General features: G+C 48.3%; 2 protein-coding genes across 5 annotated transcripts; one reads left to right on the top strand and one right to left on the bottom strand.

Moving 5' to 3' along the window:
* Positions 1 to 37,872: 37,872 nt before the first annotated feature.
* On the bottom strand, positions 37,873 to 82,264 carry ACTR3 (actin related protein 3). The gene is made up of 12 exons (XM_063932889.1): positions 82,155 to 82,264; positions 68,379 to 68,434; positions 65,167 to 65,291; positions 60,902 to 61,012; positions 60,314 to 60,409; positions 59,513 to 59,620; positions 48,532 to 48,675; positions 45,628 to 45,801; positions 45,342 to 45,434; positions 45,108 to 45,233; positions 39,372 to 39,455; positions 37,873 to 38,543 (listed from the first exon to the last, which is right to left on the bottom strand). Exons 1-12 carry the CDS (start codon positions 82,196 to 82,198, stop codon positions 38,448 to 38,450), a joined length of 1,257 nt encoding a protein of 418 aa, XP_063788959.1. The 5' UTR covers positions 82,199 to 82,264; the 3' UTR covers positions 37,873 to 38,447.
* A 79,781-nt stretch (positions 82,265 to 162,045) lies between these two features.
* SLC35F5 (solute carrier family 35 member F5) lies at positions 162,046 to 287,140 on the top strand. 4 transcript variants are annotated; one of them, XM_063932886.1, is made up of 17 exons: positions 162,049 to 162,391; positions 164,532 to 164,573; positions 178,205 to 178,287; positions 179,459 to 179,603; positions 183,601 to 183,744; positions 193,157 to 193,219; positions 198,432 to 198,522; positions 207,240 to 207,430; positions 219,227 to 219,308; positions 226,229 to 226,316; positions 226,536 to 226,600; positions 240,796 to 240,900; positions 267,444 to 267,603; positions 268,507 to 268,597; positions 277,902 to 278,056; positions 280,881 to 280,970; positions 282,120 to 287,140. In XM_063932886.1, exons 4-16 carry the CDS (start codon positions 179,469 to 179,471, stop codon positions 280,963 to 280,965), a joined length of 1,455 nt encoding a protein of 484 aa, XP_063788956.1. In that variant the 5' UTR covers positions 162,049 to 162,391; positions 164,532 to 164,573; positions 178,205 to 178,287; positions 179,459 to 179,468; the 3' UTR covers positions 280,966 to 280,970; positions 282,120 to 287,140. The 4 variants fall into 4 exon arrangements, with proteins under 4 accessions (XP_063788957.1, XP_063788956.1, XP_063788955.1 ...); XM_063932885.1 differs by lacking the exon at positions 164,532 to 164,573 and having other exon boundaries at positions 179,462 to 179,603; XM_063932884.1 differs by lacking the exon at positions 164,532 to 164,573.
* Positions 287,141 to 288,358: the final 1,218 nt, after the last annotated feature.

Raw genomic sequence — 288,358 nt, 5'->3', positions numbered from 1 at the left:
GCGGTTCGGTGAGACCCATTCTAAAATTGAAAGCCTTGAACACTTATATACGAAGGTTCAAGTTCAAAATGGAATCGCTCAGGGCGATTATTGCAAGCCTGGAGAATTTCATGGTATCACTGGACATCAAGGATGCTTACCTGCATGTCCCTATTTACCCTCTTCACCAGGAGTACCTCAAAATTGTGGTACAGGATTGTCATTACCAATTCCAGACGTTGCCGTTGGTCTGTCCCCGGCACCGAGGTATTTACCAAGGTAATGGCTGAAATAATTATCCCGTACTTGGATGATCTCCTTATAAAGGCGAGGTCCAGGGAGCAGTTGTTCGGCGGAGTAGCACTATCTCGGGAAGTGCTACAACAGCACGGCTGGATTCTGAATATTCCAAAGTCGCAGCTGGTTCCTACGACGCGTCTACTGTTCCTGGGTATGGTTCTGGACACAGAACAGGATAAAAAGGGTTTCTCCCGGAGGAGAAGTCCAAGGAGTTGTCGTCTCTAGTCAGAGACCTCCTAATACGTATACAGGTGTCGGTGCATCAATGCACGCGAGCCCTGGGAAGGATGGTAGCTTCTTACGAAGAAATTCCATTCGCCAGGTCCCATGCAAGGATTTTCCAGTGGGATCTGTTGGACAAGTGGTCCGGGTCGCATCTTCAGATGCATCGGCGGATAACCCTGTCTCCAAGGGCCAGGGTGTCGCTGTTGTGGTGGCTGCAGAGTGCTCATCTTCTAGGGGGCCGCAGATTCGGCATACAGGACTGGGTCCTGGTGACCACGGATGCCAGCCTTCGAAGCTGGGGGGCAGTCACACAGGGAAGAAACTTCCAAGGCTATGGGAAAGTCAGGAGACTTCCCTACACATAAATATTCTGGAACTAAGGGCCATTTATAATGCCCTAAGTCAGGCTAGCCCCCTGCTTCAACACCGGCCGGTGCTGATCCAGTCAGACAACATCACGGCGGTCGCTCATGTAAACCGACAGGGCGGCACAAGAAGCAGGATGGCGATGGCAGAAGCCACAAGGATTCTCCGATGGGCGGAAAATCATGTGTTAGCACTGTCAGCAGTGTTCATTCCCGGAGTGGACAACTGAGAAGCAGACTTTCTCAGAAGACACGACCTCCACCCGGGAGAGTGGGGACTTCATCCAGAAGTTTTCCAAATGATTGTACACCGTTGGGAAAGGCCACAGGTGGACATGATGGCGTCCCGCCTCAACAAAAAGCTACAAAGATATTGCGCCAGGTCAAGGGACCCTCAGGCGATAGCTGTGGACGCTCTGGTAACACCGTGGGTGTACCAGTCGGTGTATGTGTTCCCTTCTCCCTCTCTTACCCAGGGTAATGAGAATAATAAGAAGGAGAGGAGTAAGAACTATACTCATTGTTCCGGGTTGGCCAAGAAGAGCTTGGTAACCAGAACTCCAAGAAATGATCTCAGAGGATCCATGGCCTCTGCCGCTCAGACAGGACCTGCTGCAGCAGGGGGCCTGTCTGTTCCAAGACGTACCGCGGCTGCATTTGACGGCATGGCGGTTGAACGCCGGATCCTGAAGGAAAAGGGCATTCCGGAGGAAGTTATCCCTACGCTATTTAAAGCTAGGAAAGAAGTGAACGCAAACCATTATCACCGCATATGGTGGAAATATGTTGCGTGCTGTGAGGCCAGGAAGGCTCCAAAGGAGAAATTTCAGCTAGGTCGATTTCTGCACTTCCTACAGTCAGAGGTGACTATGGGCCTAAAATTGGGTTCCATGAAGGTCCAGATTTCGGCTCTATCGATTTTCTTCCAAAATAGAACTGGCTTCACTGCCTGAAGTTCGGACTTTTGTTAAGGGAGTGCTGCATAGTCAGCCCCGTTTGTGCCTCAAGTGGCACCGTGGGATCTCAACGTGGTGTTGGATTTCCTGAAGTCGCATTGGGTTGAGCCACTTAAATCCGTGGAGCTACAATACCTCACGTGGAAAGTGGTCATGCTGTGGGCCGTGGCGTCGGCCAGGCGTGTATCAGAATTGGCGGCTTTGTCATACAAAAGCCCTTATCTGTATTTTATATGGATAAGGCGGAATTGAGGACTCGTTCCCAATTCCTTCCTAAGGTGGTATCAGTTTTTCATGTGAACCAACCTATTGTGGTGCCTGCGGCTACTTGGGACTTGGAGGATTCCAAGTTACTGGACGTAGTCAGGGCCCTGAAAAGTATATGTTTCCAGGACGGCTGGAGTCAGGAAAACTGACTCGCTATTTATCCTGTATGCACCCAACAAAATAGGTGCTCCTGCTTCTAAGCAGACTATTGCTCGCTGGATTTGTAGCACGATTCAACTTGCACATGCTGCGGCTGGACTGCCGCACCCTAACTCTGTAAAAGCCCATTCCACGAGGAAAGTGGGCTCTTCTTGGGCGGCTGCCCGAGGGGTCTCGGCTTTACAACTTTGCCGAGCTGTTACTTGGTCGGGTTCAAACATTTTTGCAACAGTCTACAAGTTTGATACCCTGGCTGAGGAGGACCTAGAGTTTGCTCATTCAGTGCTGCAGAGTCATCCGCACTCTCCCGCCCGTTTGGGAGCTTTGGTATAATCCCCATGGTCCTTACGGAGTTCCCAGCATCCACTAGGACGTCAGAGAAAATAAGATTTTACTCACCGGTAAATCTATTTCTCGTAGTCCGTAGTGGATGCTGGGCGCCCATCCCAAGTGCGGATTGTCTGCAATACTTGTATATAGTTATTGCCTAACTAAAGGGTTATTGTTGAGCCATCTGTTGAGAGGCTCAGTTATATTCATACTGTTAACTGGGTATAGTATCACAAGTTATACGGTGTGATTGGTGTGGCTGGTATGAGTCTTACCCGGGATTCAAAATCCTTCCTATTTGTGTCAGCTCTTCCGGGCACAGTATCCTAACTGAGGTCTGGAGGAGGGTCTTAGTGGGAGGAGCCAGTGCACACCAGGTAGTCCTAAAGCTTTCTTTAGTTGTGCCCAGTCTCCTGCGGAGCCGCTAATCCCATGGTCCTTACGGAGTCCCAGCATCCACTACGGACTACGAGAAATAGATTTACCGGTGAGTAAAATCTTATTTTTGCATCTCAGAATCTAATTTATCTCCATATACTACTGTATCTAGGAAAGTTCCTTAATTTGGGAGGTAGTCAAGCTGTACTTGTATTTAGAGTTTGCATCAAATGGCCTGTGACAGAACCAAAGAAGCCACAGACCTGGCGTCCAGTAGGCACTCCATTCTCCTTTGCATAATCCCTATACTGCTAAGTAGGTGTTGTCTGGCTACCTTCTCCTAAACATCTGAAGTGTTCCTCACAGAGTCTGAGGGCTCTGGATACTTAGGCTATGGCAATACTAGACTCCAATGAAGTTCCTGGAGAAATAAAGCAGTTTAAAACAGTTCTCCATTTTATTATCCATGAGGTTTTGCCTCATCTTCAGGAGGAAGTGAAGTTTTACCAGACATTGGATCTATGGCTGCATTTACAGTACCTTAGGAACCAGACTCCATTGACTTTATTTAATAACCTGCGAGACATAGGTAAGGGTGCAATTCTGGTGAGGCAGCCCATATTTTTGAAACCGTCAAACTCATTTACTGTAGCTTTAGACAGACATTTCTCCTCTTTTTCATGATTGGATCTTTAATCACTTGATGTGCAAGGATTACCCCGTTTTGATGACGGCAGTCTTAAAAGCTGCATTCTTTCATCCAGAAACGTCTGTTCCTGTTCCATTCATCTCCAAAGATTTATACGTATAGTACCAGTTTATTATAATTATCCGTATGAGATGTACTAGAACCCTAATTTTGTACAGCACTTGACGAGTGACATTTCGAGTGAGGACATTCTATCTTCCACAGCAGCACCTCAGAGTACATGATCTTTTCTCTATCGTCCTAAGTGGATGCTGGGGTTCCTGAAAGGACCATGGGGAATAGCGGCTCCGCAGGAGACAGGGCACAAAAGTAAAGCTTTTACAGGTCAGGTGGTGTGTACTGGCTCCTCCCCCCATGACCCTCCTCCAGACTCCAGTTAGATTTTTGTGCCCGGCCGAGAAGGGTGCAATTCTAGGTGGCTCTCATAAAGAGCTGCTTAGAGAGTTTAGCTTAGGTTTTTTATTTTACAGTGATTCCTGCTGGCAACAGGATCACTGCAACGAGGGACAGAGGGGAGAAGAAGTGAACTCACCTGCGTGCAGGATGGATTGGCTTCTTGGCTACTGGACATGAAGCTCCAGAGGGACGATCACAGGTACAGCCTGGATGGTCACCGGAGCCACGCCGCCGGCCCCCTCACAGATGCTGAAGCAAGAAGAGGTCCAGAATCGGCGGCTGAAAGACTCCTGCAGTCTTCTTAAGGTAGCGCACAGCACTGCAGCTGTGCGCCATTTTCCTCTCAGCACACTTCACACGGCAGTCACTGAGGGTGCAGGGCGCTGGGGGGGGGCGCCCTGGGAGGCAAATGTAAACCTTTAAAAAGGCTAAAAATACCTCACATATAGCCCCAGAGGCTATATGGAGATATTTACCCCTGCCTAAATGTACTAAATAGCGGGAGACGAGCCCGCCGGAAAAGGGGCGGGGCCTATCTCCTCAGCACACGGCGCCATTTTCTGTCACAGCTCCGCTGGTCAGGAAGGCTCCCAGGTCTCTCCCCTGCACTGCACTACAGAAACAGGGTATAACAGAGAGGGGGGGCAAAATAAATGGCAATATATTAATATAAAAGCAGCTATAAGGGAGCACTTAATCATAAGGCTATCCCTGTCATATATAGCGCTTTTTGGTGTGTGCTGGCAGACTCTCCCTCTGTCTCCCCAAAGGGCTAGTGGGTCCTGTCTTCGTATAGAGCATTCCCTGTGTGTCTGCTGTGTGTCGGTACGTGTGTGTCGACATGTATGAGGACGTTATTGGTGTGGAGGCGGAGCAATTGCCAAATATGAGGATGTCACCTTCTAGGGGGTCGACACCAGAATGGATGCCTTATTTGTGGAATTACGGGATAGCGTCAACTCACTTAAGCAGTCGTTTGCCGACATGAGGCGGCCGGACACTCACTTAGTGCCTGTCCAGGCGCCTCAAACACCGTCAGGGGCTGTAAAACGCCCCTTGCCTCAGTCGGTCGACACAGACCCAGACACAGGCACTGATTCCGGTAGTGAAGGTGACGAATCAACCGTATTTTCCAAAAGGGCCACACGTTATATGATTTTGGCAATAAAGGAGATGTTACATTTAGCTGATACTACAGGTACCACTAAACAGGGTATTATGTGGGGTGTGAAAAAACTACCAGTAGTTTTTACCGAATCAGAAGAATTAAATGACGTGTGTGATGAAGCGTGGGGTGCCCCGATAAAAAACTGCTAATTTCAAAGAAGTTATTGGCTTTATACCCTTTCCCGCCAGAGGTTAGGGAGCGCTGGGAAACACCTCCTAGGGTGGACAAAGCGCTAACACGCTTATCAAAACAAGTGGCGTTACCCTCTCCTGAGACGGCCGCACTTAAAGATCCATCAGATAGGAGGATGGAAAATATCCAAAAAGGTATATACACACATGCAGGTGTTATACTACGACCAGCTATTGCGACTGCCTGGATGTGCAGTGCTGGGGTAGTTTGGTCAGAGTCCCTGATCGAAAATATTGATACCCTGGACAGGGACAATATTTTACTGTCGTTAGAACAAATAAAGGATGCATTTCTTTATATGCGTGATGCACAGAGAGATATCTGCACACTGGCATCACGGGTAAGTGCTATGTCCATTTCGGCCAGAAGAGCTTTATGGACACGACAGTGGACAGGCGATGCGTAGAGGAGTTATTTGGGGTCGGTCTATCGGATTTGGTGGCCACGGCTACGGCCGGGAAATCCACCTTTCTACCTCAAGTCACTCCCCAACAGAAAAAGGCACCGACCTTTCAACCGCAGCCTTTTCGTTCCTTTAAAAATAAGAGAGCAAAGGGCTATTCATATCTGCCACGAGGCAGAGGACGAGGGAAGAGACAGCAACAGGCAGCTCCTTCCCAGGAACAGAAGCCCTCCCCGGCTTCTACAAAAGCCTCAGCATGACGCTGGGGCTTCGCAAGCGGACTCGGGGGCGGTAGGCGGTCGTCTCAAGAATTACAGCGCGCAGTGGGCTCACTCGCAGGTAAATCCCTGGATCCTGCAGATAATATCTCAGGGGTACAGGTTGAAATTAGAGACAGAGCCACCTCGCCGTTTCCTGAAGTCTGCTTTACCAACGTCCCCCTCAGAAAGGGAGACGGTTTTGGAAGCCATTCACAAGCTGTATTCTCAGCAGGTGATAGTCAAGGTACCTCTTCTACAACAAGGGAAGGGGTATTATTCCACTCTTTTTGTGGTACCGAAGCCGGATGGCTCGGTAAGGCCTATTCTAAATCTGAAGTCCTTGAACCTGTACATAAAGAAGTTCAAGTTCAAGATGGAGTCACTCAGAGCAGTGATAAGCGAACCTGGAAGAAGGGGACTTTATGGTATCCTTGGACATCAAGGATGCGTATCTCCACGTTCCAATTACCCCTCACACCAGGGGTACCTCAGGTTCGTTGTACAAAACTGTCACTATCAGTTTCAGACGCTGCCGTTTGGTTTGTCCACGGCACCTCGGGTCTTTACAAAGGTAATGGCCGAGATAATATTTCTTCTTCGAAGAAAAGGCGTATTAATTATCCCATACTTGGACGATCTCCTAATAAGGGCAAGGTCCAGAGAACAGCTAGAGATGGGTTTAGCACTATCTCAAGAGGTGCTAAAGCAGCACGGATGGATTCTGAATATTCCAAAATCCCAATTAATGCCGACAACTCGTCTGCTGTTCCTGGGGATGATTCTGGACACAGTTCAGAAAAGGTTTTTCTTCCCGAAGAAAAAGCCAAGGAGTTATCTGACCTGGTCAGGAACCTCCTAAAACCAGGAAAGGTGTCTGTACATCAATGCACAAGAGTCCTGGGAAAAAATGGTAGCTTCTTACGAAGCAATCCCTTTCGGCAGATTCCATGCAAAGGGATCTGTTGGACAAATGGTCAGGGTCGCATCTTCAGATGCACCTGCGGATAACCCTGTCGCCGAGGACAAGGGTATCCTTTCTGTGGTGGTTGCAGGAGGCTCATCTATTGGAGGGCCGCAGATTCGGCATGCAGGATTGGATCCTGGTGACCACGGGTGCCAGCCAGAGAGGCTGGGGAGCAGTCACACAGGGAAGAAATTTCCAGGGAGTGTGGTCGAGCCTGAAAAAGTCTCTTCACATAAGCATTCTGGAACTAAGAGCAATCTACAATGCTCTAAGCCAGGCGGAACCTCTGCTTCAAGGAAGACCGGTGTTGATCCAGTCGGACAACATCACGGCAGTCGCCCATGTAAACAGACAGGGCGGCACAAGAAGCAGGAGGGCAATGGCAGAAGCTGCCAGGATCCTTCGCTGGGCGGAGAATCACGTGATAGCACTGTCAGCAGTATTCATCCCGGGCGTGGACAACTGGGAAGCAGACTTCCTCAGCAGACACGACCTTCACCCGGGAGAGTGGAGACTTCATTCAGAAGTTTTCCACATGCTATTAAACCGTTGGGTAAAACCAATGGTGGACATGATGGCGTCTCGCCTCAACAAAACACTGGACAGGTATTGCGCCAGGTCAAGAGATCCGCAGGCAATAGCTGTGGACGCGCTGGTAACACCTTGGGTGTACCAGTCGGTATATGTGTTTCCTCCTCTGCCTCTCATACCAAAGGTATTGAGGATTATACGGCAAAGTGGAGTAAGACTAGTGGCTCCGGATTGGCCAAGAAGGACTTGGTACCCGGAACTTCAAGAGATGGTCACGGACGATCCGTGGCCTCTACTTCTGAGAAGGGACCTGCTTCAGCAGGGTACTTGTCTTTTTCAAGACTTACCGCGGCTGCGTTTGACGGCATGGCGTTTGAATGCCAGATCCTAAAAGGAAAAGGCATTCCAGAAGAAGTCATTCCTACCTTGATAAAGGCAAGGAAGGAAGTCACCGCGAAGCTTTATCGCCGTATTTGGCGAAAATATGTTGCGTGGTGCGAGCAGCGGAGTGCTCCGATGGAGGAATTTCAACTGGGTCGTTTTCCTACATTTCCTGCAATCAGGATTGTCTATGGGTCTCAAATTGGGATCTATTAAGGTTCAAATTTCGGCCCTATCAATATTCTTCCAAAAAGAATTGGCCTCAGTCCCTGAGGTCCAGATTTTTATCACAGGAGTACTGCATATACAGCCTCCTGTGGTGCCTAAGGTGGCACCGTGGGATCTAAATGTAGTTTTAGATTTCCTCAAATCAAATTGGTTTGAACCACTAAAGAAGGTGGATTTGAAATATCTCACATGGAAAGTGACTATGTTACTGGCCCTGGCTTCGGCCGGGAGAGTATCTGAACTGGCGGCTTTGTTTTATAAAAGCCCTTATTTAATTTTCCATTCGACATAGGGCAGAGCTGCGGACGCGTCCGCATTTTCTCCCTAAGGTGGTATCAGCGTTTCACCTGAACCAGCCTATTGTAGTGCCTGCGGCTACAGACGACTTGAAGGACTCCAAGTTGTTGGACGTTGTCAGAGCCTTAAAAATATACATTTAAAGGACGGCTGGAGTCAGAAAATCTGACTCGCTGTTTATACTGTATGCACCCAACAAGTTGGGTGCACCTGCTTCTAAGCAGTCGATTGCTCGTTGGATTTGTAACAAAATTCAACTTGTACATTCTGTGGCAGGCCTGCCACAGCCTAAATCTGTTAAGGCCCATTCCGCAAGGAAGGTGGGCTCATCTTGGGCGGCTGCCCGAGGGGTCTCGGCATTACTACTCTGCCGAGCAGCTACGTGGTCAGGGGAGAACACGTTTGTAAATTTTTACAAATTTGATACCCTGGCAAAGGAGGACCTGGAGTTCTCTCATTCGGTGCTGCAGAGTCATCCGCACTCTCCCGCCCGTTTGGGAGCTTTGGTATAATCCCCATGGTCCTTTCAGGAACCCCAGCATCCACTTAGGACGATAGAGAAAATAAGAATTTACTTACCGATAATTCTATTTCTCGGAGTCCGTAGTGGATGCTGGGCGCCCATCCCAAGTGCGGATTATCTGCAATACTTGTACATAGTTATTGTTAACTAATTCGGGTTATTGTTTAGGAAGCCATCTTTCAGAGGCTCCTCTGTTATCATACTGTTAACTGGGTTTAGATCACAAGTTGTACGGTGTGATTGGTGTGGCTGGTATGAGTCTTACCCGGGATTCAAAATCCTCCCTTATTGTGTACGCTCGTCCGGGCACAGTACCTAACTGGAGTCTGGAGGAGGGTCATGGGGGGAGGAGCCAGTACACACCACCTGACCTGTAAAAGCTTTACTTTTGTGCCCTGTCTCCTGCGGAGCCGCTATTCCCCATGGTCCTTTCAGGAACCCCAGCATCCACTACGGACTCCGAGAAATAGAATTCTCGGTAAGTAAATTCTTATTTTAACCTCTTGTTTAGCATCTTTAGTCCGTCAATACGAAATGCGACAAACTAATACTGCCCAGGGGCAACATCAAAAGCCCCTACACTCCAGAACCCTTCACCCAAACTGAGGTTCCAACATCAATATAGAGGGGAAAGGGTCTACAAAAATAAGTTTTCGATCTAAAATGCCCACTCACGGATCCACTCTATATGCCAAAGTCTCCTTTGTCCCCTAATAGGATGAAGAGAAAAAAATGGATCTAAAAAAAAAGCAATATATGTACCATTGATACTATGAAAATTACAAATCAGTAACACCCTCAAAAGCGGAGGTTGGGACAGGGGGAAAACTCCTTGGGGAGGCTACCGTGAGACAACATTAAAAGAGGTGCAAGGATTTCGTCCAGGAACGGGCCACTTCTGCCGGGCGATAACAAGAGGCTTATTTAAAAAATAAGATTTTACTTACCGGTAAATCTATTTCTCGTAGTTCGTAGAGGATGCTGGGGACTCCGTAAGGACCATGGGGATAGACGGGCTCCGCAGGAGACATGGGCACTTTAAGAATTTAGTTCCTGGTGTGCACTGGCTCCTCCCTCTATGCCCCTCCTCCAGACCTCAGTTAGAGAAACTGTGCCCAGAGGAGATGGACAGTACGAGGAAAGGATTTTGTTAATCCAAGGGCAAGATTCATACCAGCCACACCAATCACACCGTATAACTTGTGATAACTACCCAGTTAACAGTATGAAAACAACACATCATCAGTTCAAGACCGATGCAACTATAACATAACCCTTATTTAAGCAATAACTATATACAAGTATTGCAGAAGAAGTCCGCACTTGGGACGGGCGCCCAGCATCCTCTACGGACTACGAGAAATAGATTTACTGGTAAGTAAAATCTTATTTTCTCTAACGTCCTAGAGGATGCTGGGGACTCCGTAAGGACCATGGGGATTATACCAAAGCTCCCAAACGGGCGGGAGAGTGCGGATGACTCTGCAGCACCGATTGAGCAAACATGAGGTCCTCATCAGCCAGGGTATCAAACTTGTAGAATTTTGCAAAAGTGTTTGAACCCGACCAAGTAGCAGCTCGACACAGCTGTAGTGCCGAGACCCCCCCTGGCAGCCGCCCAAGAAGAGCCCACCTTTCTAGTGGAATGGGCCTTGACCGATTTTGGTAACGGCAAACCAGCCGTAGAATGCGCTTGCTGAATAGTGTTACAAATCCAGCGAGCAATAGTTTGCTTTGAAGCAGGGGCACCAATCTTGTTGGATGCATACAGGACAAACAGCGCTTCAGTTTTCCTGACTCTAGCCGTTCTGGCTACGTAAATTTTCAAAGCCCTGACCACATCAACTAACTCGGAATCCTCCAAGTCACGTGTAGCCACAGGCACCACAATAGGTTGGTTCATATGAAAAGATGAAACCACCTTTGGCAGAAATTGCGAACGGGTCCGCAATTCTGCTCTATCCATATGGAAAACCAAATTGGGGCTTTTATGTGACAAAGCCGCTAATTCAGACACTCGCCTAGCCGAAGCCAAGGCTAATAACATGACCACCTTCCATGTGAGATATTTCAACTCCACCGTTTTAAGTGGTTCAAACCAGTGTGACTTTAGGAATCTTAACACCACGTTAAGATCCCAAGGTGCCACCGGAGGCACAAAAGGAGGCTGAATATGCAGCACTCCCTTTACAAAAGTCTGAACTTCTGGGAGAGAAGCCAATTCTTTTTGAAAGAAAATGGATAGGGCCGAAATCTGGACCTTAATGGAACCTAATTTAAGGCCCAAATTCACTCCAGTTTGTAGGAAGCGAAGGAAACGACCCAGATGGAATTCTTCCGTAGGAGCATTCTTGGTCTCACACCAAGAAACATATTTTCGCCATATACGGTGATAATGTTTTGCTGTTACTTCCTTCCTAGCCTTTATCAGCGTAGGGATAACCTCAACCAGAATGCCTTTTTCTGCTAGGATCCGGCGTTCAACCGCCATGCCGTCAAACGCAGCCGCGGTAAGTCTTGGAACAGACAGGGTCCCTGTTGCAACAGGTCCTGTCTTAGAGGAAGAGGCCACGGATCTGCTGTGAGCAGTTCCTGCAGATCTGGATACCAGATCCGTCTTGGCCAATCTGGAACAATGAGGATTGTTCTCACTCCTTTTCTTCTTACTATCCTCAACACCTTTGGTATGAGAGGAAGAGGAGGAAATACATAGACTGACCGGAACACCCACGGTGTCACTAGGGCGTCTACCGCTACTGCCTGAGGGTCTCTTGACCTGGCGCAATACCTCTGTAGCTTTTTGTTGAGGCGGGACTATATCATGTCTATCTGTGGCAGTTCCCACCGACTCACAATCTGTGCGAAGACTTCTGGATGAAGTCCCCACTCTCCCGGGTGTAGGTCGTGTCTGCTGAGGAAGTCTGCTTCTCAGTTGTCCACTCCCGGAATGAACACTGCTGACAGTGTGCTTACATGATTCTCCGCCCAGCGAAGAATTCTGGTGGCTTCCGCCATTGCCACTCTGCTCCTTGTGCCGCCTTGGCGGTTTACATGAGCCACTGCGGTGATGTTGTCTGACTGGATCAGAACTGGTCGGTCGCGAAGTAAGGTCTCCACTTGACGTAGGGCGTTGTATATGGCCCTTAGCTCCAGGATGTTGATGTGAAGACAAGTCTCTTGACTTGACCAAAGACCCTGGAAATTTCTTCCCTGTGTGATTGCTCCCCAACCTCGGAGGCTTGCGTCCGTGGTCACCAGGATCCAGTCCTGAATGCCGAATCTGCGGCCCTCGAGAAGGTGAGCACTCTGCAGCCAGCACAGTAGTGACACCCTGGCCCTGGGGGACAGGGTGATCAACCGATGCATCTGAAGATGTGACCCAGACCACTTGTCCAGTAGGTCCCATTGGAAAGTCCTCGCATGGAACCTGCCGAAGGGAAAGGCCTCGTATGACGCCACCATCTTTCCCAGGACTCGAGTGCAATGATGCACTGACACCTGTTTTGGTTTCAATAGGTTCTTGACCAGTCATGAGTTCCTGGGCCTTCTCTATCGGGAGATAAACCCTCTTCTGGTCCGTGTCCAGAATCATACCCAAGAAGGGCAGACGAGTCGTAGGAACCAACTGCGACTTTGGAATATTGAGAATCCAGCCGTGTTACTGTAACACTTTTAGTGAAAGAGATACGCTGTTCAGCAACTGCTCTCTTGATCTCGCTTTTATGAGGAGATCGTCCAATTACGGGATAATTGTGACACCTTGCTTCCGCAGGAGCACCATCATTTCCGCAATTACCTTGGTGAAAATCCTCGGGGCCGATGAGAGACCAAACGACAACGTCTGAAATTGGTAATGACAATCCTGTACCGCAAATCTTAGGTACGCCTGATGAGGTGGATAAATGGGGACATGAAGGTACGCATCCTTTATGTCCAGTGACACCATAAAATCCCCCCCTTCCAGGCTTGCGATGACCGCTCTTAGCGATTCCATCTTGAACTAGAACCTTTTCAAGTATAGGTTCAGAGATTTTAAATTCAATATGGGTCTGACCGAACCGTCCGGTTTCGGGACTACAAACATGGTCGAATAATAACCCCTTCCCTGTTGAAGGAGGGGAACCTTGACCACCACCTGCTGAAGATACAATTTTTGTATTGCGTTAAACTCTATTTCCCTCTCTTGGGGGGGAAGATGGTAGGGCCGATTTGAAATACCGGCGAGGAGGCACCTCTTCGAATTCCAGCTTGTAACCCTGAGACACAATTTCTATTGCCCAAGGATCCACCTGGGAGTGAACCCACATGTGGCTGAAATTCCGAAGACGTGCCCCCACAGGGCCCGGCTCCGCCAGTGGAGCCCCAGCGTCATGCGGTGGATTTTGTAGAGGCCGGGGAGGACTTCTGTTCCTGGGAACTAGCTGCGTTGTGCAGCTTCTTTCCTCTGCCCCTACCTCTGGCAAGAAAAGACGCACCTCTGACTTTCTTGTTTCTTTGTGAACGAAAGGACTGCATTTGATAATGCGGTGCTCTCTTAGGCTGTGAGGGAACATAAGGCAAAAAATTTGACTTTCCAGCAGTAGCTGTGGAGACCAGGTCCGAGAGACCTTCCCCGAACAATTCCTCACCCCTGTAAGGTAAAACCTCCATATGCCTTTTTGAGTCGGCATCACCTGTCCATTGCCGAGTCCACAGGACCCTTCTGGCAGAAATCGACATAGCATTTATTCTAGAACCCAGTAGACTAATGTCTCTTTGAGCATCTCTCATATATAGGACAGCGTCTTTTATATGCCCCAGGGTCAATAATACAGTATCCTTATCTAGGGTATCCAATTCCTCAGATAAGGTATCCGTCCATGGCGCTACAGCACTACACACCCAGGCCGACGAAATTGCCGGTCTTAGTAAGGTACCCGAATGTGTATAAATGGACTTCAGGGTAACCTCCTGTTTGCGATCAGCAGCATCTTTGAGGGTAGCCGTATCCTGGGACGGCAGGGCTACCTTTTTGGATAAGCGTGTTAAAGCTTTGTCCACCCTAGGGGAGGATTCCCATCGTAACCTATCCGTTGGCGGGAAAGGATACGCCATAAGAAACCGTTTGGAAATCTGCAGTTTTTTATCTGGAGATTCCCAAGCTTTTTCACATAACTCATTCAGTTCGTGTGAGGGGGGAAAAGTTACCTCAGGCTTCTTTCCCTTATACATATACACCCTCGTGTCAGGGACAGGGGTTTCCTCTGTGACGTGCAAAACATCCTTTATTGCTATAATCATATATTGAATGGATTTAGCCAATTTTGGCTGTAACTTTGCATCATCGTAATCGACACTGGAGTCAGAATCCATGTCGGTATCTGTGTCAACAATTTGGGATAGTGGGCGCTTATGAGACCCTGACGGTCCCTGCGACATAGGGTCAGGCATGGGTTGAGACCCTGACTGCCCCAATGCATCAGCCTTGTGAAATCTTTTATGCAAGGAATTAACATTATCATTTAAAACCTTCCACATATCCATCCAATCAGGTGTCGGCGGAGACACCACATTCATTTGCTCCCGCTCCTCTCCCACATAGCCTTCCTCATCAGACATGTCGACACAAGCGTACCGACACACCACACACACAGGGAATGTCCTTTCTGAAGACAGTTCCCCCACCAGGCCCTTTGGAGAGACAGAGAGAGAGTATGCCAGCACACACCCCAGCGCTATAATATCCCAGGAATAACACAGTAACTTAATGTTAACCAGGTAGCTGCTGTATGTTATAGTTTTTGCGCCTAATTATGTGCCCCCCCTCTCTTTTCAACCCTCTTCTACCGTGTATCAGCAGGGGAGTGCCCGGGGAGCTTCCTCTCAGCGGTGCTGTGGAGAAAAAATGGCGCTGGTGAGTGCTGAGGGAGAAGCCCCGCCCCCTCGGCGGCGGGCTTCTGTCCCGCTTAAACAGTAATTTTGGCGGGGGCTCATACATATATACAGTGCCCAGCTGTATATATGTGTTCTTTTTGCCAATATGAGGTCCCAAATGCTGCCCAGGGCGCCCCCCCCCCCCCCCCCCCCTGCACCCTTACAGTGACCGGAGTATGTGAGGTGTGTGGAGCAATGGCGCACAGCTGCAGTGCTGTGCGTTACCTCTAGTGAAGATCATGAAGTCTTCTGCCGCCTGTGATGTCTTCTGTCTTCCGGCTCTGCGAGGGGGACGGCGGCGCGGCTCTGGGACGGACGGCGAGGGTGAGAGCCTGCGTACCAATCCCTCTGGAGCTAATGGTGTCCAGTAGCCTAAGAAGCAGGACCTAGCTTCAGAGAGTAGGGCTGCTTCTCTCCCCTCAGTCCCTCGATGCAGGGAGTCTGTTGCCAGCAGAGCTCCCTGAAAATAAAAAACCTAACAAAATACTTTCTATCAGTGAACTCAGGAGAGCTCACTGAAAAGCACCCAGCTCCTCTGGGCACAGTATCAAACTGAGGTCTGGAGGAGGGGCATAGAGGGAGGAGCCAGTGCACACCAGGAACTAAATTCTTTCTTAAAGTGCCCATGTCTCCTGCGGAGCCCGTCTATCCCCATGGTCCTTACGGAGTCCCCAGCATCCTCTAGGACGTTAGAGAAACAAGGACTACTATAATGAAAGCAAAAAGAGGAAAAGTGCCTCCACAAAGTAGTTAGGTATCGCAGGTTTCTTTATGTCTTATTATCCCCAAAATGATCTGTTTTTCACTTAAATCTTGTTAATTTCAAAGGCATGAGAGATGGGAAAGGGTTTCAGGCTTTATATCGCAAAGGCCAGCAATTTCAATAAGGGCGTGTAAACTCATTCCATTCGTAGCAGTCACTAATACCCCCCTCCCCCAGAACGAGCAGCCATATTTGCAGGCAATATCTAAGCTAGAGTGAGGGGAGCACACAGTAACTGGCAGCTCCAAGAACGGAGACTTTCCAAATCAGCCCAGTTTTATTTATAGCTTTGGAAAATAAAACTTGATGGAACTTATTCTGCGTCAGATGCAGCTGCGTCCGCTTTCCAGTCAGGCCTTGGATGCCTGTTAACTACACTATGCTAACATCTGAGCCAGCTTATGGCAAATATCCACACGTCTTCATGTGGAAGGCTACAAACTCCAGCCGTCTGCTTAAACCTAAATCGGCAGTTCTTTTTTCCTTTGGTACATGCGCAGTATGTAGAAATCCGTTACTTAGGGTTCTATTTACTAAACCTTGAATGGAGATAAAGTGGACGGAGATAAAGTACCAATCGGTTCCTAACTGTCATGTCATAGGCTGGGTTTGAAAAATGACAGGATCTGATTGGTTGGTACATTATCTCTGTCCAAAGCTTAGTAAATAGACCCCTTACAGTCAGCCCAAACAGATCTAAGACTGAGGTGGTCATCTGTCCACCAGCCCACGGCCCCTGACCTCCCTTGATTTCACTTTTCATCAACAACCTCACCATCTCTTCTAACCCCACCATCCCAGTGTCTTGAAGTCAACCTGGCCTCCATTTTCTTCAAACCCCATTCAGCCCTTTCCCAAAAATTAGAAATAGGACAATAATATCAATAAAAGATATTAATCAGGCGCTACAAAAATCAATAAACCACACTAATAAAATATTGCAACCTATGTTATGTGCAATTAGCAGCTCTCATAAGGTATTCTGATATACCCAATAGAATAAACTAAAAACTAATATAATCCATATAATTAGACCATATAAGAGAGCGCATTAAATGAATGACAATTTATTCCAACTTTACAAAAAGGATATATAATATCCAAGCATAAATAATAAGAATTTACTCACCAGTAATTCTATTTCTCGTAGTCCGTAGTGGATGCTGGGAACTCCGTAAGGACCATGGGGAATAGACGGGATCCGCAGGAGACTGGGCACTCTAAAAGAAAGATTAGGTACTATCTGGTGTGCACTGGCTCCTCCCTCTATGCCCCTCCTCCAGACCTCAGTTAGGGAAACTATGCCCGGAAGAGCTGACACAACAAGGAAAGGATTTGGAATCCAGGGTAAGACTCATACCAGCCACACCAATCACACTGTACAACTTGTGATAACCATACCCAGTTAACAGTATGAACAACAACTGATCCTCCTTGTACGGATGGCTCATAACAATAACCCTTTAGTGAAGCAATAACTATATACATGTATTGCAGAGTCCGCACTTGGGACGGGCGCCCAGCATCCACTACGGACTACGAGAAATAGAATTACCGGTGAGTAAATTCTTATTTTCTCTGACGTCCTAGTGGATGCTGGGACCTCCGTAAGGACCATGGGGATTATACCAAAGCTCCCAAACGGGCGGGAGAGTGCGGATGACTCTGCAGCACCGAATGAGCAAACTCAAGGTCCTCCTCAGCCAGGGTATCAAACTTGTAGAATTTAGCAAATGTGTTTGAACCCGACCAAGTAGCAGCTCGGCAAAGCTGTAAAGCCGTGACCCCTCGGGCAGCCGCCTAAGAAGAGCCCACCTTCCTTGTGGAATGGGCTTTTACTGATTTAGGATGCGGCAGTCCAGACGCAGAATGTGCCAGCTGAATCGTGCAACAGATCCAGCGAGCAATAGTTTGCTTTGAAGCAGGAGCACACAGCTTGTTGGGTGCATACAGGATAAATAGCGAGTCAGTTTTCCTGACTCCAGCCGTCCTGGAAACATAAATTTTCAAAGCCCGGACTACGTCCAGCAACTTGGAAGCCTCCAAGTCCCGAGTAGCCGCAGGCACCACAATAGGTTGGTTCAAATGAAACGCTGATACCACCTTTGGGAGAAATTGGGGACGAGTCCTCAATTCTGCCCTGTCCATATGGAAGATCAGAGACGGGCTTTTACATGACAAAGCCGCCAATTCTGACACACGCCTAGCTGAAGCCAAGGCCAACAGCATGACCACCTTCCACGTGAGATACTTTAGCTCCACGGTCTTAAGTGGCTCAAACCAGTGTGATTTCAGGAAATCCAACACAACGTTAAGATCCCAAGGTGCCACTGGAGGCACAAAAGGGGGCTGAATATGCAGCACTCCCTTAACAAACGTCTGAACTTCAGGCAGTGAAGCCAGTTCTTTTTGAAAGAAAATGGATAGGGCCGAAATCTGGACCTTTATGGATCCTAATTTTAGGCCCATAGTCACTCCTGACTGTAGGAAGTGCAGGAATCGACCCAGCTGGAATTCCTCTGTAGGGGCCTTCCTGGCCTCACACCAAGCAACATATTTTCGCCATATACGGTGATAATGTTTTGCTGTCACGTCTTTCCTAGCCTTTATCAGCGTAGGAATAACTTCATCCGGAATGCCCTTTTCCGCTAGGATCCGGCGTTCAACCGCCATGCCGTCAAACGCAGCCGCGGTAAGTCTTGGAACAGACAGGGCCCCTGCTGTAACAGGTCCTGTCTGAGAGGCAGAGGCCATGGGTCCTCTGAGATCATTTCTTGTAGTTCTGGGTACCAAGTTCTTCTTGGCCAATCCGGAATGATGAGTATAGTTCTTACTCCTCTCTTTCTTACTATCCTCAGTACCTTGGGTATGAGAGGAAGAGGAGGGAACACATAAACCGACTGGTGCACCCACGGTGTCATTAGTGTGTCCACAGCTATCGCCTGAGGGTCCCTTGACCTGGCGCAATATTTTTTTAGCTTTTTGTTGAGGCGGGACGCCATCATGTCCACCTGTGGCAGTTCCCAGCGATTTACAATCTGTGTGAAGACTTCTTGATGAAGTCCCCACTCTCCCGGGTGGAGGTCGTGCCTGCTGAGGAAGTCTGCTTCCCAGTTGTCCACTCCCGGAATGAACACTGCTGACAGTGCTAGCACGTGATTCTCCGGCCATCGAAGAATCCTTGTGGCTTCTGCCATTGCCATCCTGCTTCTTGTGCCGCCCTGGCGGTTTACATGGGCGACCGCCGTGATGTTGTCTGACTGAATCAGTACTGGTTGGTTTTGAAGCAGGGGCTCTGCTTGCCTCAGGGCGTTGTAAATGGCCCTTAGTTACAGTATATTTATGTGTAGTGAAGTCTCCAGACTTGACCACTGTCCTTGGAAGTTTCTTCCCTGAGTAACTGCCCCCCATCCTCGGAGGCTTGCATCCGTGGTCACCAGGACCCAGTCCTGTATGCCGAACCTGCGGCCCTCGAGAAGATGAGCACTCTGCAGCCACCACAGCAGAGACACCCTGGCCCTTGGGGACAGGGTGATCAACCGATGCATCTGAAGATGCGATCCGGACCATTTGTCCAACAGATCCCCCTGAAAGATCCTTGCATGGAACCTGCCGAAGGGAATTGCTTCGTAAGAAGCCACCATCTTTCCCAGGACTCGCGTGCAGTGATGCACCGACACCTGTTTTGGTTTCAGGAGGTCCCTGACCAGAGATGACAATTCCTGGGCCTTCTCCACCGGGAGAAACACCTTCTTCTGTTCTGTGTCCAGAATCATGCCCAGGAAAAGCAGACTCGTCGCAGGAATCAGCTGCGACTTTGGGATATTCAGAATCCAGCCGTGCTGTTGCAACACTTCCTGAGAGAGTGCTACGCTGACCAACAACTGCTGTCTGGACCTCGCCTTTATGAGGAGATCGTCCAAGTACGGGATAATAATAACTCCCTTCTTCCGAAGGAGTATCATCATTTCGGCCATTACCTTGGTAAATATTCTCGGTGCCGTGGACAGGCCAAACGGCAACGTCTGGAATTGGTAATGACAGTCCTGTACCACAAATCTGAGGTACTCCTGGTGAGGTGGGTAAATGGGGACATGCAAGTAAGCATCTTTTATGTCCAGCGACACCATAAAATCCCCCTCTTCCAGGCTTGCAATGACCGCTCTGAGCGATTCCATTTTGAACTTGAATTTCTTTATATAAGTGTTCAAGGACTTTAAATTCAGAATAGGTCTCACCGAACCGTCCGTTTTCGGTACCACAAACACTGTGGAATAGTAACCCCTTCCCTGTTGAAGGAGGGGGACCTTGATTATCACCTGCTGGAGGTACAGCTTGTGAATTGCCGCCAGTACTACCTCCCTTTCCTGGGAGCAGCTGGCAAGGCAGATTTGAGGTAACGGCGAGGGGGAGTCGCCTCGAACTCCAGCTTGTATCCCTGAGATACAATTTGTACAGTCCATAGATCCACTTGTGAGCGAACCCACTGGTTGCTGAAGTTTCGGAGACGCGCCCCCACCGCACCTGGCTCCGCCTGTGGAGCCCCAACGTCATGCGGTGGACTTAGTGGAAGCAGGGGAGGATTTTTGTTCCTGGGAACTGGCTGCCTGGTGCAGCTTCTTTCCTCTACCCTTGCCTCTGGCCAGAAAGGATGCTCCTCTGACCCGCTTGCCTTTCTGAGGCCGAAAGGACTGCACTTGATAATACGGTGCTTTCTTAGGCTGTGAGGGAACCTGAGGCAAAAAAGTCGACTTCCCAGCTGTTGCTGTGGATACGAGGTCCGAGAGACCGTCCCCAAACAATTCCTCACCCTTATAAGGCAAAACCTCCATGTGTTTTTTAGAATCAGCATCACCTGTCCACTGCCGAGTCCATAATACTCTCCTGGCAGAAATGGACATTGCATTAATTCTAGATGCCAGCAGGAAAATGTCCCTCTGGGCATCCCGCATATATAAGACGACGTCTTTTATATGTTCGAGGGTTAGCAAAGCAGTATCCCTGTCGAGGGAATCAATGTTGTCTGACAGGGTATCAGTCCATGCTGCTGCAGCACTACACATCCAGGCTGAAGCAACAGCAGGTCTCAGTAGAGTACCAGAGTGTGTATACACAGACTTCAGGATAGCTTCCTGCTTTCTATCCGCAGGCTCCTTTAGGGCGGCCGTATCCTGAGACGGCAGTGCCACCCTTTTAGATAAGCGTGTGAGCGCCTTGTCCACCCTAGGGGATGTTTCCCAACGTAACCTATCCGTTGGCGGGAAAGGGTACGCCATCAGTAACCTCTTAGAAATCACTAGTTTCTTATCAGGGGAACTCCACGCTTCTTCACACAATTCATTTAATTCATCAGATGGGGGAAAAGTCACTGGCTGCTTTTTCTCCCCAAACATAATACCCCTCTTGGTGGTAACCGGGTTAATGTCAGAAATGTGCAATACATCTTTCATTGCAGTAATCATGCATCGGGTGGCCTTTGTAGACTGTACATTTGTCTCATCCTCATCTACACTGGAGTCAGACTCCGTGTCGACATCTGTGTCTACCATCTGAGCTAGCGGGCGTTTATGAGCCCCCGACGGCTTCTGAATCGCCTGGGCAGGCGCGGGCTGAGGCCCCGGCTGTCCCAAGGCTGCTGCGTCATCGAACCTTTTATGTAAGGAGTTGACACTGTCGGTTAAGACCTTCCACATATCCATCCAATCAGGTGTCGGCCCCGTCGGAGGCGACACCACATTTATCTGCCCCTGTTCCGCCTCCACGTAACCCTCCTCATCAAACAAGTCGACACAGCCGTACCGCCACACCGCACACACACAGGGAATGCTCAGACTGAGGACAGGACCCCACAAAGTCCTTTGGGGAGACAGAGAGAGAGTATGCCAGCACACACCACAGCGCTATATAACACAGGGATTCACACTATAAAAAGTGATTTACCCAATAGCTGCTTAAATATCTTATTTGCACCTAAATTTATGTGCCCCCCCCCTCTCTTTTTTACCCATCTTGTATCAGGATACTGCAGGGGAGAGCCTGGGGAGCTGCTTCCAGCGGAGATGTAAAGGGAAAATGGCGCTGGTGTGCTGAGAAAGAAGGCCCCGCCCCCTCAGCGGCGGGCTTCTGTCCCACGTTTTCTGTAACTTAATGGCGGGGGTTTTTACACATATACAGTTAACAGACTGTATTATGTGTATTTTATGCCAAAAGGTATTATAATTGCTGCCCAGGGCGCCCCCCCCCCCCAGCGCCCTGCACCCTACAGTGACCGGAGTGTGTGGTGTGCTGTGGGAGCAATGGCGCACAGCTGCAGTGCTGTGCGCTACCTTAATGAAGACAGGAGTCTTCTGCCACCGATTTCATCGCTTCTCTTCTGTCTTCTGGCTCTGCAAGGGGGACGGCGGCGCGGCTCCGGGAACGGACGATCGAGGTCAGGCCCTGTGTTCAAACCCTCTGGAGCTAATGGTGTCCAGTAGCCTAAGAAGCACAAGCTAGCTGCAAGCAAGTAGGTTTGCTTCTCTCCCCTCAGTCCCACGTAGCAGTGAGTCTGTTGCCAGCAGATCTCACTGAAAATAAAAAACCTAACAAATACTTTCTTTTCTAGCAAGCTCAGGAGAGCCCACTAGGAGCACCCAGCTCTGGCCGGGCACAGATTCTAACTGGGGTCTGGAGGAGGGGCATAGAGGGAGGGGCCAGTGCACACCAGATAGTACCTAATCTTTCTTTTAGAGTGCCCAGTCTCCTGCGGAGCCCGTCTATTCCCCATGGTCCTTACGGAGTTCCCAGCATCCACTCGGACGTCAGAGAAAAAAACAATTGTATCATATAATAAAACCACAATGATAAGTCCTTGATGATCACCTATATAAACCACCAGAAATGTATAGACAATTGAGTCCCTACTGGAGCATGCTGATAATGTCCAAAGTTCCAACAAAGTGCAGATGTATATATCTTTCAGCGTAACTCCTGCTGACAGGGGGACTTCAGAAATTGTGCATATTTATTAGCAATGATGAAACATAGTTCTCCTTGGTAGTAAATTACAATTTGTGTGACAATTAGTATCAGATTATCCGCCTAGAGGTGGAAGGACGTCACCTCCCGGTCAGCGTTGTGCTACGACCCCCCTGCCGCTAAGGCAGCGTTGCTCACCGTAGATGTAACTTGGCTGCCGTGTCCCCCTGCAGCGGGACGAAGCGGCAGTAACGGGAGCGGCGGTGACCGTTGATGCAGGTCTCGGGGAGGGAGGATGCGGCCAATGGCGGTGGTGATGTTTCAGCGTTGCAGCTGTCCCAATGCTGTGGATAATCACCAGGGTTATCAAGAATGTGGTTGAACCCTTAACGCGTTTCTCCGACGTCTATCCTGTCGGTTTCCTCGTAGCACAACGCTGACCGGGAGGTGACGTCCTTCCACCTCTAGGCGGATAATCTGATACTAATTGTCACACAAATTGTGATTTACTACCAAGGAGAACTATGTTTCATCATTGCTAATAAATATGCACAATTTCTGAAGTCCCCCTGTCAGCAGGAGTTACGCTGAAAGATATATACATCTGCACTTTGTTGGAACTTTGGACATTATCAGCATGCTCCAGTAGGGACTCAATTGTCTATACATTTCTGGTGGTTTATATAGGTGATCATCAAGGACTTATCATTGTGGTTTTATTATATGATACAATTGTTTTTATTTATGCTTGGCTATTATATATCCTTTTTGTAAAGTTGGAATAAATTGTCATTCATTTAATGCGCTCTCTTATATGGTCTAATTATATGGATTATATTAGTTTTTACTTTCCCAAAAATATCTCCAGGCTCAGACCCTTCCCTAACTCTAGGGGCAACAAGGACCCTAAAACCAGTCGCTGGTCATCTCTAGACTGGACCACTGTAACCTCCTCTTATCTGGCCTTCCTAACTCCTGCCGCTCCACTCCAATCTGTCTTCAGTGCTGCTGCCTGGTTCATCTTCCTCTCCAAATGTACTACTCTGCCACCACTCTCCCCTAGGTCCTACACTGGCTCGCCTTCAACTGCAGACCACAATTAAAACTCCTCACACTCTCCTATAAAAGCACCTCCAACTTCATCTCCCTCCTCACTCCCACCCACTTCGCTCTGCCAACAACGTCTCCCCTTTCAATAGATTATCGTTCCCACGCCCAAGCTCCTGTCCATGATGCCACTACCACTCTGCTAATCTTTAAGAGGGCTCTCCAAACCACTTCTGTATTAAAAACCTCCAGCTCTCACCCTAACCCACCACTCTGTGCTTCTCGCTCAGAAATTCCCTATCGGTGCCACCCTGGTATGTCTGGACCTCATGGGCTTTTTCTTTCCTCACTTATACATAATTTCCTCCACCATTACCAACAGCAGCTCCAGACCTTGGGGTTCAGGCACCACTAGGATAGCCAGTATACCGAGGGGAAGTGTAGCAGGGAGGCTAGGGTTAGGCTGCAAGGGGGGGGGGGGGGGGGAGAGGGACAGGTTTAGGCACTAACCAGGGAGGTTGGGGTTACGCTGTGGTAAGGGTGGGCTGGAGGAGAGGGGGGGGGGGGGGTTTAGAATACTGAACACACCACTGTTGGTGTCTTCATCATCGGGATGCCAGCGTCAATATATTTTGTCTGCTGGCATCTCAATGTAGCTTATACTAATGAGTTCTGTAGTATTAGATTCAGGCTTTAGTCAATGAACAGTCATCAAAATATCTATATCGGAATAATCTCAATTAGCACTTTTCTGCCAATGACACTGATTGTGCTTTACATTTGCAGATTAAAAAACCATGATACCAAAACGTCAGAATCGGCAGTCTACAGAAAAGAGAGGCAAGCTTTTTTTTTTTTTTTCTTTGCAGAAACCAACAGGGAATTAATGAAATGTACGTTAACTCTCAAGTCTGTTTTATGTAGAGTGGAGGGATCATTAATTGTGTAAGGCAACACGTTCCACAGAAGTCAGAGCCGCAAAGCTTCAAGTTCAATCCCACAAGCAAACGAAACAGTGCTGGAGAGATTCTAGGTACTACTAATACTCCTTAATCTGCGGACTGAAGTGAATGGGAGAAAAAGGAATCATTACCTGGCACTCTGGCTATATAGGGCTTGCAGAGTCAGCAAGCCAAACTTGAAATATAGATTTTCCATGCTATAGGTAGCCAGTGAAGCGAGTAGAGAGAATGGGTGATATATGGCAGGAACAAGGCTGGTTATGTAACAGCTGGCTGCTGCATTTTGTACCAATTGTAATTATTTTGCCAGTGTAACACACACACACACAGAAAGTACTGTGCAAAAGTTATAGGCAGGTGTGGAAAAAATGCTGCAACATAAGAATGCTTTAATAAAGAGAAGTGTTAATGGTTTATTTTTGTCAATTAACAAAATGCAAAGTGAATGAACAGGAGAAAATAAGAATTTACTTACCGATAATTCTATTTCTCATAGTCCGTAGTGGATGCTCGGGACTCCGTAAGGACCATGGGGAATAGCGGCTCCGCAGGAGACTGGGCACATCTAAAGAAAGCTTTAGGACTATCTGGTGTGCACTGGCTCCTCCCCCTATGACCCTCCTCCAAGCCTCAGTTAGGATACTGTGCCCGGACGAGCGTACACAATAAGGAAGGATCTTGAATCCCGGGTAAGACTCATACCAGCCACACCAATCACACCGTACAACTTGTGATCTGAACCCAGTTAACAGCATGATAACAGAGGAGCCTCTAGAAAAGATGGCTCACTACAGCAATAACCCGATTTTTTTTTGGTAACAATAACTATGTACCAGTATTGCAGACAATCCGCACTTGGGATGGGCGCCCAGTATCCACTACGGACTATGAGAAATAGAATTATCGGTAAGTAAATTCTTATTTTCTCTAACGTCCTAAGTGGATGCTGGGGACTCCGTAAGGACCATGGGGATTATACCAAAGCTCCCAAATGGGCGGGAGAGTGCGGATGACTCTGCAGCACCAATGAGAGAACTCCAGGTCCTCCTCAGCCAGGGTATCAATTTTGTAGAATTTTACAAACGTATTTGCTCCTGACCAAGTAGCTGCTCGGCAAAGTTGTAAAGCCGAGACCCCTCGGGCAGCCGCCCAAGATGAGCCCACCTTCCTTGTGGAGTGGGCATTTACAGATTTTTGGCTGTGGCAGGCCTGCCACAGAATGTGCAAGCTGAATTGTACTACAAATCCAACGAGCAATAGTCTGCTTAGAAGCAGGAGCACCCAGCTTGTTGGGTGCATACAGGATAAACAGCGAGTCAGTTTTCCTGACTCCAGCCGTCCTGGAAACATATATTTTCAGGGTCCTGACAACGTCTAGCAACTTGGAGTCCTCCAAGTCCCAAGTAGCCGCAGGCACCACAATAGGTTGGTTCAGGTGAAACGCTGAAACCACCTTAGGGAGAAACTGAGGACGAGTCCTCAATTCCGCCCTGTCCGAATGGAAAATCAGATAAGGGCTTTTACAGGATAAAGCCGCCAATTCTGACACGCGCCTGGCCCAGGCCAGGGCCAACAGCATGACCACTTTCCATGTGAGATATTTTAACTCCACAGATTTAAGTGGTTCAAACCAATGTGACTTTTGGAACCCAAAAACTACATTGAGATCCCAAAGTGCCACTGGAGGCACAAAAGGAGGCTGTATATGCAGTACCCCTTTTACAAACGTCTGAACTTCAGGGACTGAAGCTAGTTCTTTTTGGAAGAAAATTGACAGGGCCGAAATTTGAACCTTAATGGACCCCAATTTCAGGCCCATAGACACTCCTGTTTGCAGGAAATGTAGGAATCGACCCAGTTGAATTTCCTCCGTCGGGCCTTACTGGCCTCGCACCACGCAACATATTTTCGCCAAATGCGGTGATAATGTTTTGCGGTTACATCCTTCCTGGCTTTGATCAGGATAGGGATGACTTCATCCGGAATGCCTTTTTTCCTTCAGGATCCGGCGTTCAACCGCCATGCCGTCAAACGCAGCCGCGGTAAGTCTTGGAACAGACAGGGTCCTTGCTGGAGCAGGTCCCTTCTTAGAGGTAGAGGCCACGGATCCTCCGTGAGCATCTCTTGAAGTTCCGGTTACCAAGTCCTTCTTGGCCAATCCGGAGCCACGAATATAGTGCTTACTCCTCTCCATCTTATCAATCTCAGTACCTTGGGTATGAGAGGCAGAGGAGGGAACACATACACTGACTGGTACACCCACGGTGTTACCAGAGCGTCTACAGCTATTGCCTGAGGGTCCCTTGACCTGGCGCAATACCTGTCGAGTTTTTCCCAACGGTTTATAATCATGTGGAAGACTTCTGGGTGAAGTCCCCACTCTCCCGGGTGGAGGTCGTGCTGAGGAAGTCTGCTTCCCAGTTGTCCACTCCCGGAATGAATACTGCTGACAGTGCTATCACATGATTTTCCGCCCAGCGAAGAATCCTTGCAGCTTCTGCCATTGCCCTCCTGCTTCTTGTGCCACCCTGTCTGTTTACGTGGGTGACTGCCGTGATGTTGTCCGACTGGATCAACACCGGCTGACCTTGAAGCAGAGGTCTTGCTATGCTTAGAGCATTGTAAATGGCCCTTAGCTTCAGGATATTTATGTGAAGTGATGTCTCCAGGCTTGACCATAAGCCCTGGATATTCCTTCCCTGTGTGACTGCTCCCCAGCCTCGCAGGCTGGCATCCGTGGTCACCAGGACCCAGTCCTGAATGCCGAATCTGCGGCCCTCTAGAAGATGAGCACTCTGCAACCACCACAGGAGGGACACCCTTGTCCTTGGTGACAGGGTTATCCGCTGATGCATCTGAAGATGCGATCTGGACCATTTGTCCAGCAGGTCCCACTGGAAAGTTCTTGCGTGGAATCTGCCGAATGGGATTGCTTCGTAGGAAGCCACCATTTTACCCAGAACCCTTGTGCATTGATGCACTGAGACTTGGCTCGGTTTTAGGAGGTTCCTGACTAGCTCGGATAACTCCCTGGCTTTCTCCTCCGGGAGAAACACCTTTTTCTGGACTGTGTCCAGGATCATCCCTAGGAACAGAAAACAAGTCGTCGGAACCAGCTGCGATTTTGGAATATTGAGAATCCAATCGTGCTGCCGCAACACTACCTGAGATAGTGCTACACCGACCTCCAACTGTTCCCTGGATCTTACCCTTATCAGGGAATCGTCCAAGTAAGGGATAACTAAAATTCCCTTCCTTCGAAGGAATATCATCATTTCGGCCATTACCTTGGTAAAGACCCGGGGTGCCGTGGACCATCCATACGGCAGCGTCTGAACTGATAGTGACAGTTCTGTACCATAAACCTGAGGTACCCTTGATGAGAAGGGTAAATTTTGACATGAAGGTAAGCATCCTTGATGTCCCGAGACATCATGTAGTCCCCTTCTTTCAGGTTCGCAATCACTGCTCTGAGTGACTCAATCTTGAATTTGAACCTCTGTATGTAAGTGTTCAAAGATTTTAGATTTAGAATCGGTCTCACCGAGCCGTCCGGCTTCGGTACCACAACAGTGTGGAATAATACCCCGTTCCCTGTTGCAGGAGGGGTACCTTGATTATCACCTGCTGGGAATACAGCTTGTGAATGGCTTCCAAAACTGTCTCCCTGTCAGAAGGAGACATCGGTAAAGCCGACTTTAGGAAACGGCGAGGGGGAGACGTCTCGAATTCTAATTTGTACCCCTGAGATATCACCTGAAGGATCCAGGGGTCTACTTGCGAGTGAGCCCACTGCGCGCTGAAATTCATTGAGACGGGCCCCCCCACCGTGCCTGATTCTGCTTGTAAAGCCCCAGCGTCATACTGAGGGCTTGGCAGAGGCGGGAGAGGGTTTCTGTTCCTGGGAACTGGCTGATTTCTGCAGCCTTTTTCCTCTCCCTCTGTCACGGGGCAGAAATGAGGAACCTTTTGCCCGCTTGTCCACGAAAAGACTGCGCCTGATAATACGGCGTCTTCTCATGTTGAGAGGCGACCTGGGGTACAAACGTGGATTTCCCAGCTGTTGCCGCGGCCACCAGGTCTGAAAGACCGACCCCAAATAACTCCTCCCTTTAATAAGGCAATACTTCCAAATGCGGTTTGGATTACGCATCACCTGACCACTGACGTGTCCATAACCTTCTACTGGTAGAAATGGACAACGCACTTAGACTTGACGCCAGTCGGCAAATATTCCGCTGTGCATCACGCATATATAGAAATGCATCTTTTAAATGCTCTATAGGCAAAAATATACTGTCCCTATCTAGGGTATCAATATTTTTAGTCAGGGAATCCGACCACGCCAACCCAGCACTGCACATCCAGGCTGAGGCGATTGCTGGTCGCAGTATAACACCAGTATGTGTGTAAATACATTTTAGGATACCCTCCTGCTTTCTATCAGCAGGATCCTTAAGGGCGGCCATCTCAGGCGAAGGTAGAGCCCTTACAAGCGTGTGAGCGCTTTATCCACCCTAGGGGGTGTTTCCCAACGCACCCTAACCTCTGGCGGGAAAGGATATAATGCCAATAACATTTTAGAAATTATCAGTTGTCATCGGGGGAAACCCACGCATCATCACACACCTCATTTAATTTCTCAGATTCAGGAAAACTACAGGTAGTTTTTCCTCACCGAACATAATACCCCTTTTTGGTGGTACTCGTATTATCAGAAATGTGTAAAACATTTTTCATTGCCTCAATCATGTAACGTGTGGCCCTACTGGAAGTCACATTTGTCTCTTCACCGTCGACACTGGAGTCAGTATCCGTGTCGGCGTCTATATCTGCCATCTGAGGTAACGGGCGCTTTAGAGCCCCTGACGGCCTATGAGACGTCTGGACAGGCACAAGCTGAGTAGCCGGCTGTCTCATGTCAACCACTGTCTTTTATACAGAGCTGACACTGTCACGTAATTCCTTCCAACAGTTCATCCACTCAGGTGTCGACCCCCTAGGGGGTGACATCACTATTACAGGCAATCTGCTCCGTCTCCACATCATTTTTCTCCTCATACATGTCGACACAAACGTACCGACATATAGCACACACACAGGGAATGCTCTGATAGAGGACAGGACCCCACTAGCCCTTTGGGGAGACAGAGGGAGAGTTTGCCAGCACACACCAGAGCGCTATATATATACAGGGATAACCTTATATAAGTGTTTTTCCCCTTATAGCTGCTGTATCTTTAATACTGCGCGTAATTAGTGCCCCCCCTCTCTTTTTTAACCCTTTCTGTAGTGTAGTGACTGCAGGGGAGAGACAGGGAGCTTCCCTCCAACGGAGCTGTGAGGGAAAATGGCGCCAGTGTGCTGAGGAGATAGGCTCCGCCCCCTTATCGGCGGCCTTATCTCCCGTTTTTCTATGTATTCTGGCAGGGGTTAAATGCATCCATATAGTCCATATGCTGGGACTTGTAGTACTACTGGAAAAAAACAATATTCTTGTCATTTTACTCAAGGCTATCAGCCTCCCATCCGCAGCCCTTGGATGGGGGGGGACAGCCTCGGGCTTCACCCCTGGCCCTTGGGTGGCTGGGGGGGGGAGACCCCTTGATTGAAGGGGTCCCCACTCCCCCAGGGTACCCCGGCCAGGGGTGACTAGTTGGATATTTAATGCCACGGCCGCAGGGCACTGTATAAAAGTGACCCCCGGCTGTGGCATTATCTGTCCAGCTAGTGGAGCCCGATGCTGGTGTGAAAAATACGGGGGACCCCTGCTCGTTTTGTCCCCCGTATTTTTTTGCACCAGCACCAGGCGCAGAGCCCGGTGCTGGTTTTAAAAATACGGGGGATCCCTGCCCAATTTTTCCCCGCATTTTTAGAACCAGGACCAGCTCGAAGAGCCCGAGGCTGGTTATGCTTTGGAGGGGGGACCCCACGCCATTTTTTTAAAAAATGTTACCGTTCCAGCACTAAAAAAAAAATATATATATAAATAATACTTGTGCCTCCACAAAAAAAAAAAAAAAAGTACCTAATCCCTTCTAATATAAATAGATATGCTATTCCCCAAAAAAAAAAAACCACCAAAAAAAACATTTAAATTTTTTTTTTATTGTTTTCACCCTCCAAAGTGTGGCAGATTGAAAATGACGAATTTACTGTCTAAAAGCACTGCTGTCGTATTTCCAAACTTGAATTGAATATGCTTTTGTCGAATTGCAGCACTTGTATCATTGCAGAAAAGTCGAATTTGCAAAAAGTCGAATTTGCAAAAAGTCGAATTTTGAAAGTCCGTTTTTTTGACGGAAAGCACTGAATTGCATTGACGATTTTTTTTTTTTGGCGAAAATGACCCGAAATTCGACAATTTCGGGAATTCGACCGCAATTGCATATACCCCATAAACTTAAACGTAGTCCGATATTTAAAGTGTGTATCCTTCTTGTGAATGTTACTGAAAAAGATATGGCTCTGGAATTCAATCTCCAGGTTGTGTGTGATAATAGATGGGAGCATGGCTGGAAATACTCTTCACAAGGGACAAGGGGGCTCGCCATGACAAAGAGCAGGGTATAAAATCCAGTCTAACAGCACCTGGTTGTGTATTTTGTGTACTGTTGTGGGGCTACCTGTGTATAACTTGGACAGTTATGTATTCCTGCTCATTAAAGAGTTGACGAAAATCTTACTCAGACGTATATCCTAATACTCCCAGACGGTCATCATACCAAAACCGTAAGCAGCTTCCTTTTACCCCGTCTGCCATAACCAGTCTCGTTTTATTTCCATGTTTGTTCCAAAGGGATGTAGTTATGTGACCGGCGGTTGGGGAGACCCCCGATCACTATACCGCCACCGGGATCCTGCTTACTTACAAGCCTGACAGTCGGTATGTCGACTGACGCAACTATTCCCACTCCTGGATGTCCACGACACCCATAGAGAGAGTGGCAATAGAACCTGTGGCAAGTGCAGCGAGTCACTGAGCCCTCAAAGGGGCTTAGCTGCTCTCGCCACCCCACCGAGAATCTAAAGCAGGGACGGGGGCCCTTCAACTTTTGTTGAACTACACATACCATCATGCCGTGCTACAGTTTTGCTATTTGGCCATGCTAGAACTGTTGCAGGGCATGCTGGGATGTGTTGTTCAACAACAGCAGGAGGGCCGAAGGTTCCCCATCCCTGATCTAAAGCTTGGGATCCGAGCGTCAGTAAGGTGAATGGTGGGATCCCAAACGCCAGTTACACGAACCCAACCTGTTCCAAATTGTAAACTGCTATGGTGTATGCTGGAGCTATAGAAAATAAGAATTTACTCACCGGTAATTCTATTTCTCGTAGTCCGTAGTGGATGCTGGGAACTCCGTAAGGACCATGGGGAATAGCGGGCTCCGAAGGAGGCTGGGCACTCTAGAAAGATTTATGACTACCTGGTGTGCACTGGCTCCTCCCACTATGACCCTCCTCCAAGCCTCAGTTAGGACACTGTGCCCGGACGAGCAGACATAATAAGGAAGGATTTAGAATCCCGGGTAAGACTCATACCAGCCACACCAATCACACCGTATAACTCGTGATACTATACCCAGTTTGACAGTATGAAAACAACTGAGCCTCTCAACAGATGGCTCAACAATAACCCTTTAGTTAACAATAACTATTTACAAGTATTGCAGACAATCCGCACTTGGGATGGGCGCCCAGCATCCACTACGGACTACGAGAAATAGAATTACCGGTGAGTAAAATCTTATTTTCTCTGACGTCCTAGTGGATGCTGGGAACTCCGTAAGGACCATGGGGATTATACCAAAGCTCCCAAACGGGCGGGAGAGTGCGGATGACTCTGCAGCACCGAATGAGAGAACTCCAGGTCCTCCTCAGCCAGGGTATCAAATTTGTAGAATTTTGCAAACGTGTTTGCCCCTGACCAAGTAGCTGCTCGGCAAAGTTGTAAAGCCGAGACCCCTCGGGCAGCCGCCCAAGATGAGCCCACCTTCCTTGTGGAATGGGCATTCACAGATTTTGGCTGTGGCAGGCCTGCCACAGAATGTGCAAGCTGAATTGTACTACAAATCCAGCGAGCAATAGACTGCTTAGAAGCAGGAGCACCCAGCTTGTTGGGTGCATACAGGATAAACAGCGAGTCAGATTTTCTGACTCCAGCCGTCCTGGAAACATATATTTTCAGGGCCCTGACAACGTCTAGCAACTTGGAGTCCTCCAAATCCTTAGTAGCCGCAGGTACCACAATAGGCTGGTTCAGGTGAAACGCTGACACCACCTTAGGGAGAATTTGGGGACGAGTCCTCAATTCTGCCCTATCCATATGGAAAATCAGATAAGGGCTTTTACATGATAAAGCCGCCAATTCTGACACTCGCCTGGCTGAAGCCAAGGCCAATAACATGACCACTTTCCACGTGAGATATTTCAGATCCACGGTTTTTAGTGGCTCAAACCAATGTGATTTTAAGAAACTCAACACCACGTTGAGATCCCAAGGTGCCACAGGAGGCACAAACGGGGGCTGAATATGCAGCACTCCTTTCACAAATGTCTGAACTTCAGGTACTGAAGCTAGTTCTTTTTGAAAGAAAATCGACAGAGCCGAGATCTGTACTTTAATGGAGCCTAGTTTTAGGCCCATATTCACTCCTGCTTGCAGGAAATGCAGAAATCGACCTAGTTGAAATTCCTCTGTTGGGGCCTTTTTGGCCTCGCACCATATTTCCGCCATATGCGGTGATAATGCTTTGCCGTAACATCTTTCCTGGCCTTAATAAGCGTAGGAATGACTTCCTCCGGAATACCCTTTTCTTTTAGGATCCGGTGTTCAACCGCCATGCCGTCAAACGCAGCCGCGGTAAGTCTTGGAACAGACAGGGCCCCTGCTGTAGCAGGTCCTGTCTGAGCGGTAGAGGCCACAGGTCCTCTGAGAGCATCTCTTGAAGTTCCGGGTACCACGCTCGTCTTGGCCAATCCGGAACCACGAGAATGGTGTTTACTCCTCTCTTTCTTATTATTCTTAATACCTTTGGTATGAGAGGCAGAGGAGGGAACACATAAACCGACTGGTACACCCACGGTGTCACTAGAGCGTCCACAGCTACCGCCTGAGGGTCCCTTGACCTGGCGCAATATCTTTTTAACTTTTTGTTGAGGCGGGACGCCATCATGTCCACCTGTGGTTTTTCCCAACGGTTTACCAGCATCTGAAAGACTTCTGGATGAAGTCCCCACTCTCCCGGGTGGAGGTCGTGTCTGCTGAGAAAGTCTGCTTCCCAGTTGTCCACTCCCGGAATGAACACTGCTGACAGTGCTAGTACATGATTCTCCGCCCATCGGAGAATTTTTGTGGCTTCTGCCATCGCCATCCTGCTTCTTGTGCCGCCCTGTCGATTTACATGGGCGACTGCCGTGATGTTGTCTGACTGGATCAGTACCGGCTGGTGTAGAAGCAGGGATTTTGCTTGACTTAGGGCATTGTAGATGGCCCTTAGTTCCAGAATATTTATGTGAAGGGAAGTCTCCTGACTCGACCATAGTCCTTGGAAGTTTCTTCCCTGTGTGACTGCCCCCCAGCCTCGAAGGCTGGCATCCGTGGTCACCAGGACCCAGTCCTGTATGCCGAATCTGCGGCCCTCTAGCAGGTGGGCACTCTGCAGCCACCACAGTAGAGACACCCTGGTTCTTGGAGACAGGGTTATCAAGCGATGCATCTGAAGATGCGATCCGGACCATTTGTCCAACAGGTCCCACTGAAAGATTCTGGCATGGAACCTGCCGAAGGGAATTGCTTCGTAAGAAGCCACCATCTTTCCCAGGACCTGCGTGCAGTGATGCACCGATACCTGTTTTGGTTTCAGGAGGTCTCTGACTAGAGATGACAACTCCCTGGCTTTCTCCTCCGGGAGAAACACTTTCTTCTGGACTGTATCCAGAATCATACCCAGGAACAGTAGCCGTGTCGTCGGAACCAGCTGTGACTTTGGGATATTCAGAATCCAGCCGTGCTGGTGCAGCACCTCCTGAGATAGTGCTACTCCCACCAACAACTGTTCCTTGGACCTCGCTTTTATTAGGAGATCGTCCAAGTATGGGATAATTAAAACTCCCTTTCTTCGAAGGAGTATCATCATTTCCGCCATAACCTTGGTAAATACCCTCGGTGCCGTGGACAGTCCAAACGGCAGCGTCTGGAATTGGTAATGGCAATCCTGTACCACAAACCTGAGGTACTCCTGGTGAGGATGGTAAATGGGGACATGTAGGTAAGCATCCTTGATGTCCAGGGATACCATGTAATCCCCCTCGTCCAGGCTTGCAATAACCGCCCTGAGCGATTCCATCTTGAACTTGAATTTCTTTATGTTCAAGGATTTCAAATTTAGAATGGGTCTCACCGAACCGTCCGGTTTCGGTACCACAAATAGTGTGGAATAATAACCCCGGCCTTGTTGAAGTAGGGGTACCTTGATTATCACCTGCTGGGAATACAGCTTGTGAATTGCCGCTAGCACCGCCTCCCTGTCTGAGGGAACAATCGGCAAGGCAGATTTTAGGAAGCGGTGGGGTGGGGACGCCTCGAATTCCAGCTTGTACCCCTGAGATACTATTTGCAGGATCCAGGGATCCACCTGTGAGCGAACCCACTGATCGCTGAAATTTTTGAGGCGACCCCCCACCGTACCAGGCTCCGCCTGTGGAGCCCCACCGTCATGCGGCGGACTTGGACGAAGAAGCGGGGGAGGACTTTTGCTCCTGGGAACCTGCTGTTTGTTGCAGCCTTTTTCCCCTACCTCTGCCTCTGGACAGAAAGGACCCGCCTTTTCCACGCCTGTTTTTCTGGGTCCGAAAGGACTGAACCTGATAAAACGGCGCCTTCTTAGGCTGTGAGGGGACATGGGGTAAAAACGCTGACTTCCCAGACGTTGCTGTGGAAACTAGGTCCGAGAGACCATCCCCAAATAATTCCTCACCCTTATATGGTAACACTTCCATGTGCTTTTTTGAATCTGCATCTCCTGTCCACTGGCGAGTCCATAAGCCTCTCCTAGCAGAAATGGACAATGCACTTACTTTAGATGCCAGTCGGCAGATTTCCCTCTGTGCATCTCTCATATATAAGACTGAGTCTTTTATATGGTCTATGGTTAACAGGATCGTGTCTCTGTCTAATGTGTCAATATTTTCTGACAGTTTATCTGACCACGCAGCGGCAGCACTGCACATCCAAGCTGACGCAATAGCTGGCCTAAGTATAATGCCTGTGTGTGTATATACAGACTTCAGGATCGCCTCCTGCTTTCTATCAGCAGGTTCCTTGAGGGCGGCCGTATCCGGAGACGGTAGTGCCACCTTTTTAGACAAACGTGTGAGCGCTTTATCCACCTTAGGAGGTGTTTCCCAACGTGACCTATCCTTTGGCGGGAAAGGGAACGCCATTAGTAACTTCTTAGAGATTACCAATCTTCTATCAGGGAAAGCCCACGCTTGTTCACACACTTCATTTAATTCTTCTGATGGGGGAAAAACTACGGGTAGTTTTTTCTCCCCAAACATAATACCCTTTTTAGTGGTACCTGTATTTATATCAGAAATGTGTAACACCTCTTTCATTGCCTCAATCATGCAGTGAATGGCCTTAGTGGGCATCAGGTTAGACTCATCGTCGTCGACACTGGTGTCAGTATCAGTGTCGACATCTGGGTCTGCTTGAGGTAGCGGGCATTTTAGAGCCCCTGACGACCCCTGCGACGCCTGGGCAGGCACGAGCTGAGAAGTCGGCTGTCCCACATTTGGCATGTCGTCGATTTTCTTATATAAGGAGTCTATACGTGCACTCATTACTTTCCATAAGCCCATCAACTCAGGTGTCTGCCCCACAGGGGGTGACATCCCTTCTAAGGGCATCTGCTCCGCCTCCACATCATTATCCTCATCAAACATGTCGACACAGCCGTACCGACACACCGCACACACACAAGGAATGCTCCGAATGAGGACAGGACCCACAAAAGCCCTTTGGGGGGACAGAGTGAGAGTATGCCAGCACACACCAGAGCGCTATATAATGCAGGGACTAACTGAGTTATGTCCCCTATAGCTGCTTTTTATATTATATATATATTGCGCCTAAATTTAGTGCCCCCCCTCTCTGTTTTTACCCTGTTCTGAAGTGTAGACTGCAGGGGAGAGCCAGGGAGCTTCCTTCCAGCGGATCTGTGAAGGAGAAATGGCGCCAGTGTGTCTGAGGGAGATAGCTCCGCCCCTTTTCCGCGGCCTATTCTCCCACTTTTTCCTGGATTCTGGCAGGGGTATTTACCACATATATAGCCTCTGGGGCTATATATTGTGGTATTTTGCCAGCCAAGGTGTTTTTTATTGCTGCTCAGGGCGCCCCCCCCCCCCCCCCCCAAGCGCCCTGCACCCTCAGTGACCGGAGTGTGAAGTGTGCATGAGGAGCAATGGCGCACAGCTGCAGTGCGCTACCTTGGTGAAGACTGATGTCTTCTGCCGCCGTTTTTCCGGACCTCTTCTTGCTTCTGGCTCTGTAAGGGGGACGGCGGCGCGGCTCCGGGACCGAACACCAAGGACTGGGCCTGCGGTCGATCCCTCTGGAGCTAATGGTGTCCAGTAGCCTAAGAAGCCCAATCCGGCTGCAAGCAGGCGAGTTCGCTTCTTCTCCCCTTAGTCCCTCGCTGCAGTGAGCCTGTTGCCAGCAGGTCTCACTGAAAATAAAAAACCTAAACTATACTTTCTTTCTAAGGGCTCAGGAGAGCCCCTAGTGTGCATCCAACCTCGGCCGGGCACGAAATCTAACTGAGGCTTGGAGGAGGGTCATAGTGGGAGGAGCCAGTGCACACCAGGTAGTCATAAATCTTTCTAGAGTGCCCAGCCTCCTTCGGAGCCCGCTATTCCCCATGGTCCTTACGGAGTTCCCAGCATCCACTAGGACGTCAGAGAAATAATTACTGTGACACAGGAACAGATAAACATGGACTCTTGTGGGTGCGCAGTGAACAGAAGGCTTCATGCAACCAGCCCGATTACATTGTACATTTCAGATCTCGTTATAGGGGGAAGTATTAGAAGTCGTGTCTTTCATCCTGGCAGTTCCCATGATCTAAGTCCAGCAAGGTTCCATCTGGTCTTTGTAGATACAGACAGGCACAGAGTAAGTGTAATGCTACAGATACAGAAGGAGAGAAGAGATGGCTTGTAAAAAAGATACCGTGGTCTTTATTGGAATAAATTTTAGGCTTCACAAACCAACCTTACCAATTCATTATTTTAATCAAAAGTGACCATACATTTGCCGGTATGGCCGAGCCGTGTGTGCAAGCGAAGAACAGAAGGCCTGTCTGTGTCCAGGAGACAAGCAGACAGAATACAGCGTATGATAGAAGCTCTCGGTTTCCAGGTCGTACACTAAAGGAACCAAAACCTACAAATTGGTCCCAATAAAAAGATACAAAAAGCCGGCAAACGTCTCCCATGACCAGTCACAGGAAGCTCCGCATAGGTTGGTCGCTGGTCTAAATATGTGACACACATTATGTCCCCATACAAATGTGTGAACAACCAATGTTTACATAGACGATGAGATTAAGTCCATACAAAATACCAGGGCACAGAACTAACAACCCAGCGCTTTTATTAAACCACAATCTGAAGAGAACTCCTGGCTATGATCGGAAGGGACTGGTGTACGCCAACCAGCTGCACCCCAGCACCCCTTCCCCGGCAGCGGACGAGATATAGGAAGCAGCTCCCCATCACCGGTCACCGGATTTAAGACATGACCCCAAACACTGGATTGTGACGACAGATACTTGGCCCAATCTCCTCATAGTCTTTTTTGGTGTGGCAAACTTGATAAAACTCCGGCTGCAAGGAAACACAAGTGTCAGATTGGGGCTGATCCTCTGTTATACACAAGGTCATTCATACAGCATCAACTTACTATTTATATTCTAATACATAGGAGGAATAATAATGGTACTGGCGCTAAGTGTTGTACATGGAGAAAATGAACAATTTGCATCAGCAGCACAATTCATTTACAGACTGTCCTTTACACATCCAGGCAGATACATACAGTAGCATTTACTAATGGCTTCTGATTATCACTGGGATCAGAGCCAGTGATTTGGAAGGAGGAGGGCGTGCTGATTACAGATGCGTTCTCTAACATATTTGCTACGAGTGCTTTAAGTCGCGTTACACATAACGCGTGAGTGCCGCGTGACTCCGTAGCACAAGTGTCTTTCTGATTTTTTCTGCGAATATCCGTCTTAGTCGCAATGTAATGCAAAAGGACGCACAAGCACTTTCTGCTGATTAAGAGAATATGCAGCATGCCTATATTCTGTGTGTAACTGCCACTGCATACGAAATGCTCTGCTACAATGTTTCACTGGAACACCAACGTGGCATTTCGGATGCAGATACAGTTGCAATTACACAAAGAATATAGGCATGCCGCATATCATTTTAATCAGCACTGCTTGTGCGTCTTATTGCATTATTTTGCGAATAAGACACGTTTTTCGCAAAAAAACAAAAAAAAAATCCGATGCTTGGCACTACAGAGTGCCGCCACGTCACGGCACAACTTAAAGGGCTGTTTAGCGCGATTGCCGCAAGGATGTAAGAGGACATATCTGTACTTCCATTTCATGCTACAGATATAAAAAGCAATGGAGAAAGACTTACTGTGGACGCCAGCATGGACCCTCCAAACCAGACCGCGTATCTCTGCATGTGGTGCGTAATTACCTGCACATCGATGGGTTTCGGCTAAAGAGAACAACAGGACGGTGAGAGGAGGCTCGCTTCCATTAACAGTCTAGCTTTGCTAAGGATTGATAAATACACTTTATTTATGGCATGGTCAGAGTAGTAGATAAGAGACCATTACGGAAAACAGGATTTTAAATACCTACCGGCAAACCCTTTTCTCGCAGTCCATAAGGGATATGGGTGACAGATTTAGTACGATGGGGTATAGACTGGTCCAAAGGAGCCAGTGCACTTTATATTTCTTCCACTGGGTGTGCTGGCTCCTCCCTCTATGCCCCCTCCTACAGGTCAGTTATAATGAGGAGAATGACATACTTGAGAGAAGGAACATAAGAAGTGTGGTGAGATTTATACACCAGCACACCGTAACATAACCGGGCCAGCAACAGCTGAACAGGAACATGTAACAGAGAACCTGCAGAAAGTCACCGCACAGAGGTGGGCGCCCAGTATCCCTTATGGACTACGAAAAAAGGATTTACCGGTAGGTATTAAAATCTTATTTTCTCTAGCATCCATAAGGGATATTGGGGACAGATTTAGTACGATGGGGATGTCCCAAAGCTTCCAGAACGGGCGGGAACGTGCGGAGACTTCTGTAGCATCGCCTGCCCAAACTGGGTATCCTCTTTGGCCAGGGTATCAAATTTGTAGAACTTCACAAAAAAGTGTTCTTCCCCGACCAGGTAGTCGCTCGGCATATTTGCAAGTCCGAGACTCCACGGGCAGCCGCCTTTGGAGACTGAGGAACAGGTAAGGCTGCCGACACATAGGCCTGTTGGATAGTAAGCCTAATCCAACGAGCAACGGTCTGCTTTGACGCAGGACAACCCTTTTTCTGCGCATCATAAAGCACGAATAAGGAATCCATCTTTCTGATCCGAGCTGTGCGCCTGACATAGATCTTCAAAGCACGCACAGCATCCAAAGACTCCGGAGGAGCCGAAGTGTCAGAACAGGACGGAACCACAATAGGTTGATTCAGGTGGAGTGCGGCGACAACCTTCGCCAGGAACTGCTGTCTAGTCTGGAGCTCCGCTTGGTCCTCGTAAAATACCAAGTAGGGACTTTTACACGATAAGGCCCCCAATTCTGAGACGCGTCTAGCAAAAGCCAAGGCCAATAACATCACTGTCTTCCATGTGAGGTACTTGTCTTCTACAGTCATCAGAGGCTCAAACCAGACGTAAGCCCTTATCCACACCAGCCTGTAGGAAACGTCCCAAGTGAAACTCTGCAGGTGGATACGTGCGTTCCTCGCAACAAGAGACATATCTCCTCCAGATATGATAGTGTTTTGAAGTCACAGGTTTTCTGGCTTGCACCATAGTGACAATGACTCTTTTTGAAAGCCCTTTGTGAGCTAGGATGTTCCGCTCAACTTCCATGCTGTCAAACGAAGACGCCGCAAACCCAGGTAGACGAACGGTTCTTGCTGAAGATCCTTTCTTAGCGGCAGAGGCCAAGGGTCTTCTATGGACATGTCCAGAAGAGCTGCGTACCACGCCCTTCGGGGCCAATCTGGCGCAATCAGGATTGCTTGTACTCTATCTGATCCGCTGGAGCACCCTTGGGATTAACGGAATCGGAGGAAATAGGTAGACCAGCCGGTAAGGCCAAGGCGACGTCAGCGCATCCACTGCACTCGCCTGAGGGTCTCTGGTTCGCGAGCAGTAGCAGCGAAACGTCTTGTTGAGGCGAGACGCCATCATGTCGATCTGCGGGTATCCCCACCTGTCGACAATCTGTTGAAACACCAGAGGATGTAATCCCCACTCCCCCGGGTGGAGGTCGTGGCAACTCAGGAAGTCCGCTTCCCAGTTGTCCACTCCTGGAATGAAAATTGCGGACAGCGCTCTTGCATTTCTTTCCGCCCAGAGAAGTATTTTTGACACTTCTCACATGCAGGCCCTGCTTTTTGTCCCTCCCTGTCGATTGATGTATGCCACTGCCGTGGCGTTGTCCGACTGAACCTGGATCGCCTGATCCCTGAGTATTGGGGAGGCCTGAATCAGAGCATTGTAGGTAGCCCGAAGTACCAGAATGTTGATCGGAAGTAGGGCCTCTTGGGCAGACCACCTGCCCTGAAACTGCACCCCCTGGGTGACAGCTCCCCATCCTCTCAGGCTTGCATCCGTCTTGAGGAGGATCCAATCCTGAAGCCCAAAATGTCAAACTTCCAGTAGGTTGGAAGACTGTAACCACCAGAGGAGTGAAATCCTGGCCTGGGGTGACAGCTGAATCATCCTGTGCATCTGAAGATGTGAATCGGACCACTTGTTCAGGATGTCCAATTAGAAGGGTCTGGAATGGAACAGTTCGAACTGTATCGCCTCGTACAAGGCCACCATTTTTCCCAACAATTTTATGTAAAGATGGATGGAAACTCGAGCAGGTCAGAGAACCATGCGAACCATCTCTTGAAGTGTTCTCACCTTGTCCTCCGGGAGGAACACTCTCTGAGCTACCGTATCCAATATCATACCCAGAAACAGGAGCCTTTGAGACAGTTCCAGTTGAGACTTCTGTAGATTGAGGATCCACTCGTGGTGAGTCAGAAGTTGGATAGTGCGATCTATATGGAGCATTAGAAGCTCCCTGGTACTCACTTTTATCACGAGATCGTCCAGGTAAGGGACAATGATGACCCCTTGGACTCTGACAGGAACATCATTTCCACCATCACCTTCGTGAACACCCTCTGAGCCGTAGACAGGCCGAAGGGCAACGCCTGAAACTGGTAGTGTTCGTTCAAGTAGGGCGAAACGCAGATAGGCCTGATGAGGCCAAATTGGGATATGTAGGTAGGCGTCCTTGATATCCAGGGACACTAGGAATTCCTGCTGTTCCAGGTCCGCGATCACCGCTCTCAAAGATTCCATCTTGAATCTGAAAACCTTCAAAGACTTCAGATTCAAAATGGGTCTCATAGACCTGTCTGGTTTGGCACTACAAACAGACTGGAGTAGTAACCTTGTCCTTTGCTGTAGCAGGGGTACCGGAACAATGACCCGGGACTGGACCAACTTGTCGATGGCCAGCAGTAGCGGAGCACGCATATTTTCCAAAACTGGCAAGCCTGATTTGAAAAATCGTTGGGGAGGAGCACAGTCAAACTCCAGCTTGTAACCCTGAGAGATAAGGTCCCTTTACCCAGGCATCCTGGCAGGAATCGTCCCAGATGTGGCTGTAGTGACGTAACCGAGCTCCCACCACGAGATCCCCTTGGGGTGGGTGGGCACCGTCATGCCGAAGTCTTTGTGGAAGCTGAACTGGTGCTCTGTTCCAGAGAGCCAGGAATGGCTGGTTTCTTAGGATTACCTCTGGAGCCTCTAGCTGCAATGGACGCAGCCCGGGCCCTAGATCGAAATCTTGAAAACCGAAAGGACTGAGTAGACCTCCTTGGTAGGTATGCCTAGCAGGCGGAGCCCGTGAAGGGAGAAACCAGGATTTCCCAGAAGTCGCTTTGGTCCAATTCGCCTCTGAAGAGCCATTCACCTGTGGAGGGAAGAGATTCCACATTACGTTTGGGGCCAGCGTCTGCAATCCACTGACGCAACCATATGGCTCTGCGTACAGACACAGCCATAGCAGTGGTTCTAGCATTTATATTGCCAATCTCTTTAAGGGAGTCACAGAGGACTCGTGCCGTGTCCCGAACGTGTTTTAGGAAAGTTACAGTAGTAACCAAGGTCATACCACCTGAAAGACCCTTTTGAATCTGAGTAGCCCATGTATGAATGGCATGTGTCATCCAGCAATGACTGGTCTTTGAGTTACACCTGCAGCAGTGTAGATAGATTTTAGAGTGGTCTCTATTTTCCTATCCCCCGTATCCTTTACCATTTAAAAAATAAAATAAAAAATAAAAAAAAGTCCAGAGCAGGAAGCACTGCCTTTTTAGAAAGGCGAGAGACTGAGACGTCTACTGCTAGAGATTCTCCCCAGAATTTCCTGCCTTCAGGGGCAAATGGGTAGGTATTTAAAAACCTTTTGGACACCTGATATTTTTTATCTGGATTTTTCCAGGCTAATTTAAATAAATCGTCCAATTCTTTGGAATCAGGAAAGGTGACAGTCAGTTTGTCTTGTGGGAGGAAAAATGACTGCTGATTAGTAGCGTCCTCCAGGGGGAGCTTTAACACATCCCGTATAGCCAATATGAGGGGTTCAATACCCTGTGTAGGGGTGGAATCCCCACTAATGGGATCACCATCATCCCCATCCAACTGTACATCATCATCAGAATCAGATAGGATTGCAAGCAAAGCACGTTTTTGTGCACCTGTAGTAGACAGCGGGGGATGGGAAGCATCAGCCTTGGCAGTTTGGCTAGCCACTGCTTGTTGCAGTTCTTGTGTTTTATTGGCATTGGCAGTGAGCTGAGCTGACATATCCGACATCATGGTTTTTATAGCCCCCAGCCAGGAAGGCTCTGGACTCTCCCCCATGTTATCATCAGCATTTTTATTATGACTGACTACACTGCTCACGGGATATAGAGCCCGATGAACTAGGAGAGAATCTGGCATTACACACATTGCATTACTTCTGTTTCACCATAATGAAAGACAAACAATACACATACAACACAGACTGAATACAATACAAGCCTGCCCTATTGCATGCGAGAGGAGACACAGAAGAGAGGACCCCAGCGCACCCAACGCTGCACAGCCCCAGTGAGACTGTCAGCGCTTTATGTAGTAACATATAACAGGGATACTGCTGTACAGAGAATTCCCCAGAGGAATGTAAACTGTTCACTAATAGCGGCTCTCCCCCTCTACACCCGGTACCAGTGATCCTGTGACCGTTTGGAGGAGCTGTATGAGGCTGCTGCTTATGCAGAGGAAGGCGCCAAAATGCAGCTGAGCCCGCTCTGATGTAACTCCGCCCCCCGCTATGGCGCCGGAGCTACTAAAGTTTTATACTGGCAATGTCTCCACAGGCTGTGTAGCCTCACATAAATGCTTGGTACAGCACCCCTCCAGCCAGTCTCACGCAGGGGCACACGCGGGTCCCCCCCAGGAGAAACCCGTATGCCTCACCCACGCTTCTGCCGTATAATGAACCGGTGGGCCCCCGGTTTGTACTCACGACGATCATCTTCAGGCTGTTAGGGGTGTGCAGCAAGCTGCGGCTGCAACAGCTAAGACGGTGTCCTGCTTAACAAACAGCCCGCAAACAGCGTACTGAAATAGGTAAAAGTTTAAATGACATTGAAGAAAAACTCTGGAGCATGCAGAGTGTGCACCCTCTCCTGAGGGCACTTTTTTCTAAACTGCCTGTGGGAGGGGGTATAGAGGGGAGGAGCCAGCACACCCAGTGGAAGAAATTTGAAGTGCACTGGCTCCTTTGGACCCGTCTATACCCCATCGTACTAAATCTGTCCCCAATATCCCTTATGGATGCTAGAGAAATAATGTTTAAAACATTGACTGGCCAGAGGTTGCTTTCTTAAATGTAGAGATGAAATCATCAGAGCACTGACAGAGACCTCATGTTATCTAACCTACAATTGTCACATACATGTTGTTTATAACATCTTGTAACCAGTAATTTCGCGTCACATCTCCACTTATAACACAACGTGGGAAAAAAATGCTTCCTGAAACCCATTTCACTCTAAGGACCTGCAGGACTCACCTTGAGTCGGCCACCGCTAAGTTCCTCGCTCAGCTTCAGCCTGGCATCAACAGTCCTCTTTAAATCTCTCTGCAGGCGACGGCCAAAGTCTCTGAACATGGTGGAACCTCCAGAGAGGACGATATTCTGTGCAATAATGGGCAGAACTATTTTAGTAACATGCAAGCTGTGTCGCATACACCTGAGATATTCCCAGGTACAAGAAAAACAAAACACAAAAAATACTTCAATCACCTTGTAAAGTGGACGCCGAACATCGATGGGACAATTCTGAATAACTTCATCCACCACCTCCGAGATGGGCTGGGTAAAATCTGGATTAGCAAACTACAAACAAAACACAGAACCATCGGTCAATAAAAAAAACCTGAAATAAACACGGAAGCCTACCATCGGCTAGCGCACTTCATATGCAATAATTATTCCCGCCCATTAGAAACGCAGGCACTTTATCTCCAACCGTTTCACACACGAGAATAGAACAGGACATAAATGCAGAAGACTACGGATCTATTCAGACCTCTGGGTGGAAGAAGATCTCGGGGCCCAGGAATCTCTCGTAGCCGACATCGATGCTGAATTCCTTCTTGGACACGGCGTTGACCCCTGTGTACTGCTTGATCCACTTGCTTCCGTCTGTGTCGTACTTTGTGAATTCTTTAACTAAATCAGGACAGACGTAGCTGAAGCGTTCCTGGAAAACAAGGGGTTAACACTTAGCACTGGGACCATGTCACACAGAACAGTACAGTGATGACAGCAGAAGGACAGAAGGACAAGCGTCAGTGACTGGTGAATGACTGTCGCTGCAGCCTCACAATGCTCCAGCTAAGCCCCTTGACACCATCGCTTCAGGCATCAATGTAGCTGGAAGAGGCAGATCAGACATCGTACCTCATTTATCAACAGGACAGATAATACAAGAGACATTGGGGCAGATGTATGAAAGTGCGCTGTGGTTTCTGCTGACCACAGCGCACGTAAATCCTGCATTTAGCGCAACCCATTAATGTATCAACGGCACGTTAACGCTGTGTGCTTTGCCTGCTGCACGCCCCCCGCCGCTTACCGCTTCCCCGCAGTTGAGAATGGGAGACGAAAGGCAGAGGCAATGTATGCTTGCCTCTGCTGTCACTTTTCGTCTCCTAAAGCCGCCGGGCCGGAACGCCTCCCCCAGGCAGGCGATGTGCAAAATGTGCACTTGCTTAGTCTTTTTTTGTTGTTTAAAACAAACTTTATTGAACGTGGACATTATTCAGCTGGTCCACACAGCCTAATTGCGCATGCACCGGGGGCCTCCAGCGGCGCAGGCAGGAAGCAGGGGAGAAGGGCGCATGCTCACATCTGCGGCGCCGATCCCAGCCGAGCCGTTGTGGAAGGAGCGCTATCGAAGAACAGGTGAGATAACGCCCTCCCACCTCGGCAGCCACACGTAATACATTGTGGCGGCGTATCTCCACGATAATGCGGTGATACGGCCCCAGGCACAAAACATCCATTAGGACGTTTTTCATACATCTCCCTCATCACCGACACGCAGTAGTCTTCTATGAAAACCACCAGGACAGGCTCTCATTGAATGGTGGATGCAGCTGCGGTTCTGCAGTCGCCCGTCGGCAACTTTATGTACATGCTGCTACTTCCTTGGTATACACACATTTGTATAATGTGCAAGGACTGTTATGCCCACTTTGAGCAAATGACGACACTGTAATGCCGCCTGTAGTCTCACCATCTAAACTTCCTCCAGCCCTACGGGCAGGTGCAGATTTTCCATCTCTATAACCTCCTACGGGGTGTATCCAATACCTGTCGGAAACTGCCGTCTAGTAGGAAAGACGGCCGTTTCCGACAGGTTTAGGTCGGATGTGGTTCCGACCTATTCAATGCTGCCCCGTTTTTCCCGACAAGTTGGGAAATCCGACTTGTCGGAAAGCACGTGGATCAGCGTAATAGCCTGCCGATCCGCTTGCTTCGGTCAGAAAGGGGACCAAATCCGACAGGTTTTGGTCCCGTTTCCGACAATGTCAATCCGACTTTGTATAAAGTCGGATAGACATTGTCTGAACCAGGGAGATGAGCGGGGACAGGTAGAAAAGGGATGGGGACCATGTAGGCCGCACTAGTGATGACGCCAGGTCACCCTGTACGACTCCCCCCTCATGTACATACACCGGGCAAACTGGCTACACTCATCACCCGGAGGAAGAAACTAGGAGCACCAGCAGCACCAAGGCTCACCCGCGGTCACAGTCACCGGGCTCTGTACGGGCCGGATCCACCGCTTCCCAGCAATGCTGCCCGTGTGCACTCAACCACCCCCCACTACCAGCAACAGGTCCCCGCGTCGGGCTGTCACGGTGCTGGGGAGAGCGTAAGCGGACATTACAAGTCCTGTGCCCCGGGGGCGAGCGCCCACAGCCGGCCGCTGTGTGCTGAGCCGTCCTCTCCCTCTACACTGCCGCTGGCTTCCCGGTCCCCCACAGCTGCCACTCACATTGCTGTGTGGATCGGTGGCCTGCGAGGAGAGGAGCGGAGACAAGCGAGGAGAGGAGCGGGGACGGATGAGGAGGAGCGGGACAGCCGTCCCCGTCGGTACTTGTGATAGTTGTCGGGAACGGCCAAATCCGACTCATTGAATAGCCCTTGTCGGATCCATTCTGACAAATGCATGTCGGAATGGATCCGACTCATATTGAATACACCCCTCTGCAAGCAATGAAGCATCAGCATACGCACACACTCCCATGAGTTACCCATAAGACGGTCCATCCCTGTGCGTCTGTTTAGCTACTTCCCAGGAACTCTCAGCATTTTCTAAGACATTTCTAATACAGTGTGTCTCAATCGCAACGGCACCTTTGTGAGTATGCATTGTGTAACGCATGCGCAATAGGAGTTTACGGATTTTCGTGACCGCACATTAGCAAAGCAAAACGCTGCGCTATAAGCCAGCACCGCAATTCCTGGCTATAGAGGAGCTGGCCATCAGCGCTGCATATCTGCTACAACTGTGTCACATTCAGACCAATCGCTGACACAGGAAATCCACATTTCAGCCGCTCGTTTCCACTGGTCAGAAGGAACTTTGCCAAATACTAACACTTTGTGGCAACCTCTAAACTGTATTATAATTAGAGATGAGCGGGTTCGGTTTTACTCGGGGCTCGAAACGGCATCTTATTGGATCACGGATGTCACGCGTTTGGATAGCCAATAAGCAAAACCTGAAATACCCGAGTAAAACCGAACCCGCTCATCTCTAATTCTAATATCACTATAGATTCTTTCAAAGTAAATAGTATCCATATAATAAGAAACATATAAGACTGTGTTGTGCCTCCCCTCTACAGTATATAGATGAACACATGACCCAGCCGGCGGTCTGTCACTATACGCATATAAGGAGAGCAGCGGCCGATACCTTTACAGCTTTTGCCGTTTCCAAGGACTGTTCAGGAGGAATCCCAACTTCTCTGTCTCTGAGCAGCTGCTGGATGAAGTACGTGATGTCTCTCCCAGCTATGGGGATGTGCTTAATGCAGCTTCCAATGACGTAACCCTCAGCCTGAAAGACACAGAGTGAAACTATTTAATATGTACAAACCTATGTCCGTAGCGTCCTTAGCTAATGGCCAGTCTGGCAGCTTGCCAAAGTGTTATGCAGGAAGGGATCAGGACTTAAAGATGCTCAGAGTATCTTTAATGGCCGGCAGCACTGGTTTTGTAAGCAAACACTGCCCTAAGTAAGAAGTTAGTTATCGCTTGGACCAGGGCTACGCAACTGCACCAAGAATTAACTCCTGCGCGGCTGGCTGGTTTAGAACAAGAGCAGGTGGGCCGTTGGTTAAAGCTTACACAAGTTGGAGAGGAAATATAGGAGACCCGCAGCCGATTTGGGGAAAGGTCAAACTTAACACTATGTCAAGGCTTTCTTATGCTCATCACTCAGTGTCTACCTAATAATGTATCTTTATCCTACCACCCTAGTCTCCTACACCTCCTCCTCTGTCTCCCCTCCATCCCTGTTTCCTTCCCCCTCCTTTCCTGTTACCCCACTTTCATTTACCTCTGCCCCATGGTCCTGCTACCCCACAACTCAGCCCTGCTACCTGTCACCTCCCCACACCCCCATCCACATCACACTGACCTCCCTCCCTGCCCACCTCCTGCAGTTTCCCCTCCTAGCTCAGGCACCCGTACCATCACTACTCTCTCATCATCCCTGCCCTCAAAGTTAATCTCTCCTCATCGCTACAGCAACCCTGATAAACTCATTCACATCTCTCCCACAAACTCATACCCCCTATCCTGTGCCCTGTGGAATGCCAGATCTGTTTGTAACAAACTGGTCCCCTCTCATGACCTTTTCATTTCCAACTCCCTACACCTACTAGCCATTACCGAAACTTGGATTACGCCCTCTGACACTACTTCTCCTGCTGCTCTCTCTGCTGGGGGCCTCATATTCACACACACACCCCAGCCTGGGGGTCGCCATGGGGGTGGTGTTGGGGTCTTTTACCTCCTAGTTACTCCTACCAACTCATACCACCAGAACCATCCCTTACATTCTCTACATTTGAGGTCCATGCCGTACGCCTCTTCCAACCAGTCCATCTTAGAGTAGCTGTCATTTACCGCCCCCCCTGGCACTGCTTCCAAATTCATCGACAACTTTGCTTCCTCACTTCCTCTCTTCTGACATTCCCTCCATTATCCTAGGCGATTTCAACATCCCTATTGACATCCCCACACAATCCCCTGCCTCTAAACTCCCCATTTCCCCTCTCTGTCCACCACCTGCTCTCCTTTAACCTCTCTCTCTGCTTCCCCATCTCTACCTCTTAAGGCTACCATTACTAAGTGTAACATTGAGGCTATTGACACCACATTCCTTTCCTCCCTGTTTGACTCACTTCTCTCTCCTATTCTCTCTCTCTCTGAACAAGCCACTTCCACATACAATGCATCCCTTACTTCTGCTCTTGACTCTGTTGCTCCACCAACCACTATTCACCCTCGCAAATTAACACCTCAACCCTGGCACACCAAATGCACCAGATATCTGCAAAAATGCTCACGTACTGCTGAGCGACACTGGAGGAAATCACGCTCTAAGGCAGACTTCCTCCATTTCAAACTTATGCTCTCATCCTTCAGTGCTGCCCTTTCTCTTGCTAAACAGTCATACTTCAAGAACCTCATCTCCTCCCAGTCTTCCAACCTCTTTGCCACTCTCAACTCACTCCTCTGCCCACCTCCACCTCGTCTCCCTTCCTCACACTCTGCTCTTGACTTTGCCACTTACTTCACATCCAAAAATAGGATTTTGGTACTTACCAGGTAAATCCTTTTCTTTGAATCCATAGGGGGCACTGGAGTACTCTTGGGATATGGACGGGCTTCCGTAGGAACAGCACTGAATATTTAAATTTAGAACACTCCACCCCTCCATATCCCCGAGTACCTCAGTGTTTTTTACTGAGCCGAACAGGAACTATAGAGAGGTTGACAATAGAGTATTACATATAACATAACGGACAATAACGAAGTTGACACATAACGTTACTGACAACTAAACAGTTGACACCCTAACCAGCACTTGTAATTTGAACCAGTCGGTGAAAGTGTGTTACCATAAGATCCTCAGAACTCACCACAACTAGGTAAAACTGCTCTGGGTGGGCGTCCAGTGCCCCCTATGGATTCAAAGAAAAGGATTTACCTGGTAAGTACCAAAATCCTATTTTCTTTATCATCCACTAGGGGTCACTGGAGTACTCTTGGGACGTACCAAAGCTTCCCCCGTGGGCGGGAGAGCTGTTTGGCACTTGTAACACTAGGCGGCCAAAGCTAGATGCTGATGCCGCAAACGTATCAAACTTGTAAAAGCGCACAAACGCGTGCACTGAAGACCATGTAGCCGCACGGCAAAGCTGCGTCGTAGAAGCTCCCCGACCAGCTGCCCATGAAGTTCCCACAGAACGTGTGGAATGAGCGGTTACTGATGTAGGTGGTTGTAACCTAGCATGAAGGTAAGCCTGACGTATGGTTAGTTTTATCCATCTGGATAAGGTTTGTTTAGACGCTGGCAAACCCATCTTGGCAGCATCATAGAGAACAAACAACGTATCCGTCTTACGAACTGAAGACGTTCGGGATACATAAACGCGTAATGCGCGTACCACATCCAGAGTTCCAGAATGTGCCGTCAACACAGGAACTACTATTGGTTGATTGATGTGAAAAGATGACACTACCTTTGGTAAGAAAGCGGGATTCGTCCGCAGTTCCGCTCTGTCATCATGAAACACCAAATACGGTGACTTGCATGACAAGGCACCCAAATCAGAAACACGCCTTGCCGAAGCTAAGGCTAGAAGAAAAATTGTTTTCCAAGTGAGAAACTTTATATCCACTTGCTGTAAGGGTTCAAAATATGAAGACTGTAAGAACTCTAAAACCAGATTCAAGTCCCATGGCGCTGTAGGTGGAATGAATGGAGGCTGTACTCTGAGGACACCTTGGAGAAAAGTGCGTATAGACGGCAATAGAGCCAATCGTCTTTGAAAGTAAATTGACAAAGCAGATACCTGCACCTTTAGTGTAGATAAACGCAGTCCTCCATCTAACCCTGTTTGTAGAAACAACAAAAGGCGGGATAACTTGAAAGATGATGTCGGAAACTTCCGCGCCTCACACCAACCTATATAGGCATGCCATATTCTGTAATAATGAGCTGCCGTAACCGGCTTCCTAGCTCGTAACATGGTTGGTATAACCGAATCTGGAATGCCCTCTCTTCTTAAGAGGGCGGTCTCAACAGCCACCCCGTCAAACGCAGCCGCGCTAAATCGGGGTAAAGGAACGGACCCTGTTGTAACAGGTCTGGACGTGGTGGGAGCGGCCAAGGATCGTCTGCGAGTAGTCCTTGGAGATCCGAGAACCAAGCTCTCCGAGGCCAATGAGGCGCCACTAGTATGACTGTGACAGACTCTCTTTTGATCCGTTTTAGCACCAGAGGGAGCAACGGAAACGGTGGAAATAGATACACAAGACTGTACGGCCACGCGAAAGTGAGAGCGTCCACCGCCACTGCCTTTGGATCTCTTGTTCTGGACACATACTGGAACGTTTGGTGATTGTGTCGAGACGCCATCAGGTCCACCTGAGGATAACCCCATCGCTGAACCAACATGTGAAACACTTCTGGATTTAATGCCCATTCGCCTGGATGAAAATCCCGACGACTGAGATAATCCGCTTCCCAGTTGTCCACTCCCGGAATGAACACGGCCGACAATATCACCTGGTGGCATTCCGCCCAATTGAGGATTCGAGCTACTTCCCGCATTGCCATGCGGCTTCTCGTTCCTCCTTGTTTGTTGATGTATGCGACCGCCGTCGCATTGTCTGACTGCACTTGGACAGGCTGAGAGCGAAGCATGTGCACTGCTTGTCGTAGCGCATTGTAAATTGCGGAGTTCCAGGACATTTATAGACAGCAATTTTTCGTGATCCGCCCAGAGACCCTGGAGCTGACAATTTTGATTTACCGCTCCCCAACCTCTGAGACTGGCGTCCATAGTTAGAATTATCCAATTCCAGCCTCAGAACCGTCTTCCTGCGGTTAAATTGTGTTCCTTGAGCCACCAGAGCAGAGATACTCTTGCCCTTGGCGACAACCTCACTCTGTGGTGAATCTGCAGATGCGAGCCTGACCACTGGGCGAGCACATTCAGTTGAAAAGGACGCGAATGAAATCTTCCGAACTGAAGCGCTTCGAAAGCTGCCACCATTGTGCCTAAGAGGCGAATGCACAAGTGTACCGACACTGTGCGTGGCTTGAGCACTAATTGTACTAGATGGCGTAGAATTTGTACTTTCTGCTGTGGTAGGTAAATTCTTTGATTGACCGTATCGAGAATCATACCTAGGAATTGAAGGCGTTGAGACGGAATTAGATGTGATTTCTTGAAGTTGACAATCCAACCGTGGTGAACCAGTACATCGTATGTTAGCAACGCATGTTGGAGAAGTATCTGTTGAGACGGAGCTTTGATGAGCAGATCGTCTAAATACGGAACTATTGTCACTCCCAGGGATCTGAGATGAGCTATCATCACAGACATCACTTTGGTGAATACCCGAGGCGCTGATGACAGGCCAAACGGTAGAGCCTGAAACTGGTAATGGTTCTGGCGTATTGCAAACCGTAAGAATTTCTGATGAGGCTGCCAAATTGGAATGTGTAAGTACGCATCCTTGAGAGCTAGCGCAATCATAAATTCCTTTGGCTCTAAACCCGCAATCACCGAGCGCAGAGACTCCATTTTGAATCTGTAGTAAGTTACGTACTGATTGAGACCCTTTAAGTTCAATATTGGTCTGACTGAGCCATCCGGCTTTGGTACGACAAACAGACTTGAATAATAACCCTGACCCTGTTGGTGTACAGGGACCGGAATCAAAACTGCCGAATCCAGTAGGGACTGAATGGCAATTTGCAGAACCGTCCTCTTGTCGTCCGACAGAGGCAATCCTGTCTTGAAAAACCGCAGAGGCGGAAGACAGTCGAACTCTATTTTGTAACCTTTTAACACTAAATTGCGGATCCACCCATCCGCGGATGTGTGGAACCACGCCAAATGGAACGTCTGAAGGCGTGCTCCCACAATCGGAGAACCGAGATGGGCTGGTAGCCCGTCATGCCACTGGCTTGTCGGTAACCTTAGCGTCCTGGCGAGTTGTGTTGGTTTGTTGGAAACCACGTCCGCGACCACGTCTAGCAGGCGTGGCTGTTCCTCTGCCACGTCCTCGAAAGGGCTGAGGTCTAAAGGATTTGAACGAAGGTCCAGCGTACCTCCTTCTTGATACCGGTGGAGGCAATGGTAAGAAAACAGACTTACCTCCCGTAGCCTCAGCAATCCATGCGTCCAATTCAGGACCAAACAACTTCTTGCCATCGTAAGGCAACGCCTCTATACCTCGTTTGACCTCTGCCTCCGCATGATAAGCACGCAGCCAGAGTGCTCTTCGTGCCGTAACTAGCAAATACGAAATACGAGAAGTGAGCTGACAGACGTCAGTAGACGCTGTACAGAGATACTCTGCAGCCTCAATCATTTGATTTACAAGAAGTATCAGGTTTTCGTCATGTAAAGCAGATTTGAGTTCTGTAAGCCATATTATGAGCGCCTTAGTGACCCAAATGCCAACCAATCCAGGTCTCAGCATCACACCTGCTGCTACATACATGGATTTTAGCATAGTTTCTATCTTGCGATCTGAAGGATCTTTAAGCGTAGTAGCTGCTGGCACTGGTATGGTTAATTTCTTGGTAAGCTTTGACACTGAAGAATCAACTATTGGTGGATTCTCCCATGTACATGTTACCGAGTCTGGAAACGGGTAACTAGACTTAAATCTGCGAGGTATAGAAATCCGTTTATCTGGATTCTGTCGTGTTTCTACTAACATCTGATTAAGGGATTCCGACACAGGAAAACTTATTGGAGTTTTTTGTCGTTTAGTAAATACGACCTGATCATTTGTGAGAGGCTCCTCAGTTTCAGTAAACTTCAGAGACTGACGTACCGCTCTGATGAGATCCTCAATGCCGGAACTGTTAAAATCCTCGCCATCTGACTCCACTTCGCCCTCCTCACCCTCATCTTGTTCCATGAGGTCTGGCATGGAATCGTCAGAATGCAACATAGCCGAAACAGGTAAATCATAAGACATATGAAATTTATCCCGTTTACCCAAAATGGATTTGGACCTTACGCAAGGCTGAGACGCCTCCGGTAGTTCTGGCGGTCTCACCCTAGACTCAGATCTTGCCGTTTCCCGCTCCTGACGAGCGGCGGTCAATTCTGATTGTAACCTATCTAGTACATTTACTAACATACCCCACGGAGGGTCCGGTGAGGACATTGGTTGTAAAACTGGAGCAGAAATGGTATTCTGAACCGAATCCACAAAACATACTGTACATGTGGTAGATCCATCCGGTAACACACTGCTACAGACTTTGCAATTATGCTTTTTAGTTTTTGCTGGTGCCTTACTCATTATGGCGACAGACAATACAATACACAAAAACAGACACTTGCACGACTCAGTACAATAGTAGTAAGGTGTCTCTGTATATATATATATATATATATATATATATATCTGGCCAAGTGCAGTACACGTGGCCAGTACTATGAAATGTGATCCCAAATTCCCACTAACACCCCTGCGCCTCCGGTGGAATAGAGATGTAGTACTGGAACTTTCTGGAATCACAGCAGGAAGACACAGGAAGCATGGTTAAAATGGCCCCCATGCTTATACATATAATCACAGTGTAGTTTCATACTGATATTATGAACAGCCTCCCTGCCAGTATAAACATCATTATATATCTATATAAAATGTGTGCTATACTACCAACAGCCTGTTGCTGCTGTCCTTTCTCCGCCCCCTCGCATCTGCTCCATAGCGTGCAGTGCGGGCCAGGCAGCGGGCACCCCGGGACCTGGAAGACTGGGAGCGCGTGTCAGCGCTATGAGACACGGGCAGCAGCGGATCAAGCGGCGGCCGGAGCAGTGGGAGAAGCGGCGGGCGGACCCGTTCAGAGACACGGGTATTGTAAGAAGCACCGGAGCAGCGTTATGAGACCCGGCGGCCGGAGCAGCGAGAGAAGCGGCGGGCGGACCCGACTTCAGAGACGCGGGAGCAGTGTAAGACAGCTGGCGGCTATGTTACCCGGCGGCCGGTGTTACCCGGCGGCCGGAGCAGCTGCGGCGGGCGGCAGTCAGCCGAAAGACACCAGCGCCTTCCCCACACCTCGGGCCGGCAGCGGAAGCTGACCGCCCCGTTCTCCCCCCTCACATACCTGCAATTGTTGCTTCTGTGATGAGGCTCCGACGGGGCTTCTTAGTAAGCGCCGGCCAGCCTGCAGGAAGTGTGTGTGGCTGTGAGGGAGCTCTTTCAGAGAGGCCCGACACGCCCCTGCTGCTATCAGCAGCTGCACTATCCCTGACCCTGCCTTTTGGAAGGGGGAAAGGGATGTGTAAAATAGAAAAATAAAAATAATTCAAAGTAATTGTGGACTCAGCCACAGAGCTGTTACTACTTCGAGCACAGAAAAAACACTGAGGTACTCGGGGATATGGAGGGGTGGAGTGTTCTAAATTTAAATATTCAGTGCTGTTCCTACGGAAGCCCGTCCATATCCCAAGAGTACTCCAGTGACCCCTAGTGGATGATAAAGAAATTGACTACATACGTCAGGACATCACATCACACCAGACCATCAGTAACCAGATTTCTCCCATCCCTTACCAACCCTACCCATCCCTCGCACCTACTCTGACATCTTTCTCCCATGCATCTGGAGAGGAAGTCATGGCCCTCATTCGTTCCTGTCCCCTCACCACCTCCCCACTTGACCCTATCCCCTCCCGCCTCCTCCGCTACCTCTCTCCTTCTGCTTGTTCCCACCTTCTCAATCTATCCCTCTCATCAGGCACTGTCCCCAAGCATGCACTCATCTCTCCTATTCTTAAAAAACCTACCCTTGATCCAAACACTCTTTCCAACTACCGACCCATCTCTCTCCTCCCTTTTGCCTCCAAACTACTTGAGCGTATTGTCTACAACCGCCTTACTTCCTTTCTTTCCTCACACTCACTGCTTGACCCATTCCAGTCTGGCTTCCGCTCTCTCCACTCCACTGAAACTGCCCTTACAAAAGTATGCAATGACCTCCATGCTGCTAAATCTAAGGGACACTACTCTATACTTATTCTACTTGATCTCTCTGCTGCTTTTGACGCTGTGGACCATCCTCTCCTACTGCAAATTCTTCACTCCATTGGTCTGCGTGACACTGCCCTCTCTTGGCTGTCCTCCTACCTCTCTGACCGTTCTTTATCTGTCTCCTCTCATGACTCCGCCTCCCCCACACTTCTACTAACTGTAGGGGTACCCCAAGGTTCTGTCCTTGGTCCTCTTCTCTCTCTATACGTCCTCACTAGGTAAGCTCATTAGTTCTTTTGGTTTCCAATATCATCTCTATGCTGATGACACCAAAATCTAGCTTTCCTCTCCAGACCTCTCCCCTGCTCCCCTCACTCGTATCTCCAACTGTCTCTCTGCTACCTCTTCCAGGATGTCCCAGCACTTTCTTAAACTTAACATGTCTAAGACCGAGCTGATCATTTTCCCTCCCTCCCGCATAACCTCACCTCCTACAATCTCATTATCTATTGATGGCACTACCATCTCCTCTAGCCCCCAAGTGCGCTGTCTTGGAGTAATCCTTGACTCCTCCCTCTCCTTCAAACCACACATTCAGCACCTCTCACAAACCTGCCGTTTTCATCTAAAAAATATTTCCAGGATCAGACCCTTTCTGACCCAGGATGCTACTAAGACTCTTATCCACTCACTGGTAATCTCCAGACTGGACTACTGTAATCTCCTCCTGACTGGCATTCCTGACAAATACCTCTCTCCACTCCAATCTATCCTCAATGCTGCTGCCCGGCTCATTTTCCTCACCAAACGCACTACGCCCACCTCTCCTCTCTTACTAGACCTTCACTGGCTCCCCTTCCCTTTCAGAATCCATTTCAAGCTTCTCACACTCGCTTACAAAGCCCTCACCCACTCCTCTCCCATCTACATCTCTGATCTTATCTCCCTTTACTCTCCCACCCGTCCTCTTCGCTCTGCTAATGCACGCCGACTCTCATGCCTACGGATTACTTCCTCCCACTCCTACCTCCAAGATTTTTCACGTGCTGCACCACTTCTCTGGAATTCCCTACCTCTCCCCCTCAGACTCTCCACCTTTCTACAAAACCTCAAACGGGCTCTCATGACCCACTTCTTCACCAAACCCAGCCAAATTTCATCCTAACCCTCTGTTCTACGCTCTCTATGTACCCCATCTGTGTCACCCCTGTCTGTCTACCCCTCCCCTTTAGAATGTAAGCTCTCACGAGCAGGGCCCTCTTCCCTCATGTGCTTATCCTTTCTTACTTTAGTAATCTTCAACTGTACCACATCCAGCAGTCTTCTGCCACCTGATACTTATTCCAGTGTCATCTGCTGATGTAACTATGTTTATTTACCCTGTACTTGTCCTATATTGTCATCAACTGTAAGTTGCGGTTTTCCTGTTTGATTATTTATGTACTCTGTAATTGGGCGCTGCGGAACCCTTGTGGCGCCATATAAATAAAGGATAATAATAATAAATAATAAAGGTCTGTATGGAGAATAGTGACCGTGAGGAAACAGAATAACGATTTCAGCAATCAGCGTGTAGAGTTGAAGAAAAAGAACAGAAAGAGGGAGACCAGACGGAATGAGGGGGTGAATTGTAGGGTTCACTGGGGGTTTATCAGCAGCATGCAAAAATGATAAAAATTTATAAAAAGAAACATTAAAAAAAGATTGGTAATTGTAGTAGACTGTAGTTCGAGTAGGATCATTTGTAATAAAATTCAGATATAGAAGTCCTCTACATCAGGCTAATTGTCAGATGATGTAATACATATTCCAATCACATGGTGGCAGTAGAGTGCCAACTGCGGCTCAAACATAAATATGCAGTCTCATCGTACATAGGGGGTAATTCAGACCTGATCCCCGTAGTGCGAATTCGCAAGGCAGGCAATTATCGATCGATTGCACATGCGTACGGATCGTAGTGCAAAGCCAAATCACAAAAAAAATCCAGCGACTTTTTTGAACACTAGGCATTACGCAAGGTGATTTACAGGAAGTGGACGTTTAGGGGTGGTAACTAGCCGTTTTCTGGGAGTGTCAGGAAAAACGCAGGCATGGCCACTCGTTTTCAGGGAGGGTGTGTGACATCAGCTCCTGCCATGGTCAGCCTGCTTCTATCGCACTGTAGGATTAAGTCCAGAGCTACGCAAAGACTGGAAAAATCATTTGATGGTGAGTGAGGCGAGAACGGATTTACAGCTGACCGCACGGCGTAAGGAGACTTGCACAGGGCGGTGTTTCACTCTGTCTGGGCGGTGACTATACGGCTACTTTCCCTGCTATAATACTCTGGTTACAATAGCCTGTACCTTCACATTCTGGTTCCCTATGCATGAGCAGGGTGAAAGCGACCACTATATATCCAACTCAACACAAGCCCCATTGTAACTAGTGGATCAGGAGTTGTGACATTCAAACATATCATCCAGTAATAAAGCATAGAGAGACTTAGAGCCCACCTGTTACCACTGCAGTATAACCGGTCCATCAATGTAATGTTAATGTGGTGGTTCTAGAGCATACACTAAGGGCACGGGGGGTTGCTGTGATCTCCGGTCCATCACGTGTGTTCACCCTGACATACATGGGCGGTTCTTCTAGGTGGTACTTACCACTGGAATGACGTGAGTGACTCCATCTCCGCTGTCTATTACAGTGCCAGTAAGTGTGCGCTCGCCCACCTGTCTGGATGTCCAAGATGCTGCCAACGCAAGTACAGCCTGGGAAGAAACGCACAAAAGGGAGATGACACATCAGGAACAAAGCCGGTCATCCCTGTACTAATGGTGCTTCTGCTCCACCCTATTGTACGGGGGTAATATAACCCACTACACGTACCTATACCTCTATACAGCTATATATACTCTCCACTCCTGATTCACAGATTTCTGTTCACGCCTTAGGACAGATGTACCACCCCAGACAAACCCCTCACCAGCCTGGAAGTAACTTACACCCATGACGCTTTGGAAGGTATGAGGACTTCATCTTGCATATATGCTGTACAACAGGGTATTTGACATGTGGCCCTTCAGCGGCTGTGGAACTAGATATCCCAGCATGCACTTCCACACCCTTGCCATTATGGCATGCTGGAATGTATAGTTTCACAGCAGCTGGCGGACAGCAGGTTGAATACCCCCCTGCTGAACAGTCTTACAGGAGCGATATCCCGGAGCACAGCATGACTAGTACAGTAACCCTGGAAATCACAGCAGGGGTCACAGATAACACAGTGACAGCATGTAGTACATTAAGCTGTGACATCTGTCACCTATTTCACAAATCCTAGATTATTCCAGTAAGGAACATCTGCATAAACCATGCAGCACACATAAATAAGACATTACTTGCTTAATAATAATAATAATAATAATAATAATAATATTATAGCCAAAGCTCAGAGGACGTACCTGTACAGCTATATATAGCCCTGGGACATTGAAGGACTCAAACATGATCTCTGCCGTATATTCCCGGTTTTCTGGCGTGTTCAGAGGGGGCTCAGTCTGCATGAGGGAAAGTCAAAGGTCATTAGATGGCCGTTATGTCTGCCTACTGCTACATCAGAACACAATTAGGTTTGTCATCGAATAAAGAGTCACGAGAGAGAGCTGCAATATGAGGCTGCTACCCACAATATATCTGCCGCAGCCCCGTCAGCCAGGCGGCCAATGCCGCAGCCCCGTCAGCCAGCCGGCCGCAGCCCCGTCAGCCAGCCGGCCGCAGCCCCGTCAGCCAGCCGGCCGCTGCCCCGTCAGCCAGCCGGCCACTGCCGCAGCCCCGTCAGCCAGCCGGCCACTGCCGCAGCCCCGTCAGCCAGCCGGCCACTGCCGCAGCCCCGTCAGCCAGCCGGCCACTGCCGCAGCCCCGTCAGCCAGCCGGCCACTGCCGCAGCCCCGTCAGCCAGCCGGCCACTGCCGCAGCCCCGTCAGCATTCAGCCCAATGTGCAGTAACAGAAGCACAGCTGGCTGCATAGTGATAAAGGAAAAGCGCTTACCAGGAGGAAGTAATGGTCTTCAGGTTCAGCCCTTAGATACTTGAATATAACCTGCTCCATAAACCTCTCCATTAAGTCCCAATCTTCCACAATTCCATGACGAATTGGCCACTACCAGAGAAAGAAAGGACAGAGAGTAGTTACAATGGAATTTACATTGACAATACCACCCCCAATGGGGTCACCATAACCAGTTATATTCACATGGTCGACCATGTTATGGTCGACAGTCATTAGGTTGACCACTATTGGTCGACATTGACATGGTCGACATGGACACATGGTCGACACATGAAAAGGTCGACATGAGTTTAACTTTTTTTTCTTTTGGGGAACTTTTCCATACTTTACGATCCACATGGACTACGATTGGAACGGTAAAGTGTGCCGAGCGAAGCGGTAGCGGAGCGAAGGCACCATGCCCGAAGCATGGCGAGCGAAGCGAGCCATGCGAGGGGACGCGGTGCACTAATTGGGGTTCCCAGTCACTTTACGCAAAAAACGACACCAAAAAAAGTTTAAAAACTCATGTCGACCTTTTCATATGTCGACCTTTCATGTGTCGACCATGTCAATGTCGACCAATAGTGGTCAACCTAATGACTGTCGACCATAACATGGTCGACCATTCATACCGGAACCCACCATAACATAATCACTCACACGTCACTCTGCCCGTCTCCACGTACACAGAACATATACCTAGCGTGACCGTTTCAGGGCGCCCGAGGACCAGCCAAAGAAATCCATACATTACTGCACACGCAGCACATTGAAAATAACAGATGTGGACAATGGACAGAGTCCACAGTAAGATATGGAGAACGGGCAAGAACAAAGCTTCAAAATGCAGCAGTGTTTCCAGAAAAGATATTCTAGATAGGTCAGCGCAACCCAGAACACATTGGTAAAGAACGTGGGCAGATATTTGTGTCTGCTGTAGGTCATGACTAGCGGTAGAACTAAACTCCTCAGCCAATCAGCAGAGGGACAGCGATCCATATAGCTACAGATGAGAAAGGATGAAGGTGGCTGATGCTGCAGGATGAAGTGGGAAATGCAGCTTTTATTGCAGTGCACCAACGGGTCACAATAGGTGCATTTAGCAGCGACGTAGGCTACATAATTCTGTGACGGGATGCACTGTCCAGCATTGTACACGGTAATTCAGCATCAGGTGCCAGGACAGCTTACCCTGACACTCCCTAATAATTCGACATACTAAGAGATCATGGGGGCGATTCAATGGTTTGTGCTGCCGTAGCGCCCGTCTAAAGTGCCCGGGTACTAATGCTGGTTGTAATGGCGGGCATTCTTGTGCCCTAATGCACAGGATTAGCTGCGTTAAATGGCTTCTTCGTCGCTAAACGTCTGACACGCTGCAGTTAAAGTGGCCCCGGCGCTCCCGACCAGACCCAAAACCTCAGGACTGATCACCCAAAACAATTGAATTAGCTCCCAGCCACTTTAGACGGGAGCACAAACAATTGAATTGCCCCCAAATGAGAGAACATTTCTTATTCAGAATGTAACAAGGGAGGAAATCTAATTAATTTACTGATGAATACTTTGCATTACACCATTCATCAGTATACCAAGAACAACATACTTGTGCGGTCTGATAAAACCTCCTCCAGCTTGGACATACAAGATGTGAGAGTGACAGACGAATGTGTGCGCGTGTCAAGCATACCACCACCCAATAACCAGGACACGGCCGCTACTGAACCAGCAGAACTGCGGTGACTGACCCACGCCAACACAGACCCTTTACCCATCCTGGCGACACGGGCACAGGGCCACTATTACTGATATGACAAACTCCAGCGTCTATTTCTAATGCAGTGGCCCCATCACTTCTGAGGAATGGGCTGCACAAGTCTGGTTCATAGCAAAGGAATATCATTTAGAATTTCTAACCAAAATGCCGGTGTTCATACATCGGATCCTGAAGTTACCGGAGATGCAGAACAGTTACTACGTCACCAGGGGTGTGGTATGGAAGGTAGATAGTAACTAGGTCGACAGGGTCTCTAGGTCGACATGAGTTTATGGGGGGTTTTGGGGTCTTTTTCTTCGTAGAGTGACCGGGAACCCCAATTAGTGCACCGTGTTTGCTCGCCATGCTTCGGGCAAAGTGCCTCGCTCAGCTACCGCTGCACTCGGAACAGGTTACCATTCCCAATTGTAGTCAATGTGGATCGTTAAGTACGAAAAGATTTAAAAAATTGTGAAAAACTCCTGTCGACCTAGAACATGTTGACCTGTCGACCTAGTGACCGGATCCCGTCACCAGGAGGCCCTACATACAGCCTACGGAAAGAAGGATCCCACATCAGAGGGGGGCACTATTAATCCCAATTAGAAGACTGAGCAATGAGTGAGAGTGTGGAGAACAGGAACCTATCTAGCACTGAGTCCAGAACACAATCTAGCTAGAACTGGACTTACAGATACTGGGAAGGCCCAGAGCATTTATACACACATCAGCACATGCATTCCAGAAGGGGGAAGCTTTCTGTATTCTGTACACTAGGGAATGAAATAACGGAGCCTAGAATAGATCTGTGGATGAGAATAGAATGTGAGGGGAAAGAGTGTTTCTCCTACCACAGGGGTGACTAAGCAGAGTCCTCCTCAGTTCCTCTGCCATGTCGGGAAGCACATTACACATAAATGGACTACAGAAGAGCTCAGCACCTATATACACTACATCACAAGGAGGAATCGGAACCGGAAACACTGCGAATATCTATTCGTTACAGAAACAGGCATCCCCAAATATCAAAACATTTCTCACATAGAAGAGGTTCCGTTTCATTAATAAGTGGTAAGATGCACAGTTGGTGTAGTGGTAAGCATTACTGCCTCACAGTGGTGAGTTCAATTCCTGAGCAAGGTGCCATCTGTGGGAAGTTTGCACGTTTTTCCTATGTTTGCGCCAGTTTCCTATCTAATTTTGGAGTGTGCCCTTACAAACCGATGGGGCAGATGTATTAAGCATGGAGAACTGATAAAGCAGTGATAAGTGCAAGGTAATAAACACACCAGCCAATCAGCTCCTAACTGTCATTTTTCAAACCTGTAATGATTGGCTGGTGCGTTATCACCATCCACTTTTATCACTGCTTTATCACTTCTCCAGGCCTCTATATTCCTTGCTCTAAAATTATTTTACTAGAAAGACTTACTATATTATCAACGGTAATGTATTTAGGCATAAGGGCAAGTATCCAGGTTTAACGTATTTCTCCAGCTAGAACTGCCACCGAACACGCTATGTGTTACATAGTTATGATGTATAATTCACATTTGCTCATGGAAGCAATTCAATTAGAGGAGAGTTGCCATTACAATGGCGTAGAAACGCCGGCAAAACTCGTCCCTCCTAACTGTCCGATCTCAAAGATTTATGTATGCAGCCCCATAGAACTGCAATCAAACATCTGCGAATGCAGCGGTATCGTCAGTGCGGCATGTAGCCACACATACTTCCAAGGATGAGACCACAACCCCTAACCCAAATAACCCCATAGTGCCACTCTGGGGTAGATGTGTGGGTATAGTGCAGGCCTGGCCAACCTGTGGCTCTCCAGCTGTTGTAAAACTACACATCCCAGCAAGCTCTGACACAGTTTTAGCATTTCCTAATAGCAATAGTGTAGAAGAGCATACTGGGACTTGTAGTTTCACAACAGCTGGAAAGCCACAGGTTGGCCAGGCCTTGTAATGCGCTTCCTCCTTGACTCTTTTTACTGAGAGGAAGCAGGGGGTGAAAACTCCCCTCATCCAACGATCCCTGCTAGACCCCCCCCCCAGTGCATCAGCCTGCTGCCGTTGATCTCCCCCTGGCTGGCTCACTGGGTATGTACAAAATCTCCTGTGCAGCCTGGAGCCAGCAGCCGCTGTATGCAGGGCCAGAGCTGTACTGGCAACAACACCTGCAGCTGTCAAAATCGATATCTGCAGAAGTCGTAACGATCAATGCCACCGACAATTCATAACTGCACGGCGTATATCTGCACACTATCTTGTAGACAGCAGCATCGATAATGATGGGGACACCCCCGGTAATTAATGCTGTTACATGGGGGAGAAGCAGCAGCAGAGCACATAACGTGCGCGGATACCGCTTCTCCCCCATATCGCCTGGTCTTACACCTACCACTGTATCCACCATTTCCAGTTACTTCCACGAGTTACAATATTCAGCCACTTCCCCAGCGACGCTCTCAGTCACATAGCTAGGCACTAATGTGCAATACCTTTGTTGCATATGTTGGTTTGTCTATTGCCTCATCTCCAATAAAGAAATCCAGGTCATCCACGCCCTTCATGAGACGTCTCTGAGCTTGGTCCCCAACTTTGGCCGACTCCTTTATGGCAATACCTGAGGAAAAGCAGATCTGGAGATTACTATGCAACCTGCACAGTACATAGTACCTGCACCAACTTACAATTGCAGAAAGCGAACACCTGTACCACCACAATTAACCCTTCAGCCTTAGCAAGCGCACATCCTGCTACATCATAATCACCCCCAGCAAGAGCACAGTGCTCTGCATCATAACTAGCCCCTCTGCTCCAGCAAGCGCACATCCCGCTACATCATAATCACACCCAGCAAGAGCACAGTGCTTTACATCATAACCAGCCCCTCTGCTCCAGCAAGCGCACATCCTGCAACATCATAATCACACCCAGCAAGAGCACAGTGCTCTACAGCATAACCAGACCCTCTGCTCCAGCAAGCGCACATCCTGCTACATTATAATCACACCCAGCAAGAGCACAGTGCTCTGCATCATAACCAGCCCCTCTGCTCCGGCAAGCACAGATCCCGCTACATCATAATCACCCCCAGCAAGAGCACAGTGCTCTGCATCATAACCAGCCCCTCTGCTCCAGCAAGCGCACATCCTGCTACATTATAATCACCCCCAGCAAGAGCACAGTGCTCTGCATCATAACCAGCCCCTCGGCTCCAGCAAGCGCACATCCTGCTACATCATAATCACCCCCAGCAAGAGCACAGTGCTCTGCATCATAACCAGCCCCTCTGCTCCAGCAAGCGCACATCCTGCTACATCATAATTACCCCCAGAAAGAGCACAGTGCTCTACATCATAACCAGCACCTCTGCTCCAGCAAGCACAGATCCTGCTACATCATAATCACCCCCAGCAAGAGCACAGTGCTCTGCATCATAACCAGCCCCTCTGCTCCAGCAAGCGCACATCCTGCTACATCATAATTACCCCCAGAAAGAGCACAGTGCTCTGCATCATAACCAGCCCCTCTACTCCAGCAAGCACACATCCCGCTACATCATAATCACCACCAGCAAGAGCACAGTGCTCTACATCATAACCAAGCCCTCCACTCCAGCAAGCGCACATCCCGCTACATCATAATTACCCCCAGAAAGAGCACAGTGCTCTACATCATAACCAGCCCCTCTGCTCCAGCAAGCGCACATCCTGCTACATCATTATCGCCCCCAGCAAGAGCACAGTGCTCTACATCATAACCAACCCCTCTGCTCCAGCAAGCACACATCCTGCTACATCATAATCACCCCCAGCAAGAGCACAGTGCTTTACATCATAACCAGCCCCTCTGCTCCAGCAAGCGCACATCCCGCTACATCATAATTACCCCCAGAAAGAGCACAGTGCTCTACATCATAACCAGCCCCTCTGCTCCAGCAAGCGCACATCCTGCTACATCATAATCGCCCCCAGCAAGAGCACAGTGCTCTACATTATAACCAACCCCTCTGCTCCAGCAAGCATACATCCTGCTACATCATAATCACCCCCAGAAAGAGCACAGTGCTCTGCATCATAACCAGCCCCTCTGCTCCAGCAAGCGCACATCCCGCTACATCATAATCACCCCCAGAAAGAGCACAGTGCTCTGCATCATAACCAGCCCCTCTGCTCCAGCAAGCACATAACCTGCTACATAAAAATCACCCCCAGCAAGTGCAGTGCTCTGCATCATAACCAGCCCCTCTGCTCCAGCAAGCGCACATCCCGCTACATCATAATCACACCCAGCAAGAGCACAGTGCTCTGCATCATAACCAGCCCCACTGCTCCAGCAAGCACATAACCTGCTACATAAAAATCACCCCCAGCAAGTGCACAGTGCTCTGCATCATAACCAGCCCCTCTGCTCCAGCAAGCGCACATCCCGCTACATCATTCATCTTGCAAGAGCACAGTGCTCTACATTATAACCAGCCCCTCTGCTCAGGTAAACGCACATCCCGCTACATCAAAATCACCCCCAGCAAGAGCACAGTGCTCTGTATCATAATCAACCCCTCCACTACAGCAAGCGCACATCCCGCTACATCATAATCATCCCCAGCAAGAGCACAGTGCTCTACATCATAACAAGCCCCTTTGCTCAGGTAAGCACACATCCCGCTACATAATAATCACCCCCAGCAAGAGTACAGTGCTCTGCATCATAACCAACCCCTCCACTCCAGCAAGCGCACATCCCGCTACATCATAATCATCCCCAGCAAGAGCACAGTGCTCTGCATCATAACAAGCCCCTTTGCTCAGGTAAGCACACATCCTGCTACATCATAATCACCAGCAAGAGCACAGTGCTCTAAATCATAACAAACCCCTCTGCTCAGGTAAGCGCATATCCTGCTACATTAAAATCACCCCCAGCAAGAGCACAGTGCTCTACATTATAACCAGCCCCTCTGCTCAGGTAAACGCACATCCCGCCACATCATAATCACCCCCAGCAAGAGCACAGTGCTCTACATCATAACCAGCACCTCCACTCCAGCAAGCGCACATCCCGCTACATCAAAATCATCCCCAGCAAGTGTGCAGTGCTCTACATCATAACCAACCCCTCTGCTCAGGTAAGCGCATATCCCGTTACATTAAAATCACCCCCAGCAAGAGCAAAAGTGCTCTGCATCATAACCAGCATCTCCGCGCCAGCAAGCGCACATCCTGCTACATCAAATCACCCCCAGCAAGAGCACAGTGCTCTGTATCATAACCAACCCCTCCACTCCAGCAAGTGCACATCCCGCTACATCATAACCACCCCCAGCAAGAGCACAGTGCTCTACATCATAAGCAAGCCCTCTGCTCCAGCAAGCGCACATACCGCTACATAATAATCACCCCCCAGCAAGAGCACAGTGCTCTGCATCATAACCAGCCCCTCTGCTCCAGCAAGCGTACATCCTGCTACATCATAATCACCCCCAGCAAGAGCACAGTGCTCTGCATCATAACCAGCCCCACTGCTCCAGCAAGCACAGATCCCGCTACATCATAATCACCTCCAGCAAGAGCACAGTGCTCCGCATCATAATAAGCACATCTGCTCCAGCAGGCGCACATCCCGCTACATCATAATTACCCGCCATGTCACACAGTGATCCTCAGCCATACCAACTTTAAAAACTTTATTAACAATAAGCACTTACATGATGGTATAATAAACTGCGGTTCTGTATTTCCAGCATATCCTAGCTTCGTATATCTGAAAAACACAAACCGTAAAACACCATTGAGAACGTGTGGGAGGGTTGTATACACGTGTGCCGCAAGTATTAATGTAAACCCTCAGTTCTGCAGGCATGTACTTAGGACATTCCAGCATATCAGAGGCGGACACCACCACCAGAGCTGGGTCTGTATACGCTTTCAGGAGTTAGATGTTACAGCGGCACCTATTTATTGTGTCCTAATATTACAAACGTGAATGGAAGTGACGTATATGACAGTGGACACGTCAAAGGCTGTCAGCGAGCAGTTTGTGTTCTGCATCCACTTATAAACCTGCAGGAGAACCTCTGCTTGCTGATACTTGTTTTACAATGTGATCATTCCTTAGCACCCCACCTCTCCACAGGGTAAATACCTGACTAATGTCCCTATGTACAGGCTGAGGCGGAGTGATCTATCCACACTGGAAAGTGAATGTACTCACTGTACGATGTCACCGACATCACCCGCTTATCTTATGTCCACTTGCAAACATTCCATTCATCAGGCCTAAGCATACAAACATGCCAGTACAACATAGGACGCATGGACTGGAGTTCAGCAGATACAGCACTGCATGGCACCTAGTAGCAGAAAATGTTTTATTATTAGACTTCCTCTAGAGAAGAGACGCTGTGCAGCCCTGTGGTTACTGCTAGCGCCGTGCAGAACTCCACCTGGCCCAGCCAGCATTCAGATAGCCTGGTGTCTCTGTCACCAGTGAGTACCATATACTGCTCAGTGCAATGCATTAGGGTACGGGTGTGGATCATTAGATCGACAGTGTCTAGGTCGACCACTATAGGTCGACAGTCACTAGGTCGACAGGGTTGGAAAGTCGACAGGGTTTCTAGGTCAAAGGGTCGACATGAGTTTTTTGTGTCGTTTTCTTTGTAGAGTGACGGGGAACCGCAATTAATGCACTGTGTCCCCTCGCATGGCTCGCCATGCTTCGGGCAAGGTTACCGTTCCAATCGTAGTCCACGTGGATCGTTTAAAAAGTAAAAAAAGAAAAGAAAAAAAAAGTGTGAAAAACTCATGTCAACCTTTTGACCTAGCACATGACGACCTAGAAACCCTGTCGACCTTCCAACCCTGTCGACCTAGTGACTGTCGACCTATAGTGGTCGACCTAGACCAGGCCAGGCCAATCTGTGGTTCTCCAGCTGTTGTGAAACTACACTTTCCAGCATGCCCTGCCATAGTTTTAACTTTCCCTAACAGCAAAACTGTGGCAGGGCATGCTGGGATGTGTAGTTTCACAATAGCTGGAGAGCCACAGGTTGGCCAGGCCTGACCTAGACAGTGTCGATCTTCAGACCGGATCCCTTAGGGTACGTGTAGCTTTGTGCCAGTGCAGGCTGCAGACCCACTCTGCAGGGACTGCAGACACGCATACAGAAAACTGCTAGGATTCAAAGACGCCCCCTACAAATATTTCTGGGAGTCAGAGAGAGAAATTCTTTTTTTTTTGCACATTTTACTTGTTTGCCCGGTAGTTTAGATGGGTTTAGCCACTTAACACGTCTAAATCCGGCCTATTTGGTAGTGACATGCGCGAAAAGCAACAGGTGTCAAGAAAAGGAAAAAAAAAAAAAATGTGAATATCGCCCCGTATAAAGTAACAGACAGACACGCTGAAACAACTGAATCGCCCCCATAGGTGTGTAGGTATAAATCTGGATGATTGTTGCATTCGAGGTGAATGTTTGGATCTGACGGTGCAATGCAAGCACAATTAGACGAAGGGCGCATACAGGGTCAGATGCAGCCCACAAGTATCTTCCATTAGTCTCATCTATCAGACTTCGATCGGGATCAGTAATACTTGTTGCAGCGACTTGCATATATGGGCCCTTTACAGTCTAAATACAACTTTATCGCTCAGAATGTGAATTAGGGACACTCCAGAACACTGCAATTAAATGAATTGATCTAGCAATGTTAGTACATAAGGTATCCAAGGTGCACAGATCTGATTATCGCATTGATGAACTCTCGTTACAAGCTCTATCCAGACAAATATTCGGTCACAGCTACTGTAGTAAAAAGCAGAAGAAGATGATAAAGCTGGTAAGTTCCTCTGATGGAATGGTCTAGATTCGCACAAGCTGTGCAGGACAGGGTATCAGACACGGCATCCCACACTGGGAAATGAGTTCTGTTACAAGAACCAGGCCATACATTTATATTGCACGTGTATGCGAGAACACAGAACAGACGCTACAGATCAGCGCTTCATCATTCAGTGGACGCCCTGCTCTATGTCCCCGCCATTCCTCTGATTTATACCTGTACAACCCCCATCCAGAACTCCTCACATGTGGCGGATAAACATCTATAACTAGCACTGTGTGCACTAAGAGCCCCCCCCCCCCCCCCCCCCCCATATTACAGTCCCTTTCTCCAGAGCTGTAATATGCTGCAGCCGCCTCCCTGTGCAGCTATTAGAGGACGTGGAGAATGTAAAGTAGGAACTGCTGCTTATGACTCACATCCACTTTTATCATCAGCAAAGCGGAAGCTCACATTAATATGTAGAGAGAGGAGAACACTGGGCCAGTGTCCCCACATGCCGAAACTTAGAGTACTAGCAATGCTTAGGGCGGGGATATCATCATGCGGCCCTCCAGCTGCTGTGGTACTACACATCCCAGCATGCCCTAAAACAGATTTAACATGCAATAGTAGCAAAGCTGTGTCAGGGCATGCTGGGCTGTGTAGTTGCACGGCGGCTGGAAGGCCGCATGTTGAATACCCCAGGTATACAGTTTTACCTAAATGAGAAAATCTTTTAGGACCACAACAATGTTTGTCTGGCAGCAGCAAGTGTGCAGGGAAAGTCACAGAAACTGCCCCAGACCAATCATCTAATACCGAGCTATACAGACACACACTGGATTATCATATACTGAGCTACACAGACACACACTGGATTATCATATACTGAGCTACACAGACACACACTGGATTATCATATACTGAGCTATACAGACACACACTGGATCATCATATACTGAGCTACACAGACACACACTGGATTATCATATACTGAGCTATACAGACACACACTGGATCATCATATACTGAGCTACACAGACACACACTGGATTATCATATACTGAGCTACACAGACACACACTGGATTATCATATACTGAGCTACACAGACACACACTGGATTATCATATACTGAGCTATACAGACACACACTGGATCATCATATACTGAGCTACACAGACACACACTGGATTATCATATACTGAGCTATACAGACACACACTGGATCATCATATACTGAGCTACACAGACACACACTGGATTATCATATACTGAGCTATACAGACACACACTGGATCATCATATACTGAGCTACACAGACACACACTGGATTATCATATACTGAGCTATACAGACACACACTGGATCATCATATACTGAGCTACACAGACACACACTGGATTATCATATACTGAGCTATACAGACACACACTGGATAATCATATACTGAGCTACACAGACACACACTGGATTATCATATACCGAGCTATACAGACACACACTGGATTATCATATACTGAGCTACACAGACACACACTGGATTATCATGTACTGAGCTATACAGACACACTGGATCATCATATACTGAGCTACACACACACTGGATTATCATATACTGAGCTACACAGACACACTGGATCATCATATACTGAGCTATACAGACACACACTGGATTATCATATACTGAGCTATACAGACACACACTGGATCATCATATACTGAGCTACACAGACACACACTGGATCATCATATACTGAGCTACACACACACTGGATTATCATATACTGAGCTACACAGACACACACTGGATCATCATATACTGAGCTATACAGACACACACTGGATTATCATATACTGAGCTATACAGACACACACTGGATTATCATATACTGAGCTACACAGACACACACTGGATTATCACATACTGAGCTACACAGACACACACTGGATCATCATATACTGAGCTACACAGACACTGGATTATCATGTACTGAGCTATACAGACACACACTGGATTATCATATACTGAGCTACACAGACACACACTGGATTATCATATACTGAGCTACACAGACACTGGATTATCATATACTGAGCTATACAGACACACACTGGATTATCACATACTGAGCTATACAGACACACACTGGATTATCACATACTGAGCTATACAGACACACACTGGATTATCATATACAGACACACACTGGATTATCACATACTGAGCTATACAGACACACACTGGATTATCATATACTGAGCTACACAGACACACACTGGATTATCACATACTGAGCTACACAGACACACACTGGATCATCATATACTGAGCTATACAGACACACACTGGATCATCATATACTGAGCTACACAGACACACACTGGATTATCACATACTGAGCTACACAGACACACACTGGATTATCATATACTGAGCTACACAGACACACACTGGATTATCATATACTGAGCTACACAGACACACTGGATTATCATATACTGAGCTATACAGACACACTGGATTATCATATACTGAGCTACACAGACACACACTGGATTATCACATACTGAGCTATACAGACACACTGGATTATCATATACTGAGCTATACAGACACACACTGGATTATCATATACTGAGCTACACAGACACACACTGGATTATCATATACTGAGCTACACAGACACACTGGATTATCATATACTGAGCTACACAGACACTGGATTATCATGTACTGAGCTATACAGACACACTGGATCATCATATACTGAGCTATACAGACACACACTGGATTATCATATACTGAGCTACACAGACACACTGGATTATCATATACTGAGCTACACAGACACACTGGATTATCATATACTGAGCTATACAGACACACACTGGATTTTCATATACTGACCTATACAGACACACTGGATTATCATATACTGAGCTATACAGACACACTGGATTATCATATACTGAGCTACACAGACACACACTGGATTATCATATACTGAGCTACACAGACACACTGGATTATCATATACTGAGCTACACAGACACACACTGGTTCATCATATACTGAGCTACACAGACACACACTGGATCATCATATACTGAGCTATACAGACACACTGGATTATCATATACTGAGCTACACAGACACACTGGATCATCATATACTGAGCTACACAGACACACACTGGATCATCATATACTGAGCTACACAGACACACTGGATTATCATGTACTGAGCTACACAGACACACACTGGATTATCATATACTGAGCTATACAGACACACACTGGATTATCATATACTGAGCTACACAGACACACACTGGATTATCACACACTGAGCTATACAGACACACTGGATCATCATATACTGAGCTATACAGACACACACTGGATTATCATATACTGAGCTATACAGACACACACTGGATTATCATATACTGAGCTACACAGACACACACTGGATTATCACACACTGAGCTATACAGACACACTGGATCATCATATACTGAGCTACACAGACACACACTGGATTATCATATACTGAGCTACACAGACACACACTGGATTATTACACACTGAGTACACAGACACACACTGGATCATCATATACTGAGCTATACAGACACACACTGTATTATCACACACTGAGCTACACAGACACACACTGGATTATCATATACTGAGCTACAGAGACACACTGGATTATCATATACTGAGCTACACAGACACACACTGGATTATCATATACTGAGCTACACAGACACACTGGATTATCATATACTGAGCTACACAGACACACTGGATCATCATATACTGAGCTACACAGACACTGGATTATCATATACTGAGCTACACAGACACACACTGGATCATATACTGAGCTATACAGACACACACTGGATCATCATATACTGAGCTACACAGACACACACTGGATTATCATATACTGAGCTATACAGACACACACTGGATTATCATATACTGACCTATACAGACACACTGGATTATCAGCAAGTGATGAACGCACTGGCTCCTGCCCTCTGCACAGTATGCCACTAGTGCCCCACCCACTGCGCAGTTCCCATAGCACAGTATGCCACTAGTGCCCCGCACAGTGCGCAACAGCTCCCACAGCACAGTATGCCACTAGTGCCCCGCACACTGAGCAACAACAGCTCTCACAGCACAGTATGCCACTAGTGCCCCGCACACTGCACAACAGCTCCCACAGCACAATATGCCACTAGTGCCCCGCACACTGCGCAACAGCTCCCACAGCACAGTATGCCACTAGTGCCCAGCACACTGCGCAACAACAGCTCCCAGAGGACAGTATGCCACTAGTGCCCCGCACACTGCGCAACAGGTCCCACAGGACAGTATGCCACTAGTGCCTCACACACCGCGCAACAGCTCCCACAGCACAGTACGCCACTAGTGCCCCGCACACTGCACAACAGCTCCCACAGCACAGTAAGCCACTAGTGCCCCGCACACTGCGCAACAGCTCCCACAGCACAGTACGCCACTAGTGCCCCGCACACTGCACAACAGCTCCCACAGCACAGTATGCCACTAGTGCCCCGCACACTGCGCAACAGCTCCCACAGCACAATATGCCACTAGTGCCCCGCACACTGCACAACAGCTCCCACAGCACAGTAAGCCACTAGTGCCCCGCACACTGCGCAACAGCTCCCACAGCACAGTACGCCACTAGTGCCCCGCACACTGCACAACAGCTCCCACAGCACAGTATGCCACTAGTGCCCCGCACACTGCGCAACAGCTCCCACAGCACAATATGCCACTAGTGCCCCGCACACTGCACAACAGCTCCCACAGCACAGTATGCCACTAGTGCCCCGTACACTGCGCAACAGCTCCCACAGCACAGTATGCCACTAGTGCCCCGCACACTGCGCAACACCTCCCACAGCACAATATGCCACTAGTGCCCCGCACACTGCGCAACAGCTCCCACTGCACAGTATGCCACTAGTGCCCCACCCACTGCGCAACCACAACAGCTTCAGGTCATTTCAGCTGTCAACAGGAGCAATCATTTTTTTTAAAATAATTATAGGTTAGAAAATGTTGGACCTTGTCCCGTCATCATAATACTATGTGTATATGAAGGATATGAGATAGCGCAGGTTGTAAATATCCTCTCACAGCCCTGACAAGTCAGTAAAAAATATTTTCACAGGTTATCAACATCATCGCTGCATTCAGCTGCAGTGTAAACATACTGGTATACCTACACATGCCTTAATACCAGCACTGTGGCACGCTCACTGTATACAGCGCAGAAATAGCAGCCACGCAGCACATTCACTGTACACAGCGCAGAAATAATAGCCACGCAGCAAGCTCACTGCATACAGCCCAGAAATCCCAGCACTGCAGCACGCTCACTGCATACAGCGCAGAAATCCCAGCACTGCAGCACGCTCACTGCATACAGCGCAGAAATCCCAGCACTGCAGCACGCTCACTGCATACAGCGCAGAAATCCCAGCACTGCAGCACGCTCACTGCATACAGCGCAGAAATCCCAGCACTGCAGCACGCTCACTGCATACAGCGCAGAAATCCCAGCACTGCAGCACGCTCACTATATACAGCGCAGAAATCCCAGCACTGCAGCACGCTCACTGCATACAGCGCAGAAATCCCAGCACTGCAGCACGCTCACTGCATACAGCGCAGAAATCCCAGCACTGCAGCACGCTCACTGCATACAGCGCAGAAATCCCAGCACTGCAGCACGCTCACTATATACAGCGCAGAAATCCCAGCACTGCAGCACGCTCACTGCATACAGCGCAGAAATCCCAGCACTGCAGCACGCTCACTGCATACAGCGCAGAAATCCCAGCACTGCAGCACGCTCACTGCATACAGCGCAGAAATCCCAGCACTGCAGCACGCTCACTGCATACAGCGCAGAAATCCCAGCACTGCAGCACGCTCACTATATACAGCGCAGAAATCCCAGCACTGCAGCACGCTCACTGCATACAGCGCAGAAATCCCAGCACTGCAGCACGCTCACTATATACAGCGCAGAAATCTCAGCACTGCAGCACGCTCACTATATACAGCGCAGAAATCCTAGCACTGCAGCATGCTCGCTGTATACAGCACAGAAATCCCAGCACTGCAGCACACTCACTATATACAGCGCAGAAATCCCAGCACTGCAGCATGCTCGCTGTATACAGCACAGAAATCCCAGCACTGCAGTACGCTCACTGCATGCTGCAAATAAATACCACTACTGTAATACCAGCACTCACTACATAATGCAGGCAGTGCTCTGCACGCTCACTGCATTCAGCGCAGTATACCAGCACTGCAGCACTCACTATATACAGCGCAGAAATCCCAGCACTGCAGCACGCTGACTGCATACAGCGCAGAAATCCCAGCACTGCAGCACGCTCACTGCATACAGCGCAGAAATACCAGCACTGCAGCACGCTCACTGCATACAGCGCAGAAATCCCAGCACGCTCACTATATACAGCGCAGAAATCCAGCACTGCAGCACGCTCACAATATACAGCGCAGGAATCCCAGCACTGCAGCAAGCTCACTATATACAGCGCAGAAATCCCAGCACTGCAGCACGCTCACTATATACAGCGCAGAAATCCCAGCACTGCAGCACGCTCACTATATACAGCGCAGAAATCCCAGCACTGCAGCACGCTCACTATATACAGCGCAGAAATCCCAGCACTGCAGCACGCTCACTATATACAGCGCAGAAATCCCAGCACTGCAGCACGCTCACTATATACAGCGCAGAAATCCCAGCACTGCAGCATGCTCTCCGTATACAGCACAGAAATCCCAGCACTGCAGTACGCTCACTGCATACTGCAAATAAATACCACTACTGTAATACCAGCACTCACTACATAATGCAGGCAGTACTCTGCACGCTCACTGCATTCAGCGCAGTATACCAGCACTGCAGCACTCACTGTATACAGCGCAGAAATACCAGCACTGCAGCACGCTCACTGTATACAGCGCAGAAATACCAGCACTGCAGCACGCTCACTATATACAGTGCAGAAATACCAGCACTGCAGCATGCTCACTATATACAGCGCAGTAATAACACCACTGCAGCATGCTCACTGTATACAGCGCAGAAATACCAGCACTGCAGCACGCTCGCTCACTGTATACAGCGCAGAAATAGCAGCACTGCAGTACGCTCACTGCATACAGCGCAGAAATACCAGCCACGCAGCACACTCACTGTATACAGCCAGAAATAACAGCACGCTAAACTCTATACAGCGCAGAAATAACAGCACTGCAGCACGCTCACTGTATACAGCGAATAAATACCACTACTGTAGCACACTCACAGTATGCAGTGCAGAAATATTAGCATTGCTGCAAGCTCAGTGCATACAGCAAAGTAGTACCTGACTTGCAGCATGCTCATTCCATACAGCACAAAATACCAGCACTCACTGCATATTGCAGGCAGAGCTTTGCACGCTCACTGAATTCAGCACAGTATACCAGCACTGCAGCACGCTCACTGCACACAGCACAGAAATACCAGCACTGCAGCAGCTCACTGCATACAGTGCAGAATACAAGCACTGCAGCGCAGACATACTGCATACAAAACAACATACCAGCACATTCACTGCAATCGTTGCAGAATACCAGCACTACTGCACGCTCACTGCATACAGCGCAGAATACCAGCACTGCAGCACGCTTACTGCACACAGCACAGAAATACCAGCACTACTGCACGCTCACTGCATACAGCGCAGATATACCAAACCTGCAGCACGCTCACTGCATACGGAGCCTGATTCAGATGTGGTTGCAGTAAACATCGTTGCTACTTTCAAGGAAGCAGCAGCAATGCTTACACATGGTAATGCAGCAGGAGGCGTCTAGTATAAATAGACTCATCCTGCATGCATGTCTGATGCACATTATCGGCCCGCTGAGTGACCCTCAGTCCGACCGCTGCAGCTCTGTCGCCGAATCCAGGAACACTGTCAAAAAACTGGAACTTGGCACTCCCAGAAAACGGAGGCGACATGCCACTGTTTTGTGAAACGGAGCCCATCGCCACCCCCAAGCGGCTGCAGACTGTCACTCACAGCTGCTTTACAATAGAGGACGCAGAACCCTTAGTGTACATACACTGTATACCAGACACCGGTACACTGCCTCCTTTCCAGGATAGCAACCGGACCTGAATCAGGACCACAGTGCACATCATACAGTGCAGAATACCAGTGCTTTGCACACTCACTGCATACTGTAATGCAGAATACTAGAGTTGCTTTGCACACTCACTGCATACAGTGCAGAATACCTTCAGTGCTTTGCACACTCACTCCATACAGTGATGCAGAGTACTAGTGCTGCTTTGCACACTCACTGCATACAGTGCTGAATACCTTCAGTGCTTTGCACGCTCACTCCATACAGTGATGCAGAATACAAGCAATGCCTTACATACTTGCAGCATTCAGTGCAGAATGCCAACAATACTCTGCACACAGTATAGGACAGCAGCAGTGCTTAGCACAGAGAGAACGCTGCATCTTGCACAATCACTGAACATAATGTGGAACCACAGCTCTGGCCTGCACACTTCCTGTCCACTAAATGTATGAAGAGAAAACTTCCTTATAAGTAGAGGAGAGAAAAGGCAGGAAGTTATTATGTGGCCCAACCTATATCTCCTCCACCCCACTGCACACCTGACCTCAGGAATGCCGATCCTATCACTAACCCCCACAGACGTGGGTCTCTCTGCATTCCCCAGTCCCAGAGATTTCTGGGCAAGCTGAACGGGCGCCTGGAATCCTATTCTTCTGACCAGCTCTCACAGCAATTAGAACACAGCATCAACGTCCCAGCTATGTATACAGAACAGAAGGCCAGAATTCACACACCGTGCAGAGATGCATTTCCGCTACTTTGCCCCATAGAGTTCAAGCGTCAATCCCTGCAATCCCCATTCATAGGTGTGCACGGCCTATAGTGACCCATACACACCCCAAGTGAGAACGCCAGCGCCTCAGTTCCCAGACACAAACTATGCATAACACGTTGCAGATCTCTCTTTACAGGGATATCAGATCTACCAGGAACACCAGACTCTCCCAAGCAGACCGATGCAGCATCCCCCGGAAACATAACTGACCATACAACTGATAAATATTACATGTCCCATAAACATAGATATAAGCCAGACGCAATGTGAAGACACTGGCACAATCCTATGGACAATATAACACTCTGCCTCTACATAACGGCAATAGGAGGACATCACTGTTTCGGGCTGCTTGCTGCCTCACCATGTACTACGTCACCCCCATATCAAGCATTCATGTATCCCACATCAACATTTGCACAGTGTGTGTGCCCTCCTCACCCAACATAACCATGCCCACTGGTGTGCCCTCCTTACCCAACATAAACACGCCCACTGGTGTACCCTCCTCACCCAGCATAAACATGCCCACTGGTGTGCCCTCCTCACCCAGCATAAACATGCCCACTGGTGTGCCCTCCTCACCCAGCATAACCATGCCCACTGGTGTGCCCTCCTCACCCAACATAACCATGCCCACTGGTGTGCCCTCCTCACCCAGCATAACCATGCCCACTGGTGTGCCCTCCTCACCCAGCATAACCATGCCCACTGGTGTGCCCTCCTCACCCAACATAACCATGCCCACTGGTGTGCCCTCCTCACCCAGCATAACAATGCCCACTGGTGTGCCCTCCTCACCCAACATAACCATGCCCACTGGTGTGTCCTCCTCACCCAACATAACCATGCCCACTGGTGTGCCCACCTCACCCAACATAACCATGCCCCCTGGTGTGCCCTCCTCACCCAACATAACCATGCCCCCTGGTGTGCCCTCCCCACCCAGCATAAACATGCCCACTGGTGTGCCCTCCCCACCCAGCATAAACATGCCCACTGGTGTGCCCTCCTCACCCAGCATAAACATGCCCACTGGTGTGCCCTCCTCACCCAACATAAACATGCCCACTGGTGTGCCCTCCTCACCCAGCATAAACATGCCACTGGTGTGCCCTCCTCACCCAACATAAACATGCCCACTGGTGTGCCCTCCTCACCCAGCATAAACATGCCACTGGTGTGCTATCCTCACCCAACATAAACATTGGCCAGCATACACCACACACCTACTCCCCACTATGTCAATCCCACCCATCATACACCCACCACTGCGTGCTCTCCTCACCCATCACATACCTCCCTCACCACTGAGTGCCATCCCCACCCATCATCACTATGTACCCTTCATACACCACGATGTGCCCTCCTTACCCATCATACACCCCATAAACACTATGTGCCCTCTTTACCCATCAAACAAACAGTCAACACTGTGTCCACTTCACCCATCATACAATCCCTCCCCACCCACCATACACCTGTTCCCTGCGCTGGTCACACATTGGCTCACCACTGTACCCTCATCAGCCATCATACACCCACTCACCACTGTGTGCCCTCCTGACCCATAACACACTTGTCCCCCTCACCCGTTATACACCCACTCACCACTCCATGCCCATTCCACACCCGCTCACCACTGGGCCTTCCCCGCCCATTACATACAGGCAGACCACCGTGCTCTCCTCACCCATCATATAGGGGTGAGGTGGACAGGTGTACAAGGGTGAGTGGATGCCCTCGTCACCCACTCACCACCATGCCTTCCTCACCCATCATACACCTACTCACTACTCTGTGCACGCCTTGCCCATTCTACACCCACTTACCTCACACCAGCTCCCCATTGTGCCCTCCAGTCCTCACCAGTCATACACCCACTCACCACTGTGTGCCCCTAACCCATCATACACCCACTCAACTCACCCATCATACAGCAGCACACCCTGTGCCCGCCTCACCCATCATACACCAAGTCCCCACTGTGTGCCCCTCACCCATCATACACACCACCCTGCCTCCTCACCCATCAAACACACACTCACCTCACCCATAATACACAGGCAGACCACCCTGCCTCCTCACCCATCATATACAGGCACACCACCTGTCTCCTCACCCATCATACACCCACTCACCTCACCCATCATACAGCAGCACACACTGTGCCCGCCTCACCCATCATACACCAAGTCACCACTGTGTGCCCCTCACCCATCATACACACCACCCTGCCTCCTCACCCATCATACACCCACTCACCTCACCCATCATACAGCAGCACACACTGTGCCCGCCTCACCCATCATACACCAAGTCACCACTGTGTGCCCCTCACCCATCATACACCCACTCACCCATCATACACACCACCCTGCCTCCTCACCCATCATACACCCACTCACCTCACCAATCATACAGCAGCACACCCTGTGCCCGCCTCACCCATCATACACCCACTCAGCCCTAATACACAGGCAGACCACCCTGCCTCCTCACCCATCACACACCCGCCCCTCACACATCGGAATGATGCCCGGCAGTGCTGATATGACACATGTAAGCGCCTTTCTAGCCCCTCACACACCCGCCCTGCCCCCGCCACAGGTACAGCAGAAGGCCCTCTGAGGGCGCTGTCTCACCCCGTGCCGCAGTCTACCACACAGGCCGGGAGCCGGGCAGCCATGTCCTATATCGGGAGCGGCTTCCGCACAGACTGACAGCAAGATGGCGGCCAATACCCAGGCTGAGGAAACCAGAAGGGAGAGGTAACCAATCAGAGTCTGGGAGCTGACCCCGAGCAGCCAATCATCGTCATAGCAGCAATGAGATACAGCTAATCAGTGCATGCAAGCTGAGGCGCTGTAACCAATCGTTTGAGACTGCAAAGTTACTGTAGCCAATCACAGGAGAGAGATGAGCCGCCGTGGCCAATCATAGCTGTCGGCGGAGCCGCTGTCACAGCGAACGATGGAAAAAGTGGCTAACCAATCGCATCGGCCACAAGCGGGGGCGTGAGCCAATGAGAAATAAGCGCCAGTTAGAAAGTGGGGACGTGACTAACAATATCCCAGATTGTTATAATATGTTATTATTGTTAATATTATTATTATTATTATTATTATTATTAATATTATTATTATTATTATTATTATAGCAGCTATTCAATTCACCGGTATTACTGTATAAACTGATAATATCAGTGACAGTATATAGTCAGTGAGCGTGGCTGCAGATACCTCCCAGCATTGCTGAATTCAGGGCTATGTCCTGTGACCATGACTTCTGTCTTGTCCCTGTCATCTCTGTCCTGGCCCTGCCCCCTCTGTACTATCCCTATCATCTTCTGTCCTGTCCCAGTCATCTGTCACTTCTGTCCTGTCCCAGTCATCTCTGCCCTGGCCCTGTCATCTTCTGTCCTGTCCCTTTCATCTCTGTCCTGGCCCTGCCCTCTCTGTCCTGTCCCTGTAATTTTCTGTCACTTCTGTCCTGTCCCTGTCATCTTCTGTCCTGTCCCTGTCATCTCTGTCCTGGCCCTGTCATCTCTGTCACTTCTGTCCTGTCCCAGTCATCTCTGCCCTGGCCCTGCCCCCTCTGTCCTGCTCCTATCATTTTCGGGATCCGGTCTGAAGATCGACAGTGTCTAGGTCGACAATGTTTAGGTCGACCACTATATGTCGACAGTCACTAAGTCGACATGGATGGAAGGTCGACATGGTTTCTAGGTCGACATGTGCTAGGTCGACAGGTCTAAAGGTCGACATGAGTTTTTCAAAAAAAAATTCTTTTTTGAATTTTTTCATACTTAACGATCCACGTGGACTACGATTGGAACAGTAAAGTGTGCCGAGCAAAGCGGTAGCGGAGCGAAGGCACCATGCCCGAAGCATGGCGAGCGAAGCGAGCCATGCGAGGGGACGCGGTGCACTAATTTGGGATCCCGGTCACTCTACGAAGAAAACTACACCAAAAAAAAAATCCTCATGTCGACCTTTAGACCTAGCACATGTCGACCTTGAAACCCTGTCGACCTTCCACCCATGTCGACCTAGTGACTGTCGACCTATAGTGGTCGACCTAAACATTGTCGACCTAGACACTGTCGATTTGATGAACCACACCCTCATTTTCTTTAGAGATGAGCGCCTGAAATTTTTCGGGTTTTGTGTTTTGGTTTTGGGTTCGGTTCCGCGGCCGTGTTTTGGGTTCGAACGCGTTTTGGCAAAACCTCACCGAATTTTTTTTGTCGGATTCGGGTGTGTTTTGGATTCGGGTGTTTTTTTCAAAAAACACTAAAAAACAGCTTAAATCATAGAATTTGGGGGTCATTTTGATCCCAAAGTATTATTAACCTCAAAAACCATAATTTACACTCATTTTCAGTCTATTCTGAATACCTCACACCTCACAATATTATTTTTAGTCCTAAAATTTGCACCGAGGTCGCTGTGTGAGTAAGATAAGCGACCCTAGTGGCCGACACAAACACCGGGCCCATCTAGAAGTGGCACTGCAGTGTCACGCAGGATGTCCCTTCCAAAAAACCCTCCCCAAACAGCACATGACGCAAAGAAAAAAAGAGGCGCAATGAGGTAGCTGTGTGAGTAAGATTAGCGACCCTAGTGGCCGACACAAACACCGGGCCCATCTAGGAGTGGCACTGCAGTGTCACGCAGGATGGCCCTTCCAAAAAACCCTCCCCAAACAGCACATGACGCAAAGAAAAAAAGAGGCGCAATGAGGTAGCTGTGTGAGTAAGATTAGCGACCCTAGTGGCCGACACAAACACCGGGCCCATCTAGGAGTGGCACTGCAGTGTCACGCAGGATGTCCCTTCCAAAAAACCCTCCCCAAACAGCACATGACGCAAAGAAAAAAAGAGGCGCAATGAGGTAGCTGTGTGAGTAAGATTAGCGACCCTAGTGGCCGACACAAACACCGGGCCCATCTAGGAGTGGCACTGCGGTGTCACGCAGGATGTCCCTTCCAAAAAACCCTCCCCAAACAGCACATGACGCAAAGAAAAAAAGAGGCGCAATGAGGTAGCTGACTGTGTGAGTAAGATTAGCGACCCTAGTGGCCGACACAAACACCGGGCCCATCTAGGAGTGGCACTGCAGTGTCACGCAGGATGTCCCTTCCAAAAAACCCTCCCCAATCAGCACATGATGCAAAGAAAAAGAAAAGAAAAAAGAGGTGCAAGATGGAATTGTCCTTGGGCCCTCCCACCCACCCTTATGTTGTATAAACAAAACAGGACATGCACACTTTAACCAACCCATCATTTCAGTGACAGGGTCTGCCACACGACTGTGACTGATATGACGGGTTGGTTTGGACCCCCCCCAAAAAAGAAGCAATTAATCTCTCCTTGCACAAACTGGCTCTACAGAGGCAAGATGTCCACCTCATCTTCACCCTCCGATATATCACCGTGTACATCCCCCTCCTCACAGATTATCAATTCGTCCCCACTGGAATCCACCATCTCAGCTCCCTGTGTACTTTGTGGAGGCAATTGCTGCTGGTCAATGTCTCCGCGGAGGAATTGATTATAATTCATTTTAATGAACATCATCTTCTCCACATTTTCTGGATGTAACCTCGTACGCCGATTGCTGACAAGGTGAGCGGCGGCACTAAACACTCTTTCGGAGTACACACTTGTGGGAGGGCAACTTAGGTAGAATAAAGCCAGTTTGTGCAAGGGCCTCCAAATTGCCTCTTTTTCCTGCCAGTATAAGTACGGACTGTGTGACGTGCCTACTTGGATGCGGTCACTCATATAATCCTCCACCATTCTATCAATGTTGAGAGAATCATATGCAGTGACAGTAGACGACATGTCCGTAATCGTTGTCAGGTCCTTCAGTCCGGACCAGATGTCAGCATCAGCAGTCGCTCCAGACTGCCCTGCATCACCGCCAGCGGGTGGGCTCGGAATTCTGAGCCTTTTCCTCGCACCCCCAGTTGCGGGAGAATGTGAAGGAGGAGATGTTGACTGGTCGCGTTCCGCTTGACTTGACAATTTTCTCACCAGCAGGTCTTTCAACCCCAGCAGACCTGTGTCTGCCGGAAAGAGAGATCCAAGGTAGGCTTTAAATCTAGGATCGAGCACGGTGGCCAAAATGTAGTGCTCTGATTTCAACAGATTGACCACCCGTGAATCCTTGTTAAGCGAATTAAGGGCTGCATCCACAAGTCCCACATGCCTAGCGGAATCGCTCCCTTTTAGCTCCTTCTTCAATGCCTCCAGCTTCTTCTGCAAAAGCCTGATGAGGGGAATGACCTGACTCAGGCTGGCAGTGTCTGAACTGACTTCACGTGTGGCAAGTTCAAAGGGCATCAGAACCTTGCACAACGTTGAAATCATTCTCCACTGCACTTGAGACAGGTGCATTCCACCTACTATATCGTGCTCAATTGTATAGGCTTGAATGGCCTTTTGCTGCTCCTCCAACCTCTGAAGCATATAGAGGGTTGAATTCCACCTCGTTACCACTTCTTGCTTCAGATGATGGCAGGGCAGGTTCAGTAGTTTTTGGTGGTGCTCCAGTCTTCTGTACGTGGTGCCTGTACGCCGAAAGTGTCCCGCAATTTTTCTGGCCACCGACAGCATCTCTTGCACGCCCCTGTCGTTTTTTAAAAAATTCTGCACCACCAAATTCAAGGTATGTGCAAAACATGGGACGTGCTGGAATTTGCCCATATTTAATGCACACACAATATTGCTGGCGTTGTCCGATGCCACAAATCCACAGGAGAGTCCAATTGGGGTAAGCCATTCCGCGATGATCTTCCTCAGTTGCCGTAAGAGGTTTTCAGCTGTGTGCGTATTCTGGAAAGCGGTGATACAAAGCGTAGCCTGCCTAGGAAAGAGTTGGCGTTTGCGAGATGCTGCTACTGGTGCCGCCGCTGCTGTTCTTGCGGCGGGAGTCCATACATCTACCCAGTGGGCTGTCACAGTCATATAGTCCTGACCCTGCCCTGCTCCACTTGTCCACATGTCCGTGGTTAAGTGGACATTGGGTACAACTGCATTTTTTAGGACACTGGTGAGTCTTTTTCTGACGTCCGTGTACATTCTCGGTATCGCCTGCCTAGAGAAGTGGAACCTAGATGGTATTTGGTAACGGGGGCACACTGCCTCAATAAATTGTCTAGTTCCCTGTGAACTAACGGCGGATACCGGACGCACGTCTAACACCAACATAGTTGTCAAGGACTCAGTTATCCGCTTTGCAGTAGGATGACTGCTGTGATATTTCATCTTCCTCGCAAAGGACTGTTGAACAGTCAATTGCTTACTGGAAGTAGTACAAGTGGGCTTACGACTTCCCCTCTGGGATGACCATCGACTCCCAGCGGCAACAACAGCAGCGCCAGCAGCAGTAGGCGTTACACGCAAGGATGCATCGGAGGAATCCCAGGCAGGAGAGGACTCGTCAGAATTGCCAGTGACATGGCCTGCAGGACTATTGGCATTCCTGGGGAAGGAGGAAATTGACACTGAGGGAGTTGGTGGGGTGGTTTGCGTGAGCTTGGTTACAAGAGGAAGGGATTTACTGGTCAGTGGACTGCTTCCGCTGTCACCCAAAGTTTTTGAACTTGTCACTGACTTATTATGAATGCGCTGCAGGTGACGTATAAGGGAGGATGTTCCGAGGTGGTTAACGTCCTTACCCCTACTTATTACAGCTTGACAAAGGGAACACACGGCTTGACACCTGTTGTCCGCATTTCTGGTGAAATACCTCCACACCGAAGAGCTGATTTTTTTGGTATTTTCACCTGGCATGTCAACGGCCATATTCCTCCCACGGACAACAGGTGTCTCCCCGGGTGCCTGACTTAAACAAACCACCTCACCATCAGAATCCTCCTGGTCAATTTCCTCCCCAGCGCCAGCAACACCCATATCCTCCTCATCCTGGTGTACTTCAACACTGACATCTTCAATCTGACTATCAGGAACTGGACTGCGGGTGCTCCTTCCAGCACTTGCAGGGGGCGTGCAAATGGTGGAAGGCGCATGCTCTTCACGTCCAGTGTTGGGAAGGTCAGGCATCGCAACCGACACAATTGGACTCTCCTTGTGGATTTGGGATTTCGAAGAATGCACAGTTCTTTGCTGTGCTGCTTTTGCCAGCTTGAGTCTTTTCATTTTTCTAGCGAGAGGCTGAGTGCTTCCATCCTCATGTGAAGCTGAACCACTAGCCATGAACATAGGCCAGGGCCTCAGCCGTTCCTTGCCACTCCGTGTGGTAAATGGCATATTGGCAAGTTTACGCTTCTCCTCCGACAATTTTATTTTAGGTTTTGGAGTCCTTTTTTTACTGATATTTGGTGTTTTGGATTTGACATGCTCTGTACTATGACATTGGGCATCGGCCTTGGCAGACGACGTTGCTGGCATTTCATCGTCTCGGCCATGACTAGTGGCAGCAGCTTCAGCACGAGGTGGAAGTGGATCTTGATCTTTCCCTAATTTTGGAACCTCAACATTTTTGTTCTCCATATTTTAATAGGCACAACTAAAAGGCACCTCAGGTAAACAATGGAGATGGATGGATTGGATACTAGTATACAATTATGGACGGGCTGCCGAGTGCCGACACAGAGGTAGCCACAGCCGTGAACTACCGCACTGTACTGTGTCTGCTGCTAATATATAGACTGGTTGATAAAGAGATAGTATACTCGTAACTAGTATGTATGTATAAAGAAAGAAAAAAAAACCACGGTTAGGTGGTATATACAATTATGGACGGGCTGCCGAGTGCCGACACAGAGGTAGCCACAGCCGTGAACTACCGCACTGTACTGTGTCTGCTGCTAATATAGACTGGTTGATAAAGAGATAGTATACTCGTAACTAGTATGTATGTATAAAGAAAGAAAAAAAAACCACGGTTAGGTGGTATATACAATTATGGACGGGCTGCCGAGTGCCGACACAGAGGTAGCCACAGCCGTGAACTACCGCACTGTACTGTGTCTGCTGCTAATATATAGACTGGTTGATAAAGAGATAGTATACTCGTAACTAGTATGTATGTATAAAGAAAGAAAAAAAAACCACGGTTAGGTGGTATATACAATTATGGACGGGCTGCCGAGTGCCGACACAGAGGTAGCCACAGCCGTGAACTACCGCACTGTACTGTGTCTGCTGCTAATATATAGACTGGTTGATAAAGAGATAGTATACTCGTAACTAGTATGTATGTATAAAGAAAGAAAAAAAAACCACGGTTAGGTGGTATATACAATTATGGACGGGCTGCCGAGTGCCGACACAGAGGTAGCCACAGCCGTGAACTACCGCACTGTACTGTGTCTGCTGCTAATATATAGACTGGTTGATAAAGAGATAGTATACTCGTAACTAGTATGTATGTATAAAGAAAGAAAAAAAAACCACGGTTAGGTGGTATATACAATTATGGACGGGCTGCCGAGTGCCGACACAGAGGTAGCCACAGCCGTGAACTACCGCACTGTACTGTGTCTGCTGCTAATATATAGACTGGTTGATAAAGAGATAGTATACTCGTAACTAGTATGTATGTATAAAGAAAGAAAAAAAAACCACGGTTAGGTGGTATATACAATTATGGACGGGCTGCCGAGTGCCGACACAGAGGTAGCCACAGCCGTGAACTACCGCACTGTACTGTGTCTGCTGCTAATATAGACTGGTTGATAAAGAGATAGTATACTCGTAACTAGTATGTATGTATAAAGAAAGAAAAAAAAACCACGGTTAGGTGGTATATACAATTATGGACGGGCTGCCGAGTGCCGACACAGAGGTAGCCACAGCCGTGAACTACCGCACTGTACTGTGTCTGCTGCTAATATATAGACTGGTTGATAAAGAGATAGTATACTCGTAACTAGTATGTATGTATAAAGAAAGAAAAAAAAACCACGGTTAGGTGGTATATACAATTATGGACGGGCTGCCGAGTGCCGACACAGAGGTAGCCACAGCCGTGAACTACCGCACTGTACTGTGTCTGCTGCTAATATATAGACTGGTTGATAAAGAGATAGTATACTCGTAACTAGTATGTATGTATAAAGAAAGAAAAAAAAACCACGGTTTGGTGGTATATACAATTATGGACGGGCTGCCGAGTGCCGACACAGAGGTAGCCACAGCCGTGAACTACCGCACTGTACTGTGTCTGCTGCTAATATATAGACTGGTTGATAAAGAGATAGTATACTCGTAACTAGTATGTATGTATAAAGAAAGAAAAAAAAACCACGGTTAGGTGGTATATACAATTATGGACGGGCTGCCGAGTGCCGACACAGAGGTAGCCACAGCCGTGAACTACCGCACTGTACTGTGTCTGCTGCTAATATAGACTGGTTGATAAAGAGATAGTATACTCGTAACTAGTATGTATGTATAAAGAAAGAAAAAAAAACCACGGTTAGGTGGTATATACAATTATGGACGGGCTGCCGAGTGCCGACACAGAGGTAGCCACAGCCGTGAACTACCGCACTGTACTGTGTCTGCTGCTAATATATAGACTGGTTGATAAAGAGATAGTATACTCGTAACTAGTATGTATGTATAAAGAAAGAAAAAAAAACCACGGTTAGGTGGTATATACAATTATGGACGGGCTGCCGAGTGCCGACACAGAGGTAGCCACAGCCGTGAACTACCGCACTGTACTGTGTCTGCTGCTAATATATAGACTGGTTGATAAAGAGATAGTATACTCGTAACTAGTATGTATGTATAAAGAAAGAAAAAAAAACCACGGTTAGGTGGTATATACAATTATGGACGGGCTGCCGAGTGCCGACACAGAGGTAGCCACAGCCGTGAACTACCGCACTGTACTGTGTCTGCTGCTAATATATAGACTGGTTGATAAAGAGATAGTATACTCGTAACTAGTATGTATGTATAAAGAAAGAAAAAAAAACCACGGTTAGGTGGTATATACAATTATGGACGGGCTGCCGAGTGCCGACACAGAGGTAGCCACAGCCGTGAACTACCGCACTGTACTGTGTCTGCTGCTAATATATAGACTGGTTGATAAAGAGATAGTATACTCGTAACTAGTATGTATGTATAAAGAAAGAAAAAAAAACCACGGTTAGGTGGTATATACAATTATGGACGGGCTGCCGAGTGCCGACACAGAGGTAGCCACAGCCGTGAACTACCGCACTGTACTGTGTCTGCTGCTAATATAGACTGGTTGATAAAGAGATAGTATACTACTAATATTATATATACTGGTGGTCAGGTCACTGGTCACTAGTCACACTGGCAGTGGCACTCCTGCAGCAAAAGTGTGCACTGTTTAATTTTAATATAATATTATGTACTCCTGGCTCCTGCTATAACCTATAACTGGCACTGCAGTAGTGCTCCCCAGTCTCCCCCACAATTATAAGCTGTGTGAGCTGAGCAGTCAGACAGATATATAATATATATAGATGATGCAGCACACTGGCCTGAGCCTGAGCAGTGCACACAGATATGGTATGTGACTGACTGAGTCACTGTGTGTATCGCTTTTTTCAGGCAGAGAACGGATATATTAAATAAACTGCACTGTGTGTCTGGTGGTCACTCACTATATAATATATTATGTACTCCTGGCTCCTGCTATAACCTATAACTGGCACTGCAGTAGTGCTCCCCAGTCTCCCCCACAATTATAAGCTGTGTGAGCTGAGCAGTCAGACAGATATATATAATATTATTTATATATAGATAATAGATGATGCAGCACACTGGCCTGAGCCTGAGCAGTGCACACAGATATGGTATGTGACTGAGTCACTGTGTGCTGTGTATCGCTTTTTTCAGGCAGAGAACGGATTATAAATAAAACTGGTGGTCACTGGTCACTATCAGCAAAACTCTGCACTGTACTGAGTACTCCTAATGCTCCCCAAAATTAGTAAATCAAGTGTCTCTCTAATCTATTCTAAACGGAGAGGACGCCAGCCACGTCCTCTCCCTATCAATCTCAATGCACGTGTGAAAATGGCGGCGACGCGCGGCTCCTTATATAGAATCCGAGTCTCGCGATAGAATCCGAGCCTCGCGAGAATCCGACAGCGTCATGATGACGTTCGGGCGCGCTCGGGTTAACCGAGCAAGGCGGGAAGATCCGAGTCGCTCGGACCCGTGAAAAAAAACATGAAGTTCTGGCGGGTTCGGATTCAGAGAAACCGAACCCGCTCATCTCTATTTTCTATCCTGTCCTTTCCCTGTCACTTCTGTCCTGTCCCGGTCATCTCTATCCCATCTGTCCTGTCCATGTAATCTTCTGTCCTGTCCCTGTCATCTTCAGTCCTGCACCTGTCATCTCGGTCACTTCTGTCCTGGTGGACGCGAACTGGTGACCTCTCTCACCAAAGCTCAGTTACATACCCACTAGACTACTGTGGCTGCTTGTTTAAGATAGGGTATCTAGAACTATAAATCTTTCTTAAGAGATCCTTTAAAAAGGGAAAAAAACTGCAACTATGTCTCTCTGGGATGCCGGCCTGGATCAGAACATGGCCATATTTTTATAGGATGCCGCTCTCTATTTAATATTAGAGTCTGAATTAATATATACATATATACATTGGTTATCCATACATGTGGATCGATAGGGGGTATGGAACACATGAGCCCTGTTATGATGAAAGAATTTTTATAACAAAAATAAAAATAAGAAACATTGAGATATATAGTAACACGCTCAATATATACACGCTATTTGAATCTGTGGGGACTCATGTGTTTAGTGCCTCTATTCGATATGTTTATCTATGCATTATAAATTTTGCTCTGTTTTATATGTTTATTTTTTATTTCTAAACAATACATCTGTACCAATCATAAGATATGAACTGATTGTATAATGAATGCAGCACCGAGGGATCACCCAGGTGTTTGCAACTCAATTACCCCTGATTGGATACAAAGCTTCTAAAACATCCACCCAAGTAATCTAAACACTGAGTAAAAACTCAGGTGTGTATACCACCATCCCAACGTTGATTGGACAAAAGGGACATAAATACCCACTGATCTTTTCACTGGATATCTACACCTCCTGATGAAACCGCCGTTTGTTTGGGGCGGAGAAACGCGTTGAGGGCTGTGGTTACTGCTTGTCCGTGAAGGAGCCTCCATATTCTCCACAAACATCTTGCTTAAACTCAAAAGTCTCCCCACTGCTGGCGTCTGACGAGACGATACATCTCTACACTCTATCGCTGTGCTTGAAAAGCCCCGTCAGCAGACCGACTGTTATGAATGTGCGGCGCCTCCTCTAAACATCTCTAAGAGGCATACGTCAGCCGCCTGCAGTCTACACTGCAAACAACCATCGACGGGAATCAGCAGAGACCAGCTATTATGGGTGAGACCAGTGCCTCGTAAAACGAGGAACCTTACAACAAATACAAAGTATCATTTACAAAAGTTGTGGGACGTTCTCTTTATCCCTCAAATCATATTAAATTGGAGGACTTCCTGACTACAAAATTGGACTGCAGAACTGCATTTTTTATATGAGCTAATCAGCTGATTTATATATTCATTCTATTTTTATTATTGTGGTATATATTACCTTGTAATCATCAGGTTAATTGGCAATTCTGTGGTAATTAATTTTCTTTTTAAAAAAACTTTTTAAAAATTAAATAAAATATTTTCTATTAATATATCACTAGCTCTCCTTAGTGTTTCTATTTGAAATTTAATTCATTCCCTAGTGTATAAGGCATCCAGCTGCCACGTAGGAGCTGCTCCATAAACAAATTTTGATTGGTACATTTTAATAACTATATTATTGGAATAGCGCCCGATTAAGCAAAGTATTGTATACAGTCTATCCCATCTGTCCTGTCCATGTAATCTTCTGTCCTGTCCCTGTCATCTTCAGTCCTGCACCTGTCATCTCGGTCACTTCTGTCCTGTCACTGTCATCTTCTGTCCTGTCCCTGTTATCTCTGTCCTGGCCCTGCCCCCTCTGTCCTGTCCCTGTCAACTTCTGTCCTGTCCCGGTCATCTCTATCCCCTCTGTCCTGTCCCAGTCATCTTTGTCCTGACCCTGTCCTCTTCTGTCCTGTCCCTGTCATCTTCTGTCCTGTCCCTTGTCATGCCCCTGTCATCTGTGTCCTGTCCATGGGGGTACATGCGTTCGCCCTATTGCAAATCTTAAATACACTCCCCTATAGGCGGCGTCTATCTGTTCGCAGCGCTGCAAAAAATAGCTAGCGAGCGAACAGATATGAATTAGGGGGGTGATTCCGAGTTGATCAAGGCCCTGCAAAATTTTGCAGGGCTACAATCATGACCATAGACATGCGGGGGGACGCTCAGCACAGGGCTATCCCACCCCGCATGTCAGTGCCGCCCCCCCACAGAAGTGCAAAAGCCTCGCACAGCGGTGATGCTTTTGCACTTTAGGAGTAGCTCCCGGCCAGCTTTACCGTGCTGGACGCGAGCTACTCATCGCTCCCCGGGCCGCAGCAGCTGCGTGTGACATCACGCAGCCGCTGCGGCCCGTCCCCCGCACGGTCTGGCCAAGCGCCGCCGTTCTGCCCCCCCCCTCCCCGCCCAGTGTCCGCCTCTGCCTGTCAATCAGGCTGAGGCGATCATAGCGCAGCGACTGCCTTCGGCCGTCTGGCATGCGCCGGCGCACTGCGGCGCCGGCCCATGCGCAGTTCTGACCCGATCGCACCGTTGCGATAAACTGCAGCGTGCAATCGGGTCAGAATGAAACCCTAGGCCCCATGTGCACTGCAGGTGTGGCAGATATAACGTGCAGAGAGAGTTAGATTTGGGTGGGTTATTTTGTTTCTGTGCAGGGAAAATACTGGCTGCTTTATTTTTACACTGCAATTTATATTTCAGGTTGAACACACCCCACCCAAATCTAACTCTCTCTGCACATGTTACATCTGTGTGTGTGTGTCCCCCCCCCGAAGTGCACATGGGCCCTCATTCCGAGTTGATCGCTCGCTAGCTACTTTTTGCAGCCCTGCAAACGCATAGTCGCTGCCCACGGGGGAGTGTATTTTCGCTTTGCAAGAGTGCGATCGCCTGTGCAGCCAAGCGGTACAAAAACATTTTGTGCAAAACAAGACCAGCCCTGTAGTTACTTATTCTGTGCGATGATTGCTGCGACACAGGTCCCGGAATTGACGTCAGATACCCGCCCAGCAAACGCATAGACACGTCTGCGTTTTTCCAAACACACCCAGAAAATGGTCAGTTGACACCCATAAATTCCCACTTCCTGTCAACCTCCTTGCGATCGGCTGTGCGACTGGATTCGTCGCTAGAAGCAGTGCAAAACAACAATGCTCTTTGTACCCGTATGCCGCACGTGCGCATTGCGGCCCATACGCATGCATAGTTTTTGCCATTTTTTAAATGATCGCTACGCAGTGAACAACGGCAGCTAGCGATCAACTAGGAATGACCCCCATGGTTTTGCACAACTGCTAACATATTTGCTGCTGCGATCAACTCTGAGTTAGGCCCCCTGTCATCTTCTGTTCTGTCCCAGTAATCTCTGTCCTGGCACTGCCCCCTCTGTCCTGTCCCTGTCACTTCTGTCCTGTCCCTTTCATCTCTGTCCTGGCCCTGCCCTCTCTGTCCTGTCCCTGTAATTTTCTGTCACTTCTGTCCTGTCCCTGTCATCTTCTGTCCTGTCCCTGTCATCTCTGTCCTGGCCCTGTCATCTCTGTCACTTCTGTCCTGTCCCTGCCCCCTCTGTCCTGCTCCTATCATTTTCGTGATCCGGTCTGAAGATCGACAGTGTCTAGGTCGACAATGTTTAGGTCGACCACTATAGGTCGACAGTCACTAAGTCGACATGGATGGAAGGTCGACAGGGTTTCTAGGTCGACATGTGCTAGGTCGACAGGTCTAAAGGTCGACATGAGTTTTTTTAAAAAAAAAATCTTTTTTTTTTATTTTTTCATACTTAACGATCCACGTGGACTACGATTGGAACGGTAAAGTGTGCCGAGCAAAGTGGTAGCGGAGCGAAGGCACCATGCCCGAAGCATGGCGAGCGAAGCGAGCCATGCGAGGGGACGCGGTGCACTAATTTGGGATCCCGGTCACTCTACGAAGAAAACGACACCCAAAAAAAAATCCTCATGTCGACCTTTAGACCTGTCGACCTAGCACATGTCGACCTAGAAACCCTGTCGACCTTCCACCCATGTCGACCTAGTGACTGTCGACCTATAGTGGTCGACCTAAACATTGTCGACCTAGACACTGTCGATTTGATGAACCACACCCTCATTTTCTATCCTGTCCCAGCTATCTCTTTCTCCTCTGTCCTTTCCCTGTCACTTCTGTCCTGTCCCGGTCATCTCTATCCCATCTGTCCTGTCCATGTAATCTTCTGTCCTGTCCCTGTCATCTTCAGTCCTGCACCTGTCATCTCGGTCACTTCTGTCCTGTCACTGTCATCTTCTGTCCTGTCCCTGTCATCTCTGTCCTGGCCCTGCCCCCTCTGTCCTGTCCCTGTCAACTTCTGTCCTGTCCCGGTCATCTCTATCCCCTCTGTCCTGTCCCAGTCATCTTTGTCCTGACCCTGTCCTCTTCTGTCCTGTCCCTGTCATCTTCTGTCCTGTCCCTTGTCATGCCCCTGTCATCTGTGTCCTGTCCATGGGGGTACATGCGTTCGCCCTATTGCAAATCTTAAATACACTCCCCTATAGGCGGCGTCTATCTGTTCGCAGCGCTGCAAAAAATAGCTAGCGAGCGAACAGATATGAATTAGGGGGGTGATTCCGAGTTGATCAAGGCCCTGCAAAATTTTGCAGGGCTACAATCATGACCATAGACATGCGGGGGGACGCCCAGCACAGGGCTATCCCACCCCGCATGTCAGTGCCGCCCCCCCACAGAAGTGCAAAAGCCTCGCACAGCGGTGATGCTTTTGCACTTTAGGAGTAGCTCCCGGCCAGCTTTACCGTGCTGGACGCGAGCTACTCATCGCTCCCCGGGCCGCAGCAGCTGCGTGTGACATCACGCAGCCGCTGCGGCCCGCCCCCCGCACGGTCTGGCCAAGCGCCGCCGTTCTGCCCCCCCTCCCCGCCCAGTGTCCGCCTCTGCCTGTCAATCAGGCTGAGGCGATCATAGCGCAGCGACTGCCTTCGGCCGTCTGGCATTCGCCGGCGCACTGCGGCGCCGGCCCATGCGCAGTTCTGACCCGATCGCACCGTTGCGATAAACTGCAGCGTGCAATCGGGTCAGAATGAAACCCTAGGCCCCATGTGCACTGCAGGTGTGGCAGATATAACGTGCAGAGAGAGTTAGATTTGGGTGGGTTATTTTGTTTCTGTGCAGGGTAAATACTGGCTGCTTTATTTTTACACTGCAATTTATATTTCAGGTTGAACACACCCCACCCAAATCTAACTCTCTCTGCACATGTTACATCTGTGTGTGTGTGTCCCCCCCCCCCCCGAAGTGCACATGGGCCCTCATTCCGAGTTGATCGCTCGCTAGCTACTTTTTGCAGCCCTGCAAACGCATAGTCGCTGCCCACGGGGGAGTGTATTTTCGCTTTGCAAGAGTGCGATCGCCTGTGCAGCCAAGCGGTACAAAAACATTTTGTGCAAAACAAGACCAGCCCTGTAGTTACTTATTCTGTGCGATGATTGCTGCGACACAGGTCCCGGAATTGACGTCAGATACCCACCCAGCAAACGCATAGACACGTCTGCGTTTTTCCAAACACACCCAGAAAATGATCAGTTGACACCCATAAATTCCCACTTCCTGTCAACCTCCTTGCGATCGGCTGTGCGACTGGAATCGTCGCTAGAAGCAGTGCAAAACAACAATGCTCTTTGTACCCGTATGCCGCACGTGCGCATTGCGGCCCATACGCATGCATAGTTTTTGCCATTTTTTAAATGATCGCTACGCAGTGAACAACGGCAGCTAGCGATCAACTAGGAATGACCCCCATGGTTTTGCACAACTGCTAACATATTTGCTGCTGCGATCAACTCTGAGTTAGGCCCCCTGTCATCTTCTGTTCTGTCCCAGTAATCTCTGTCCTGGCACTGCCCCCTCTGTCCTGTCCCTGTCACTTCTGTCCTGTCCCTTTCATCTCTGTCCTGGCCCTGCCCTCTCTGTCCTGTCCCTGTAATTTTCTGTCACTTCTGTCCTGTGACTGTCCCTGTCATCTTCTGTCCTGTCCCTGTCATCTCTGTCCTGGCCCTGTCATCTCTGTCCTAATCATCTCTATCTCCTCTGTCCTGTCCCTGTCATCTTCTGTCCTGTCCCTGTCATCTTCTGTCCTGTCCCAGTCATCTCTGTCCTGGCCCTGTCATTTCTGTCCTGGCCCTCTCATCTCTATCCCCTCTGTCCTGGCCCTGCCCTCTCTATCCTGTCCCTGTCATCTTCTGTCACTTCTGTCCTGTCCCTGTCATCTTCTGTCCTTCCTGTACCTTCTGTTCTGTCCGGGTCATCTCTAACGCCTCTGTCCTGTCCCTCTCATCTTCTGTCCTGTCCCTTGTCCTGCCCTGTCATCTCTGTCACTTCTGTCTTGCCCCTTCTGTCCTGTCCCTGTCATCTCTATCCCCTCTGTCCTGTCTCTGTCATCTTCTGTCCTGCCCCTGTCATCTCTGTCACTTCTGTCCTGTCCCTCTCATCTTCTATCCTGTCTCTGTCATCTTCTGTCCTGTCCCTGTCATCTTCTGTCCTGTCCCTATCATCTCTGTCCTGGTCCTGCCCCCTCTGTCCTGTCCCGGTCATCTATGTCCCCTCTGTCCTGTCCCTGTCATCTTCTGTCCTGCCCCTGTCATCTCTGTCACTTCTGTCCTGTCCCAGTCATCTCTGTCCTGGCCCTGCCCTCTCTGTCCTGTCCCAGTCATCTCTGTCCTGGCCCTGCCCTCTCTGTCCTGTCCCTGTCAGTCATCTTTTGTCCTGTCTCTGTCATCTCTGTCCTGGCCCTGCCCTCTCTGTCCTGTCCCTGTCATCTTCTGTCCTGTCTCTGTCATCTCTGTCCTGTCCCTGTCATCTTCTGTCCTGTCTCTGTCATCTCTGTCCTGGTCCTGGCCCTGCCCCCTCTGTCCTGTCCCTGTCATCTCTATCCCCTCTATCCTGTCCCTGTCATCTTTTTTTTTTTTCTGGCCCTGTCCCTTCTGCCCTGTCCCTGTCACCCCTGTTCTGTCCCTATCAGAATTAAAACTACCTGTCTATTCGTAAAGAAGTGACAGATACAGGAGCACCTATTGTAAATCTCCAATCGTGAGCACCTTAGTTAAGTTTCATTATAATAACTGTTCCTATTAGACCGTCTGGAGGTCAATTCTATAGATAAAAAAGGAACTTGTTACTTTGTTCGGTAGCAATGACCAAGGAGCGCTAAGAACATCAAATAAAATATAATTTATTCACATTTTAAATTATAATGACAAAACATTAATTACAAATACATATGAAAGAATAATCTCATATCTAGGCAGTATCAATATATAGACTCATGCAGTTGCCATTTTTAGATATGTGTCCATTGTATTTAGATAGCTGGTTTTTGTGTCCATTTGTTAAAATAGATTACTTGGTAGCAAAGATGACCTAGATGGGTTCCTGTCTATAGACAGATAGTTAAAAGATAGACAGTCATTAGTTAGACACTATATGATCGACAGTCAAAAGTCAGACAGGGTCAAAAGTCAGACAAGGTCAAAAGTCAGACAGTCAAAAGTCAGACAGGGTCAAAAGTCAGACAGTCAAAAGTCAGACAGGGTCAAAAGTCAGACAGTCAAAAGTCAGACAGGGTCAAAAGTCAGACAGTCAAAAGTCAGACAGGGTCAAAAGTCAGACAGTCAAAAGTCAGACAGGGTCAAAAGTCAGACAGGGTCAAAAGTCAGACAGTCAAAAGTCAGACAGGGTCAAAAGTCAGAAAGTCAAAAGTCAGACAGGGTCAAAAGTCAGATAGTCAAAAGTCAGACAGGGTCAAAAGTCAGACAGTCAAAAGTCAGACACAAAAAAAATGTTTGATTTTTCTGTTTTTTACAACTTTTGCCTCATTTACTATCCATGTCACACAAACTATTACCTTTTAGTAAAGTTGTGGTGAGCGAAGCGGAGCGGAATCAGACACCGAGCCCGAAGCGTGGCAAGCGGACAAATTTCACCAATTTTGGGTTAAAAATGTTTTAAAAAAATATATATATATTTTTTGTGTGTCTGACTTATGACCCTGTCTGACTTTTGACTGTTTGACTTTTGACCCTGTCTGACTTTTGACCCTGTCTGACTTTTGACTGTCTGACTTTTGACCCTGTCTGACTTTTGACTGTCTGACATTTGACTGTCTGACTTTTGACCCTGTCTGACTTTTGACTGTCTGACTTTTGACCCTGTCTGACTTTTGACTGTCGACCATATAGTGTCTAACTAATGACTGTCTATCTTTTAACTGTCTATGAGCTATACCACACCCGTCTATTACTGGTAATCTATATAAATTTGGGTACGCCCTCCCCCTCAGGTGAACTATACTGGGACTGCCTCTAACATCTCATCACCGCCTCTGCATGTTCGGCGGCGCACCATCGTGAGAGCTCCAAACAGCAACTACTGCCAGCCTTTAAATGCGGCAGTGGATTGAGCCCCTCTAACGTAAAGTAAAGGGGGGTACACACGGGGAGATGTGTGCTGAGCGATCTATCACAGAATGCTCAGCGCACATCTCTCCCCCCGCTCAGCACACAGCGCAATGTGTGCTGAGCGAGGGGAGGGGGGCAGGGGCGCTCGCGTCACCCAGAGGTGAAGTAAGCAATCTGACTAGATTGTGCCAATCTAGAACCGGCGATAGCAACGCGCAGGGCCGCGCATCGCTATTGCTATGGAGCATACACACGACACGATGTGTGCTTCTTTTCTAAGCAATCTAGTCAGATTGCTTAGAATTTAAGCACACCTTGCTATGTCTGTACCCCCCTTAACAAGTTCCTTTTCTGTCCCTGTCAGCACTGTCCTGTCCCTGGTCCCTGCCACCTCTGTCGTGGCTCTGGCCCCTCTGTCCTGTCTATATCACTTCCATCCTGTCTCTACTATCATGACCCTGTCTCCCTGTAACCTGTCACCTCTGTCATGGCCCTGCCTCTCTATCCTGTCCCTGTCAATTTTGTCCTGTCCCCTCTGTCCTGCCCCTGTCCCATCCCCTCTGTCCTGGCCCTGTCACCTTTGTCCTACCCTGTCCTTGTCCCCCTATGTCCTCTCCTTTCTAACCTGTCACCTCTGTCCTGGGTCTGTCCCCTCTATCCCGTCCCTGTCACTTCTGTCCTGTACCCCCTGTCCTGGCCCTGCCCCCTCTGTCTTGTCCCTTCTTTCCTGGCCACTCTAACCTGTCAACTCTGTCCTGCCCCCTCTATCCTGGCCCAGTATCCTCTAACCTGTCCCCTCTATCCTGGCCCTGTCTCCTCTAACCTGTCCCCTCTGTCCTGGCCTTGTCATGTCCCTTCCATCCTAGCCCTGTCTACTCTGTCCTGTCACCTCTGTCCTTCCCCTGTCATCTCTATTCTATCACCCCTGTCCAGCCCTGTCATCTCTGACCTGCGGGTTGCAAGGTTAGACGGTATCTAGAGTACGTCAAAGAACTTTGGAAGGAAGTGAGAGAGGGAGGCTATATATTAAAGGCCATCTCTCTGCTATGAAGGTGTTACTGCCAGCAATAAACCCCACCAGAACAACTCTATGTAAGAACGTTTCTCTGGATGATGATAGCAGGGACAGCTCACAGAAAACAGATTGTTTGTCGCCGTCAATGAGCCAAGAGCCCTTCAGTGTTTTTTTGTTTTTTTTTTCACCACTGGTGTTGGGACACGGAGCCAAGCTCTGCACCCCAATGTAACCAGCAAAGTCTCACCCCCAACTCTGATTGGCCCGATGAGCAAAGCAGCAGGGATGCAAAAATAGATGGTTCCCCTATTGATGGTTTCATGCCATCGAAGTTACCCACCAATGGCCATCCCTAATCCATTTAGTAGATCTATAGAAATGAGGGAGTGGAGGAACACCTTCTAGTGTAGTGGTCAGAAATTCCAAATAATGTAATTCTTTAAAGTGCAAGTCTCAATCAGTACGTGCGTATCATGGGCAGAACATGATTTTCTCTTACGTCCTAGAGGATGCTGGGGACTCCGTAAGGACCATGGGGATAGACGGGCTCCGCAGGAGACATGGGCACCTCAAGAAAGACTTTAGGTATGGGTGTGCACTGGCTCCTCCCTCTATGCCCCTCCTCCAGACCTCAGTTTGATACTGTGCCCAGTGGAGACTGGGTGCTTTACAGGGAGCTCTCCTGAGTTTCCTGTCAGAAAGTATTTTGTTAGGTTTTTTATTTTCAGGGAGCCTGCTGGCAACAGACTTCCTGCATCGAGGGACTGAGGAGAGAGAAACAGACCTACTTCTGTGAGTTTCAAGGCTCTGTTTCTTAGGCTACTGGACACCATTAGCTCTAGAGGGATTGGTACGCAGGTCTCACCCTTGCCGTCCGTCCCAGAGCCGCGCCGCCGTCCTCCTCGCAGAGCCGGAAGATAGAAGCCGGGTGAGTATGAGAAGAAAAGAAGACTTCAGAGGCGGCAGAAGACTTCTTGATCTTCACAGAGGTAACGCACAGCAGTAAAGCTGTGCGCCATTGCTCCCATACACCTCACACACGACAGTCACTGTAAGGGTGCAGGGCGCAGGGGGGGGCGCCCTGGGCAGCATATAAACCTCTCCTTTGGCAAAAATACATATATACATGTACAGCTGGGCACTGTACATGTATATAAAGAGCCCCCGCCAGTTTTTTAAGATTTTTGAGCGGGACAGAAGCCCGCCACCGAGGGGGCGGGGCTTCTCCCTCAGCACTCACCAGCGCCATTTTCTCCACAGCACAGCGCTGAGAGGAAGCTCCCCACACTCTCCCCTGCTTACTCACGGTGACAGAGGGTTTTCAAGAAGGGGGGGGCACATAATTGGCGCATATACATATAAAAGGCGCTACTGGGTAAACATTTTGTGTTTCTTCCTGGGTCATATAGCGCTGGGGTGTGTGCTGGCATACTCTCTCTCTGTCTCTCCAAAGGGCCTGGTGGGGAAACTGTCTTCAGATAAGAGCTTCCCTGTGTGTGTGGTGTGTCGGTACGCGTGTGTCGACATGTCTGAGGTAGAAGGCTCGCCTAGGGAGGAGGGGGAGCGTATGAATGTGAGGTCTCCGTCGGCAGCGCCGACACCTGACTGGATGGATATGTGGAATGTTTGAAGTGCTAATGTAAATTTATTGCACAAAAGATTAGACAAAGCGGAAGCAGTCAGGGAGTCAACCCATGTTTGTCCCTATGTCGCCGGGACCTTCGGGGTCTCAAAAGCGCCCACTATCCCAAATAGCAGACACAGATACCGACACGGATTCAGACTCCAGTGTCGACTACGATGATGCAAAGTTACAGCCAAAAGTGTCTAAATGTATTCATTATATGATTATTGCAATAAAAGATGTTTTGCATATCACAGAGGAACCCCCTGTCCCTGACACGAGGGTACACATGTATAAAGGAAAGAAACCTGAGGTAACTTTTCCCTCCTCACATGAGTTGAACGAATTATGTGAAAAAGCTTGGGAATCTCCAGACAAAAAAATGCAGATTCCCAAAAGGATTCTTATGGCGTATCCTTTCCCGCCAAAGGACAGAATACGGTGGGAATCCTCCCCTAGGGTACACAAAGCATTGACACGCTTATCAAAAAAGATAGCGCTGCCATCCCAAGATACGGCTACCCTCAGGATCCTGCTGACCGCAAGCAGGAGGTTACCTTGAAGTCCATTTACACACATTCTGGTACATTACTCAGACCTGCAATTGTGTCGGCCTGGGTTTGTAGTGCTGTAGCAGCATGGACAGATTCCTTATCAGCGGAAATTGAGACCGTGATAAGGATACCATTTTATTGACCCTAGGGCATATAAAAGATGCTGTCTTATATATGAGAGATGCTCAAATAGACATTAGTCTACTGGGTTCCAGAATAAACGCTATGTCTATTTCTGCTAGGCGAGTCTTATGGACCCGGCAGTGGACAGGTGATGCCGACTCAAAGAGGCATATGGAGGTTTTGCCTTACAAGGGTGAGGAATTGTTTGGGGAAGGTCTCTCGGACTTCGTCTCCACAGCTACGGCAGGTAAATTTAATTTTTTTGCCTTATGCTCCCTCACAGCCTAAGAAAGCGCCACATTATCAAATGCAGTCCTTTCGTTCAAATAAAAGCAAAAGAGTACGTGGATCGTCCTTTCTTGACAGAGGTAAGGGCAGAGGAAAAAAGCTGCACAACACAGCTAGTTCACAGGAACAGAAGTCCTCCCCGGCCTCTGCAAAATCCACCGCATGACGCTGGGGCTCCCCTGAGGGAGTCCGCCCCAGTGGAGGCACGTCTTTGACTTTTCAGCCACATCTGGGTTCACTTACAGGTGGATCCCTGGGCAATAGAAATTGTTTCTCAGGGATACAAGCTGGAATTCGAAGAGGTGCCTCCTCGCCGGTTTTTCAAATCGGCTCTACCGACTTCTCCCCTAGAAAGGGAGATAGTGTTACATGCTATTCACAAATTGTGTCTTTAACAAGTGGTGGTCGAGGTTCCTTCTTCAAAGAGGGAAGGGATACCACTCAACTCTGTTTGTAGTTCCGAAACCGGACGGTTCGGTCAGACCCATTTTGAATTTAAAATCCCTGAACCTATACTTAAAACGGTTCAAGTTCAAGATGGAATCGCTCAGAGCGGTCATCGCCAGCCTGGAAGGGGGGGATTTTATGGTATCTCTGGACATAAAGGATGCATACCTTCATGTTCCCATTTATCCACCTCACCAGGCGTACCTGAGATTTGCGGTACAGGATTGTCATTACCAATTTCAGACGTTGCCGTTTGGGCTTTCCACGGCCACGAGGATTTTCACCAAGCTAATGGCGGAAATGATGGTGCTCCTGCGCAAGCAGGGTGTCACAATTATCCCATACTTGGACGATCTCCTCATAAAAGCGAGATCACGAGAGAAGTTGCTGAACAGCGTGTCACTTTCACTGAAGGTGTTACAGCAACACGGCTGGATTCTCAATATCCCGCAGTCGCAGCTGGTTCCTACGACTCGTCTGACCTTCTTGGGCATGATTCTGGACACAGACCAGAAAAGGGTTTTTCTTCCGATGGAAAAAGCTCAGGAACTTATGACTCTAGTCAAGAACCTATTGAAGCCGAAACAAGTGTCAGTACATCATTGCACTCAAGTCCTGGGAAAGATGGTGGCAACATACGAAGCCATTCCCTTTGGCAGGTTCCATGCAAGGACTTTCCAATGGGACCTACTGGACAAGTGGTCCGGGTCACATCTACAAATTCATCAGCTGATCACCCTGTCCCCCAGAGCCAGGGTATCTCTCCTGTGGTGGCTGCAGAGTGCTCACCTTTTAGAAGGCCGCAGGTTCGGCATTCAGGACTGGATCCTGGTGACCACAGACGCAAACCTCAGAGGATGGGGAGCAGTCACACAGGGAAGACACTTCCAAGGACTTGGACAAGTCAAGAGACTTGTCTTCACATCAACATCCTGGAGCTGAGGGCCATATACAACGCCCTACGACAAGCGTAGAACTTACTTCGCGACCATCCAGTTCTGATCCAGTCAGACAACATCACCGCAGTGGCTCATGTAAACCGCCAAGGCGGCACAAGGAGCAGAGTGGCAATGGCGGAAGCCACCAGGATTCTTCTCTGGGCCGAAAATCATGTAAGCGCACTGTCAGCAGTCTTCATTCCGGGAGTGGACAACTGGGAAGCAGACTTCCTCAGCAGACACGACCTGCATCCAGGAGAGTGGGGACTTCATCAGGAAGTCTTCGCACAGATTGCAAGTCAGTGGGGACTGCCCCAGATAGACATGATGGCGTCCCGCCTCAACAAAAAGCTACAGAGGTATTGCGCAAGATCAAAAGACCCTCAGGCAGTAGCACTAGACGCCCTAGTGACACCGTGGGTGTTCCAGTCGGTCTATGTGTTTCCTCCTCTTCCTCTCATACCCAAGGTGTTGAGAATAATAAGAAAAAGAGGAGTGAGAACAATTCTCATTGTTCCAGATTGGCCACGAAGGTCCTGGTATCGGGATCTGCTGGAAATTCTCACGGGAGATCCGTGGCTTCCTCTACGACAGGACCTGTTGCAACAGGGGCCCTGTCTGTTCCAAGACTTACCGCGGCTGCGTTTGACGGCATGGCGGTTGAACGCCGGATCCTAGCGAAAAAGGGCATTCCGGATGAGGTCATTCCTACTCTGGTAAAGGCTAGGAAAGACGTGACAGCAAAACATTATCACCGGATATGGCGAAAATATGTTTATTGGTGTGAGGCCAGGAATGCTCCTACGGAAGAATTCCATCTGGGCCGTTTCCTTCACTTCCTACAGACTGGAGTGAATTTGGGCCTGAAATTAGGCTCCATTAAGGTTCAGATTTCAGCCTTATCCATTTTCTTTCAAAAAGAGTTGGCTTCTCTCCCAGAATTACAGACTTTTGTGAAGGGAGTGCTGCATATTCAGCCTCCTTTTATACCTCCGGAGGCGCCTTGGGACCTTAGTAAAAAATAGGAAATACCCTCTTATTCACCACAGCAGCTGGAAGGGGTTTGTCAGACCCCTCAAAATTATAAACACAATAAAAAAGGGGGTTATCAGCGCTAGGAGTTGTATTACCAATTCAATAAATACCTGGATCAGTTGATTATAAAATTAATTTTTAATATAAAAAAGCTGCATAAAACTAAACATTCAATTAATATATGTGTACATCAAATTTAGATAATTCATAAAACATTGGCTCTGAGATTTTGGTAGTTACTTTGCTGGTAGGAACCAAACCATTATCTTATGATCCCGGACTTTATATGCATAAGGATTCCCTCCTCCTTGTATAGCAATTGCACAGTCAGCTGGTAATGAGGAAGCTGAGCGACCTAGCTCAGGGAAACGCGTTAAGACACCACTGTGGAACGTAAACCTACACCATTTGAGATTGATCCAGATAAGGACTTTTCCATTTTCCAAATTGGATGCAAGAAATAGGAAACAGCCCTCTCCTGTGCTTATACATCCAGCAATCTATGGAAACACCTTGAACTCTCTACACAGATGAACAACTACCATTCCTTGTGGAACTGTGTATGAGGTAACATCAGGTCATTACCAGCTGACTGTGCAATTGCTATACAAGGAGGAGGGAATCCTTATGCATATAAAGTCCGGGATCATAAGATAATGGTTTGGTTCCTACCAGCAAAGTAACTACCAAAATCTCAGAGCCAATGTTTTATGAATTATCTAAATTTGGTGTACACATATATTAATTGAATGTTTAGTTTTATGCAGCTTTTTTATATTAAAAATTAATTTTATAATCAACTGATCCAGGTATTTATTGAATTGGTAATACAACGCCTTGGGACCTTAACGTGGTGTTGAGTTTCCTTAAGTCGCACTGGTTTGAACCACTTCAAACGGTGGAGTTAAAATATCTCACTTGGAAGGTGGTCATGTTATTAGCCTTGGCTTCGGCTAGGCGAGTGTCGGAATTGGCGGCTTTGTCTCACAAAAGCCCCTATCTGGTTTTCCATATGGATAGGGCGGAATTGCGGACCCGTCCTCAGTTCTTGCCTAAGGTGGTGTCATCTTTTCATATGAACCAACCTATTGTGGTGCCTGTGGCTACGCAAGACTTGGAGGATTCCGAGTCCCTTGATGTAGTCAGGGCTTTGAAAATTTACGTGGCCAGAACGGCTAGAGTCAGGAAAACAGAAGCGCTGTTTGTCCTCTATGCAGCCAATAAGGTTGGCGCCCCTGCTTCAAAGCAAACTATTGCTCGCTGGATCTGTAACACGATTCAGCAGGCGCATTCTACGGCTGGATTGCCGTTACCAAAATCGGTCAAGGCCCATTCCACTAGGAAGGTGGGCTCGTCTTGGGCGGCTGCCCGAGGGGTCTCGGCACTACAACTGTGCCGAGCTGCTACTTGGTCAGGTTCAAACACCTTTGCAAAGTTCTATAGGTTTGATACCCTGGCTGAGGAGGACCTCATGTTTGCTCAATCGGTGCTGCAGAGTCATCCGCACTCTCCCGCCCGTTTGGGGGCTTTGGTATAATCCCCATGGTCCTTACGGAGTCCCCAGCATCCTCTAGGACGTAAGAGAAAATAAGGGCCCTCATTCCGAGTTGATCGCTCGCAAGGCGAATGTAGCAGAGTTACACACGCTAAGCCGCCGCCTACTAGGAGTGAATCTTAGCTTCTTAAATGTGCGACCGATGTATGCGCAATATTGCGATTACAAACGAGTTAGCAGTTTTTGAGTAGCTTCAGACTTACTCTGCCTGTGCGATCAGTTCAGTGCTTTTCGGTCCTGGCTGACGTCATAAACACACCCAGCGTTCGCCCAGGCACACCCACCGTTTCCCCGGCCACTCCTGCGTTTTCTCCGGAAACGGTAGCGTTTCCAGCCACACGCCCCTAAAACGCCATGCATCCGCCCAGTAACACCCATTTCCTGTCAATCACAATGCGAACGTCGGAGCGATGAAAAAGCCGTGAGTAAACTTACTTTCTTCATAGTAAAGTTACTTGGCGCAGTCGCAGTGCGAACATTGCGCATGCGCACTAAGAGAATTCTCACTGCGATGCGATGAAAATCTCCGAGCGAACAACTCGGAATGAGGGCCAAGATTTTAAACCTACCGTTAAATCTTTTTCTCGTAGTCCGCAGAGGATGCTGGGCGCCCGTCCCTAGTGCGGACTACTTCTGCGAGACTTGTATATAGTTTTGCTTACATAAGGGTTATGTTATAGTTTCATCAGTTTTGGACTGATGCTACGTTGTTTTTTTCATACTATTAACTGTTTAATAGATACACAAGTTATACGGTGTGTTTGGTGTGGCTGGTATGAATCTTGCCCTTGGATTAACAAAAATCCTTTCCTCGTACTGTCCGTCTCCTCTGGGCACAGTTTCTCTAACTGAGGTCTGGAGGAGGGGCATAGAGGGAGGAGCCAGTGCACACCCATACCTAAAGTCTTTCTTGAGGTGCCCATGTCTCCTGCAGAGCCCGTCTATCCCCATGGTCCTTCCGGAGTCCCCAGCATTCTCTACGGACTACGAGAAAAAGATTTACCGGTAGGTTTAAAATCTTATTATTCTTATCTGTGTGCAGTTTCCAGTGATCTCTCGTATCCAGTAGTATTGGCAGCAGTTGATTTGATGCTTGACCTTTAAATGCCGTGCATATACTATGACTAGCAGCTGAACACAGCACTCTGCATATTCCGCTGCTCCACTCCTACCACTGACCAGGGGCCACTTACCACACCTGTGGCATCCCAAGGCCTTGAACGGGTCCTGCCCACAGTAGTTTCCTGGTTATCACCGGCTGGACTAAGAGACCCCAACTACATACGGCAGCTACTATACAAGTAGGGTTGGACTGGCCCATAGGGGTACAGATGAAATCCCTGGTAAGTCCCACCTCCTGAGGGCCCACTCCCTGCTCTAGGGATAAGGTTCCAGACAGTGCACTGAAATTACACATTGCTGCTCTGAGTTACTCAGGGGAGCAGGACATCTGATAAGCATGAGTACTTGGTTCGCTTCTATAGAAACTACGCCAAGATTCACCTAATAATTAGCCAACCCCCTGCTGGCCACACCATAAGCATGGGACCCTAACACTGCATCCCCGCGGTGGGCCCTTCATGCTCCAGTCGAACAGTAGCGAGAAATACAACGCTGCTCAACAAACTCCCATAAAGGCATCTCAGAGCTAAGGAGCTACTGTACAAACTGGAGTTTACGTGTAAGGTAACATGACTTCATTGTATTTGGATGTGTTCTATCTATTGACAGTTTTTCATTGGCTGACCCCGGAATCCACTTTGCTACATTTATCTGTCTAGTGCAGTTTCCCCACCTCGGTCCGCAAGGTACTCCTAAAGTCCAGGTTTTAAGGATATCCATACTTGAGCAAAGGTGACTTAATCTAATTTTTGGCCACACGTGTGGCAATCGATTAGTGACAGCGCACGCAGTGAAACTTTATTTGCAAAGTGAGTGGCAGATAGTGACTTTTTGGTGGAGGCAACGGGGAAGGGGGGGGGGGGTTTGGGCTACAAGGACGCAAGCAAGTCGGGACCTTTTTATTGGTATTGCCTAGTCCAAGTTTTTCCGACTTGTGCACATATGGGTGATGTTTTGAGGTGGACATTCTGAGTAACCTTAGGGATGCTAAGATGTCTGATGGACCGCCCAATATTTTCAATGGTGTTCCGATGCTGCGTCTTCGGACGCATGCAGCAGATCTGGGACGGCACAGGTGGGTGTCTCATTTCCAAAGACGACATCTGCATCACTTACATACCTTCTTAGATCCGCCACTACCCAAGCCGCAGCACCAATCACTCCTGCACCTGCCTCTGAATCAGACCATCTGGACACAGGCCAGAGTCATTTGCATATTTCCGCATCTGAAATCGCAGTTTCTTTCATGCACCTCTGAATCAGACCTGCAGTTACTTGTATATAATCAGTCAGCTACTCATATAATCAGTTAGGGGGAGATGTACCAAGCACTGGAGAGTGATAAAGTGAAGACATTGCCCAAAGCTGCCAACTTTTATTTCAAAGACTGTGCTAGATAAATAACAGGAGCTGATTGGTCACTGAAATACAATCAGGACCAGAGTACTAGGTGAGGCAGCCTTGTTGGGTGTACAACATTGGTTACAATGGGCTTGATTCAGAGAATCAGAACCCGTCGCTATCAGGGAAAAGTTGCAAAGTACATTGTGCATGTGTAGGGGTGGGTAGCAGTGGCGATGACCTTCTGTCCCTAAACAGAGGCATGCCACCTGACTGCGGAAAGTGTCAATCACCCAGGCTATCTGTAAAAATAAGATTTTAAACCTACCTGTAAATCTTTTTCTCCTAGTCCGTAGAGGATGCTGGGGACTCCGTAAGAACCATGGGGTATAGACAGGCTCCGCAGGAGACATGGTCACTTTAAGACCTTTAATGGGTGTGAACTGGCTCCTCCCTCTATGCCCCTCCTCCATACTCCAGTTATAGGAACTGTGCCCAGAGGAGACGGACATTTTGAGGAAAAGGATTTTGTTAATCAAGGGTGAGACACATACCAGCTCACACCACAACACACCGTACAACATGGTATATAAGTAAACCAGTTAACAGTATGAACAACAACAGAAAACAGCACAACCTGATTTCAACAGCAACACAACCTGTGTGTACTTTATCAATAACTATGTACAATTATTGCAGATTTCAGTCCACACTGGGACGGGCGCCCAGCATCCTCTACGGACTAGGAGAAAACGATTTACCGGTAGGTTTAAAATCTTATTTTCTCTTACGTCCTAGAGGATGCTGGGGACTCCGTAAGGACCATGGGGTTTATACCAAAGCTCCAGACTGGGCGGGAAAGTGCGGATGACTCTGTAGCACTGATTGAGCAAACATGAGGTCCTCATCAGCCAGGGTATCAAACTTGTAGAACTTTGCAAACGTGTTTGACCCCGACCAAGTAGCTGCTCGGCAAAGCTGTAATGCCAAGACGCCTCGGGCAGCCGCCCAAGATGAGCCCACCTTCCTAGTGGAATGGGCCTTTACCGATTTTGGTAATGGCAAACCAGCCGTAGAATGAGCCTGCTGAATCGTGTTACAGATCCAGCGTGCAATAGTCTGCTTGGAAGCAGGCGCGCCAATCTTGTTGGCCGCATACAGGACAAACAGTGCCTCTGTTTCCCTAATACGAGCCGTTCTGGCTACATAGATTTTTAAAGCCCTGACCACATCAAGGAACTTGGAATCCACCAAGACATCCGTAGCCACCGACACCACAATAGGTTGGTTCATGTGAAACGACGAAACCACCTTGGGTAGAAATTGAGGACGAGTTCTCAATTCCGCTCTATCTACATGGAAAATCAGATAGGGGCTCTTGTGAGACAAGGCCGCCAATTCTGATACCCGCCTTGCCGAAGCCAAGGCCAATAACATGACCACTTTCCAAGTGAGAAATTTCAAGTCAACAGTTTGAAGAGGTTCAAACCAATGTGATTTAAGGAACTGTAACACCACGTTAAGGTCCCACCGTGCCACTGGGGGCACAAAAGGAGGTTGGATGTGCAGTACTCCTTTCACAAAAGTCTGCACTTCTGGAAGAGAAGCCAATTCCTTCTAAAAGAATATTGATAATGCCGAAATCTGCACCTTAATGGAGCCTAACTTCAGGCCCATATCCACTCCTGTCTGTAGAAAATGGAGAAAACGACCCAGCTGGAAATCCTCCGTAGGAGCATTCTTGGATTCACACCAAGACACATACTTCCTCTAGATACGGTGATAGTGCTTCGCCGTTACCTCCTTCCTAGCTTTAAGTAGAGTAGGGATGACTTCCCCTGGAATACCTTTCCTAGCTAGGATCTGGCGTTCAACCGCCATGCCGTCAAACGTAGTCGCGGTAAGTCCTGGAACATACACGGCCCCTGTTGTAACAGGTCCTCTCTGAGAGGAAGAGGCCAAGGATCTTCCGTGAGCATTTCCTGAAGATCTGGATACCAGGCCCTTCGAGGCCAATCTGGAACAATGAGTATCGTCTGAACCTTTGTTCTTCTTATTATTCTCAATATTTTCGAGATGAGCGGAAGTGGAGGGAACACATAGACCGCCTGATACACCCATGGTGTTACCAGCGCATTCACCGCTATCGCCTGAGGGTCCCTTGACCTTGAACAATACGTCTGAAGCTTCTTGTTGAGGCGTGACGCCATCATGTCTATTTGAGGGAGTCCCCAGCAACTTGTCACTTCTGCAAAGACCTCTTGATGAAGTCCCCACTCTCCTGGATGGAGATCGTGTCTGCTGAGGAAGTCTGCTTCCCAGTTGTCCACTCCTGGAATGAATACTGCTGACAGAGCGCTCACGTGATTTTCCGCCCAGCGAAGAATCCTGGTGGTCTCTGCCACTGCTGCTCTGCTCCTTGTTCCGCCTTGTCGGTTTACATGCGCCATGGGTGTGACATTGTCTGACTGGATCAGAACCGGTAGGTTGCGAAGAAGGTGCTCCGCCTATCTCAGGCCGTTGTATATGGCCCTCAATTCCAGTACATTTATTTGCAGACAAGCCTCCTGGCTTGACCATATTCCCTGAAAGTTTATTCCCTGTGTGACCGCTCCCCATCCTCGGGGGCTCGCGTCCGTGGTCACGAGAACCCAATCCTGAATTCCGAACCTGCGACCCTCTAGAAGGTGAGCCCCCTGGAGCCACCACAGGAGAGAGATCCTGGCCCTGGGGGACAGGCATATCAACCGATGCATTTGGAGATGGGACCCTGACCACTTGTTCAGTAGGTCCCACTGAAAAGCTCTTGCATGAAACCTGCCAAACGGAATGGCCTTGTAGGCCGCCACCATCTTTCCCAACACTCGAGTGCATTGATGAATCGATACTCTTTTTGGTTTTAGCAGATCCTTGACCATGGTCTGGATTTCCTGAGCTTTTTCCCCTGGAAGGAAAACCCTCTGTCTTTCCGTATCCAGAATCATGCCTAAGAACGATAGCCGAGTTGTCGGAACCAAATGCGACTTCTGCAAATTTAGAAGCCAGCCGTGTTGTTGTAGCACCCTCAGAGAGAGCGCCACATTTTTCAGTAATTGTTCTCTTGATCTCACTTATCAGGGGATCGTCCAAGTACGGGATAATTGTGACCCCCTGCTTGCGCAGGAGCACCATCATTTCTGCCATTACCTTGGTGAAAATCCTCGGGGCCGTGGAAAGCCCAAACGGCAACGTCTGAAACTGGTAATGACAATCCTGTACAGCGAATCTCAGGTACGCCTGATGAGGGGGATATATGGGGACATGAATGTATGCGTCCTTTATGTCCAGTGACACCATAAATTCCCCACCCTCCAGGCTGGAGATAACTGCCCGGAGTGATTCCATCTTGAATTTGAACTTTTTCAAGTACAGGTTTAGGGATTTTAAATTTAGAATGGGTCTGACCGAGCCATCCGGTTTTGGGACCACAAATAGGGTTGAATAGTACCCCTTCCCCTGTTGAACTAGGGGAACCTCGACAACCACTTGTTGTTGACACAGTTTTTGAATTGCAGCTAAAACTATCTCCCTCTCTGGGGGAGAAGCCGGTAGAGCCGATTTGAAAAACCGGCGAGGAGGCATGTCTTCGAAGTCCAGCTTGTAGCCTTGGGATACAATTTCCATTGCCCAAGGATCCACGTCTGGGGACATGAAGGTATGCATCCTTTATTCCCAGTGAGACCATAAACTCCCCCCCGTCCAGACTGGAGATCACCGCTCGGAGAGATTCCATCTTGAATTTGAATCTTCTCAAATATAGGTTTAGGGATTTTAGGTTTGGAATCCGTCTGACCGAGCCGTCCGGCTTCGGGACCACGAAAAGAGTTGAATAAAATAAGATTTTACTTACCGATAAATCTATTTCTCGGAGTCCGTAGTGGATGCTGGGGTTCCTGAAAGGACCATGGGGAATAGCGGCTCCGCAGGAGACAGGGCACAAAAAGTAAAGCTTTTTCCGATCAGGTGGTGTGCACTGGCTCCTCCCCCTATGACCCTCCTCCAGACTCCAGTTAGGTACTGTGCCCGGACGAGCGTACACAATAAGGGAGGATTTTGAATCCCGGGTAAGACTCATACCAGCCACACCAATCACACCGTACAACTTGTGATCTAAAACCCAGTTAACAGTATGATAACAGCGGAGCCTCTGAAAGATGGCTTCCTACAACAATAACCCGAATAAGTTAACAATAACTATGTACAATTTATGCAGATAATCCGCACATGGGATGGGCGCCCAGCATCCACTACGGACTCCGAGAAATAGATTTATCGGTAAGTAAAATCTTATTTTCTCTATCGTCCTAGTGGATGCTGGGGTTCCTGAAAGGACCATGGGGATTATACCAAAGCTCCCAAACGGGCGGGAGAGTGCGGATGACTCTGCAGCACCGAATGAGAGAACTCCAGGTCCTCCTTAGCCAGAGTATCAAATTTGTAAAATTTTACAAACGTGTTCTCCCCTGACCACGTAGCTGCTCGGCAAAGTTGTAATGCCGAGACCCCTCGGGCAGCCGCCCAAGATGAGCCCACCTTCCTTGTGGAGTGGGCCTTTACAGATTTAGGCTGTGGCAGGCCTGCCACAGAATGTGCCAGTTGGATTGTGCTACAGATCCAACGAGCAATCGTCTGCTTAGACGCAGGAGCACCCATCTTGTTGGGTGCATACAATATAAACAACGAGTCAGATTTTCTGACTCCAGCTGTTCTTGCAATATATATTTTTAATGCTCTGACAACGTCCAGTAACTTGGAGTCCTCCAAGTCACTTGTAGCCGCAGGCACTACAATAGGCTGGTTCAGATGAAATGCTGACACCACCTTAGGGAGAAAATGCGGACGAGTCCGCAGTTCTGCCCTGTCCGAATGGAAAATCAGATATGGGCTTTTGTAAGATAAAGCTGCCAATTCTGACACTCTCCTGGCAGAAGCCAGGGCTAGAAGCATGGTCACTTTCCAAGTGAGATATTTCAAATCCACCTTATTTAGTGGTTCAAACCAATGAGATTTTAGAAAATCCAAAACTACATTGAGATCCCACGGTGCCACTGGAGGCACCACAGGAGGCTGTATATGCAGCACTCCCTTCACAAAGGTCTGGACTTCAGGGACTGAAGCCAATTCTTTTTGAAAGAAAATCGACAGGGCCGAAATTTGAACCTTAATAGATCCCAATTTGAGACCCATAGACAATCCTGATTGCAGGAAATGTAGGAATCGACCCAGTTGAAATTCCTCCGTCGGAGCACTCCGATCTTCGCACCACGCAACATATTTTCGCCAAATTCGGTGATAATGTTGCACGGTTACTTCTTTCCTTGCTTTAATCAAAGTAGGAATGACTTCTTCCGGCATGCCTTTTTCCATTAGGATCCGGCGTTCAACCGCCATGCCGTCAAACGCAGCCGCGGTAAGTCTTGAAACAGACAGGGACCCTGCTGAAGCAAGTCCCTCCTTAGAGGTAGAGGCCACGGATCTTCCGTGATCATCTCTTGAAGTTCCGGGTACCAAGTCCTTCTTGGCCAATCCGGAACCACTAGTATCGTTCTTACGCCTCTTTGCCGTATAATTCTCAATACTTTTGGTATGAGAGGCAGAGGAGGAAACACATACACCGACTGGTACACCCAAGGCGTTACCAGCGCGTCCACAGCTATTGCCTGCGGATCTCTTGACCTGGCGCAATACCTGTCCAGTTTTTTGTTGAGGCGAGACGCCATCATGTCCACCATTGGTCTTTCCCAACGGGTTACCAGCATGTGGAAGACTTCTGGATGAAGTCCCCACTCTCCCGGGTGAAGATCGTGTCTGCTGAGGAAGTCTGCTTCCCAGTTGTCCACTCCCGGGATGAACACTGCTGATAGCGCTATCACATGATTCTCTGCCCAGCGAAGAATCCTTGCAGCTTCTGCCATTGCACTCCTGCTTCTTGTGCCGCCCTGTCTGTTCACATGGGCGACTGCCGTGATGTTGTCCGACTGGATCAACACCGGTTTTCCCTGAAGCAGAGGTTCTGCCTGGCTTAGAGCATTGTATATTGCTCTTAGTTCCAGAATGTTTATGTGAAGAGACGTTTCCAGGCTCGTCCATACTCCCTGGAAGTTTCTTCCTTGTGTGACTGCTCCCCAGCCTCTCAGGCTGGCGTCCGTGGTCACCAGGATCCAATCCTGTATGCCGAATCTGCGGCCCTCCAATAGATGAGGACTCTGCAACCACCACAGAAGAGACACCCTTGTCCTTGGAGACAGGGTTATCCGTAGGTGCATCTGAAGATGCGACCCTGACCATTTGTCCAACAGATCCCTTTGGAAAATTCTTGCGTGGAATCTGCCGAATGGAATTGCTTCGTAAGAAGCTACCATTTTTCCCAGGACTCTTGTGCATTGATGTACAGACACCTTTCCTGGTTTTAGGAGGTTCCTGACAAGCTCGGATAACTCCTTGGCTTTTTCCTCCGGGAGAAAAACCTTTTTCTGAACCGTGTCCAGAATCATCCCTAGGAACAGCAGACGAGTTGTCGGCATTAACTGGGATTTTGGAATATTCAGAATCCACCCGTGCTGTTTTAGCACTTCTTGAGACAGTGCTAATCCCATCTCTAGCTGTTCTCTGGACCTCGCCCTTATTAGGAGATCGTCCAAGTATGGGATAATTAATACGCCTTTTCTTCGAAGAAGAATCATCATCTCGGCCATTACCTTTGTAAAGATCCGAGGTGCCGTGGACAATCCGAACGGCAGCGTCTGAAACTGATAGTGACAGTTTTGTACAACGAACCTGAGGTACCCCTGGTGTGAGGGGTAAATTGGAACGTGGAGATACGCATCCTTGATGTCCAAGGATACCATAAAGTCCCCCTCTTCCAGGTTCGCTATCACTGCTCTGAGTGACTCCATTTTGAACTTGAACTTCTTTATGTACAGGTTCAAGGACTTCAGATTTAGAATAGGCCTTACCGAGCCATCCGGCTTCGGTACCACAAAAAGAGTGGAATAATACCCCTTCCCTTGTTGTAGAAGAGGTACCTTGACTATCACCTGCTGAGAGTACAGCTTGTGAATGGCTTCCAAAACCGTCTCCCTTTCGGAGGGGGACGTTGGTAAAGCAGACTTCAGGAAACGGCGAGGTGGATCCGTCTCTAATTCCAACCTGTACCCTTGAGATATTATCTGCAGGATCCAGGGATCTACCTGCGAGTGAGCCCACTGCGCGCTGTAATTTTTGAGACGACCGCCCACCATCCCCGAGTCCGCTTGAGGAGCCCCAGCGTCATGCTGAGGCTTTTGTAGAAGCCGGGGAGGGCTTCTGTTCCTGGGAAGGAGCTGCGTGTTGCTGTCTCTTCCCTCGACCTTTGCCTCGTGGCAGATATGAATAGCCCTTTGCTCTCTTATTTTTAAAGGAACGAAAGGGCTGCGGTTGAAAAGTCGGTGCCTTTTTCTGTGGGGGAGTGACTTGAGGTAGAAAGGTGGATTTCCCGGCTGTAGCCGTGGCCACCAAATCTGATAGACCGACTCCAAATAACTCCTCCCCTTTATACGGCAAAACTTCCATATGCCGTTTTGAATCCGCATCACCTGACCACTGTCGCGTCCATAAAGCTCTTCTGGCCGAAATGGACATAGCACTTACCCGTGATGCCAGTGTGCAGATATCCCTCTGTGCATCACGCATATAAAGAAATGCATCCTTTATTTGTTCTAACGACAGTAAAATATTGTCCCTGTCCAGGGTATCAATATTTTCAATCAGGGACTCTGACCAAACTACCCCAGCACTGCCCATCCAGGCAGTCGCTACAGCTGGTCGTAGTATAACACCTGCATGTGTGTATATACTTTTTTGGATATTTTCCATCCTCCTATCTGATGGATCTTTAAGTGCGGCCGTCTCAGGAGAGGGTAACGCCACTTGTTTAGATAAGCGTGTTAGCGCCTTGTCCACCCTAGGAGGTGTTTCCCAGCGCTCCCTAACCTCTGGCGGGAAAGGGTATAATGCCAATAATTTCTTTGAAATTATCAGTTTTTTATCAGGGGCAACCCACGCTTCATTACACACGTCATTTAATTCTTCTGATTCAGGAAAAACTATAGGTAGTTTTTTCATACCCCACATAATACCCTGTTTAGTGGTACCTGTAGTATCAGCTAAATGTAACGCCTCCTTCATTGCCAAAATCATATAACGTGTGGCCCTACTGGAAAATACGGTTGATTCGTCACCGTCACCACTGGAGTCATCGCCTGTGTCTGGGTCTGTGTCGACCGACTGAGGCAAAGGGCGTTTCACAGCCCCTGACGGTGTTTGAGTCGCCTGGACAGGCACTAATTGATTGTCCGGCCGCCTCATGTCGTCAAACGACTGCTTTAGCGTGTTGACACTATCCCGTAGTTCCATAAATAAAGGCATCCATTCCGGTGTCGACTCCCTAGGGGGTGACATCCTCATATTTGGCAATTGCTCCGCCTCCACACCAATATCGTCCTCATACATGTCGACACACACGTACCGACACACAGCAGACACACAGGGAATGCTCCTAACGAAGACAGGACCCACTAGCCCTTTGGGGAGACAGAGGGAGAGTTTGCCAGCACACACCAAAAGCGCTATATATATATCAGGGATAGCCTTATAATAAGTGCTCCCTTATAGCTGCTTTGTTATATCAAATTATCGCCATACATGTGCCCCCCCCTCTCTGTTTTACCCTGTTTCTGTAGTGCAGTGCAGGGGAGAGACTTGGGAGCCGTCCTGACCAGCGGAACTGTGAGAGGAAATGGCGCCGTGTGCTGAGGAGATAGGCCCCGCCCCTTTTCTGGCGGGCTCGTCTCCCGCTATTTAGAGAAATTAGGCAGGGGTTAAATATCTCCATATAGCCTCTAGGGCTATATGTGAGGTATTTTTAGCCTTTATAGGTAATCATTTTGCCTCCCAGGGCGCCCCCCTCCCAGCGCCCTGCACCCTCAGTGACTGCCGTGTGAAGTGTGCTGAGAGGAAAATGGCGCACAGCTGCAGTGCTGTGCGCTACCTTTTGAAGACTGCAAGAGTCTTCAGCCGCCGATTCTGGACCTCTTCTGTCTTCAGCATCTGCAAGGGGGCCGGCGGCGTGGCTCCGGTGACCATCCAGGCTGTACCCGTGATCGTCCCTCTGGAGCTTGATGTCCAGTAGCCAAGAAGCCAATCCATCCTGCACGCAGGTGAGTTGACTCCTTCTCCCCTCAGTCCCTCGCTGCAGTGATCCTGTTGCCAGCAGGAATCACTGTAAAATAAAAAACCTAGCTAAACTTTTTCTAAGCAGCTCTTTAGGAGAGCCACCTAGATTGCACCCTTCTCGGCCGGGCACAAAAATCTAACTGGAGTCTGGAGGAGGGTCATAGGGGGAGGAGCCAGTGCACACCACCTGATCGGAAAAAGCTTTACTTTTTGTGCCCTGTCTCCTGCGGAGCCGCTATTCCCCATGGTCCTTTCAGGAACCCCAGCATCCACTAGGACGATAGAGAAAACCCCTTCCCCTGTTGTAACCGGGGAACCATGATAATCACTTGCTGTTGACACAGCTTTTGTATTGCCGCTGAAACTATTGTTCTCTCTGGGAGAGAAGCTGGTAAGGCCTATTTGAAAAATCGGTGTGGAGGCACATCTTCGAACTCCAGTTTGTACCCTTGGGTCACAATTCCTAGCACCCAAGGATCCAGGTCCGACTGAACCCAGACCTGGCCGAAGAGCCGAAGACGTGCCGCCACCGGTGCGGACTCCCGCAGGGGAGCCCCAGCGTCATGCGGTGGATTTGGCAGAAGCCGGAGAGGACTTTTGCTCCTGGGAACTAGCCGTAGCTAGTTCTTTTCCCTTTTCCTCTACCTCTGGCGAGGAAAGACGATCCACACCCCTTTCTGAATTTATGAGACCGAAAGGACTGCATCTGGTACTGAGGCATTTTCTTTTGCTGTGGGGGAACAAAAGGCAAAAAAGAAGACTTACCCACGGTAGCTGTGGAAACCAGGTCCGCGAGGCCATCTCCAAACAAAACTTCACCCTTGTAAGGCAGAGCCTCCATAAGTCTCTTGGAGTCAGCATCACCAGTCCATTGACGGGTCCACAGCGACCTCCTAGCTGAAATTGCCATGGCATTGGCCCTTGATCCCAAGAGGCCAATATCCCTCGCAGCCTCCCTTAGGTATAACGCTGCGTCTTTGATGTGACCCAAAGTTAACAGAACAGTATCCCTGTCGAGGGTGTCCATGTCAGATGACAAGTTATCTGCCCAAGCTGCAATCGCGCTACTCACCCATGCCGACGCAACTGCCGGTCTGAGGAGGGCTCCCGTAGTCGCATAAATTGATTTTAAATCGGTTTCCTGCTTGCGGTCCGCAGGATCCTTTAGTGTCGCCGTGTCCGGGGACTGTAGGGCCACTTTTTTGGATAACCGCGTCAAGGCTTTATCCACCGAGGGAGAGGATTCCCACAGTAACCTGTCCTGTGAGGGGAAAGGATATGCCATAATAATTCTCTTGGGAACCTGCAGCCTCTTGTCTGGAGTTTCCCAAGCCTTTTTAAATAGCGCGTTCAGTTAATAAGATGGGGGAAACGTTACCTCACGTTTCTTCTCTTTAAACATACAGACCCTTGTGTCCGGGACAGAAGGGTCCTCTGTGATATGTAATACATCCCTTATTGCTACAATCATGTACTGAATACTCTTAGCCACCCGTGGGTGTAACCTCGCCTCATCATAGTCGACACTGGAGTCAGAATCCGTGTCGGTATCAGTGTCTGCTATCTGGGTAAAGGGACGTTTCTGGGACCCTGATGGGTTCTGAGGCACAGGAATATCCATGGATTGACTCCATGCTTGGTTCTGAGACTCAGCTTTGTCCAATCTTTTATGCAATAAAGCCACACTTGCATTCAAAACATTCCACATGTCTACCCAATCAGCAGTCGGCGGTTCCGACGCAGTCACTATCACATTTTGCTCCTCTTCCTCCCTCGAATAGCCTTCCGCCTCAGACATGTCGACACACACGTACTGACACCCCCACACACACTGAATTATAGGGGACAGACCCACAAGGAGGTCCTTTGGAGAGACAGAGAGGAAGTTTGCCAGCTCACACCCAACGCCGCCACAGCCTGAAATATAACAATACCCTAGACCTGTATAGCGCGTTTTATATATATAATATATATATCAAATCAGCACCAAATATTGTGCCCCCCCCCTTGTTTTGTACCGTTACTTGCAGATATCAGGGCAGGGTCCAGGAGCAGCGTCTCTGCCGCCAAGCTGTGGAGAAAATGGTGCTGGTTAGAGCTGAGGGACAAAGCCCCGCCCCCTCGATGGCGGGCTACAGTCCCGCTAATATTTATACTGGCGGGGGTTTCAAATACCCTGCAATGCAGTGTATATAGCTTGCCAGTCGTTTTTATGAGGTACTCCTTGCTGCCCAGGGCGCCCCCACTGCGCCCTGCACCCTTGCAGTGCCTAGTGTGTGTGCGGGAGCAATGGTGCGCAGCGCAACCGCTGCGTGGTACCTTCCGAAGCTCTGATGTCTTCTGCCGCCTGTGAAGTCTTCTTTCTTCCTATACTCACCCGGCTTCAATTTTCCGGCTCTGTGAGGAGGACGGCGGCGCAGCTCCGGGAACGAACAGCTAGACGACACCAGTGTTCAGACCCTCTGGAGCTAATGGTGTCCAGTAGCCTAAGAAGCAGAGCCCATCAGTCCAGGAAAGTGGGTCTGCTTCTCTCTCCTCAGTCCCACGAAGCAGGGAGTCTGTTTCCAGCAGGTCTCCCTGAACATAAAAAAACCTAACAAAGTCTATCTTCTAGAGAAACTCGGTAGAGCTCCCCTAGTGTGTGACCAGTCTCCTCTGGGCACAGGATCTAACTGGAGTCTGGAGGAGGGGCATAGAGGGAGGAGCCAGTTCACACCCATTAAAGGTCTTAAAGTGCCCATGTCTCCTGCGGAGCCCGTCTATACCCCATGGTCCTTACGGAGTCCCCAGCATCCTCTAGGACGTAAGAGAAACAAAGTGTTAATTTTACGGCCAGAGTGTAAGGAAACACACACACAATTTTGGTGTTACAGCAGTACTCTGTTAATTAAGACCACTGGACTTCATAAAGCTTTTCTAAGTAGGCGGCATCTCATGTTCTGAGTATGTGCAAATTATTTCCAATCATGGTATGATTGTCACGTAAATGCTTTCAGCTCAATTTTGTATTAACAGCAGAGGGCAGTATTGTCTAAATTATTAATAAGCAAAAAATTATAGTTTCTAGCATTTTCTAAGAATTTAGCAAGTATTAAAAAGGATTTGTTCACTATCCATGAGAATGCAGGTCCTAACCTTGGAATGAGTATATCGCAACATTTGTATAACTGAAACAATGGACATGCTTTTCTGAGATGCGGGAATTGAAAATAAGCAGCTCTGAGGAAGTAGCTGAGGATATTAGCCTTAAAAACAAATCCTCATTTCTAATAGTCAGCACAATTTGGACAAAGCCATTATTTAGACTTTTAACTCTATCACGATTTTTGTGGGAGCGCCAAGGTCAGTGTCTCTGTCTTCCAACGGAGAATCTCCTGGCCTCAGCGACGGAACTGCATTGGCTGGTTTGCGTAACCTGAGGGTTACTCAGCCAGCCGATGGTGTTACATGTGATCCAATGCTAGGTCCTCGGACACTGCACTGCATCACACATGCATGCAAGAGGCTTCTACTTATACCAAATGCCTCCTACTGCATTACCATATCTGTGTATCTACTGCCACACCTGAATCAGTGCTGTCTACTGCCACACCTGAATCAGGCTTAGGGAGTCATTCTGAGTTGATCGCTAGCAGAAAATGTTCGCTGCGCAGCGATGATGCAAAAAAAGGCACTTCTGCGCATACGTATGCGGCACAATGCGCACGCGCGACGTACTTTCACAATGGCCGATGTAGTTTCACACAATGACTAGTGAAGCTTTTCAGTCGCACTGCTGGCCGCAGAGTGATTGACAGGAAGAGGGCGTTTCTGAGTGTCAACTGACCGTTTTCAGGGAGTGTTCGAAAAAACGCAGACGTGCCAGGAACGCAGGGCGTGTTCATGACATCAGAACAGGAACTGAACAGTCTGAAGTGATCGCAAGCGCTGAGTAGGTCTGGAGCTACTCTGAAACTGCACCATTTTTTTTGTAGCCGCTCTTCGATCCTTTTCGTTCGCACTTCTGCTAAGCTAAAATATACTCCCAGTGGGCGGCGGCATAGCGTTTGCACGGCTGCAAAAAACTGCTAGCGAGCGATCAACTCGGAATGACCACCTTAATGTGCAAATAAGCAATATGTGGAAATACGACATGCAAGGATAAAGTGCACAGTTAACTAACATGATCACACTGCATAAACAATTCCATGGGTTGCTCAACCTGCTTTTTAAAGTACCAGGCGTGGCAGCCATCTAGGAAAATGATAACATCAGAGGACATGATTCATAGTCGATGTTGTACGCAGTTGGGACGATTATTTCCCACAGGGCAGTATGGATGGTGTAATGGTTAGCATTACTGCCTCACAGCACTGAGGTCATGGGTTCGATTCCCACCATGGCCCCAACTGTGTGGAGTTTGTATATTCTCCCCGTACTTGTGTGGGTTCCTCCGGGTGCTCCGGTTTCATCCACAATCCAAAAATATACTGGTAGGGTAATTGGCTCCCGACTAACAAAAAAAAAAAATTAACCCTAGTGTGAATGTATGTGTATGGTGGGAATAAAGGCCCTCATTCCGAGTTGTTCGCTCGCAAGCAGCTTTGCACACGCTAAGCCGCCGCCTACTGGGAGTGAATCTTAGCATAGTAGATTTGCGAACGAAATATTAGCAGAATTGCGAATAGACAGTTCTTAGCAGTTTCTGAGTAGCTCGAGACTTACTCTGCCACTGCGATCAGTTCAGTCAGATTCGTTCCTGGTTTGACGTCACAAACACACCCATCGTTCGCCCAGACACTCCCCCGTTTCTCCAGCCACTCCCGCGTTTTTCCCAGAAACGGTAGCGTTTTTTCGCACACTCCCACAAAACGGCCAGTTTCCGCCCAGAAACACCCACTTCCTGTCAATCACACTACGATCACCAGAACGATGAAAAAACCTTGTAATGCCGTGAGTAAAATTCCTAACTGCATAGCAAATTTACTTGGCGCAGTCACACTGCGGACATTGCTCATGCGCATTAGCGACTAATCGCTCCGTTGCGGAAAAAAAATAACGAGCGAACAACTCGGAATGACCACCAAAGATTGTAACCTCCACTGAGGCAGAGACTGATGTGAATGGACAAATATTCTCTGTAAAGCGCTGCGGAATATGTGTGCGCTATATAAATAACTGGTAACTGCGCATGCACCAAAGCTGTATTGCACACGTGCTGTGATTAAATTGACATCCAGCATGCACAGAGGATTGAATTGCTAAGTGGGTGACAACTGACAAGTAATCAGCATTTAGGGGCGGTAATCTGGGGTGGCTAGACAAGTGCAGGCGTGTCTGGGTTATTTTCTGGGCATGCTATTTCACTCGCAGCTGGAGAGCACTTGGCATGTCAGGAGAGCAGCTTTGTCTGCGACAGCATAGACTACCTCTGGAGGCCAAAGGTAAACCCATTAGCATATGATTTATGGGCCTAATTCAGGTTGGATCGCAGATCACGATCGAACCGAAAAAAAAAATGAAAAAGATGTGGGCACATGCGCAGCGCCCGTATTTTTTGCGGGGGACTCCAGAAAATACGATCGCCTCTGCCTGATTGAAAGGTCGCCGGGCTGGGGGGGCGGCAACGCTCCGTTTCCGGGGTTGAGATGGAGCGTTGCAGGGGCCGGCAAACAAAGGGCGGTGCAGCACGAACGGGGGCGTGATCGCAGCAGCTACGTGACGTCACACGCAACCGCCGCGATCCTTCCGCAGAATTTGCAATCCTTACTGAAATAGGTCCTATGACAGGTATACAGAGTGACACCCAACATGGGGCCTAATTCAGACCTGAATTAGCACATCTACGATCAGTCACACAGACATGCGGGGGGACGCCCAGCACAGGGCTAGTCCGCCCCGCATGTCAGGCCAGACCCCGCCGCACAAGTACAAAAGCATTGCATGGCAGCTCCCTACCAGCGCAGCTTCTGCACGCTGGCAGGAAGCTATTTGTCGCTGTCCGGGTCGCAGTGGCTGCCTGTGACATCACGCAGCTGCTGCGGCCCAACCCCCACACCATCAGGGCACGCCTGCGTTGCCCGTACCGCGCCCCTAAAATGGCGGCCAAACGCAGCCGGCCCGCCCAGCGACTGCCTCTGCCTGTCAGTCAGGCGGAGGCGATCGCAGGGCGGAAACGGATGTCGGCTGTCTGGCATGCGCCGGCGCTCTGCGGCACCGGCGCAGTTCAGACCTAATCAGCTGCTGAGTGATCAGGTCTGAATTCGGCCCATGGTCTGTAAGTTGTAGTCAGAACTTACAGCACAGGATGGCCCACACATACTGTATTACAGCAAAACGTGCCCTTTATAAGGCTGTAACCGGTCATGACACCTGACATAAAGTTAAATGAGGCCTTGAAAATACTGTGTGAATCCTAAATCATGTTCCAGGTTAGCCAGGCTGGGAGAGGGGGTAGAATAGAATGTACTACAAACCAATCAGGATCTGGCTGAACCAACGAGAGCCTAACTGGTCATGAAAAGCCCATGGCCCTCATTCCGAGTTGTTCGCTCGCTAGCTGCTTTTAGCAGCATTGCACACGCTAGGCCGCCGCCCTCTGGGAGTGTATCTTAGCTTAGCAGAATAGCGAACGAAAGATTAGCAGAACCGTTTCTCCAGCCACTCCTGCGTTTTAGCCAGACACGACTGCGTTTTTTAGCACACTCCCGGAAAACGTTGTTTCCGCCCAGAAACACCCACTTCCTGTCAATCACACACCGATCAGCAGAGCGACTGAAAAGCGTTGCACGCCCCTGTGTAAAATTGCTTAGTTTTGTGTGAATTTACTTGGCCCGTGCGCCCTGCGGCCCATACGCGTGCGCAGAACAGCCGGTTTTTAGCCTAATCGCTATGCTGCAAAAAACAGCAGCGAGCGATCAACTCGGAATGAGGGCCCATATTAGGTGCTATTCTGCAGTCTCCCCAGTGTGACACTTTGGATCAATTCTCCATTGAGGTTTCTGTGCAGTTAGAAATAGGTTCTGAGTCTCTTACAGCTTTCCTTGTCTCAGGGGTGGTAATTTTATTACATCAGCAGTAGTACAGAAGTTGGCAAACTCACAAGTCCTGTACAATCCCCATCTCCTTAATAGCTATTGATGAAAGCAAAATGCCAGGTGCCAGGTCTCCTTTAAAACTATAGTAATTTCCTTAACAAGTGGCCGTTCACGGGAGACTATTTAGTTTCTTGTAGTTCCCGCTGCTGTAAACCTTTTTATATACGAGGACTGCCATTGTTGCATCTACATCTCCTGTCCTAGATTGGCACAGCACTCATAGGCAAATGGGGTGTGGAGTGGTGGTGGTGCGGGGGAGGGGGGGGGGGTTTCCAGTTGCCTACTATACTACAAGAGTTGCGACCACAACATGCAGTATAAGGGTCAAGACGGAGCTGTGGTGTATGCCCCAAGAGGCAGCAGCTTCTCCTTCCAACTCTGCTGTATTTGTGCCTCTGAGCTCTCAATCAGCACACCGGACCGGAGAGCAGCTGTCAGCAAGAAGAAACAGGAGTAAGGTGGGGGAATGTGTGTGGTTAGAAAGCTCAAGGTGGCCATAGACTTGTCTGGCCTGCAGATCGCATCAGATTTCTCTTGAACTCTCCCGGGAGCGTCCCGGTAATCTGATCGGACCCTGGCTTTAATTTTCACTACATTCACTTCAGATATATCTGATGCGATCTATCATGTGCCGACAGATCGCATCAGATATATCTGATGCACACATGCTACATGCGATTGATCTGATGCTGCTGCTGCCGCGTCCTGTGGTGGGTGGGAGCGGCCAGGGAGATGCCAGTCAAGTGACGCTTCAGATGAATCTGATCAGATACATCTGATGTAAAATAAACCACTCTGATGTGCACCTGATTTCTTCAGATTCAGATAAATAGTTGTGGCAGCCTCAGAGATCTGTAGTTTAGACATATCTGACACCGAACTGCGCATCGGATTAGAAGAGCCATCCGATGTGACACTTTTCTTCAGATTTTTTGGTCAGATCCGTCGAAATCTGAAGAAAAGTGCCCAAATCGGACTAGTGGATGGGGGCCTTTAGTTCTGTCTCCTATAACAATCTGCATGAGGCAGGCACGCTATCGATAATTAAGGGGGTTAGTCAGAGTTTTTCGCAAACCAAAAAAGTTAGCAATTGGGCAAAACAATGCTGCATTGCAGGTGGGGCAGATGTAACATGTGCAGAGAGAGGTAGATTTGGGTGGGTTATATTGTTTCTGTGCAGGGTAAATACTGGCTGCTTTATTTTTACACTGCAATTTACATTTCAGTTTGAACACACCCCACCCAAATCTAACTCTCTCTGCACATGTTACATCTGCCCCACCTGCAGTGCAGCACGGTTTTGTCCAAGTGCAGAGAGAGTTAGATTTGGGTGGTGTGTGTTCAACCTGAAAGCTATATTGCAGTGTAGAAATAAAGCAGACAGTATTTACCATGCACAAAAACAAAATAACCCACCCAAATCTAACTCTCTCTGCACATGTTACATCTGCCCCACCAGCAGTGCAAAATGGTTTTGCCAAATTGCTAACTTTTGGTTTGCTAACAACTCTGAATAACCCTCATTGTGCGTATACACTGAGCGCTTTTACAAAGGACTAAACAATATATATTCAAATTGTTTAGTTTCAGCCTAATTTAACATGTCATTCGTCATTGATAGCGTATACACTGCACGGTATCACCCTAGTCATTAACGACATTGTTGAAATTGAACTGCACATACAGACGACAGAGGGCGTCGCTAAAGACCTGCAGGAGTGTATTGCTATCAATACAGTGCGTACACACTGGACCATAAAACTGATTTCTTGTTATGAATGGTCGATATTGGCAAAATCTGTTTAAAATGTTGTGTAGTATGTACCTGGCTTTATACAGAGGTTTCATTCACCTGTAGGTGCAGGAGTATTCTTTTAACAAAATAAAAAAAACAAGATTTTAAACCTACCGGTAAATCTTTTTCTCCTAGTCCGTAGAGGATGCTGGGGACTCCGTAAGGACCATGGGTAATAGACGGGCTCCGCAGGAGACATTGGCACTAAAAAGAACTTTAGATATGGGTGTGCACTGGCTCCTCACTCTATGCCCCTCCTCCAGAACTCAGTTAGAGAAACTGTGCCCAGAGGAGACGGACAGTACGAGGAAAGGATTTTTGTTAATCTAAGGGCAAGATTCATACCAGCCCACACCATCCACACCGTATAACCTGGAATAAACAAACCAGTTAACAGTATGAAACAAAACAGTATCAGCCCGAGACTGATCAAAACTGTAACATAACCCTTATGTAAGCAAAAACTATATACAAGTCTTGCAGATGTAGTCCGCACTGGGACGGGTGCCCAGCATCCTCTACGGACTAGGAGAAAAAGATTTACTGGTAGGTTTAAAATCTTATTTTCTCTTACGTCCTAGAGGATGCTGGGGACTCCGTAAGGACAATGGGGATTATACCAAAGCTCCAAAACGGGCGGGAGAGTGCAGATGACTCTGCAGCACCGATTGAGCAAACATGAGGTCCTCATCAGCCAGGGTATCAAACTTGTAGAACTTTGCAAAGGTGTTCGAGCCCGACCAAGTAGCAGCTCGGCACAGCTGTAATGGCGAGACACCTCGGGCAGCCGCCCAAGAAGAGCCCACCTTCCTAGTGGAATGGGCCTTTACAGAATTTGGTAACGGCAATCCAGCCGTAGAATGAGCCTGCTGAATCGTGTTACAGATCCAGCGAGCAATAGTCTGCTTCGAAGCAGGAGCGCCAACCTTGTCGGCTGCATACAGGACAAACAGTGCCTCTGTTTTCCTAACCCGAGCCGTTCTGACCACATAAATTTTCAATGCCCTGACCACATCAAGGGACTCGGAATCCTCCAAGTCCCGCGTAGCCACAGGCACCACAATAGGTTGGTTCATATGAAAAGGTGAAACCACCTTGGGCAAAAATTGAGGACGAGTCCACAACTCCGCTCTATCCACATGGAAAATCAGATAGGGGCTTTTGTGAGATAAAGCAGCAAACTCCGACACTCGCCTTGCCGGTGCCAAGGCCAACAACATGACCACTTTCCAAGTGAGATACTTTAATTCCACCGTTTTAAGTGGTTCAAACCAGTGAGACTTAAGGAACCGCAACACCACGTTAAGGTTCCAGGGTGCCACTGGAGGTACAAAAGGAGGCTGGATATGTAGCACTCCCTTCACAAAAGTCTGTACTTCTGGGAGAGAAGCCAATTCCTTCTGAAAGAAAATGGATAGGGCCGAAATCTGAACCTAAATGGAGCCTAATTTTAGGCCCAAATTCACTCCCGTCTGTAGGAAGTGAAGGAAACGGCCCAGATGGAATTCTTCCGGAGGAGCATTCCTGGACTCACACCAAGATACATACTTTCGCCATATACAATGATAATGTTTTGCTGTCACATCCTTCCTAGCCTTTATCAAAGTAGGAATGACCTCATCCGGAATGCCCTTTTCCGCTAGGATCCGGCGTTCAACCGCCATGCCATCAAACGCAGCCGCGGTAAGTCTTGGAACAGACAGGGCCCCTGTTGTAACAGGTCGTCTGTGAGAGGAAGAGGTCACGGATCTTCTGTGAGCATCTCCTGCAGATCCGGATACCAGGCCCTTCGAGGCCAATCTGGAACAATGAGAATTGTCTGTACTCCTCTTCGTCTTATGATTCTCAATATCTTGGAGATGAGAGGAAGAGGAGGAAACACATAGACCACCTGGAACACCCACGGTGTCACCAGGGCGTCCACTGCTACCGCCTGAGGATCCCTTGACCTGGCGCAATACCTCGGTAGTTTCTTGTTGAGGCATGACCCCATCATGTCTATCTGAGGCAGTCCCCACTGACTTGCAATCTCTGCGAAGAATTCCTGATGAAGTCCCCACTCTCCTGGATGTAGATCGTGTCTGCTGAGGAAGTCTGCTTCCCAGTTGTCCACTCCCGGAATGAAGACTGCTGTCAGAGCGCTTACATGACTTTCCGCCCAGCGAAGAATCTTGGTGGCTTCTGCCATTGCCACTCTGTTCCGCCTTGACGGTTTACATGAGCCACTGCGGTGATGTTGTCTGACTGAATCAGAACCGGTAGGTCGCGAAGCAAATTCTCCGCTTGACGAAGGCCGTTGTATATGCCCCTTAATTCCAGTACGTTGATGTGTAGAGAAGCCTCCTGGCTTGACCAGAGACCTTGGAAGTTTCTTCCCTGTGTGACTGCTCCCCAACCTCGGAGGCTCGCGTCCGTGGTTACCAGAACCCAGTCCTGAATGCCGAACCTGCGACCCTCTAGAAGGTGAGCACTCTACAGCCACCACAGGAGAGATACCCTGGCCCTGGGGGACAGGCTGATCATCTGATGAATCTGTAGATGTGACCCAGACCACTTGTCCAGAAGGTCCCACTGAAAAGTCCTCGCATGGTCCCACTGAAAAGTACTCGCCTCGTAAGACGCCACCATCTTTCCCAGAACTCGAGTGCAGTGATGTACCGATACCCTTTTTGGCTTCAAGAGGTCCCTGACCAAATTCATGAGTTCTTGGGCCTTTTCCATCGGGAGATAAACCCTTTTCTGGTCCGTATCCAGAATCATGCCTAGGAAAGGCAAACGGTTCGTCGGAACCAACTGTGACTTCGGGATATTGAGAATCCAGCCGTGCTGCTGCAATACCCTCAGCGAAAGTGATACGCTGTTCAGCAACTGCTCTCTTGATCTCGCTTTTATTAGATCGTCCAAGTACGGGATAATTGTGACACCCTGCTTGCGCAAGAACACCATCATTTCCGCCATTAGCTTGGTGAAAATCCTCGGGGCCGTGGAAAGCCCAAACGGCAACATCTGAAATTGGTAATGACAATCCTGTACAGCAAATCTCAGGAACGCCTGATGAGGCGGATATATGGGGACATGAAGGTATGCATCCTTTATGTCCAGGGACACCATATAATCCCCCCCTTCCAGGCTGGCGATGACCGCTCTGAGCGATTCCATCTTGAACTTGAACCTTTTTAAGTATAGGTTTAAGGATTTTAAATTCAAAATGGGTCTGACCGAACCGTCCGGTTTCGGAAACACAAACAGGGTTGAGTAATACCCCATCCCCTGCTGAAGCAGGGGAACTTTGACCACCACTTGTTGAAGACACAAATTTTGAATTGCATTTAAAACTATCTCCCTCTCTGGGGAAGAAGTCGGTAGGGCCGATTTGAAAAACTGGCGAGGAGGCACCTCTTCGAATTCCAGCTTGTAACCCTGGGAAACAATTTCTATTGCCCAGGGGTCCACCTGTGAGTGAACCCAGACGTGGCTGAAAAGTCGAAGACGTGCCCCCACTGGGGCGGACTCCCTCAGCGGAGCCCCAGCGTTATGCGGTGTATTTAGTAGAGGCCGTGGAGGACTTCTGCTCCTGGGAACTAGCTGTAGTTGGCAGCTTTTTCCCCCTGCCCTTACCTCTGGCAAGAAAGGAAGATCCCCGAACTCTCTTGGGTTTATGCGACTGAAAGGACTGCATCTGATAATGTGGCGTTTTCTTAGGCTGTGAGGAAACATAAGGCAAAAAAGTTGATTTACCTGCAGTAGCTGTGGAAACTAGGTCCGTGAGACCTTCCCCAAACAATTCCTCACCCTTGTAAGGCAAAACCTCCATATGCCTCTTCGAGTCGGCATCACCCGTCCATTGTCGGGTCCATAGGGCTCGTATAGCAGAAATCGCCATAGCGTTGGCTCTTGAACCCAGTAGGCCAACGTCTCTCTGAGCATCTCTCATATATAGGACAGCATCCTTAATATGACCCAGGGTCAATAAAATGGTTTCCTTATCCAGCGTATCTATATCAGCAGATAAGGTATCTGTACATGCTGCTACAGCGCTACAAACCCAAGCCGACGCTATCGCCGGTCTGAGTAACGTACCAGTATGTGTGTAAATTGACTTCAAGGTAGTCTCCTGCCTGCGATCAGCAGGATCCTTGAGGGTTGCGGTATCTTGAGATGGCAGCGCTACCTTTTTGGATAAGCGTGTCAACGCTTTGTCCACCCTTGGGGAGGATTCCCACCGTATCCTGTCCTTAGCCGGGAAAGGATACGCCATAAGAATCCTTTTGGGAATCTGCAGTTTTTTGTGTGGAGTTTTCCAAGCCTCGTTCAGCTCATGAGATGGGGGAAAGGTTACCTCAGGTTTCTTTTCCTTATACATGCGCACCCTCGTGTCAGGGACAGAGGGGCCATCTGTGATATGCAACACCTCTTTTATTGCAATAATCATATAATGAATACTTTTAGCCAATTTTGGCTGCAACTTCGCATCATCATAGTCGACACTGGAGTCAGAATCCGTGTCGGTATCTGTGTCTACTACTTGGGATAGTGGGCGCTTTTGAGACCCAGAAGGTCCCTGCGACATAGTAAAAGGCAGGGCTAGACTCCCTGTACATTCCCTGGACTCTGCTGTGTCCAACCTTTTGTGCAATAAATTCACATTTGCATTTAAAACATTCCACATATCCAACCAGTCAGGAGTCGGCGTTGCCGACGGAGACACCACACTCATTTGCTCTACCTCCTCCCTAGAAGAGCCTTCCGCTTCAGACATGCCGACACACGCGTACCGACACACCACAGACTCAGGGAAATCTCTAATCTGGAGACAGTTCCCCCACAAGGCCCTTAGGAGAGACAGAGAGTATGCCAGCACACACCCAGCGCCAATGACTTTGGAAAAAAAAATCCCAGATAGATAGCGCTTTTTATATATATATATATATTGATTTGCGCCAAATTATGTGCCCCCCCCCTTCTTTAAAACCCTCTGTCACCGTTCAGCAGGGGAGAGTCCAGGGAGCCAGCTTCTCAGCGTGTGCTGTGGAGAAAATGGCGCTGGTCAGTGCTGAGGGATCAAGCTCCGCCCCCTCAGCGGCGGGCTTCGGTCCCACTCGAATCTATTCAAAAACTGTCGGGGGATACTCATATACAGCCCACAGAGCCAATATACCTATTTTTACCAGTCCTAGAGGTGTAAATTGCTGCCCAGGGCACCCCCCCCCCCCCCTGCACCCTGCACCCATTAGTGCCTGCCGTGTGTGTTCTGTGTGGGAGCAATGGCGTTACCTCAGTGAAGATCAGAAGTCTTCTGCCGCCTCTGAAGTCTTCTTATCTTCTTATACTCACCCGGCTTCTATCTTCCGGCTCTGTGAGGAGGACGGCGTCGCGGCTCCGGGACGAACAGCGAGGAGAGACCTGCGTTCCGACTCCCTGTCGTGCTGGGGGAAGTGTCAAGTCGTGCGCGATTAGCAGTGATCGGCAGCACGGCCAACTCTGGGGGTGGGTGCGGCTCCGGGACGAACAGCGAGGAGAGACCTGCGTTCCAACTCCCTCTGGAGCTAATGGTGTCCAGTAGCCTAAGAAGCAGGACCTAGCTTCAGAGAGTAGGGCTGCTTCTCTCTCCTCAGTCCCTCGATGCAGGGAGCCTGTTGCCAGCAAGCTCCCTGAAAATAAAAAAACCTAACAAAATACTTTCTATCAGCAAACTCAGGAGAGCTCCCTGTAATGCACCCAGTCTCCTCTGGGCATAGTATCAAACTGAGGTCTGGAGGAGGGGCATAGAGGGAGGAGCCAGTGCACACCCATATCTAAAGTTATTTTTAGTGCCCATGTCTCCTGCGGAGCCCGTCTATTCCCCATGGTCCTTACGGAGTCCCCAGCATCCCCTAGGACGTAAGAGAAAAGTAAAAAAAGATGGGGTTTAAAATACTGAGGGGCAGATGTATTAATCTGGAGAAGGCATAAGGAAGTGATAAACCAGTGATATGTGCAAGGTGATAAACGCACCAGCCAATCAGATCCTAACTGTTAATTTACATATTGGAGCTGATTGGCTGGTGACTTTATCACCTTGCACATATCACTGGTTTATCACTTCCTTATGCCTTCTCCAGGTTAATACATCTGCCCCTCTATCTATTGTCATGGGTAACTGCTCTCACCATTAACCACTTAACTATTTTCTGAAAAACCACTAAGAAAATGTCGTTGTTTTTTTATGAGTGAATTAGGTGTAGAATGTGTATTAGACCTTGTTCAAAACGATTTTGGTTAAAAAGAAAAGAAAAAATCATTTTCTTCAAACATCGGTCGCCACCATCGGAAAATCGCGACCCTTGTGGCTTTTATTTTGAAAGCCGGGACAGCCACCAGGTACACGGGGGCAGTGGGGGGGAAGGAAGATGCAGCTTGGGGGGGCTTCAATTACACTTCCCCCCCTGCTATTATCTGCAGCCGATGGGTGGGGGGTCCTGTCGTGCGCGATTAGCAGTGATCGGCAGCACGGCCAACTCTGGGGGTGGGTGCGAGGAGGCAGAGGGACCTCTTGGTCTCTCTGAGACCAGCAGCGGAGGGACGTTTCTCTTCCCTGCTGCTTCAAACGCTGTTTATCTGACTGGTCGCATCCTATGCGCCCAGGTCAGATAAAACACTTGCTGGTATGGTCGCATCTGATATGACCATGCCAGGCAAGTGGTTAAGAATGTTCCTATGGATTGAGGAGGCATGTATAACCACAAATCATGACTTGAGAATTGCATATAGGGCTTAAACAACACTCAGTCCCGATGAGCACTGAGTTGAGCGATCTTTTCCTACTGCACATGCACAAAATTCCCCAATAACGCTTACAGCCAGAGCCGTTTCTTGTGGTGGGCGAGACGTGCACTCGCACGGGGCACCCGCCGCGGCTCTTGGTGGCTCATGTAAACGCCGGTTTACTTACAGGACTAAAAGCAACACTTTAAAAAGACATGTAATACACTTTAAATGGAGCCGCTGTGGCCGCTATACTCAATCCTCAACCTACGTACATATTACACCATTAGCGTACAAAGCCCCGTACCGTGTACGTACTTTGCATACAAACGCTGCGCTGGCTGTACAAAGTACACTCAGTGCGTACACACCCAAAGATACTCCATGAGCCCTTAGCAGCTACACATGTGATTGTAATACACTTATAACCTTAGCAGGGAAAGGAAACACGACACCAGATTGTATTTAAAATGCTGGGTTCCGACACACCAACATATAATTACTGAAAGGGGGTTACAATAGCAATACAATACAATAATGGCTACAGTCAATGGTACATACGTGTTTAGTTTCGCCTGCGCTTCCCAGTCTAGTCCTCAGTCATCAGGGTAGATGACCTTCAGAGTCTGTGATAGTGACCTGGCATGCAGCTGGCTCTTTATACAGTGGATCAAAATATAATACAATAGACACTGTGTGCTCTTCTTCCATTGGTTCGGGGGTGGGACATATCCTGTGCATCGGGGATCATTGGTCAGCTCAAGAGGTGGGCGATGGCTAAGACTTGAGATGTGATTTCTGTTGTTTGCATCTGAGTTCCCGCCCCATGACCAGTTAAACCCATCACAGTAATCATACATAAATCTGGTATTATTAATAACTTAATGTTGTAATATATGATAATATTCTTATTCCCACCAGATTAATATTTACGTGACTCTGAACAATATGATCCCACACATGATATGATCATCTATTTCCATCCTCAAGATATACATATATCCACATATATCCATATACATACATATATATACATATACACACATACTCCTGCCAATACAATTTGTTAGGAATCATATATATATATATATATATATATATATACAAAGCTTTGTGTAAATAAGGCCATTGTATTTGAGTCTCTGGAAGTTTAATTTATGTGTGACCCATCTTCTTGCTATTAGAAGAGAAAGCAGACAGTGGGTAATTTATGCAATATATGGATTAGATATATGATGTCTTTGTGGCTTTTCCATGCGAGTACAAATTCCATTGTAATTACTCATACCACGCTCTAATACGCAGGACCGCGGAAGCGACCATACGCAAATTGCTAATATGTGCACGCACGGCCGAATAAGTACTCACACGGAGGCCATCTATGTGGTGTTTGTACGTAATGTGTGTACTGTAATATTTTCTGACTTCGACAGTCCACCCTTTGCCAGTCATCAATAACTGCCACTAACTAATCAATAAACAGGAAAAAAATATTACCTATACAATATATACAAAAGCTTGGATGATCGGGGAGAGTTGTAGGTGGGTGTTAGGCGCCGGGGTCCGCTCGTATGCGCGGCCCGGCGCCTAGCAACTAGGGACGCCGTGCGCGTACAGCCGCCGGCTCCCTAGCAACGCTAGACGCCGGGCGCGCTGAGCCGCACGGACCCTAGCAACGGGGACGCCACTGGCGGACCGCGTTCCCCGTTGCTGGGTCCTTTTGGAATTAATAAGTGCACCTGTTCTCTGGCCGTGCAGCAAGGCAGCTGCACGGCATTGATTCTAATCAGCTCTGTCAGCAGCTGATTGGAGGACTCCTCATTAAATACACTCTCAGGGCTTCTCACAGACGCCGGTAATAGCTTCTTGCATGCTGTCTTGTTTGCTGAGAGTCTGTTTCAAGTCCTGCTGTATCCGGTCATTCCAGTCCTCTGAAGTCCTGTACTCGGGAGTTATCATCTCGTCCCTGGAGTCCTGACTGATCACCGTTTAACATCCAGTGGTGTTCGTGAGTCGCGGCTATGCCGTGTGTAGCGGCTTGGCCGCTTTACCCTTTATAATTTGTGTTTGGAGCATTTTGCGGAGGGTTCCGCTTCCACAGGTCCACTCTGGTATTCGGCGGTGCCGGGTAGGAGTATTGGACAAGTGGATTTTGGTTGTCCTTTTCCCTGGCGGTTTTTCCGCACATACTTTAGGTTTTTTAGTTAGCTCGTAGCCCCTGGCTTGTTTGTTAGATAGAGGGCCTCTTGTTATCATCCTGCCTCGGATTTCCCTTTGTCTCTCATTAAGACCGGGGGGCATCGGAGTTGGGCAGACATAATCCGCCCTTCAAACGCGGCTGCCAAGGGCTCAAGAAACCATAGTCTCGCAAGGGATTTCTGACAGCACGGGTGAGACAACAGAGTTAGGGCGCCAGGGGCTATTATTCTTTCCTGCTCCCGTCCCCAGCATTGCATTCCAGTGCTCCGGTCCTTGTCATAAGATCTCCTCTGACCAGGAGTGCTGGAATCATAACAGTGGGAAAATGTATAGCCTAGTGGGATAGTAAAAAGCATGTATGTATGAATCAATGTCTGAGGGGCATGTATCATCGTGCCGTATATGTTCTAAATAAGCTTCGAGGTATTGCGAAGTATACATTAAATCCTTCTTATCCTGTACTAAGGGTCTGTAAGTGGGCCAACAAACACTACCGAGCTCTTTTCGGCTTCTTGTTCCAACAAATGGGGTGCACATTTAGTTGATGATACATGGAGGGGGAACATAAGTGAGTGCTAGTATATGTGGATATCACCTGTCGACTATGTGTGCCATTAACTGGAGGTTGAAGAGATGAAGATAAGACACATATATAAAAATACATTCACATAAACATTTTGGGTAGGGCTGACGTCTTTTCCAGTTGGATGTATCTGGGCAGTGGGGGAGACAAAGAAAAACGGGTGAAAGAAACAGGCCATGAAATTCATTTGCAATCCTTATCATAACGCTGTCTCTATGGATGGATCATAAATTAAATCTGCTGCTGTAACAATGCCCTCGCTCCTTAGACTCATCAATTTTGTGCCGTGCTTGTGCCACGTTAGAATTTGAACACACCTAAATATCAAACAAATAATTATGATAACTCCCAGGATACAAAGGAGAAACTTCCCCACACTCATAATGACATTTTGAGCCCACTATCCTAAACCTGAGAACCATTTGCGTGGGTTCAACCATGAGACCCAGCCGGTCAGTTCATTACTCACAGTCGCTAAGGTAAGGTTGTGCTTCCTCCTGAACTCCCACTTCAACTGCAAGATCTCGTCCATCTTCTGATTGATGATCTCCGTTGGGTCGTCAGTGCTGTTCGTAATATATGTACAGCACTTCTCACCATATTGAGTTGCCAGAGTAACACAGTACCCACCCATCACGGCTGTGACATAATTAAGGACCATCCTGTGCTGGATCAGTTCCTTCTTGTAGGCTTGTAACTCCCTTCCCGTATACCTGAAGGTGTCATCATACATCTCAGTGATATTATCTATCAAGTTCGCTAGCGCATGGATATACTTATAATTTATAGTTCCTCTGGCAGTACGGGTGATGTCTAATGCGAGAAGGAACTGAATCCCGGTGGATTCGTGGATCAAATCAGAGGCTGCATGCTCTGCCCTATCTATGAGGTGTCTCTTGATGATGTGTTCATAGTGAGTATGAGTATAAGGAGCCTGAGCACTGCGGTGAACGTCTTTCATTTTATCATGGGTTATGGTCATGACCTCCGGTAGTACTCTCCCAATACAACACAATCCCTCAGAGCTCGGGGCAAGCCACTTGTACGCTTTCCTCCCACATATGAAATAGGCATCATCTGGGAGAACATAGGGGACAAAATGTGACATCACCATATTGCAAACTTTCCAAGTAAAGAAACCAATCCCTAGTTCTCCCATCTGCTCAGTACAAGTATCGGGCTGAATGATATGAGCACAATACCCTGACAATACTTTTCCAACCCACATGGTCTTGCTTCCACGGGTATACCTATACCGAAAATACCTCCCACTGTTGGCTATCTGGCGTACAAGTTCAGCAGACAATATCCCTTCACAGTGCCTCCGAGCTTCATGACTACCAGAGCGCTTACTGATACCAGCCTTTACTCGAGTGATGTGCTGCTCCTGAGATCCTACAAATTCGTACTCGCCATCAGAACCCATTCCAGATCCCTGCTCGACCTCTCTGGGACCCTCACCAAAACAAATTGTCCTGATCAAAAACAGAATTACTAGTAGAACCCGAAACACAGTCTCTTGTGATAGATCCATTTCGTTAGGGGAAAGAAGGAAAATAAGAAGGAGAAAAGAAAGGAAAATGCAGGGGGAGGTGAAAAAAGAAAATGGTGCGACAACCGTCCTAGATCTTTTTGCTCTCCGTGCTCAGATGCCTTTCAACAGTCCTGCCTCTCAACTTTCCCGGAACAAACACGCTAGTGTCTCTTTGCCTTGCTCTTTGAACACACAGTTTACTTTGAACACACAGTTACCAAACTACTTTGTCACGCGTTCTCTCCGGGTCAGTGATCTTCTTGCAGTGGGACGGGTGGACCCAAGTCTCTCTTTCGGCGACCTTCAATGCTGTCGTGCTGGTTAACAAGACTTGATATGGTCCTTTCCACCTGTCTATGAGGAAACCTGAAAAGGTCCATTTGTCGGAGGGATATGGGATGGCTCTGTTGGTATTGTCTTTCCAATATTCTTCCTCAAGCAAGTAAAACATGTCTCTCTTACCTGCATGAGAAGAGAATCCTGGTGCACAGAAGTAGGCTCTCTCCAGCTTGCACATACTCTCTTTGCCTAGATGAGTCAGACCGTGTGCCGCCTCAGCTAGACTTGGAAGATATGCTCTGGGGGCTACTGGTTTACCGTGTCCATCTGTCCAAAGTCCTGAGGACTCCTGGCCATACCCCTTTGACCTCCAGACTGCCTTTTCCTGTAGGGAACACAAATTTGTGTTCCCTATCATGTGTTATCAGTTGTGTGAAGTAAACCATCTCTGGATGAGAGAAGAGAGGGGAAAAATAGTAAATAAAAAAAAGGAAAGGTCAGGTTTGGCATTCACCAACAGGCTGTCACACCATCATGCATATCGGTGTCTGTACACAGTCTCCCTTCACCAGTATTCTCATTTTCCACCCTTTGTGCATGACCAGGCACACTGCATAAATACTGGTGACCTTGTTCTGGTGAGATATACTGGATTTGGGCAGAACTCTGACAGACCGAGTAGGCATGTGGCGTTTGAACTGTAATCAGGTCCATGTGTTGTACCCTCCTGTTGATGAACGTAAGAGATGAGGAGGAAACCTTTGAAGAAAAATCACATAGAGGTTAGTAACAGATAAGTTTGTAGAGACAAAGAGGATTTTATAAAATTTGACAACTGGATTGGGCACTATGGGGAAGTGATTCTCTACTGTCTATACCCCTAAAAAAAAATAAGATTTTACTTACCGGTAAATCTATTTCTCGTAGTCCGTAGTGGATGCTGGGGACTTTAAGAAAGAATTTAGATTCTGGTGTGCTCTGGCTCCTCCCTCTATGCCCCTCCTCCAGACCTCAGTTAGAGAAACTGTGCCCGGAAGAGCTGACAGTACAAGGAAAGGATTTTGGAAATCCAGGGCAAGACTCATACCAGCCACACCAATCACACCGTATAACCTGTGATAACTTTACCCAGTTAACAGTATGAACAACAACAGAGCATCAGATCAACCCTGATGCAACTATAACATAACCCTTATTTAAGCAATAACTATATACAAGCATTGCAGAAGAAGTCCGCACTTGGGACGGGCGCCCAGCATCCACTACGGACTACGAGAAATAGATTTACCGGTAAGTAAAATCTTATTTTCTCTAACGTCCTAGTGGATGCTGGGGACTCCGTAAGGACCATGGGGATTATACCAAAGCTCCCAAACGGGCGGGAGAGTGCGGATGACTCTGCAGCACCGAATGAGCAAACACAAGGTCCTCCTCAGCCAGGGTATCAAACTTGTAGAACTTTGCAAAAGTGTTTGACCCTGACCAAGTAGCCGCTCGGCAAAGCTGTAATGCCGAGACCCCTCGGGCAGCCGCCAAGAAGAGCCCACCTTCCTTGTGGAATGGGCCTTAACCGATTTAGGCAGCGGCAATCCAGCCGCAGAATGAGCCTGCTGAATCGTGTTACAGATCCAGCGAGCAATAATTTGCTTTGAAGCAGGCACCCCAAGCTTGTTGGAAGCATACAGGATAAACAAAGATTCTGTTTTCCTGACCCTAGCCGTTCTGGCTACATAAACCTTCAAAGCCCTGACCACATCAAGTAACTCGGAATCCTCCAAGTCCGTAGTAGCCACAGGCACCACAATAGGTTGGTTTATATGAAAAGATGAAACCACTTTCGGTAGAAATTGTGGGCGGGTCCGCAATTCTGCTCTATCCGCATGGAAAACCAGATTAGGGCTTTTATGTAACAAAGCCGCCAATTCTGACACACGCCTAGCCGAAGCCAAGGCTAGTAGCATGACCACCTTCCACGTGAGATATTTCAATTCCACCGTTTTGAGTGGTTCAAACCAGTGAGATTTCAGGAAACTCAACACCACGTTAAGATCCCAAGGTGCCACTGGAGGCACAAAAGGGGGCTGAATATGCAGCACTCCCTTTACAAACGTCTGAACTTCAGGAAGAGAAGCCAGTTCTTTTTGAAAGAAAATGGATAGGGCCGAAATCTGGACCTTAATGGAACCCAATTTTAGGCCCAAAGTCACTCCCGACTGTAGGAAGTGAAGGAAACGGCCCAGCTGGAATTCCTCTGTAGGGGCATTCCTGGCCTCACACCAAGCAACATATTTTCGCCATATACGGTGATAATGTAGAGCCGTCACGTCCTTACTAGCCTTTATCAGCGTAGGAATGACCTCATCCGGAATGCCTTTTTCTGCTAGGATCCGGCGTTCAACCACCATGCCGTCAAACGCAGCCGCGGTAAGTCTTGGAACAGACAGGGCCCCTGTTGCAACAAGTCCTGTCTTAGAGGCAGAGGCCACGGGTCCTCTGTGAGCATTTCTTGCAGATCTGGATACCAAGTCCTTCTTGGCCAATCCGGAACAATTAGTATTGTTCTCACTCCTCTTTTTCTTATGATTCTCAGCACCTTGGGTATGAGAGGAAGAGGAGGAAATACATAGACCGACTGGAACACCCACGGCGTCACCAGTGCGTCCACAGCTATCGCCTGAGGTTCTCTTGACCTGGCGCAATACCTCTGTAGCTTTTTGTTGAGGCGGGATGCCATCATGTCCACCTGTGGCAGTTCCCACCGACCTGCAATCTGCGTGAAGACTTCTTGATGAAGTCCCCACTCTCCCGGGTGGAGGTCGTGCCTGCTGAGGAAGTCTGCTTCCCAGTTGTCCACTCCCGGAATGAAGACTGCTGACAGTGCGCTTACGTGATTCTCCGCCCAGCAAAGAATTCTGGTGGCTTCTACCATCGCCACCCTGCTACTTGTGCCGCATTGGCGGTTTACATGAGCCACTGCGGTGATGTTGTCTGACTGAATCAGAATCGTTTGGTCGCGAAGCAGGGACTCCGCTTGACGTAGGGCGTTGTATATGGCCCTCAGTTCCAAGATGTTGATGTGAAGGCAAGTCTCCTGACTTGACCACAGACCTTGGAAATTTCTTCCCTGTGTGACTGCCCCCCACCCTCCGAGGCTTGCATCCGTGGTCACCAGGACCCAGCCCTGAATGCCGAATCTGCGGCCCTCCAGAAGATGAGCACTCTGCAGCCACCACAGAAGAGACACCCTGGCCCTGGGGGATAGGGTGATTAACCGATGCATCTGAAGATGTGATCCGGACCATTTGTCCAGTAGATCCCATTGAAAGGTCCTCGCATGGAACCTGCCGAAGGGAATGGCCTCGTAAGATGCCACCATCTTTCCCAGGACTCACGTGCAGTGATGCACCGACACCTGTTTTGGTTTTAATAGGTTTCTGACCAGTGTCATGAGTTCCTGAGCCTTCTCCATCGGGAGATAAACCTTTTTCTGGTCCGTGTCCAGAATCATGCCCAGGAAAGGCAGACGAGTCTTTGGCCTCACACTGCGACTTTGGAATATTTAGAATCCAGCCGTGTTGTCGTAACACTTCCATAGAGCGTGCTACGCTGATCAGCAACTGCTCTCTTGACCTCGCTTTTATGAGGAGATCGTCCAAGTATGGGATAATTGTGACCCCTTGCTTCCGCAGGAGTACCATCATTTCCGCCATTAACTTGGTAAATATTCTCGGTGCCGTGGAGAGACCAAACAGCAACGTCTGAAATTGGTAATTGCAATCCTGTACCACAAATCTGAGGTACGCCTGATGAGGTGGATAAATGGGGAAATGAAGGTATGCATCCTTTATGTCCAGAGACACCATAAAATCCCCCCCTTCCAGGCTTGCGATGACCGCTCTGAGCGACTCCATCTTGAACTTGAACCTTTTCAGGTATATGTTCAGGGATTTTAAATTCAATATGGGTCTGACCGAACCGTCCGGTTTCGGTACCACAAACATGGTCGAATAATAACCCTTTCCTTGTTGAAGGAGGGGAACCTTGACCACCACCTGTTGAAGATACAATTTGTGAATTGCAGTTAACACTATTTCCCTCTCTAAGGGGGAAGCTGGCAGGGCCGATTTGAGGTATCGGTGAGGGGGCATCTCTTCGAATTCCAGCTTGTATCCCTAAGACACAATCTCTATTGCCCAGGGATCCAACTGGGAGTGAACCCACTTGTGGCTGAAATTTCGGAGACGCGCCCCCACCGGGCCTAGCTCCGCCTGTGGAGCCCCAGCGTCATGCGGTGGATTTAGTGGAAGCCGGGGAGGACTTCTGTTCCTGGGAACTAGCTGCGTTGTGCAGCTTCCTTCCTCTGCCCCTGCCTCTGGCAAGAAAGGACGCACCTTGGACTTTCTTGCCTTTTTGTGATCGAAAGGACTGCATTTGGTAATACGGTGCTTTCTTAGGTTGTGAGGAAACATATGGCAAAATTTTTTCCAGCAGTAGTTGTGGAGACCAGGTCCGAGAGACCCTCCCCAAACAATTCCTCACCCTTGTAAGGTAAAACCTCCATGTGCCTTTTTGAGTCGGCATCACCTGTCCATTGCCGAGTCCACAGGACCCATCTGGCAGAAATCGACATAGCATTTATTCTAGAGCCCAGTAGACTAATGTCTCTTTGAGCATCTCTCATATATAGGACAGCGTCTTTTACATGCCCCAGGGTCATTAATATAGTATCCTTGTCTAAGGTATCAAGTTCCTCAGACAGGGTGTCCGTCCATGCTGCTACAGCACTACACACCCAGGCCGACGCGATCGCTGGCCTCAGTAAGGTACCTGAATGTGTATAAATGGACTTCAGGGTACCCTCTTGCTTTCTATCCGTAGCATCTTTTAGGGTGGCCGTATCCTGTGACGGCAGGGCTACCCTCTTGGATAAGCGTGTTAAAGCTTTGTCTACCCTAGGGGAGGATTCCCAGCGTAACCTGTCCGTTGGCGGGAAAGGATACGCCATAAGCATCCGTTTGGAAATCTGCAGTTTTTTATCTGGAGATTCCCAAGCCTTTTCACAACTCTCATTTAGCTCGTGTGAAGGGGGAAAGGTCACCACCTGCCTTTTTTCCCCATACATATGAACCCTCTTGTCAGGGACTGGGGTTTCCTCTGTGATGTGCAACACATCCTTAATTGCTATAATCATATAACGGATGGATTTAGCCAATTTAGGCTGTAACTTTGCATCATCGTAATCGACACTGGAGTCAGAATCCATGTCGGTATCTGTGTCAACAATTTGGAATAGTGGGCGCTTCTGAGACCCTGACGGCCTCTGCGACATAGGATCAGGCTCGGGCTGAGACCCCGGCTGTCCTAAGGCTTCAGCTTTATCCAACCTTTTATGCAAGGAATTAACATTATCATTTTAAACCTTCCACATATCCATCCAATCAGGTGTCGGCGCCGTCGGCGGAGACACCACATCCATTTGCTCCCGCTCTGCTTCCACATAGCCTTCCTCGTCAAACATGTTGACACAAGCGTACCGACACACCACACACACAGGGAATGCTCTTTTTGAAGACAGTTCCCCCACAAGGCCCTTTGGAGAGACAGAGAGAGAGTATGCCAGCACACACCCCAGCGCTATATAACCCAGGAATAACACAGTAACTTAATGTTAACCCAGTAGCCGCTGTTATATTGATTTTTGCGCCTAATTATGTGCCCCCCCTCTCTTTTTACCCTCTTCTACCGTGTATCTGCAGGGGAGAGCCTGGGGAGCTTCCTCTCAGCGGAGCTGTGGAGAAAAAATGGTGCTGGTGAGTGCTGAGGAAGAAGCCCCGCCCCCTCAGTGGCGGGCTTCTGTCCCGCTTCAATGTACAATTTTTGGCGGGGGCTCATACATATATACAGTGCCCAACTGTGTATATGCAAAACTTTTGCCAAAGAGGTCCTAATTGCTGCCCAGGGCGCCCCCCCCTGCGCCCTGCACCCTTACAGTGACCGGAGTATGTGGGTGTGTGGGAGCAATGGCGCACAGCTGCAGTGCTGTGCGCTACCTCAGTGAAGACTGGAGTCTTCTGCCGCCGATTTCGAAGTCTTCTTGTTTCTTATGCTCACCCGGCTTCTGTCTTCCGGCTCTGCGAGGGGGACGGCGGCGCGGCTCTGGGATCGGACGACGAGGGTGAGATCCTGTGTACGATCCCTCTGGAGCTAATGGTGTCCAGTAGCCTAAGAAGCAGGACCTATCTTCAGAGAGTAGGGCTGCTTCTCTCCCCTCAGTCCCACGATGCAGGGAGTCTGTTGCCAGCAGAGCTCCCTGAAAATAAAAAACCTAACAAAATACTTTCTTACAGCAAGCTCAGGAGAGCTCACTGAACAGCACCCAGCTCGTCCGGGCACAGATTCAAACTGAGGTCTGGAGGAGGGACATAGAGGGAGGAGCCAGAGCACACCAGAATCTAAATTCTTTCTTAAAGTGCCCATGTCTCCTACGGAGCCCGTCTATTCCCCATGGTCCTTACGGAGTCCCCAGCATCCACTAGGACGTTAGAGAAATTCTATGTGTCATATCTCTACTGGGACTATCCCAGCCATCAATCCAGTGTCCTGTCCATCCTAAGTTCGTAGGGAACCCGGTATCTGTGAGATAATTTCCTCTACCTGTGATGGACATGAATCTAGAACCGTAAAATGCAACATTAGTCTTTGTGTGTATCCAACACACTTGGTAATTCCTGGGCGGGAGCACACTATATGTAAAACTTCTGTTAAGTTAATCAGGGGCCATTTCTGCTACAGAAAGAAGCAAAAGTTTAGAGGCCTCATCTTAACCCCAGCAAGTTTTGTCAAAAGGGTAAAGTTGCATTTATTCCGTTCTTCCCATTAACCAAATCTGTGTTTTCTATATGGCTCGTGATTCCTTACTATATGTCCCTTGATCCCGTCTATGTGTTTAATAATGTGGCTTGTTTTCTCTGTCTAGGGGTCTATATTGACTATGTGTTCTACTATACCTACAATCTCTGGCAAAATGCCCTTTATTTCTACAAATGGAACATATTCTTGTTCGTGATGTACCACCAGGGGTCTGGGGTTTTGGCTGATGGGGCTTTCCTGTCAGAGCCTGTAAACTTATTGTCATCAGCTTCTCCTCCTGTTGTTCTCTACGCCTAGCAATATTCTTGTGGTGTTCAATTGCGCACTCTCTAAGACAAGCTACTGTGGCCCCTCTCCAATTAGGCAAAGATGTTTGTACCCTGTCCCTTACTGTCTTATTGAGCCCGTCCATTAGCACAGAGACAGCCACCTCCCTGTAATTCGTATCGTTCCCTGTATCTGATATCCCAATGTATCTATCCATTATTTGCAGGGCCCGATGGAAATATTCAGATGCCATTTCATTTTCCCTCTGTTTTATGGAGAAAATTCTACTCCACTTAACAGTAGTGGGGAAATACAACTCTAGTTGCCTGTTAATCCGTTCCACATTCTCCTGATTGTTTCCGTCAGTCATAGGACTATCCGACTCTAATCTACAATCAGTGATACATTTTTGGGTGTCAATATTAGGGGGTAGGCATGCTTTCAAAAATATCCGCCAATCTTTGCTAGCTGGTTCATGAGCATTACCCAGATCTCTGATAAACTTCTGACATCTGGCTAAATGCTTCCGGGGATCGGGGAATTCTGAAATGATTGACCGCAGCTCAGCTCTGGACCATGGGCAATACATTGCATTATTACTGGTGAGGATTACTCCCTGACTATCGGTTCCCCCATTGGGAGTTACTATTTCCAAGACAGGGTGTAATCCTACCATTCCGTTCCTAATCTGTTTGCTGTAAGGTGTTGTTGTCTCTGTGCAATGACGCGTCTCACACTTACCGGTAGCTGTGACCTCACCAGTTCTTTCAGTGGGGAATACTGTTACTGCTCTAACTGGGTGGACAGGCCCCACCTGAGTTTCCTGCAAGGTGACTGCCTGAATGAGAGCTGCGATTTGGCTGGGTCCTTCATCTTCCTGTGACCTATAACCTTGAAGAGACTTCAAAACAGGATACATCTTGCAAAAATTAGGGTTAATACATTTCTCTTGCATTCTATTATCATTCATAGATATACCATTGACTGTAGCAATCTTTTCCCTCTCGACCTGTGTCGATAATGGTGTGTTTGTGTCCTCATTCCTGCTAGGTTTGGAACCTGCCTTGCGAGTTTGTTCCCTTTGCATCTCCCCCTCTTGTTGCCACAGTTTTAAACAATCATTATGTCTAATCCTTTGTTTTCTGGATTTAAGCAGACATAGGCCCTCATTCCGAGTTGTTCGCTCGGTATTTTTCATCGCATCGCAGTGAAAATCCGCTTAGTACGCATGCGCAATGTTCGCACTGCGACTGCGCCAAGTAACTTTACTATGAAGAAAGTAATTTTACTCACGGCTTTTTCTTCGCTCCGGCGATCGTAATGTGATTGACAGGAAATGGGTGTTACTGGGCGGAAACACGGCGTTTCAGGGGCGTGTGGCTGAAAACGCTACCGTTTCCGGAAAAAACGCAGGAGTGGCCGGGGAAACGGTGGGAGTGCCTGGGCGAACGCTGGGTGTGTTTGTGACGTCAACCAGGAACGATAAGCACTGAAATGATCGCACAGGCAGAGTAAGTCTGGAGCTACTCAGAAACTGCTAAGTAGTTAGTAATCGCAATATTGCGAATACATCGGTCGCAATTTTAAGAAGCTAAGATTCACTCCCAGTAGGCGGCGGCTTAGCGTGTGTAACTCTGCTAAATTCGCCTTGCGACCGATCAACTCGGAATGAGGGCCATATTTTACTGCCTACATTCTGCAGTACCTCTGGTTCAAAGCTGCCCACCCTAGGGAATGATACCCTATCGTTGTCAGTCATACATACCCATTCGTCACAATAAACTTCAGCGTGTGGACCATATTTTCCACACATGATAAACCTTGCTGACCCTTTTTGTCTTTTTTCTTCAGCCTGAACCCTGCACAAACGTCTCTCACTTGAGCAACTGGCTCCCATATTTGTGGGTCTTTTTAATAACTAAAAAAAATTCCCACAAATACCAAAATACTCAATGCAAGTAGACGGTGGAAGTATCTCCGAGCGCCTTCCACTCACTCTCGCCCACGCTGGCCAGTACTACGATACACTGTTGATAATGGATCGCAATGTACCCAACTTAGGGCTCCTATCAGACCTTACAGCACCGTGATTTCTCTCGGTGGAGGTTCTGTTGGAATATTTTCCTGAGAGAGGCAGCGAAAAATTCCTTTTCGGTTCCTTTCAACTGGAATTTTTGTAGGGTGAAAAACAGAGAAATTAGATAACTATTGTTCACCCTTTCCAGTGGACGCCCACCAGGGAGATTTCCCGACGTTATCAAATAAAAACCCTATACAATCACGTCTACGTATGCTTTTCCACAGCGCCTATGACACAATGATATCACGTTGTGCTGTGCAGAACACACGGACATGCGATGCAATCTCACAGCCTATAGATACTAGTTATCTATATGCCCTAGGATTGCTGTAGACCACCTATGGGGTATAGACGGGTCCACTAGGAGCCATTAGCACTTTAAGAGTTTGAGAATGTGGGCTGGCTCCTCCCTCTATGCCCCTCCTACTAGACTCAGTTTAGAAAATGTGCTCGGAGGAGCCGGTCACAGCTAGGGGAGCTCCATAGGAGTTTCTCTAGTTTTCTTATTTAGGCACAGGGAGGCTGCTGGCAACAGCCTCCCTGCTTCGTGGAACTTAGGGGGGGAGTAGTGTCCGCCCTGAGGGGTCTGAGCCACTACCTCTGCTGACAGGACACTGAGCTGCCGAGGGTGATGACTGTTAGCCGCCCCAGGCGACCACTCACTCCCGCAGCACTGCCACCATCCCCTAACAGAGCCACAAGATTCCGGTGGCGAGTGAGTCACCGGCCCCCCTGGCAAGCGGGGAGCCGGTGTGAAGATGGTGGCAACAGGGTGGAAGCGCAGTATTAACTGCGCTCCAGAGGCTCAGCGGTACAATGGTGCAGCGTTGTGAGGGGTGCCCTGAGCCAGCGCCTATAACCTACACTGGCTCCAAGGCTGTCAGAGACCTAGGTAACGCTGCCAGCACAAATTCCTCAGGCCAGTATAAAGAAGTGGGGAGCGGGAAACAGCGCCATGTTCAGGGGACGGAGCTTCTCCTCAGAGCGGACCCAGCAGCGTTCAGCGCCATTTTACTGCCTGCAGATCCTATACAGAGATGCTGACAGGGAGAGCTGTCCCTCCAAGCAACTTCAGCTATCCTGTGCGGTACCAGGGGGTTGTAGAAGCGGGGGGAAGGCTGTGTAAATACTGTGTAGTCTATTAAGGTACACAGTAAGCGCCAGTATTATATCTACCTAAGAAGCGCTGTGTGTGGGTTGGCTCCAATCTGTGTCTCTCTGTGGCATTCTTGGGAGAAACTGTGTCTGACATTTGCCTGTGTGTGTGTGTGGGTGTTTGTTGTCTCACATACCCATGTCTAGAGACTCTGGGGGTCATTCCGAGTTGATCGCTCACTGCCGATTTTCACAGCGCAGCGATCAGGTGAAAAAACTGCATTTATGCGCATGTGTATGGCCCGCAATGCGCACGCGCGACGTACGGGTACAAAGCCCTTTGTGGTTGTGCTCAGGTTCTAGCGAAGTATTTCTTCGCACTGGCAGCCGCAAGAAAATTGACAGGAAGGGGGCGTTACTGGGTGTCAACTGATCGTTTTCAGGGAGTGTTTGCAAAAACACAGGCGTGGCTGAAAAAACGCAGGCATGGCTGGGCGTTCGCTGGGCGAGTGTATGATGTCAAATCCGGACACGAATAGGCTGAAGTGATCGCAAGCGCTGAGTAGGTTCAGAGCTACTCTGAAACTGCACAAACTGTTTTTGCAGAGCTCGGCTGCACATGCGTTCGCACTTCTGCTAAGCTAAAATACACTCCCCAGTGGGCGGCGGCATAGTGTTTGCACGGCTGCTAAAAACTGCTAGCGAGCGATCATCTCGGAATGACCCCCTCTGTGTCTTATGCTGCAGAGGACATTTCCTCATAGGAGGAATCCATTCCATGTACACAGGAATGTAATGCATTGTCTCAGATCCCTATTACTGAACCTGAGTGTTTAACCTCTATTAAGGGAATGATCTCTCAGATCTCTACTAGGGTAGCTCATACTGAGACTGAAACTCAGGTTTTAAAGAAGTCTATGGCAGTTTGGTCAGGTTCTGTTCCTATTCCTTCAAAATCACCTAGCATATACCCACAGAAACATGCACTTGCCCAGATTATGCAAGATGACACGGATACCGACTCTGACACGGCAGACGGTGATGGGGATGTGCTGAGGGGGGCAGCATCCCTTGCAAAGGGGGTGCAGCTCATGATTGAGGCCATTAGAGATGTGATAAATATTACTGACACACCACCTGAGCAGGTTGAGGAGGCTTACTTCACAGATAATAAGAAAGCCTCGCTAACTTTCCCTGCGTCTAAAGAATTAAACACTTTATTTGAAAAATCCTGGGAAAACCCAGAGAAAAAATTCCAGATTCCTCAAAGTATTCTGGTTGCTTTTCCCTTCCCTGAGGAAGATAGGAAAAAATGGGAAAACCCACCCATAGCTGACGCATCTGTTAACAGACTGTCGAAAAAAGGTGGTTTTACCTGTCCCTGGGTCTACCGGGTTAAAGAACCGGCTGATCGTAAGATTGACACTACGCTCAAATCCATATACGCTGCTTCAGGGGTGGCGCTGAGGCCTACTATTGCTTGCGCATGGATCTCTAAAGTTATAGTAAAGTGGTCAGGCACGTTACTAGAGGATTTGGATTCAATGGATAGAATTGACATTGAATTATTTTTACGTAACATACAGGATTCTGCGGGGTTCATGGTGGAATCCATGAAGGACCTGGGTACGCTGACTGCAAGGATATCTTACATGTCTGTCTCAGCTCACAGGTGACTCTGGCTACGCCAATGGTCTGCAAGCACGGAATCCAGGAGAAGTGTGGAGAACCTACCCTATACAGGTCAGGCTCTATTTGGGGAAACGTTGGATGCATGGATTTCCACGGCAACCGCGGGTAAGTCACCCTTTCTTCCCTCAGCTACGCCTTCTACGAAGAAACCATTTTCTTCATCTGTATAACAGTCCTTTCGGACCGCTACAACGAAAAAGTCCAAGCCTCCTTCCACCTTCTTTAGAGGTGGGCGAGCAAAATCCAAAAAGCCTGCACCCGCAGGCTCTCAGGACCAGAAACCTGCCTCTGGTTCCTCAAAATCCTCAGCGTGACGGTGGACCACCCAGCCTGGAGGACGGGCTGGTGGGAGCGAGACTCAGGCATTTCAGCCACGTCTGGGTGTCATCCAGCCTGGATCCCTGGGTACAGGATATTATGTCCCAGGGGTACATACTGGAGTTTCAAGAAATACCACCTCACGATTCAAATCAGGCTTGCCAACTTTACTGTCAGACAGAACTGTCCTACAGGAAGCTATCCAAAAATTGGAAAAGGCAGAGGTCATTGTTCCAGTTCCACCTCATATGCACTATTCAAACCTTTTCGTGGTACTGAAACTGATGGTTCATACAGACCAATTTTGAACTTGAAATCGCTAAACCCTTATCTAAGGGAGTTCAAATTCAAAATGGAGTCTCTGAGAGCGGTGATCTCAGGTCTGGAGGAGGTGGAGTTTCTGGTATCCCTAGATATCAAGGATGCGTATCTCCACATTCCGATTTGGCTTCCGCACCAGGCTTATCTCAGATTTTCACTGTTAGACAGTCACTATCAGTTTCAGGCTCTACCATTCGGTCTGTCCACAGGTAGGGAGTGAACATAATTCCATACCTGGACGATCTGCTGATAAAGGCGTCGTCCAGGGAGATGCTGTTGCAGTCCATTGCTCTCACGACTCATCTGCTCAGGGTCCATGGTTAGATCCTGAACCTTCCAAAGTCACATTTGGAGCCGACAAGGAGATTGTCTAACCTGGGGATGATCCTCGACATGGAACTGCAGAGGGTGTTTCCACCAGAGGAGAAAGCGTTGGTGATACAAACAATGGTCCGGGATGTCCTGAAGTAAGCCTGGGTTTCCATTCATCAGTGCATTCGCCTTCTGGGGAAGATGATTGCCTCCTATGAGGCTCTACAATACGGAAGATTTCATGCTCGATCCTTCCAATTGGATCTCCTAGACAAGTGGTCGGGTTCTTATCTACATATGCACCTGAGGATACGTCTGTCGCAGAAAGCAAGGATTTCACTCCTCTGGTGGCTGCAAATGCCTTACTTTCTGGAGGGCCGCAGGTTCGGGATTCAGGACTGGATCCTTCTAACCACGGATGCAAGTCTCCGAGGCTGGGGTGCAGTCACTCTAGGGGAAACCTTTCAAAGAAGGTGGTCAAGTCTGGAATTAAGTCTTCCAATAAACATCTGGAACTAAGGGCCGTATACAACAGTCTTCTCCAAGTGACTCACCTTCTGCGAGATCGACCCATTCAAGTGCAGTCGGACAATGTTACAACGGTGGCCTACTTAAATCAACAAGGCGGCACAAAGCGCAGAGCTGCAATGTTAGAGGTGACAAAAATGATCCTGGGGGCGGTAAAGCACACGTTAGCACTGTCAGCAATTTTCATTCAGGGAGTGGACAAATGGGAAGAGAACTTCCTCAGCAGACACGATCTCCATCCAGGAGAGTGGGGGCCTCCATCCAGAGGTGTTCATGGAGGTGACAGATCTTTGGGGAGTTCCTCAAATAGACATGATGGCCTTCCGCCTCAACAAAAAACTTCGGAGGTATTGCTCAAGGTCAAAAGACCCACAAGCAGTGGTGGTGGACGCCCTGGTAACTCCGTGGGTGTTCCAGTCAGTGTACGTGTTTCCTCCACTTCCACTAATTCCAAGGATTCTAAAGCTCATAAGGAGACCAAGAGTTCAGGCAATCCTCATTGCTCCAGGCTGGCCAAGAAGGTTTGGTACGCGGATCTTCTGGATCTACTGCTGGAAGAGCCAAGGCCTTATCCTCTTCGGGAGTGTCAAGGTAGGTGGTGTTTGTGGATCCGTTGGACTCAGTCCAACCGAAGGAGCAGATGTTCCTGAGTGCTGGAAACAAGGAGGACAAAGGTAATTCCTTTTCATATATTTATTGAGGACAACAGAAATGAATGAGACTGCAGGGAGCTGGGGCTAATTAGTTCAGGACTGGGAAACTGCTGGGAAGCAAGTCACTGAATGATATGAGGCCGAGGTTGTATAACTGTGAAGAGTGTTCGTAGATTGTTATAAGGACAAGACTGAAGAATTGTAAAGTCGAGTTTGTAGAATTATGCGGTGGCAAGGCTGAAGAACTGTGAAGACTGGTTGCTGGAGGGTATGAAGATGAAGAACTGTGAAAACCGGATGCTGGATGATTTGAAGACGTGGATGAAGAACTGTGGAAACTGGATGCTGCATGATTTGAAGACGTTGATGAAGAACTGTGGAAACTGGATGCTGGATGATTTGAAGACGTGGATGAAGAACTGTGAAACTGGATGCTGGATGATTTGAAGACGTGGATGAAAAGCTGAGAAAACTGGAGGCTGGCGAACCACCACGGGGATCCTGCGGAATCCGAAGGCACCGGTGGGAGAGCGGGCGACTATGACTGCACACGGGAGTGCTGGCGGACGTTGTACAGCGAGAATCGGCAGAGGACTCGGAGAGCCAGACGGGACCAATTAACCGGAGATGCACAGAACAAGCTGCGGGAGCACAGAGCTAAGGCACAGAGTAACTACAACAAAGCACTGGCACAGAATGCAAAAATTCCAGCCTACTTATAGGCAGCAGGGAATCAGGTTTGGCTTTCACTCACCCATCACGCTCATTGGTGCTGCACTTTGGTCTCCAACATGGCCGCCCCATACTGCAGACACACAGGGAAGCTTCGGCCACTAGGTCCTCCCTCCTGCCTTCCAGGAAGCCGTCACCCCCGCCGCCGACCGCGCCGCACTCTCCTGCAGCCCAGCGCCGCAGACAGCCAACCGAGCGTGGATGGACCCCAGGACCCTGCACCACAGCGGTAAGTGCCGCGGCCTGACTGGGAGGACCTGCTGCTGCAGGGGCCGTTCGCTTATCAAGACTTACCGCGGCTAAGTTTGACGGCATGAAGGTTGAACGCCAGATCTTAGCTTGGAGGGGCATTCCGAACAAGGTTATTCCTACCCTGATACAGGCTAGGAAAGGAGTGACGTCTAAACATTACTATCTCATTTGGAAAAAATATGTATCTTGGTGTGAGTCCAAGAAGTTTCCTACGGTGGAGTTTCAACTGGGACGGTTTCTCCTCTTCCTGCAAGCAGGTGTGGATATGGGCCTGAGGTTGAGATCCGTAAAGGTCCAGATTTCGGCCCTATCCATTTTCTTCCAGAAACAATTGGCTTCCCTCCCTGAGGTTCAGACTTTCTTGAATGGGGTTCTGCACATCCAGCCTCCCTTTGTGCCGCCTACGGTGCCCTTGGATCTTAACGTGGTGTTACAGTTCCTCCAGTCGAATTGGTTCGAACCTCTACCAGGGGTTGAGGTCAAGTTTCTCACGTGGAAGGCTGTCACTTTGTTGGCCTTAGCTTCTGCTAGATGTGTGTCGGAGTTGGGGGCTTTGTCTTGTAAGAGCCCCTACTTGATCTTCCATGAACATAGAGCTGACCTCCGGACACATCAGCAGTTCCTTCTGAAGGTTGTGTCGGCATTTCATATCAACCAAACTATTGTGGTGCCAGTTGCTACTGACTCCTCAATTTCATCAAAGTCCTTGGATGTTGTAAGGGCTCTGAAAATCTATGTGAAGAGGACTGCTCGTCACAGAAAATCGGACTCTCTGTTTGTCCTGTATGAGCCCAGGAAAATTGGGTGTCCTGCTTCTAAGCAGACTATCTCTCGCTGGATCAGGTTCACTATCCAGCAGGATTGCCGTGTCCCACTCTACTCATAAGGTGGGTTATTTCTGGGCGGCTGCCCGGGGTGTCTTGGCTTTACAGCTTTGCCGAGCGGCTACTTGGTCTGGGTCGAACACGTTTGGTAAGTTCTACAAGTTCGATACTTTAGCCTCTGAGGACCTGAAGTTTGGTCAATCAGTTCTGCAGGAGCCTCCGCGCTTTCCCTCCCGTTCTGGAAGCTTTGGTACATCCCCATGGTACTAATGTGGACCCCAGTATCCTCTAGGAGGTAAGGGAAAATAGGATCCTTTTATCGCAGTCTGTAGAGGATGCTGGGCACCCGCCCAGCGCTTTGTGATCCTGCAGTGGTTACTTAGTTCAGTACTGCTTAGTTCTTGCTTAAGTACTGTTTTGTCACTTGGTAAGTAATATTGTTCAGCTGTTGCTGAGTTTTCAAGCTGGTTAGCTTGGTTTATCTTGTATGTGTGAGCTGGTGTGAATCTCGCCACTATCTGTGTAAAATTCTTCTCTCGAAGTATGTCGTCTCCTCGGGCACAGTTTCTAGACTGAGTCTGGTAGGAGGGGCATAGAGGGGGGAGCCAGCCCACACTCTCAAAGTGCCAGTGGCTCCTAGTGGACCCGTCTATACCCCATGCTACTAATGTGGACCCCAGCATCCTCTACGGATGAGAAAAGGATCTGCCGGTAGGTAATTAAAATCCTATTTTCTCGCCCCCAGTGTAACTAAATATGGGGGTGTGACACATGCTCATGCTCCTACGAACGTCATACTGAAGGCAGGTGCACAAAAATGGGGCGTGGCCTTGTGCAAGTTAGGACACGCCCCATTTTTGGGCACGTGCATGATACCGTTTTTTTGGCTTGACTTTTTCGGCTCTTTGCCTCTGACTGGTTGGCCACCCCTTCTGTAGGGCATAATATATCAGGGGCATTGCGGTGTGTGGCATAATATGGTGCAGGAAGCATTACTGTATGGAGCTTAATATGGTGGAATTATTTTTTTCTTCCTGTGGGTGCAGGGTCAAAAACTGGGGTGTAAGGTAGTCTTTTCAGACAAGGACACGCCCATTGAAGTGAGGTCGCACCCATTTTAATGAGGCCACGCCCCCTGGCCGGGAGCGCATGCACATTTTTTAATGTGTGTGTGTGTGTGTGGGGGGGAGGGGGGGCGGCGCATTTCTAAGTCTCGCACTGGGAGCCAAATTGGCTAGAATCAGCCCTGCTTACAGCTCATGCGCCCATGCGGCACTCACTCTCCTCCCCCTGCTGTAACATGGGATATGCTGTATGCTGCACTCACTCTCCTGCTATAACATGGGATGTACTGTATGCTGCACTCACTCTCCTGCTGTAACATGGGATATGCTGTATGCTGCACTCACTCTCCTGCTATAACATGGGATGTACTGTATGCTGCACTCACTCGCCTGCTGTAACATGGGATATGCTGTATGCTGCACTCACTCTCCTGCTATAACATGGGATGTACTGTATGCTGCACTCACTCGCCTGCTGTAACATGGGATATGCTGTATGCTGCACTCACTCTCCTGCTGTAACATGGGATATGCTGTATGCTGCACTCACTCTCCTGCTGTAACATGGGATATACTGTATGCTGCACTCACTCGCCTGCTGCAACATGGGATATGCTGTATGCTGCACTCACTCTCCTGCTATAACATGGGATGTACTGTATGCTGCACTCACTCTCCTGCTGTAACATGGGATATGCTGTATGCTGCACTCACTCTCCTGTCCCTGCTGTAACATGGGATATGCTGTATGCGGCACTCACTCTCCTGCTGTAACATGGGATATGCTGTATGCTGCACTCACTCTCCTGTCCCTGCTGTAACATGGGATATGCTGTATGCTGCACTCACTCTCCTGCTGTAACATGGGATATACTGTATGCTGCACTCACTCTCCTGCTGTAACATGGGATATGCTGTATGCTGCACTCACTCTCCTGTCCCTGCTGTAACATGGGATATGCTGTATGCTGCACTCACTCTCCTGCTGTAACATGGGATATGCTGTATGCTGCACTCACTCTCCTGCTGTAACATGGGATATGCTGTATGCAGCACTCACTCTCCTGTCCCTGCTATAACATGGGATATGCTGTATGCTGCACTCACTCTCCTGCTGTAACATGGGATATGCTGTATGCTGCACTCACTCTCCTGCCCCTGCTGTAACATGGGATATGCTGTATGCTGCACTCACTCTCCTGCTGTAACATGGGATATGCTGTATGCTGCACTCACTCTCCTGCCCCTCCTGTAACATGGGATATGCTGTATGCTGCAGTCACTCTCCTGCTGTAACATGGGATATGCTGTATGCTGCACTCACTCTCCTGCTGTAACATGGGATATGCTGTATGCTGCACTCACTCTCCTGCTGTAACATGGGATATACTATATGCTGCACTCACTCTCCTGCTGTAACATGGGATATGCTGTATGCTGCACTCACTCTCCTGCCCCTCCTGTAACATGGGATATGCTGTATGTTGCACTCACTCTCCTGCTGTAACATGGGATATGCTATATGCTGCACTCACTCTCCTGCTGTAACATGGGATATGCTGTATGTTGCACTCACTCTCCTGCTGTAACATGGGATATGCTGTATGCTGCACTCACTCTCCTGCTGTAACATGGGATATACTGTATGCTGCACTCACTCTCCTGCCCTGCTGTAACATGGGATATACTGTACTCACTCTTCTGCCCTGCTGTAACATGGGATATGCTGTATGCTGCACTCACTCTCCTGCTGTAACATGGGATATGCTGTATGCTGCACTCACTCTCCTGCTGTAACATGGGATATGCTGTATGCTGCACTCACTCTCCTGCCCCTGCTGTAACATGGTATATGCTGTATGCTGCACTCACTCTCCTGCTGTAACATGGGATATGCTGTATGCTGCACTCACTCTCCTGCTGTAACATGGGATATACTGTATGCTGCACTCACTCTCCTGTCCCTGCTGTAACATGGGATATACTGTATGCTGCACTCACTCTCCTGCTGTAACACGGGATATGCTGTACTGTATTAGCATATTGGGCCCATTACCCAGTGTCTGCCCCAACTGGCACTGTCCTGCCTTCCCCCTGCTCTATCATGGCTCCATCCACGCTGCACTCTGCTGTAACATGGGATATGCTGTATGCTGCACTCACTCTCCTGTCCCTGCTGTAACATGGGATATACTGTATGCTGCACTCACTCTCCTGTCCCTGCTGTAACATGGGATATACTGTATGCTGCACTCACTCTCCTGCTGTAACATGGGATATGCTGTATGCTGCACTCACTCTCCTGCCCCTGCTGTAACATGGGATATACTGTATGCTGCACTCACTCTCCTGCTGTAACATGGGATTTACTGTATGCTGCACTCACTCTCCTGCTGTAACATGGGATATGCTGTATGCTGCACTCACTTGCCTGCCCCTGCTGTAACATGGGATATGCTGTATGCTGCACTCACTCTCCTGCCCCTGCTGTAACATGGGATATACTGTATGCTGCACTCACTCTCCTGCTGTAACATGGGATATAGTGTATGCGGCCCTCACTCTCCTGCTGTAACATGGGATATGCTGTATGCTGCACTCACTCTCCTGCTGTAACATGGGATATGCTGTATGCTGCACTCACTCTCCTGCTGTAACATGGGATATGCTGTATGCTGCACTCACTCTCCTGCTGTAACATGGGATATGCTGTATGCTGCACTCACTCTCCTGCCCTGCTGTAACATGGGATATGCTGTATGCTGCACTCACTCTCCTGCCCTGCTGTAACATGGGATATACTGTATGCTGCACTCACTCTCCTGCTGTAACATGGGATATGCTGTATGCTGCACTCACTCTCCTGCTGTAACATGGGATATGCTGTATGCTGCACTCACTCTCCTGCCCTGCTGTAACATGGGATATGCTGTATGCTGCACTCACTCTCCTGCCCCTGCTGTAACATGGGATATACTGTATGCGGCACTCACTCTCCTGCTGTAACATGGGATATGCTGTATGCTGCACTCACTCTCCTGCCCTGCTGTAACATGGGATATACTGTATGCTGCAATCACTCTCCTGCTGTAACAAGGGATATACTGTATGCGGCACTCACTCTCCTGTCCCTGCTGTAACATGGGATATGCTGTATGCTGCACTCACTCTCCTGCTGTAACATGGGATATGCTGTATGCTGCACTCACTCTCCTGCTGTAACATGGGATATGCTGTATGCTGCACTCACTCTCCTGCTGTAACATGGGATATGCTGTATGCTGCACTCACTCTCCTGCTGTAACATGGGATATGCTGTATGCTGCACTCACTCTCCTGCCCTGCTGTAACATGGGATATGCTGTATGCTGCACTCACTCTCCTGCCCTGCTGTAACATGGGATATACTGTATGCTGCACTCACTCTCCTGCTGTAACATGGGATATGCTGTATGCTGCACTCACTCTCCTGCTGTAACATGGGATATGCTGTATGCTGCACTCACTCTCCTGCCCTGCTGTAACATGGGATATGCTGTATGCTGCACTCACTCTCCTGCCCCTGCTGTAACATGGGATATGCTGTATGCTGCACTCACTCTCCTGCCCCTGCTGTAATATGGGATATGCTGTATGCTGCACTCACTCTCCTGCCCCTGCTGTAACATGGGATATGCTGTATGCTGCACTCACTCTCCTGCTGTAACATGGGATATGCTGTATGCTGCACTCACTCTCCTGTCCCTGCTGTAACATGGGATATACTGTATGCTGCACTCACTCTCCTGCTGTAACATGGGATATACTGTATGCTGCACTCACTCTCCTGCTGTAACATGGGATATGCTGTACTGTATTAGCATATTGGGCCCATTACCCAGTGTCTGCCCCAACTCGCCCTGTCCTGCCTTCCCCCTGCTCTATCATGGCTCCATCCACGCTGCTCTGTCTGGTCTCCCTACCCAATTCTCAACAGCTGGCCCTTCTCTTCTAGGTCTGTCCCATGTCCATTGCAATAGGAGCAGCTGGAGCGTACGCCCAATCTTCACCTGTGCACGCATAGAGGAGACTCTCTGTCACCCACTGCCTCTCCTCTGTGTCATAATCTCCCCATCATCCTCACTTTCCCCATCATCCTTTATTGTCACCCACTGCCACTCCGTCTCCTACTATCTCTCATCACCTCACTCCTCTGTCACCCACTGCCTCTCCCCATTATCCTCCATGTCACCCACTACCTCCCCCTATCACCTCACTCCCGTCACCCGCTGCCTCTCCCCGTTATCCTCTATGTCACCCACTACCTCCCCCTATCACCTCACTCACGTCACCCACTGCCTCTCCCCATTATCCTCCATGTCACCCACTGCCTCTCCCCATTATCCTCCATGTCACCCACTACCTCCCCCTATCACCTCACTCCCATCACCCGCTGCCTCTCCCCATTATTCTCCATGTCACCCACTGCCTCTCCCCATTATCCTCCATGTCACCCACTACTTCTCCCTATCACCTCACTCCCGTCACCCGCTGCCTCTCCCCGTTATCCTCTATGTCACCCACTACCTCCTCCTATCACCTCACTCCCGTCACCCACTGCCTCTCCCCATTATCCTCCATGTCACCCACTGCCTCTCCCCATTATCCTCCATATCACCCACTACCTCCCCCTATCACCTCACTCCCGTCACCCGCTGCCTCTCCCGTTATCCTCTATGTCACCCACTACCTCCCCCTATCACCTCACTCCCGTCACCCACTGCCTCTCCCCATTATCCTCCATGTCACCCACAGCCTCTCCCCATTATCCGCCATGTCACCCACTACCTCCCCCTATCACCTCACTCTCGTCACCCGCTGCCTCTCCCCATTATCCTCCATGTCACCCACTGCCTCTCCATATTATCCTCCATGTTACCCACTACCTCTCCCTATCACCTCACTCCCGTCATCCGCTGCCTTTCCCCGTTATTCTCTATGTCACCCACTATCTCCCCCTGTCACCTCACTGCCCTGTCACCCACTTCCTCTCCCTGTTATCCTCTATGTCACCCACTACCTCCCCCTATCACCTCACTCCCGTCACCCGCTGCCTCTCCCCGTTATCCTCCATGTAACTCACTACCTCCCGCTGTCACCCCCTCCCTGGCGTCCTCCGTCTCCCACTATCTCTCCTTGTCACCCACTGCCTCAACCTCCATCACGACCTCCCATTCACCCTCTCTCTCTCCTATCACCCTCTGTCTCTCCAGGGCATCACCCTCTACCCATCATAAGGATATGGCATTCCCTTTAAATCCACGCCCCTTGTAGTGATGCCACACCCACTTCACCAGGAGCAGGCGGTGCCCTCCTGTGTTCTGGCTCCGCCCCTGTATGTGGTTACGCGGCGTAGTCCTCATGTCACCCGCAGCGCCAGGCCGCCACACACCGCTCGCTGCTGTCTCTGCTCCTTCCCAAGCACGCCCCCGGAGCAGCCCGCACTGCGCATGCGCGGGGAACCGCTCCCGTCTCACGGGATAGGCAGATCTCGCGGCATCTACTCTGGACTGACACCCGGAAGTCTCATCCGGTAACCGATCTCGGACCCTCAGATCGAATATTCTGCGCCCGATGACCGGAGACTACATATAGGGGTATATAATACACCTCCGCCGGGAGCCTGGTCCCTGTCTCCGCTACACACAGCCCTGTATCCAACAGCTCACCTGCTGAGCCCAGGTGTGTGCCTCATATACTGTGCCATTCCCCTGTATGTGCCTCATATACTGTGCCATTCCCCTGTATGTGCCTCATATACTGTGCCATTCCCCTGTATGTGCCTCATATACTGTGCCATTCCCCTGTATGTGCCTCATATACTGTGCCATTCCCCTGTATGTGCCTCATATACTGTGCCATTCCCCTGTATGTGCCTCATATACTGTGCCACTCCCCTGTATGTGCCTCATATACTGTGCCATTCCCCTGTATGCCACTATATACTGTGCCATTCCCCTGTATGCCTCTATATACTGTGCCATTCCCCTGTATGCCTCTATATACTGTGCCATTCCCCTGTATGCCTCTATATACTGTGCCATTCCCCTGTATGTGCCTCACATACTGTGCCAATTCCCTGTATGTGCCTCACGTACTGTGCCATTCCCCTGTATGTGCCTCACGTACTGTGCCATTCCCCTGTATGTGCCTCACGTACTGTGCCATTCCCCTGTATGTGCCTCACGTACTGTGCCATTCCCCTGTATGTGCCTCACGTACTGTGCCATTCCCCTGTATGTGCCTCACGTACTGTGCCATTCCCCTGTATGTGCCTCACGTACTGTGCCATTCCCCTGTATGTGCCTCACGTACTGTGCCATTCCCCTGTATGTGCCTCACGTACTGTGCCATTCCCCTGTATGTGCCTCACGTACTGTGCCATTCCCCTGTATGTGCCTCACGTACTGTGCCATTCCCCTGTATGTGCCTCACGTACTGTGCCATTCCCCTGTATGTGCCTCACGTACTGTGCCATTCCCCTGTATGTGCCTCACGTACTGTGCCATTCCCCTGTATGTGCCTCACGTACTGTGCCATTCCCCTGTATGTGCCTCACGTACTGTGCCATTCCCCTGTATGTGCCTCACGTACTGTGCCATTCCCCTGTATGTGCCTCACGTACTGTGCCATTCCCCTGTATGTGCCTCACGTACTGTGCCATTCCCCTGTATGTGCCTCACGTACTGTGCCATTCCCCTGTATGTGCCTCACGTACTGTGCCATTCCCCTGTATGTGCCTCACGTACTGTGCCATTCCCCTGTATGTGCCTCACGTACTGTGCCATTCCCCTGTATGTGCCTCACGTACTGTGCCATTCCCCTGTATGTGCCTCACGTACTGTGCCATTCCCCTGTATGTGCCTCACGTACTGTGCCATTCCCCTGTATGTGCCTCACGTACTGTGCCATTCCCCTGTATGTGCCTCACGTACTGTGCCATTCCCCTGTATGTGCCTCACGTACTGTGCCATTCCCCTGTATGTGCCTCACGTACTGTGCCATTCCCCTGTATGTGCCTCACGTACTGTGCCATTCCCCTGTATGTGCCTCACGTACTGTGCCATTCCCCTGTATGTGCCACACGTACTGTGCCATTCCCCTGTATGTGCCACACGTACTGTGCCATTCCCCTGTATGTGCCACACGTACTGTGCCATTCCCCTGTATGTGCCACACGTACTGTGCCATTCCCCTGTATGTGCCACACGTACTGTGCCATTCCCCTGTATGTGCCACACGTACTGTGCCATTCCCCTGTATGTGCCACACGTACTGTGCCATTCCCCTGTATGTGCCACACGTACTGTGCCATTCCCCTGTATGTGCCACACGTACTGTGCCATTCCCCTGTATGTGCCACACGTACTGTGCCATTCCCCAGTATGTGCCACACGTACTGTGCCATTCCCCAGTATGTGCCACATGTACTGTGCCATTCCCCTGTATGTGCCACTCCCCTGTATATGCCTCATATACTGTGCCATTCCCCTGTATGTGCCTCATATACTGTGCCATTCCCCTGTATGTGCCATTCCCCTGTATGTGTCTTTATACTCTGCCCTTCCCCTGTATGTGTCTATATACTCTGCCATTTCCCTGCCCTGTATGTGTCTATATACTGTGCCATTCCCCTGTATGTGTCTATATACTGTGCCATTCCCCTGTATGTGTCTATATACTGTGCCATTCCCCTGTATGCGCCACACGTGCTGTGCCGTCCCCCCTGTATGCGCCACACGTACTGTGCTGTCCCCCTATATGCTCTGTATGTGTATATACTGTACATATTGACACACTGCACACCTCTGTGTATATATAGAGCCTGAATCTAATTTGGAAGCAAGGCTGAAAAAGCAAACAAGTAAGTTTATATCTGGAACTAACCATGTTGCAATGCAAGGGGAGGAAATCCTATAGTAAAAGGCTAACGCTGCTCCTCACCTCTATGTGGGGAATACAAGTGTTCTCTAACGTCCTAGTGGATGCTGGGGACTCCGTAAGGACCATGGGGATAGACGGGCTCCGCAGGAGACATGGGCACTTTAAGAAAGAATTTAGGTTCTGGTGTGCTCTGGCTCCTCCCTCTATGTCCCTCCTCCAGACCTCAGTTTGATACTGTGCCCAGACAGGTTTTTTATTTTCAGGGAGCTCTGCTGGCAACAGACTCCCTGCATCGTGGGACAGAGGGAAGAGAAGCAGCCCTACTCTCTGAAGCTAGGTCCTGCTTCTTAGGCTACTGGACACCATTAGCTCCAGAGGGATTGGTACGCAGGATCTCACCCTCGCCGTCCGTCCCGGAGCCGCGTCGCCGTCCCCCTCGGAGAGCCGGAAGATAGAAGCTGGGTGAGTATGATAAGTAAAGAAGACTTCAGAGGCGGCAGAAGACTTCATGATCTTCACTGAGGTAACGCACAGCACTACAGCTGTGCGCCGTTGCTCCCACACACCTCACATACTCCGGTCACTGTAAGGGTGCAGGGCGCAGGGGGGGGCGCCCTGGGCAGCAATATAAACCTCTTATTTGGCAAAAGGAGCATATATACAGCTGGACACTGTATAAATGCATGAGCCCCCGCCAATTTTACACTTTTAGCGGGACAAAAGCCCGCTGTCGAGGGGGCGGGGCTTCTCCCTCAGCACTCGCCAGCGCTATGTTTTTCTCCACAGCACCGCTGAGAGGAAGCTCCCCGGACTCTTCCCTGCTTATACCACGGTAGAAGAGAGGGTTTTAAAGAAGAGGGGGGGGCACATAATTCGGCACAGATAATAACAGAGCTACTGGGTAAACATTAAATTGCTGTGTTTTTCCTGGGTCATATAGCGCTGGGGTGTGTGCTGGCATACTTTCTCTCTGTCTCTCCAAAGGGCCTTGTGGAGGAATTATCTTCAGATGAGCATTCCCTGAGTGTGTGTTGTGTCGGTACGTGTGTGTCGACATGTCTGAGGTAAAAGGCTCTCCTAAGGAGAAGATGGAGCAAATGTGTGTGTGAGTGGTGTCTCCGTCGACAACGCCGGCACCTGATTGGATATGTGAAATTAAGCGCTGAGGTAAATTTATTGCACAAAAGATTAGAGAACAGACAGTGAATCTACCCATGTCTGTCCCTATGTCGCAGAGACCTTCAGAGTCTCACAATGCTCACTATCCAAAATAATAGACACTGATATCGACACGGAGTCTGACTCCAGTGTCGACTACGATAATGCAAAGTTACAGCCAAACTGGCAGAAAAGTATTCAATATATGATTATTGTAATGAAAGATGTTTTGCATATCACTGATGACTCATCTGTCCCTGACACGAGGGTACACATGTTTAAGGGGAAGAAAGCTGAGGTAAATTTCCCTCCTCTCATGAAGAAAAAAAGCGGGAATCTCCAGACAAGAAGCTGCAGCTTCCCAAAAAGAATTCTCAGGGAGTATCCTTTCCCTACTAGGGCCAGGATACGAGGGGAATCTTCCCCTAGGGTGGACAAAGCCTTGTCACGTTTACCCAAAAGGTAGCGCTGACTTAACAGCTATCCTCAGGGATCCTGCAGATAGCATGCAGTAAAAGTACTTTGAAGTCCATTTACACACATGCTGGTACACTACTCAGACCGGCGATTGTGTCGGCATGGGTTTATAGCGCTGTAGCAGCGTGGACAGATACCTGTCAAAGTCGAAAAATATTGTTATACATATCCATTGTACTAACCCCTCATGCACATGCATGCTGCTCGTGCACCAGGTCCCCCGTGCGTACACATACCCGCAAGTTGCGTAAGAGACGCTCCAGCGACTCGTGCGCATGATATGTGTATTTACGGCGGAGTTTGTGAGCGTGTAGCGTGCGACTCGAACGTAGCATATTTAACCCAAATAGTGCATTTTGTAGATATAGTTCCCTTAGATAATGTCAGCGAGTAATGTTAGTTTAAACAGTTCCTGGACAGAGAGAGATTCGTCTTTGCATGATAGGAAGGGTCAGATAAAGGTTGGAAGGTGATGTCTGGTATCCAGCTGTAGGGTATTTTTAGGGTAACATTCCGGTGTTGGCTAGGAAAAGATCGCTTGCTCCTGCGTATAGTTATGTACAAAAGTAGATTATGAACATTAACTGTATTTGCTGTAAATTACACATGCGGCGGGAATCCAGAGGATACCTCCCACCAGAACAGTTGGGGAAGGACATCGCCTACCTGTTCAAATCCACCTATGACCTTTGCTGTAATGTAGGGACACATCCTTGTGTCCAATGAACAATGAAATTACAGGGACCATTGTATTGTATATGCATGTTGTGTATAAAAAGACCACTGTTGCCTGGCCAGACACAAAGACTCTGAAGGCTTTCACCCTGATAGCTGAGGACTGGTCCAGGACGCGCTTGCGAACGATTCCCCACGTATGTATATTCTCTGTAGCCATTATTCTCTGTTATTCTGTTTAGATTTCCTTGTTAGCCTGTAGTGTATAACTTGTATCTGTTTACCCCTTTTCTCTGAATAATCCGCTGCGGTGTTAGAGCCCAGTGGTTTACACAAACCGGTGTTGAGTTTTCACTTTCCTGCAAAGGGCTTTCTTAGCGTCTCAATCGCTATAAGGTGTATAAGCATTGTTAAGGTTTTAAGGTATCACATCGTTGCAGTACTAGACTGCTAAGGTTTAAAGTATAAGCACATCCTTACACTGTTTCATTACTTAAAGGTTTACTGTATTACTGTATATCACTCTGTGTGCGTCCGCGCCGCGTGTACGTTGTACCCACGGCACGGCGTCTGATAAGCTAATAGCGTATCAGTACGGTACTCAGTACGCTAACAGCGTGCTTAGTACGAAGCGTGAATCCGTGTGCGTACGTGCCGCTCGTGCGTCGCGCCCACGGCACAGCGTCTGATACGCTAAGTGCGTATCCATTTGGTACTCAGTACGCAAATAGCGTACTTAGTCCGTAGTGTGTGTAATAAGTCTAGCGGCCATAGCAGCTCCACGGTAACAGTGTATAGCTTTATGTTTTAAGATAATATTTGACATTCTCATACCTTATCAGTGGAGATTGACACCCTAGATTAGGATACCATGGTATTGACCCTAGTATATGTGTGTGTATGTGTGTGTGTGTGTGTGTATATATATATATATGTATGTATATATATATATATATGTATGTATGTATGTATGTATATATATATATATATGTATGTATGTATGTATATATATATATGTATGTATATATATATATGTATGTATATATATATATATATGTATGTATATATGTATGTATGTATGTATATATATATATATATATGTATGTATATATATATGTATGTATGTATATATGTATGTATATATATATATATATATGTATGTATATATATATATGTATGTATATATATATATGTATGTGTATATATATATGTATGTATATATATATGTATGTATATATATATATATATATGTATGTATGTATATATATATATATGTATGTATATATATATATATATATGTATGTATATATATATGTATGTATATATATATATATGTATGTATATATATATGTATGTGTATATATATATATATATATATGTATGTATATGTATGTATATATATATATATATATATATGTATGTATATGTATGTATGTATGTATGTATGTATGTATGTATGTATGTATGTATGTATATATATATATATATATATATATATATATATATATATATATATATATGATGCTGTCTTATATATAAAAACATGCCCAAAGAGACATTAGTCTACTGGGTTCTAGAGTCAACGCTATGTCGATTTCTGCTAGAAGTGTCCTGTGGAACATGCAATGGACAGGTGATGCCGACTAATAGAGGCATATGGAAGGTTTACCTTACAAGGCTGAGGAATTGTGTGGAGAAGGGCTCTCGGACCTGGTCTCCACAGCTATAGCTGGTAATTCTGATCTTTTACCTTATATTCCCTCACAGCCTAAGAAAGCACGACATTATCAAATGCAGTCCTTTCGGTCGCAGAATAACAAGAAAGTACGAGGAGCGTTCTTTCTTACCAGAGGTAAGGGTACAGGGCACAGCTAGTTCCCAGGAACAGAAGTCCTCCCCGGCCTCTACTACATCCAACGCATGACGCTGTAGCTCCGCTAAGGGAGTCCGCCCCAGTGGGAGCACGTCTTCGACTCTTCAGCCACATCTGAGTTCACTCACAGGTGGTTCCCGGGGCAATAAAAAATTGTTTCTCAGGGTTACAAGCTGGATTCGAAAGGTGCCTCCTCGCCGGTTTTTCCTTTTCTCTATCGTCCTAGTGGATGCTGGGGTTCCTGAAAGGACCATGGGGAATAGCGGCTCCGCAGGAGACAGGGCACAAAAAGTAAAGCTTTAGGATCAGGTGGTGTGCACTGGCTCCTCCCCCTATGACCCTCCTCCAAGCCTCAGTTAGATTTTTGTGCCCGGCCGAGAACGGTGCAATCTAGGTGGCTCTCCTAAAGAGCTGCTTAGAAAAGTTTAGCTTAGGTTTTTTATTTTACAGTGAGTCCTGCTGGCAACAGGATCACTGCAACGAGGGACTTAGGGGAGAAGAAGTGAACTCACCTGCGTGCAGGATGGATTGGCTTCTTGGCTACTGGACATTAGCTCCAGAGGGACGATCACAGGTACAGCCTGGATGGTCACCGGAGCCTCGCCGCCGGCCCCCTTGCAGATGCTGAAACGAGAAGAGGTCCAGAATCGGCGGCAGAAGACTCCTCAGTCTTCTTAAGGTAGCGCACAGCACTGCAGCTGTGCGCCATTTTCCTCTCAGCACACTTCACACGGCAGTCACTGAGGGTGCAGGGCGCTGGGAGGGGGGCGCCCTGGGAGGCAAATGAAAACCTTTTTTGGCTAAAAATACCTCACATATAGCCTCCGGGGGCTATATGGAGATATTTAACCCCTGCCAGAATCCGTTAAGAGCGGGAGACGAGGCCGCCGAAAAAGGGGCGGGGCCTATCTCCTCAGCACACAGCGCCATTTTCCCTCACAGAAAGGCTGGAGGGAAGGCTCCCAGGCTCTCCCCTGCACTGCACTACAGAAACAGGGTTAAAACAGAGAGGGGGGGCACTAATTTGGCGTTAGAAATATATAAAAAAGATGCTATAAGGGAAAACACTTATATAAGGTTGTCCCTATATAATTATAGCGTTTTTGGTGTGTGCTGGCAAACTCTTCCTCTGTCTCTCCAAAGGGCTAGTGGGTCCTGTCCTCTATCAGAGCATTCCCTGTGTGTGTGCTGTGTGTCGGTACGTGTGTGTCGACATGTATGAGGACGATGTTGGTGAGGAGGCGGAGCAATTGCCTGTAATGGTGATGTCACTCTCTAGGGAGTCGACACCGGAATGGATGGCTTATTTAGGGAATTACGTGATAACGTCAACACGCGCCAAGGTCGGTTGACGACATGAGACGGCCGACAAACAATTAGTACCGGTCCAGACGTCTCAAAAACACCGTCAGGGGTTTTAAAACGCCCGTTTACTTTAGTCGGTCGACACAGACACAGACAGGGACACTGAATCCAGTGTCGACGGTGAATAAACAAACGTATTCCTTATTAGGGCCACACGTTAAGGGCAATGAAGGAGGTGTTACATATTTCTGATACTACAAGTACCACAAAAGAGGGTATTATGTGGGATGTGAAAAAACTACCGTAGTTTTTCCTGAATCAGATAAATTAAATGAAGTGTGTGATGATGCGTGGGTTCCCCCCGATAGGAAATATGGGCGGTATACCCTTTCCCGCCAGAAGTTAGGGCGCGTTGGGAAACACCCCTTAGGGTGTATAAGGCGCTCACACGCTTATCAGAACAAGTGGCGGTACCGTCTATAGATAGGGCCGTCCTCAAGGAGCCAGCTGACAGGAGGCTGGAAAAATATCATAAAAAGTATATACACACATACTGGTGTTATACTGCGACCAGCGATCGCCTCAGCCTGGATGTGCAGAGCTGGGGTGGCTTGGTCGGATTCCCTGACTAAAAATATTGATACCCTTGACAGGGACAGTATTTTATTGACTATAGAGCATTTAAAGGATGTATTTCTATATATGCGAGATGCACAGAGGGATATTTGCACTCTGGCATCAAGAGTAAGTGCGATGTCCATATCTGCCAGAAGATGTTTATGGACACGACAGTGGTCAGGTGATGCAGATTCCAAACGGCACAAAGGTGTATTGCCGTATAAAGGAAGAGGAGTTATTTGGGGTCGGTCCATCGGACCTGGTGGCCACGGCAACTGCTGGAAAATCCACCGTTTTTACCCTAAGTCACATCTCTGCAGAAAAAGACACCGTCTTTTCAGCTTCAGTCCTTTCGTCCCTATAAGAGTCATATCTGCCCAGGGATAGAGGAAAGGGAAGAAGACTGCAGCAGGCAGCCCATTCCCAGGAACAGAAGCGTTCCAACCCTTCTGACAAGCTCTCAGCATGACGCTGAGACCGTACAGGACCCCTGGATCCTACAAGTAGTATCCCAGGGGTACAGTTTGGAATGTCGAGACGTTTCCCCTGCGCAGGCTCCTGAAGGCTGCTTACCAAGGTCTCCCTCCGACAAGGAGGCAGTATGGGAAAAAATTCACGAGCTGTATTCCCAGCAGGTGATAATTAAATTACCCCTCCTACAACAAGAAAAGGGGTATTATTCCACACTATATTGTGGTACTGAAGCCAGAAGGCTAGGTGAGACCTATTCTAAATCTAAAAAAATTTGAACACTTACAAAGGTTCAAATCAAGATGGAGTCACTCAGAGCAGTGATAACGAACCGGGAAGAAGGGGACTATCTGGTGTCCCGAGACATCAGGGATGCTTACCTCCATGTTCCAAATTTGCCCTTATCACTAAGGGTACCTCAGGTTCGTGGTACAGAACTGTCACTATCAGTTTCAGACACTGCCGTTTGGATTGTCTACGGCACCCCGGGTCTTTACCAAGGTAATGGCCGAAATGATGGTTCTTCTTCGAAGAAAAGGCGTCTTAATTATCCCTTACTTGGACGATCTCCTGAGAAGGGCAAAGTCCAGGGAACAGTTGGAGGTCGGAGTAGCACTATCTCGGATACTGTTACAACAGCAGGGGTGGATTCTAAAGATTCCAAAATCGCAGCTGATCCCGACAACAAGTCTCCTGTGCTTAGGGATGATTCTGGACACAGTCCAGAAAAAGGTGTTTCTCCCGGAAGAGAAAGCCAGGGAGTTATCCGAGCTAGTCAGGAACCTCCTAAAATCAGTGCATCATTGCACAAGGGCCATGGTAAAAAAATGGTGACTTCCTTCGAAGCAATTCCAGTCGGCAGATTTCATGCAAGAACTTTTCAGTGGGATCTGCTGGACAAATGGTCCGGATCGCATCTTCAGATGCATCAGCGGATAACCCTATATCCAAGGACAAGGGTGTCTCTCCTGTGGTGGTTACAGAGTGCTCATCTTCTAGAGGGCCGCAGATTCGGCATTCAGTTTTGGATGTTGGTGACCACGGAGGCCAGCCCGAGAGGCTGGGGAGCAGTCACACAAGGAAAAAATTTCCAGGGAGTGTGATCAAGTCTGGAGATTTTTCTCCACATAAATATAGCTAAGGGTAAATTTATAATGCTCTAAGCTTAGCAAGACCTCTGCTTCAAGGTCAGCCGGTATTGATCCAGTGGGATAAAACATCACGGCAGTCGCCCACGTAAATAGACAGGGCGGCACAAGAAGCAGGAGGGCAATGGCAAAAACTGCAAGGACTTTTCGCTGGGCGGAAAATCATGTGATAGCACTGTCAGCAGTGTTTCATTCCGGGAATGGAAACTGGGAAGCAGACTTCCTCAGTAGGCACGACCTCCACCCGGCAGAGTGGGAACTTCATGGGGAAGTTTTCCACATAATTGTAAACCGTTGGGAATTACCAAAGGTGGACATGATGGCGTCCCGTCTGAACAAAAAACGGGACAAGTATTGCGCCAGGTTAAGAGACCCTCAGGCAATAGCTGTGGACGTTCTGGTAACACCGTGGGTGTACCAGTCGGTGTATGTGTTCCATCCTCTGCTTTTCATACCTAAGGTACTGAGAATTATAAGACGTAGAGGAGTAAGAACTATACTCATGGCTCCGGATTGGCCAAGAAGGACTTGGTACCCGGAACTTCAAGAGATGCTCACAGAGGACTTATGGCCTCTGCCGCTAAGAAGGGACTTGTTTCAGCAAGTACCATGTCTGTTCCAAGACTTACCGCAGCTGCGTTTGACGGCATGGCGGTGGAACGCCGGATCCTAAGGGAAAAGGCATTCAGGAAGAGGTCATTCCTACCCTGGTCAAAGCCAGAAAGGAGGTGACCGCACAACATTATCACCACATGTGGCAAAAATATGTTGCGTGGTGTGAGGCCAGGAAGGCCCCACGAAGAAATTTCAACTCTGTCGATTCCTGCATTTCTTGCAAACAGGAGTGTCTATGGGCCTCAAATTGGGGTCCATTAAGGTTCAAATTTCGGCCCTGTCGATTTTTCTTCCAGAAAGAAGTGGCTTCAGTTCCTGAAGTCCAGAAGTTTGTCAAGGGAGTATTGCATATACAACCCCCTTTTGTGCCTCCAGTGGCACTGTGGGATCTCAACGTAGTTCTGGGATTCCTCAAAACACATTGATTTAAAACCAGTCAAATCTGTGGATTTGAAGCATCTCACATGAAAAGTGAACATGCTCTTGGACCTGGCCTGGACCAGGCGAGTGTCAAATTGGTGGTTTTTTTCTCAAAAAAGCCCATATCTGTTTGTCCATTCGGACAGGGCAGAGCTGCGGACTCGTCCCCAGTTCTCTCCCTAAGGTGGTGTCAGTGTTTCACCTGAACCAGCTTATTGTGGTGTCTTGCGCCTACTAGGGACTTGGAGGACTCCAAGTTGCTAGATGTGGTCAGGGCCCTGAAAATATAGGTTCCAGGACGGCTGGAGTCAGGAAAACTGACTTGCTGTTATCCTGTATGCACCCAACAAACTGGGTGCTCTTGCTTTTAAGCAGACTTTTGCTAGTTGGATGTGTAATACAATTCAGCTTGCACATTCTGTGGCAGGCCTGCCACAGCCAAAATATGTAAATGCCCATTCCACAAGGAAGGTGGGCTCATCTTGGGCGGCTGCCCGAGGGGTCTCGGCTTTACAACTTTGCCGAGCGGCTATTTAGTCAGGGGCAAACACGTTTGTAAAATCCTACAAATTTGATACCCTGGCTAAGGAGGACCTGGAGTTCTCTCATTCGGTGCTGCAGAGTCATCCGCACTCTCCCGCCCGTTTGGGAGCTTTGGTATAATCCCCATGGTCCTTTCAGGAACCCCAGCATCCACTAGGACGATAGAGAAAATAAGAATTTACTTACCGATAATTCTATTTCTCGGAGTCCGTAGTGGATGCTGGGCGCCCATCCCAAGTGCGGATTATCTGCATTACTTGTACATAGTTACAAAAATCGGGTTATTATTGTTGTGAGCCATCTTTTCAGAGGCTCCGCTGTTATCATACTGTTAACTGGGTTCAGATCACAGGTTGTACAGTGTGATTGGTGTGGCTGGTATGAGTCTTACCCGGGATTCATAAATCCTTCCTTATTGTGTACGCTCGTCCGGGCACAGTACCTAACTGAGGCTTGGAGGAGGGTCATAGGGGGAGGAGCCAGTGCACACCACCTGATCCTAAAGCTTTACTTTTTGTGCCCTGTCTCCTGCGGAGCCGCTATTCCCCATGGTCCTTTCAGGAACCCCAGCATCCACTACGGACTCAGAGAAATAGAATTATCGGTAAGTAAATTCTTATTATCGGACCTACCGGCTTCTCCCCCAGAAAGGGAGATAATATTAAATACAATTCACACATTGTATCTCCAACAGGTGGTGCTCAAGGTTCCCCTCCTGCAACAAGGAAGGCGATATGACTCAACCTTGGCTGTAGTCCCGAAACCGTACGGTTCGGTCAGACCTATTTTAAAAAAAATTAAAATCTCTGAATCTATACGGGAAAAGGTTCAAATTTTAAGTGGAATCGCCCAGAGCGATCATCACCAGTCTGGAAGGGGGGGGGATTTGATGGTGTATCTAAACATAAAGGCTGCATACCTTCATGTTCCCATTTATCCACCCCATCAGGCGTACCTAACAATTGCGGTACAGGATTGTCATTACCAATTTCAGGGTAATTGGCAGAAATAATGGTGCTCCTACGCAAGCAAGGAGTCACAGTTGTCCCATACTTGGACGATCTCCTAATAAGGGCGAGATTAAAAGAGCAGTTGTTGAACAGCGTGTCACTTTCACTGAAGGTGTCACAGCAACATGGCTGGATTCTCAATTTCCCGAGGTCACAGTTGGTTCCTATAACTCGTCTGCCCTTCTTGGGTATGTTTCTGGATACAGACCAGAAATGGGTTTATCTTCAGATAGAGAAAGCCCAGGAACTCATGACTCTGGTCAGGGACCTATTGAAACCAAGACAGGCGTCAGTGCATCACTGCACTCGAGTCCTGGGAAAAACATTCCCTTCAGCAGGTTCCATGCGAGGACTTTCCAATGGGACCTACTGGACAAGTGGTCCGGGTCACATCTACAGATTCATCAGTTGATCACCCTATCCCCCAGGGCCAGGGTATCTCTCCTGTGGTGGCTGCAGAGTGCTCAACTTCTAGAGGGCCGCAGATTCGGCATTCAGGACTAGATCCTGGTGACCACGGACGCGAGCCTCCGAGGCTGGGGAGCAGTCACACAGGGAAGAAATTTCCAAGGTCTTTGGTCAAGTCAAGAGACTTGTCTTCACATCAACATATTGGAACTAAGAGCTATATACAACGCCCTAAGTCAAGCGGAGACCTTTCTTCGCGACCAACCGGTTCTGATCCAGTCAGACAACGTCACTGCAGTAGCTCATGTAAACCGCCAAGGCGGCACAAGGAACAGAGTGGCGATGGCGGAAGCCACCAGAATTCTTTGCTGGGCGGAGAATCATGTAAGAGCACTGTCAACAGTGTTCATTCCGGAAGTGAACAACTGGGAAGCAGACTTCCTCACCAGACATACGTCCTGGAGAGTGGATACTTCATCAGGAAATCTTCTCACAGATTGCAGTTTGGTGGGGACTGCCACAGATAGACAGGATGGCGTCCCGCCTCAACAAAAAGCTGCAGAGTTATTGCGCCTGGTCAAGAGACCCTCAGGCAGTAGCGGTAGACGCCCTAGTGACACCGTGGGTGTTCCAGTCAGTCTGTGTATTTCCTCCTCTTCCTCTCATACCCAACGGTTGAGAATAATAAGAAAAAGGAGGAGTGAGAACAATCCTCATTGTTCCAGATTGGCCATGAAGGATCTGGTATCCGGATCTGCAGGAAATGCTTACAGAAAATCCGTGGCCTCTTCCTCTAAGGCAGGACCTGTTGCAACAGGGCCCATGTCTGTTCCAAGACTTACTGCTGCTGCGTTTGACGGCATGGCGGTTGAACGCCGGATCCTAGCGGAAAAAGGCATTCCGGATGAGATCATTCCTACGCTGATAAAGGCTAGGAAGGACGTCACATCTTAACATTATCACCGTATCTGGCGAAAATATGTTTCTTGGTGTGAGGCCAGGAATGCTCCTACGGAAGAATTCCATCTGGGCCGTTTCCTTCACTTCCTACAAACTGGAGTGAATTTGGGCCTAAAACTTAGGCTCCATTAAGGTTCAGATTTCGGCCCTATCCATTTTCTTTCAAAAAGAGTTGGCTTCTCTACCAGAAGTTCAGACGTTTGTAAAAGGAGTGCTGCGTATTCAGCCTCCTTTTGTGCCTCCGATGGCACCTTGGGATCTTAACGTGGTGTTAAGTTTCCTAAAGTCACACTGGTTTGAACCACTTAGAACGGCGGAGTTAAAATATCTCACGTGGAAGGTGGTCATGTTATTAGCCTTGGCTTCGGCTAGACGTGTGTCAGAATTAGCGGCTTTGTCACATAAAAGCCCTTATCTGGTTTTCCATATGGATAGAGCAGAATTGCAGACCCGTCCACAATTTCTGCCGAAAGTGGTTTCATCTTTTCATATGAACCAACCTATTGTGGTGCCTGTGGCTACTCGTGACTTGGAGGATTCCGAGTTGCTTGATGTGGTCAGGGCTTTGAAGGTTTATGTAGCCAGAACGGCTAGGGTCAGGAAAACAGAGTCGTTGTTTATCCTGTATGCATCCAACAAGCTTGGTACTCCTGCTTCAAAGCAAATTATTGCTCGCTGGATCTGTAACACGATTCAGCAGGCTCATTCTGCGGCTGGATTGCCGCTGCCAAAATCAGTTAAGGCCCTTTCCACTAGGAAGGTGGGCTCTTCTTGGGCGGCTGCCCGAGAAGTCTCGGCATTACAACTTTGCCGAGCGGCTACTTGGTCAGGTCCAAACACTTTTGCAAAGTCCTACAAGTTTGATACCCTGGCTGAGGAGGACCTCTTATTTGCTCAATCGGTGCTGCAGAGTCATCCGCACTCTCCCGCCCGTTTGGGAGCTTTGGTATAATCCCCATGGTCCTTACGGAGTCCCCAGCATCCACTAGGACGTTAGAGAAAATAAGATTTTACTTACCGGTAAATCTATTTCTCGTAGTCCGTAGTGGATGCTGGGCGCCCTTCCCAAGTGGGGACTTTTTGCAATACGTGTATATAGTTATTGCTTCAATAAGGGTTAAGTATGGTTGCATCAGGGTTTGACCTGATGCTCTGTTATTTGTCATACTGTTAACTGGTTGTTATCACATGTTATACGGTGTGATTGGTGTGGCTGGTATGAATCTTGCCCTGGATTACCAAAATCCTTTCCTTGTACTGTCAGCTCTTCTGGGCACAGTTTCTCTAACTGAGGTCTGGAGGAGGGGCATAGAGGGAGGAGCCAGTGCACACCAGAACCTAAATTCTTTCTTAAAGTGCCCATGTCTCCTGCGGAGCCCGTCTATCCCCATGGTCCTTACGGAGTCCCCAGCATCCACTACGGACTACGAGAAATAGATTTACCGGTAAGTAAAATCTTATTTTTTGCTCGCCGGCGGCCACTAGATGGCGCCTGAAGGAGCAATTCAAGTGTTTCTCCGTTGTGGCGTGCACAGCCGCTGCCACTGACATTACTGTGTTATGTTGTTCTGTCATTTTGACGGACTGGTAACTGGTACAGTTATATTGTTTCTGTGCAGGGTGAATACCGGCTGCTTCTGCATGTAGCCCACAAATGTTAGACTGCTTTACTTTTACACTGCCATTTAGATTTCAGTTTGAGCACATCCCACTCAAATCTAACTCTCTCTGCACATGTTATACCTGCCCACCTGCAGTGCAGCATGGTTTTACTCAATTGCTTCCTCCACATCTGAATAATCCCCACTGTGCCATAACCTGTATATTATACTTCTATACCAGTGTCACTCACAGGACGCATTGTAAATCATTTCAGCATTTGAGGAGGATGCGTTGCATATAAATAAAATGTCTTAATGTCTGTTTCTAGATGTTTTACCAAGAATGAGAGAGGAATGAGAGGTTCCATGCCCGGACTCCAGATATTCCTGCGTTCACTCCATCTGCCAGCGGGTAGGTGCAGCGTTACCTGTCGCTCTGCCTGCCAGCGGATAGATGCAGCTTTACCGGTCGCTCTGTCTGTGAGCGGGTAGGTGCAGCGTTACCTGTCACTCAGTCTGCCAGTGGGTAGGTGCAGCGTTACCTGTTACTCTGTCTGTGAGCGGGTAGGTGCAGCGTTACCTGTCACTCTGTCTGTGAGCGGGTAGGTGCAGCGTTATCTGTCGCTCTGTCTGTAAGTGGGTAGGTGCAGCGTTACCTGTCACTCTGTCTGCCAGTGGGTAGGTGCATCGTTACCTGTTACTCTGTCTGTGAGCGGTTAGGTGCAGCGTTACCTGTTACTCTGTCTGTAAGTGGGTAGGTGCAGCGTTACCTGTCACTCTGTCTGTAAGTGGGTAGGTGCAGCGTTACCTGTCACTCTGTCTGCCAGTGGGTAGGTGCATCGTTACCTGTTACTCTGTCTGTGAGCGGGTAGGTGCAGCGTTACCTGTCACTTTGTAAGCGGGTAGGTGCAGCGTTACCTGTCACTGTCTGCCCGCTCTGTCTGCCATCGGGTAGGTGCAGCGTTACCTGTCACTCTGTCTGCCAGCGGGTAGGTGCAGCGTTACCTGTCACTTTGTAAGCGGGTAGATGCAGCGTTACCTGTCACTGTCTGCCCGCTCTGTCTGCCAGCGGGTAGGTGCAGCATTACCTGTCGCTCTGCCTACCAGCGGATAGGTGCAGCTTTACCTGTCGCTCTGTCTGTGAGCGGGTAGGTGCAGCGTTACCTGTCGCTCTGTTTGCCAGTGGGTAGGTGCAGCGTTACCTGTCGCTCTGTCTGCCAGCGGGTAGGTGCAGCGTTACCTGTCACTTTGTAAGCGGGTAGGTGCAGCGTTACCTGTCACTGTCTGCCCGCTCTGTCTGCCAGCGGGTAGGTGCAGCGTTACCTGTCGCTCTGTCTGCGAGCAGGTAGGTGCAGCGTTACCTGTCGCTCTGTCTGCCAGCGGGTAGGTGCAGTGTTACCTGTTGCTTTGTCTGCGAGCGGGTAGGTGCAGCGTTATCTGTCGCTCTGTCTGTAAGTGGGTAGGTGCGGCGTTACCAGTCACACTGTCTGTGAGCGGGTAGGTGCATCGTTACCCATCACTCTGTGAGCAGGTAGGTGCACTCTGGCCCACGCTGGCTGCTTACACTGTGTTCTATCACTCAGCAGGTTACACATGGGTTGGATTGTCATTATGAATCGGATGAGCTCTCCTGGGAATGCCACCTCGCAGCGCAGGAGACTGATCTTCGGCATACTGATATTACTGCTGGTGGATGTCATCTGGGTCGCTTCCTCTGAGTTGACTTCAGTGAGTAGTAGAAGTATAATCTTGTATCCGCATCTTGTGCCACAGGCTAAAATGAGCCACAAACACCCTCACATAGGACCTGGTACAACGCCTCACAGTCCTATAGTAACCACAAACACCCTCACATAGGACCTGGTACAACGCCTCACAGTCCTATAGTAACCACAAATATCCTCACATAGGACCTGGTACAACGCCTCACAGTCCTATAGTAACCACAAATATCCTCACATAGGACCTGGTACAACGCCTCACAGTCCTATAGTAACCACAAATATCCTCACATAGGACCTGGTACAACGCCTCACAGTCCTATAGTAACCACAAATATCCTCACATAGGACCTGGTACAACGCCTCACAGCCCTATAGTAACCACAAACACCCTCACATAGGACCTGGTACAACGCCTCACAGTCCTATAGTAACCACAAATATCCTCACATAGGACCTGGTACAACGCCTCACAGTCCTATAGTAACCACAAATATCCTCACATAGGACCTGGTACAACGCCTCACAGTCCTATAGTAACCACAAATATCCTCACATAGGACCTGGTACAACGCCTCACAGTCCTATAGTAACCACAAATATCCTCACATAGGACCTGGTACAACGCCTCACAGTCCTATAGTAACCACAAATATCCTCACATAGGACCTGGTACAACGCCTCACAGTCCTATAGTAACCACAAACACCCTCACATAGGACCTGGTACAACGCCTCACAGCCCTATAGTAACCACAAACACCCTCACATAGGACCTGGTACAACGCCTCACAGTCCTATAGTAACCACAAATATCCTCACATAGGACCTGGTACAACGCCTCACAGTCCTATAGTAACCACAAACACCCTCACATAGGACCTGGTACAACGCCTCACAGCCCTATAGTAACCACAAACACCCTCACATAGGACCTGGTACAACGCCTCACAGTCCTATAGTAACCACAAACACCCTTACATAGGACCTGGTACAACGCCTCACAGCCCTATAGTAACCACAAACACCCTCACATAGGACCTGGTACAACGCCTCACAGTCCTATAGTAACCACAAACACCCTTACATAGGACCTGGTACAACGCCTCACAGTCCTATAGTAACCACAAACACCCTCACATAGGACCTGGTACAACGCCTCACAGCCCTATAGTAACCACAAACACCCTTACATAGGACCTGGTACAACGCCTCACAGTCCTATAGTAATGTCACCTCGCTGTGTTTACTTAAGGTATGATTGGACCGTTACTCTGCCTATAACAATAAAAGTAGAAAGTATTATGTGTAGTACAGTAATTATCATGCAGTGCTGTCCTGAAGGGCTTTTCACTCCTGGTCACAAGTTATACCTGACGTCCATCCACCTGAGACTGCTACTGTATTGTCCAATGCTAATGTACTGCCTGCCAGTGACGTGCGGTCAGGTGACTCAGAGCCTCTCCTGTCATACTCCAGTATACGCCAGAGTTTTCACTATTATTATAAATTATAGGAAAAATACAAAGAAGATATTGCTCTCCAGCCACTGTATGACCAACCACGTGCTCTCTTGTACTGTCTGACTAGCCACGTGCTCTCCTGTACTGTCTGACTAGCCACGTGCTCTCCTGTACTGTCTGACTAGCCACGTGCTCTCCTGTACTGTCTGACTAGCCACGTGCTCTCCTGTACTGTCTGACTAGCCACGTGCTCTCCTGTACTGTCTGACTAGCCACGTGCTCTCCTGTACTGTCTGACTAGCCACGTGCTCTCCTGTACTGTCTGACTAGCCACCTGCTCTCCTGTACTGTCTGACTAGCCACCTGCTCTCCTGTACTGTCTGACTAGCCACGTGCTCTCCTGTACTGTATGACTAGCCACGTGCTCTCCTGTACAGTCTGACCAACCACGTGCTCTCCTGTACTGTAGGACTAGCCACGTGCTCTCCTGTACTGTAGGACTAGCCACGTGCTCTCCTGTACTGTCTGACTAGCCACGTGCTCTCCTGTACTGTCTGACTAGCCACGTGCTCTCCTGTACTGTCTGACTAGCCACGTGCTCTCCTGTACTGTAGGACTAGCCACGTGCTCTCCTGTACTGTCTGACTAGCCACGTGCTCTCCTGTACTGTCTGACTAGCCACGTGCTCTCCTGTACTGTCTGACTAGCCACGTGCTCTCCTGTACTGTCTGACTAGCCACGTGCTCTCCTGTACTGTCTGACTAGCCACGTGCTCTCCTGTACTGTCTGACTAGCCACGTGCTCTCCTGTACTGTCTGACTAGCCACGTGCTCTCCTGTACTGTCTGACTAGCCACGTGCTCTCCTGTACTGTCTGACTAGCCACGTGCTCTCCTGTACTGTCTGACTAGCCACGTGCTCTCCTGTACTGTCTGACTAGCCACGTGCTCTCCTGTACTGTCTGACTAGCCACGTGCTCTCCTGTACTGTCTGACTAGCCACGTGCTCTGCTGTACTGTCTGACTAGCCACGTGCTCTCCTGTACTGTCTGACTAGCCACGTGCTCTCCTGTACTGTCTGACTAGCCACGTGCTCTCCTGTACTGTCTGACTAGCCACGTGCTCTCCTGTACTGTCTGACTAGCCACGTGCTCTCCTGTACTGTCTGACTAGCCACGTGCTCTCCTGTACTGTCTGACTAGCCACGTGCTCTGCTGTACTGTCTGACTAGCCACGTGCTCTGCTGTACTGTCTGACTAGCCACGTGCTCTCCTGTACTGTCTGACTAGCCACGTGCTCTCCTGTACTGCTCTCCTGTACTGTCTGACCAACCACGTGCTCTCCTGTACTGTCTGACCAACCACGTGCTCTCCTGTACTGTCTGACCAACCACGTGCTCTCCTGTACTGTCTGACCAGCCACGTGCTCTCCTGTACTGTCTGATTAGCCACGTGCTCTCCTGTACTGTCTGACTAGCCACGTGCTCTCCTGTACTGTCTGACTAGCCACGTGCTCTCCTGTACTGTCTGACTAGCCACGTGCTCTCCTGTACTGTCTGACCAACCACGTGCTCTCCTGTACTGTCTGACCAACCACGTGCTCTCCTGTACTGTCTGACCAACCACGTGCTCTCCTGTACTGTCTGACTAGCCACGTGCTCTCCTGTACTGTCTGACTAGCCACGTGCTCTCCTGTACTGTCTGACCAGCCACACTTGTACTGTCTGACCAGCCACACTTGTACTGTCTGACCAGCCACACTTGTACTGTCTGACCAGCCACACTTGTACTGTCTGACCAGCCACACTTGTACTGTCTGACCAGCCACACTTGTACTGTCTGACCAGCCACACTTGTACTGTCTGACCAGCCACACTTGTACTGTCTGACCAGCACACTTGTACTGTCTGACCAGCCACACTTGTACTGTCTGACCAGCCACACTTGTACTGTCTGACCAGCCACACTTGTATTGTCTGACCAGCCACACTTGTACTGTCTGACCAGCCACACTTGTACTGTCTGACCAGCCACACTTGTACTGTCTTACTGAATGTTCGTGTCTGACTAGCCATGTATTTCCAACTGAACGTACGTGTCTCACTAGCCACGTATTTCCGACTGTATGTACATGTCTGACTAGCCACGTATTTCCGACTGTACGTACGTGTCTGACTAGCCACGTATTTCCGCCTGTACGTACGTGTCTGACTAGCCACGTATTTCCGACTGTACGTACGTGTCTGACTAGCCATGTATTTCCGACTGTACGTATGTGTTGTTTCCTTGTCTTCTCAGACTGTGACTTCCTAGCATTTCAGGAAAATGGACTGCTAAATGTCTTTAGGTCGGGGAGATCCCCTGGTTAGACTACGAATCACCCCTGTGGCTGACTTCACATCCCCCTTAGATCCGCAGTAGTGGCGGAGAACAGAGTTTTAACTGGAAATGAAAATTGTTAAGTATAAATAATTATATTTCTGCATATTGTTATACCATAACATTTTCGTGTTTTTTTTTTTTTTTTCTTTTCTTTTCTTCCCAGTACATATTCCAGGAATTCAACAAACCTTTCTTTAGCACATTCGCGAAAACCTCCATGTTTGTGTTGTATCTCCTGGGTTTTGCTGTATGGCGACCGTGGAGACAGCAGTGTAGTAAACGCCTGCGCGGTAGACACACAACTCTGGTAAGTTTTATTCTGATGTCATCGTGTGGGAATCCGCCACATATTTATAACCGCAGCCGCTATGTCTGTTCCCCCGGTGCTTAGCAGTGCTAGCAGTATACAGATTGCAGGTCTGTTCCTGTCATTAGCAGACAGTGGTGACCATTAGATGTGACAGGGAGTGCCAGGTTTACCTGTAAAATAGAGGAACAGCTCTGCTTGCAGTACCAGAAAGCTGGTGAGAAATATCTGTAGGACGCAGTTTGCTGGAAAGCAGATTGTTTGCATGTTATACTGTATGTTACTAACCAGTGACCAGCATATAACTGCCCAGCATGATATATTTCACTGTCTGCAGTCCTGCATATGCTTTAGGCCCATCCAGCCAATTATTAGAAGGCCGCATGGCTAAATTGCAGTAAGCCCGCAGCCCCAGGTCTCCTGTAGGAAATTGTTAGCTTGTTGTATTCTCTGTGAAGATAGATTCGGTACATCTGCCCTTTCTATGTTATGACGTATATTGCTATTTTATAGGAGATAGTTACTGTAGGTACATATGGAGGGGGAGTAGATCACTGCATTATGACAAGTGTCTATCGTCAGGAACCGTCCATCCACAAGTGGACGCTATGACTGTTACGGGCACCTGAGCAAAACGTGATTCTGGCACATGAGAACGATTTACGGCGCGTTATCACAGGCCTTATGACAGGTGGGGGAGGGATGCTAATCTAGGATGAAGGTGGTCTCAAGACCTTCAAGTCAACATATAAATACATAAGGCACAATGAATGTAAGACCTAAAAAGTTTATATGTCAGTTGTGGGGTGAGTTGTGGGGCGTGGGTCCCCCTGAGTTGCTTTGGCTGGGCTGTTCCAGGGCATCACAATATACTTACTTTAGAACTTTTATTGTTTGTTTGTTTTATATATATATATATATATATATATATATATATATATAACAATTTTCACACATTTTTTTTTCACGCCTGCAACACTAACCCATGCAGTATCTGTTCTTGTCCATGTAACGTTCTCACACACTTCACTTTCCTCACTAGTGTAATGCCTTGGGGTGGTTCTGGCTGGGCTCTTTTTTGGGGTGTCTTACAAGACTATGAGGCTACTCTGAAGTGGTGGCTAAGCCCATAATTTTGGCCATTATTGTGCAAAAAGACTCATATTGCAAAATGTTTTATTATTATTATTATTATTATTTGAATTAGTAATGAGAAAGCTGAGAAAGTCCTTGAGCTCAGCCAGCATCATCAGAGCCTGCTCGCTTCTGTGGGGTGAGGTAGAACGAGCGATCTGAAGCATGGAACACACGGGAGTAGCCAGCGGTCAGGATCCCCCCTGCCACAATTCCCAACACTCCATGGGGTAGATTTATCAAAGCTTCTAAAACAGACTAGTGGGGGTGTTTCCCATAGCAACCAATCAGTTTCTATAATTTTCTAGAATGCAATAGAGAAATGATAAACATAATTGTCTGTTTTAGAAAAACCGTGTGTTGTGCTGACATTCAGCAAATATGGGTGTGTGGTGCGATCGGGTCGCAAGGTAGGCCAGTTGCGGTGTCCTTGTGGCACTTCCACGCCATCGGATCGGCAGCACACTGCACTGACTTGCAGCTCATTGAAGTAATCTTCTTGTGCTCTTGTTTTCTATCTAGAGGGAAGGTATACTTAGCCTTGGAGAATGATAAAGTGGAGAGATAAAGTAACAGCCAATCAGCTCCTAGCTGCCATGTTGCAAGCTATGTTTGAAAAATGTCAGGAGCTGATTGGCTGTCATTTTATCTCTCTCCATTGTGTCACTCTATCATCTTGTGGGAGTGTCGCATGTGTCCCTGTAGGGCATAGAGGAGTGTCGATTGTGTTTAAGTAGTTATGATTTGTCCTGTCCTTATGAGACTCCTCTTTCTGTTTATCCTATAAGCTGACCTGTAACATCTAGGCTCCCTCAATACGTTTCTGTGTCTGTTCCCCCTTGTTCATAAAGTGCGAGCTCTTGTGAAAAGACATTGTTGCTATTACACCTGTATTACAACTGTTATAATGCCCTATACGCTTTGCTTGCTCTGATACAGTAAATCTATGATCATTATCAGAATATATAAAATGTCTTTGCTTTCACTTGCATGTATCCCTGAAGTTGTACTTTGGACCGTAGTGTTCATTCTAGCACCCTGCACCTTTCAAAACATGTGCAGTTACTCTTTCCTGCCTGCGGTGTCGCTCTCTGCTCTGGTGCTTCTCAGAACACTCTGCTCTGGTGCTTCTCAGAACACTCTGCTCTGTATCTCGGTACTAAAACGCAGGCCAGAATGTGCTGAGAAGCACCAGAGCAGAGAGCGACACCCCAGGCAGGAAAGAGGAACTGCACATGTTTTGAAAGGTGCAGGGTGCTAATGAACACTAGTACCGAATAAGTGTGACAGTGATGATCTTCTAGAATCTCATACGTTTCTCTACCCTCGCGGTGAAGCTCTCAAAGTGATATAAATGTATTGTCAGATACAATTTTCATTTTAATCTCTCCATATCACATCCTCTTGGACCACATCAAGCCTCTTTTAGAATCAGGAGCAAATGAAGCTAAAGGGCCACATTCAATTGGCTGCCCACTTTACACAGCAAAATTAAACGTGACTATCGCGACAATTTTCTTATTATTGCGGGTATGCACATTCCCGGTTGACGCACTGTTCATTGGAGAGAAAAAAATATTTACATTTTTTTTGTTTTTTGCAAAACCCATGGGGAATTAAAATAAATAAATACATTCAATATTACAGCCTATAACCCAAAAATTTGGGTTACAGTAATGATGTTCATTACTGTCCCAAAGAAAAATAATTTTATATTTAAAAATGCTTTAAATGGTTAAAAAAAATGATATAAAGCAAACTTTTTTGTTAAAAAAAAAAAATGGAATAAAGTGAAATAAGGGTAATTTTGGGGTAATTTTGAAGCCACTTCTAAAAAATGTTTAGAGAAAATGATGAAGAGCTGATCTTTTTCTCTATCGTCCTAGTGGATGCTGGGGTTCCTGAAAGGACCATGGGGGAAGCGGCTCCGCAGGAGACAGGGCACAAAAAGTAAAGCTTTAGGATCAGGTGGTGTGCACTGGCTCCTCCCCCTATGACCCTCCTCCAAGCCTCAGTTAGATTTTTGTGCCCGGCCGAGAAGGGTGCAATCTAGGTGGCTCTCCTAAAGAGCTGCTTAGAAAAGTTTAGCTTAGGTTTTTTATTTTACAGTGAGTCCTGCTGGCAACAGGATCACTGCAACGAGGGACTTAGGGGAGAAGAAGTGAACTCACCTGCGTGCAGGATGGATTGGCTTCTTTGGCTACTGGACATTAGCTCCAGAGGGACGATCACAGGTACAGCCTGGATGGTCACCGGAGCCTCGCCGCCGGCCCCCTTGCAGATGCTGAAACGAGAAGAGGTCCAGAATCGGCGGCAGAAGACTCCTCAGTCTTCTTAAGGTAGCGCACAGCTCTGCAGCTGTGCGCCATTTCCTCTCAGCACACTTCACACGGCAGTCACTGAGGGTGCAGGGCGCTGGGAGGGGGGCGCCCTGGGAGGCAAATGAAAACCTTTTTTGGCTAAAAATACCTCACATATAGCCTCCGGGGGCTATATGGAGATATTTAACCCCTGCCAGAATCCATTAAAGAGCGGGAGACGAGCCCGCCGAAAAAGGGGCGGGGCCTATCTCCTCAGCACACAGCGCCATTTTCCCTCACAGAAAGGCTGGAGGGAAGGCTCCCAGGCTCTCCCCTGCACTGCACTACAGAAACAGGGTTAAAACAGAGAGGGGGGGCACTAATTTGGCGTTAGAAATATATAAAAGATGCTATAAGGGAAAACACTTATATAAGGTTGTCCCTATATAATTATAGCGTTTTTGGTGTGTGCTGGCAAACTCTCCCTCTGTCTCTCCAAAGGGCTAGTGGGTCCTGTCCTCTATCAGAGCATTCCCTGTGTGTGTGCTGTGTGTCGGTACGTCTGTGTCGACATGTATGAGGACGATGTTGGTGAGGAGGCGGAGCAATTGCCTGTAATGGTGATGTCACTCTCTAGGGAGTCGACACCGGAATGGATGGCTTATTTAGGGAATTACGTGATAATGTCAACACGCTGCAAGGTCGGTTGACGACATGAGACGGCCGACAAACAATTAGTACCGGTCCAGACGTCTCAGAAACACCGTCAGGGGTTTTAAAACGCCCGTTTACTTTAGTCGGTCGACACAGACACGGACACTGAATCCAGTGTTGACGGTGAATAAACAAACGTATTCCTTATTAGGGCCACACGTTAAGGGCAATGAAGGAGGTGTTACATATTTCTGATACTACAAGTACCACAAAAGAGGGTATTATGTGGGATGTGAAAAAACTACCGTAGTTTTTCCTGAATCAGATAAATTAAATGAAGTGTGTGATGATGCGTGGGTTCCCCCCGATAGAAAATTATGGGCGGTATACCCTTTCCCGCCAGAAGTTAGGGCGCGTTGGGAAACACCCCTTAGGGTGGATAAGGCGCTCACACGCTTATCAAAACAAGTGGCGGTACCGTCTATAGAAGGGCCGTCCTCAAGGAGCCAGCTGACAGGAGGCTGGAAAATATCATAAAAAGTATATACACACATACTGGTGTTATACTGCGACCAGCGATCGCCTCAGCCTGGATGTGCAGAGCTGGGGTGGCTTGGTCGGATTCCCTGACTAAAAATATTGATACCCTTGACAGGGACAGTATTTTATTGACTATAGAGCATTTAAAGGATGCATTTTCTATATATGCGAGATGCACAGAGGGATATTTGCACTCTGGCATCAAGAGTAAGTGCGATGTCCATATCTGCCAGAAGATGTTTATGGACACGACAGTGGTCAGGTGATGCAGATTCCAAACGGCACAAAGGTGTATTGCCGTATAAAGGAAGAGGAGTTATTTGGGGTCGGTCCATCGGACCTGGTGGCCACGGCAACTGCTGGAAAATCCACCGTTTTTACCCTAAGTCACATCTCTGCAGAAAAAGACACCGTCTTTTCAGCCTCAGTCCTTTCGTCCCTATAAGAGTCATATCTGCCCAGGGATAGAGGAAAGGGAAGAAGACTGCAGCAGGCAGCCCATTCCCAGGAACAGAAGCGTTCCACCGCTTCTGCCAAGCTCTCAGCATGACGCTGGGACCGTACAGGACCCCTGGATCCTACATGTAGTATCCCAGGGGTACAGATTGGAATGTCGAGACGTTTCCCCTTCGCAGGCTCCTGAAGTCTGGTTTACCAAGGTCTCCCTCCGACAAGGAGGCAGTATGGGAAACAATTCACAAGCTGTATTCCCAGCAGGTGATAATCAAATTACCCCTCCTACAACAAGAAAAGGGGTATTATTCCACATTATATTGTGGTACTGAAGCCAGAAGGCTAGGTGAGACCTATTCTAAATCTAAAAAAATTTGAACACTTACAAAGGTTCAAATCAAGATGGAGTCACTCAGAGCAGTGATAACGAACCAGGAAGAAGGGGACTATATAGTGTCCCGAAACATCAGGGATGCTTACCTCCATGTCCAAAATTTGCCCTTCTCACTAAGGGTACCTCAGGTTCGTGGTACAGAACTGTCACTATCAGTTTCAGACGCTGCCGTTTGGATTGTCCACGGCACCCCGGGTCTTTACCAAGGTAATGGCCGAAATGATGACTCTTCTTCGAAGAAAAGGCGTCTTAATTATCCCTTACTTGGACGATCTCCTGATAAGGGCAAAGTCCAGGGAACAGTTGGAGGTCGGAGTAGCACTATCTCGGATACTGCTACAACAGCACGGGTGGATTCTAAATATTCCAAAATCGCAGCTGATCCCGACGACAAGTCTGCTGTGCCTAGGGATGATTCTGGACACAGTCCAGAAAAAGGTGTTTCTCCCGGAAGAGAAAGCCAGGGAGTTATCCGAGCTAGTCAGGAACCTCCTAAAATCAGTGCATCATTGCACAAGGGTCCTGGTAAAGATGGTGACTTCCTACGAAGCAATTCCATTCGGCAGATTTCACGCAAGAATTTTTCAGTGGGATCTGCTGGACAAATGGTCCGGATCGCATCTTCAGATGCATCAGCGGATAACCCTATATCCAAGGACAAGGGTGTCTCTCCTGTGGTGGTTACAGAGTGCTCATCTTCTAGAGGGCCGCAGATTCGGCATTCAGGATTGGATGCTGGTGACCACGGAGGCCAGCCCGAGAGGCTGGGGAGCAGTCACACAAGGAAAAAATTTCCAGGGAGTGTGATCAAGTCTGGAGACTTTTCTCCACATAAATATACTGGAGCTAAGGGTAAATTTATAATACTCTAAGCTTAGCAAGACCTCTGCTTCAAGGTCAGCCGGTATTGATCCAGTGGGAAAAACATCACGGCAGTCGCCCACGTAAATAGACAGGGCGGCACAAGAAGCAGGAGGGCAATGGCAAAAACTGCAAGGACTTTTCGCTGGGCGGAAAATCATGTGATAGCACTGTCAGCAGTGTTTCATTCCGGGAATGGAAACTGGGAAGCAGACTTCCTCAGCAGGCACGACCTCCACCCGGCAGAGTGGAAACTTCATCGGGAAGTTTTCCACATGATTGTAAACCGTTGGGAAATACCAAAGGTGGACATGATGGCGTCCCGTCTGAACAAAAAACGGGACAAGTATTGCGCCAGGTTAAGAGACCCTCAGGCAATAGCTGTGGACGTTCTGGTAACACCATGGATGTACCAGTCGGTGTATGTGTTCCATCCTCTGCTTCTCATACCTAAGGTACTGAGACTTATAAGACGTAGAGGAGTAAGAACTATACTCATGGCTCCGGATTGGCCAAGAAGGACTTGGTACCCGAAACTTCAAGAGATGCTCACAGAGGACTTATGGCCTCTGCCGCTAAGAAGGGACTTGTTTCAGCAAGTACCATGTCTGTTCCAAGACTTACCGCAGCTGCGTTTGACGGCATGGCGGTGGAACGCCGGATCCTAAGGGAAAAAGGCATTCCGGAAGAGGTCATTCCTACCCTGGTCAAAGCCAGAAAGGAGGTGACCGCACAACATTATCACCACATGTGGCAAAAATATGTTGCGTGGTGTGAGGCCAGAAAGGCCCCACGAAGAAATTTCAACTCGGTCGATTCCTGCATTTCCTGCAAACAGGAGTGTCTATGGGCCTCAAATTGGGGTCCATTAAGGTTCAAATTTCGGCCCTGTCGATTTTCTTCCAGAAAGAAGTGGCTTCAGTTCCTGAAGTCCAGAAGTTTGTCAAGGGAGTATTGCATATACAACCCCCTTTTGTGCCTCCAGTGGCACTGTGGGATCTCAATGTAGTTCTGGGATTCCTCAAATCACATTGGTTTAAAACCAGTCAAATCTGTGGATTTGAAGCATCTCACATGAAAAGTGACCATGCTCTTGGCCCTGGCCTGGACCAGGCGAGTGTCAAATTGGTGGTTTTTTTCTCAAAAAAGCCCATATCTGGTTGTCCATTTGGACAGGGCAGAGCTGCGGACTCGTCCCCAGTTCTCTCCCTAAGGTGGTGTCAGTGTTTCACCTGAACCAGCTTATTTTGGTGCCTTGCGCCTACTAGGGACTTGGAGGACTCCAGGTTGCTAGATGTTGTCAGGGCCCTGTAAATATAGGTTCCAGGACGGCTGGAGTCAGGAAAACTGACTTGCTGTTATCCTGTATGCACCCAACAAACTGGGTGCTCTTGCTTCTAAGCAGACTATTGCTAGTTGGATGTGTAATACAATTCAGCTTGCACATTCTGTGGCAGGCCTGCCACAGCCAAAATATGTAAATGCCCATTCCACAAGGAAGGTGGGCTTATCTTGGGCGGCTGCCCGAGGGCTCTCGGCTTTACAACTTTGCCGAGCGGCTATTTAGTCAGGGGCAAACACGTTGGTAAAATCCTACAAATTTGATACCCTGGCTAAGGAGGACCTGGAGTTCTCTCATTCGGTGCTGCAGAGTCATCCGCACTCTCCCGCCCGTTTGGGAGCTTTGGTATTATCCCCATGGTCCTTTCAGGAACCCCAGCATCCACTAGGACGATAGAGAAAATAAGAATTTACTTACCGATAATTCTATTTCTCGGAGTCCGTAGTGGATGCTGGGCGCCCATCCCAAGTGCGGATTATCTGCAATACTTGTACATAGTTACAAAAATCGGGTTATTATTGTTGTGAGCCATCTTTTCAGAGGCTCCGCTGTTATCATACTGTTAACTGGGTTCAGATCACAGGTTGTACAGTGTGATTGGTGTGGCTGGTATGAGTCTTACCCGGGATTCAAAATCCTTCCTTATTGTGTACGCTCGTCCGGGCACAGTATCCTAACTGAGGCTTGGAGGAGGGTCATAGGGGGAGGAGCCAGTGCACACCACCTGATCCTAAAGCTTTACTTTTTGTGCCCTGTCTCCTGCGGAGCCGCTTCCCCCATGGTCCTTTCAGGAACCCCAGCATCCACTACGGACTCCGAGAAATAGAATTATCGGTAAGTAAATTCTTATTTTTTTGTTTAAATACTGTCATTACATTTGCGGAGCATAAACTAACGAAAAAGTTAATTTTTGAGTAATTTGAGGTTATTTTTTTCACCCCAGTAATAGCATGCAATTATTGGAGCAATTAAGCTAATTGAAAACTTCCAATTGCCTAGATGTCCAAAGTGTTCGGGAGAAAGTTCTGACATTTTTACCTTTTTAAAATAGGGATCTTTCCCAACTTTGCACCTGCCCTGAAGCTGCAAGAATTAAGCCTCGTTACTTCCCAGTGATATGACCACGGCTGGATTTCTCACAGCCTATTGTATAGGAAGAACCCCGCGCCGTGGGGGGGGGGGGGGGGGAAATTTGCTGTCAATTTAATATACCACAAAGGGTGCAACTTGGACAAACCACGTTGCGAGGCAAACCTGCTTTTTCCTGCTGTGACTATACCGCCTACTGCCGCATGTAGTACACAGTGATTTACTGTTAAGCTTGCAGTTTATTGGGTTTTTCCAAGGTGCAAATTTGCACCTTCCAACTACATTTATTCCTAATGCTATGGTCTGTTGCCTTCAGCTGTGCCTTCTCTAATGTAAATGTCCTACACAATTTGTCAACTGCAAAATAAACTTCTGTAGTCACATGTTACAATCCAGCCCCTAACGGTGGGGTTATGCTTCTGAAACCTCAGAATAGAGCAGTGAGATTGGTAATGTCAAACATGGTTGTACAGACATGCATGTATACGTGTGGTCGCCTTTGCATCTTAATGGAAATGATCCCTGTGTTCTGCAAATATTCCTTCTTGCTGCCTGTTGAGCATGACATTACAGCATTACCCTGGAAATCGCATGCGCCTATTCCACTGATGGTTTCATAGTCTTAAGTCTGAGTTTCCTTATCAGTTTGCAGATGCTGAAGGTTATTTCACTGCCTGCGCTGCAGACAACTCCCTGAATCACACCCTGGTAAGTCTTTATCCTATTATCTCTCCCTCTCTTTGGTGATGTCGCCTTCCAGTTAATCATAAACTGCACGTAATCTTTCTTTCTCTCCATCTAATTCCGATCTCTCTATCTTCTCTTCTTTTACTTAGTGATTTATTGTACGGCACAGAAACTAAAGCACTAGTGGAACATTCTATGGTTCTATCCCGTTTATGTAGTATAGGGCAGCGGTGCAAGTATGCAGGTACGCTCGGGTACGGAGTACCCTTAAGAATTTGGCAGCAGGTACCACCTGTCACACACTTTGCCATTGCCACAATTATAATGTGCCACAAAACAACAAGCTCATGGTGCTTGGCAGCATGACGGCTCCTCCCACTTTGTCAGGGTTACTGGGAGTGCGACAGTGGCTGTATTTTCCTGTTATACTGGAGGCATTACTATATATTGTTATTATACTGGAGGTATCACTATATATTTCTATTATACTGGAGGTATCACTATATATTTCTATTATACTGGAGGTATTACTATATATTTCTATTATACTGGAGGTATCACTATATATTTCTATTATACTGGAGGTATCACTATATATTTCTATTATACTGGAGGTATTACTATATATTTCTATTATACTGGAGGTATTACTATATATTTCTATTATACTGGAGGTATTACTATATATTTCTATTATACTGGAGGTATTACTATATATTTCTATTATACTGGAGGTATTACTATATATTTCTATTATACTGGAGGTATCACTATATATTTCTATTATACTGGAGGCATTACTATATATTTCTATTATACTGGAGGCATCACTATATATTTCTATTATACTGGAGGTATCACTATATATTTCTATTATACTGGAGGCATTACTATATATTTCTATTATACTGGAGGTATTACTATATATTTCTATTATACTGTAGGCATTACTATATATTTCTATTATACTGGAGGTATCACTATATATTTCTATTATACTGGAGGCATTACTATATATTTCTATTATACTGGAGGTATTACTATATATTTCTATTATACTGGAGATATCACTATATATTTCTATTATACTGGAGGTATCACTATATATTTCTATTATACTGGAGGTATTACTATATATTTCTATTATACTGGAGGTATTACTATATATTTCTATTATACTGGAGGTATTACTATATATTTCTATTATACTGGAGGTATCACTATATATTTCTATTATACTGGAGGTATTACTATATATTTCTATTATACTGGAGGTATCACTATATATTTCTATTATACTGGAGGTGGTACTATATATTTCTATTATACTGGAGGTATCACTATATATTTCTATTATACTGGAGGTATCACTATATATTTCTATTATACTGGAGGTATTACTATATATTTCTATTATACTGGAGGTATCACTATATATTTCTATTATACTGGAGGTATTACTATATATTTCTATTATACTAGAGGTATCACTATATATTTCTATTATACTGGAGGTATCACTATATATTTCTATTATACTGGAGGTATCACTATATATTTCTATTATACTGGAGGTATCACTATATATTTCTATTATACTGGAGGTATTACTATATATTTCTATTATACTGGAGGTATTACTATATATTTCTATTATACTGGAGGTATTACTATATATTTCTATTATACTGGAGGTATTACTATATATTGTTATTATACTGGAGGCATTACTATATATTTATATTATACTGGAGTTATCACTATATATTTCTATTATACTGGAGGCATCACTATATATTTCTATTACACTGGAGGTATCACTATATATTTCTATTATACTGGAGGTATCACTATATATTTCTATTATACTGGAGGTATCACTATATATTTCTATTATACTGGAGGTGGTACTATATATTTCTATTATACTGGAGGTATTACTATATATTTATATTATACTGGAGGCATTACTATATATTTATATTATACTAGAGGTATCACTATATATTTCTATTATACTGGAGGTATCACTATATATTTCTATTACACTGGAGGTATCACTATATATTTCTATTATACTGGAGGTATCACTATATATTTCTATTATACTGGAGGTATTACTATATATTTCTATTATACTGGAGGTATTACTATATATTTCTATTATACTGGAGGTATTACTATATATTGTTATTATACTGGAGGCATTACTATATATTTATATTATACTGGAGTTATCACTATATATTTCTATTATACTGGAGGCATTACTATATATTTCTATTATACTGGAGGCATCACTATATATTTCTATTATACTGGAGGTATCACTATATATTTCTATTATACTGGAGGTATCACTATATATTTCTATTATACTGGAGGTATCACTATATATTTCTATTATACTGGAGGTATCACTATATATTTCTATTATACTGGAGGTATCACTATATATTTCTATTATACTGGAGGCATTACTATATATTTCTATTATACTGGAGGCATCACTATATATTTCTATTATACTGGAGGTATTACTATATATTTCTATTATACTGGAGGTAGTACTATATATTTCTATTATACTGGAGGCATTACTATATATTTCTATTATACTGGAGGCATTACTATATATTTCTATTATAATGGAGGCATTACTATATATTGTTATTAAATTGGGGCATTACTATATATTTCTATTATACTGGAGGTATCACTATATATTTCTATTATACTGGAGGCATTACTATATATTTCTATTATACTGGAGGTATCACTATATATTTCTATTATAATGGAGGCATTACTATATATTGTTATTAAATTGGGGGCATTACTATATATTTCTATTATACTGGAGGTATCACTATATATTTCTATTATAATGGAGGCATTACTATATATTGTTATTAAATTGGGGCATTACTTTATATTTCTATTATACTGGAGGTATCACTATATATTTCTATTATACTGGAGGTATTACTATATATTTCTATTATACTGGAGGCATTACTATATATTTCTATTATACTGGAGGTAGTACTATATATTTCTATTATACTGGAGGTAGTACTATATATTTCTATTATACTGGAGATATCACTATATATTTCTATTATACTGGAGGTATCACTATATATTTCTATTATACTGGAGGTATCACTATATATTTCTATTATACTGGAGGTATCACTATATATTTCTATTATACTGGAGGCATTACTATATATTTCTATTATACTGGAGGTATCACTATATATTTCTATTATAATGGAGGCATTACTATATATTGTTATTAAATTGGGGCATTACTTTATATTTCTATTATACTGGAGGTATCACTATATATTTCTATTATACTGGAAGCATTACTATATATTTCTATTATACTGGAGGTAGTACTATATATTTCTATTATACTGGAGATATCACTATATATTTCTATTATACTGGAGGTATCACTATATATTTCTATTATACTGGAGGTATCACTATATATTTCTATTATACTGGGGGTATCACTATATATTTCTATTATACTGGAGGTATCACTATATATTTCTATTATACTGGAGGTATTACTATATATTTCTATTATACTGGGGGTATCGCTATATATTTCTATTATACTGGAGGTATCACTATATATTTCTATTATACTGGAGGGATTACTATATATTTCTATTATACTGGAGGTAGTACTATATATTTCTATTATACTGGAGATATCACTATATATTTCTATTATACTGGAGGTATCACTATATATTTCTATTATACTGGAGGTATCACTATATATTTCTATTATACTGGAGGTATTACTATATATTTCTATTATAATGGAGGCATTACTATACATTATTAAATTGGGGCATTACTTTATATTTCTATTATACTGGAGGTATTACTATATATTTCTATTATACTGGAGGTATTACTATATATTTCTATTATACTGGAGGTATTACTATATATTTCTATTATACTGGAGGTATTACTATATATTTCTATTATACTGGAGGCATTACTATATATTTTTAGCCTTGCATCCAGATTCCTCCAAAAAATTGGTGTTGTGTGGCCACGCCGCTAGTGTCATGTAGCCACTCCCACTAGCAGCATGTGACCACGCCCCCTCACAACACATGACCTCGCCCATTTTTCAGCACTCAGTACCACTAAGAAAATATTTCTACTTGCACCACTGGTATAGGGTAACGTATAAGTAGACTGTTTCTTCCGGTCGGGAGCGTGGCAAGCGCAGCGAGCCCACAAAGGGGCTTTCTAGCGCTCGCCCCTTCTGTCAGCATTCTGGCAGACGGGATCCCGCTGTCGGGATCATGACAGCTGGCATCCCATTTGCCGGTACATCGTACATATCCCCTCAGAACTCTCTCGTATAGGCTTATTCACTGCATGGAACATTTAGCTAAATGGGCTCAAAAAACAACCGCCCATTGGGGGTCATTCCGAGTTGATCGCTTGCTAGCTACTTTTAGCAGCCGTGCAAGCGCATAGTCGCCCACGGGGAGAGTGTATTTTCGCTTTGCAAGTGTGCGAACGCTTGTGCAGCTGAGCGGGACGAAAAAGTTTTTTGCAGTTTCTGAGTAGCTCTGGACTTACTCAGCCGCTGCGATCACTTCAGTCTTTTTGGTCCCGGAATTGACATCAGACACCCGCCCTGCAAACGCTTGGACACGACTGTGTTTCTCCTAACACTCCCTGAAAACGGTCAGTCGCCACCCACAAACTCCCTCTTTCTGTCAATCACCTTGCGATCGGCTGTGCGAATGGATTCTTCGTTAAATCCATCGCTCAGCAACGATCTGCTTTGTACTCGTACGACGCGCCTGCGCGTTGCGGTGCATGCGCAGTAGTAACCTGTTCGCTGCACTGCGAAAAACTGCAGCGAGCGATCAATTCGGAATGACCCCCCCTTGTACGTTAATGGTTTTCCATCAGTTAATTAAAAGCTGATTAATATTGAGAAAGAAGGAGTTATAATTATTGCTCACCTCAGTGTACAGCGCTATGTGATAGATTGACTCTTTACCGATAAACCATGGTGATAATACGATTTTGTTCTACCCATATTTATCGTGGTGCGGGCAGACAATTCAGTGACTTGCTGAGCTGGGAGACTCTGGTTCATGCCTAATGTTCCGATTTACCTGCTGGTGGAACCTCCAAACGCCGACTGACGTAGTTTCTTTTTTCTCCCTTGTAGAGTGAACCCCTGTACGTCCCGGTGAAATTTCATGACTTACAGAATGAAAAAGTTTTGATGTCCACTAATCAGAATAATGAGAAACAAAAGTGTAAGTTGTAATGGAAAGCTGACCATCTAATTCATAGCCGCTGCTCACTTTCAGACAGTTTCCGGGCGAAACGCAGATAAAGATGCGCTTTGTTGTAATCGGGGGAGGGGGGGCAGCGGCTGGAAAACGGAGGTCCTCTTCTTCTTCTGTATGAATGCTGGATAATCGATGCCTAGAGATGTTTTTATATAATGTACAGATAGGTGGAGATAAATAATGGGTATTACTATGAATGAACTGCCACAACATGTGCAGAGTCATACAGGGATTATACAAAGCAACAGTAAAACATGGGGGTATATGCAATTAGCGGCGAATCGCGGCAATTTTTCGCCCGTTTTTTAATTCGACACAATTCGACCGTCTAATTTCGGCATGTGGGTGCCGAAATTGACCATATTCAATAAAAAACGAATTCGACAGTCCCGCTGACGAAAAACGGCCCATTTGACGGATTTTGTTCCGATTTTGAAAAAACGGGAAAAACCCGAAAAAAAATTGCGTGGGGTCCCCCCTCCAAAGCATAACCAGCCTCGGGCTCTTCGAGCCGGTCCTGGTTCTAAAAATCCGGGGGAAAAAATGTCATGGGATCCCCCGTATTTTTAAAACCAGCACTGGGCTCTGCGCCTGGTGCTGGTGCAAAAAATACGGGGGACAAAAAGAGTAGGGGTCCCCCGTATTTTTTACACCAGCATCGGGCTCCACTAGCTGGACAGATAATGCCACAGCCGGGGGTCACTTTTATACAGCGCCCTGCGGCCGTGGCATTAAATATCCAACTAGTCACCCCTGGCTGGGGTACCCTGGGGGAGTGGGGACCCCTTCAATCAAGGGGTCCCCCCCAGCCACCCAAGGGCCAGGGGTGAAGCCCGAGGCTGTCCCCCCCCATCCAAGGGCTGCGGATGAGGGGCTGATAGCCTTTGGAAAAATGAAAGAATATTGTTTTTTCCAGTAGTACTACAAGTCCCAGCAAGCCTCCCCCGCAAGCTGGTACTTGGAGAACCACAAGTACCAGCATGCGGGAGAAAAACGGGCCCGCTGGTACCTGTAGTTCTACTGGAAAAAAAATACCCAAATAAAAACAGGACACGCACACCTTGAAAGTACAACTTTATTTCACACCTGCCGACACACACATACTTACCTATGTTGACACGACGTTCGGTCCACTTGTCCAAGTAGAATCCGGGGTACCTGTGAATAAAATTATACTCGCCTCAATCCAGTGTCCAGGTTATAATCCACGTACTTGGCAAAACAACAAAACGGCAACCCGGAACAAACGGACTGAAAGGGGTCCCATGTTTACACATGGGACCCCTTTCCACGAATGCCGAAACCCCACGTGACTGCTGTCACAGAAGGTCCCTTCAGCCAATCAGGAAGCGCTACTTCGTGGCACTCACCTGATTGGCTGTATGCGCGTCTGCTGTCAGACAGCGCATCGCACAGCTCCCTCCATTAGTTTCAATGGTGGGAACTTTGCGGGTAGCGGTGGGGTTACCCGCGGTCAGCCGCTGACCGCGGGTGACCTCACCGCTGACGCAGAGTTCCCACCATTGAATATAATGGAGAGGCTTTGCGATGCGCTGTCTGACAGCTCAGACGCGCATACAGCCAATCAGGTGAGTGCCACGAAGTAGCGCTTCCTGATTGGCTGAAGGGACCTTCTGTGACAGCAGTCACGTGGGGTTTCGGCATTCGTGGAAAGGGGTCCCATGTGTAAACATGGGACCCCTTTCAGTCCGTTTGGTCCGGGTTGCCATTTTGTTGTTTTGCCAAGTACGTGGATTATAACCTGGACACTGGATTGAGGTGAGTATAATTTTATTCACAGGTACCCCGGATTCTACTTGGACAAGTGGACCGAACGTCGTGTCAACATAGGGAAGTATGTGTGTGTCGGCAGGTGTGAAATAAAGTTGTACTTTCAAGGTGTGCGTGTCCTGTTTTTATTTGGGTATTTTTTTTCCAGTAGAACTACAGGTACCAGCGGGCCCGTTTTTCTCCTGCATGCTGGTACTTGTAGTTCTCCAAGTACCAGCTTGCGGGGGAGGCTTGCTGGGACTTGTAGTAGTACTACTGGAAAAAACAATATTCTTTCATTTTTCCAAAGGCTATCAGCCCCCCGTCCGCAGCCCTTGGATGGGGGGGACAGCCTCGGGCTTCACCCCTGGCCCTTGGGTGGCTGGGGGGGGGACCCCTTGATTGAAGGGGTCCCCACTCCCCCAGGGTACCCCGGCCAGGGGTGACTAGTTGGATATTTAATGCCACGGCCGCAGGGCGCTGTATAAAAGTGACCCCCGGCTGTGGCATTATCTGTCCAGCTAGTGGAGCCCGATGCTGGTGTAAAAAATACGGGGGACCCCTACTCTTTTTGTCCCCCGTATTTTTTGCACCAGGCGCAGAGCCCGGTGCTGGTTTAAAAAATACGGGGGATCCCCTGTCATTTCCCCCCCCCGGATTTTTAGAACCAGGACCGGCTCGAAGAGCCCGAGGCTGGTTATGCTTTGGAGGGGGGACCCCACGCCATTTTTTTCCGGGATTTTACCACTCCATTTAAAAAAATTATAATAATATTTTAAAAAATATATAAATAATACTTGTGCCTCCAAAATAGACAGACCAAGTACCTAATCCCTTCTAATATAAATAGATATGCTATTACCAATAAAAAAAAACACCAAAAAAAACATGTTTTAAATTTTTTTTCTTAGATTCCCCCACCAAAGTGTGGCGGATTGAAAATGACGAATTTACTGTCTAAAAGCACTGTTGTCGAATTTCCAAACTTCAATTGAATATACTTTTGGCGAATTGCCGCATTTGTACCATTGCAGAAATGTCGAATTTGACAAATGTCGAATTTCAAAAAGTCGAATTTTGAAAGTCCGTTTTTTTGACGGAAAGTACTGAATTGCATTGTCGATTTTTTTTTTTTTTTTTTTTTTTGGCGAAAAAGTCCTGTTTTTTGACAATTTCGGGAATTCGACCGCAATTGCATATACCCCATGATCTATTGTAAGGTGACGTCTCATTGTAACAACGCAGAGCAGTAAACCAGCAAACTAGCGCTGCTGAATCAGTACTAAGATACAAGCAACACGTAGCACTGGTAGCAAGGATAATGCAAGGGATGATAGTGAGGACGGAGGGCCCTGCCCAGGAGATATTCCATAATAAATAATAAGGGGAGGCAAGCCCAGTAATAATGGAGATTGTACTGGATACTGATCTGTCGCAGTTGAGGTGGGAATAGGGAAATCTCTAAGTGAAATCAGGATATTTCCGGTGATTATAAAGGGTCAGTTTAAACTTTTTCTTTTCCTAAATGGAAATCCTAATCCTGTTTCCCATATGAGTATGACATGAGCAAAGTCCTCCAGGTTTATATTTTATTTTATCTCCATTTTAATCACATCACATGGAGATTAAACATCAGACATAGTAAAAGTGACTGTTTAGCAGTTGGTTTGAGTTGAATGAGGCACTGAGTCTGAGGGGTATATTCAATTGAAGTCGAAAGCTGGCGTCTGTCGAAAAGACGTCAGTTTTCGACTTTTTTTTAGGTCGGAAGAGGTTCCGACCTCTTCAGTCTAACCCCAAATTATTCGACAAGTTGAAAAGCGCGTGGATCGGCGGAATAGCTGCCAATCCACGTGCTTCTGTCGAAAACGGTTTTGGTCCCCTTTTCGACCATCTCAATCCGACTTTAAAAACAATCGGATTGAGATGAGGGAGCCGAGAGGAGGAGGGGGGGGAGACCAGCAGAGAGACGGGGCAGAGTTGCGGGCAGACGGGGGAGAGCAGCGCTACAGCAGCGGCTATAGCAGCGTAGCCGGAGGATGTGTCACAGCCGCCGCTCACTGCAGCGTCCACCCGGCTCCAGCAAGCGAGACCTGTACGGTGTGATTGGTGTGGCTGGTATGAGTCTTACCCTGGATTCCAAATCCTTTCCTAGTAATGTCAGCTCTTCCGGGCACAGTTTCCCTAACTGAGGTCTGGAGGAGGGGCATAGAGGGAGGAGCCAGTGCACACCAGATATAGTACCTAATCTTTCTTTTAAGAGTGCCCAGTCTCCTGCGGAGCCCGTCAATATAAAATACATTTACTCACACACAAGGCCATTAACCAAACTACACCAACGTACATCACTTCGCTTATCTCAAAATATCTCCCAACCCGACCTCTTCGCTCTTCACAAGATCTGCGTCTCTCATCCACACTCATTACTCGCTCCCATGCACGATAGCAGGACTTTCTTCGGGCTGCACCCACTCTGTGGAATGCCCTACCACGCACAATAAGACTCTCCTCTAGTCTCCAAACCTTCAAGAGTTCCCTGAAAACTCACCTCTTCAGGCAAGCCTATCAAATTCCAGAACTGCCCACATAACTGTCATAAACCTTCCTATCAAACTGCATCCACTCTGCACAGTGCATACATATCCTCACACGTCTTCTCATTCTTCACTTTCCCTTCCTCTCGAACCTGGTTCATCATTGCTGTGTGACCACATCATACAGCCCACCAAGAACCTTTGCAATATGGCGGACAACTATACAATAGATAGCACCTTTCCTTGTGTATACATGCCTATTTCCCTATAGATTGTAAGACAGCGAGCAGGGCCCTCCTACCTCTATGACTGTTTAGTATTACCCAGTTTTGTTATATCATTGTCATTTCGAATTGTAAAGCGCAACGGAATTTTCTGTGCTATATAAGAAACGGTTAATAAATAAATGGTCTCCTATAGTGCGGGTATTTAGGGGTGTTGGGTAGATTATTTGATGATGAGCTGTCTGTAAAAATCATCTTGATAGAACGTGACAGTTTTCCCCTGGTGTGAGCCACAAACCATAGCATCATCCGCTGCAATCACAAGTTCTCATTCTCTTCCTTTTAATGTAAAAAGTTATTTGGGGCAATGCGTGCTTACACCACTTGCAGTTACAGGTCCAGTATACCATATCCGGAATGCTCAGCACCAGGATCATTCCGAATATGGGATTTTTCCGGATAATGGAATACCTGGTCCTGGAGAGGGGTCCAGCAGTAGTCACGGGTGGTCCGGCTGTCAATGCGGGGGTCCGGGAGGGGCAATGGGGTTTTGCGGTGAGGTCCGTGGGGTTCCGGCGGTCATTGCAGGGGTCAGCGGGGGTTGCCATGCACTATGTGGTGAGGGACTAGACACAAAGCCACTACTCCCCCACCGCCAGATATTGGTCACAGTAGTAGCGACGTCATGACGTCACTACAGCTCTGGGATATTCCGGTTTTCGGAATATTCCGGATAACGGAGAACTGACCTGTAACAGTTTTATCTTCATTGTCATAATTTCTCTCCGGTCAACATGTAACTTGATCTGGAATGTGTTTCGGTTACACCGATTATGCTGCTTTAGCCTGTCCGGTGTACAGGTAACGGTGATTTAATGTACAGGTATACATCATGGAAAAGGGAAACGTTTCGTGGTAAAACAGTGGCCTTTTCCTCAGCGCAACGAGATGTACAGCATATCTTGCTGCGTGAGCTGTTATTTTTGAATAATTATAATTGCTGACGTGCAGCCTTGTCCTTCACTTGTTTTGAAAAGATGAGAAATGTGACCATGGTTTGAATGTGGACATTGTGAATCGGCTTTCAAGGCCGACAGTTGTCATGTTGACCCTAATGTAGATCTGTTCATAATGTAGACATTTTGAGCACGTGGACAGTGTGACGCCATACCTTCCACATCTGAGGTCTCTGCACTCAAGTCCCAATACCATTTGGGGGGGAATTCAGTTAACCGCAGGACTTACCCATGGGCTTTTAGCTCCCGAGTTACGTTCCTGAGCTATTCAATTATATGCTATAGTAAGCCCCATATCCTGCAGTGAGGCATAGATTCTAGGTCAGGCATGTCAAAATCATGGTCATCCAGCTGTTGTGAAACTACAAGTCCCAGCATGTTTTACCAGCTGATCAGTGGAAGGTATGCTGGCAAAGCATGCTGGGACTTGTAGTTTCACAACAGCTGGAGGGCCACGAGTTTGACGTGCCTGTTCTAGGTTAAGTGTCTGGAGCTATACAATTACTGCATGCAGTAAGACCAAATGGGTGCGAACAGAAATCCACACTCAGGGCTTACCGTGGACGGTAATTAAATAGCTCCAGGCTCTTAACCCACTGATAATTAAATTCCTCCATTTGTGTGGCACACCGGTGAATACAATGTCTTGTTAGACCGGTCGTGCTAACGAATCCACTACACCAATGAGAAATTGTGACACCTTGTAACCTAGGTTCTCTCCTAAGCTGGGTACACACTACATGATGGTGTGACCCACTAGCCGGGCGGCGTGATGTAACGATACATCGCGCCACCATACACACTATATGATGGTGTGACCCAGTAGCCGGGTGGTGTGATGTAACGATACATCGCGCCACCATACACACTATATGACGTCTCGTACTACGGCGCAATATATTTTTACATAATGTGTGTAAAATATATTCAGATTACAATCGGATTGGACGATACAATGTACAATGGGCGGGAACGACGGATCGCTGGTACACGCTATACAATGTGTACGATAAACTGTATTGTGCCAATCCACGTCAGAACTTAGGATCAAGGAGATCAAAAATAAGACAAATCATTTTTGGGGGGAGTAAAACAATATAAGCTGTATTGGGTAACTGCGTTCATGTTTATTCTGCTCAGGCTATAATCCTGATACCTTAATAATGGAATTTCAGTGATGTTCTGTCCTCTGCTCTTACCATGTGTCCCTACAGTGCTGTATAAGTAACAGCTAGAGCCACCGCTATGTGTCAAAGATATGGATACCAGGTCTGTGACTGTATATTCCTTTATATGAGAGCAACCTGAGTCCTTACATCAGTCTGAATCTATGACAATGCTTTGTTGCTGTGTTACCTGCAGTTTGCCCACTCCGGCTGCAGTAATTGCTAAATCGTTCCGTCTGGCTTGTAAGTGTAATGCTGCAGCGTCCGAGACTTAACACTTACAGCGCTGACTATATCATCAGTACTGGAAGCCACACATTATGTAGAATTCATATTTAACATCTATTTAAGAAAAAATCATATTTGTATTTTTTTATTTATTAATAAAAACATTTCCCACAAGGGGTTGCTCATCTTATTCAAACCGTACAACGTAACACAAGTTTGTTCTCAGTGCCCGCAGCGCTGTGCCCACATTGGGTCATCCGTAGAGTGTCGTGCCGATGGTGGGCCTGATTCTGAAGTGGTGGTAATGCAAGAAACGGCCAGTAACTTTGCACCTGGACAAACCATGCTGCAGTACTAGGGGTGCAAGAACATTTATTATGTTTACATGCAGGGTAAATACTGGCCGCTTTTGCATGTAGCCCACACATGCTGGGCAGCTTTGATTTTAAACTACAATTTAGACTCGTGGGGGAGATTCAGACCTGATCGTAGATGTGCTAAATTTAGCACATTCTATGATCAGTTTCTCTGACAGGCAGGGGGACGCCCAGCACAGGGCTAGTCCGCCCGCATCTCAGGCCCTGCCCCACCCCCGCACTGGTGCCAAACCTTCGCACGGCGGCGATGCTTTTGCACCAGCCTAGTAGCTCCCTGCCTGCACAGCCTAGCTGCTCTGGCAGGTGGCTACCCCTTGGGTCGTGGGTCACAGCGGCTACATGTGACTTCACGCAGCCGCCGCCGCCAGCCGCCGCAATGGTCCAGACACACCTACGTTGTCTGGACCACACCCTTTCCAACGGCGTTCTAACGCCGTTGGCATGCCCCCTCCCACTGGGTGACCGCCTCTGCCTGTCAATCAGGCTGAGGCGATCACAGCCCTGAGATACTTTTAGCGGCACGTGCGCACTTCCCCAAAGGGCTTCAGACTGCGGTTATCAGGTCTGAATTAGGCCCTGAGTTTGGACATTCCCCACCCAAATTTAATCTCCCTGCACATGTTACTTCTGCCCCACCTGCAGTGCAGCATGGTTTCGTCAAGAGGCTTATTCGGGTCCAGTTGGTATTGCTTCTCTAACGCAGCTTTCAGGTTAGCAGAAAACGGCTCATGCGCAGCACCCATACTGTGCGTCCTCGCCCGCAGTGCAGCGGCAGATGTCGGGTGATTGACAGTCTGCTGCCATTTGGGAGGGGGGCGGCGATGGGCTCTCTTTCATAAAACAATTGTGTCACCTCCGTTTTGTGTGAGCGCCAAGACCAGGGTTTTAGCCTTCCGACAGCGGTTTCCTTGCCTCGGCGTCGGAGCTGCGGCAGCCGGCCGATGGTGTCGCAGAGTGATCCGATGCGTGCAGGAGGCGTCTACTTATTCCATACATCTTCCGATGGAAGCGTCGCTGCTGCTTTTATGCGCTATCCGCCCAAACCTGAATCTTGCCCAATGTGCACAAGTACTTGCTCTTAATTTATTCCTAGCTCAGAATCGGGCTCAGTAGAGTGCAGTGGAGCAGTGCCCACTAAAACCTTCCTAACCCAATAATTTACCATAGTAAAGGGGGGTATGTGCTGTCTGTTTCTGTTACTTATAATAATTGTAGTTACTCAGCGGGCACTGACATACTTCTCTGAAAGTCTGGCCCTAACCCTATAGTGTGTGCTGTTTAGTATGTGGCTACTTCAGTAAATACCTGAAAGAAATGCTGTTCCTGAGCCTGGTGAATTGTTTATCTTTCTTATTTCAATTTTCAGCTGAGAAAAAGCCTCGTGTCAGGTTCAGCAATCTAATGGAAGTCAGACAGCTCCCGTCAAGTCAAGCTTTGGAGGCCAAACTATCCCGCATGTCGCACCCTATAGTCCGAGATAGTGAGCCGGGCCTGAGGACAAGTGGAAAGTTCACGGTCTGCCAAGTAGCAAAGATTAGTTTCTTCTTCTGCTTTGTGGTAAGATACTTTCACCTGATTGAGGCTAAGGCTCGCTCGCCCTGGCTGATGCTCGTTCTTAGTGACTCGCCCTTAATAGCTCGCTCGCCCTGGCTGATGCTCGTGCTTAGTGGCTCACCCTTATTGGCTCGCTCACCCTGTCCAATGCTCATGCTTAATGACTTACCCTTATTGGCTCGCTCACCCTGGCTGATACTCGTGCTCAGTGACTCGCCCCTAATGCCTCGCTCACCCTGTCCGATGCTTGTGCTTAGTGACTCGCCCTTAATGGCTCGCTCGCCCTGACTGATGCTCGTGCTTAGTGACTCGCCCTTAATGGCTCGCTCGCCTTGGCTGATGCTCATACTTAATGACTTACCCTTATTGGCTCGCTCACCCTGGCTGATGCTCGTGCTTAGTGACTCGCCCCTAATGGCTCGCTCACCCTGTCCGATGCTCGTGCTTAGTAACTCGCTCTTATTGGCTCGCTCGCCCTGGCTGATGCTCGTGCTTAGTGACTTGCGCTTATTGGCTCGCTCACCCTGTCCAATGCTCGTGCTTAGTAACTCGCCCTTATTGGCTCGCTCACCCTGTCCGATGCTCGTGCTTAGTGACTCGCTCTTATTGGCTCGCTCACCCTGTCCGATGCTCGTGCTTAGTGACTCGCCTTTAATGGCTCGCTCGCCCTGGCTGATGCTCGTGCTTAGTGGCTCACCCTTATTGACTCGCTCGCCCTGGCTGATGCTCGTGCTTAATGACTCGCTCACCCTGGCTGATGCTCATGCTTAGTGACTCACCCTTATTGGCTCGCTCACCCTGTCCGATGCTCGTGCTTAGTGACTCGCTCTTATTGGCTCGCTCGCCCTGGCTGATGCTCGTGCTTAGTAACTTGCCCTTATTGGCTCGCTCACCCTGTCCGATGCTCGTGCTTAGTAACTCGCCCTTATTGGCTCGCTCACCCTGTCCGATGCTCGTGCTTAGTAACTCGCCCTTATTGGCTTGCTCACCCTGTCCGATGCTCGTGCTTAGTGGCTAACACTTATTGGCTCGCTCGCCCTGGCTGATGATCATGCTTAATGACTCGCACTTAAAGGCTCGCTCGCCCTGACTGATGCTCATGCTTAGTGGCTCGCTCGCCTTGGCTGATGCTCGTGCTTAGTGACTCGCCCTTATTGGCTCGCTCGCCCTGGCTGATGCTCGTGCTTAGTGTCTCACACTTATTGGCTTGCTCGCCCTGTCTGATGTTCGGGCGTAGTGACTCGCACTTATTGGCTCGCTCACCCTGTCCGATGCTCGTGCTTAGTGACTCACCCTTATTGGCTCGCTCACCCTGTCCGATGCTCGTGCTTAGTGACTCACCCTTATTGGCTCGCTCACCCTGGCTGATGCTCGTGCTTAGTGACTCGCCCCTAATGGCTCGCTCACCCTGTCCGATGCTCGTGCTTAGTGACTCGCCCTTAATGGCTCGCTCGCCCTGACTGATGCTCGTGCTTAGTGACTCGCCCTTAATGGCTTGCTCGCCCTGGCTGATGCTCATGCTTAATGACTCGCTCGTCCTGGCTGATGCTCATGCTTAGTGGCTCACCCTTATTGACTCGCTCGCCCTGGCTGATGCTCGTGCTTAATGACTCGCTCACCCTGGCTGATGCTCATGCTTAGTGACTCACCCTTATTGGCTCGCTCACCCTGTCCGATGCTCGTGCTTAGTGGCTCACACTTATTGGCTCGCTCGCCCTGACTGATGCTCATGCTTAGTGGCTCGCTCGCCCTGGCTGATGCTCGTGCTTAGTGACTCGCCCTTATTGGCTTGCTCGCCCTGGATGATGCTCGTGCTTAGTGACTCGCCCTTATTGGCTCGCTCGCCCTGGCTGATGCTCGTGCTTAGTGACTCGCCCCTAATGGCTCGCTCACCCTGTTCGATGCTCGTGCTTAGTGACTCGCTCTTATTGGCTCGCTCGCCCTGGCTGATGCTCGTGCTTAGTGACTCGCTCTTATTGGCTCGCTCGCCCTGGCTGATGCTCGTGCATAGTGACTTCCCCTTATTGGCTCGCTCACCCTGTCCAATGCTCATGCTTAGTAACTCGCCCTTATTGGCTCGCTCACCCTGTCCGACGCTCGTGTTTAGTGACTCGCTCTTATTGGCTCGCTCACCTTGTCCGATGCTCGTGCTTAGTGACTCACCCTTAATGGCTCGCTCGCCCTGGCTAATGCTCATGCTTAGTGGCTCACCCTTATTGACTCGCTCGCCCTGGCTGATGCTCATGCTTAATGACTCGCTCACCCTGGCTGATGCTCATGCTTAGTGACTCACCCTTATTGGCTCGCTCACCCTGTCCGATGCTCGTGCTTAGTGGCTCACACTTATTGGCTCGCTCGCCCTGACTAATGCTCATGCTTAGTGGCTCGCTCGCCCTGGCTGATGCTCGTGCATAGTGGCTCGCTCGCCCTGGCTGATGCTCGTGCTTAGTGTCTCACACTTATTGGCTCGCTCACCCTGTCTGATGCTCGTGCTTAGTGACTCGCCCTTATTGGCTCGCTCGCCCTGGCTGATGCTCGTGCTTAGTATCTCACTTATTGGCTCGCTCGCCCTGGCTGATGCTCGTGCTTAGTGACTCGCCCTTATTGGATCGCTCGCTTTGGCTGATGTTCGTGCTTAGTGTCTCACACTTATTGGCTCGCTCACCCTGGCTGATGCTCGTGCTTAGTAACTCGCCCTTATTGGCTCGCTCACCCTGGCTGATGCTCGTGCTTAGTAACTCGCCCTTATTGGCTCGCTCACCCTGGCTGATGCTCGTGCTTAGTAACTCGCCCTTATTGGCTCGCTCGCCCTGGCTGATGCTCGTGCTTAGTAACTCTCCCTTATAGGCTCGCTCACCCTGGCTGATGCTCGTGTTTAGTGACTCGCCCTTATTGGCTCGCTCGCCCTGGCTGATGCTCGTGTTTAGTGACTCGCCCTTGTTGGCCTGCTTTGTCTGGGTCTTTGTTACATGACTTGTCTCAGATGGTTATGCATTTAGCATATGGAATTATTTATACAAACAATCAGTCCATTTTTTAGTTTTATCATTTCTCTTGGGTTCTTTGGGTTGAACCCTAATTTTAGGAGATGCTATATATACAATTATTCTTGTGTAATGCACTATTACTGCATCGTTACAGTATTATTTAATCCGAAGAGTTGGAAATGAGATATATGTGTATATGTATGTATGTGTAATATATCTACGTATATGTATGTCTCTATGTCTCTATGTATATGTGTGTATATATATATATATATATATATGTGTGTGTATATATATATATATGTGTGTGTGTGTGTGTATCTATATATATATATATATATATATATATATATATATAATGTATTATAAAATTTTCCCCTAAAGGTAATAGTCGAGCGAGCAATCAAGCAGTCTAGGGATGTATAGAATCAATTGAAGCTGCAGAATCGATCTAATAATCCTGTTTAAAGATATTCATAAGATCAACACAATGCAGTCATCCGTTATAATTCTAGTATTTTTCATGTTGTGTATAATTCTTTACTGTATTGATTTACTAATATCTCCATTTTAAACCTGAACCAAGTATTCTCTCTCTCGGTGTGACAGCACAGCTCTGTGAGATCGCTGACGTCTGTAGATAACTAGTCTGCCTTTTTTGGAATTAAGAATGCATGCTATTTATAGCCTGATTAAAGTGCCCCGCTGATTAGGCTCTTGTTAACGGTCTTCTCATCGTTCTCTGTATCCAAGATATAAATAAACAATAAAATTGCTGATTGTTTTAAGAGCAGTGTTTATGTTCCGCAGTTTGCCCTTTTTTATGGGGTACCCAGCAGCGGATTGAAATCTAATGCTGTAAAGCTCTATAAAACCATTGTCAGTGGCTTTTTAATAGCTGATTGCATGCGTCTACCTGTTTAATACATTGTGCTGTGTAGGTGGCACTATGGATAGGTGGCGCTTTGCTAGTGATTGCGTCACTACGGCAGCTCACGGGAACCCTTCTCAGTACTGGAATAGCCAGGACTGCTGTAAGTGAACATACAGCTGGGGCTTCCACATTATAATCAGACTTTCTTCTTCACGGTCCAATGTCTCCACAGGGAGAGACATTGGGGTGTCGGTAGTAGAATAGGACCGGGCACCAAACAGTTAAAGCTTTTAGAGCTTCCAGGGTACTCCTGCCCCCAGCCTAGGCTAATCAGTTTAGTTTTGGTGCCGGCAGGAGTCAGATGCACCTTTTAATAGGGGGGATGCTTTTAGTCATCCCAATGTTAGCAGAGCTTCTTTTTTAAGTTTTAGATGTCATGTGCTGGTCTGGACGACGAACAACCATTATCTCCGCTGTAGACAGCAGCCATTTCTCTGACGTCCTAGTGGATGCTGGGAACTCCGTAAGGACCATGGGGAATAGCGGCTCCGCAGGAGACAGGGCACATCTAAAGAAAGCTTTAGGATCACCTGGTGTGCACTGGCTCCTCCCCCTATGACCCTCCTCCAAGCCTCAGTTAGATTTTCTGTGCCCGACGAGAAGGGTGCACACTAGGGGCTCTCCTGAGCTCTTTGTGAAAGTTTTAGTTTAGGTTTATTATTTTCAGTGAGACCTGCTGGCAACAGGCTCACTGCATCGAGGGACTAAGGGGAGAAGAAGCGAACTCACCTGCGTGCAGAGTGGATTGGGCTTCTTAGGCTACTGGACATTAGCTCCAGAGGGACGATCACAGGTTCAGCCTGGATGGGTCACCGGAGCCGCGCCGCCGGCCCCCTTACAGAGCCAGAAGAGCGAAGAGGTCCGGAAAAATCGGCGGCAGAAGACTTTCCTGTCTTCAGATAAAGGTAGGCGCACAGCACCGCAGCTGTGCGCCATTGCTCTCAGCACACTTCACACTCCGGTCACTGAGGGTGCAGGGCGCTGGGGGGGCAGCGCCCTGAGACGCAATAAATCGATAGAAAACCTTTTATGGCTAAAATAAATGCATCACATATAACTCCTGGGCTATATGGATGCATTTAACCCCTGCCAAAACATACAAGAAAACGGATGATAAGGACGCCGAGAAAGGGGCGGAGCCTATCTCCTCAGCACACTGGCGCCATTTTCCCTCACAGCTCAGTTGGAGGGAAGCTCCCTGGCTCTCCCCTGCAGTCACTACACTACAGAAAGGGGTTAAAAAAGAGAGGGGGGCACAAATTAGGCGCAGTATAAACAATACAGCAGCTATAAAGGGAAAAACACTTATATAAGGTTATCCCTGTATATATATAGCGCTCTGGTGTGTGCTGGCAAACTCTCCCTCTGTCTCCCCAAAGGGCTAGTGGGGTCCTGTCCTCTATCAGAGCATTCCCTGTGTGTGTGCTGTGTGTCGGTACGTTTGTGTCGACATGTATGAGGAGAAAAATGATAAGGAGACGGAGTAGAGTGTCTGTAATAGTGTTGTCACCCCCTGGGGGGTCGACACCTGAGTGGATGTACTGTTGAAATTGCGTGACAGTGTCAGCTTTGTATAAAAGACAGTGGTTGACATGAGACAGCCGGCTACTCAGCTTGTGCATGTCCAGACGTCTCATACAGGGGCTCTAAAGCGCCCGTTACCTCAGATACAGACGCCGACACGGATACTGACTCCTGTGTCGACGGTGAAGAGACAACCGTGATTTCCAATAAGGCCACACACTGCATGATTGAGGCAATGGAAAAAGTTTACACTCTTCTGATAATATAAATACCACCAAAAAAAAAAGGGGTATTATGTTTGGTGAGGAAAAACTTCCTGTAGTTTTCCTGAATCTGAGAAATAAAATGAGGTGTGTGATGATGCGTGGGTTTCCCCCCGATAACAATTGATAATTTCTAAAAAGTTATTGGCAGTATACCTTTTCCCGCCAGAGGTTAGGGTGCGTTGGGAAACACCCCCTAAGGGGGATAAGGCGCTCACACGCTTGTAAGAACAAGGGCTCTACCCTCTCTGGAGATGGCCGCCCTTAGGGATCCTGCTGATAGAAAGCAGGAGGGTATCCTAAAATGTATTTACACACATACTGGTGTTATACTGCGACCAGCAATCACCTCAGCCTGGATGTGCAGTGCTGGGTTGGCGTGGTCGGATTCCCTGACTGGAAATTTGATATCCTAGATAAGGACAGTATATTATTGCCTATAGAGCAATTAAAAGATGCATTTCTATATATGCATGATGCACAGCGGAATATTTGCCGACTGGCATCAAGTATAAGTGCGTTGTCCAATTATACCAGTAAAGTGGTCAGGTGATGCGGATTCCAAACGGCATTTGGAAGTATTGCCTTAAAAAAGGTAGCCTCTCAAAATAAGACGCCGTATTATCAGGCGCAGTCCTGGTTGGCAAGCGGACAAAAGGGTTCCTCTTTTCTGCTCGTGACAGAGGGAGAGGAAAATGGCTGCAGAGATCAGCCAGTTCCCAGGAACAGAAACCCTTTTCCGCCTCTGCCAAGCTCTCAGTATGACGCTAGGGCTTTACAAGTTCAGGCACGGTGGGGGCCCGTTCTCAATGAATTTCAGTGCGCAGTGGGCTCACTCGCAAGTAGACCCCTGGATCCTTCAGGTAATATTTCAGGGGTACAAATTGGAATTCGAGACGTATTCCCCTCGCCGTTTCCAAAAGTCTGTTTTACCGACGTCTCCCGCTGACAGGGAGGCAGTTTTGGAAGCCATTCACAAGCTGTATTCCCAGCAGGTGAAAATTAAGGTACCCCTCCTGCAACAGGGAACGGGGTATTATTCCACACTATTGTGGTACCGAAGCCAGACGGCTCGGTGAGACCGATTTTAAAATCTAAAATCTTTGAACACTTACATACAGAGGTTCAAATTCAAAATTGAGTCACTCAGAGCAGTGATTGCAAACCTGGAAGAAGGGGACTACATGATGTCTCGGGACATCAAGGATGCTTACCTTCATGTCAAAATTTACCCTTCTCACCAAGGGTATCTCAGGTTATGGTACAGAACTGTCACTATCAGTTCAGACGCTGCCGTAGGGATGGTCCACGGCACCCCGGGTCTTTACTGAAGTAATGACCGTAATGATGATATTCCTTCGAAGGAAGGGAATTTTAGTTATCCTTTACTTGGACGATTCCCTGATAAGGGTGAGATCCAGGGAACAGTTGGAGATCGGTGTAGCACTACCTCAGGTAGTGTTGCGGCAGCACGATTGGATTCTCAATATTCCAAAATCGCAGCTGGTTCCGACGATTTGTCTTCTGTTCCTAGGGATGATCCTGGACACAGTCCAGAAAGAAGGTATTTCTCCCGGAGGAGAAAGCCAGGGAGTTATCCGAGCTAGTCAGGAACCTCCTAAAACCGAACCAAGTCTCAGTGCATCAATGCACAAGGGTTCTGGGTAAAAATGGTGGCTTCCTACGAAGCAATCCCATTCGGCAGATTCCACGCAAGACTTTCCAGTGGAACCTACTGGACAAATGGTCCGGGTCGCATCTTCAGATGCTTCAGCGGATAACCCTGTCACCAGGGACAAGGGTATCCCTCCTGTGGTGGTTGCAGAGTGCTCATCTTCTAGAGGGCCGCAGATTCGGCATGCGGGACTGGGTCCTGGTGGCCACGGATGCCAGCCTGCGAGGCTGGGGAGCAGTCACACAGGGAAGGAATATCCAGGGCTTATGGTCAAGCCTGGAGACATCACTTCACATAAATGTCCTGAAGCTAAAGGCCATTTACAATGCTCTAAGCTTAGCAAGACCTCTGCTTCAAGGTCAGCCGGTGTTGATCCAGTCGGACAACATTACGGCAGTCACCCACGTAAACAGACAGGGTGCCACAAGAAGCAGGAGGGCAATGGCAGAAGCTGCAAGGATTCGTCGCGGGGCGAAAAACCATGTGATAGCACTGTCAGCAGTTTTCATTCCGGGAGTGGACAACTGGGAAGCAGTTTTCTTCAGCACGACCTCCACCCGGGAGAGTAAGGACTTCACCCAGAAGTCTTCCACATGATTATAAACCGTTGGGAAAAACTCGACAGGTATTGCGCCACGTCAAGGGACCCTCAGGCAATAGCTGTAGATGCTCTGGTAACACCGTGGGTGTACCAATCAGTGTATGGGTTCCCTCCTCTGCCTCTCATACCCAAGGTACTGAGATTGATAAGATGGAGAGGAGTAAGCACTATATTAGTGGCTCCGGATTGGCCAAGAAGGAATTGGTAACCGGAACTTCAAGAGATGCTCACGGAGGATCCGTAGCCTCTACCTCTAAGAAGGGACCTGCTCCAGCAAGGACCTTGTCTGTTCCAAGACTTACCGCGGCTGCGTTGACGGCATGGCGTTTGAACGCCGGATCCTGAAGGAAAAAGGCATTCCGGATGAAGTCATCCCTATCCTGATCAAAGCCAGGAAGGATGTAACCGCAAAACATCATCACCGCATTTGGCGAAAATATGTTGCGTGGTGCGAGGCCAGTAAGGCTCGACGGAGGAAATTCAACTGGGTCGATTCCTACATTTCCTGCAAACAGGAGTATCTATGGGCCTGAAATTGGGGTCCATTAAGGTTCAAATTTCGGCTCTGTCAATTTTCTTCCAAAAAAGAACTAGCTTCAGTCCCTGAAGTTCAGACATTTGTTAAAGGGGTACTGCATATACAGCCTCCTTTTGTGCCTTTAGTGGCACTTTTGGGATCTCCAGGTGGTTTTTGGGTTCCAAAAGTCACATTGGTTTGACACACTTAAATCTGTGGAGTTAAAATATCTCACAGAAAAAGTGGTCATGCTGTTGGCTCTGGCCTGGGCCAGGCGCGTGTCAGAATTGGTGGCTTTATCCTGTAAAAGCCCTTATCTGATTTTCCATTCGGACAGGGCGGAATTGAGGACTCGTCCTCAGTTTCTCCCTAAGGTGGTTTCAGCGTCTCACCTGAACCAAACCTATTGTGGTGCCTGCGGCTACTAGGGACTTGGAGGACTCCAAGTTGCTAGACGTTGTCAGGACCCGGAAAATATATGTTTCCAGGACGGCTGGAGTCAGGAAATCTGACTCGCTGTTTATCCTCTATGCACCCAACTAGCTGGGTGCTCCTGCTTCTAAGCAGACTATTGCTCGTTGGATTTGTAGTACAATTCAGCTTGCACATTCTGTGGCAGGCCTGCCACAACCAAAAATCTGTAAATGCCCACTCCACAAGGAAGGTGGGCTCATCTTGGGCAGCTGCCCGAGGGGTCTCGGCTTTACAACTTTGCCGAGCAGTTACTTGGTCAGGAGCAAATACGTTTGTAAAATTCTACAAATTTGATACCCTGGCTGAGGAGGACCGGGAGTTCTCTCATTGGGGGCTGCAGAGTCATCCGCACTCTCCCGCCCGTTTGGGAGCTTTGGTATAATCCCCATGGTCCTTACGGAGTTCCCAGCATCCACTAGGACGTCAGAGAAAATAAGAATTTACTTACCGATAATTCTATTTCTCGTAGTCCGTAGTGGATGCTGGGCGCCCATCCCAAGTGCGGATTGTCTGCAATACTGGTACATAATTATTGTTACCAAAAAATTCGGGTTATTGTTGTAGTGAGCCATCTTTTCGAGAGGCTTCTCTATTATCATGCTGTTAACTGGGTTCAGATCACAAGTTGTACAGTGTGATTGGTGTGGCTGGTATGAGTCTTACCCGGGATTCAAAATCCTTCCTTATTGTGTACGCTCGTCCGGGCACAGTATCCTAACTGAGGCTTGGAGGAGGGTCATAGGGGGAGGAGCCAGTGCACACCAGGTGATCCTAAAGCTTTCTTTAGATGTGCCCTGTGGAGCCGCTATTCCCCATGGTCCTTACGGAGTTCCCAGCATCCACTACGGACTACGAGAAATAGAATTATCGGTAAGTAAATTCTTATTTTATTTGCCATACGATGTGCAAATTGTTGTTCAAGCCATAATTCCCCGACAAGGCGCACCAGAAATACAGGCTGTTGTGTCCAGAGGACAGGATAAGAGCGGCACTGGATGCTCTACACTTGGAGATGACACTTCCACAGCAGACTCCTCATGTTGCTGTGGAAGGTCCATTTATACAGGATGAAGAGCTTGATACTCATCGCACAGAGCCTCGACACGCTGATCACAGGGACGAGCCGGAGAGGGGAGCGTGCAATATGGGCAGCTTGCAGTGACTGTACGTAGGCAGCCTGGGAGACAGACGTTGCTAGCTGACTTGCTAATCGCTCCCAATTGGAAATAACAACGGCAAACAGCCATTGTCTGTGAGCATCATATCAGAAGGTCGCGGCCTGAACACCCAGGACTGGGGGTGTAGAAAATCCAGGAATAAACGTAACGTTGTCCTGGCGGCAGGGTCACTCCAGTAAATAATACTTGAGGAAGTTTAGACTTTTCTATAACAGATCAGTTTTGGATTGAAAAATCCCTACCTTCTGTCAGCCATCAGCACCCCATTTACAGCTTAAATACCCACCTGGAGGAGCACTTCTTGGGGAAACACTTTGCTAATACGACCCGCGGGTTGTTGCAAGTCTGAATTTAGCATCAGATTTCCGTTTATTATCTAGATCTGCTCCTAGGACCAAGGGCATCTGGAGGATTGATGGCCATCAGTGCAGCTCCTTTATGTAACTCGTTCTGCTAGATGTCTGTACAATGAAAAGCTCTGCACCCCCAGTACTGCAGTATGGATGAACACAACACCGTTGTTCCTTCGTTGCCTAACTCACGGCGAAGCTGGTAAAAAGAAAATGCAGATGCACACTCTATAGTGCTAAGCACCGCCAATCAAAATAATGCTAAACTCTGCAATCTAACATAGAGCTAAATTAAGGTGCTTAGCATAAATTTTGCCATCCCCCCTCCCCCCCCCCCCAAAAAAAAAAAATGGGCCTGCCAACTGCAACCGGGTGACTTTATTTGTTGGGTCCCTAACACAGATATTAGGGGCCCAACGGATGAGTTCACCTGGTTGCGGTTGGTGGGCCCATATATTGGGCCAAAAATTATGCTAAGTGCCTCAGTTTTGCTCTTTTAGATTGCAGAGTTTATTATAATTATTCTGATTGGCGGTGCTTAGTACTATAGAGTGTGCATCTGCATTTTCTTTTTCTGTGTGGAACTACAAGTTTCAGCATAATAGCACATCTTATTATGTTTGGAATTAGGGTGTGCAGTCCAAGGTCCCCCCAATAAAAACATGGGGCGATCCTTCTGTCATTCCTAAGCCGTAGAAACTGTATTTAAGTTGGGCAAAGTTGAGTAAGGAGATATATCTGCTGGATTGATCCGGATGCGCTGCTGCAACAGACCGAAGTGAGTTTGAAAGTGGAATCAAGGTTGGAGTACGTGCAACAGGATACCGATTTTACTCGCGTTTCACAACCTACGATGTCTAAAGCAATGTCAGCAGGGATCTACAAGGAGAAAAGAGTGATCAGCAAATGGAAACCATTTGTGGAAGGAGACCATCCAGGATTCGTTGTGATGCCTCTGCACAGCAGGAGCAGCTGCAGGTTCCGGTGACTAGGTCCCGTGCTGCTAGCAGCCAGTTTCGCATACACCTGTCCGGCAAGACCCCTGCAGCGCAGGATGCCATAGCCTAGCAGCACTAGATTACTGATCGGTGATTACGTAATGTTGTGGGTGCATTTCTCTGGAATATACGGGTGCAGTCATTCATCTAAAAGTGACAGCGCTAGTTGCTAGCGCTGTGGCCAGGAGAAAGTATTCTGCTAATCTGTGTGTGATTTAAGATGACTTTCCGTAGCTTTGCGCTGTATTCTCTGCCTTTTACTTTGTCTGATACACATCCACTGTTTTGATTTCCTCAGTGGTTCTTGGCAAATTATTCCTATCAAGAAGCGCTTTCCGACACGCAAGTCGCAATAGTGAACATCATTTCCTCCACGTCGGGTGAGTTCTATGAGATGTATTCGGTAGTTTCAGTAGTACTGGCTAGTGTATCATGTAATATTGTATTTGATTATTTTAATTGTTATTATGATACTTTATATGGCGCCACAAGTTGTCCGCAGCGCCGTGCAAAGGCAAACGGTAAGAGAGCAGCGTAAAACAGAACATTATAGCAGCCAGAGCATAAACAGGACACAAGTAACAGCACCACAGATCCCATTACACAATGCAGCAGGTGAGCATTAGCGATGGCAAGACTATTAATTTCTCTATCGTCCTAAGTGGATGCTGGGGTTCCTGAAAGGACCATGGGGAATAGCGGCTCCTCAGGAGACAGGGCACAAAAGTAAAGCTTTTACAGGTCAGGTGGTGTGTACTGGCTCCTCCCCCTATGACCCTCCTCCAGACTCCAGTTAGATTTTTGTGCCCGGACGAGAAGGGTGCAATTCTAGGTGGCTCTCATAAAGAGCTGCTTAGAGAGTTTAGCTTAGGTTTTTTATTTTACAGTGATTCCTGCTGGCAACAGGATCACTGCAACGAGGGACAGAGGGGAGAAGAAGTGAACTCACCTGCGTGCAGGATGGATTGGCTTCTTGGCTACTGGACATGAAGCTCCAGAGGGACGATCACAGGTACAGCCTGGATGGTCACCGGAGCCACGCCGCCGGCCCCCTCACAGATGCTGAAGCAAGAAGAGGTCCAGAATCGGCGGCTGAAGACTCCTGCAGTCTTCTTAAGGTAGCGCACAGCACTGCAGCTGTGCGCCATTTTCCTCTCAGCACACTTCACACGGCAGTCACTGAGGGTGCAGGGCGCTGGGGGGGGGCGCCCTGGGAGGCAAATGAAAACCTTTAAAAAGGCTAAAAATACCTCACATATAGCCCCAGAGGCTATATGGAGATATTTACCCCTGCCTAAATGTACTAAATAGCGGGAGACGAGCCCGCCGAAAAAGGGGCGGGGCCTATCTCCTCAGCACACGGCGCCATTTTCTGTCACAGCTCCGCTGGTCAGGAAGGCTCCCAGGTCTCTCCCCTGCACTGCACTACAGAAACAGGGTATAACAGAGAGGGGGGGCAAAATAAATGGCAATATATTAATATAAAAGCAGCTATAAGGGAGCACTTAATCATAAGGCTATCCCTGTCATATATAGCGCTTTTTGGTGTGTGCTGGCAGACTCTCCCTCTGTCTCCCCAAAGGGCTAGTGGGTCCTGTCTTCGTATAGAGCATTCCCTGTGTGTCTGCTGTGTGTCGGTACGTGTGTGTCGACATGTATGAGGACGTTATTGGTGTGGAGGCGGAGCAATTGCCAAATATGAGGATGTCACCTCCTAGGGGGTCGACACCAGAATGGATGCCTTTATTTGTGGAATTACGGGATAGCGTCAACTCGCTTAAGCAGTCGTTTGCCGACATGAGGTGGCCGGACACTCAATTAGTGCCTGTCCAGGCGCCTCAAATACCGTCAGGGGCTGTAAAACGCCCCTTGCCTCAGTCGGTCGACACAGACCCAGACACAGGCACTGATTCCGGTGGTGAAGGTGACGAATTAACCGTATTTTCCAGTAGGGCCACACGTTATATGATTTTGGCAATAAAGGAGATGTTGCTTTTAGCTGATACTACAGGTACCACTAAACAGGGTATTATGTGGGGTGTGAAAAAACTACCAGTAGTTTTTACCGAATCAGAAGAATTAAATGACGTGTGTGATGAAGCGTGGGGTGCCCCGATAAAAAAACTGCTAATTTCAAAGAAGTTATTGGCTTTATACCCTTTCCCGCCAGAGGTTAGGGAGCGCTGGGAAACACCTCCTAGGGTGGACAAAGCGCTAACACGCTTATCAAAACAAGTGGCGTTACCCTCTCCTGAGACGGCCGCACTTAAAGATCCATCAGATAGGAGGATGGAAAATATCCAAAAAGGTATATACACACATGCAGGTGTTATACTACGACCAGATATTGCGACTGCCTGGATGTGCAGTGCTGGGGTAGTTTGGTCAGAGTCCCTGATCGAAAATATTGATACCCTGGACAGGGACAATATTTTACTGTCGTTAGAACAAATAAAGGATGCATTTCTTTATATGCGTGATGCACAGAGAGATATCTGCACACTGGCATCACGGGTAAGTGCTATGTCCATTTCGGCCAGAAGAGCTTTATGGACACGACAGTGGACAGGCGATGCGTAGAGGAGTTATTTGGGGTCGGTCTATCGGATTTGGTGGCCACGGCTACGGCCGGGAAATCCACCTTTCTACCTCAAGTCACTCCCCAACAGAAAAAGGCACCGACCTTTCAACCGCAGCCCTTTCGTTCCTTTAAAAATAAGAGAGCAAAGGGCTATTCATATCTGCCACGAGGCAGAGGACGAGGGAAGAGACAGCAACAGGCAGCTCCTTCCCAGGAACAGAAGCCCTCCCCGGCTTCTACAAAAGCCTCAGCATGACGCTGGGGCTTCGCAAGCGGACTCGGGGGCGGTAGGCGGTCGTCTCAAGAATTACAGCGCGCAGTGGGCTCACTCGCAGGTAAATCCCTGGATCCTGCAGATAATATCTCAGGGGTACAGGTTGAAATTAGAGACAGAGCCACCTCGCCGTTTCCTGAAGTCTGCTTTACCAACGTCCCCCTCAGAAAGGGAGACGGTTTTGGAAGCCATTCACAAGCTGTATTCTCAGCAGGTGATAGTCAAGGTACCTCTTCTACAACAAGGGAAGGGGTATTATTCCACTCTTTTTGTGGTACCGAAGCCGGATGGCTCGGTAAGGCCTATTCTAAATCTGAAGTCCTTGAACCTGTACATAAAGAAGTTCAAGTTCAAGATGGAGTCACTCAGAGCAGTGATAGCGAACCTGGAAGAAGGGGACTTTATGGTATCCTTGGACATCAAGGATGCGTATCTCCACGTTCCAATTACCCCTCACACCAGGGGTACCTCAGGTTCGTTGTACAAAACTGTCACTATCAGTTTCAGACGCTGCCGTTTGGTTTGTCCACGGCATCTCGGGTCTTTACAAAGGTAATGGCCGAGATAATATTTCTTCTTCGAAGAAAAGGCGTATTAATTATCCCATGCTTGGACGATCTCCTAATAAGGGCAAGGTCCAGAGAACAGCTAGAGATGGGTTTAGCACTATCTCAAGAGGTGCTAAAGCAGCACGGATGGATTCTGAATATTCCAAAATCCCAATTATTGCCGACAACTCGTCTGCTGTTCCTGGGGATGATTCTGGACACAGTTCAGAAAAAGGTTTTTCTTCCCGAAGAAAAAGCCAAGGAGTTATCTGACCTGGTCAGGAACCTCCTAAAACCAGGAAAGGTGTCTGTACATCAATGCACAAGAGTCCTGGGAAAAAATGGTAGCTTCTTACGAAGCAATCCCTTTCGGCAGATTCCATGCAAAGGGATCTGTTGGACAAATGGTCAGGGTCGCATCTTCAGATGCACCTGCGGATAACCCTGTCGCCGAGGACAAGAGTATCCTTTCTGTGGTGGTTGCAGGAGGCTCATCTATTGGAGGGCCGCAGATTCGGCATGCAGGATTGGATCCTGGTGACCACGGATGCCAGCCTGAGAGGCTGGGGAGCAGTCACACAGGGAAGAAATTTCCAGGGAGTGTGGTCGAGCCTGAAAACGTCTCTTCACATAAGCATTCTGGAACTAAGAGCAATCTACAATGCTCTAAGCCAGGCGAAACCTCTGCTTCAAGGAAGACCGGTGTTGATCCAGTCGGACAACATCACGGCAGTCGCCCATGTAAACAGACAGGGCGGCACAAGAAGCAGGAGGGCAATGGCAGAAGCTGCCAGGATCCTTCGCTGGGCGGAGAATCACGTGATAGCACTGTCAGCAGTATTCATCCCGGGCGTGGACAACTGGGAAGCAGACTTCCTCAGCAGACACGACCTTCACCCGGGAGAGTGGGGACTTCATCCAGAAGTTTTCCACATGCTATTCAACCGTTGGGTAAAACCAATGGTGGACATGATGGCGTCTCGCCTCAACAAGACACTGGACAGGTATTGCGCCAGGTCAAGAGATCCGCAGGCAATAGCTGTGGACGCGCTGGTAACACATTGGGTGTACCAGTCGGTATAGGTGTTTCCTCCTCTGCCTCTCATACCAAAGGTTTTGAGGATTATACGGCAAAGAGGAGTAAGACTAGTGGCTCCGGATTGGCCAAGAAGGACTTGGTACCCGGAACTTCAAGAGATGGTCACGGACGATCCGTGGCCTCTACTTCTGAGAAGGGACCTGCTTCAGCAGGGTCCTTGTCTTTTTCAAGACTTACCGCGGCTGCGTTTGACGGCATGGCGTTTGAATGCCAGATCCTAAAAGGAAAAGGCATTCCAGAAGAAGTCATTCCTACCTTGATAAAGGCAAGGAAGGAAGTCACCGCGAAGCATTATCGCCGTATTTGGCGAAAATATGTTGCGTGGTGCGAGCAGCGGAGTGCTCCGATGGAGGAATTTCAACTGGGTCGTTTTCCTACATTTCCTGCAATCAGGATTGTCTATGGGTCTCAAATTGGGATCTATTAAGGTTCAAATTTCGGCCCTATCAATATTCTTCCAAAAAGAATTGGCCTCAGTCCCTGAGGTCCAGATTTTTATCAAAGGAGTACTGCATATACAGCCTCCTGTGGTGCCTAAGGTGGCACCGTGGGATCTAAATGTAGTTTTAGATTTCCTCAAATCCAATTGGTTTGAACCACTAAAGAATGTGGATTTGAAATATCTCACATGGAAAGTGACTATGTTACTGGCCCTGGCTTCGGCCGGGAGAGTATCTGAACTGGCGGCTTTGTCTTATAAAAGCCCTTATTTAATTTTCCATTCGACATAGGACAGAGCTGCGGACGCGTCCGCATTTTCTCCCTAAGGTGGTATCAGCGTTTCACCTGAACCAGCCTATTGTAGTGCCTGCGGCTACAGACGACTTGAAGGACTCCAAGTTGTTGGACGTTGTCAGAGCCTTAAAAATATACATTTAAAGGACGGCTGGAGTCAGAAAATCTGACTCGCTGTTTATACTGTATGCACCCAACAAGTTGGGTGCACCTGCTTCTAAGCAGTCGATTGCTCGTTGGATTTGTAACAAAATTCAACTTGTACATTCTGTGGCAGGCCTGCCACAGCCTAAATCTGTTAAGGCCCATTCCGCAAGGAAGGTGGGCTCATCTTGGGCGGCTGCCCGAGGGGTCTCGGCATTACAACTCTGCCGAGCAGCTACGTGGTCAGGGGAGAACACGTTTGTAAATTTTTACAAATTTGATACCCTGGCAAAGGAGGACCTGGAGTTCTCTCATTCGGTGCTGCAGAGTCATCCGCACTCTCCCGCCCGTTTGGGAGCTTTGGTATAATCCCCATGGTCCTTTCAGGAACCCCAGCATCCACTTAGGACGATAGAGAAAATAAGAATTTACTTACCGATAATTCTATTTCTCGGAGTCCGTAGTGGATGCTGGGCGCCCATCCCAAGTGCGGATTATCTGCAATACTTGTACATAGTTATTGTTAACTAATTCGGGTTATTGTTTAGGAAGCCATCTTTCAGAGGCTCCTCTGTTATCATACTGTTAACTGGGTTTAGATCACAAGTTGTACGGTGTGATTGGTGTGGCTGGTATGAGTCTTACCCGGGATTCAAAATCCTCCCTTATTGTGTACGCTCGTCCGGGCACAGTACCTAACTGGAGTCTGGAGGAGGGTCATAGGGGGAGGAGCCAGTACACACCACCTGACCTGTAAAAGCTTTACTTTTGTGCCCTGTCTCCTGAGGAGCCGCTATTCCCCATGGTCCTTTCAGGAACCCCAGCATCCACTACGGACTCCGAGAAATAGAATTATCGGTAAGTAAATTCTTATTTTAAGAGCCTGCGGAAGGGATTGATCGGCTACAAGACGGCCATTTTGTGGGTGAGGGCTGTCATCGAAGTCCATGAGAAGAGGGCCGAGAGAACAGGAGGGAGGAGTACTTTGTTCCTAGGTGCTTACCATCTAAGGGGAGGGGAGACAGACAGAAGACATGAGGCGTGAGCAAGCCAATGGGGAACCGAAGGCAGGAAGGTAGAGAGATAGCGATGGTTGAGGAAGGAGGAAGGTAGCGAGATTGAGTTGGCTGTGGCAGAAAGGTTAGGCGAGCCACCAGGTTAATTTTTTATGTGCTGGATGGGTGTGCTGTGATGAACAGGTGGGTTACTAGTGCCCGTTTAAAGCACTTCAAGATCGGGAAGAGCCTGATGAAGCATTGGAGAGTGTTCCAGTGAAGAGGGGTGGCACAGGAGGAATCTTGGATTCGTGTGTGAGGTGCAGTAACCAGGGAAGAAGAGAGGTGAAGGTCATTGGCCGACCGGAAAGTGCTGGAAGGCATATATAAGGTGATGAGGTTGGAGAGGTCCTGGTATGTGAGGGTTAGGAGTTTGAAGAGGATTCTGTAGAGCAGGCCTGGCCAACCTGTGGCTCTCCAGCTGTTGTAAAACTACAAGTCCCATCATGCCTTACCACAATTTTGCTATTGGGGAATGCTATAACTGTGGCAGGGCATGCTGGGATGTGTAGTTTCACAACATCTGGAGAGCCACAAGTTGGCCAGGCCTGCTGTAGAGGAAGGGGAGCCAGTGCAGATTAGGGTTACTGGTTGTTACATCCCTTTAGTACAGGATAGGTCATTAGAAACGGAGTTTGTGCTTCTAATGGACAATCGTCATCTGATGGGTTGATTTGCGCACAAAGCTAATTCGGCCATTTTACTTGATGCACGAGTTGAGATACTGTGTGTAAGATCTGTGACGTGCTCCTGCATCCCAGTGTATATTGGTGCTGGGAGATTATCCACTTTCCACAGCTACATTCTACAGTACCCAAGTCCTGTCACTACTTTGATCTTTGTCATGTGCTTATTTTACCTCAGGTCTCTTCACGTTGATCCTGGCCTCTGTCTTTCCAAGCAACAGCGGGGATCGGTTCACACTTTCCAAATTATTGGCGGTTGTTTTGAGGTAAATGTTTGAGACCATACAGTAATCCTCACTCAAGTTACCGTACGTCTGACAGTCTTTTCTCTTCCTCTGTACCCTAACCTTGCTCCGCAGTCTGATACATCTCCTTAATAGATATATTTGTTGTGCTGATATATCTCACTTATCCGTCATTTCATGTCATTTTGGTGACCTAATCATTTTTTGAATTTATTTTATTTTTTTTATTTTATTTTCTAGCATTGGAGGTGTGGTGCTTGTTAGCTTGTCTGGCACTGATAATTCAAGAGACAAAGATACTATAGGTAAATGCCCAGTTACAAGGTATTCTAGTACAGAATCTAAGTTTGAGGAGGACATTATTAAATGTTTGTTACTTTATTAAAGAACTGTTCAGCATTTCACACTAGTTCTTATTTCCCTGCTGTTCTGTTTTGCAAATAACTTTACAAAAAGTTTTGAACCGGTGCCCTTTGATTGTTATGCCATATGTTATAGGCCCCATGGGGAAATTACCCGATCCCCCGACACCAGGGGGTAAATTTACTAAGGTGGGAGTTTTTTAGAACTGGTGATGTTGCCCATAGCAACCAATCAGATTCTACTTAACATTTGTCTAGCTGCTTCTAGAAGATAATAGATACAATCTGATTGGTTGCTATGGGCAACATCACCAGTTCTAAAAATCTCCCACCTTAGTAAATTTACCCCCAGGATTGAGGAATTGGGTAATCCAACATGTTGGATTTCCCCAATTTGCTGATCCTGACCAAAAAATATTTGGCAAATCGGGGATGCTGACAAACTTGCAGATTATCGATGGCCTCGGATTATCGAATCTGAGAAACGTGTCAGAGATGTACAGTATGGGGCCTGTTACACAATATTTTTTTTTTTATTAATCTACAAAGAAACTGACATAAGGGGGTATATGTAATAGGGTCAGAGTTTGTCGGAGGTACTAGGTTTGGGCCGTGAATGCCTGGAGTTTTAAAGCGGCAATTATTTGCAAAACAAAACCAGGTTGGTTTTGCTTCGTAAATAATTGCCGCTTTAAATATACGGGCATTCACAGCCGAAATCCTGCACCTCTGGCAAACTTGAACCCCATTACATATACCCTAAAAAGTGTTCTTTCGGGTTATATTGTTTTGTTTGTGTCTTGGTTCGGTAACATAGTTTACGTTAGGTTGTAATACTTTATCAGGGCAGTGTCTGAGGTAAATAGACGAGAAAAAAGGAGAAAAAAGGCTGTATTGTTGATGCACAGGAATGAAAGTGACCTAATTGTCACTATATTTTCAAAAATTATTATCTAAAATTTAACTTTTATTGCAATCAATTTAAAATAATATGACAATAACAAACACACAAACTACGAGTATAGACGAAACATAGAGGTTAAAATTAAGACATATACAACATATACCACAAGTGCAATTGAAATAATAAATGTGATTAAAGATTAAAAAATGTGTCCGCGTGTTGATTCATATGTCCTGTTATATAATATTGCTCTCAATTTAACACCAGTCTGATACTAGTTGTGTGCAAACAATCACTGTTTTTAAATGATCATTATTAGAAATATCGATGTAGTGTCAAAGCTGTTTCATTCGTATTTAAATATTGTCAGCTGACACTATCATTCAGACAGCAAGAGAGGTATAATATCTGACTGTCAGTGCTGTCTGTCTATTGTTCTGTATACAGAAAAAGGGGGAGAGAGAGAACCTTGTTGAGAGAGACTGTGAATCACTGTGTGTATATCAGTTGTTTGAATACATCCTTCTTAAGCTTTCCAAGGAATGTTCGTAAATACGAGAAATTAAATTCATCTGCCTGACAATTGGTGCATTATTTACATCAGACAGTGTTTGTGTGCTGATGGCAGTAATAAATGATGCCAGTAAGATGTAATTTATTGGTGTATTATAATTAGAATGAACCCATTGTAGCTTTAGTAAAGCATGTAGTCATTATATAAGGCGAAAAAAATGGGAGGGTCAGTAGCGTCCTCCTTCCTGCGTGTCGCTATTATAATAAAATAGCTATTTGTTCAATTAGTTTGGTTATGTCAGATATAATTATCCTACTAAGGGAAATTGTGTCCCTTTATAATTAGGGATAGCCAAGCAGATATAGATAACAATTTATGCTTTACCGGCTTGTTTATTAAAGAAATGCCAAGCACACTGAATTATATGGATAAGCTGTTATCAAATGGAACAGGTTCAGGTTAACATTGATACAGTTATTATGTTTACAGTTGTTCAATTTGTATCATAAATGTTTCCTCCTGGCTACCAGGTGACCACTGTGATTAAATGTGATACATTGTAGCATCCCCATATGTTTACTATTCACAGTACTGATTGTCAGTGTCTATTCCCTGGTATAAATGTGTGGCATGAATCTGCTTAAATCAAGGCAGTTATTATCCTTTAAATAGATTATATCAGCACATGCTGAATATTATCAAAAAGCACCAAGAGGAGTGCACATCTATCTCATTTAGTATTCTCTCTGTCTATTGTGTAAAGGTACATATGCAGCACACATCTACTGAATTCAGACAATGGGAGTCCTTTCATTAGATTGTATCAGAACATGTTTAGAGTAATCTTGCACTGATTGCATTATTCCTGAGCAATAGAAAGAACATGAATCTCTATCATAGATTGTTCCATCAGTCTACTTATACAATACTACAGGTGCTGTCAGGTAGTGGTATAACAACTAAATCAGAGCTGGTTGTACATTTAAATTAATATGTGAGCGAGGACATAGAACGTACACGCGGACACACGCTGCCCACACGCGTGTTCCGCCGTTACTCTGACAGCTTCGTCAGGGCTGAACCCGAATGCCTCTCCTGGCATAATATTTAAGCTTTGAGCGTTGTCCAATAGGTATGTTTTCCTTCGTCACATGTGCCGACTAGCCAATCATTGTGCTGTATCGGCGGTCACGTGATCAGGGTGACCAATCACGGGATGTCTGGATCTCCATGGTGACAGCTCGTAGCTGTACTGCATTCACGGACATTATTAGTGAAGAAGCCCCTTCCTCTGTATAGGTATAATTACATGATCGTGTATCTTATGCTCTATTGAGGAGGAAGGATATGTATCTTGCTATCTAGGATCGTTAATTAGTCTGATTGTGCTGGCGCAAATATTGGTCCGTCTCCCATAGTGTGGAGGTGACCTTGCTGTTGTTATTATTGCTGGCATACATATTCCATGCCTGCACCTACCTGTACTGTGTATAATATATAAGCCCATATATACCATTACTTCCACCTCAGTGGTCGTATGATCCTCCCCCTGGTCATGGAATGTTTTGATCTCCATGGCAACAGTTAGAAATCAGGAATCATGCACAGACGCTGTTAATCATAAAAATAAATAATAAAAATCCTTTCTAACCTGTAATTGTGAACACACTCGAATATTAAGTATGTTATCTTAAAATAAATAGATGTATTGTTAGTGCCCCTGATATGATTGTTTCACCTGCTTGTATGGTTCAGATTGTCGGAGGTACTAGGTTTGTCGGAGGTACTAGGTTTGGGCCTTGAATGCCTGGAGTTTTAAAGCGGCAATTATTTGCAAAACAAAACCAGGTTGCTTTTGCTTCGTAAATAATTGCCGCTTTAAATATACGGGCATTCACAGCCGAAATCCTGCACCTCTGGCAAACTTGAACCCCATTACGTATACCCTAAAAAGTGTTCTTTCGGGTTATATTGTTTTGTTTGTGTCTTGGTTCGGTAACATAGTTTACGTTAGGTTGTAATACTTTATCAGGGCAGTGTCTGAGGTATGAAGGTTCCCCCCCTTTTTTGTTATATTTAGACATTATTTTTTATCCAAGTAAATAGAGTCTTAAAACATTGCTTGAAAGATCTGATTTTTGTTAAAATGCTGCCTTATGGATAGAAGAGCAGGGTGGTTGCATAGGAATACTATGAATGGAAGAACGTGGTGGGAGCGTTTGTTTTGTTACCGATAGAAGAATGTGGTGAGTGCGTTGGTTTATTCTGGGTGTAGGAACATAGCTGGTGTATTGGTTTATTATTGATGGAACAGTATGGCAGGTGTGGTGTTTTTGTCCTGAATGGAAAAACTTTGAAGGTGTGCTGGGTTATTGTGATTAGAAGAACGTGGCAGGTGTGCTGGTTTATTGTGGGTGGAAGAACGTGGCAGGTGTGTTTGTTTATTGTGGATGGAAGAACGTGGCAGGTGTGATGGTTTATTGTGGGTGGAAGAACGTGGTAGGTGTGCTGGTTTATTGTTTGTGGAAGAACGTGGCAGGTGTGCTGGTTTATTGTGAGTGGAAGAACGTGGCAGATGGAAGGTATGTTATTTTGTAAATGGATGGAAGATTATGTCTGGTGTGATGGTTTTGTAGTAAAGTGGGTGACTTGGATTATTATGGATGGAAGAAAATGGTGGGTTGACGTTGTTATTGATGGAAGAACATAGTGTAATTATTATGGATAAAAGAACATGATTTATGCATTCACTTATTATGGTTTGAAGAACTTGGCAGGTGTGTTGCTTTTATAATTAGTGGAAGGCGGAGTGTCCTAAATTTTCTGGGGGTTGTGTGTGTTTGTTATGGATGGAAGTACATGACTGGTCTGTTGGTTTATTACAGATAGAAGATTACTGGGGGGGGGGGGGGGGGTTTCATTGTTGAAAGGACATGGGTGCGCTGGTTTATTATGGTGGGAAGAACATAGCATCTGGGTTTGTTCTTTAATTGGCAGAAGAACATGGATGGTGTGTTAGTTTATTATGGAAGATCACTTCATCAGGGTTGTGTTTTTTGTAATTGATGATAGAACGTGGTGGTTCTATTTGTTTTATTCGTCAATTACATGGCCGGTGAATTAATCTTTGACCCGGAAGAACATTCCCAGGTGTGTTGGTTTGTTCAGCTGATGGGAAAACCTGGCTGGTGTGCTAGCGGATGGAAGGACCTGGCGGGTGTGCTAGCGGATGGAAGGACCTGGCGGGTGTGCTGGCGGATGGAAGGACCTGGCGGGTGTGCTAGCGGGTGGAAGGACCTGGCGGGTGTGCTAGCGGGTGGAAGGACCTTATCGATGTGCTAGCGGGTGGAAGGACCTGGCAGGTGTGCTAGCGGGTGGAAGGACCTGGCAGGTGTGCTAGCGGATGGAAGGACCTGGCGGGTGTGCTAGCTGGTGGAAGGACCTGGCGGGTGGGCTTGTGGGTGGAAGCACCTGGCCGCTGGAAGGATCTGGCGGGTGTGCTGGCGGATGGCAGTATCTGGGGTTTGTGCTGGTGGATGAAAGGATCTGGCGGGTGTGCTGGTGGATGGAAGGATCTGGCGGGTGTGCTGGTGGATGGAAGGATGTGGCGGGTGTGCCGGTGGATGGAAGGATCTGGCGGGTGTGCTAGCGGATGGAAGGATTTGGCGGGTGTGCCGGTGGATGGAAGGATCTGGCGGGTGTGCTGGTGAATGGAAGGATCTGGCGGGTGTGCTGGTGGATGGAGGGATCTGGCGGGTGTGCCGGTGGATGGAAGGATCTGGCGGGTGTGCCGGTGGATGGAAGGATGTGGTTGTGTGCCGGTGGATGGAAGGATCTGGCGGGTGTGCTAGTAGATGGAAGGATCTGGCGGGTGTGCCGGTGGATGGAAGGATCTGGCGGGTGTGCTAGCAAATGGAAGAATATGGCGGCATAACATGGCACATAAAGCGGAGAAGCTGGCCATAGCAAGCAATATGCTACTGACTGTCATTGTATCTCCGCTTTCTCTCTGGTGTGATGCATGTCCACCATAATCATTTATCAAGTAAATAAAAACTAGAGAACTCCCCTCCCCATTAGCTAATCTTCACACGGCAGCTTTATATGTGTATTAAACACAATATATGCATTCTTCTTATTCACTTTTATATAATGATGAGAACCAAATTTATCTTATGTTCTAGAGGATACTGGGTTCCATTTAGTACCATGGGGTATAGACGGGTCCACTAGGAGCCATGGGCACCTTAAGAATTTGATCGTGTGGGCTGGCTCCTCCCTCTATGCCCCTCCTACCAGACTCGGTTTAGAAAATGTGCTCGGAGGAGCCGGTCACGCTGAAGGAAGCTCCTGAAGAGTTTTCTGCATTTATTTTCTCTGTTTGTTATTTTCCGTCAAGGCTGGTTGGCACCAGCCTGCCTGCTTCGTGGGACTTAGGGGGTGCGGCCCAACCTCTTGAAGGGTTAATGGTCCCGTTCCCCGCTGACAGGACACTGAGCTCCTGAGGAAACTATTCGCAAGCCCCACCACGCCAAGCGTACATTCCCGCAGCACGGCGTCACCCATAACAGAGCCAGAAGAATGAAGAGTGGTGAGTACTGAGCCGGCGTCCCAGTTAGCGAGGCGCCAGCCATTATGGCGGCACGAGGGTAGGGAGAGGCACGGCTTCCAAACAGGGCGGAATGCGTCTCCAGACACCGTACACGACTGCGTCTCAGTACACTGTACACAGTACCCACACTGGCAAACACAGCCTTAAAATGGTTCTGCTCCATTTTAAGCACACAAATGACCTCAGCCAGTATAAAAAAAAGCGGGAAGACCGCGCGCCATTGAAGGGGCGGAGCTTCACTATGAGAGGATCCAGCAGCTCACCAGCGCCATTTTCACTCTGCAGTGGACACCGACGCTTACTGACAGGGACGCGCAGCTCCTCCGGTGTGACTCCAAATTACCTCAGTGGTACCAGGGGGGTCATAGCAGGGGGGGAGCGACTATTAGGGGTATATTCAATTGGTGTCGAAAACTGCCGTCTGTCGAAAAGACGGCAGTTTTCGACTTTTTAAGGTCGAAACGTGATTCGACCTATTCAATGCTTTTCGACAAGTCGAAGCATTCGACTTGTCGAAAAACACGTGGATTGGCGGAATAGCTGCGGTTTTGGACTTGAAAAAGTCGAATTAAGATGAGATTGAATAGGGGTTGTCGGATCCATTCCGACAAATACATGTCGGAATGGATCCAACTTTAATTGAATATACCCCTTAGTGTACTAAGTCCCCTATCAGGGTACTTAGTCTGCGACCCAGCTAAGCTTGGCATTAGCGGCAAGGGCGCTGTGGGGGCTGGCTCCAAACAACTCTGTGTCTCCCTGAAGGGCTCGTTGTGGGTTACTTGTGCTTAACCTTTTCCTGTGTGTGTGTGTGTGTGTGTGTGTGTGTGTGCGCTGTCACATTTACATTATGTCAGGCAAGGAGTGTGTTTCTTGTACCGCAGAGTGTTCCTCTTAACCAGGGGGCTCACTACTGGGTACTCAGGGTTCCCAGAATAGCGGGGCTGAACCGGAGTGGGTTAATTCTCTTAAAGGAATGATCTCCACTCTTTCTACAAAATTGTCCCGCAATGAGAAAGAGATGCAATACTTAAAACAGACTGTGGATGAGTTTATGAACAGAGACTCAGTCCCCAAACCAGCGTCTCAATCCCCTCCCATTAGTCCGCAAAAGCGATCTCTGGCCCATATCCTGCAATCTAACCCTGACGCTGATGGGTCAAACATGGAGGTGGGTGAGGTGGACTTGGAGGGGGGGGGGGGGTGCGGCTCTGTCACATGGAATAGAGGCTCTTATAGAAGCTACCAGAGATGTTCTGCATATTCCTGATGAGGTGTCGGAGAAGTGTGAGGAATCTTATTTTAATGTAAAAAAGAAGTCCTCGGTCACTTTTCCTGCGTCAAAGAAATTGAATATCCTGTTTGAAGAACCATGGGTTAATCCTGTTAAGAAATTTCAGATCCCTAAAAGGTTGCTCTCATCTTTTCCCTTTCCTCTTGAGGATAGGAAAAAAAAATATGGGAAAATCCACCGATAGTAGACGCATCAGTCTCTAGACAATCACGGAAAATTGTACTGCCTGTTCCTTGTACAGCCTTCCTAAAAGACACGGCTGATCATAAAATTGAGACTACACTCAAATCATTGTACACAGCTGCTGGGGTGGTCCAGAGACCCACTATTGCATGTGCGTGGATCACAAAAGACATTGCAAAATGGTCAGGTAACCTAATTGAGGGGTTAGATTCCTTGTCTAGGGGGGATGTTTTACTCCTGCAGCATATACAGGACTCTGCGAACTTTATGGTGGAAGCCATAAAAGAGATAGGCCTGCTTAACGCATGCACCACCACTATGGCAGTGTCGGCACGCAGGGGCTTGTGGCTACGTCAGTGGACTGCTGATGCGGACTCCAGGAAAGGCGTGAAAGTCCTACCATTCGGAGGAGAGGCCTTGTTTGGAGATGAACTAGACAAGTGGATCTCCACAGCTACTGCGGGTAAGTCTACGTATCTTCCTTCCGCAGCCCCCCCCCAACAAAGAAGACATATTCAGCTTCTAAGTTACAGTGCTTTCGGACGGACAAGTTCAAGGGCAAATCCAGAGGTGCTTCTACGTCCTCCAGCGGCGCAAGAGGTAAACCACACAAACCAACAACTGCAGGTGCTCGGGAACAGAGCTCAGGCTCTGCTTCCTCAAAGACTTCAGAATGACGGTGGGCCGCAATGCCTGGAGGGCTGTGAGGTGGGAGCCCGCCTACAATTCTTCAGTCAGATCATGTCACGTTCGTGCCAGGATCCCTGGGTCATAGATCTTATTTCCCAGGGCTACAGACTGGAGTTCCAAAAGCTCCCACCTCACAGATACTTCAAATCAGGCTTGCCAGTTTCACAAGAGGCAAATATTACTTTACAACATGCCATCCAAAAACTGGTACGGACTCAGGTCATTGTTCCAGTTCCACCTCATCTGCTCAACAAGGGGTACTACTCCAACTTGTGTGTAGTACCGAAACCGGGCGGTTCAGTAAGATCAATTCTGAACCTCAAGTCTTTGAACCTGTACTTACGAGTGTTCAAATTCAAGATGGAGTCTCTGAGAGCAGTAAACTCAGGTCTGGAGGAGGGGGAATTCCTAGTTTCTCTGGATATCAAGGATGCGTAACTTCACATTCCAATCTGGCCGCCTTATCAGGCTTATCTATGGTATGCATTGCAAGACTGCCACTACCAGTTCCAGACCCTGCCATTTAGTCTCTCCACGGCACCGAGGGTGTTCACCAAGGTGATGGCAGAGATGATGTTTCTGCTCTGCAAACGGAGTGAACATAATTCCGTACCTGGACGATCTACTGATAAAAGCACCGTCCAGGGAAAGGTTGCTGGACAGCATTGGTCTCTCAACCAAACTCCTCCAGGATTACGGGTGGGTTCTGAACCTTCCAAAGTCTCACCTAAAGCCAACAAGGAGGCTCCCATTCCTGGGAGTGATACTGGACACGGAGTCGCAGAAAGTGTTCCTTCCGTTGGAGAAGGCATTGGTAATCCAGTCAGTGATTGGTAGTTATGTCCTGAAGCCAACCCGGGTGTTGGTGCATCTGTACATTCGCCTTCTGGGGAAAATGGTGGCCTCTTACGAGGCTCTTCAATACGGAAGGTTTCACGCACGACCCTTCCAGCTCGATCTATTGAACAAATGGTCCGGATCACATCTTAAATGCACCAGAGGATCCGTCTGTCGCCAAAAGCCAGGATCTCCCTTCTGTGGTGGCTACAGACTTCTCACCTCATCGAGGTTCAGAATTTAGACCTGGATTCTGTTAACCACAGACGCAAGCCTCAGAGGTTGGGGAGCAGTCACTCAGGGGGTGCAGTTTCAAGGAAGATGGTCAAGTCAGGAAGTCATCCTTCCAATCAACATTCTGGAACTCAGGGCCATATACAACGCCCTTCTGCAGGCCTCACATCTTCTTCAAGATGGGGCCATGCAGGTCCAGTCGGACAATGTGACTGCAGTGACGTACATAAACCGACAGGGTGGAACGAAAAGCCGAGCAGCAATGTCAGAGGTGTCTAGAATTCTCCTCTGGGCAGCTAGAAACGCTGTTGCGTTGTCAGCGGTCTTCATTCCGGGTGTAGACAACTGGGAAGTAGACTTCCTCAGCAGACTCGACCTGCACCCGGGGGAGTGGGGCCTTCACCCGGAAGTATTCAGGTGCTTGACAAGTCGAAGGTGATAGCCACAGATCGACATGATGGTCTCTCGTCTCAACAAGAAGCTCAAGCGGTATTGTTCCAGATCGATAGACCCACAGGCAGTGGCGGTGGACGCCTTAAAGACTCCTTGGGTCTGTCAGATGGTGTACGTGTTTCCTCCACTTCTTCTGATCCCAAGATTTCTAAAGAGAATAAAAAGAAAAAGGGTTCAAGCAATATTCATTACTCCGGACTGGCCAAGAAGGACCTGGTACGGGGACCTTCTGGAGATGCCCCTCGAAGATCCGTGGCCTCTACCTCTACGCGAGGATCTTCTACAACAGGGCCCGTTCGTCTTTCAGGACTTACTGCGGCTACGTTTGACGGCATGGAAGTTGAACGGCTGATTTTAGCCAGGAGAGGGATCCCTCACAAGGTTATCCCGACTATGAACCAAGCCAGGAAAGGGGTAACGTCTAAGTATTACCATCGTATTTGGAAGAAATACGACTCTTGGTGTGAGAGCAGAAATTATTCTGCGGTGGAATTTCATCTAGGACGCTTCCTGCTTTTTCTGCAGTCAGGTGTGGATGTGGGCCTGCGTCTGGGCTCCATAAAAGTCCAGATTTCGGCCTTGTCCATTTTTTTCAGAAACAATTGGCTTCTCTCCCTGAGGTCCAGACGTTCTTGAAAGGTGTTCTGCACATCCAACCTCCCTTTGTGCCTCCTACGGCACCTTGGGATCTCAATTTGGTGCTGCAGTTCCTCTAATTGGACTGGTTTGAACCGTTACAGGAGGTGGACGTAAAGTATCTTACGTGGAAGACTGTCACACGGAGCTGGGGGATTTGTCTCACAAAAGTCCCTATTTAATTTCCCATGAGGAAAGAGCTGAACCCAGAACTGGTCAGCAATTTCTTCCTAAAGTGGTGTCCGCATTTCATATCAACCAACCTGTTGTGGTTCCGGTTGTCCCCGACACCTCTGCTACTTCAAAGTCTTTGGATGTTATGAGGGCTTTGAAGGTGTATGTAAAGTGAACAGCTTGTCACAGAAAATCTGACTCGCTGTTTATTCTTTATGATCCTAATAAAATTGGGTGTCCTGCTTTAAAGCAGTCCATTGCACGCTGGATCAGGCTTACTATTCAGCATGCTTATTCCACGGCAGGTTTGCTGTGTCCAATATCTGTACAGGCCCACTCTACTAGGTCGGTGGGTTCTTCCTGGGTGGCTGCTAGAGATGAGCGGATTCGATTTTACTCGGTTTTACTCGGTTGTCAAAACCGAATCTTATTGGCTATCCAAAACACGTGACATCCGTGAGCCAATAAGATTCGGTTTTGAGAACCGAGTAAAACCGAGTAAAACCGAATCCGCTCATCTCTAGTGGCTGCCCGGGGTGTCTCGGCTTTACAGCTCTGCCGAACGGCTACTTGGTCAGGTTCGAACACGTTTGCCAAGTTCTACAAGTTTGTTACTTTGGCCTCTGAGGACCTTCAGTTTGGTCAATCAGTTCTGCGGGAACCTTAGCACTCTCCCACCCGGTTTGGGAGCTTTGGTACATCCCCATGGTACTAAATGGACCCCAGTATCCTCTAGGATGTAAGAGAAAATAGGATTTTAATTACATACCGGTAAATCCTTTTCTCGTAGTCCGTAGAGGATACTGGGCGCCCGCCCGGTGCTTCGTTCTTCCTGCACTGTTACTTGGTTACCATGGCTTTTCTCTAGTTTGTGTGTGCTGTTTCGGACTCTCACCACTATCCTTATCTATCCTTCTCTCAAAGTATGTCCGTCTCCTCGGGCACAGTTTCCTAGACTGAGTCTGGTAGGAGGGGCATAGAGGGAGGAGCCAGCCCATACTATCAAATTCTAAAAGTGCCCATGGCTTCTAGTGGACCCATCTATACCCCACGGTACTAAATGGACCCCAGTATCCTCTACGGACCACGAGAAAAGGATTTACCAGTAGGTAATTAAAATCCTATTATTGTCATTGTCCCAGTTACTATCCCCTGGCATCTCCAGGGTCTACAGTATGATGAGTAATTTGTGCAGCCTCTGGTTAGATCTGATTCCGGGATGCATACTATACATACATACATACATACATACATACATACATACATACATACTATACATACTATACATACTATACATACTATACATACATACATACATACATACTTATACATACATACATTGTTACAGACCTGTTGTATAGTTAGTGGAAGTAGAGGAATATTACTATAACTCTGATGCTGTTCTCCCTTAGAACCATCGAATAATTAAGAAGATAAGACATTATTGTATTTAGGGTTTAGAATTCATTTAAAGTAGAGAAATCACAGGGAAGCCATGTAGCCGACGTTACCACACTTTGTTCTCTGATCTCCAGCCGTAGTTTTGAGAGCACATACAAATCCTAGAAAGAAGTTTGTTGGTTTAATTAGAGCATTGCATTACCGTGGCAGCACCGGGCTCTCCGTGACTTGCCCATTTCCCTGCACTCGCTGCAAGTGAGTAATCTGTGTTACACTAGCGGCACCAGGCTCTCCGTGACTTGCCCATTTCTCTACACTCGCTGCAAGTGAGTAATCTGTGTTAAACTAGCGGCACCAGGCTCCCCGTGACTTGCCCATTTCCCTACACTCGCTGCTAGTGAGTAATCTGTGTTACACTAGCGGCACCGGGCTCTCCGTGACTTGCCCATTTCCCTGCACTCGCTGCTAGTGAGTAATCTGTGTTACACTAGCGGCACCGGGCTCTCCGTGACTTGCCCATTTCTCTACACTCACTGCAAGTGAGTAATCTGTGTTAAACTAGCGGCACCAAGTTCTCCGTGACTTGCCCATTTCCCTGCACTCGCTGCTAGTAAGTAATCTGTGTTACACTAGCGGCACCGGGCTCTCCGTGACTTGCCCATTTCCCTGCACTCGCTGCAAGTGAGTAATCTGTGTTACACTAGCGGCACCGGGCTCTCCGTGACTTGCCCATTTCCCTACACTCGCTGCTAGTGAGTAATCTGTGTTACACTAGCGGCACCGGGCTTTCCGTGACTTGCCCATTTCCCTGCACTCGCTGCAAGTGAGTAATCTGTGTTACACTAGCGGCACCAGGCTCTCCGTGACTTGCCCATTTTCCTACACTCGCTGCTAGTGAGTAATCTGTGTTACACTAGCGGCACCAGGCTCCCCGTGACTTGCCCATTTCCCTGCACTCGCTGCTAGTGAGTAATCTGTGTTACACTAGCGGCACCGGGCTCTCCGTGACTTGCCCATTTCCCTGCACTCGCTGCTAGTGAGTAATCTGTGTTACACTAGCGGCACCAGGCTCTCCGTGACTTGCCCATTTCTCTACACTCGCTGCAAGTGAGTAATCTGTGTTAAACTAGCGGCACCAGGCTCCCCGTGACTTGCCCATTTCCCTGCACTCGCTGCTAGTGAGTAATCTGTGTTACACTAGCTGCACCAGGCTCCCCGTGACTTGACCATTTTTCGTCACTCGCTGCTAGTGAGTAATCTGTGTTACACTATCGGCACCGGGCTCTCCGTGACTTGACCATTTTTCGGCACTCGCTGCTAGTGAGTAATCTGTGTAACACTAGCGGCACCAGGCTCTCCGTGACTTTCCCATTTCCCTACACTCGCTGCTAGTGAGTAATCTGTGTTACACTAGCGGCACCAGGCTCCCTGTGACTTGTCCATTTCCCTGCACTCGCTGCTAGTGAGTAATCTGTGTTACACTAGCGGCACCGGGCTCTCCGTGACTTGCCCATTTCCCTGCACTCGCTGCTAGTGAGTAATCTGTGTTACACTAGCGGCACCAGGCTCTCCGTGACTTGCCCATTTCTCTACACTCGCTGCAAGTGAGTAATCTGTGTTAAACTAGCGGCACCAGGCTCCCCGTGACTTGTCCATTTCCCTGCACTCGCTGCTAGTGAGTAATCTGTGTTACACCGGTAGCACCAGGCTCTCCGTGACTTGCCCATTTCCCTGCAGTCGCTGCTAGTGAGTAATCTGTGTTACGTAGCTGATCACCATTTTAGGACACTGCTCTCTCTAATGATGGTACAATAGGAAATACGTTTTCATTTATGACATTTATTTCATCTAGTAAAGTTCATTGGCCGGGTGGAGAGTCGGAGGAGGGGGGGGGGGGGGGTACTTGGTGCAATTGTTGTGTTTGATACATTTTTGATGTACTTTATTTTGTTAAAGATCTGGATGCATTAGAAGCAGTTCACAAATATATGTGCGGTTATTCTGTATTGAGAAACGTGTGTGTGTGCAATTCATGGTGGGTGCACATTTACGTCACTGATAGGACCTGTTATAATAATCCGCTTGTGCTGCTGGCTAATGGGAAGTCATAAGTGAGATTTAGTCCGGTTCCGTGAACTACAGATCAGAGCAGTGTATAGTATGCTGCATGGAAGAATATTGGTAATACTCTTGTGTTTCCCTCTAGGTTCCCTGTGGTCCCTGCTTGGGGCGATGCTTTATGCAGTGTACATTGTCATGATAAAGAGGAAAGTGGATCGGGAGGATAAACTGGACATACCCATGTTTTTCGGTAAGTAACCGCAATCTCTAAAGCTCTGTTTTCACTAAGCATCTGATATGTTCTTCTAGAATGTATAATATGGTGATGGGGTAATCCCACAACAGGGGTGCAGCCAGTTAAGTGGCATTCAATTAGAGATCTCACCAGGTTCAAGGATCCGCTGGATCACAGTCAGCCTAGAACTTTGTAGGGGATGTCGGTTCTCTGCGATAAATCAGTAGATCCTGGGCTCTTAGAATAGTATTGAGAAGGCTGCTCTTAGGTGTTAATGTTTGGGGCACTTTCAGTGATGTCATGCTGCGCCATAACGGTAAGCTGTGAGCTGAAAACCAGCAAGAGACACATCGCGCCATGCCGCAGAAAGACGTTTCATTAGCTGCCTGTGTCTACTTGCATCGACCCCATTACTTAATCTATATTTGCGGTACCCTGTACCTCTTGGACTTTTCTTGTGTGCACACCGGTGTATAATCTACCAATAGGTCCATTCTGTCTTGAGTGCTCTATAATGGACCACACTAGCACCATGCAGTCGGACAGCTGCCAACCCGTCTTGGGTCCTCATTAGGATCGCATTGGTGCTTAAGTGGAAGTCATTTTGGACAAGTACTAGATCCAGTTTGCATTAGGGGGAATTCCACCGGTAACGGAATCCTGTTTTTTACAGTGATGAACTTATGGCACAACTGCCACCGCTAATGTGACCAAATCCTCGTAACCCAACAGCCCCCATTTCTCTAACGTCCTAGTGGATGCTGGGAACTCCGAAAGGACCATGGGGAATAGCGGCTCCGCAGGAGACTGGGCACAACTAAAAGAAAGCTTTTAGACTACCTGGTGTGCACTGGCTCCTCCCACTATGACCCTCCTCCAAGCCTCAGTTAGATTTCTGTGCCCGGCCGAGCTGGATGCACACTAGGGGCTCTCCTGAGCTCCTAGAAAGAAAGTTTATTTTAGGTTTTTTATTTTACAGTGAGACCTGCTGGCAACAGGCTCACTGCAGCGAGGGACTAAGGGGAGAAGAAGCGAACCTACCTACTTGCAGCTAGCTTGGGCTTCTTAGGCTACTGGACACCATTAGCTCCAGAGGGATCGACCGCATGGAACTGGCCTTGGTGTTCGTTCCCGGAGCCGCGCCGCCGTCCCCCTTACAGAGCCAGAAACAAGAAGAGGTCCGGAAAATCGGTGGCAGAAGACATCAGTCTTCACCAAGGTAGCGCACAGCACTGCAGCTGTGCGCCATTGCTCCTCATACACACTTCACACTCCGGTCACTGAGGGTGCAGGGCGCTGGGGGGGGGCGCCCTGAGCAGCAATAAAAACACCTTGGCTGGCAAATATATCACAATATATAGCCCCAGAGGCTATATATGTGATAAATACCCCTGCCAGAATCCATAAAAAAGCGGGAGAAAAGTCTGCGAAAAAGGGGCGGAGCTATCTCCCTCAGCACACTGGCGCCATTTTCTCTTCACAGTGCAGCTGGAAGACAGCTCCCCAGGCTCTCCCCTGTAGTTTGCAGGCTCAAAGGGTTAAAAAGAGAGGGGGGGCACTAAATTTAGGCGCAATATTGTATATACAAGCAGCTATTGGGAAAAATTCACTCAATATAGTGTTAATCCCTAAATTATATAGCGCTCTGGTGTGTGCTGGCATACTCTCTCTCTCTGTCTCCCCAAAGGGCTGTGTGGGGTCCTGTCCTCAGTCAGAGCATTCCCTGTGTGTGTGTGCGGTGTGTCGGTACGGCTGTGTCAACACGTTTGATGAGGAGGCTTATGTGGTGGCAGAGCAGATGCCGATAAATGTGATGTCGCCCCCTGCGGGGCCGACACCAGAGTGGATGGATAGGTGGAAGGTATAAACCGACAGTGTCAACTTCTTACATAAATGGCTGGATGACGTAACAGCTGTGGGACAGCCGGCTTCTCAGCCCGCGCCTGCCCAGGCGTCTCAAAGGCCATCAGGGGCTCAAAAACGCCCGCTCCCTCAGATGGCAGACACAGATGTCGACACGGAGTCTGACTCCAGTGTCGACGAGGTTGAGACATATACACAATCCACTAGGAACATCCGTTACATGATCCCGGCAATAAAAAAGGTGTTACACATTTCTGACATTAACCCAAGTACCACTAAAAAAGGGTTTTATGTTTGGGGAGAAAAAGCAGGCAGTGTTTGGTTCCCCCATCAAATGAGTGAATGAAGTGTGAAAAAGCGTGGGTTCCCCAGATAAGAAACTGGTAATTTCTAAAAAGTTACTGATGGCGTACCCTTTCCCGCCAGAGGATAAGTTACGCTGGGAGATATCCCCTAGGGTGGATAAGGCGCTCACACATTTGTCAAAAAAGGTGGCACTGCCGTCTTAGGATACGGCCACTTTGAAGGTACCTGCTGATAAAAAGCAGGAGGCTATCCTGAAGTCTGTATTTACACACTCAGGTACTAGACTGAGACCTGCAGATAGTGCTGCTGCAGCGTGGTCTGTGACCCTGTGAAACAGGGATACTATTTTGCGAACATAAGAGCATATTAAAGACGTCGTCTTATATATGAGGGATGCACAGAGGGATATTTTGCCGGCTGGCATCCAGAATTAATGCGATGTCCATTCTGTCAGGAGGGTATTAGAGACCCGACACTGGACAGGTGATGCTGACTTTAAAAGGCACATAGAGCCTTATAAGGGTGAGGAATTGTTTGGGGGTGGTCTCTGGGACCTCGTATCCACAGCAACAGCTGGGAAGAAATTTTTTTACCTCAGGTTTCCTCACAGCCAAAGAAAGCACTGTATTATCAGGTACAGTCCTTTCGGCTTCAGAAAAGCAAGCGGGTCAAAGGCGCTTCCTTTCTGCACAGAGACGAGGGAAGAGGGAAAAAGCTGCACCAGTCAGCCAGTTCCCAGAATCAAAATTCTTCCCCCGCTTCCTCTGAGTCCACCGCATGACGCGGGGGCTCCACAGGCGTAGCCAGGTACGGTGGGGGGCCGCCTCAAAAATTTCAGCGATCAGTGGGCTCGCTCACAGGTGGATCCCTGGATCCTTCAAGTAGTATCTCAGGGGTACAGGCTGGAATTCGAGGCGTCTCCCCCCCCCCCCGCCGTTTCCTCAAATCTACCTTGCCGACAACTCCCTCAGGCAGGGAGGCTGTGCTAGAGGCAATTCACAAGCTGTATTCCCAGCAGGTGATAGTCAAGGTGCCCCTACTTCAACAAGGACGGGGTTACTATTCCACACTGTTTGTGGTACCGAAACCGGACGGTTCGGTGAGACCCATTTTAAATTTGAAATCCTTGAACACATACATAAAAAAATTCAAGTTCAAGATGGAATCGCTCAGGGCGGTTATTGCAAGCCTGGAGGAGGGGGATTACATGGTATCCCTGGACATCAAGGATGCTTACCTACATGTCCCCATTTACCATCCTCACCAGGAGTACCTCAGATTTGTGGTACAGGATTGCCATTACCAATTCCAAACACTGCCGTTTGGACTGTCCACGGCACCGAGGGTCTTTACCAAGGTAATGGCAGAAATGATGATACTCCTTCGAAAAAAGGGAGTTTTAATTATCCCGTACTTGGACGATCTCCTTATAAAGGCGAGGTCCAAGGAGCAGTTGTTGGTCGGAGTAGCACTATCTCGGGAAGTGCTACAACAGCACGGATGGATTCTATACATTCCAAAGTCACAGCTGGTTCCTACCACACGCCTACTGTTCCTGGGGATGGTTCTGGACACAGAACAGAAAAAAGTGTTTCTCCCGCAGGAGAAAGCCAAGGAGCTGTCATCTCTAGTCAGAGACCTCCTGAAACCAAAACAGGTATCGGTGCATCACTGCACACGAGTCCTGGGAAAAATGGTAGCTTCTTACGAAGCAAAATTCCATTCGGCAGGTTCCATGCAAGAACCTTTCAGTGGGACCTCTTGGACAAGTGGTCGGGATCGCATCTTCAGATGCATCGGCTGATAACCCTGTCTCCAAGGACCAGGTTATCTCTACTGTGGTGGCTGCAGAGTGCTCATCTTCAAGAGGGCCGCAGATTCGGCATACAGGACTGGGTCCTGGTAACCACGGATGCCAGCCTTCGAGGCTGGGGAGCAGTCACACAGGGAAGAAATTTCCAAGGACTTTGGTCAAGTCAGGAGTCGTCCCTACACATAAATATTCTGGAACTGAGGGCCATTTACAATGCCCTAAGTCTGGCAAGGCCTCTGCTTCAAAACCAGCGGTACTGATCCAATCAGACAACATCACGGCAGTCGCCCATGTAAACCGACAGGGCGGCACAAGAAGCAGGATGGCGATGGCAGAAGCCACAAGGATTCTCCGATGGGCGGAAAATCACGTCTTAGCACTGTCAGCAGTGTTCATTCCGGGAGTGGACAACTGGGAAGCAGACTTCCTCAGCAGACACGACCTACACCCGGGAGAGTGGGGACTTCATCCAGAAGTCTTCCAACTGTTGGTAAACCGTTGGGAAAGGCCACAGGTGGACATGAGGGCGTCCCGCCTAAACAAAAAACTAGATATTGCGCCAGGTCAAGGGACCCTCAGGCAATAGCTGTGGACGCTCTAGTGACACCGTGGGTGTACCAGTCGGTTTATGTATTCCCTCCTCTGCCTCTCATACCAAAGGTACTGAGAATAATAAGAAAACGAGGAGTAAGAACGATACTCGTGGTTCCGGATGGGCCAAGAAGAGCTTGGTACCCAGAACTTCAAGAAATGATATCAGAGGACCCATGGCCTCTACCGCTCAGACATGATCTGCTACAGCAGGGGCCCTGTCTGTTCCAAGACTTACCGCGGCTGCGTTTGACGGCATGGCGGTTGAATTCCGGATCCTAAAGGAAAAGGGCATTCCTGAGGAAGTCATTCCTACGCTGATAAAAGCCAGGAAAGAAGTAACCGCAAACCATTATCACCGTATTTGGCGAAAATATGTTGCGTGGTGTGAGGCCAGGAAGGCCCCAACAGAGGAATTTCAGCTGGGTCGTTTTCTGCACTTCCTACAGTCAGGAGTGACTATGGACCTAAACTTGGGTTCCATTAAGGTCCAGATTTCGGCTCTGTCGATTTTCTTCCAGAAAGAACTGGCTTCACTGCCTGGAGTTCAGACATTTGTAAAGGGAGTGCTACATATTCAGCCCCCTTTTGTGCCTCCTGTGGCACCTTGGGATCTCAACGTGGTGTTGAGTTTCCTAAAATCACATTGGTTTGAGCCACTTAAAACTGTGGATTTGAAATATCTCACGTGGAAAGTGGTCATGTTATTGGCCTTGGCTTCGGCCAGGCGTTTGTCAGAATGGGCGGCTTTGTCATGTAAAAGCCCTTATCTGATTTTCCATATGGATAGGGCAGAATTGAGGACTCGTCCCCAGTTTCTCCCTAAGGTGGTATCAGCTTTTCACTTGAACCAACCTATTGTAGTGCCTGCGGCTACTAGGGACTTGGAAGATTCCAAGTTACTGGATGTAGTCAGGGCCTTAAAAATTTATATTTCCAGGACGGCTGGAGTCAGGAAAACTGACTCTCTTTTTATCCTGTAGGCACCCAACAAAATAGGTGCTCCTGCTTCTAAGCAGACTATTGCTCGCTGAATTTGTAGCACAATTCAGCTGGAGCATTCTGCGGCTGGATTGCCGCATCCTAAATCAGTAAAAGCCCATTCCACGAGGAAAGTGGGCTCATCTTGGGCGGCTGCCCGAGGGGTCTCGGCTTTACAACTTTGCCGAGCTTCAACTTGGTCAGGGGCAAACACGTTTGCTAAATTCTACAAATTTGATACCCTGGCTGAGGAGGACCTTGAGTTCTCTCATTCGGTGCTGCAGAGTCATCCGCACTCTCCCGCCCGTTTGGGCGCTTTGGTATAATCCCCATGGTCCTTTCGGAGTTCCCAGCATCCACTAGGACGTTAGAGAAAATAAGATTTTACTCACCGGTAAATCTATTTCTCGTAGTCCGTAGTGGATGCTGGGCGCCCATCCCAAGTGCGGATTGTCTGCAATACTTGTACATAGTTATTGTTAACTAAAGGGTTATTGTTGAGCCATCTGTTGAGAGGCTCAGTTGTTATCATACTGTTAACTGGATATGGTATCACGAGTTATACGGTGTGATTGGTGTGGCTGGTATGAGTCTTACCCGGGATTCAAAATCCTTCCTTATTGTGTCAGCTCTTCCGGGCACAGTATCCTAACTGAGGCTTGGAGGAGGGTCATAGTGGGAGGAGCCAGTGCACACCAGGTAGTCTAAAAGCTTTCTTTTAGTTGTGCCCAGTCTCCTGCGGAGCTGCTATTCCCCATGGTCCTTTCGGAGTTCCCAGCATCCACTACGGACTACGAGAAATAGATTTACCGGTGAGTAAAATCTTATTATAAAATACTATCAAAATAGCTGGAGTGTTATTCTTGATGAATCAGTCGGTAATGGAATCACCCTTCATGAGATACAGATGGAGCCCTGCTCATCTATCCCTTTAATAGGATTAACTGAGCCAGTGCTGTCGGACTTAATCCCCCGCTGTAATGATTTAGGGGGTCATCCCGAGTTGATCGTAGCTGTCATGTCAGTGTCTACCCCCCCACGCAGAAGTGCAAAGGCATCGCACAGCGGCGATGCCTTTGCACTTCAAGATTAGCTCCCGGCCAGCGCAGCTTTAGCGTGCTGGCCGGGAGCTACTCATCGCGCCACAGCCCACAGCGTCTGCGTGTGAAGTCACGCAGCTGCTGCGGCCCGTCCCCCATTCGGTCTGTCCATGCCTGCGTTGGTCGGACTGCTCCCACGAAACGGCGACCAAATGCCTCCGTTCCGCCCCCTCCCGCCCAGCAACCGCCTCTGCCTGTCAATCAAGCAGAGGCGATCGCAGGCCTTCGGCCATCTGGCATGCGCCAGCACATGCGCAGTAGAGACCCGTTCGCTCGGGTGCGACAAACAGCAGCGAGCGAACGGGTCAGAATGACCTCCTTAATCCCCTGCCGTAATGATTTAATCCCCTGCTGTATTGTTCTCTCTGTATTGTATTGCAGCTGAGAACAATTGATGAAAGGCTTATGCTAATAAACCTTGGTGCGCCATGGTGCAGCAGAGAAGGCTAGATAACTGAGGCTCCCTCTGTATGTTACTATGTGTGCCCATATTGATACATTCAGCTTTAAGTATTAACTCTAGACTTTTGAAATTTTATTGCAAGTTGGGGACATCCTGGGGGTTCATCTACATACATTAGAGAGTGACAATTTCTGTAACCTGGTTTTAACAAAGTAACAGAATCACCAAGTGGGTCATGAGTCTGGTAAAACTTATTGTAAAACTGATTTTTTTTGGGGTAATATTTCAGAATCTGAATAAATTAATCTCAAACTTTTTTTTTTTTTTACCATTTTTGAGAACGGAATCAACTTTTCTTTTGTTTGTTTAAATGTAACCATATCATGGAGAGAGAATTATTTATGGCTCTTACAGATGTGTTCTCATACATTATTCCTGTATTCGCGCCAAGCAACTCCTCTCGGCGCGCCAGGTAACGTTAGAGACTGCTAGCCTTGTGCGTAATTTTTGCTGAAAATGCATCTCGGACACAACGCTATGTGACCAGGATTTACAAGGAGAGAAGATTGCCCAGATTAATGTGATATGACCCTTGTATTTTTGTGTGCGACTGAGTCTGTACATGAAGTGCTACAATGTAGCAGCAGTAGCTTTTTTCCAATACAAGTTCCGTTGTGCTCTGCAAAAAGACTCACAGTATACAGGGGTCATATATCACATTAATCAGTTCAGTCTCCTGGTGCGTCCTAGTCGCACTACGTTGTGACTTTTTCGGCAAATGCTGCGGGGTTTTGAGGCTAGATGTGTGAGGACACATCTGTAAATTGCCTTATTTACATTATATTAACCCTGATATTGAAATATTATGTGATCATTTAATCAAACACCTATATTTTCATTGCTCTATGGGGGTAATTCAGAGTTGATTGTAGACGTGCTAAATTTAACACATTTATGATCATTTACTCTGACACGCGGGGGGACGCCTAGCACTGGGCTAGTCTGCCCCGCATTTCAGGCCCCCCCCCCGCACAAGTACATAAACATCGCACAGCGGCGATGCTTTTGTACTTGACAAGTAGCTCCCTACCTGTGCTGCTCCTGCACGTTGGCAGGGAGCTACTTGTCGCATTTTTGGTCGCAGCAGCTGCGTCTGATGTGGCACAGCTGCCGCCCCCCGCACGGTCCGGACATAGCTGCGTTGCCTGGACCTCATCCCCAAAATGGCGGCCAATATTTCCTTCTAAAGTCTGATACTCTAGGGCAGGGGTGGCCAAACAGTCGATCGCGATCGACTGGTCGATCGCGGACATGCGACCAGTCGATCGCGATCCGCCGCCCAGCCACCCGAAGCCGCGCCTCTCCTGCCTGCCGCTCTGCCTCCTCAGTGACGGCAGAGTGTATAGCTCAATCAGGTGCCGGTTCGTTAGCCAATGAGAGCTCGCGGACCGGCGCCTGATTTAAGCTATACACGCTGCCGTCACCGCCGGAGATTAGACTGAGAAGCAGGGCGGAAGACAGGAGAAGCGCGCGCTGCGCTCTCCACTCCGGTGAGCTTTACTATGGGGGCATATCTGGCATTGTGGGCACATGGCTCGGTGGGGGCATATCTGGCAATGTGGGGCATATGTGGCACTGTGGGGTCATATGTGGCACTGGGGGCATATCTGGCTCTGCGGGTACATGGCACTGTGGGGGCATATCTGGCACTGTGGGGGCATATCTGGCTCTGCGGGTACATGGCACTGTGGGGGCATATCTGGCACTGTGGGGGCATATCTGGCACTGTGGGGGCATATCTGGCACTGTGGGGGCATATCTGGCACTGTGGGCACATGGCACTGTGGGGCATATCTGTAATCTGGCGCTGTGGGGGCATATCTGGCACTGTGGGCACATGGCACTGTGGGGCATATCTGTAATCTGGCGCTGTGGGGGCATATCTGGCACTGTGGGCACATGGCACTGTGGGGGCATATCTGTATCTGGCGCTGTGGGGGCATATCTGGCACTGTGGGCACATGGCACTGTGGGGGCATATCTGTATCTGGCACTGTGGGGGCATATCTGGCACTGTGGGCACATGGCACTGTGAGGGCATATCTGGCACTGTGGGCACATGGCACTGTGGGGGCATATCTGTAATCTGGCGCTGTGGGGGCATATCTGGCACTGTGGGCACATGGCACTGTGGGGGCATATCTGGCACTGTGGGGGCATATCTGTATCTGGCACTGTGGGGGCATATCTGGCACTGTGGGGGCATATCTGGCACTGTGGGGGCATATCTGGCACTGTGGGGGCATATCTGGCACTGTGGGCACATGGCACTGTGGGGGCATATCTGTAATCTGGCACTGTGGGGGCATATCTGGCACTGTGGGGGCATATCTGGCACTGTGGGCACATGGCACTGTGGGGGCATATCTGTAATCTGGCCACCCCTGCTCTAGGGCGCCATGATTGGAAAAAGTTTGGGAACCACTGTGCTAAGGAATGAAAGCCTGCCCGTAATGTTTTTGATCAGTGAACACTGATAGTTTAAAGTGCCCTAATATGAGATACTAGATCACAAATCAAAATGATTCTCCTCTTTTAGCAAAATAGAGCAGGTTCACCTGATTTACTAACACCAAGTTGTACCCGTGCTGACTTTAATCATTTAGGCTCTAGGTCTCTATTTTCATGGAATTGCCCTTAGGATGTATTGGTAATAAAACAATATGGGGTCACCAGTTAGATCTGTCTGCTCTGGTTCCTAAGGGTATCTCCTAATTGAAATAAAATGGATGTTGTCAAAAAGAAACAAATAATGAGACGAAGTGTAAACAAGATAAATATATCCTTGTTTGTGTCCCGTCCTTGGGTGGTTTTCGAGAATTGATTTCAATACATGTAAAAGTGTCTACGGAGAAAGTCGGAGGGTTATTTCTTCTTACCTGTGTAATGTGTAGAAAATAAATAGGGAATAATGTGTACCCGCCAATGTCCACCCCATGCCAGACCTGCTCCCCGCTCCATGTCACCAGGAACACCCCCAACCCCCGTCTGCTGCTCCGTTCTGTCCCGCCTCCCACTGCTCCGCCCCTGCGCTGGACCTTCCCCACCATCCCCATTGTGCCCCCTTCCTCCTCCCGGCAGGTCCTCCTAGTCCCCTGCTAGGATCTGTCCTGTCTTCCTAGCAGTGCGACCTGTTGGAAGCGTAGTGTCCTAGCAGGAGAGGAGGACCTGCCCTGGAGGGGAGTATGCAGTCGTAGGAGGGAGGGGGGCACAATGAAGATTGTGGGGAAGGGGTGGGGTATATAGATAGATATATATATAGAGAGAGAGAGCGCTGCCACGGAGTGCTTCAAAGAAATTAAATTATCAGATAAACATAATTTTCTTATTTCATCTTCAGGCTCCATGGCAACCCTAATGTGTTTGATGTCTCTGAGCAATCAAATACTAGTGGGTAAAAAAAACAACTACTACAAAAAAATAAAGCACTGTTCAATTCATGCACACAGACCAGATTGGATGAATCCACTGCTTGAAGAACCTTCCAGACTGAGGGGGGGGATTCAGATCTGATCGCTGAGCTGCTAATTTTGCTCTCCTGCCATCAGCTATTACCCACCTCCAGGGGGAGTGTAAATTCGCTGTGCGATCGCATGTGTACGCCGAGCTGAGAAAAAAGCCCTTTGTGCAGTCTCTGCACAGCCCAGGACTTACTCCTCCAGTGCGATGAGAACAAGCTGATCGGGGCCGGAGCTGACGTCACACACCCTCCCTGAAAACGCTTGGGCACACCTGCTTTTTCCGGACACTTCCTGTAAACACTCAGGGTCAGATTTATTAAGCTCGGTAAAGTGATAAAGTGGAAGGTGATAAAGCACCAGCCAATCAGATCCTGACTGTCATTTTTTCCAAACCCAGCCTGTGACATGGAAGTTAGAAGCTGATTGGCTGGTCCTTTATCACCTTCCACTTTATCACTTCACCAGGCTTAATAAATCTGCCCCTCAGTTACCTGCCACAAATGGCTTCCTCCTGTCAATCACCTTGCGAACTGATTTTTCGCACCATCCTGTTGCTGACCGGCGATGCCCATTGTTGTTGTCCGACACACGTGCGCATTGTGGTACATGCGCAGTTAGGACCTGATCGGCCACTGTTCGAAAACGCACAGCAGATATCCGATATGAATTACCCCCTGAGTGTCCTCTGAAGTGACGATAGATCACAAAAAGAGAGAACAGTGTACACATGACGCGCTTGTGTAAAAAGGATATTTTAGATACATATAAGCACTCATTTAGTAAAAAAAACAGAACCTATAATGCTACAGAACACACTTCATTGATGTGAAGTCCGCAGATGAGAGGGTATAGTGGTAAATTTACTAAAGATGGTATTTTGGCCTGTTGAAAGCCAACGGGTATCAACGTTGTTTTATTAACTGAAAATACGCAATTTACTGTGCGTCGGTTTCGACTGTCGTGTAAAAGCAGACGGTAACGGACGTTTTTCTAAATTCCGCAGCAGAATTACACAGCAGAACCTGACATCACTGTGATCTGTGTAGGCTTCTTTACTATAAAAGGAAAATAAATGTTAAAAATAGAGAAAATCCATAATTAGCATTGTGTCTCCGTTTGGCTGGCTTTGCCATCGTGTTACAATCGTTTATGGTTTGTATGGAAATCGACCGTTAGTAAATCTGCAGCTTCTATACTTGTTTATGTTAAAATATCAATAGTTGGTCCGTTGTTCTAAAGTCGAGTGTTGGTGTTTTTGCAGTCTGTTTTAACTTTAGTAAATGATCCGTTTACAAACTAATCAAATACCCCAAACCAATTTTTAGTAAATTTACCCCGTAGTCTTTAAAGGTAGGTCAAAATATGAATGTAAAATGAGACCACTAGAAAGTGATGGGATGTATTCAGAACTTGGGATCTGAAAGTAAAAATCCAAAAGAGACTCTTAACCCTTAACAATAAATAAAGCTACACTTGATATGCTTAATAGTTTACAGATGTGTAAGTGGGAAGGTTAATGGTATCTTGTTACAGTAGATGTTTGTTCTTTGTGTACCATTTAAAGAACACTGACATTGAAGCCATAAAGGTCATCACTGATCAAGAGAGTCTTAATCCCCATCTGGAATAACTGTTGATTGAGATTTTTTTTTTTAAACAGTTATCTCCATTTAATTGGCGTATATTACAAAAATGCGGGCACCGCTATGGGGACCAGATTTGCCCCTAGTCACACTAATCTATTTATGACTGTTGGAAGGTCATCCTTTTCAGGTGATTCTGGCCCGGCTGTAGGGATGTGTACAATTCTACATGCGGTTGTGCAATTTGTGATCAGTTACTGCCGACTTGCGTTCAATTCTGTATTTTGCCATCTTGATAAGTCTTCATTGAGGACTAAAATAGAGCTATTAAGGTCTGTTTGTTTCCTTTCTGGGAAAATGATTGAGAACTGGTTTCACCTTCTTGATTATTTGGGTCCTGAATGAATATTGCTCCAACCTCCTAACAATAACCGGTTCTCTTGATTGGATATTTTACTGCTAAGAGTAATTCATATCATTAACAGTACACAGTACGATGATGTCTCACATTTGAAAACTTTTACTCCCTTAATGCTATCATGGTCATATGCAAACCCTTTCCCCCACCAAACAGACACAGGGTTGAGGTCTGGTTGAATCTCCATTGCATATGACCATGATAACTATATTATATATACAGAGCTTGGTACGGCGGCACTCACAGCGTGAAATAAATACAGACAGCCAGTCTGATAAGTTTCTATATTATATTAACATTTTCGTCAGGATAAATGCAATCAATGCAAAGCGTTACTCACCTAAATACCTCCGTCAAGTGGTCCATGGCGCTCGCAGCCCGTCCTATCCCGCTCTGTACTTGTTGACGTCATCACGGAGCGCCGTCTCAGGCGTCATGGAATACAGAGACCAGAGCACATATAAAAACACACATAAAGTGCAAATGTGCTTGTGATCGCTACATATAAATGACATCAATATCCGTTTCTTTTAACATTTCCATTAATAGAGATGTATAAACAACACGTTAATAGCAAAGCTCACACATAACAGAGTCTGTATTGTGCCTGTATGTATGAACAAGGGACCGATTTTTGGCGCCCCCTAGTATAACAAATACAATGAAAAAATTATTGAAGCAACTGCCAGATGAAAAAAATGACAGAATGCGGGGAATTTTTATAATTATGGACCAAAAAAAATGAATGCAGATAAGCCTGCTTGCTCGTTAAGTCCCCAGGGAGACAAAGTGTCTAATAAAAAAAATCCACCTAGTGATAGAAGGCCACGATAGACTGCCTTTTATTTCTCTCTCTCTCTCTCTCTATATATCTATCTATCTATCTATATATATATATATATATATATATATATATATATATATATAATCTATAATCTATATAATTGCCCAGATCTGTGACTGTGTGGCTAACGCTGGGCGTGGCTAGGAGCTCTCATTGGGTTAGCAGCAGGTCTGTCACACCCAGTCCACAGCTGATTGGGTGAGAAACGCCCTCACACACAGGTTACACCCAATGGGAGGCTCTGTCCATTGTCTGCTGTGTGTTCCCAGAGCAGAATTAACAGTGAGGCTGATGGAGCTGCAGCTCCAGGTCCACACCCCAAAATAGGCCCCACTGCATGTGCAGCCACATACCCTCCAGCAATTTACACAGAAAAATCGCTACAATACGTTCAATGGAAGTTTGGAGAGCCAAAAATTGGTATAGACCATAAAAAAAAAGGTCCTGTACCTGCCAAAAAGGTGCAGCTGGAGGGTATGCCACTCCATCTGCTGCAAGTCTCCGTGCTGTAGATAGGGAGAGAAAAAAAACTTTTACTGCAGCCTCCTATGGGGGTCATTCTGACCTGATCGCTCGCTGCAGTTCATCGCAGTGTGCAGCGATCAGGTCTGAACTGCATGTGTACCGGCGCCGCAGTGCGGCGGCACATGGCTGACAGCCGACAGCTATCGTTGCCTAGCGATCACCTCTGCCTGATTGACAGGCAGAGGCGGTCGCTGGGAGGGAGGGGGCGGTACGGCGGCATTTGCCCACCGTTTTGTTGCTGCTGTCCGGCCAACGCAGGCATGGCCGGACCGCGAGGTGTGCGGGCTGCAGCGGCTGTGTGACGTCACACGCAGCCGATGTGACCCAGGCAGCGGCGAGTAACTCCCGGCCAGCCGCAGGAGCTGCACTGGCTGGGAGTTACTCTTCAAGTACAAAAGAATCGCCGCTGTGCGATGCTTTTGTACGTGTGTGGGAGGGGGGGGGGGGGGCGGCCTGACATGTGGGATGGATTAGCCCTGTGCTGGGTGTTCCCCCCGCATGTCAGTGTAAGTGATCGTAACTGTGATAAATTTAGCACAGCTGCGATCAGGTCAGAATGACCCCCTATGCCCCGCTGCCAGTCCGCCTGCCCCCTACGGCATCAACAATCCCCACTCCCTAACTGCAGCGCACGTGGAACAAAAGCTGCTACGGCCACCGGCATAGATGTGTATGAAAGCGGCGTAGCGGAAGACTTTCATAGCCCTCCTAGCGCCGCATACTTTCTGAGCCCCGGAGCCTCCTCTGCGCGTGATGTCATAGAAATGCCTCCCCACCACAGCCGCGCCCAGATCCCAGGAGGCCCTAACTCCACAACACAGCACCTGGCCGGCTTGAAAGCCCCGAGATGGCTAATGTAACGGCTAGAGTGGGTGATATCGCGGAGGGTAATGTCTGGACACTGCACAGCACTCTCACCTTTTACATTGATTCAGCGAGTCAGTCAGTTCTGCCAGCCAGTCACTATTGTTATAGGCCCTACACACTGGCCGATCCGCCGCCGAGTTGCCCAACAGCGGATACGGGCGACCGGGTGGCGGGGATGCAGTGACGGGGGGTGTGAAGTTTCTTCACTCCCTCCGTCACCCAGCTGCATTGAAGTGCAGGCAAATATGGACGAGATCGTCCATATTGGCCTGCATGCACAGCCGACGGGGAACCAGCGATGAACGAGCGCGGGGCCGCGCATCGTTCATCGCTGGAGCCTCCACACTGCACGATATGAACGTTATCTCGTTCATTAATGAGTGTAGGGCCCTTTAGCGTCGGTGTCCCAACGCGCCGCATTACAAGGAAGTATACGCACTAAATAAACTACAGCTCCCAGCAACCCTTAGCGCCGAAGCATTCAGGCGTTAAGGACTGCTGGGAGCTGTAGTTTATTGAGTGCATCTTCTTCCCTGTAATGCAGTGCGTTGGAACACTGGCGCTAACAATAGTGATTGGCTGCTGTGCGAATCTCCGGGAGAGCCACTGCAAAGGGAGGACAGCAGTCTAGCTGCTTCCAGTAGGAAAAGCAGGAGAAGCATTACCCGCCCCTCCCCTACTCGCAGTACCTCTGGGCCCCATCCACGGCACACGTGCACACACACCCTTCACCACCCACAGTGGCTCCGGACCCCACCCACAGCACCCCTGCACCTGCCCCTCCCCCACCCGCTGTGGCACCGGACCCCCACCACCGCACCAACCCCTCCCCCACCTGCACCACTCCCGCAACCACCCCAACCGCAGCCCCCATCCGCATCTCCCCTGCACCTGCCACTCCCCCAACCACAGCACCTACAGATGGGTCCTCCGTTATATTGACTGTTTCTGCGCCTAGACGGAGGTTTAGTCATGCCTAGGCGGTAGCTTAGGTTGCTGAGTTTAATCACGGACAGGTGCTTTGAGGCGCGACTAGATACTCATCATGCAATACACATCTCCACCAATGGGTGGCTAATGCTCCACTAATCCAGTATTTTATATCGAATAGCGGCGGATTGATCTACAAGCTCTGGCAAATGGTCAGTGACGAATGTAATGATAATAGATGGTGACCAATGGTCAGACGGAGAGAGTTAAAAAAATAAATAGTTTATACAGACACAAACGAACATGTTAAAACACTTGTGTATGCAGATGCAAGATTGTGTATGCAGACGCAACTAATGTGTGAAAGGAATAACGTAGTTCATTGACTTTAAAGTATGTACAGTGCACTAAATACCATGATTTTGAAATACATGTATGAGCGTCCGAGTCCCCCAAGACATAAACCAACACCAATGGGAAGGAATCGCTCTTTGCAATACTTTTACACATGAACTTGTGAATCTTCCATGAAGCGTCATGGGCTAGCGATTAAGGCTCCCGCCTCCCATGCTGAGAGTCCCGGGTTCGATTTCCAAAGTGCCAACATTTTTTTTTAATGAACACCCATAGACAAAGTACCAGTAAATATAAATTAGTGTATTCTGACGCAACTAACTGTTCGAGCAACACTGCTGTAGATCGTCGGCGTTAGAGAATCTGTGAAGGGGCATGGCCACAGAATTATACCCCCAGTTGAAATTACACAACACATTACTGCAACTTTATTCACATTATATCATGCAATAGTGTCTCTTATTCTCATTACATCGCATGGTAGTCCCACATTACTCCTCACAGTAGTGCCCCTTATTCACATTACACCACACCATATTGCTCTTTATTCACATTAGACCACGCAGTAGTGCCCTTTCTTTACGTTACGCTACAAAATACTGTAGTACACCTTATACGCATAATGGCGCACATTAGTAATGCATTTCATATTTCAATTTTCATATTTCATTTCATAGAGCCGCAGTCACACACAGAATATAGGCATGCTGCATATTTTAATCAGCAGAAGCTGCGTGTGCCCCCATTTGCCTAGTTTGCTTATGCGTAGGACCTGCTCTGTATATTACAATAGAAAAAAAAAGTGTCTGGGAAAAAAACACCTCATGACAGATACACAAGCTCATGTCTAAATGTACAGTACAGTAAGCAGTGATCCCTTGCCATTGGTTTTAGATTAAGCCCTAAAGGCTAGGGGACTTCGGGCGCTCACTTACTGTACTGTACTGTATCCCTGACTTCAATGGACCGCACTGTTGCTTAAACTCCTTGTTTTGCATCTGTATACTCTACACTATACTGTATTTATTAATGGATCATTCTACGGGACCTCATTGCCCCTGTGTATTTTAGCTAGGGGATTGTGACGCTCCTTCAGCATTGGACCATAGCCTGCAAAACCTATGCTGTCGCTCGCTCCATAGCTGAGTGCTGGCACAAGGCGTGGGGTTCAGGTGCCTCGGACATTTTGTCACTTTGCGATGCGATCGAGTCCGGTGTATCGTTATGTGCATAGACCTCGCTTATCCCTGTCGCCCCTGTGTACTGTATTTTAGCTAGGGGATTGTGATGCTTCTTCAGCATCGGCCCATAGCCTGCAAAACCTGTGCTGTTACTTACTCCGTAGCCGAGTGCCTCCATAGGGCAAAGAGTCACAGGCGGTAGCCATTTTAATTGAGTCTGCCCTGCTACAGAATTGTACAGTATGTGTACCGTACGGTCCTGCAGCTTTGCCCTGCTTTATGTAAAATTTGTGTGCACACTTGTATTGAATGTGAAAGTATACTACAGCACGATAGCTATAAAAATTAAAAAAAACAATAAAGTGTCTGGAAGAAACTAACATGCATTCGTACTTTAGGAATCGAACCCGGGACTCTAAGTATAGGAAGCGGAACACTCCACCACTTCGCCGCCGAAAGATTAATTACTCCATTGGTTTTGATTATGCCGTAATGGCTACGGGATTAGGACGCTAACATACAATATCCCCAACATCAATAGGCAACAATGTGCATGTAACACGTCTGTTTGCATCTGTGTACACTACTGGTTTTATGTTGATTTATCTGACTTGGACGCTCACATATTCCTAAAGTACTGTAGTAGGACCATACTGTGGCTTTATCACGTTTGTTTGTATCTGCATATGCTGTACTATTTGCGTCTGTACTGTATATACTGTTATATACTGTATGAAATAATGTAGCGTTATGAGACGCACTAGTAAAGTAGTTCTTACTATGTATTTCAGTATTGTATTTTACGGTAGACCACACGTATGCGCAGTGGTGATTGTAAAAAGCGACATCTAGTGGATGTTGCAGGTGTTACACTTAAAGGTAACGACAAACGCTCTGTGCTCCTCCCTGCGACTAGGCGCGCCTACCTGCGCCCCGGTCCGCTGCGTATGCCCGATCGCGACTAACGCCTCAGCCAGCCAAGATAACGGAGGACCCATCTGTACTAGGTGATTCATAAGGACCTGCGTCTGCTGTTCACGCCGTTGCAAGGGGCTTCGACCCCTAAGCCATCACACGCCCTTTGTCCGTGAAATATTTCTCTGACGTCCTAGTGGATGCTGGGTACTCCGTAAGGACCATGGGGAATAGACGGGCTCCGCAGGAGACTGGGCACTCTTAAAAGAAAGATTAGGTACTACATCTGGTGTGCACTGGCTCCTCCCTCTATGCCCCTCCTCCAGACCTCAGTTAGAATCTGTGCCCGGCCAGAGCTGGATGCACCTAGTGGGCTCTCCTGAGCTTACTAGAAAAGAAAGTATTTGTTAGGTTTTTTATTTTCAGTGAGATCTGCTGGCAACAGACTCACTGCTACGAGGGACTGAGGGGAGAGAAGCAAACCTACCTGCTTGCAGCTAGCTTGTGCTTCTAAGGCTACTGGACACCATTAGCTCCAGAGGGATCGAACACAGGGCCCGACCTCGATCGTCCAATCCCGGAGCCGCGCCGCCGTCCCCCTTGCAGAGCCAGAAGACGGAAGATTCCGGGAGAAAATCGGCGGCTGAAGACTCCGGTCTTCAATAAGGTAGCGCACAGCACTGCAGCTGTGCGCCATTGCTCCCACAGCACACCACACGCTCCGGTCACTGGTGGGTGCAGGGCGCTGGGGGGGGGGGGGGGGCGCCCTGAGCTGCAATATGTATACCTTTTTGGCAAAATGCACATAATACAGTTATAAACTGTATATGTGCCTAATCCCCCGCCATAAATTTTATTAAAAGAGCGGGAGAAGCCCGCCGCTGAAGGGGCGGGGCTATCTTCCTCAGCACAGCCAGCGCCATTTTCTCTTCATAGCTCCGCTGGAAGGACGCTCCCCAGGCTCTCCCCTGCAGTATACACTACGAGAAGGGTAAAAAAGAGAGGGGGGGCACATAAATTTAGGCGCAAAAGGTGATATAAGCAGCTATTGGGGGAAAATTCACTTTCTGTTAGTGTACATCCCTCTGTTATATAGCGCTCTGGTGTGTGCTGGCATACTCCCTCTCTGTCTCCCCAAAGGACTTTGTGGGGTCCTGTCCTCAGTCAGAGCATTCCCTGTGTGTGTGTGCGGTGTGTCGGTACGGCTGTGTCGACATGTTTGAGGAGGACGCTTACGTGGAGGCGGAGCAGGTGCCGATAAGTGTGATGTCGCCCCCTGCAGGGCCGACACCAGAGTGGATGGATATGTGGAAGGTATTAACCGACAGTGTCAACTCCTTGCATAAAAGGTTCGATGACGCAGCTTTGGGACAGCCGGCATCTCAGCCCGCGCCTGCCCAGGCATCTCAGAGGCCATCAGGGGCTCAAAAACACCCGCTACCTCAGATGGCAGACACAGATGTCGACACGGAGTCTGACTCCAGTGTAGACGAGGATGAGACAAATGTACAGTCCACAAGGGCCATCCGATGTATGATTACGGCAATGAAAAATGTGTTGCACATTTCTGACATTAACCCGGTTACCACTAAAAAGGGTATTATGTTTGGGGAGAAAAAGCAGCCAGTGACTTTTCCCCCATCTGATGAGTTAAATGAATTGTGTGAAGAAGCGTGGTGTTCCCCAGATAAGAAATTAGTGATTTCTAAGAGGTTACTTATGGCGTACCCTTTCCCGCCAACGGACAGGCTACGTTGGGAAACATCCCCTAGGGTGGACAAGGCGCTCACACGCTTATCAAAAAAGGTGGCACTGCCGTCTCCGGATACAGCCGCCTTAAAGGAGCCTGCAGATAGAAAGCAGGAGGCTATCCTGAAGTCTGTATATACACACTCAGGTACTATACTGAGACCTGCAATTGCTTCGGCATGGATGTGTAGTGCTGCAGCTGCTTTGTCTGATTCCCTGTCAGATAACATTGATTCCCTTGACAGGGATACTATTTTGCTAACCATAGAGCATATTAAAGACGTCGTCTTATATATGAGGGATGCACAGAGGGACATTTGCCGGCTGGCATCTAGAATTAATGCAATGTCCATTTCTGCCAGGAGAGTATTATGGACTCGGCAGTGGACAGGTGATGCTGATTCTAAAAGGCACATGGAGGTTTTGCCTTATAAGGGTGAGGAATTGTTTGGGGACGGTCTCTCGGACCTCGTATCCACAGCAACAGCTGGGAAGTCGACTTTTTTACCACAGGTTCCCTCACAGCCTAAGAAAGCACCGTATTATCAAGTACAGTCCTTTCAGCCTCAGAAAGGCAAGCGGGTCAGAGGCGCGTCCTTTCTGCCCAGAGGCAGGGATAGAGGGGAAAAAGCTGCACCAGACAGCCAGTTCCCAGGAAAAAAAATCCTCCCCTGCTTCCACTAAGTCCACCGCATGACGCTGGGGCTCCACAAGTGGAGCCAGGTGCGGTGGGGGGCGCGTCTCCGGAACTTCAGCGACCAGTGGGTTCGCTCATAGGTGGATCTCTGGGTTCTACAAGTGGTATCTCAGGGATACAAGCTGGAGTTCGAGGCGTCTCCCCCTTGCCGTTACCTCAAATCAGCCTTGCCAGCTGCTCCCAAGGAAAGAGAGGTAGTACTGGCGGCAATTCACAAGCTGTACCTTCAGCTGGTGATAATCAAAGTTCCCCTCCTTCAACAGGGACGGGGTTACTATTCCACAATGTTTGTGGTGCCGAAACCAGACGGTTCAGTGAGACCCATTCTAAATTTGAAATCCTTGAACACTTATATAAGGAAGTTCAAGTTCAAAATGGAATCGCTCAGGGCGGTTATTGCAAGCCTGGAAGAGGGGGATTTTATGGTGTCACTGGACATCAAGGATGCTTACCTACATGTCCCCATTTACCCCCCTCACCAGGAGTACCTCAGGTTTGTGTTACAGGACTGTCATTACCAATTCCAGACGTTGCCGTTTGGTCTGTCCACGGCACCGAGGGTATTTACCAAGGTAATGGCCGAAATGATGATACTCCTTCGGAAGAAGGGAGTTATAATTATCCCGTACTTGGACGATCTCCTTATAAAGGCGAGGTCCAAGGAGCAGTTGTTAGTCGGAGTAGCACTATCTCGGGAAGTGCTACAACAGCACGGCTGGATTCTGAATATCCCAAAGTCGCAGCTGATTCCTACGACGCGTCTGCTGTTCTTGGGCATGATTCTGGACACAGAACAGAAGAAGGTATTTCTCCCGGAGGAGAAGGCCCAGGAATTGTCATCTCTGGTCAGGGACCTCCTGAAACCAAAACAGGTGTCGGTGCATCACTGGACGCGAGTCCTGGGAAAGATGGTAGCTTCTTACGAAGCAATTCCCTTCGGCAGGTTCCATGCAAGGATCTTTCAGTGGGATCTGTTAGACAAGTGGTCCGGATCGCATCTTCAGATGCATCGGTTGATCACCCTGTCCCCGAGGGCCAGGGTGTCTTTGCTGTGGTGGCTGCAGAGTGCTCATCTTCTCGAGGGCCGCAGATTCGGCATTCAGGACTGGGTCCTGGTGACCACGGATGCAAGCCTCCGAGGTTGGGGGGCAGTCACTCAGGGAAGAAACTTCCAAGGACAGTGGTCGACTCAGGAGACTTCCCTACACATAAATATTCTGGAACTAAGGGCCATTTACAATGCCCTGAGTCAAGCAGTAACCCTGCTTCAAAACCAGCCGGTGCTGATTCAGTCAGACAGCATCCCGGCGGTCGCCCATGTAAACCGACAGGGCGGCACAAGAAGCAGGATGGCGATGGCAGAAGCCACAAGGATTCTTCGATGGGCGGAGAATCACGTGCTAGCACTGTCAGCAGTGTTCATTCCGGGAGTGGACAACTGGGAAGCAGTCTTCCTCAGCAGGCACGACCTCCACCCGGGAGAGTGGGGACTTCATCCAGAAGTCTTCAAGCTGATTGTAAATCGTTGGGAAAGGCCACAGGTGGACATGATGGCGTCCCGCCTAAACAAAAAGCTAAAAAGATATTGCGCCAGGTCAAGGGACCCTCAGGCGATAGCTGTGGACGCTCTAGTGACACCGTGGGTGTACCAGTCGGTTTATGTGTTCCCTCCTCTTCCTCTCATACCAAAGGTACTGAGGATAATAAGAAAGAGAGGAGTAAGAACTATACTCATCGTTCCGGATTGGCCAAGAAGAACTTGGTACCCGGAACTACAAGAGATGATCTCAGAGGACCCTTGGCTTCTGCCGCTCCGACAGGACCTGCTACAGCAGGGGCCCTGTCTGTTCCAAGACTTACCGCGGCTGCGTTTGACGGCATGGCGGTTGAACGCCGGATCCTAATGGAAAAGGGCATTCCAGATGAAGTCATTCCTACGCTGATTAAAGCTAGGAAAGATGTGACAGCAAAACATTATCACCGCATATGGCGAAAATATGTTGCTTGGTGTGAGGCCAGGAAGGCCCCAACAGAGGAATTTCAGCTGGGACGATTTCTGCACTTCCTACAGTCAGGAGTGACTATGGGCCTAAAATTGGGATCCATTAAAGTCCAGATTTCTTCCATGTCTATTTTCTTTCAGAAAGAACTGGCTTCACTGCCTGAAGTTCAGACGTTTGTTTAGGGAGTGCTGCATATTCAGCCCCCTTTTGTGCTTCCAGTGGCACCTTGGAATCTCAACGTTGTGTTGGATTTCCTAAAATCACATTGGTTTGAGCCACTTCAGACCGTGGAGTTGAAGTATCTCACGTGGAAGGTAGTCATGCTGTTGGCCTTGGCCTCAGCTAGGCATGTGTCAGAATTGGCGGCTTTGTCCTGTGAAAGCCCATATCTGATTTTCCATATGAACAGGGCAGAATTGAGGACTCGTCCCCAATTTCTCCCAAAGGAGAACCTATTGTGGTGCCTGCGGCTACTCGGGACTTGGAGGATTCCAAGTTGCTGGACGTAGTCCGGGCTCTGAAAATATATGTTTCCAGGACGGCTAGAGTCAGGAAAACCGACTCGCTGTTTATCCTGCATGCACCCAACAAGCTGGGTGCTCCTGCTTCTAAGCAGACTATTGCTCGCTGGATCTGTAGCACGATTCAGCAGGCTCATTCTGCGGCTGGACTGCCGCATCCTAAATCAGTAAAAGCCCATTGCACGAGGAAGGTGGGCTCTTCTTGGGCGGCTGCCCGAGGGGTCTCGGCTTTACAACTTTGCCGAGCTGCTACTTTGTCGGGATCAAACACTTTTGCAAAATTCTACAAGTTTGATACCCTGGCTGAGGAGGACCTTGAGTTTGCTCATTCGGTGCTGCAGAGTCATCCGCACTCTCCCGCCCGTTTGGGAGCTTTGGTATAATCCCCATGTTCCTTACGGAGTACCCAGCATCCACTAGGACGTCAGAGAAAATAAGAATTTACTCACCGGTAATTCTATTTCTCGTAGTCCGTAGTGGATGCTGGGAGCCCGTCCCAAGTGCGGACTTTCTGCAATACATGTATATAGTTATTGCTTAACTATAGGGTTTTGTTATGAGCCATCTATTAAATGAGGCTCTGTTGTTGTTCATACTGTTAACTGGGTATGGTTATCACAAGTTGTACAGTGTGATTGGTGTGGCTGGTATGAGTCTTACCCTGGATTCCAAATCCTTTCCTAGTAATGTCAGCTCTTCCGGGCACAGTTTCCCTAACTGAGGTCTGGAGGAGGGGCATAGAGGGAGGAGCCAGTGCACACCAGATGTAGTACCTAATCTTTCTTTTAAGAGTGCCCAGTCTCCTGCGGAGCCCGTCTATTCCCCATGGTCCTTACGGAGTACCCAGCATCCACTACGGACTACGAGAAATAGAATTACTGGTGAGTAAATTCTTATTTTAACCACTCACACAATTATAATTGGAGGTAATACTCCATATAATACAAATATTGCACGCCTCAAGAGCGTGCAAGGGTTAAGGGGGCATAGCCCCTCACGACGGTGTGAAAAGCGCCCGTAGGGCATGATGAATCACCTAGTATATGTGTGTGTTTGAGCACATGAGTGGGACAATATAGGGTCCCCCCAACCCCCCCATTTCCACTTTGATATTGCTTTTACTGGTGCATTCAGGACTTATAATTGATCATCCTGTTAACTACAGTATATATAAACCATCCTTCCTGTAACCTACTGAATTATACATCCTCAGTGATAGAAATACAAGTGGGCCTACACCACAGGGTTTTAGAGGGCTGATCTGCCCATAAACGCAGCCATAGGACACTTCTGGCCACCACTGTGATAAATGGATGTGTAATAGTATCCGTCAAGGCTTCACAAAGGAAATGTATGACTTTTCTCATAGTCTCCATGTCTCTTAGTAAGTTTTATCTGCTTACTTTCTCCAGATTGCTTATCCAAATGCAGATTTCTCTGGGAACATAAGGGGGGTACACACGGAGTGATGTTCAGCTAATGTCTAAGCAGTCTGACTAGATTGCTTAGAACATCTCTCTGTGTGTAGGGGTGCCGGCGACAGCGATGTGTGGTCCCACACGTCGCTGTCCCCGGTGCAGGCACAATCTAGCAGGTCGCTCATTTCACCGCTGGGTAAAATGAGCGGCCCCCTGTGTCCCCATCCCCCCCTCCCCTTCCTCGCTCAGCACACATTGCGCTGTGCTGAGCGGTCTGTGTTAGAACGCTCCGCACACATCTCTGAGGAAATCTCCCCATCAGTACGGCCCTTAAAGCCTTGAATTTCTGCAGCTGATTCCATTCCTTATCCTGCAGATCTTTAATCACCTTATGTACTATAGTGTGACTTTTTATACAGCTTATGTTTAAAAAAAAAAAAGTAATATTGTGAGCTAAAGTCAGGGCCGTAGGGAGTGGTGTGTGAGCGCTGCAAATACCCAGAATGCATCTGGCTAGAAGGGTGCCTGTAGTGCTGCACAGATGGTCAGGGCATGCACCCTGTAGTGTATAGAGCCACCTGGAGCATCCAGGCTCCGCCCCCTATGGAGACATCACCTGCTCATGGGTTTAGGCGGCGGTGAGCCCTGCTCTGTCGCTGGCTAAAGTAGGAGGTATGTCCTGCACAGCCATTGTTTTATTTATATTTAATGTACTATTGGGGTTTTAAGTTTTTGGGTTGTTGTTCAATCTCCCTTCCTCACTGTCAAATGATTTTTCACAATAATTAATAGAGCCGTCCGGTGGGGTTCTACATCGTCTTCTTGAGATGGCTCTCTGTATTTTCTGAAGACCTTCTCATTAGCTATATGATGCAGTGATTGCAGTGTCATCAGTGTCTAACACCATCAGGGAAGGACGGGCTAATTAGATGACATATATGGGTATTATGCGTATATTTAACTTGCTGACTGTTCTATATAGCGTGCTGTATTAGTGGTGTAATACCCTGCTCACAAAGAATTAGAATAAGGGACGTAATAATGGACTATAACGTATGCCCAGCAGCTGTGCGGATAATCACCCAGCTGCGTCTCTATTTTCATCTCTAAGTGCCGTTCTTAACAACCATTTCGGTTTAATTGCCGCTTCTAGAAAAAAGTTTTCCGCAGGTCGCCATACTGGCCTCCTGGCAGTGGGGTTTCTGCCCAAACACACTCCTCAAGGACCCCTAACAGGTCAGGGTTTCCAGATCACCCAGCAGGTGCACAGGTGTATCACCAACTGTCATGTATTAAAGTCCACAGGTGACCTGGAAAAGGTGAAATGTTAGGGGACCACTGCTATAGGAAGACCTGAATCCCATCCAGGCACTGTGGTAAACCCAGCGGAGCCTGATGTATCTTGTATGGTTACAGTGTGTGCGTGCTCTGGAATATGTGGAAGTATGGGTGATACAGACTTGTGCGATCAGCGCCCCTCCTCCTGCGAGTGGTGCAGCATAATGGGTGTAACCGTTCCACTGCACTGTGGACTATATGGACGGAAGCATAAATATTCCTATTTCCAGGCGTAAAACTGCACTAAGGGTCTATTTCAAGGTTGATTGCAAAAGCAAAATCTTCCTCTAATGGGCAAAACCATGCGCACTGCAGGTGTGGCATATGTAACATGTGCAGAGAGAGTTAGAGTTGGGTGGGTTATATTTTTTCTGTGCAGGGTAAATACTGGCTGCTTTATTTTTACACTGCAATTTAAGATTTCAGTTTGAAGACACCCCACCCAAATCTAACTCTCTCTGCACATGTTACATTTGCCCCACCTGCAGTGCACATGGTTTTGCCTATTAGATGAAGATTTTGGGCGTAATCTAATGACTGCATTTACCTACGTTGGTGTAAATATGACCACCTGGACCCTTGACGTTTCCTGCTGCACACCAGAGACCTCACCTAATGACTGCTTCCTCCCTTACAGGGTTCGTTGGACTCTTTAATCTCCTGTTACTGTGGCCGGGCTTTTTTCTCTTGCACTACACCAATTTCGAGGCCTTTGAGTTTCCTAATAAACTAGTCTGGATGTACCTGGTCATCAACGGCCTCGTGGGCACCGTATTGTCAGAGTTTCTCTGGTTATGGTGAGTGTCTGATGCCACAAATCTCACGTTATGAATGCACCTAAAGCAAGACCCTGCCAGGCCAAACAAAACAGATTACAGAAGTGGTCGTAGTTTTATTATCTTGATTTTTACTCTTTATTATTTGTCCACTTAAAATGAAGCCGACTGTGAGCCGAAGCAGAATGCACTGTAACTGCACTATGCAAAGGCAGGAGACCAATTTTGTTTGCAGTCTGTGTGTCCCCTATTTATTGTAATAGTGGCTGTTAAAGATGACAGTGCACTGCGGGAAGGACTAGAGCAGGGGTAGTAAGGAACTTAGGGGCAGATGTATTAACCTGTAGAAGGCATAAGGAAGTGATAAACCAGTGATATGTGCAAGGTGATAAAGGCACCAGCCAATCAGATCCTAACTGTTAATTTACATATTGGAGCTGATTGGCTGGTGCCTTTATCACCTTGCACATATCACTGGTTTATCACTTCCTTATGCCTTCTACAGGTTAATACATCTGCCCCTTAAAGTGGAAAAAGAAACAACTTGTATAAATAGGATGTATTGTCCATTAAATGCAGAGCGTGTTGTGTTCCGCAAACCGCACTGGGTTGTATAATAACACAGCTGTATAGCCTTATAATCACCTTTATCCTGACTGCTATTTTGTGTTGTGGACACTAGATGGCGATATAGACTCAGCATTTTTTTCCCTACCTGTCTCCAGAATGTGCAACTCCTATCTGAAGCTTCTGAGCCGTTCGGAAGTCAATGATTTATCTGTAGCTGATTGGCACGTTGGACCCATCTGCCCACATCGCCCAGAACTTCTCTGGGTTATTTTAGTGCTGAAGTGACTAAACGCGGCAGATGTTTCTTTCCACATGAAATGTTTATGCCTTTTTTTTTTGTTGTTGTGTTTTTAGGGGCTGTTTCCTGACCTCCTCCCTCATTGGCACGCTGGCTCTGAGCCTCACTATACCTCTCTCCATCATTGCAGATATCTGCATGCAGAAGGTACATCCAATTGTTATTATTATCGCTTTACATTTGTTTCCCAGAAAGCGCAGTTCTGTAAAACGACTTGCTAATTGCAGTGTAGTGTAAATTGCTAAACTTCAGCTGGCGTTTTAATGCCTTCCAGCAATCCTTGTGTTTTATATGCTTGTTTCAGCAAAACACTTACCCGTCCCGAGAGAGACACAAGTAATGACATAAGCAAATTGTGTAAGTACCATAGCACAAGATAAGTGTTAAGGACGAGAGAGTTCTTACCGTATGCCCATTTGTCAGTAAAGTGGCAGCGGGCAGACGCATAGATTTCCGTGGCCTTACAGTACACGCGCAGAGAACCTGTGCTTGCAGGTGCAGCAGGTGAGAACGTAGCTAGGTGGTCATCCTAGAGGAGAACACCGAGCTGTTGTCATGGCTACACCTCTGCAGTCGCTATTCATTGGTCATCAGAATCTCCCCGAAAAGGAACATCTAGGATTGCGGTCACTCATATATGGGCTGGAGTTATGGTTACCAGCTTTTCATTTTCAGATTCCCGGAGAAGGGCGGGCTCCAGGTGCGTGTCCAAAATCACAGTAGTGTTATAACCATTTTATGTCTCAGAGTTTGGGCACCTTATGCCCATTTATTTGCCCTCTATTCCACATGTGCCCTTATATGCCATCAGAGCCCCCTCCTGCCCCTTATATGCCATCAGAGCCCTCTCCTGCCCCATATATGCCATTCCTAGAATATTAACTGTAACAACCTATTCCCTATAATCACTGTTCCCTACTGTTGGCTGTGGGCCCGGCTCTCTCCCTACTGTTGGCTGTGGGCCTGGCTCTCTCCCTACTGTTGGCTGTGGGCCCGGCGCTCTCCCTACTGTTGGCTGTGGGCCCGGCGCTCTCCCTACTGTTGGCTGTGGGCCCGGCGCTCTCCCTACTGTTGGCTGTGGGCCTGGCGCTCTCCCTACTGTTGGCTGTGGGCCTGGCGCTCTCCCTACTGTTGTCTGTGGGCCCTGCGCTCTCCCTACTGTTGGCTGTGGGCCCGGCGCTCTCCCTACTGTTGGCTGTGGGCCCGGCGCATTTCCTACTGTTGGCTGTGGGCCCGGCGCTCTCCCTTCTGTTGGCTGTCGGCCTGGCGCTCTCCCGACTGTTGGCTGTGGGCCGGGCGCTCTTCCGACTGTTGTGTTGGCTGTCGGCCCGGCGCTCTCCCGACTGTTGTGTTGGCTGTCGGCCCGGCGCTCTCCTGACTGTTGTGTTGGCTGTGGGCCCGGCACTCTGCTGACCGTTGTGTTGGCTGTGGGCCCGGCGCTCTCCCTACTGTTGGCTGTGGGCCCGGCGCATTTCCTACTGTTGGCTGTGGGCCCGGCGCTCTCCCTACTGTTGGCTGTCGGCCTGGCGCTCTCCCGACTGTTGGCTGTGGGCCCGGCGCTCTTCCGACTGTTGTGTTGGCTGTCGGCCCGGCGCTCTCCCGACTGTTGTGTTGGCTGTCGGCCCGGCGCTCTCCTGACTGTTGTGTTGGCTGTGGGCCCGGCACTCTGCTGACCGTTGTGTTGGCTGTGGGCCCGGCGCTCTCCCTACTGTTGGCTGTGGGCCCGGCGCTCTCCCTACTGTCGGCTACGGGCCCGGCGCTCTCCCTACTGTTGGCTGTGGGCCTAGCGCTCTCCCCCCCTACTGTTGGCTGTCGGCCCCGCGCTCTCCCGACTGTTGTGTTGGCTGTCGGCCCGGCGCTCTCCCGACTGTTGTGTTGGCTGTCGGCCCGGCGCTCTCCTGACTGTTGTGTTGGCTGTCGGCCCGGCGCTCTCCCTACTGTTGGCTGTGGGCCCGGCGCTCTCCTGACTGTTGTGTTGGCTGTGCGCCCGGCGCTCTCCTGACCGTTGTGTTGGCTGTGGGCCCGGCGCTCTCCCTACTGTTGGCTGTGGGCCCTGCGCTCTCCCTACTGTTGGCTGTGGGCCCTGCGCTCTCCCTACTGTTGGCTGTGGGCCCTGCGCTCTCCCTACTGTTGGCTGTGGGCCCTGCGCTCTCCCTACTGTTGTCTGTGGGCCCTGCGCTCTCCCTACTGTTGCCTGTGGGCCCGGCGCTCTCCCTACTGTTGGCTGTGGGCCTGGCGCTCTCCCTACTGTTGGCTGTGGGCCCTGCGCTCTCCCGACTTTTGTCTGTGGGCCCTGCGCTCTCCCTACTGTTGGCTGTGGGCCCGGCGCTCTCCCTACTGTTGGCTGTGGGCCCGGCGCATTTCCTACTGTTGGCTGTGGGCCCGGCGCTCTCCCTACTGTTGGCTGTCGGCCTGGCGCTCTCCCGACTGTTGGCTGTGGGCCGGGCGCTCTTCCGACTGTTGTGTTGGCTGTCGGCCCGGCGCTCTCCCGACTGTTGTGTTGGCTGTCGGCCCGGCGCTCTCCTGACTGTTGTGTTGGCTGTGGGCCCGGCACTCTGCTGACCGTTGTGTTGGCTGTGGGCCCGGCGCTCTCCCTACTGTTGGCTGTGGGCCCGGCGCATTTCCTACTGTTGGCTGTGGGCCCGGCGCTCTCCCTACTGTTGGCTGTCGGCCTGGCGCTCTCCCGACTGTTGGCTGTGGGCCCGGCGCTCTTCCGACTGTTGTGTTGGCTGTCGGCCCGGCGCTCTCCCGACTGTTGTGTTGGCTGTCGGCCCGGCGCTCTCCTGACTGTTGTGTTGGCTGTGGGCCCGGCACTCTGCTGACCGTTGTGTTGGCTGTGGGCCCGGCGCTCTCCCTACTGTTGGCTGTGGGCCCGGCGCTCTCCCTACTGTTGGCTGTGGGCCCGGCGCTCTCCCTACTGTTGGCTGTCGGCCTGGCGCTCTCCCTACTGTTGGCTGTCGGCCTGGCGCTCTCCCTACTGTTGGCTGTCGGCCCGGCGCTCTCCCGACTGTTGTGTTGGCTGTCGGCCCGGCGCTCTCCCGACTGTTGTGTTGGCTGTCGGCCCGGCGCTCTCCCGACTGTTGTGTTGGCTGTCGGCCCGGCGCTCTCCCGACTGTTGTGTTGGCTGTCGGCCCGGCGCTCTCCCGACTGTTGTGTTGGCTGTCGGCCCGGCGCTCTCCCGACTGTTGTGTTGGCTGTCGGCCCGGCGCTCTCCCGACTGTTGTGTTGGCTGTCGGCCCGGCGCTCTCCCGACTGTTGTGTTGGCTGTCGGCCCGGCGCTCTGCTGACCGTTGTGTTGGCACACACATATATGCAGCAATAATGACGGCTAGCTCACATGTAGCAGAGGCAGACTGAGCCAGGGGAGATACCATCACACTGTATCATACATCTGTGGGGTCCTGCCATCACTAGCTAGATGGAGACGGTGGGGGACTGCCGCTGCACAGGGATTCCAGTCTTTGCTGTGCAGTCAGGAAGTACAGAAAGCGGTGCACACTGGAAGGAACAGCATTACGCCGGCCTGTCACGTCTTAGAGGTTGACTGGAGAAATATAGGAGACGGAGCCATGGAGGAAGAAGAGGTCTATGGTGGCACTCCCGGGATCACCACCTCCCTGTAGCAGTGGCTATATTGTGGACACAGGAAATCAGGAGATCTGTCCGGACTGTCAGACTGGTGGTAACCCTAGCGAGAACTCTCACCTGGGAAGTACAGTTACACATAGGCTGAGATGGGGATATTACAGCACCTGAGGGACATGAGGGCTGAGAGGAGTCCCTGATGTCTGCTTAGGTGTCATTCATCCCTCAATCCCACCTTCCATGCATTCCTTCCTTCATTCCTCTGTCCATCCCTCCATTTCTCCTTCCCTCCCTCCATACTAGGGAGGCCAATCCCGGGATCGGGATCGGCAGGATCCCGGGATTCAGGCCCAAAAATGCCAGGATTTGAATCCCGGGATTGGAGCCTCCAATCCCGGGATTCACGGGATTGCATTGCGCATGTGCAGCGAGGGAGGGTTGGTGTAAGTAACACTATTAGGCGGGCGGCAGAATTAGGCGGGCGGCAGCCATGTACACAGACCGCGGCGGCATTTCAAATGTAGCGCCGGCCGCCAGCCAATCACAGCTGGTGGACCGGCGGCCAATCAGGGAAGCGGCCGCAGCAGCTCCTGATTGGCTGCCGGACTGCCCATTCTGATTGGCTGCCGGACTGCCCATTCTGACTGGCTGACGGCCTGCAGCGCTACAATTTGAAAGGCCTCCGACGCGCTCAGCGCATCTTGTCCATGGCTGCCGCCCGTCTAATAGTAAGTGTAGTTTTACTAACACCAACCCTCCCTCACTGCAGTGCTCGCTTCAGCCTCCCTCCCGCTCCTCTTCCTACACCCTCCAGTGCTGCTCCCTAGTCCCTACACTACACCAACTATCCAGTGCTGCTCCCTAGTCCCTACACTACGCCCACCCTCCAGTGCTGCTCCCTAGTCCCTACACTACACCCACCCTCCAGTGCTGCTCCCTAGTCCCTACACTACACCCACCCTCCAGTGCTGCTCCCTAGTCCCTACACTACACCCACCCTCCAGTGCTGCTCCCTAGTCCCCACACTACACCCACCCTCCAGCGCTGCTCCCTAGTCCCTACACTACACCAACTATCCAGTGCTGCTCCCTAGTCCTTACACTACACCCACCCTCCAGTGCTGCTCCCTAGTCCCTACACTACACCTACCCTCCAGTGCTGCTCCCTAGTCCCTACACTACACCCACCCTCCAGTGCTGCTCCCTAGTCCCTACACTACACCCACCCTCCAGTGCTGCTCCCTAGTCCCTACACTACACCCACCCTCCAGTGCTGCTCCCTAGTCCTTACACTACACCCACCCTCCAGTGCTGCTCCCTAGTCCCTACACTACACCCACCCTCCAGTGCTGTTCCCTAGTCCCTACACTACACCCACCCTCCAGTGCTGTTCCCTAGTCCCTACACTACACCCACCCTCCAGTGCTGCTCCCTAGTCCCTACACTACACCCACCCTCCAGTGCTGCTCCCTAGTCCCTACACTACACCCAACCTCCAGTGCTGCTCCTTAGTCCCTACACTACACCCACCCTTCAGTGCTGCTCCCTAGTCCCTACACTACACCCACTATACAGCGCTGCTTCCTACACTCTTTTCCACTGCCCTCCACTCCCACTCTCCCTGCTCCCTACTGCAATCCCGGGAATCCCGGGATTGAGCGTTTTTCAATCCTGAATCCCGGGATTGAAAAAACGGCCCGGAATTGGCCTCCCTTCCTTCATACATGATCTTTCTTTCCATACATGCCTCCTTCTGCCTCCCTCCCTTTATACATACTGTACGTACGTACGTACGTACGTACGTACGTAGGTACATACATACATACATACATACATACATACATGCCTCCCTCCCTAAATGCCTCCCTCCATACATAAATACATACATGCCTCCTTTCATTCATACATACATACATACATACATGCCTCCATTCCTCCCTCCCTACATGTCTCCCTCCCTTCATACATACATACATGCCTCCCTCTCTTCATACATACATGACTCCCTCCCTCCATGCCTCCTTCCATACATACCTACATGCCTCCCTCCCTACATTTCTCCCTCCTTCCATACATACATCCCTCCTTCCATACATACATACATCCCTCCTTCCATACATACATACATCCCTCCTTCCATACATACATACATCCCTCCATCCATACATACATCCATACATACATCCCTCCATCCATCCATCCATACATACATACATCCCTCCCTCCCTCCATACATACATCCCTCCCTCCCTCCATACATACATCCCTCCATCCATCCATACATACATACATCCCTCCTTCCATGCATACATCCCTTCTTCTTCCATACATACATCCCTCCTTCTTCCATACATACATACATCCCTCCCTCCTTCCATACATACCTCCTTCCGTACGTACGTACGTACGTACGTACGTACGTGCCTACATACATACATACATACATACATACATACATACATCCCTCCTTCCATACATACATACATACATACATACATCCCTCCTTCTTCCATACATACATACATCCCTCCTTCTTCCATACATACATCCCTCCTTCTTCCATACATACATCCCTCCTTCTTCCATACATACATCCCTCCTTCTTCCATGCATACATCCCTCCTTCTTCCATACATACATACATCCCTCCTTCTTCCATACATACATACATACATCCCTCCTTCTTCCATACATACATACATACATCCCTCCTTCTTCCATACATACATCCCTCCTTCTTCCATACATACATCCCTCCCTCTTCCATGCATACATCCCTCCTTCCATACCTACATACATCCCTCCCTCCTTCCATACATACGTATGTACATACATGCCTCCATACATACATACATACATACATACATGCCTCCATACATACATACATACATACATGCCTCCATACATACATACATGCCTCCCTCCTTCCGTACATATATACATACATCCCTCCATACATACATACATACATACATACATACATCCCTACATGTCTCCCTCCTTCCATACATACATACATACATACATACATACATACATTTATACCTCCCCCCATCCATACATCCCCTACATACATACATACATACATACATACATTCCTCCCTACATGTCTCTCTCCGTATGTACGCACGTACGTACATCCCTCCATCCATACATACATGCCTCCCTCCATATATACATACATGCCTCCCTCCCTACATGTCTCTCTCCTTCCATCCATACATACATCCCTCCCTACATGTCTCCCTCCTTCCGTACATACATCCATCCATCCCTCCATCCATCCATACATACATGCCTCCCTCCATATATTCATACATGCCTCCCTCCCTACATGTCTCTCTCCTTCCATACATACATACATCCCTCCCTACATGTCTTCCTCTTTACATACATACATACATGCCTCCCTCCATCCATACAAACATACATGCATACCTCCTTACGTCTCCCTCCCTACATACATACATGCCTCCCTCTCTCCATACATACATACATACATACATACATACATGACTCCCTCCCTCCATGCCTCCTTCCTTACATACATACATACATACATACATGCCTCCCTCCCTAGATGTCTCTCTCCTACCATACATACATACATATATACATTGTCTCCTGACTGCCGGTCACATAACTGCAACCCCTCTCCCTCCATATATCCATACATGCATAACCTCTCCCTCCATATATCCATACATGCATACATCTCTCCTTTCATATATCCATACATGCATACATCTCTCCCTCTATATATCCATACATGCATACATCTCTCCCTCCATATATCCATACATGTATACACCTCTCCCTCCATATATCCATACATGCATACATCTCTCCTTCCATATAGCCATACATGTATACATCTCTCCTTCCATATATCCATACATGTATACACCTCTCCCTCCATATATCCATACATGCATACATCTCTCCCTCCATATATCCATACATGTATACATCTCTCCTTCCATATATCCATACATGTATACACCTCTCCCTCCATATATCCATACATGCATACATCTCTCCTTCTATATATCCATACATGCATACATCTCTCCCTCCATATATCCATACATGCATACACCTCTCCCTCCATATATCCATACATGCATACACCTCTCCCTCCATATATCCATACATGCATACATCTCTCCCTCCATATATCCATACATGTGTACTTCTCTCCTTCCATATATCCATACATGCATACATCTCTTCCTCCGTATATCCATACATGCATACATCTCTCCCTCCATATATCCATACATGTATACACCTCTCCCTCCGTAAATCCATACATGCATACATCTCTCCCTCCATATATCCATACATGTATACACCTCTCCCTCCATATATCCATACATGCATACATCTCTCCTTCCATATATCCATAAATGTATACATCTCTCCTTCCATATATCCATACATGTATACACCTCTCCCTCCGTATATCCATACATGCATACATCTCTCCATCTATATATCCATACATGTATACATCTCTCCATCTATATATCCATACATGCATACATCTCTTCCTCCGTATATCCATACATGTATACATCTCTTCCTCCGTATATCCATACATGCATACATCTCTCCCTCCATATATCCATACATGCATACACCTCTCCCTCCATATATCCATACATGCATACACCTCTCCTTCCATGTATCCATACATACATACATACATCCCTCCTTCCATACATACATCCCTCCATTCATTCATGCATGCCTCCCTCCCTACATGTCTCCTTCCTTCCTTCCTTCCATACATCCCTCCTTCCTTCCATACATCTCTCCCCCCATATATCCATACATGCATACATCTCTCCTTCCATATATCCATACATGCATACATCTCTCCATCTATATATCCATACATGCATACCTCTCTCCTTCCATATATCCATACATGTATATATCTCTCCCTCCGTGTTCTTCTCATTGTCGGGTGGGAAATGCGGTCTCCTCCTGCCCACCTAGGGTAATGAATGCTGTCACGGCTACGTGTGTAAGAAGCGTCATATAGAGGGACAGAGTACAGGGCGTCTGCAGAGGAAGCCATTTGCTGCATCCTTTGTGCGTTTCCCATAATAATGTGTCTGCTGTTTCCGTCTGTGTCGACGCTGTGCATTGTGTAAGTGGTGGCTCTCGCCGTCCCCTTGTATCCCGGCTAGTGTAGACGCACTTCTCGCCTAGATCCTTGCGCAGGGTGAAGGCCTCTCATTCCATCTTTGTGCTGTACCGTCTTCTACATTGCTGAGAGGGCTCAGTCACGCGCATCCTTTGGAAAAAGGAGCAAAGATCCATAAAACCTACTTTAAACTTTATTTGGTGTTTTTCATGTTTTTATTTTATATGCTCTCTGTATGCGTTCTGCTGTTAGCTCTGTAGTGTACTAATACTACATGTTACTGCATGAGAACCAGCTGGCGGATGCAGCATTAACATTGCAGAGCGGTCTGCTGGGCAGGAGCCCTAAAAAGCATTCCTCTCATTGTAAATGCGTGTCAGTGTTAGTGAGCGGGGTGTGACTGAGCCCTGAGCATTCTCCGTCTGCCCCGCGGGGTGTAGGAGGGGTAACGTTCCCTGATGAACGGTCCATGAGCATCTCTACATATACTAGATCTATTTGGATGGTTTATTCCACCCCACCTGTAACCGGCTGATCTGCAATGTGCGGCACATTCACTCTGCTGCGTCGCTGTCACCGCGTTTCGTGGCATTAGTGCAATGTATGCTAGTTCTAGATTGCATGCTCTTATAGTGCACATTGTGATATTACCATTCATATGTATTGCACACTAATATTCCATACTCTTATTACACGCTTTTCCATGTCGCAGGTGAGTTTCTCTTGGGTGTTCTTTGCCGGTGCCCTGCCGGTCTTTGTGTCGTTCTTCATCGTGACCCTGCTCTGCCACTATAATAACTGGGATCCAGTCATGGTCGGAGTGCGCAGGATCTTTGCCTTTATATGCAGGAAGCATCGGATAACCAGGTGGGTTCTGTGATAATTGCCTGTTACTCTAGAGTAGGGAGGCCAATCCCGGGATCGGCGGGATCCCGGGATTCAGGCCCAAAAATGCCGGGATTTGAATCCCGGGATTGGAGCCTCCAATCCCGGGATTCACGGGATTGCATTGCGCATGTGCAGCGAGGGAGGGTTGGTGTAAGTAACACTATTAGGCAGGCGGCAGAATTAGGCGGGCGGCAGCCATGTACACAGACCGCGGCGGCATTTCAGATGTAGCGCCAGCCGCCAGCCAATCACAGCTGGTGGACCGGCGGCCAATCAGGGAAGCGGCCGCAGCGGCTCCTGATTGGCTGCCAGACTGCCCGTTCTGACTGGCTGACGGCCTGCAGCGCTACAATTTGAAAGGCCTCCGGCGCGCTCAGCGCATCTTGTCCATGGCTGCCGCCCGTCTAATAGTAAGTGTAGTTTTACTAACACCAACCCTCCCTCACTGCAGTGCTCACTTCAGCCTCCCTCCCGTTCCTCTTCCTACACCCTCCAGCGCTGCTCCCTAGTCCCTACACTACACCCACCCTCCAGTGCTGCTCCCTAGTCCCTACACTACACCCACCCTCCAGTGCTGCTCCCTAGTCCCTACACTACACCCACCCTCCAGTGCTGCTCCCTAGTTCCTACACTACACCCACCCTCCAGTGCTGCTCCCTAGTCCCTACACTACACCCACCCTCCAGTGCTGCTCCCTAGTCCCTACCCTACACCCACCCTCCAGTGCTGCTCCCTAGTCCCTACACTACACCCACCCTCCAGTGCTGCTCCCTAGTCCCTACACTACAGCCACCCTCCAGTGCTGCTCCCTAGTCCCTACACTACACCAACCCTCCAGTGCTGCTCCCTAGTCCCTACACTACACCCACCCTCCAGTGCTGCTCCCTAGTCCCTACACTACACCCACCCTCCAGTGCTGCTCCCTAGTCCGTACACTACACCCACCCTCCAGTGCTGCTCCCTAGTCCCTACACTACACCCACCCTCCAGTGCTGCTCCCTAGTCCCTACACTACACCCACCCTCCAGTGCTGCTCCCTAGTCCCTACACTACACCCACCCTCCAGTGCTGCTCCCTAGTCCCTACACTACACCCACCTTCCAGTGCTGCTCCCTAGTCCCTACACTACACCCACCCTCCAGTGCTGCTCCCTAGTCCCTACACTACACCCACCCTCCAGTGCTGCTCCCTAGTCCCTACACTACACCCACCCTCCAGTGCTGCTCCCTAGTCCCTACACTACACCCACTATCCAGTGCTGCTCCCTAGTCCCTACACTACACCCACCCTCCAGTGCTGCTCCCTAGTCCCTACACTACACCCACCCTCCAGTGCTGCTCCCTAGTCCCTACACTGCACCCACCCTCCAGTGCTGCTCCCTAGTCCCTACACTACACCCACCCTCCAGTGCTGCTCCCTAGTCCCTACACTACACCCACCCTCCAGTGCTGCTCTCTAGTCCCTACCCTACACCCACCCTCCAGTGCTGCTCCCTAGTCCCTACCCTACACCCACCCTCCAGTGCTGCTCCCTAGTCCCTACACTACACCCACCATCCAGTGCTGCTCCCTAGTCCGTACACTACACCCACCCTCCAGTGCTGCTCCCTAGTCCCTACACTACACCCACCCTCCAGTGCTGCTCCCTAGTCCCTACACTACACCCACCCTCCAGTGCTGCTCCCTAGTCCCTACATTACACCCACCCTCCAGTGCTGCTCCCTAGTCCCTACACTACACCCACCCTCCAGTGCTGCTCCCTAGTCCCTACACTACACCCACTATCCAGTGCTGCTCCCTAGTCCCTACACTACACCCACCCTCCAGTGCTGCTCCCTAGTCTCTACACTACACCCACCCTCCAGTGCTGCTCCCTAGTCCCTACACTACACCCACCCTCCAGTGCTGCTCCCTAGTACCTACATTACACCCACCCTCCAGTGCTGCTCCCTAGTCCCTACACTACACCCACCCTCCAGTGCTGCTCCCTAGTCCCTACACTACACCCACCCTCCAGTGCTGCTCCCTAGTCCCTACACTACACCCACCCTCCAGTGCTGCTCCCTAGTCCCTACACTACACCCACCCTCCAGTGCTGCTCCCTAGTCCCTACACTACACCCACCCTCCAGTGCTGCTCCCTAGTCCCTACACTACACCCACCCTCCAGTGCTGCTCCCTAGTCCCTACCCTACACCCACCCTCCAGTGCTGCTCCCTAGTCCCTACCCTACACCCACCCTCCAGTGCTGCTCCCTAGTCCCTACACTACACCCACCCTCCAGTGCTGCTCCCTAGTCCCTACACTACACCCACCCTCCAGTGCTGCTCCCTAGTCCGTACACTACACCCACCCTCCAGTGCTGCTCCCTAGTCCCTACACTACACCCACTATCCAGCGCTGCTTCCTACACTCTTTTCCACTGCCCTCCACTCCCACTCTCCCTGCTCCCTACTGCAATCCCGGGATCCCGGGAATCCTGGGATTGAGCGTTTTTCAATCCCAAATCCCGGGATTGAAAAAACGGCCCGGGCTTGGCCTCCCTACTCTAGAGCAGAGGTTCTCAAAACTTGGTCCTCAGGACCCCACACGGTGCATGTTTTCCAGGTAACCCAGCAGGTGCACAGGTGTATTAATTACTCACTGACACATTTTAAAAGGTCCACAGGTGGAGCTAATTATGTCACTTGTGATTCTGTGAGGAGACCTGCAAAACATGCACCGTGTGGGGTCCTGAGGACCGAGTTTGAGAACCTGTGCTCTAGAGCACCTGGAAATATCTGTAATCGGCTTCCTGGGTTTTAGGACCTCGGAGGACACAGAGCAGAGCGAGAGCCTGATCCCCCTGCACAGTGTCTGCCCAGAGGACGGTACAAGTAGCTGCTCGTAGCTCAGGTATGTGCCCCCGATGCATGTAATATCCATATATGAGTATGTATGTACATAACATTCTAAGGAGGGATGGTCCACACGTCCTAATGTCCAAATACATTAATAGGTGCAACATAACGGCATGAGAGCTCTTTATACGTTAGACCTTCGTCCGCTTCCGGGGACTTATATTCCATACCAGTACCCAGGGAAGTCTTAAAAGCAGTGTAGGGCCCTGGGCACAGCAATGCACAGGGCCCCTACCCATCCTCCAGCGGTAGGGGTGGGGGATGCTCTCAGCGACAGCTTTGATGTCCCACAAGCGGTAGTGGGTGTTCTATCTTCCGCTCAGCGTGTAGGACCTGGAGCTGTAATTTCTGCTAATTACTCCTTTACTGCACAGATGGAGGGAGATGGGGCGGGAGGGAGAACACTAAACTGTAGAAGGGGGCATTGGGCTGAATGAAGGGGCCCCAGTACATGACTTCCAGGGCGGTAGGGGGTGTTTAATACGCAGGGGAGGGGTGGATAGTGGAGTGGGCTTAATATTCACCATTTTTCGGTAGGAGGGCAGCCTGCTTGACTGCAGATATCTTCAGTTCCTGGAAATAGATTTCTTAGCTTTCAATGGGATAAAAACACTAGAGAGTCTCACCTTTCAGGAGGTTCTGGGGACATAAGGATCAGAGATCAGGAGTCAGAGCAATCCACCGATGAATATATAAAACTGCATACCAGGCGTGTAGAGCTGGAGCAGGGACCAGCTGCTGGAAGGCTGATATCTCTGGTTCTGGGCATAGTAGAGACAAGCTGCCAGTGTCCAGTGAAAGGGGAGAGTCCCAGCATTTGGAGTATGCCCTCAGAAAAACTCTAAGTTTGACACAACCCTGATCTGGCTGGGCAGAGCAATTTACAGGTTCGGATGTGGACCACTGCTTTAAAGTCAGATATCTCCAGTTCCCCAGGGCCGATTTTCAAAAATCTGGTACCCCTGAAAAGAGGGGACCCTCAGCTATCAGCCTAGGGCCCTTATACTTCTGGGGCCCTGGGGCAAGTGCCCATTGAGCCCATACTAAAAGACGGCCATGTCAGTACCCGTTGCTCTCTATGGTCCTTCATCGTGCCATCTAATAACCCACTAATATACTGTGTGTTTCCTTCCTTACCCAACAGTGACAATCTGCAAGGACTCCAGGTTCTGCTCTAGCATCCGCCTGCCTTAATGAGCCGCGTGGCAGCTGCTTCACCCTTTTTATTGTATTTGTCTTTGGTTGCAATTCTGTACAGCTGTATATGAAGTGTAAAGTATTATATTAATGATGCCATGTTGGGCTCTGAGTGTCTCATGTGCAAGTGTCATGTTCTGGTTACCCTTCTATTGAGTCAGGCTCAGAGCTGATTTTAATTTATTCTTCCATACTATCCTGTTGCTTGTGATTGTCATGTTTGTGTCTCTGAGTGCTGTGTGCGCGTGTGGCTCATTCACTGTCCTGGGAGTGGGTGTCTCTCATTATCTCTCCTGGGAGTGTGAGTCTCTGTATTGTTCTCATTCTGTCTCCTGGGAGTGTGAGTCTGTGTGTTGCTCTCATTCACTGTCCTGGGAGTGGGTGTCTCTCATTATCTCTCCTGGGAGTGTGAGTCTCTGTATTGTTCTCATTCTGTCTCCTGGGAGTGTGAGTCTGTGTGTTGCTCTCATTCACTGTCCTTGGAGTGGGTGTCTCTCATTATTTCTCCTGGGAGTGTGAGTCTCTGTATTGTTCTCATTCTGTCTCCTGGGAGTGTGAGTCTGTATGTTGCTCTCATTCACTGTCCTGGGAGTGTGAGTCTCTGTGTTTCGTTATCTCTCTTGGGAGTGTGAGTCTCTGCGTTTCGTTATCTCTCCTGGGAGTGTGAGTCTGTGTGTTGCTCTCATTCTCTCTCCCGGGAGTGTGAGTCTCTGTGTTGTGCTCGTTCTCTATTCTGGGAGTGTGAGTCTCTGTTTCGTTATCTCTCCCGGGAGTGTGAGTCGGTGTGTTGCTCTAAATCTCCATCCTGGGAAAGTGAGTGTTTGTTTTGCTCTTATTCTGTATCCTGGGAGAGTGAGTCTGTGTGTTGCTCTCATTCTCGCTCCTGGGGGTGTGAGTCTTTGTTTCATTATCTCTCCTGGGAGTGTGAGTCTGTGTGTTGCTCTTATTCTCTGTCCTTGGAGAGTGAGTCTTTGTGTTGCTCTCATTCTCTCTCCTGGGGGCGAGTGAGTCTGTGTGTTGCTCTCATTCTCTACCTTGGGAGTGTGAGTCTTTGTGTTGCTCTCATTCTCTCTCCTGGGGGCGAGTGAGTCTGTGTGTTGCTTTCATTCTCTATCCTGGAAGTGTGAGTCTGTGTGTTACTCTCATTCTCTACCTTGGGAGTGTGAGTCTTTGTGTTGCTCTCATTCTCTCTCCTGGGGGCGAGTGAGTCTGTGTGTTGCTTTCATTCTCTATCCTGGGAGTGTGAGTCTGTGTGTTGCTCTCATTCTCTCTCCTTGGGGCGAGTGAGTCTGTGTGTTGCTCTCATTCTCTCTCCTTGGGGCGAGTGAGTCTGTGTGTTGCTCTCATTCTCTATCCTGGGAGTGTGAGTCTGTGTGTTGCTCTCATTCTCTCTCCTGGGGGCGAGTGAGTCTGTGTGTTGTTTCCTGGGAGTGGGTGTATGATTAGCCTACTCTTTTGGAAATGTCTGTCCTTGTTTGTCCTTTTGTTGAGCGATTGCATCTACATTTTCAAGTATAAGTGGTTACATTCTTATATATGTCTTTTATCTCTTTGCTTTCAGTACGTATATGTGTACATATTTGTATCATCATGTGCGACACTAATCATACCCAGATACTCCTGTAAGCAATTAGACATGTGACGTCTCCTCGCAGAGAGGAGCTTCGGCGTTCACAGGCACACAGCGGTACTCTGGGGTCAGCACTGAAATAAATGTGGGGTAAATGCGTTTCAGGCCATGGAAGGGATATGATACATGGATACAGGTGATATATACAGTGAGATGTTATGGTACAGTGATACACGCGATATAATACAGGTGGCATCTCTTCATATATGATGAGAACAACAGGTGGCATTTTCTGTGCGCAAACCTTGAAGAAGCCACTCAGTCGTTCTAGGCCATACAGAATACACACACATGGGCCCAAATATAATAACCCGCGTTTTTGTGGCACCAGCGTGATTGCAGCTCAATACCGTACCCGCTAGATTTACAGTAGAAGTTATAAGGCCATGCCAACCTGGTTTAGCCATTAAAGATTTGCGTCTGTAGCAGCTATCTCGCCGCACACACAGTGCCCACAAATCGCTGGCTTTTACGTATTGGGCGTGATGTGGACTTGTCTGTGGTCTCATCAGAAGATCTCAATGACTCCTGTGCAGTGAGAGAGAACGGCATGGGGAAACAGATTGGGCTATTGTCTAAATTAGTGGTTGGATTGTGAATAAAGAGAACTGGGCAAAGGACACGGAGGAGTAACGGGGGACAGAAGGGGCATTCCGGGGTAGGTAAAGTCACAGGATTTAGGAGAACCGAGGCTGGGTAGTGGCTTTACGAGATATTCCCATTCATACAAGTGCTTCTTCCTGGCAGTTCCCAGAGTGTTAGATTGGGTCACACCATAACACTGCCTGTATGTGACTGGTTAGAGGCTGCATATATGTGGGCAGTGATCTGTATAATCCCTATCCCAGTGTAATGGGGTGTTCTCGACTGCCAGGAAATCCCCATGTGGTGTATGCAGAGCAGGTTGTGTATTTCCCAGGCTCCACCCTGATATTCCCCATCTGATTACCCTGTATAGCAGAGCTCCTCACAGTGACTGTAGGAAGAGTCTGTATTATGGCAATCCTTGACTCACTGCCTCACATAGCAGAGCTCCTTGCAGTGACTGTAGGAAGAGTCTGTATTATGGCAGTCTTCTCTTTGTCTCGTATTTCAGAGCTCCTCACAGTGACTGTAGGATGAGTCTGTATTATGGCCGTCTTCTCTTTGTCTCGTATATCAGAGCTCCTCACAGTGGCTGTAGGAAGAGTCTGTATTATGACAGTCTTCTCGTTGTCTCGCCGAGCTCCTCACAGTGACTGTAGGAAGAGTCTGTATTGTGGTAGTCTTCTCGTTGTCTCGTATATCAGAGCTCCTCACAGTGACTGTAGGAAGAGTCTGTATTATGGCAGTCTTCTCTTTGTCTCGTATATCAGAGCTCCTCACAGTGACTGTAGGAAGAGTCTGTATTATAGCCGCCTTCTTATTCTCTCGTATATCAGCTCCTCACAGTGACTGTAGGAAGAGTCTGTATTGTGGCCGTCTTCTTATTCTCTCGTATATCAGAGCTCCTCACAGTGACTGTAGGAAGAGTCTGTATTATAGCCGTCTTCTCTTTGTCTCGTATATCGGAGCTCCTCACAGTGACTGTAGGAAGAGTCTGTATTATGGCAGTCTTCTCTTTGTCTCGTATATCAGAGCTCCTCACAGTGACTGTAGGAAGAGTCTGTATTATGGCAGTCTTCTCTTTGTCTCGTATATCAGAGCTCCTCACAGTGACTGTAGGAAGAGTCTGTATTATGGCAGTCTTCTCTTTGTCTCGTATATCAGAGCTCTTCACAGTGACTGTAGGGAGAGTCTGTATTATGGCCGTCTTCTCTTTGTCTCGTATATCAGAGCTCTTCACAGTGACTGTAGGAGGAGTCTGTATTATGGCAGCGTTCTATTTGTCTCGTATATCAGAGCTCCTCACAGTGACTGTAGGAAGAGTCTGTATTATGGCCGTCTTCTCTTTGTCTCGTATATCAGAGCTCCTCACAGTGACTGTAGGAGGAGTCTGTATTATGGCCGTCTTCTATTTGTCTCGTATATCAGAGCTCCTCACAGTGACTGTAGGAAGAGTCTGTATTATGGCCGTCTTCTTATTCTCTCGTATATCAGAGCTCCTCACAGTGACTGTAGGAGGAGTCTGTATTATGGCCGTCTTCTCTTTGTCTCGTATATCAGAGCTCCTCACAGTGACTGAAGGAAGAGTCTGTATTGTGGCAGCGTTCTCTTTGTCTCGTATATCAGAGCTCCTCACAGTGACTGTAGGAAGAGTCCGTTGGCAGTATTCTCATTGCTTCTTATAGCAGATCTACTTGCAGTGACTATAAGAAGAGCATTATGGGAGTCCCCTCATTGCTTTGTATAGCAGAACTCCTTACAGTGCCTGTAATAGGCATTGTACTATCTATGTGTATATGACCATACTTTGGTTGCAATTAACACGAGGTCTCCCGTCTTTATATTTCTATAACCTAAATAAAGCCGCTGTGAAATCAGGAGGAAAGGATAAATTGCTCTCCTCGTGTGCGCACAAAGAGTGTTTCTTTGCCTCCTTCTTTGCCGCAACCTGCATCCAGCGCAATCGCTACACAAGAAGTATTGAACCCTACAATAGTAACTAAATGTAATCTGCATATTTAGTCTCCCGATTGCATGTTTGGGGTCAGCGGCTGTGTAATTACCGGTACTGCTGGCAGGCGGATCATGTATAACTACTCATCAGAGAACAATCTTGCACAACATTTGGCCTGAAATAACCTCCCCGGCTGCATTGTATTGTTCCAGCGATATCCCCTTCTAATTTACACTAAATAATCTTCATGTTGATGTCTTTCAATCACCATAAAGCAATTGTGGGAACAAATAGTATTTCTCCCTTGTCAGGAGAGAGAAACAAATGGCTGTGCTAATAAGGAAACGCATAGTTTAGAACCGCTAGGTGTAAAATAATGATTACATTTCCACCCCAGAGGATTGCAACGATGGAGGAAAAGCTAGACCCGGGCGCTGCTGGGAATATCTGGCCCGTGGTGCAGAATACAGAGTCTCTACCTGGTGCTAGCAGTGTGGTAGCGTGCTTTCATGGCGGACTGTATGCCCCACGCCAGGTGCGCACGCCCGATGTCTGTCTCTGGGGTATTCTGTAACGAGTTTATTGCTGGAAGTATTCGTTTCTCTGAGCAAAGTCTTCCAGTTTTCTTTTAACACTAAGAAATGTGCAAACTGTGATCTTGGCCTACTAACCTCTACTGTGGGTACTGTCAAGTTGCCTTTTAATCTCAGGTTGATTTTCATTATGTTTAAAGGGTATGTGATTTCTTCTACATGAAATATTGGTTGTTTCAAATAAATATTCATCCGTTTTCTGAAAACTGAATATAGTGTTTTTATTTTTTTAAAAGTGTGTGTGTGTGTGTGTGTGTGTGTGTGTGTGTGTGTGTGTGTGTGTGTGTGTGTGTGTAAGGCCAGATGTGGTTACCATTGCTGCCTCACAGCAAAGGGTTTATAGGTTTGATTCCCACCAGTGCCTTAACTGTGTGGAGTTTGTATGTTCTCCCCGCGCTTGTGTGGGGTTTCCTCTGGGTGCTCCGACTTCCTCTCACACTCCAAAAATGCGCTGGTAGGTCAATCATAGTGTGTATGTGCGTGCGTGTGTACAAGTGGTAAGGAATATGGATGGCAAGCTCCTACGGGATATGTGTGCGCTATATAAATAAATGTGTGTGCGCACATATATGCTTTACTCGGGGTCGGAAACTGATCTGTGTGACTGAGTAAAGTCGCATACATGATGGGGTTTGCAGTTTTGTTTTTAGTTTCCCTGTAATGTGTCTGGAGAAAGCAAATTGCGGTTTACAGTTACACATGTTCAATAAAATGTTTTTTATTTTAATCTGGTCTATAACAGAACTGGACGTTTCCATCTGAATTATTCCAAAACTCACCTGTGACGTCTTCTCCACCTTGCTTTGTTGTAATTTTAATGTGCTCCCATGGAGATCAGCGTATATGATCAGTGTGCTCCCATGGAGATCAGCGTATATGATCAGTGTTCCCATGGAGATCAGCGTATATGATCAGTGTGCTCCCATGGAGATCAGTGTATATGATCAGTGTGCTATGGAGATCAGCGTATATGATCAGTGTGCTCCCATGGAGATCAGCGTATATGATCAGTGTGTTCCCATGGAGATCAGCGTATATGATCAGTGTGCTCCCATGGAGATCAGCGTATATGATCAGTGTGCTCCCATGGAGATCAGCGTATATGATCAGTGTGTTCCCATGGAGATCAGCGTATATGATCAGTGTGCTCCCATGGAGATCAGCGTATATGATCAGTGTGTTCACATGGAGATCAGCGTATATGATCAGTGTGTCACATGGAGATCAGCGTATATGATCAGTGTGCTCCCATGGAGATCAGCGTATATGATCAGTGTGCTCCTATGGAGATCAGCGTATATGATCAGTGTGATCCCATGGAGATCAGCGTATATGATCAGTGTGCTCCCATGGAGATCAGCGTATGTGATCAGTGTGATCACATGGAGATCAGTGTATATGATCAGTGTGTTCCCATGGAGATC

This window comes from Pseudophryne corroboree, chromosome 7 (genome assembly GCF_028390025.1).
Source record: "Pseudophryne corroboree isolate aPseCor3 chromosome 7, aPseCor3.hap2, whole genome shotgun sequence".
In the NCBI taxonomy this organism is placed as follows: Eukaryota; Metazoa; Chordata; class Amphibia; order Anura; family Myobatrachidae; genus Pseudophryne; species Pseudophryne corroboree.
This window is presented reverse-complemented; position numbering and strand designations above follow the sequence as displayed.

Coding starts and splice junctions, on each gene's coding strand:
- SLC35F5 (XM_063932885.1), top strand. CDS start 179,469: ATGGGTTGGATTGTCATTATGAATCGGATGAGCTCTCCTGGGAATGCC. Junction 198,523..207,239: donor GAATAATGAGAAACAAAAGT/GTAAGTTGTAAT, acceptor TTCAATTTTCAG/CTGAGAAAAAGCCTCGTGTC. Junction 240,901..267,443: donor GGACATACCCATGTTTTTCG/GTAAGTAACCGC, acceptor CCTCCCTTACAG/GGTTCGTTGGACTCTTTAAT.
- ACTR3 (XM_063932889.1), bottom strand. CDS start 82,198: ATGGCTGCCCGGCTCCCGGCCTGTGTGGTAGACTGCGGCACGGG. Junction 68,435..82,154: donor GTGGTAGACTGCGGCACGGG/GTGAGACAGCGC, acceptor TGTGTTTTTCAG/ATATACGAAGCTAGGATATG. Junction 45,802..48,531: donor AAACGGCAAAAGCTGTAAAG/GTATCGGCCGCT, acceptor CTTGTTTTCCAG/GAACGCTTCAGCTACGTCTG.